This window comes from Ambystoma mexicanum, chromosome 9 (assembly GCF_040938575.1).
Source record: "Ambystoma mexicanum isolate Mex_15411 chromosome 9, UKY_AmexF1_1, whole genome shotgun sequence".
In the NCBI taxonomy this organism is placed as follows: Eukaryota; Metazoa; Chordata; class Amphibia; order Caudata; family Ambystomatidae; genus Ambystoma; species Ambystoma mexicanum.
The window spans coordinates 382,343,102-382,631,459 of record NC_090931.1 but is presented as its reverse complement, the minus strand read 5'-3'; the positions used below and the strand labels follow the sequence as shown (position 1 = coordinate 382,631,459).

Genomic DNA, 288,358 nt, shown 5'->3' with positions numbered 1-288,358 from the left:
TATATCTTCCCCGTTCTTTCCTCTCCTTAGAGGTACTCGAAAGGGCTGCCCTCTCCCACATATCCTATACATTTTCTCTTTGGAACCACTATTAGAATTAATTAGATCCAATAAAAACATTCCTGTTATTTCAGGAGGAGCATCTCATAATAAAATTGCCACGTACGCAGACGATATTCTGATTCTTATCAAGAATCCCAAACTGCACCTTGCTAACTTACTTAACATATTACATCTATTTGGCCCAGTATCAGCATATATACTTAATAAAGATAAATCCGAAATCATGCCTCTGAACTCCGATTGTCTCAAAGAAGATATTGACTCCTTTGGTTTGAAATGGTGTAGTTCCTCTATTAAATATCTATTTATACGGTTTGCACCTACAATTCATGATGCCATGAAACTTAATACTCAATCTTTACTAGACAAACTTAAAGATCTTCCCTCTAGATGTTCCCCCATTTACCTTTCATGATGGGGGCGGCTTGATACAATTAAAATTATGCTTTTGCCACTTGTCTCATATTATCTACAACTCCTTGCGATCCCTATACCTTCTTCCTTTTTTAAATCTATCTACTCTATCCTGCTTAACTTCCTTCGGGGTTCTGGGAATAGTAAACGAATTGCTGTAGCCAAATTGAAGGAACCTATGATAAAGGTGGGGTTATATTTCCCAATTTTAAATGATATCACTCTGCCTTTCTTCTCAAACAATCTCGATGCTTGTTCGCGGGTTCTGCAGTAACAGACACTCCCACATGGTGTACATTAGAGAAATGTCTGGTTCATCCCCATCCCCTTGAAACCGCTGATCTCATCTACATATTTAATAATTCTTCCTCGAATATCTCTGATCCCGTTAAAGCCTCTGTCTCTGCCCTACAAGCCTTTCCCTTTCCACACACAAAAACCCCCAAAAAATTCCACTCTCTTTTACTATGGCACAACAAGAAAATTGTGATTAATAATAGAGCCTTGGGTCGGAAATCCTGGTTGAATAAGGGCATTAGATTTATACAACAAATCATAAGTGGCCCCTCTATTCTCTCCTTTCAGCAATTTAGACACCTATTCCCTATTCCCAATACCGATTTAAATTTTTATAATAAACTAGTTAATTTATGTTTGGATGCACTTTATAATTTTTCAAATAATATTCTCATTCCTGATGCCTCCAGACTACTACAGCTAGTCATGCTTCCTGATGTCAAAGCTTCCAAATTCTACAGTATCCTTGCCTCATCCTTCAAGGTATGTTCTGTGAGATTAAAATGGGAAAATGACTTCGGTCACACTTTTGATGACCACACATGGTCTCACCGTTTTTCTAAAACTAAAAACATATCTGTGTCAGCTAATATTACTCAACATTTCTTCTTCGATATACACAGAGTGTTCATTACACCGGTAAAATTGTCAAAATCTAAGTTAAACAACAGTGATAAATGTTGGTCATGTGGCTTAGCTCCAGCCTCATATGAACATATGTTTTTTAACTGCTCCTTCACTTCAGGTTCTGGCAAGATGTATGGAAATACCTCAAACTTATTTTTTTTTGTGGATGTCCCATTATCTTTTCTAAATATTGTGCTGGGCAGCCTTGCAATTGCTACCAAATTGCCACATGAAGCTGACAAACTTTATGATCTACTCATCATTATTGCATTAAGAGCTATAACTGCCAATTGGAAAGACTTTCACTCCCTATATGTTAGGGGTTGGTGCAACAACATCTGTCACATACAAAGAATGGAATTATGTATGGCAAACAATTCAAACTCTATTCCTAACTATAACACTAAATGGGCCTTTTTCATTCGCTATTTAGATTGCTTTAATGTGACTACACATGGAATGTGAACCCCCTCTTGATGGTAAATTCTTCTACGTTCTATGCTTTACCTTTTTATAAGTCATGACTGATATCACAAAGGTCTAGTTCATGTAACTTTAAATGCCATAGCCTCTTCATTTATATGCCTATGCCTCCCTCCTCTTCCTTCTGTATCGGGTTTGTTCTTGTTAGTCTCTCTGTATGTCTTTCCCCATTTTCCTATCAGTTTTACAGTACCCTTAGTTGCTATTATCACAACAATTTTCATTACTTATTTCTTTTGTAAACTAAATTGCTTATTGTTCATATTTAACATGTTATAAACAGTTTCAGGAGCTTCATTAAGCTCCCTCATTTGTGTCTTTTTTTCTGTTAATTAACGGATTACTGCATTGTATTGATCAATACATTACGTTATTAAAACCTCAATAAAAACGTATTCAAATTAAAAAAAAGATGAATGGGTAGAACAGGAGAATGAAACGTTGCAATCTAGAATGATGCAGGAGGTTACATCTGTAAATATAGACATGTGGCATTATAATGGCCAGTTACATCAGGCCCTGACATACTTTTATATGACACAAACCACCAGAGATGAGCAAACTAAAATGGCTCAGCTCACAGCATATATGTGCTTGCATATGATGATCATGGAAGAAAGATACCAGGTTAGTGTAGCCTCTGCGCAGAACCAATCTGAGCTTTTGGATCAAGCACAGAGAGAGTTGAAGCAAGTAGAAAGTGCAACAGAGTAAAAATTCTGAGTTACAATTGGAAACAATTATTCAGCAGCTAAAAGAGGAGTTTGTGACACAGCAGCAAGCAAATTTAGAGCACGAAGCTCAATTTTCTGCACTGAGACAGGAGCATTAAGAAGGTGTGGAAAATCTGAGAGAGAGTCAATAGAAATTAAGTGAGCAAGTGGTGCACAATAGAGTCTGCTTAGAGGACATTTGTGCATTTCAAATACAGATTAAGAAATTGAATGATGAGAACAGCCGGTTTATCATAAGGAGGTCAATTCGCAGGTGGAATTCGATCAGGAGCACAAGAATCTGAATGCTCTGAAACGACAGAGGCAACACCTTAGCGGGGAAAATAGCAAATTGTGTCAGGAGAAAAGTGCCCTGTGTCAGGAAGTGTGCCAGTTAAGGAAGGACATGGAGAAAAGCAAGATATATTCTCAGGAACTGACAGACATGTGGATAGAAAATGAAAAATTCATGGGACATGTGAGGCAAGCGGAATTTGACCTAGAGCAGGCAACACAGGCCAGAAATTCACAAAGTGAGGAGATTAGTCTCCTGCAAAAGATGAGGTCTGAGTATGCCCATATAATACAAGCCTCACAGAAGGAAAATGAGTCCCTTTGTGAGGAGAACAAGGAACTCACTGACCAAGTAGTGGCACAAACAAAGTAATAGAAGCTACTCAAGCCCAGGTAGCAGAGCTCAAAACTCAGGCCTCTATATATCACCAAGAGATAGGGGCTGAGAAAGACAAATCTGAGAGACTGGAGAAGGATATGGCTAGATATGAACAGGCTTTGAGGCACCCGAACGGTTAGAGTATGGAAAGGCACCTCTCTGATCGCAGTGTGATGACCTCCTTACCAGGGACCTCAAGCCAACTCACCACATTATATGCGCAGGCTGCTGCAAACTTCATGCCTACCAGTGTACAAGAACAGGGAAACATGAGGCAGCTGAACTCACTCAGGCCTAGTATAACTGAGCCGGAAGGCCAGTCCCTATCAGATATTGAGGATATTCATCTTTATCCAGATTTATAAAATCCCAAGCAGATACCTCTGACCAGGAGGGCTCATATGATGAGAAGATCAGGGAGTTAGACTAGCAGAAACATAAGTTACAAAGGGACCACCTGGTCTGCTTTGCAGACAGAGAGGAACCAGAGTCCAGGCCTCAAAGGTTTTGAAAACATTCACACATGGAGGGAGGTGGGGGGAATTCTCCACCATACCCGGAAGAAGGGAGGAGGAAGATAAGTACTCCCCTATGCGAAAAAGAGAGCCCAAGGGAAGTGACACAGAGGGTCCACGGTACCACACGGTAGAAGAGACCAGACCCCATCCGTCTGGGAGGGATTCCCAGTCTCATGGAGGCAGGGAGCGCCTAGAGGACAGGGTGTGGACCACCAATATTAACAGCTCTGAGTCAGAAGGCGAGTGGACTCAGGTGCAACGGAAAAAGAAGGCTGCCAAACAGAAGAGAGGGCTTGGAAAAGACCCAATTCAGCAAATAAAAGCCATCAGAAGCTTTATGACACCATATCACAAAAATGCCAAATACTCAATATGGGAGCATTTAGAATTGTATGGCCAGATGATGACGTCATTTGGCATCAAAAAGGATAACATGTCCATGGAGTTTCTCAAATGGATAGTCTCCCCAGAATACTCCAGCTTCTTTGCAGGGCTGGAGGATCAAGATCAGCAAAGATGGTCCACCTATAAGGCAGCCATCTTAAAGCATTTCTCTGTGCACAGGAACCCTCTGGAGGCCCGCAAACTGGACTACAACCTGCTTTGTGGAAAAGACCAGGCACCTAGAGAGTTTGTGCAAGAACTGAACCAGGCATTTGCCCAGACCTCTAGAAACGTACGCACAAATAGCTGGGAGTTCATTAATACTTATTTCCATGCACTCTTAAAATACATCATGACCCAACTGTTTAGGGACTTCCATGAGCAAAGGACCCTGGATTGGGTGATAGAACAGGCTACCCAGATTTATGAAGTCCAAAAGGCAGCTGAGAACAAAAACACCCCCTAAATTGCAAACCATCAACCCCACCTACTGCTGCAAAGGTGGCAGAGATGAAAAATACCCCCATTTTGGACTTGGAAATGAGGGGGGCTAAAAATACTCCTCCCTCTAATAAGCAGAATGAGAGGCAGAGGAGACCCTCTGATCCAACACAATTGGTTGGTCCCCAGGCAGGGTATCCAACCGACTCTTCACCTGACCCTGCCACCTATATCAGCCCTAGGTACAAGAGCCAACAGACCCAGCTTGGGGTATGTATGGACTCCCCAGCACAAGGGGGTGGGTCCAATCAGGTAGGTACTGTCCCAGGAAACCTCCCTCCAAACTTCCCTCAAATCTTCCCACAGAACTTCCCTCAGGAGGGAAGAAATATTCCACCCTCCAACTTAAGCTTCTTTCCCAGATAACCTCCAAACCTCAATTTTCAGAACAATCCTCCTCTCTCTCCCTGCTTTCAGGATAATAGATCCCCAAATCAGGGAGGAAGAGGATGGAGGGTTATCAGGGAAACCCTCAATACCCAAGCTACTCTGGGAGAAGGGACAGCTACCCTTCCCGACAGTAGTAAAGGTATGACTCCAGACCCCCAACCAACCAGAGAGGATTCCTCAACTGGAGCGCCAGGTCCAAAGTTTGACACAAGATCTTGGTCACATGTTGAGGGCTCATGTGAGCCCTCAAATGGACATGACTGCCCAGAACCACTCAACACCCGGGTCTGGTGCCCCGGAGCAATGATGGGGAGAAAACCCTGACAACCAAAAGGTTCTAGAGGAGGGGCACCGGGGAGGAAGCGGGATACAAAGCCCTAGAGGAAACTTCCTTTCGCACCGGAGAAAAACCCCTAGAAACATCTGAACCTGAACACAAATCTCCTACCCCAAAAGGCTGGAACCTAGGGAACAAAGGGTAAGTAGGAGAAATCAAGGGCAAAATAAAACCCCATATCGTGGTGGAAGTCCTCGTCATCCCGCATTAAGGGGAAGAATCCCTTGAGGATTCAGGGAAGAAAATCATCACTTTCAGGGATGGGGGGATCTCTTCCAAGGGAAAATGGGTCCCAAAAGACCTTAGCTTAGACTGAGTAAGTATAGAGACTGACCGAGAGCCACCAATTCCTAAACCCCAACAATTTCACCAAGATGATGCTGAAAGCAATGAAGGATTCTCCCCCAAACAGGTTCGAGCAACTGTCTCTAGGAAAAGGGCAACATTTTCTTTACAGATTCCCAGACTCCCACACAGAAAACTGTCCAAGATCACACAGTTTTGAAGTTCAAAATAAAAATAATTAACTGCCAAAATGGCACAAAATGCAAATTTTTTTGTCCCCTTGAAGAGAGGGAAGGAAGATTTTATGACTCCATCAAGGTACAGGGTCAATGTGCATTTTCAGCGCTCGTGGATACTGGATCCCAAGCCACCCTCCTGTCCAAAAGGCCTTTGGCCAAATGAATTCAGAAAGCGGGGGAGAGTCACCAAATTGGAAATTATATTTCTGTCGAAGGGATTGCATATTAGGAGATCAAAATTGAGTGACATAGGGAGAAATATCTGGTGAAAGTCAACACTTCAGAGGGCACACCTTATCTTCTGGGGAATTACCTCCTCTGGAGGTTATCACCCCGGATTAACTGCATGAACAAGGTCCTCTCGACTAACCGGCCGATCAAATTGAAACAAAGTACCAATTACGTGAGCTTAAATGGCACATGCCACATGATTAAACAACGATCTGACCAAATCGAATTTCACTTTAGGAACCATCAAGTCCCAGACATCACTGCCATCTCTGTAGGAGAACAAACTAGTGATGGGAACCCTTCTCCATTTTTGAAAATTAACCTTCCTTCCAGTTTTAAGTAGCTTTCCACACTGGAAGGGAATACTCTGAAATGTTATACCGATCCACAATCTGGAGGAAAAAAAACAAATCCCATGATAAAAGATTATGAAAAACCAGCTCAAAGCTTGACTGACATCCAGAAAAAGAGTGAATAGCTGTTTTCCCCATTCAGATAAATTAGGGGAGAGAGTATGTTCTTGACAGAGTATGCCTGAATAACGGAAGAAGCTTCATCAGCGAAGCATTATTGAAGAAACTCCCAAAAGATCAGACCATCCCCACATTTAAGTAAATTGATAAGTGGGAAATGAGCCTGCAAACTCTAAATTTCAAACATCCACTGCCTAGCAGGTGCATGCTAAAAATGTCCATTGGCGACAAAAGCATAGAACATAATTGGTGGGTTGTGAGAGATGTCCACTCCGCATTTTACTTAGGCTGCGACATTCACAATCGATTCGCAATTAATTTGGACCTTATTAATTACAAAGCCTAGTCCTGACTGGGGGGTATACCCATGTGCTTCAACAACGGTGAAAAGGCATTTTGGTCAGCTCAATTCCTGCCGTATGCAGGTGAAATTCAAATGGGAGAAGAGGTCACCATCCCAGGACAGGTATGACAATTCACAATTCCCCTAAAATTTAAGCGAGGACAGAACCTCAAAAATGAAGACGCTTATATACATTTGAATCATCATCTCCAACAGCAATGTTTGTATTTGCATCCGACACTACTAGTTGATCTAGAACAAGACACCATTTGAATATTGGTGGATAACAGCGGCCCTAGTATTATCACTATGGGCGCAGATACCTTGATTAGAATGGCGGTTGATACCCAACATTATTCTATTGACTTAGGGAATGAGATCATGGGACCAATTCCAAATGACTGTTACAACTGTGACGACAATATCCCTCCGGAAAAGATATTCATCCGGCAAGGGGGGAATTTCTTGGTGTACTCTTCCTGCCCTTATGGTGGGGAAGAGGTAGCCTGTGACATCAGGAAGGATGAGGTGGCATTTCAAGTCAACAGTGACTACCTCCCCTTCTTGAAACCTCATGCCAACGCCATAACAAGAGATCTCTCCACTGAAATGGAGGATACTGCCGGAATTGCAGAACCCGAGGTATTTCCTGGATTTAAGCAGATGGTTGCGGAACAAAGACCGAGGAGCAAAAGCAGAAGCTGAAACAGGAATTTTGGATTTTCAAGAGATCTTTGCTGTAGACTTGTATGACTTTGGGCGCACAGAGATACATTCAACCTCCATACCAACGGACCCTGAGATGGCTCCTGAATTTGTGACACAATACCGGCTGTCTCTCACGTCTATTGAGTCACTCACACAGATTATAAAAAATGTAGAATCATGTGGGATAATTCATCCAGTCCACAGTACCTTTAACAACCCGGTCCTGGGGATACTCAAACCCAATGGCCAATAGAGACTTTGCGCAAACCTTAGGGAGTTAAATAAACGGGTCCACATGTCAAGATGGCCCCTTTCCTACATCGATCAGTGACTGGCCCAGATCCAAGGGTCAGAGGTGTATACCGCCATTGTACCTTTAACAACCCAGTACTGGTGATACTCAAACTTAATGGCCAATGGAGTCTTTGCACAGACCTTAGGGAGTTAAATAAACAGGTCCACATGTCAAGATGGCCCCTTCCCTACATCGATCAGCGACTGGCCCAGATCCAAGGGTCAAAGGTGTATACCGCCATTGACCTGACCAACATATACTGGACAGTACCCGTGAGTAGGGAAGACCAGTACAAGCTTGCCTTTACCTTTGGGGGGCAGCAATACACGTGGACCCAAACCCCCCTCGGATATTTAACATCTTCCTGCATAAGGCCATGCCCGAATTGGGCAAAAGGGGAAACCTAGCCTATGTAGACAATGTTTTAATGAAGAGCTCAACTGTGGAGGAACACATAGCTGAAATACGCTATGTTCTGACCAAGTTACAGAAAGCCAGAGCAAAACTGTCCTATCAGGAGGCACAGTGGTGTGAGACCTGCATGTACTTCTTAGGGCATGAAATCACCCCTGATGGTCTCAGTCCCCAGGAGAAAAAGGTGGAATCCTTATTGAAATTAAAAGACCCCACTACTCTGCGAGAACTACGAAGCCTTCTTGGACTCAGGAATTATAGTAAGAAGTTCATGGAGGACTACGCAGAGGTCACACGACCCCTGGTCCATTTACTAAAGGCCGGGGTGAAGTGGGAGTGGAGTCCAGAGAAGGTTGAGGCAGTAAAACAACTGAAGAGAAGCCTTTCCCAAGCACCTTGTTTGGCTTACCCCATATAAAACAAGGAGTTCTTCTTGGAAACGGGGTTCTCAAATAACAGCAGTATTATAACGAAAGCATGACAAGGTCAACAAAGTAATCTCGTACGCGAGCAAGACTTTGTCCTCTGTGGAGGAAAGATTCAACAATTGTGAAAAGGCACTCCTGGCAACAGTGTGGGCATTGAAGAATTATGGCCCTGTCACGATGCCTGCCCCCAGACATCTGGAACAGATCCATCTATCCAGGGAACAGGCATCCATGAAGACCCAGGAATTCCCAAAACCCCGTCTAGGGGCTATATGTGTTCAGTCCTGGCGCCGTAGGTGCCAGGCTCATATTGCCATCTTTACATTGTGCATTTCCTTTAGGAACTATTTTACTACTTGGGTGTGGTACTGGAAGTCAGGTGGCAGAGTTGATGGCGGTTCATCAAGCCATCCTCACTGCCATGCAACACCAACTCAAAGAACTTGTCATAATCACTGATTCAGATTATGTCAGGTAGGGGTTCCTGGAGCACCTGATTAACTGGAAAAATTGGGACATGCTGTGTGCAAAAAACAAACCGCTCGAGCATGGGAAATTAATCCAAGCCATTGATGACCTGGTCACCTCTAATGAGATGACTATCTACTGGAAAATGATCAAAGGTCACTCCAGAATAACGGGACCAGACAAAATTGGAAATGACTTGGCTGACCAGTTGGCCAAAACCAGAGCCATCCACGAGGATCTCATAGAAACGGAATCCCTTTTTTTAAAAATAGTTATAAACGCACACCGGACAAATTTAATTGTGTCTGGGCGCAGATGTAATCTTTATGCGGCAGCTGGTTCAGATCGAGTTCAAATTCTAAGGTCTAACAAAACAAATAGGTCTTTACCACCTTGCGGAATGCTGCAAGATTCGTAATTCCGCGGATTTCTCTCAGTAATTTGTTCCATGCTCTTGGGCCATAAACTCCAAATCTGCGGTCCCCTTTACTCACACACCTAGTGCGTGGGACCTGAAGCAGATTGTTATCTGCCGAGCGTAGTTGCCGAGTCGGGACATACTTCTGATTTTGTCCGATAGGTATCCTGGGCCAATATAATTTACACATTTGAAAATTAGGCAAAGAATCTTAAAATAAATTCTTTGATTTATAGGTAGCCAATGTAGGGCTCTCCTTAGCTCTGAAATTGGAGCAGATTTTTTAACCCTCTGTACTAGCCTTACTGCTGTATTTTGAGTGACCTGTAGTCTGTGTAACTGATAACTTGGAATGCCTGATAGTAATGCATTTCCATAATCCAATGTAGAAATGACCAGAGTACCAATGACAACTGCTCTTTCCTCTATTGCAATGAAGAATAGCATATGTTTCAGCAGTCAAAGTGAGTGGAAGGCTGCCTGTACCTTTGCGCTAACCTGAGCTCTGCTTCCCATGTTATCTTCCCAAATGCAGCCTAGATTCTTGATTTTCTTAGAGAACTCAAGCTGTGTCCCAAGGAAGCATGGGGGTATAATTGTTCTCTATATAAGCGGTGTTTGGATGCAAATAAGGCCACCTCAGTCTTACTAGCATTGAGCAGTAGCTGATTGGCACACATCCAGGTCTGAATTTCCTGCAGGCATTGTTCCACTTTTACATATGACTCCTTGAGATTCTGTATCCTCATGAATACCTGGGTTTCATCTACATATGAGTGGAAAGGTATGCCATGCTTCCTAAGGATGTCCATGAGTAATTTGACGTATAGATTGAAAAGCAGAGGAGAGAGGGAGGATCCCTACGGGACGCCACAGTTTAGTAGTGCTGAGTCTGATAGGAAATCTCCAAGGCAGACTTTTTGTTCTCTATTAAAGAGAAACTATTCAAACCAACGCAGGGCAATCTCCCCCACCCCGCCTACTTCTCTCAATCGTTTAAGTAAAATCCTGTGGTTTACCTTATCAAATGCTGCGGACAAATCCAGCATGACCAACAAGGACATGTCCCATTGGTCCGCCGTCTCCAATAGATCGTCCCAGACTGTTAACAGTGCTGTCTCCGTCCCCATACCTGGGCGGAAGCCAGATTGCAGGGGGTCCAGCAGATTCTCTTGTTCCACATGTTCTTGTAACTGGATTGTCACAATCGTCTCCAAAATTTTGGCTGGCCATGACAGCCCTGCTACTGGTCTGTAGTTCTGAAAGTTTTTGGGGTCTAAATTATTCTTTTTTAGTAGCGGCGTAACCACAGATTTCTTCAGAATCGTTGGTACCACCCCTGAAGTAAGAGATTTATTAATACATTTAGCAATGAATGGTGTAATATCTGGTGCTATTCGTTTAGCTACTGAGGAAGGGATAACAAAAAGTGCATTGTTAGTTGCCTTGAGTGCACAGAGCAGGGAACAAACCCTTTCCTCTAAAAATTCAGTAAACATGAATGATTTATGGTTCATCTCAGTTGTCACGTCCTGGGTTGGGTTTTCTGAAGAGACTTCCATCATTACTTCTGAGACCATATATGATCCTGATGGTTTAATTTCCACAATATTACCCTGTGTTCATTCTATTTTATTAATGAAGAAATTATTAAAGACGTCCACCTGTACTTGTGAGGATTCTGGTGTCGCTGACGCCCACCCAGGATTGACCAAATGGGAGATTGTAGTATACAATTCCCGTGGCCTATTCATAACTTTATCAATCTTCTCAGTTATGAATTTAGCTTTAGCTTCAAATATCGCTTTCCATATTCCCTTTGTGCACTCTTGACCTGTTCTAAGGAGCTCTGTGTATGGTTTTTCCTCCATTTTTTTTCTAAAGATCTAAGTTGTCCCCTTTTCTTAGCTAGGTCTGGTGAAAACCAGGGGTTAGTGATCTTTTTCATTTCTTTTGTTGAAGAGGGGCCTGTTCATTACATAACTTAGCCATAGTTTCTGTCCCTCTATTGAAGAATTCTTCGCATGGAAGGGCATCTTCGATCTGTGCTAAAGCATGTTTCAGGGTTTCCCCTGAAATTTTCAAAAGATCTTTTGGCTTACGGAAATGACCCATTTGCTTTCCTGTGTGCTCTTCTCGGCTATTTTTAGGCAATTTCAGCTCAAACAGTCTTGCATAGTGGTCTGTCCATGATATAGGAGTTGTCTCACCATAGTGGACTATCTCTCCTCGATATAATAGGACGTCTAAACAATGACATTGAACATGAGAGGGGGTTGCTACTAGGATTTCTAATGCATGGGCTTCCAGAATATCTCTTAATTTTCTCCCATCTGTGGATATCGCATCCTCTGTCCATATATTAAAGTCCCCCAGGCATAACAGTTTGTCATGCTTGCTTCCTATTTTTATTAGGAAAAGTTCCAACATTCTCCAAAAAGGCCCCTGCTGGGCCAGGGGGTCGGTACACAATAAGAATTTTATAGTCTTATTTGGTGTGCATTGAATGCATGCATGCCCTATCTGGGTATCCCTGTTGGGGGAAATCCAGGTCGCTGCTGTCACCAGGTCCCAAACACAAGCCATAATGAACTCTCAACTGCCAAGTGGAGTAAAGAAACCCCAGATGCTGATTTGATTATAGCACAAAAAGGGGACCCGATTATTGGGAAACGTTATCATTGAACACCCTGTGAATTTCCCTCTGACCGAATCCGATTATATCGAGAAAAAGGATCTCTGGGTGTTGATGATGTTTTCCAAAATGTTCCGAATCTGAGACGGTTTGTTGGTACGGGGGTCCATCTCTGAATGTGACCAGTGGGAGGTACCTACCTAATTCCAAAGCCTGATGTTAAGTCACGCCCATGACGCGGCTACTGCCAGTCATAGGGGGTTTCATACAACTTTAGAAATCTTGCGTGAGGTCACATACACATGGGTCAGGACCGCGACCTATACTTGAAGGGGCGTCTTTTGTGTGCTCAGTTTCAGCCAAGTTCCCTCAAACACAGAGCTCCCCTACAGAAAAGGGGAATGACACTGCCTTGGTCGGATTTGCAAGTGGATTTCATTGGGCCGTGATTCGCTCCTCTAGAGGAAACAAGTACACGTTGACCAGGGCATGCTTTTTCACCAAATGGATAGAATGTCTCCCAGCCCCAAATTGCAAGGTATGAACAGCTGCCGCCCTAATGTTCAATCACATCTTCACACGTTTCGGCCTTCCCCAAAGGATTGAGTCGGACCGAGGGAATCATTTTACCAGTGAGGTGATGACAAAGATGTGGGAGATACTCGGGTAAAGAGAAAACTCCACTTTTGCCTACCGGTAGCCTCGAGTGGGGGAGTGGACGGGTACAATAAAACAATGTGGGCATCTTGAAAAAGTTAGTGGTGACAAGTGGTAGTCGGATGTCCCAATTAGGTCCAGAATTGGGACATCCGACTACCGCTTGTCCTGATGGACATCAGGTCTACACCACCTTATGTGACAAAAATGTCACCATTCGAGCTCATGACTGGATAAAAAATGGTGCTACCTCAGCATCTGCTCTACAGAACCTAAGTGCAGACCCTGATCAACGCGAACACGACCCATGAGTACATTGAAAATTTACGAAAACAGCTTCAGTGAGCTTTTGCTTACGTACAGCGAAATTTAGAAAAGTCAGCAGAGGGGATGAAAACCCACTACGACTTAAAGACCACCAAGAAAGAGTACCATCCTTGGGGGTTGGGGGGGCACCATCCCCTGTGCCTTCCCACGAAGACCTTCAAAGATGACTTAGCTGCTCCATATTGCCACGCTTAACTCTTGCTCTGCTGTCAAACACTCGTCTGACGTCTACAACCTCCTTGAACATGTGGACCTAAATGTGCTTGCCATCACAGAGACATGGTTCAAGGACAGCTCCTCCCCAATACAAGCTCCTCTCTGTGCCCAGGCCCAAGGGATCAGGAGGGGGTGTGGCGTTGATCTTCTCAGAATGGATACCTGTGTCCATCATCCCCACTCAGGCCTCCTCCTCATTCGAGTGCCTAGTCTGTAGACTGTCACTCTCTCCTAAATCTTCTCTCCTTATGGCCACCTTCTATTGGCCACAAGGACACTCCACTCTCTTCCTCTCGGAATGTGCCGATCTGGCCTACTCTCTTCTCTCCTCCTCCTCCCAACTCTTCCTGCAGGGTGACCTCAACATTCATCTGGACTCTCCTCAGGACCTTTCTGCGACCTATGCGATTCTCTCTCCCTCGCCATCTTACCCTCGGGCTCCACGCACACAGCGGGCCATACTTTGGATGCTCTCATCTCTTCTGACATCCCTCTCAATACCTCTCTCTCTTGGACGGACCACTCTCTTCACACTTGTCGCTCTCCTCTCGCATCGGCTCACCCGGCGTGACCACTCAGATTCAAAGTCACCATACCCATGAAAAAAGTGACAGTGGCTGCTTTTGCCTCCACCTACGCTCTGCCTCCTACTCCTGTGGTTGACTCCCACTCTGACACAGCCCTCACTAACTTCAATCTCTCTATCTCAGACACCCTTGATACTCTTGCCCCTGTCATGAGGGTTCAACTGAAGCCTTCCAAAAAGTGCAACTCTTCGTATGACTTTGATCTTGCTGCCCTTAAATGCAAGTGTAGGGCAGCTGAGCAGAAATGGAATTTGTTATGTGGACCCTCTGACAAACTGGCCTGCTTCCTCCTTAAAAGGCAATATCGACTTTGCATCCACACCAAGAAAAGTGTCTTTATTCAAGCCAGCATCTCGGCGGCATCAAACAACACGGCCGAAATGTTCAAAGTCTGTAAGGAACTGGCCAATCCTGCAGAAGCCTCCTCTTCTGTCATATCCACACAGGCCCTTTGTTTGGCCCTGGCAGCACACTTCACAGCAAAAACCCAAGTCATCATTTCCTCTCTCACTTCCACACATCATACACCAACAACTCTGGAGCCTCCCTTGGCCCCTCCACCACTTCTCTCTTCTCTCGCTCCCATCACACCAGATCAGGTTGCCAGACAAGTCCAGCCCATGAAGGCCTCATCCAAACAGGTGGACCCCTGCCCCTCCAAAACCATTGAGGACAACATTGATTCTCTTGCTCCAGTCTTAAGCACTCCCTTATGCACCCTCTGCTTAAGAAACCCTCTGCCGACCCCTCCATTCCGGCAAACTAACGCCCTATCTCTATCACCCCTTTCCTAGGCAAGCTCATGGAGAAACTGGCTATCGCTCAGTTCACCCTCCACACTGAATCTGCTGGTTGCCTCCATGACCATCATTCTGGCTTTGGAGCATTCAGAGGTGCAGAACCTGCTCTTCTGTACACCCGTAAAGACCTGCTCTCAAATCTTGACACTAACACTGGCTCTGTCCTCATTCTTCTTGACCTCTCCTCTGCCTTTGACACGGTAAACCACAACATCCTGATTGCACGTCTCTGTGACACCCTTGGAATCACAGGCCAAGCTCTGCATTGGTTAACCTCCTTACTTTCCAACAGCCCATCCCAGGTGGAACTTGGGTCCTTTCTCTCTACTATCACTCTTTCAACCTGTGGCATTCCCCAGGGTTCTAACCTATCCCTCTGGTTCTTCTATGTCTATATGGCTGCCCTGCCAAGTGTGATTGCCACTTTCATCTCTAACTTCCAGTGTTATGCGGAAGACACACAACTCTCCTTCAGGCTACCCCAGCCATCTCCTCTACCTCGCTCATATCTGACTGTCTGTCCGCAAGTCAGTGATGATGTGCTGCAAGCAGCCTCTGCCTCAACGCCAGTAAGACTGAGATCGTTCACATTGGGACTCCTGCACCCACTTTCCCACTTTCTCTCTGGCCGGCCTCCCTTGGCCCGGCGCCCGCACCGACCTGCGAGGCAAAAAACCTTGGTCATCTTCGACTCCACTCTCTCCTTCTCCACTCACATTTCGGACATCTCTAAAAAGTCCAACTACCAGCTGCACCGCCTCAGGGGTACTCTTCCTTTTCTCACCTTCCCCCAGCGGCTCACAGTCTCCAGCCCTGGTTCTCTCAAGGCTGAACTACTGCAACAGCCTCTTTCTCAACATCCCTGCCTCTGCTTTGCGGCCTCTGCAACTCATCCAGAGCAGAGCTGCGAGACTTCTCCTTGGCCTCAAGCCCAGAGACATTATCTCTCCTGTGCTGAAATCCCTCCACTGGCTCCCTGTGGCTGCAGGGATCAAGTTCAAGACTATATGCATTGTCCACAATGCTTTCTGGGGCCTGGGACCTTCCTATCTGCAACAATGCCTACCTAAATACTGTCCTGCCCGAGCCCTACGCTCATCTACCTCCAACATTCTGCGTGTGAGCCAGTTCTCCAAGCAGAGATTTGGAGGGAGATCTTCATCCTCAGCAGGGGCCTCCCTCTGGAATAACCTCCCTGTCACCCTCCGTCTTGAGCCTGATCTCCTTAAGTTCAGGAAACTCCTTAAAACATTCCTCTTCTCCTCCTCCTTCTCTCTCCCTCTACCCTGCTAACCTCTCGCTCCACTCTATCCATCTCTCCCTCCTTTTCCACACAGTTTTGCTGACTGCCCGCCGGGTGTACCACAGAGTATCACAGGTCCCTGGCACCCTCGCCAGTCCTCTTGCACTGCCTCCGGGCCTGCACTAGCCTTATCGCTACTGCACTTGGTCAATGACCCATGAGAGGGACATCTTTCAGCACTTACCCCAGTTTCTGACTAAGTGGGCACACTTGGACCCCCCTTGCACTGGCCCCCTCTCCCCTTCTCCTGCACCGTTTGTGCACTTGCACGATCTCAATGTACCAGGCCTTGAAGATTGTCTATCTATTACCCTGTCTCCACTCCTTGCATGGTGGCACCTCAACGCACTTGGAAAAACTGCAGAATCGTTGTCAGGCCTATATCTATACTGTTAATTGTATTATATGCACATACTCTGCCTGTGCAGACTTGTTTTGTGCCAAAATTCAAGGGCTCTGAATGACTGTTGTTTTTTCCCTTTGCTCCCTCCCTCCTTGAGCGCTTTGAAACACTTGCCTTGTGCTTTGGCGTTTTACAAATAAACATTACCATACGAAGCTTTACCATACCATCATGGCATGCCGACTGCCTGAGCATTCATCATCATTTTAAGAATTCCTGCTTTATCTTGGGTATTTTGATTGCTTGCTTGACTACTATTTAGTTTATTACAATCGATATATGGCAAGATTGCCATAATCTTGCTCAAACATATATTCACATTCGAATAGGCTATGCCAAAGGGAAGCTGCAGCTCTGATTGTCACCGTTTTTAGAAAGTGTGTTTTTGATGGTAGGACTGGGATAGACCTCTGGGAGAAATTAGCAGGGATTCTGAACCCCTACCCCGATGAACGCCTGACAAACGCCTTCCACTGCCCTTGACAGGCAAAAGCGCCACCGAGGCCACCAAGGACAGCGACTGAGCATGTTAGAGTGAGATTTGAGGCATCTCTCAACCTTCCAATAAACATTCTAAAGAAAGTGAAATTGGTGACTGCTGTCATCAAATGTTCAACCAGACCTTTCTCTGAGCCAAAGTTTCTTGCCTCCCATGACCCTCTGCAAGTAGTTTATGGTAATGAGTTGAGTTTCCACACTGCCTCTTTTCATCATCTGCCAACTAGCAGATGATTGTTTTGTTCCACATAAGAGACAGTGAAGAGAGAGAGAGAGAGAGAGAGAGAGAGAGAGAGAGAGAGAGAGAGAGAGAGAGAGAGAGAGAGAGAGAGAGAGAGAGAGATTGACAGTGACAATATAATCGAGTGATATGGTACCTGCTTGCAAATGACCACTGGTACGAGTGCAGGGTTGCATGTTGTTTAGCCCTGGAAGGCCTACTCTCATCTTCTGTCTCCTCTCAAAGATCTCCTACCACCTTACAATACAAAATGCATCTCCCCCAGAGATGCCCACCAGAGGTGAGGCCATTAGCACATCAACGCTATTCAAACCATCATTAATATCTCCTCTTTAGTCCTATCACACTCTCCCACATCAGTGGCTGACCAGTCCCAAAGCCTGTACTCTATCAGATCTTGTGCTCTTCCCTGTAGGTAACATGCTTTCAGGTTTCTCTGCCAAACCCATGGAAGGCAGAGTGGCACACAGGAACCTAATGCCACAGACCTGCCTTCATCAACACCAGGGGTTATGTGTGCCTCTGTTTTTCCACTGTCCCACCAATGTTCTTAAATAGCAACGTGCAGCGAGGAACAGTGGCAAAAGGGTGATTTTCAAGACCACTTACAGAAGGAATAACATCTACCAGTTCAAGGACTTTTAGCCCAAGTTGCACAGTGGTTACAATCAGGGAAGGCCCCACGGAGCACCCGCATACTCAGCGCCCCGATTACATTTGGAACAGCCTTGTTAGCATTCAGTAAGCATAACTCAGTGCTGGCCCCAGGTGTGCCAGCGCCCTGTGTGAGATTTGTTCGTGCTCCCCAACAATCTGGCGGCATTATAGCCAACCCACCACAAATGCAGAAAAGCAGAGGGCTCAGTTCGGTTGATCGACTGATACTTGTTCTTGATAGAGCACAAGTATCACTGGAACAACAGGAAGGAGCCCCCTGCTGTTCTTGTGTGTTTAAGGACCAGCTTAGTGTCATGTAAACTTAAATATGAGTCTGGCCCAGTGCCTATTAAAGAATCACGCTGTGCAGCATGATTCTTTAATAGGCTCTGGGCTGGGCCAGACAGATACTTCAGTTTACAGGACATTGATGACGAGGCAATGTGCCCTAATTTGCTGTGGCAGGCACCCTTGCGTAGCCGCACCCCCTAGGCGCTTCTTGAGCCAGCTGGCATAACTCGCCCTCTTGGAAATAAGCGCCGAGCAATCAAAGCACGAAATATCTGGGCTCCCAACTCCCTTCACGCCCCTTTCTATGTTTATACCCTCCTTTTTCTCCACATCTCTACTTCTATCCCCGCCCCTTCTCTTCACCTTCGTCTCCAGTGCCTTGAGGTGCGAAGAGCTCATTATAAAGTGTTACTTGCACTGCAAGCAAGAGCTTTTGAAAAGGCGCGAGGAAGCACAGATGTCATCGCAGCATAATCTCTGGCGCGTGCACTCTGCATTTCGTCAGTCAGTGCTTATTTGGCGTATCTACAGCCTTGAAATAGGTCGGCTGCACGTCCTGCTCTATTAATACCCACCAGGTGTTTCGATGTCTTGTGTCCCGGGATACTAATCAAAACCAGTAGAAGAAAAGTAAAATGTAAGATTGCCAGATGGTCCTCTTAGCTAACACTACCATTCTTTACTGGGTAAAATGCAGCAAGGCATTCATGTGTGAGCTTGTGTTTATCCTGTATGAAAGTATTTACATACCGGATAAATACAAACACTAAGAGGAATAGTACAGGTGCGCCTCAGTATTCGTTTTTTTGCAATCGCCAAGCACAGCTGAAGTAAGGGGAGCAGATTTTAGAAATAAAAAACCGGAACGGCCACAAACTTATTAGTCGGCCCCGGTCCCCCTTCCCTGCGCCCCCATATCGCCGGCTACCCCCACCCTAGTGATCACACACTAAATCATAATATCCATTTCCAGCACTGCTTTATATAAACTCTGCGGATTTGGCTGTAAATTTATGCATTTGAAAAACAAAGGAGTCCTTGCTTTTATGGGTGACAAAGGCCTTGGATAGACATCTATCACCCACCCAGTCTTGTGGCACACTTAGTTAATGCATCTGGCTGTTACTTCAGGGGGTAGGGGTTTGAGCCCATCGCAGGACAAAGTGTAAAATTACTAAACAGTTAAGAGAGTTCATTTGCTTTATACATAGTATCAGTGGGGGTGGAGTTTGTAGGCAGGGCGGAACGCCGAGGGAGCAGAGTTTGGAGGAGGCAGAGCTGACAATTGGACTTCACTCATAAGAAATGTTCAAAATAATATTTTAAAAATGGTGTAATTTCTTTCATTCTGCTTCTTTCCAAACTGCACACTGTACATCAATTCATCTTTAAATCACTTCCATGACAGTGATACACCCAAAATACTGTTGGTAATGCAGTGCGTTTTAGTACATCAAGGGACCCATAGACACTCTCTACAGTAGAAGGTCTATGATGTGATCCCTCTATCTAACAGAGATAGAGGGATCACATCAGAAAGACAGCGAGAAACTAGGCTCAATATATAGCAAAAATGATGAATGGATGCAATCCAACTGGATGTCACTAAATGACTCAAAAACAGAGCTGATGCTCTTTGGCTCCAGCTGTCAATTGGAAAAATTGGGTGGGGAATATAAAACTTTCCAGATTAAAAAAGCCATCATTACAGTCTCCAGTCAAGTAAAGACGCTGGGTATGATGATGAATTCCTCGGTTAATTCAGAGGCTCAGGCGAATCTCTTACGTAAGAACACTGCCTATTATCTACGATTAATGAGGGCCATCAGACCGTTTTTGAATGACAACAACATGGCTACCATTGCCAGGGCAGTAGTGCTATCCAGGCTGGACTATGGCAATGCCCTATTGATAGGGGGAAGTGCCAAAAATATACATACTTGTCAAGTCATACAAAATGACGCGGTCAGGATTGTAAAACATTTGGCTAGAAGAGACCATGTTAACACAGCGAGAGAATCTCTCCACTGGCTTAGAGTCAAAGACAGGATTGAATTTAAAGCCCTCACCTTGGTACATAAATGCCTTTTTGGCAAAGCGCCCCAATATTTGAAGAAAAAATATTGAATTTTACACACCCAAGAGACATCTTCGCTCAGTTGGTAAGAACCTATTAGTCGAACAGACATACAGGCTCAAATCCGGTATGGGCAGATCGTTCACAGTAAAGGCGGCTCAGATATGGAATGCCCTTCCGATAACTCTGAGAAGCCAAGAAAATCACCTCCAATTTCAAAAACTCCTGAAAGCCCACCTATTTAAATAGTCCTCCGATATCCATCGGAACCAGAGATCTGGATGTCTAAATCACCATGTACTTATTGTGTGTCTCAGCGTCCTGATGCCTGCGGGTTTACGGCGCTATAGAAGCATATATAAATAAATAAATATAAATAAATAAATAAGGCTACCACGGTAGCTCGGCAGGTTGAGAGACCGTTGCTGAGATGTTACATATTCAAAACTGGTTGTTAATCATATGACTTTTTGCAATTCCTTGTATAAAAAAAACAAGTGCTATACAAAGTGTTTGTCCAGGTGATGATTTGGGCCAGACGCTTGCTTATATTCAGCGCGGAGGTGGAGGTATTTCTGCCCCTTTAGTGAAAATCAAAAGTTGGCACCCATGAACCCACAGTTTGATTTCCTGAAAACTGCTGTCAGCACAAAATAAGCATTTATTTGGTATTAACCAGTTTGACAAGCATATAACATCTTTATAAATATAAGCTGTGATAAAACACAAAGGGGCACACAAATTACAGAGTATGTAGAAAGACATTTCAAAGAAAACTAGTGAATGCAAGCAGCATTTTTCAGTTTGGAAATTACTTTTGTTTTTTATGGAAGTATGAAATGCACATTTGGAAAACAATAGTGTGCCCAGCACGCAGAAAGGTTGACTTCAACAGTGATGCCCGCTCCCAGTTATATTCCTGGCTCATTGATTCCTGTGGTGTCCCTTTCAGGCCAGAAGAAAGAATTCAGGCTGACCGTATAGAGACTGCAGACGTGCGAAAGATGGCCGGTGAAAGGGGCACAGAGCAGATCAGATAACAGAGCCCCGCAGCTTTCCTTGGTGAAGCTGGGGTCTTGGCATAGCCTGGTCTGAAGCTGACCGGGTCCCGAGATCCAGCCAGACATCTGATGCCGGATCTCAGACCCAGCAAGAGCTTGCGCATTGCCCAGCGCTGCAGAGTATGCTAAATTGTTGGAGCACAACCTCCCTTTCCCCAAAACAGGGCTGGAGGTTTAACATAGCTTTATAGACCTGCAGCGGGGGCCGTACTGGGCATTATGGGCACTGAAGACCAAGCACGGGTAAGAGCCAGCTGTTAAACATGGTAGTTTGCAGAATCTACTAAATACTATACTGCAGAAGGATGCTGGAGGAGCCGTTGCATTTTCAATCCCAGATTTTCCCCTGCACCCAGTTCCTGAACTGTTATTACTGACCTTGCAATTTGAAGCAAAAATGCTCAAGATGTTGCTGCGAATGCCAAAAACATTGCCCTATGAATATATTATGCTAGAATGTGAAATACTCAGCATAAGAAGTAAAGTGCAGTTATCCTCAGCCATACTCTATGCGAAATTAACAAGACTTGCTAATGATACATTCATGGTGTGAATGATGGAGCAATATGAGGTAATAGACACCAAAACTGACTTCAAAACTATAGATAGATGGAGATTAATCTACCTCAAATTGATAAAAAATGAGAGCCACTGTTGGTTGCTATACTCCATGGCCCAGATAAAATGTAAATTGAAAAAATTGAGCTGGGAAATAGATAGAGAACAAAGATTAGTAAATCTGGCAACCAAATCCAACAGTGGAGTATTTGTAGAATACATTACAGCAAGATTGATTAAACCTAAATACCAGATGTCCTACCCAAATTGCTCTACCATTCGATGGTACTTGCTTTTCAAATTTAATATATGCAATGTTTTAGAAATACTAGGTGCGCGAGTAGGAATCCCTCGTGAAAGCAGATTTTGTCGCCTCTGTGGGATCAAATTTCTGGAATCAGCATATCATATCATAAGAAGGTGCGATAGCCTAGAAACAATACGGAGACAATTTCTGATGAAGTACGATAATTCAATGTATACGTGTGACATGCGCAGCGTGTGGGCAAAGCTAGTAGAAGGTAATGACTTGAATTTAATGTTCTACTTGATGAAATTTTATGTGATGATTTTAGCAATTTTAAAAGATCCGTCGAAAGATATTTTATACTATTAAATGTATGATGATTATGTGATGTGTATTTTAGAAAGAAACATCTAAGTGATGTATATTTTAGAAAGATATATTTATGTGATAAATTGACAAAATATGTAAAACTTAATTGTTATAAACATATAATAAAAAAAAATATTTGAAATAAATACTACTGACCTTGAGTTTCTCTGAGTCCAATGTCTTAAGTTCAAGTTGATAAACTCTGAGCTTTTCCTTCTTTGTGTCTTCTGCATCTTTCTCAGTCTACTTGTGAACCATTCTGCCTCATACGTTTTTAGGGCTAACATCTCAGTTTTAAGCTCAGATTCTACTTGGGATAGTTTCAGCTCCAACCCTAAAACTCTTTTTCTGAGGATCTATTTCTCTCTCTAGGGAGAAAATAGTCTCAGTAGGAAGGGCAGATTCAGGGGTGCGAGGAGGAGAGGGTACCTCTCCTGACTCAGAAAGCATGATTTTCAATTTAGTATTCCTGAGTATTCTTATTATTGAGTTCAGTTCAGCAGGGGTACCTCTAATAGTACAAGGGGATGTTAATCTATTAACATTCCTCTTGTAAAAAGTCCCACTACTAATCATTCTATCCTCCACACACGTACAGATTAGTAGACCAATAGATAAGACAACCCACACAATGTATGTTCAAAGCAGTTTTGCCCAAGGTTTGGCTAACCAAAAGAACAGTTAATGACTATGCAAAGATAATGCTAAAACCCAAAAAACAGCCAGAAACTCTCCCCAAAAAATAAAGGTAAGTTGCTAAACCAAAAAACAACCCACCCTCAGGCAAGTAAAACATATTCTACTGTCAGGGAACCACAGGACAGTGAGGTAAGGTATTCATCACAGACAAGTCACATTTACTTAAGATCACAGTTTTTTGCATTAACAAAGGAAATGCATATGATTTAAAATTGTTGCAACACATTATAACCCACTTAAAGGTAAATATCAGGTTTTTTTTAACCAATTTACATAAGGCAAATGTAAGTACACACACTGCAGGCAAACAACCTACAAACAGGTAAGTGCCACAGGTTTACTGCTAGAATGAACATACACATGGTAAGTAACTTGCTTTTCTTCTGGAAAATAAATGTGCTACATAGGCGAGTTCTTTTAGTACCTATGAGGATTTTACTGAGTCTTCAGTACCATTACTCCCTAATCCCTGACACCCATTGCTGAGCATGAAAATGTTAGGGAGAATTTGACACAGCCCTCTGGTGAGAAATGTGCAGTCATCTAACCCATTGGTGAAACAAGACATCCAACCAAGAGGGAAGCCACATCCCTCTAAAGGTAGTAGCAATGGCAGAGGAAGCAGGCTTAACCTCAGGAGGGAGGAGGGCTGGTGTGCAAGGTTTGTTTGTCCACGCAATTAACTAAAGAAGCCACCCAAAACTATTATACTGAAGCATATACACTTTATTAAAGTCACACCTATAAACTCTATCAGGTTAAAATCATTATTTACACATAGCACATGACAGAGCCAGTTTATGTATGAAAAAACAGCAGTGGTCAACTAAGACCCAACCCCTCACGACTACGAACATTTTCGACTTATTGGTGCTAGGCAATACACATATAGTCATAAGCAATAATCACAATATTTCCAACCCTCTTGCACATAGTAAGTTATACAAATGCACACTATACATTATATTTATGTATATAGGCCTATATGGAGAAAAGCAGAACTTCCGCAACCATACCTAGAGGGCACCAAAGGGCAAGAATATTTTAGACTCACAGTACTAGTAACATGCACTCATTACACTCATCGAAAAGACAGTGATACAATTGTAGCCACAAATGAGACAATGCAGCAATGCATTTCCATAATGAGGTGAGTAATGCAGGACCTTAAAAATGCAGATAAAACAACAGGCTCACCAGACAAAATTCTAGTCTTTGGACCCAAATCTCCAGAGACCTAGACAAAAACGTAGTTGCCAGGCAAGTACCTGCCACAGTCACTTTGGGAGAGCTTCAGGTAAGTGTTCAAAGTTCCATAGGAAAATAACAACAAAGTCCGAATGCAGATGTGCGGCTTTGGTTAAATGCAAGGTAAGTGCCAGTTCTACCCCAGATGTACAGAGATGGCAGCAAACAACCCCAGGGGACACCATAGAAGCATCCTTTAAAGATATCCAAAGTGGAAATTGAGACCCAGCAGCCCTAGGAGGAGATACAGCCCAACAGAATTCAGGCCCAATGCAAACAAACTGGAAAACCTGATTGAAGCACACATGTCGAGTTCTTCGAACACAGACCATGGGCACCCTTTAGGTGGAGTATCAAATATATCCCACAAACCCTAGGCCATGATATAAGTACTCACTGTTGTTGATTCTTAAAAGTCGGTTCCAGAAATGCAAAACAGGCCACTCTTCTTTTACAGGGCAATTTGAGGGATCCAATTACCCAGGGATTGAATCCTGGATCAACAACAACCTTGATGGACGAAAAAAGAAGCGTTCATCTTCCTTTCATTGAGTCTAGCACCAGGGTCTTCCCAGATGCCCCATACACACATAGAGTGGCCTAAGCTAATCCACCAACCACACAAAGATGTTCCAAACAAAGGTTGTGGTGCACAGCCAGTCAGGATGGCTCCAAAATCCCACCAAACACTTTGGTCAGCCCACACAGTTTGTATATTGACCTGCCCAAGGCCAGGGACTGGTCAAACGCACTAAAGAGGGCGTACGGCTAACCTCAACGTGAGCCCATATGTGCACAACAGCCATGTTAGATCTCCCTCATGGTTTTTTCAAAGAAATGAATGCTCAACAAAAGAAATTGCAGCGAGCAGGACTTACAAAATATACATTAGTACCCATTAGTTATCTTAAATCCAGTAAACACATAGAGGACATTGCTGCACTGTCCTCTGTGTGTTTGTGGGATTTTGCTTACACTTTGTATTTCTTGTCCCCACTGTCGGCAACCCGGTGCATGCCGGCAGTGGGGAGCTGAATGCGAGCAAAATCCAGTGAAAACACAGAGGAAAGTGCTCACGTCGGAGAGGATCTCAGTGCTCAGGAGACCCTGAGATCCTCTCTGACGTGAGCACTGTGGGGTTTCATGTCTTATTGCAAGTTTCTTATTTAAACACTTTACAGTTGGTTTAAAAATGGCAGGAAAGGAAAAGAACGGAAGGGAATGCATCGACGGACAAAAATAGAGGTGAGGCGAACCAGACAATTTATGTGTGAAGCCAGCACAACCAGTCCGATTGCTGGACCAAGCGGGCAAGCCTCTGCATGACCCTTCTCAGCTAACAGAGGCAATCATTGAGCCAGTAAGTGTTTGAGCACTACATGACAAGTGTGAAGGGAGACCTTCTGCTCCTCATCAGCTTTTGACATCTGCAGACTATGGCACTGGAGACTGGACAAAGGAACGGACGCCCGGATGAGATTTCACAGCCATCTTTATTACAGGTTCAAAAGACACAATCAGCTTGTGTACATAGGCCTTTTCAAGCTGAGGCAATATTTCATGCAAAATCAGGATACATTTCTAATTGGTTCTCTTAACTAGAATATAAGCCCTCCTTCTCTTTGATTGGTTGGCTTATTTGCCACTCACCAATCCCACATTAGCTCATCTTGGCAAGCATAGGTTGACTGACACATAAACTGATAAGGTCATTCCAGACTTAGCTAAACATAATTACTTATCCTTCAAATCCTGCCAAGAAACAGTTCTTATCTGCTCCTCGAGGTCCTGCCAAATTTACTTGGCAGCTCACACTGTGGGAAACCTCATGAGCTCATCTTATTTGTTGCTAGTTAAGCAGCTGTTCTCTCTAATTGGTAGCCTTCCCATGCCATTATCTGTAAATCATTGTCTACTTTCCCTGCCAAAATGTATTAATATACCTATCCCAGGCATGCTTATCTACAGTGAGCTGCTGACAAAGAATTACTCACCATCAGCATGAGTAAGGGCTTTGCACACCTGGCCCCCAATACACCATTTTGTATTTGGCATCCATCGATGAAAATATATCATTCTGGTCAGCCTAGATGTTCGGCTACCAAACGGTAAACCAATTTACTTTTGAGCATACCTCATTTTCTATCCAATTTTCAGATTACATTTTTACATATTCATGATATGTGAGTAATACTGGAGACACCCTTTACTTCATGAGTCATTCTGACACCAAAAATATATGTCACCCAATATGCACTCTTTATCTTTGAAAAGCACTATAATTCAGATTTTTGCAATACTGGGACCACTGACCAGCCCACCATGCCATCCGTACCCAGCTTGGGGGTGTAGTGAGGGGGTCTAGCACCGCATCTACACAAGCATCACAATATTGGCGATTTTGTATTGTAAGACATTGATACATATTAAAACTGATTTAAATAGGATGAGCAACAGCTCTAGCTACATTAAAAAAACAATTAAATGAAATGCAGAAAGGGTAAAAATAATTACTGCTGTCGAAAGTATTGCACATTTACCTATTTTAAAATAGATTATACTCACATGATTAAATGTATCATTTTATTTGGAAGATACCAAGGTATCTTTCCCATTCAAAGATGGCCACTAGTTTCAGCTTCTTTCCAGAGAACTTCCTTAGAGACAGTTATCCAAGATGGCTGCCTCCATGGAATATCTCAAAGAGCATAAAGAGTTATGAAATGGACAGGAAGGGGTGGGATTAGCCATAGGGATCAGCATGGCTAAGAGCAGGGAATGGGAGGGATTCAATAACGTAACAACTGTGTAGCCTTCCTCAAACGTCATCTCCATTGGAAAAGCATTACATGCTCTCATTCAAAGCCCATATTTGAAGCTCTTATGTTAAGTTCTTATTTTGAGGGCAATAGATTTGGCTTAAAGGTAGCGCTTTCAGCGCCACCTATTAGCTCAAACTAAAAAAAAGGATTCAGCAACAACCTGTGTTAGTCCAGTGGGCTCTGTGGCGGGCCCCGAAGCTGCATAAACAAAAACAGAATCCTAAACTAAGGTGACTGTTCAGGCCTTCATTGAATGTAGCACCCACATCTCTGGGATTCTGCTCAGACAGTCTTTTTCTGTGCCGGAACACACTGCTCAGGTGCATTGCATCTCTCCATATGCTGCCAGTTTCAAAGGCCCTTTGTCCTCAGTTTCCTGTGAGTAGTTCCTTTGCCATTCAGTCTGTCCCTCCTTGCTCCCAGTGTCTTTGTGTGTTTCTGGACCAGACTGTAATCCAGTTTTTGGTTCACAGCCCTTTTCGTTACCTGTCCTTGTGAAATGCTTTCCTTGGTTAACTAGCTGTGGCTGCGGCTGTCTCTTTGCACCAAAAACACAGGACTTCCAGGCCTTGACTTGCCTGCTCAGGGTTCTTTTTTCCCGTAACTGGGATTTCTCCCTCTGCCATGGTCATCTTATCTGGGGTCCAGTGTAGTTCAATCTTTTTATTATTCTTTCGAACTCATGTGACTTCATGAACAAATACACCCTACCTCTTCCCCTTGAGGAAGACCACACAGAGACAGGAAAGGGCAGTGCTAAAAGAAAGCCAAGTAACAGATCTTGATATCAAATTCAAAACTAGGCAGAATATCACTCTTAATTGGGTACAAACCGAGTCAAGGTGGGATAGATGCTCCTCCCATGTTCCACTGTAAATCACTGTGTCATCGACATATGCCCCCTCCATAAGGGTAACAGAGGGCTAACATTTGATCCATTAGATGATGAACGTTTGCAGGTGCTCCATGAAGCCCAAATGGTTGTACGGTTGAGAAAGCTGTTTTGAGCTTGATTTCTTCATCTAGGGGGACCTGCCAGTACCCCTTAGCGAGATCAAGAGTGGAGATGAATCTAGCTGACCCCAGCCGGTCTACTAACTCGTCAATCCACGGCATCGGATATGCATCAAACCAGGAGATCCCACTAACCCAACAGAGGTCAATGTAAATTCTCTAGGACTAATCAGGTTTCAGAACCAGGACAACTGGGGAGGACCATTCACTGTGAGACTGTTCTATAGCACCCAGCTCTAGCATCTTTTCCAGTTCTTCCCGAACTATCTTTTTCCTGGCTTTGGGTAGTCTATATGGTTTAAGGAGGATTGTCCTTCATGGTGGGGTGTGTATATGATGGACAACCCCTTGTACCCAGCCAGGCTTGGATGAGAACACATTATCAAATCCCAAGCAGAACTGATTATGTTATTTCTTAAAAAGTTATTAAACCTTAACCTTGAGTCCTTATTGCTAGCTAAATGTCCCTATCCAGAAGACAAAGTATCCCTTCTGATGTACTCTCGCTAGTCAGATGGTGGTGTATCGACTAGCTGGTGAAGAAGGGAAAAAGGGGGAGAATGAATGATGCTCTCCCTAGCCTGGCTCACTGCTTACCTATGCTAAAAGGCTGCACACTGGGGTCAGTCAACCGTAGAATTTAATGGTATTGCTGGCCTTTCGTGTGCTTTATCATAAAATACGATGGAACAACAACCGTCTCATGGAACTATTCCACAGAAATCGTTAAAACCTCTATGTGTCCTAAATGCCAGATTTCTCCAAGGTCATTGTGTATCTGGTAGGTTGGAATGGCAGCTTAATCCAACCAGTGTCGATCGGTTTCAGCGGGATTCACTATTAACCGCTTTCTTCAGGACCTATTGTAATATCACAATTGGACATTTATCCCATTGTAAAAAACAGTCCATTTAGTAGCTGTCTTCTAATTGCTTTAGCTGGTGCAGGCATCCTCAACAAAATCGGGACATTTTCTTTTTGTGTCCTGTTGCCTGCAAGGCAAAATCCTCATCCCGCTGCTCTCTGCTGCAACCCTCACGCCACAATACTAGCAGATAAGGGGGAGGTGAGAGGACGCCTCCCCTCACTCAGGCACATTAGAAGGGAGTTGGGGTGTGGGCTCCCTCCCTGCTTGACAAGACCTAATCCCACAATTGCTTCATGGACAAAATCCCCTATTATTCCACATTAAAAGAAAGAATGATCAGTCTAATTGATATCGACAGTAAAATGTGTGTCATGTTTGAATAACAGAATTAAAAAACTAAATTAACGAACAAGCAATCTTGAGCTTTTCACAGGCGATCAGATTTTCCTGCTCATGCACTTGATTAGTAAGTATGCCTTTGCAAAGAATATGCCTCTATATTTACTTCTCGTCAGCCTTTGATCTCGTGGTGAGAGAAAGGCTTTGGACCAAAATCGGCAAAAATTGATATAGATAGGAGTCTTCTCAATATCATCATGGTACAATACTCCAAGACTACTGTCCAGGTTTGCTTTGGCCATAATGGACAATTAACAAAGAAGGTGCTGACAGCTAGAGGGGCGAAAGAAGGTTGTTAATTGGCATTAGTTCTTTTTTAATCCTATGTTAATTACATGGTGAAGGAAGGCAAGGATGCATCTCAAGATGTTCTATTCATTGCTGGTAAATCAGTCCTTACGCGTTTGTACGAGGATGGCTTTGTCCTATTGGCTCGAACATCAAATGTCTGCAGAGCCCAATAAAAAGCAGTAGCAGAATACTACAATACAAACCAATTTGTTTTGAACAAGGCCAAATCATGGTCTTTAACAGACATTATAGCAAGAAGCTCAATCTAAGCATCACACTTGAGGGGAAATATATCGAGCAAGTAGACTCCTTTGTATATCTAGGGGTTTCCTTATCATCAAACTTATCATGGAAACCCCACAATGATTGTGCTTTGAAGAAAAGTGGATGTAGCAGCAAGAGCCATCATAAAGCTTGCGCGGCAGCATAATGGCAAGCCATCATAAAGCTTGCGAGGCAGCATAATGGCAAGCCATCATAAAGCTTGCGAGGCAGCATAATGGCAAACCATCATAAAGCTTGCGAGGCAGCATAATGGCAAGCCATCATAAAGCTTGCGAGGCAGCATAATGGCAAACCATCATAAAGCTTGCGAGGCAGCATAATGGCAATTTCAGTTGCGAAGTAGAAACGGATTTTGGGCAAAATTTAGCAGTTTGGTAACCTATGGAGCTGAGATGTGGAGGATGGACATACAAACTGCCAGAGTTGGAATCAGCTAAAGAAAGTGCTGGCAACATCTCCTTCACCTCCCACAAGGGTTCCAGAATGCCACCTTGCAACCTGATGTGGGCTCTGCCGCCTAGCAGATGAGAGTGATGAACTGTCCAGCCATACATTCAGCTAAAAGAGTAACAACAATAAATAGTACTCTGGTGGATATGGCCTGGCAGGAGCATTTCTCGCAGTCATTCCTCTCATCATATAGGAAACAGCTAACAGAGTGCATGGTGAGTGTATTGGAACCTAACCACTGTATTATGGACTAGTACTGATCCTTACTAGCCAAACTCAAGTTTAAACAGCATGAGCTGTCTAAACTGGGATACGAGGAGGGATGGCCCGTCTAGCCCATCTAGGGCGGGCTGATGTCTAAGAGGCCAGTTCTATGCAGCAACCATACCTGAAGGATTGGTCTAATCCCCAGCAGCAGCGGCTCTGCAGGGGCCAGAGTAATCTGCCACTAGCAAGCACTTAGAAAAGATGGCACTGTGTGATGTCCTCAGTTTGTAAAGTATGCCAAGCAGAGGATGAGACTCTATGGTCTGTTCGTATCATCCTCATAGTTTGGAGGGAAGCCCCAATGGACAATTTGAATGCAGTAATGTTGTATCTCCACAGGGATTTTGATCAGAACATCACTAAGGTGTCCACTTCTTTAATTCTCTGCGACTGGAGAATCAGAGAAAAACGTGAAGTTGTCTGTAAAAACGTGGGCTTCTCCTGGTCGGTCAGTCTATCTTGAGGGACTGCAAGGCGAGATCTAGGCCCTCGTTACCTCGCCCCTGGATTATGCCATGCACAGCGCGTTGTGGTTATTCGTTTGTCTGTGTAATATTTTGAAATAGTGACTTTTATGTTGGCTTTTATTGTTTATATTTTTTGCAGATATCGTCGGGAGGCACAACGACCAGGGCAACAAAGAGCTCCTAAAACTTCAATCTGCTTGCTTTGAAATGTAAATAACATGTTTCCCAATGTGTACACTGTTGTAAACATGTAAATAAACTTGCAGCCTTTTAATTCTCCACGAAAAAACCCGGTGACCTCGGATATTTATGTCCAGAGTGTAGTTTGTCTAAATCTGGTTGTAACAGCACTGGAGAGGCAGGGTGCTAAGGTTATAACGTCTTGCATTTCATAAGACGCCTGGAATCAGCGCTGAAGCCTCTCAGAGAAGCGGAGGAACAGGCGCTGTGCCTGATGCTGGCGGAGAGCCAGTGCTCAGCCAGTGCTTTGAGGAGGACACACCTAGGTGTCCTTAGGAATTTGACACCACTTTAGTATCCAGGAAAGATTACGGTGCCTCACCAATTTAGGCAATGCATATTGTGGCTTTGTTTCTCACGGCTTTTATTTGCTCACAGCCTATATTTGCTTACGCGTAAGCAGCACACTCTGGGCTCGCTTTGATCACCGCCTGTCTCTTCTCAGTCCTTACCCGCTCTTTTACTGCGCATGAGAAGTGACCTCCTGTTACACTGCAGAGAATGCTGGATCAAAGTAACTGTTACTCCTTGTTGATACCAATACCCATAAAAGGATGCTGGCTTCAGCCTTCTATCACTGCCATATGATGTGAGTACATGCCCTCCCATGCCGATTTGAGTAATGATAATGATGTGTTATTTATATAGCACATATTTACATACAATATCACCCAACCAAAATTGGTACTCGTTTATCGACCTCGGAAGGATGAAAGGCTGAGTTGGTTTTGTCAGGATTCGAACCTGCGACCTGCAGATCAGGATCAGATCGCAAAAGCGAGCACTCAACCCGCTGAGCTATCTTACCGGCACCTGGTGTTTAGTGGCAGTACCCTTCAAGCACATCAGTGCCTGCCAATAGAAGCGAACATTTGATGGCAATGCCTTCTGTGTGATGTGAGTGCTTATTATTTTATAACAAAAGCGTGTATATAATGTGTGTATCTGCCATCACATGTGTTTGCCTTTGACTGGACTAGCCGGTACATGATGTGAGTACAAGGGCATTTGATGGCAAAATTCTAAACGACAGTTTCCAAATAATTGCAAAATGATGAGCAATAGTTTAAAACGTATATTCAACATCACTCAAGTTCTCCTGTTAATCATTAATGTAAGATGATATTGTACAGTTAGCCTGCGCGTCTTCCACGCACTCTAATGTCTAATGTATTTATTTATAAAGCGCTGAAAAGGCTCGAAGTCATAAGGGCGCTGGACCTTCCGTGGTTCCATAAGTTTAGATCCGGCTGTTTCTGCTCTCGCGTTTATTCAGGATATGCTAAAATACTCCCTTTTCCGATTCCAAGAAAGAAATGACGCAACGTGCCTGGTGGTCGTGTCGTTTAGCCGCACCGTAGCCTGGGCTTCCAGTTCCTGTTGTGTTATGTTGGGTCTCGTTTCTTGCAGTTGATGACAATAAGAAAGGCGATCCTTGAGGCAAATACCTGGTATTTTAGGCCAGTAGCTTCCGTCTGATGTGAGCATCTGGTATTTTATAGTAAATTCTGAAAAAGGATAACGTTTATTTTGATGACAATAATTTGCATACTATTTGAAGGGAGAACCATACAATTGATGGCAATACCCAGCACGTGTTAATGGTGCCTGGAATGTGACAGCACTATCTTTGGGTGAAACCTTTCTTTCTTGTTGACAGACAGCATGATAGCACCGTGAACATTAGCATAACAGGTTAGAATGTTGCCCCCAACTACAGAGGCAGCCTCAGCAGGGCACATCTTCTCCACCTCAGCACTCACTGAGGTTCACTCAATGCTGTGGTAGAAACGAGCAACACTCACTCCCCCAGGGCCTGGAAGCGGCAGGCTGCACTGCTATGAAGGTCTCGTCACAATCAAGACCCGGGTTAGGTCTTCATATGACATGATAGGTTATTTAACGCGCTTCATACCCAGAGGTTTTTAAGCGCGGACCCAGGGATCGTACCTGTGTTGCCCCTGAGCTATCCTCCCGAGACATGGCCAGTCTTTCACCCGAGGGGGGTACTGATTCGCCCATTTCTTAAGGATACACCTGTTTGCAACCATATGGCCCATGTTCAGAAAGGTTCTTTTGTGCTCCTCGGGGACGGTATTCCGGACTCCAAACAGACAGCACATGGCGATACATCTTGCTGGCAACCCGTTATCCGAGCCGTTATCGAATCGGCCTGGTTCCAGAACTGGGAAAGGCCAGGACATTTACATAACATGTGCATATAGTCTGCATTATCATTATGGCATCCTGGACAGCTACCACCCTTGTCTGGGTACATTTTCTGCAGCCATTTGGGGGTATAATGTTTAAAGCTGGCATTGAATGAGACTGAGTTCGTAAGCGCACACCTCTTGCCCAACAGCTCATCGGGTATCTTAAGGCTATCGTCGCCCATTGTTCTCCAACTCCCACCTTCGCCACAGGTGTCTTCTCAATAATCATTTTATATAATAAAGCATGTAATTTATGACAACCTTATTTCATGTGGGTGTTTGCCAGGGCTCAGCTCTGCACTAATTTTTGAGCCCCAGAACTTACTTTCCCAGGCTCAGTTTAATGATGTGCTGTTTTCACAACTTTATTACTTTAACTGCCAATCAGTAGTAGTCACAAAACAAGCAACAACACATTGTCCTGGTCACATGTCTCAGCATCCTGAGTTGGCTCATTGTAACTCATGAACATGATGGTCCGCACTGGAGCCGCAGTGCTAGTTATTAATGTTCATGAGTACCAATCAGGTGGAAAGTGACAATGCCATGCACTCATGCTGGCCAGGCCAGCGCACTGCTCCACTCAGGCTGCATAACATTGATGCAGCTCCACTACTGTAATGGCCAGCAGCAATGCCACAGCAGGGTGGGTTGACAACAGAAAAGCCAGCAGTACCACCTTTATGGCAATACCAAGGAAAAGGCCATTGCCAAGGAGAAGGGCTTGTCCTGAGTGCAAACCTACACAAGAAGTTCTTGCTGCAGTGTTTGACAGAAGAGTTAATTTGAAGGTGTGGCTGAAGGAACGCATGTTTGCTGTTTTCTGTGGCCAAACAGTCAACAAGTTACTTTTGCCATCTAAAGAATCATTGTAATTGTAATCGTAATTTATATAGCGCCCTTTCCCCATTTGTATGGTCTCCAATGCGCTTTGGGGTTGGAACGCCCTTGGGACCAAAGTCCATGTCTGGGGCATTCAAAGAGTTAACTTTAAGATGCGTGTGTGCATTCTTCCAGGATAGGACTTAGGAGGGCTGGCTGGGCCCCAGTAAGCAGACCCAAGTTCAGGCACGTGGGAGGGTGCAGTAGGTGGATTAGGATAGAGTGCTAGTGCAGGAGATTCGATGCGTGCCCAGCTAAACATTTCTTCCCCCGTAATGGCAGAGGTGTTGAGGTACGTCATGGGTTTCATTGTAGCCGGCTATGTAAGCTCCTAGACCAGATTTGCATAGCCGTAGCGGCATTCTGGAGTGCATGGATGGGGAGCTGTGTCTGCGGCACATGTCCAAAGACGTGGTGCGAGTTATACATACCTTAGTCTCAGACGGATTTTCAGTTGGTGTCGTTTTCTTAGGTGTCTCAAGATGATAGATTGGTTGTTTGAGTGCATCTTTTGGTGGGGTTAGCACACTACCTTTGTGGAGCACCTGGCTGGTGCCCTTCCTTGAGTGCAATAGGAAATGCATTAAATTTAAATAGATCTTGCCACCCATGGCTGAGGCTAATAGTGTTGTTCCTGTCCCTGATGGAAATAGCGGTATAAGTACTTCTTAGTGTGCCTCTGTTCCTACCCCCAGCTACCCCCAGTTACCCCAGACTATTAGAGTGTGTTCCGTGCCCAATAGCCCCAGTTGAACTGGCGCATTTCCTTACTACCCCCAGTGCGACATATGGGTTGAGCATTCTGTTTATTTGGGTAAGCCCTTTGATAATTTGGTAGGAACCTCCAGCTGAGAGCGTGAATCATAGCTGTTTCCTGTTCAAATTGTCCTGCTATTGTTGTTGTCTCTGGTGGTCCATCTGAACAAGCATTCTGTCCCTGCATATATAAGTTGACACATCCAAGGTGCATCAAATTTACCGGTGTTGTTTAGTGACCAGATTGCAGCAGTTATAGATTTAGTGGTCCAGGCAGGGGCGGGGGCGAGCTCGGAGGGACAGGGTGAAGTATGATCATCTGCAGAGGGTTCAGGGAGGGTAGAGAGGGAATGAGAGCACAAATATCTCACAGTGCCAAGATAAAGGCAGTTTGCGTAATCTAGGCGAGAAAGGATGAAGGTGAGGATGGCAGGGATTCGGTGAGGTAGGGGAAGATATGCCTGATGATGTGGAAGAATCAGGTTCTGGAAACAGAGTTGATGTGTTGGGAGATGGATAGATCCATGTTCAGCATGCATCTGAAGATTTTCACCGAAGTAGAGGTTGCCGGAAGGGGGCCTAGAGAGTGAGGCCAGGGGATAGGTTGGGGAAGGAGTGCCGTTTTCCTGCAGACTAGAATTTCTGATTCCCAGGGGTTCAGGATGAGGTTGTTGGTCATCATCCGGTGATCAATATCCGCAAGGCATGATGATAAATCGGGACAGATGGAGCCTGGTGATTTGGGGATTTTAAGGGTGATCTGGGTATCGTCTGCGTAGTTGTAGCAAGTGAGATTGTGCGAGCGGATGAGTGCAGGAAGTGGGTTCAGATAGATATTGAAGAGGAGGGCAGATAGGGATGCTCCCTTTGGGACCCCTTTCGGCACTGGGCGGGATGCAGAGGTGAAAGGGTGGAGGAGCATGATATGCGAGCGATTAGAGATGGAGGAGGAGATCCAAGTGAGGTCAGTGTCTGATTCCTAAAGAGCGTGGCCTGTCTAGGAGAATGGTGTGGTCAATAGTACCAAAGGCAGCAGAGACGTCAAGGAGAATGAGTACAACGCATCGTTCTGCGTCCGCTGTTCTTTTTAGATGGTCCCAAATGGACACCAGGGAAGACTGTTCCTCTGAGGGGTCTGAAGCCAGATCGGGCAGGGTCAAGGAGGTTGTTGGCTTCAGTGAAGTGACCAAGTCGCTTGTATGCTGTGCGGTCCATGAATCTGGCCATGAAGTGAGTGTTGCACATTTTGCCTGTAGTTCTGGGGAAGGAGTGTGTAGAGTGTAGCTCTTTTGAGGAGGGGTGTAGGAGGTTTTTAAGGCTTCCGGAAAGATTTCTGATGTGAGGGATTGGTTTAGGATTGAGCGTGCAATACTACCTGCATGCATTGAGGTTAGGATGTTTTTGAGGAGGGTGGGCGGACAAGGGTCCTCAAGTGATCCTGATGGGCGGCTTTCTGCTAGGAGCGAGAGGAACTCTTGGTGTGAGATCAAGGAGAAAGAGGCAAAGGTTTTCATCGGGTGGGACTTGGGACAGGGGATGGGAGGTGGGAGGGCGCCGGGAGGGGGCATTGTTTGTATTTTAGAGATGATGGCAGAGTGCCTGTCAAAAGCGATGTTATGGGATTCCAAGATGGCTGCCGGCACTGAGTAGACGTGCCGACGGCGCTCCCCGGGCCCGTTCGTTGTAAAGGTGCCCACCACCCCATTAACGGATCCGTCATAATCATCTGGCGGTCCCCCGCGGGTTTCACGGAGGAAGGCGAGCGCTGGGGTCGGCGAGGAGTGGAGGAGCCACTGAGGAAAGAGTCGGGCGCCCGCTCGCGGTTGGCGTGTGGCACGAAGAGAGGAGCGTGCCCTGAAAGAAGCGAAGCAGTCCGTCGCCCCGGCGGGAACCACTGAAGGTTTGCCTGGTCGGGAAGCGCTTTGCAGAGAATAGGCTGGGGATGAGCACTGCCCGCATGGCGTTGTGAGGGACACGCCGGCGGACGCGGTGTCGAGGGTGGCCCCTCCCGCTGGCAGACCCCTGTGCGGCCGGGAGGCCTGGAGAGCCGGCACCCCATTTGAAGGGACCAGGCGGTCTGCGGTGGCGGCCCTGAAAAAGCGGGACCTCGTGGTGTGTCCGTCGGGTAGTGTTCTATGGCTGAAATCAGGGCCACGAGAAGAAGGCTGGCGGCCTAGAGTTGGCAGCCTGGGGGCAGCAGGAGAGAAGAGTCGGCCACTGCGGGAGCCTCCCGTTCTTCGCGCTGCGACCTGCGGCACGGCCAACGGCAGGACCACAGGTACACGGACACAGAGACATTGGGGGCGGGGCGCCCCTGAAAACCGAGAGGTGCAGTCAGACATTGTCTCCGCTCCACGCTGTTGAGGAGCTCGGGAGCTGCACCCCACCCCCGCCCCAGCGGAGTGGAGGGTGTCCTGGATCATGCGGTGTACCCGAGGGGCAGGAAATCTTCTGGAGGGATCACGCCCGGGGAGGATTGCGCGGCGGGTCGGTCCCGCACCGGGGGTGTCCATAGTGGTACCTCGAGCAGCAACAATTACGACGAAAGTACCGTCCGTGTTACGGACGGTGCCGGGCAATACCTTCATACTGAGAAGCTCGAGAGGAGGTGGGCGGGATTTCACCTCGGGACTCCCGTGAAGTTCGCCTAGGAAGCAGAAGACAGACCCTGTCGCCCAGAAAGAACTATTTAAGGCCATGTCTTACCTGAAACCCCGGACCCAGAAGAAGTTCAGCTAGGCGCAGTTAGCCCGGGGCTGGCCCAGTAGGAGAGAGGCGAACAGCATGGCTACTAAAACCAAGGGTAGAGGGGGGAAACTCCCTCAACCTCCTGGAGACAATCCAGGTACCCTCCATGCAATGTGGCCAGCGCAGAACCTGAAAGAAGGGCCTGAGGCTTCCAGGGGTAAGCCAGGAGAAGATCCCGCACAAGGCGGAGCAGAGGAATTGGCAAATATGCCCAGACAGGAATTTATAGGAGAGCTGCACGCTTTGCAAGCAAATCTGGCAAAGACTTTTCAAGAACAATTTCAGTTGATGCGCTCGGACCTGAACGAAGATATAGGGGAGCTGAAACAAGAGATGCGACAACTTGGGGAGAGGACCGACATCCTGGAGAAAGGCCTCCAAGAAGTGGATAAAAACAACTCAGCTAATAGTGAATCTATAGAGAGGCTGGACATAGCCACTTGAAATCTCGAAATCCAGGTGGAAGACTTGGAAAACAGGTCCCGTAGGTTTAATATAAGGGTAAAAATGCTGCCAGAATCCGTGCCAGATAAGAATTTGAAGGCGGTACTCCAGGGCATTTTTGCGGACATCTTGGAAGAGGGCAGTCCTGAGGTGGTGGAGTTAGATCGAGTACACAGAACCGGGCGATTGACCAAAGGCCAGACAGCGAGGCCGAGAGACGTTTTGGCTGCATTCACTAGATATGCCCAGAAGGAAGCGGTACTCAGAGCAGGAAGACTACGGGAACCTATCATGTTTGAGGGCCAGCAGATCGCTCTGTTTCAAGACTTGGCGAGCAGTTAACCTCTGAAGAGGAGGCAAATGGGCCCAGTGTTAAAGGCCCTTAATGAGCGAGCGATGCGATATAAATGGACCTCCCCGTTTGGTTTGATCTTTGAATGGGAGGGGTCCCAGGGGCAAATCACCTCACTTCAGGAAGGGGCTGATCTTCTTTGCATAGACCTAGGGGAAACCTCCTTGGGTGCAGGTTGAAGGGGCTCAAGTAGCCTACCTAGATCAAGGCCCTGGGAGTGGACAACGGTTCGAGAGAAAAGAAGAAGGGGACCCAGAGGAGGTGACCAGCGGAGTGATGGAAAACCCAGTGAAGCAAGAAGTGACACTTTGGCACAGCCTTGACCCGGCATGGTGCAGATAGGGGTGGTGGGCCTCTAAAAGGTGCATAGAAGCTTAGGGGTCGCAGGTGGCGCAGCCATGTTGGAAACGGAACGGGTGTCGATGCCCGACCTTGGTGTGATGAGTGGGCGGGAAGGTGTTAGCCTTCAGGGGGGGAGGAGGGTGAGAGAGGAGGGGGAAAGGGGGGAACAAGAGGGGGGCGGCGACGAGCAGATGGTGGGAGAGTTGGTGGGAGAGGCACTTCCACATAGCGGTGACTATTTTCTGATGGGTATCTCCTCAAGTGGCTAATGTATAATCTAAGGGGGTTGAACACCCCTCTTAAAAGGAAAAAGCTTGAGCATTTTATGCAGAAAGAGAGGCCAGATATTATGGGGCTTCAGGAAACACACTTGCTGCATAAAGACCAGGGCAGATTGAAATTGCGCGGTTTTGACCAGATCTTACATGCCTCAGGTCATTGTAAAGCAAGGGGGGTCGCCCTGGCTATTAGGAACACGGTAGATTTCAGACCCTGTGAAGTGATTAGGGATAAGGAAGGGAGGTATATTGTGGCCAGGGGGAAGTACCAAGGGGCCCCATATACAATAGCTGTAGTGTATGCTCCTAACACCGGCCAGGAGCTATTTCTGCAAAGGGTTCTGAAAGTGTTAGAAGAGCGCTCCTGGGGTCAGATTGTTCTTCTTGGGGACCTTAATATAGCATGGGACATAGAGAGGGACAGAGCTGGAGGGAGAGGGGGAGCTGTAATGTCCGCAGAGCTGAAGGAAACAATTGGTAGGTTGGGGTTACGTGATGTTTGGAGGGTACTAAAGGGGGACGAGGAGGGACACACTTTTTTGTCAGGAGTCCATGGATCACAATCCAGAATTGATTATATATGGGTCTCGGTAGGTCTGGTGGGTGGCATTCGGGAAGTATATACAGGACCGATAGGGATAGCGGACCACAAAATAGTCTCCCTGGTGATGGATATGGGTCAGAGGAGGAAGGGAGTTTGGGGTTGGAAATTCCCAGGGGCCATTCTGAGGGACCCGGTAATTAGGGGGGACATGGAAGAGAAGATCAAGCTCTTTTCCGATACCAGTAAGAAGGAAGACATTGGGGAGGGTACAAGTTGGGATGCATTCAAGGCCGCCCTTAGGGGGGAACTAACAGCAGTGTCGGCCCACCGAGTGAAACAATTGCAAGCGCTGGAATACCAATTAGAAGCAGAGGTGGAGGCGGCTAGACAGGCTGCGGGTAACACCCCTTACCGGAGAGCAATGCGGTAATATAGGAAAGCGGTGGGGCAGCTGGAACTTTTGCGTACCAAAAGGGCAGAGGAGCCTTATTATCTGTGCGGCAACAATATTATGCAAAGGCTAATAAAGCTGACGCTCTCTTGGCACGCTTATTAAGAGGTAAAAGGGCGAGAAACACAATAACAGCATTGAAGTTAGGCACAGGGGAACGGGTCACAAAGCAAGAGGAGGTACAGGAGGCCCTGGCGGAGTATTACGATTCCCTCTATGCCTCCCAACATCCTCGAAGCGACATGCAGGAGGATTTCCTGCAAAAAGTACGGCCGGGGGAAATCAGCAAGGGGACGAGTGAAACCTTGAACCGTGAAATCTCGGAGGAGGAGGTGCGTGGGGTGATAAGGGCTCTACCAACATGCAAGGCACCTGACCCGGACGGCTATACTGCTGCCTTTTATAAGTTGTTCATCTCGCAGTTGGCCCCGCATTTAACTTCATTATTTAATTCATTTCGTCACTCAGGTAGAATTGTGCCTTCCATGGAAGAGGCTAAGGTTACCCTCATCCTTAAACCCAATACAAATCCAGAAGAGAGAGCTTCTTAGCGCCCTATAGCTTTAATATTGACGTTAAGATTTATACTAAGATCCTGGCGAACAGGCTTGATTCCATCCTCCTGCAATTGATACACCCCGGTCAGGCCGGGTTCATTAGGGGTAGACAGACCGCTGACAATATTAGACGAGTGGCCCATATAATTGAAAGAGTGCAGAAAACGAACACTCCCGCGGTCCTAGTGGCGCTAGACGCGGAAAAGGCTTTCGACCGCGTGGAGTGGTCTTTCCTGTTCCGTGTAATGGAAAAGATGGGTCTTGGGGGGGGAATTTATGTCTATGGTAAGGGCCAATTATCAGGTGCCCTCTATTAGAGTGATGGTGAACGGGGTTGCCTCCAGAAGGATACTCCTGCCCGCTTTTCCCAATACTCTATGCGATCTATTTAGAACCGCTATTACAGGATTTCAGGGAGGCTATGGAGATTCAGGGCATTCCCTTCGGCAGAGAGCAACATAAGGTAGCAGCCTTTGCTGATGATATGCTGTTCATGCTCACGGCACCATGGGAATCATTGCAGGCTAGTGTGACCCTCCTGGAAACTTTTGGGGAAGCATCAGGGCTAAAAATCAATGCCAACAAGTCAGAGGTTCTGAACTTAACACTTGGAGCGGCGGAAAGGGATAGTCTGAAGTCGAGCACTCGCTTTCTCTGGAGCTCGGGAGGGATCCGTTACCTGGGGGTGAGGATTACGGCAACTCTGGTAGGATGGTATGCAGCAAATTTCCCCCCACTTCTTAAGGCAGGCAAAAAGGACTTCCAAAGATGGAGAGATCTAAGGGTGTCATGGGTGGGGCGGATAGCGCAGTTAAAATGGTTACACTCCCATGGCTATTGTATTTATTCCAAGCGGTCCCGCAGCCGGTCCCGGCGAGCTTCTTCAAGGGGCTGGGAATGCTGACCAAGGGATTTATCTGGGAAGGGAAAAGACCCAGGGTGGGAGCTAGACTTCTGATGGCATCGAAGGGCGAGGGAGGTCTTGCAATGCCAAATTTTCGGCAGTATTACGAAGCAACACAACTCCACATTATCAGGTAATGGCTGAAGGGAGAGGAAGGAACACGAGACAAGCTATGGGTGCGGATGGACAGGGCGTTGGCGCACCGAGACTTAGCAGAAGTGTTGTGGCTCCCGAAACCGCATAGACCTCGACATCTTTATGAGAGTTCCATTACCAAACTTATGGCTGACATTTGGGACAAGTTGGCGGGCCCCAAGGGGATCACCACATTCCTGTCCCCCTTCACCCTCATCTTCAGCAATAGGGACTTTTCTCCAGGTCTGGAGAGAGGTGCTTTCACGAAGTGGCGAGAGGGAGGTTGTAGGAAACTGTGCAATATGTTTTGTGGGGGGGAATTGTTATCGTTTAACGATTGTAAGAGGTACTTTGCAATACAGGAGGGGGAGAGGCTGATGTACGCGCAGATACGTCATTGGGTACTACACCCAGGGGTTAAAATGGCAGCCACAAGGGAGCCAACCCCTTTTGAAAAAATCCTACTCACTAATGACTGAGCAAAGGGCCTCATTTCTAACATCTATAAGATTCTGGACATCGCAAAGGCAGGGGTTCAATGGGCTTATATTCGGGAATGGGAACGGGTCCTAGGGCGTAAGATTAGCAGGATGGATTGGGAGAGGTTGTGGAGGAGAATTCCTAAATTAGTCAAGGCGTCCCACTTACAGGAGGCATGGTATAAGATACTATTTGGGTGGCACTATACTCCTGTCCGGCTTCATAGGATTTACCCATCAGTGTCGGGGAAATGTTGGAGGCGTTGTGAAATGGCGGGCTCTGTGGAGCATATTAGGTGGAAATGCCAAAAAATTGAACCGTTTTGGGGAGAAATACGGAAGGCACATGAACAAGCCTTCGGCCTGGGAGATGAAAGGACTCCAGCACAAATCCTCTTAGGCATTCGGGATGGCCCGGGGGCAGGGGAACCTAGAGGAAGGGAGAAAGCTAAGGCGATAATGACTCTTGCGGCTATGCTGTTAATAGCCCAGAGATGGAAGGGGCCTGAGGTCCCTATGGGTCAAGACTGGCTCCGGAAGATGTGGGAAATTGTGGCTTTGGAATGGGCGATTTACGCCATGGACGATAAAGTACAGCGCTTCGCTGGGGGGAATTATTGAACGTTCTCAAAGATGACTTTAGGGTGATGTGGTGCCCGCAGCGTTTGAGATTGTTGGACTTGCAGTGATTCTGGAGTGTCAGCCCGTGAGGAGGACGGCTAAAAGGTTTAAGCTCGTTGCCGAAGGGGAGTGGGGTGGTGGAAGTAGGAGAGGTGGAGGGAATCTTCTGTTTGTTATCTTGTAAAATTCAATAAAAAGAGTTTTTAAAAAAACGATGTTATGAAAACCTTCTGATTTGTAAGATGTTAACCGTGATAATGTATTTAAAGAAGCATTTAATCATGTTTCTCATTTCAAGACATAACTAGCATGTGATAGTTTTGCTGATTTTTATTTGTAAATCGCATATCTGCCATAGTCAGTGTATCAACTGTGTGTCGGTGTGACTTGCAGCTTTAACCTCAAATATGATGATACTGAGGGGGGCAGCTGTGGGCGGTGGCAGAGCAGGCTGCCCCAATCTCTCACAGGCATGCAAGGAAATATTTGGGACCTGGCACTTAGTCTTTTGCAAATTAAGCAGTGCGTATGAGTTAGCTATATAAGCCTATAACCTGCATTCCGGGGGCTCCAGTGGATAGACCCACTTCTTTGATACCGCCACACTCAACCTGTAAAACTTAAATACCTCTGCTGATATGCCCTTATTCCCCTCCCTCCAGGATCTAAGCATCAGAAATTGTCCTACAGGGAACAAATCTCCCAGGGACCCGTACCCCAGTATTTGCCAATGCCTGCTAAGACCCCTATCGCAGGTGGGGCGGAGTTCAGGGAATTTCCATACCAGGAGCCATTTGTAGTACGGGTTTAGTGTCCCTGTTCTCATAAGTACAGCCCGCCATGCTGCTTTTGTAGTCTGAACTAGGTTAAATGGACAGTCATCTTTTTAGGTGGAGTTCAGCAGCAGAGTTCTCAAGTCTGACCACTCGGCTGCCAATCACTCTAGTTTCAGATGTGGTGGCACCCTTTCATTCCCGTACCAGTATGATGCAAATTACACCTGGGCTGCCAGTCAATATACCTCAAAATGCAGATTCCTAAAGCCCCCCCTCTGTTATAAGGTGGGGTCATGCTTTCCTATTTCTTTTGAACTGCTCTCGCATGCCATGGAAATTGAGACATGGCTGAGTGCAGATCAGTGAAAAAACTCTTTCCCAGCCATATCGGTACATTCACGAATAAATAGAGAAGCCTAGGCAGTAGAAGTGTTTTAATCAGGGCTAGCCTGCGACAGAAAGTGGAAGGGTACGCCATTTTTTAAGCTTTGCAAGCACGTCATTCTTATGCTCCCGGTAGTTAGTGGCAAATAAAGAGGCCTCCCCTTTGACACCATCACTCCAAAGTATTTAATACCATCTGGTGCCCACTTCAATGTAAATGCTCCCAGATGTCTCACGGTTTTGTCGGTCAGCATAAAAATCGTGATGTCATCCATTATGGGATCTAGATTCATAGACAGGTCTCTGACATAAAGCATAACATCATCCGCATAGAGCAATATGATCTCCGGTGAACCTATTATGCGGATACCCCTCCTGCTGTGCCGATCCCTAACAACGTCTGTCATGGGTTCAATTGCCAGCGCGCGTAAATAGTAGAGGCGACTGGGGACAACCCTGCCGCTTACCTCTGCTTAATTTAAATGCCTCTGATAGCAATCCATGAACATGCACCTTGGCGTCGGATGTGTATACAGTAGCATTATACACTTGATCATATACTCTCCCAAGCCACACTTACACAGGACCACAAACCAGTACTCTTACGACACTGTGTCAAAGGCATTTTGCACATCAAGTGCTACCACCACAGCCAAGGTCTCTGGGGAGATTTGCGTCATTATGTTAAAGAGGCATCGGATATTTAGGGGGGTAGACCTACCCTGGACAAACCCAGCCAGATCTTGATGGATCAGGTGTGGCATCAAGGGTAGGAAGTGATTTGCTATCACTTTTACATAGAGCTTGGTATCCATATTCATTAATGATAGCGGCCGGTAGGATACGCATTCCTCGCTTGACTTCCCTGGTTAAAGGGACACCATTATTACGGCCTCCCGGATCATCTCTGGAAGTTGCCCCGTTTCCGTGGCCTCCTCCCATACCTTTATCAAATAAGGGGCAAGAATTGCCCATATTGCTTGTAAAATGTGTCCGTCAGTTCGTCCGGGCACGGAGCTTTATTACGGGGTGGGGGGGGGGAATCTTGAATGACACTCATTAGCGCCTCAACAGTAAATGGGCCACTGATCTGCATCCTAGCATCTGTAGACAATCTAGATAATGGTATCTTGTCTAATAAGGCATAAATGTTTGCCTCGCCGTTGAGTGTATCAGCCCGATAGCGGGCAGCATAGAACGTCTGGAATACTGAGAGAATATCATGGTCTGCATATTGCAACAGCTGGGCGTTTAGTATGGAAGTTACCTGTGCTGGCCCTCTCCACACCCGTAATACGTGTGACAGCTGCCTGCCCGGGAGGTCCCCCTCCCCATACCTCCTAGCCATAGCAGGCCTTGCAAAGGACTTTGTTTATCAGACAGCATGCTCCCTAAAGTGTTCCAGACCCTCTTGAATTTCAGCCAGCAGTGCCCGGTCTGCTGTTGCAGCATACCTGTTTTCAAGGTCTCTTAGTCTGTGCTCAGCGTTTCCCAGGTCCCTTCTTATTGTTATTAACACCCCAAACTCCTTGGACATGGCAATCTCCCTTATGTACTCCTTAAAGGCTTGCCATAGGGTCCCGGTTGAGACCTCCCCCATATCATTAAACACAAAAAGGTTCTGAAAATCATCCTCAATATCTGTTCTACATACCAAATCTTGTAGCTCCTCAGACTTAAACTCCCAAGACACGCGGTCACTAGTTTTAATCCCCCACTCAACCTGGAGTGTTATAGGTCAGTGGACAAGTATGAACGTGGAAGCATATATCCCGAATCACTAACCCTACCCATGAGGCTCTGTGATATCAAAAACAGGTCAATTCTGGAGGACATATCATGCACAGAGGAGAGATATGAATACTCCTTAACATTAGGGTGTAATGCCCTCCACGCATCCTATAGGTCTAGACTGGTAGCATGGGAAAGGATGTTGCGCTCCACCTTGGAAGGGGACCTGGTGCAGTGCCCGTTGTATCCAACTGTTGGTCCAAGATGGCTTTCGTGTCTACCCTCATATAATCGGTGTTAATGGATGTGCCGCCAGAATGTGCGCAATAGTGTTATAAAAGCTTGGATCATCTAAATTAGAGCCGTATGAATTCACTAGAAGCACCTACAGGTTTGCCAGCCGACCATGCACTATTACATATCTGCCTTCTATGTCTAGGTGTAAACTCGGGAGGATAGCTCAGGGGCAACGTGCTCGCCTTGGGGCAACGTGCTCGCCTTGGAAGCAAGATGACACGGAGCACCACAGGTTCGATCCCCGGGTCCGCGCTTAGAAACCTCTGGGTTTTATGCGTGTTATAAGTAACCTATAATTTCATATCATATAAGGAAATAGTACAAACTTACCCATCTTATGAATCAAGATGAGAAGCCCTCTGGACTGGTAGAATAGGAGGTGTAAAACCTATTTGGCTGCCATGATTTGGCAAGCCCAGTGTTAGTTCCCTCCAGGGCGTCTGTCTCCCGCAGGAGAAGAATGTTAATCCTGTGCCTCCTAAGGCAGAAGCTATATTACTAGCTTTGGAATAGTTCCCCAGTCCACAGACATTCAACTCATTATGCTGACTGTCATTTAATGAGGCCCAAGTTCAAATACATGTGTGGGGTTGTGTATCGTCTGCAGCAGCCATATCAGTGTGACTACATGCCAATTCTGCACGTCTGGAAACATATTTGATAACTTCCCTGCAGTACTGATAGCCTCCATCTCTCCCTCATCCCCCTAGCAAACAGGGTGATGTATACCCATACCCAGCCCATCAACCAAGCCCCACAACCTAACCCCAAAAGCAACTTTACATAAGGGGGGAATCGGTACTTTCTCAGTCGCACACCTCCGTTGCCAACACATCCAACATCTGCAAGGATAAAAAAAAAGTGTTATCAATATCACACCTGTCCTGTAAAGTGTCCCAGTGCACCAATGAAGCTAGATACAACAAAAGAGTACAGTAAACAAATACACCCCATTATTTTACCCATATTTGTTTACAGTAGCCATAGGTGGCAGTTCCCCATGCAGTACGCACCCCGACTCCTTGGGCCTCATTACGATTTTGGCGGTAGCCATGCCGCTGTTGTCGGCATGGCTGCTGCCAAGATCAGGTTCGGGTCCAGGTTTCCAGAATGGGGAATTACCGGGCCATTCCGAGTTCGGAGGGCCCGGTAATTCCTCCCTCCAGGAACCCGGGCTCGGACCTTCCCCATTCCCATTTCAGCCCGTATAGGGCTGAATGGGAATGGGTGAGGTAGCAAACAACGGGCCGATTACGAGCGGCCCGTTGTTTGCTCCCTCTTGACCAGGCGTTACTTACCGGGTCCCACGAGGGGAGATTGTAATGAGGCAGAACGGGTTTAACGGGTCCGCCTCCTTTAGCGGGTCCCATTAACCCGTTCCGCCTCACTTGTAATGAGTTCAGGGAACAGAATCGCTGAGGACAAGGGGCCAGCTCTGAGAAGAGGAAATTAGCTCCAATAAAGGCCACGGCTTCCTCTGGCAGTGTAAGAAAGTGGGCTCTGCCTGCCTGCTGGATTCGTAGCCAACCTGGGAACAACATTGCATATTTAACCCCTATTTCCCTCAGCAATATTTTGGTGCCCAGGAAGGATTTCCGCTCAAGCTGGATGGCGGTGGAAAAAAGTAGATATGAATATTCACTGACTGAACTCACAGTGGCCCCTTCTCTTTTGCCAATCTGAATATGGTATCCCGGTCTCTAATTCAGTAAGCCTGCAATGATTGGCCTGCGGGGAGCCCCAGGTTGTGGCCTAGTTGTTGGCAATCAGTGTGTTTGCTACTTCGCTTCACCACAAAGGTATCCGAGAATACTGGACTGCCTAACAAGTCCTTGAGAAGGGTTTCCACCGCCACTTCCATGGGGCCACAACCAAACTGCTCCGGCAGTCCTACTATGCAAATGTATTGCGCCTGGACCTAGATTCTAGGTCATCACAATTTAATAGAGCCCGCTTCAAGTCTTTGGACATTCCAGGGACTTGCGCCTTGAGCACCTGGTGAACGTCCTCAGCCATGCCTAAGTGTGTTTCCGCCTCTGCCACTCTAGTGCATGCACGTTCCATTTTGGCGTTCAGGGTTGTAATGTTGGTGGTTATCCTGTCCAGTTTTTCATTGACCAAGGTGAAGCCTTGTTGCATGCTTTCCAAAATCCTTTGGAGGTCAGGCAGGTTCTGCTCACTGAGTCTGGTCCCTGCATCTAGGACCGGGACTGACTCCAGCCAGTGAGTGTGTCCATATTGCTTTGATTTTTAAACCACTGCCTGCCTTAGTCATGGTGGCGGGGCCCTGCGCAGTCGTTTCCCACCGGCTAAGTCGAGATGTGCCGTACCACTTCTCCCCAGTGTTCCTCGCTGCCCAAGTAGCAAGGAGGATAATGAAGTAAAGCCTCTACTCCAGGGGTCTAACTCTAGTGGACATGTCGCAGGTAATTGAGCACCAACAGTGGACAGAACTGTGCCCGCAGTGGAGTAGCAGCTAGAGCGGCCCAGAAGGTACAGCAGGCACCCAAGCATCCCCGCTCCACTTGGTCTCCTCTCCCCCCGCCAGCGACCCCAAGCCACTCCTCACCTCTCTCAGGATCCCCACCACGGGGGATACCCCAGGTCGTCGCACCCAGCCAGCACCCGGTATCTCCAGTCCCGGCCAGGGCCTCCTAGCACACTTGATGAGGCGTTCTTCTTACAGACAGGAGTCCAGCCAGTGGTCACAACTCACCACCTCGAGTGTATGCCTCAATGCCCTGCATGCTCTTCCCTTTGAGTCAGCCAGCACCCAGCCCCTTCCACACCGCAGGGTGCACAGTGCGTCTCTACCAACACAAGTGAGCCCGGCGCATCCTCATAGACCGCTCGACCGGCCGACAACCGCTGGGACACCCACCAGTGCTATCGTCTCTCCATGCTATTCCCCACTCGACGGACAAAGCCTCTGATGCAGCAGGCCACCGGTGGTACAAACGGCACACAGATTTCCCCAGTCGCCAACCTCCTCAACTTGAGCCTTCTAAATGCGACGCCGGGCGCAGCCCCAGGATTGCGCAGCCTGCAGATTTCACCACCTGCAGCACAGCACGGGCCCACAAACTCACACCTTAGTTGCTCGGGTGCCACCTCCCGTGGATCCTGCCTTCCGTTCTGAAGACGAGCAGGTAACATTGGGGCAGCAAATGTGTTGTCAGATGGCGGGCACGGAGGACTGCCAGCTTCTGACCATCTTGCTGGACGCTCTGCAGTGCCCCCATGTCATGGCACTATCTGACGCCTAATGTGAGCATCTGCCATTTGCTGTGAGATATGACATGATGTGACAGGGCATTTTGCGGTAATACTTGGCAAATAATGTATGACCTGACATCTAGTGGCCATCACAGGATTGTGATGTGAGTACCTTCTCTTTGATGGACTTCCCTGCTATGCCATGCATGTATGTCGAATTCCATAATAATACTTAGCATAACGTTGATACTTAGACATTTGAGGGGAATACCTTCCATTTGATATAAGTGTATGGTGTACAAAGTATGGCCAGAGCACTTGAGCACTATGGAGCTCATTTTGGCCTATGTGTAATGTGAGCAGTATTTGTAAATGCCCCGCCAAAGGCTTATAAGCATTCTGTTTACGTCACAGCCCATTTTCGAGTGCTTGTATGGCGGAAAGGAACTTAAGTTTCCACTGCTCCCTTCCTCCCCACCATACAAATACTCCAGCATTTCCGCTGGCATGGATTTTCCTGCCAGCGCAAATGCTGGGGATTCATATGGAGTACGCCGGCTTTTGCACCAGCAAAAAGCAGGTGGTCTGCACAGGAATTCATTGAAAACGCTGCCTGCCATGCATGCGTGGCCGGCAGCGTTTATTTAATTTGTACGGCAGAGTACAACAGGGCAGCGTGCAAGTGGTCAAGCCGCCTTTTGACATTCCCCGTTTGCGCTCTGCCGTGCAAATGAGGAGTATTTGGTGGCAGAGACCTGTCTACGCTGAAGTCTAACCGTAATGGTCCCCGCCGTCAACTAACAGGGAACACGAAAATGAGCCCTATGTGACAACACTTGCCAATACGGAAGACAGGTCACAATAGAAAACCCAAAACTTAGGATGGACAGCTCATAAATGGTAAACAAAGAGGGACGTTATACTAAAAGTATTGAAAATACTGGTTGACAAGCATTCTCCTATTTCCCGTTGGGTCAATCAAGTTACATCATTTGTGTCTAATTAGTGAAATCCAACCTAATTTCAGCCTGATGCAATGTTCTCCTTTGTCAGGTCGTTTTTGAAGACCAGACTTATCATGAGGCAGTGTTACTTAGAGGCTCTCTCTAGGGTAAGGGTAGATGACCCCCTTCCACAAGAATGCTACTGATGCAGTATCCACAAGCCATACTAATCAGAGGACTCACACATGGTTAATCTGTATGATTGCACAGCCATTCAGCAAAATACAAGCACACACATATAATATTGTAGGTGCAATAAATGATGCTTCTTTGTGTCAGTCCACCTTTTATTTCTACATTGGATGGTTGTGATCCTCACTACCTTTCCTGAAATATCTTTACAGGGGTTTTGAAGAAAGATATGTGTCTGGTCATCAGATAAAGGGGAGGTCCATCTGCTGTAGGCTACTGATCTGTGAGACATGATTTGAGGAATGTGTTTGCAGTACCCTTCAGCATGGTTTAATCCTGCCAGGAATCAGTTATGGTCTTCCTGCAGATCACTGAGTTCACAGGTCGTGAGACTCTCTAGAAGTACTGCAGGTGTTAACTTTTCTGTATGAGCCCAGATATCAACAGGAAGACACAGCCCACATGTGTTAGTAGCATTCCACAAAAGCTGGCACTCACCTCGCAACATCATCATCTGTATCTTATCAGCCTGCCATGATTCCAGCGAAAGACTTTACCTGCCCTCCCATGCTTCATCTCTGTGTCCTGTCCCTGTTGCTGTTTTTCACCAATTAGATCTCATTGCATGATAATTCCTGTCAGACTTCTCCAGTGTTTCTTTGACCAGTTACTTGCCAGACTATCCATGTTTGGTGAGTCTGGGGGTCTGCAAGAGACCTAGGCATTCTAGGGAAACCCAGGTACTGATTGTTCATTAGCACCCGGCACGGGGAGGCAGCCACTCAGGAGGCAAGGAACGCAGGCTGAATCTCCTGAGGTAAGCCTGCATTCCAAGCAGCCTGATGACTGCTTCCCCGACTGCCATTTTGCCATTTCCCCCTCACCGTCCCTTTTATTTTTTTCTCCCACCCTGCTCACTTACCTGATGGCGGTGGCGGGCATCTGCTGCTGCTTCTGCTCCAGATTCATTGTGGCCGCCATGGAAATAGAGCAGGGGCTCTTTATGGAGCACCGCCTTCTAGATCCATGGTGGCCATCTTACTGAAGTATTTTCATTCAATGAACAGGACGCTGCAATGCGTTCAGCGCCCAAGTTACCGGAATGGCAAACCCGGGTGATAATAGCGTTAAGGCTCTGTCTGGCAGGCTGGATCGGGTCTTATCGGTCTGGGGCCCGAGTTAAAAGGCCCGAGCAAAACGTTCTCGCTTCACTTGGGTCTTTAACTCAGGTCCCAGGACAATAACAGCTGATCTGGCACACCAGATCAGGTCTTAACACTTAATTATCTCTCCTCAGCTCCACTGGAGTTCCATGCACTGAGTAGCTGATGTCCCAGCCCTTCTTACCTTTATGCCTCAAGCTTGATGGAAGACACTCAATCCTGTCCTGTCTGGCCCAGACGGTATTTCTTTTTTTTTTTTCATAACAACATTTTATTGATCTTGCAGGATAAGATGTTACATGCAACAATGCAATATATTACATTTTAAACATTTAAATAGTGTCTTTGTAGCCCAATGTGTGTTGGAGGATGGCGGAAATGGTGGGCAGATTCTGGGTGTGGTGCTTGAGTGGAAGAGTTCTGGGCGCTTGTTCTCTCTGTTCCGGTATGTTCGGTGGGTGGTCGGGAGTTAGTAGAGAGGGCTGCACTGGAGCCATCTAGTAAGTGGAGGTCTCCTGGTGAGGGTTGGGTATTTGGCCGCGTAGTCCAAGAATGGGTCCCATATATTCAGGGTTCTGTATAGGGAGTCCGAGCGGATTGCCGAGATTTTTTCTGCTACTGCCATCTCCCAGCATTTGGCCCACCATAGGGCGATCGATGGGCCCTTTTTGTCCTTCCATAATCGAGCCATGGCTATCTTTGCGGCTAATAATAGGTGGTTACATAGTCGGGAGATGTGACCTGAGATTGGGAATGCTCCATCGCCGGATTCGCCCAGGAGGACAATTCCTGGGTCCCAAGGGATAGAGAGGCCGGAGATTTCCTTGATATGTTTCAGGACTTCCTTCCAGTATGTTTCTGCCCTTGGGCAGCTCCAGACTAGGTGATATAGAGATCCGGGGGATTGACATCCTCGCCAGCATGTGGCTGGAAAGTCCGGGTTGGCTTTGTGGATTTGGGTGGGGGTGATGTAATATCTGTAGCACAGCTTATAGCCTCCTTCCTTGTTCGTGACGCATTGTGAGCTTTTATGCAGTCTGGACCAGATTTGCCCCCAGCTCTCTGCAGTTATTTCCCGACCAATATCTTTTTCCCATTCCGTCATATATTTTTCTTTCTTTGCTGGGTCCGATCTTTCCAGGAGCCGGTATATGGTGGATATTTTCCCTTTGTTGGTCGGGGATGTTAATGTGAGCTCCAGGGCTGTTGCTTCTCTCGAGCATTTGTCCCAGGTTCTTCTGTGCGAGATCCAGTGTCTAATTTGTGAGTATCGGAATCTTTCCCGTTCCCCCACTCCAAATTTTGATTTGCATCTCTCGAAGGTGATGGGTCGGCCTTCTTCGATAAAATCGCTAGTTTTTGCGAGGCCCCCTACTATCCAGGCGTGAAAATCTCGGGGTGGGTTTCCGGGAGTAAACTCCGGATTGTTCCAGATGGGTGTCATGGGTCCTAGAGGGCTGCGATGTCCCCATTTCCGAGCTGCGGATTTCCAGCATTGAGAAGTGTTGGTCGTGGCCGATAGTGGCCCGGAGTTGGTTTGGGATTTTAGTATTGGTAGGTGTGGGAGATCGCGTAGGGGGACCGGGCACCAGGACTCCTCAATTTGTCGCCATAGCGGGGGGTCTGATTCCTGCACCCAAGCAAATGCATGTGATAGTTGAGCTGCTAGCGAGTATCTGGCTAGGTCCGGGACACCCAATCCTCCCAGCGGTTTGCTTTTTGTCATGATTCGTTTATTGATCCTGGGCCTCTTCCCTCCCCAGACAAATTCCATAAGTTTCTTCTGTAGTGTACATATGGCTGGGGGTGGGATTTGTATTGGCAGGGCTGTGCACTGGTATATCCATCTGGGGATTAGGTTCATTTTTACAGCTGAAATTCGTCCGAACCATGAGATTTCTTGTTGTTTCCATCTTTTGAGATCACTTTGCAGGGTACTGAGTAATTGTGGGATGTTCTTCGAGTATAGTCGTTTTGGATTTACGGTGATCTGGACTCCGAGGTATCCTATGGCGTCTCTGGCCCAGGGAATTGGCGAGAGCGGTGCGAGGGCTGCCTCGTCCAGGGGAGTTAAATTAACGGGTAGTGCTGAAGATTTGGTTAAGTTGACTTTAAATCCTGACATGGTGCCAAACTCCTCTATCTCTTTCCATAGTGTCCCCAGGGAGGCCGCCGGGTCTGTGATAGTTAACAGCACGTCGTCGGCGTAGAGTGCGATTTTATACTCGTGGTTGCCCGCGTGGAATCCTTTTATGATTTCATTTCGTCTGATTCTAGTGGCAAAGGGCTCCATGGATAGAGCAAAGATCATGGGCGAGAGCGGGCAGCCTTGTCTGGTGCCTCTTGTGATGCGGATATGTTCGGACCTAGTGCCATTAACACGAAGTTGTGTGGTGGGAATTTGGTAATTAGCCATGACCCACGCTGTGAAGTTGGGGCCGAAGCCGTAGCATTGGAGGACCTCGTGGATGTATCCCCAGTCCACACGATCGAAGGCTTTGTGCGCATCTAATGAGATTACCGCCATTTTTGTTTTGGATTTGTGAGCGCCTTCAATTAGGTTTAGTACTCGCCGTATGTTGTCGTGTGTCCCTCTGCCAGGGATAAATCCAGTTTGGTCCCGGTCGATTAGGCTTGGAAGAGTTGGGCCTAGTCTTCTGGCTAGTACCTTGGCAAAGATCTTCCCGTCATTGTTTAGGAGTGAGATGGGCCGGTAGGAATCTGGGAGTTCGGGGTCTTTTCCGGGTTTATGTAGCAGGATTGTAATTGATTCGGCCATGGATTTAGTGACGGTTTTCGTGGATAGGAAGGAGTTAAATAATGCGGACAATTGTGGGGCCAGAACTCTGGCGAATTTTTTATAGAAGGCAGCGGTTAGCCCATCTGGGCCTGGGGCAGAGGGTTTGAGAGCTTTGATGGCTTCAATAATTTCTTCTACGTCAATGGGAGCCTCCAAGTGTTCCAGATGTGTGGGGTTGCGGGGCGGAAGCGCGCTCAGGTATTCTGGTAGCTCCTTTAGTGTTAGTGGGTCACTGGCCATTATAGACGTATGGTATCTCAGGAGTTCGTTCATTATCTCCGTTTGGGAGAGGAGCAGATTTCCGTTTTCTCCTCGCATTTTTAGTATGTTGTTTCGGTTGCGGAGTGCCCAGACGGTATTTCTGACACACATTCTTATCTCCTGGGGTAGAGTTTGGAAGATGAGAGTGACGGTGCCGGCTCATATCAGTCGTCGTACGATATTGGAAAGTAAAAGTCTAACAATTCCATGCAATTGAATCCAAGGTGCTGTGCAAGCTCTGAATCCACAATTTATGTTCCATAACTTACACTGCCTAGTTGTCTGTTGATTTAGTGGGAAAATATAAAGAGATCTGCATATAAAAAGAGACAGCATGTATTTTGTATGGAAACACATGCACATTATATATACCACTCCCAAGCTAATTGGAACCTACAATCGAGTTGTTGTTTTTCAACCAACTTTGATTAATAATATTATCACATTAAATAAAAAAGGCCTCAGTGGTGGACTTTGTTAGAATCTATAGGGGTTCTGGCAATGATGATCTTTGCAATGTACCAATTATACAAAGATAACTTTATTGTGGTCGTTGGGGCCTGGCTGGCGAGTGTGCCCCCCGCCCCAGTTTCCAATCCAAAAAGGGTTCAGACAGGGGTGTTTTATGGCACCTCTTTTATTCTCTTAATTTATTAACGGCATCGCAGTTGGGATAAATAGCTTGGAAGCTGATGCGCTGCTATTGGGTGGTAAAATGAGGGGCTTACTTCTTTATGCTGACGATACCGTTTTGATTTCTAAGACTCCTTCAGGTCTACAAAAACAACAGACTTCTTTTCCAAATAGTTGCCGGTTTAAAGATCTAAAAAAATAATATTATGGAATCTAAATCAGTGATTTTTACCCCAAAGAAGTATTGTAATTATAAATCCTATTCCTTTTATTTAGGTAATCTTAAATTGGAACATGTAGATGAGTATGTTTACCTTGGGTTATTGATTCGAAAAAACTGCAGTTGGGGTGGCAAGGTAGAGAAAAGTTTGAATACTTTGGCTAAGCGGGTATGGCAGTGATTCGTTTGAATAATCAATATGGGGGGCGGGGGGCAGTACTTCTGCCATGGACATTTACAGAATGCAGACTGTGCCTGATGCAGTGTTTGCAACTGAATTGTGGGGGGATTCAGACACGCGTAGTTTGGTGTTGAGGTAAACAAGCTATTTAAGTGTCTCCTTAACCTTCTTAATAGCGCTCCTAATTTGCCAAATCGGAGTTGGGTTGATACCGGTTGGAGTACTTGATACAATTGCGTCCATTATTTTACAGGTTTAGAATATAGCATACGAGCGAACTTGCATTTTTTTCAGGAGGGAATGAGTGATCAATTATGCCAGAAAGATATATTATGTCTCCAATGGATTAAATTCATTAATAATATGGCCTCTTTGATGAACCTTCCATTCCAGTGGACTGATCCTCTCTGGATGGGTCGATGTAAGGGAGGCAGTAAGCTTTGTACGCAGTCACAGGGAAAAAAAAGGTTGTGTCTGAGTTTTTAGAGTTTAAAAGTGTTTTCTTGATAGAACTGTATTTGGATATCTCATGTAAAACGACAGAGAAGACCTTTATGATTAAATTGAGATTAGGAATTCTCCTGGTTCATTATTTTACTGCCGATGGAATAAGGATTGTGCAGATAAGTGTACATTCGGTCATACCATGGTGGGGGATGCTAGACATATTATTTGTTTTGGTCCTTTATTAATTTTTTAAGGCGATGTATTTTAAACACGTTGTTTAACCAATGACAAACGAGATGTGTTGATGAGGCCTATAGAATATTGAAAACAACTAGGGACAGAGACTGTGCATCCGGATTAATTAAGTATTTAGGCTCAGCTTGGGCACTGCAAGCAAATGTATTTTATCCCTCTGTACAATTTATTGTGTTTTTACATTATGTATTGTATGTGCTTTACTTTGTTTTATTCCTGAAATTATTGTGGCTTTCGCCAAAATAAAATGTTCTATATATATATTACATTTAAAGAATGGGTAATTGCTATGAAAAGGGATCTTCAGAATTAACATGGTCAGAAACGTGTTGATGCAAAATCCCATCAAGGGGAATAAACTGATGGAACTCCTCCCAGGACTGCCAGCAAATACAACTAACAGGGCAAGAATTGAGTGACTTTTGGGGGCACTGATTTTCCTAGCATAATGGATTTAAAAAAAGAGAATATTAAGATTATATAACACTATAAATAATGTTGATAAAACCCTCAACAGGTTCTCCAGTTTAGGGCATTCTTGCTCAATCGGCCAGCAGTGGCTATAATGGAAGCAGCAGTGGGATTAAACCCATGAGAACATGGTGAAAAAAGGCGCAATGGGCAACAACATAATCCCAAATGGGTCAATTCCTTCTAGTTGTTCTCTACTGAGATTAGGGAGAGAGGAGGAAAACGAGGAAACCCCAACTAAAATGTGTCTTCCTGGTATGTTTTAAATAGGATACACACAGATTGGTTTACACGAGTGGACATTGATACCAGGACACCAACAGAAAATACCTACTATTCGTGAAGCCAATAAACACACAAACATACTCAGAGAATGTATTTATTAATACAACTAACAATGTAAAAAATGAAACTGTAAATTTCAGGATGTAACACTAGGTTTTGCACACTATCAACCCAGAATTCCTTGCATAAACATGAATAGCGCAGACATGGTAGCAGAGCCCATGCTGGGAATAACATTTCCTAGGAAGTGGCACACTCTATTTGGGGAAATAGGAGAGTACCCTTCTTCACCGTACACTGATTCAGAAGCAGAGAAAGACCTCTGCGACATTAGAACATGATAAAGTATTAAAATCAGCTAATAAACTACTCTGCATTGTGTTTATTTGTGCGTGTCTAAAATTTGTTGATTGTACTTCGTTTTATTATTGTGCTCCTAAATTGCTGGGAATTTCTTCGTATTGTGTAACTTTATTCTTTCTAAATCACAAAGAACATTCTTTCATAATAGATAATTATGTGATCAGAATACAAATCTGTTCTCTTTACTAATATGTCTTATTTGTTCAAGACTCGTCTTTTTAATGCAATTAAATATTATGTTTAACTCTCTGGCAACGCATTCAAAGGCCTTTGCTCATGCTCTCGATGAGGGTCTTCCCTTTGATCTAAAGGTCTGGAATTAGGAATCCAACTAATCCCACAAAATGGGGTGCATCATACAGGATTAAACTAGAAATCAGACTCAGTTGTCCATCGCCTACAGAGTGAGTGTAAAGGCTCTCGGTGCAGTTGAGATTAAGAGAACCGCTGCTCACCAGATTGTAAAATAATCAGGACAGTCCTCACCACAGGATTGGAGGGCAAAATATCTTTCAAGCAACATCACTGGCTGGTGAAAGTCTCTCTCTTCAATAAGATTCAGTGTAGAATCTCAGGACAATGTTTCTTCAATGAGTACAAATGAGTTCAGGATCTCTGGATGCAGATCGTTCAATCAAAGATAATTGAGAGTAGTACATTAGGGTAAGATAGCTCCAGATTACATGATTGCACGATCTCTTTGTGACAGTCTCTTCAAGAAATAGGCTTGATCTGAGGCAGACGGTCTTGCTTAAGAATACGCTCATGCATAAGAATATGACTGAGTGCTGGATCTTGGAATATGGGTCTCTACTTGCATTAGAATTGAGTGTCCGGTCTCAACATCAAGTCTGTCCATTATAAGGACAGACTGAAGGATATCAGAATGAAGCTCTCTCCATGTATGCTAATGACAGCATTGTTGCTCATCAGAAGTAGTGTGCCGACTGACACGTGTGTATGATCCCAGAGAGTGAGCTTTGTTTGTTTGTCAGAAAACACGATCAACATCTTTGCAGCATTTCTCCAAACACCATCGGCTCCTACAGGGTGGTGTCCTCATCTTCTGTGGATGAAAAGACAAGTTACTGGAGGAAAACAATTGGAGGGACTAGATATGTGCCATAGAAAGGGGAGAGAAGGCAGGTATGAGAGGGGTGTATGACCTATTTGCAGGAAGCCAACAAATGAATTGACTCTTTACGCTTAACGTCTTAAGATGCTGAGGACGAGTCTGCTCGTCCTGTTTGCATAGACATGCATGGTTGGAACAGGTCTTCTTCTTACCTTATTAGGGGGACACATTTTATCTCCCTCAGAGAGATGAACAACTTCTGAGCCTGTCCTGTGATATGCAGACTGCAAACACTGTACCAACTTAACTATCTTAGACGTGGGACAGAAGGTGGATGCGGGCGAGGGCAGGCAGCAGGTGCAGGCGAAGGCAGGCAGAAGTAGGGCACAATACATCTAAGTATTTGTGGGAGTGAAGGTAGGTTGAGTGGGAGTGAGGGCGCATGTGAGCTAGAGAGAAGACAATTGTGAGAGGAAGTGAATTCAAGTGTGAGTGGGACAGAAGAAAGCTAGCAGTACTAAGGAAAAAAGACAGGTGTGAGAGGAAAGACAGACGCACGAAGAGGGGGTGGGAATGGAAATCGCTATTAGTGAGAGAGAAGCCATCTAGGTGTAGGCTGATACCCAGGTGTGAGCGAAGGCAGGACTCACGTTTTACCGAAGACACATTTCAATAGAACAGAAGGCACCGAAACAAGGGTGTGAATGAAGCTGTCTAAATCTGAGCACACCAGAGTGAGTTGGAGTGAAAGCAAGGTATCAGTGGGACAGAAGATGATTAAAGGAGATTCAAAACAGGCCTGAGTGGGACAGAAAGTACCCAAGTGTGAGGAAAGTCATGTCTGACTGATAAAAGGACCCCAAAAGTAAAGATTAGTATGATGGGGAGAGAATACAAGTGTGGCTGGAACCAAAGACAACCGAGAGTGAGTGCCGACAGGTATGAGTAGAAACAAGTACATCTAAATGTCAGTGTAGACCAGTCTGAGTGTGGCATAAGATGCCTAAATGTGAGAAAATGAAGGTGTGTCTGGGACAAAAAGCAGGTGTGAGTGAAGACCACTGTATATGGGACAGAAGACAACTGGGTGTAAGCAAGAGTGTGAGTGGGACATAAAACACCTATGTGTGCATGGAAACGCGTGTGAGTGTAGCCAGGTTTGATTCAGAAAAGAATTGTCTAAATGTAAGTAAAGGCAGGCATGAGTGAACTACATGCAATGTGATAGAAGACACTTTAAAATAACAAGTAAGTAAGCCTTGAAACAGGTGTGGTTAAGGCAGGAGATATTAAGTTTTTTACAAGTATGAGCAGTAAACAAGATGGCTAAGTGTGATTGACATCAGGTGTGAGTGGGTTAGAAAGAAGATACATCCGAGTGGATGGGGCCTAACTGCGTTCATAAAAGCAGGTGTGTGTGTGTGAGAGAGAGAGAGAGAGAGAGAGAGAGAGAGAGAGAGAGAGAGAGAGAGAAGGGAAGTGTAAATGTGAATTCAATTGTGAGTGAATGCAACCAAAGACATCTAAGTGTGATGAAATCGGGTGAGAATGAGGGAAGGTACATGAGTGTGACTGAAGTCAGGTGAGTGTAGAGAGGTGGAGTGTGCAACGCCCCCCACGCCCTCTTCTGACCTGACAGATATGAACGGTGCATATCGCTGCTGGCGTCTACACCCTCCCCTACCACTATCCAGCCAAGGTGGCAGACGCCACTCACTGAAGCAGCACTACAGACCATAACTGGATGTCATCACCGAAGCAATGAAACTTCCAGCTCATTGAGACAAAAGATACAATACAGTATGAAGTCGAAAACTAGAATGTCCTTTCTCACAGCCAGGGGAGTCAGAGAGTGGTAAGCTTATTGGAACAGGTGGCACCCTGGGGTCCTTCTCACCACTCCCTATTGTGCTCATGTGCTAGTAACCTTCCAGGGCATCATGGCTGAGAAAGCCTGCACTGGCCAATCCCTGCCCACCGTTAACACTCACTCACACTTTGTTGCAACAGCCACTCACAACACATTAGCATGACATAATTTCACTTGCAACATTTTGTAAGTGGTCCCAGGGAGAGCTACCCGGTATGGCCGGACCAATTAGATCATCCATCTCATATAGAATACATATCTGTCCATGCTATTCACCAAATCCCATTTCATCTGAGGTTTTGCAAATGTATCTTTTATTTGTGACATCACACTCACATAAAACCTGTGGCAAAGCCTGTAACCAGTCGAGAGCATTGGAAATCCAAGGAATGTGCAGGTGAATCCCTGTTTTCTGAGATCTCATTAATAAAGCAGTGGTTTTGTCACATTTCTGGACTTCTCTGTTTCTTGAGTGAGGGGATTTCCCCTGAACCAGACCTCTTGCTTTTATGATGGGGACTTTCCTAAGCCCCTCCCCCACCACATGAGCATTAGATATAACACGATCTTTGAGTGGTACAGCATGCATCTAAATATGTGAAAATCTCTGTGAATAGGAAAGTAGAAAGATTAAAGGTAAATGGGAGTATAGATAAAGGCAGATATCAATAGGTCTGAAGATACCTAAAGTGAGTGAGGCAGTTCATAACTAAGTCTGAACAAAGGCATGCGTGCCTGGGATAGAATGTGAATTGTGTCAGCTATGAATATGGTAAAAGAAACATGAGTGTAATTGTGAATGAAGATATTTGAGAGTGGGACATAAGGAAGGTCTGAGTGGGGTATGTGGGGCAGAATACTAACTGTATAGGGTATTTGCTGCCACAGTGAAGAAGTGTGCATGGAATTCAATATACACTCAACAAAATATCTGGTACTAGCTTTATGACGCTCAGGAGCAGGAAAGCATCAGTACACCTTGAAAGGATTCAAGCATCTGGCCTGCAGACTCTTACAGTAGACCACTGAGCTCCTGCACAGGCTCTCTTACTTTGAGTGGGACAAGATGCACCTAAGTATGATCTGGAGCCTAGCTTTGGGTGGACATCATTAGAGTCACCTTAAACTACCTCCTTACCTGCGTAAGTGGGCAGAGCCTACAATGATCCTTTATGGGAATTCAGGATGAACATACTAGCCCTTAGGGCTTAACCGGCTCCACATACCCGGCTCTTCACCACTGCTTCTCCAGGCAGACAGGTCCAGGGCGGGAATCTGGTTGCATCTCACAAAATCTCGTGGGTAGGTGTTTGCCATCAAGACGTTCCTCGGCACCTCTGTGATGCCTGTGTTATCACAGATAACTCGGGCCAGCGTTACCCTCTCCAGAGCTCGTTTCTGGGCGCTGCTGAACACACCACGATTCTCATAATAAAACCTAAAAAGGATGGTTGGAAACAAGCAGAGATTGTTAAAGTCGGCTTACCCATCAACTCAGTCATATTCAGAAAGGGTTTGCTCCACTAATGTCTTCTTGCTAGAACCATCCATTAAGACATTCCTTCCACTCTATGGGGGTTGATTCAATGCTTAGCCTGTAGATCTCTCTCCGCGGCAGGGGCCTCCCTCTGGAACAGCCTTCCTGCCTCCCTGAAACTTGAGGAGAACCATCTCCGGTTCCGGAAGCACCTCAAAACCTTCCTCTTTGCCTCTGCTTTCTCTCTCCCTCTCCCCTGCTGAACAGCTAATTTTCTTCACTGAAACTGCACTGATTCTGCAACTGGACCACTCTTAACGGCCTCGGTCCTGGGCCCAGCCACTCTCCACTTGCACTGATGCCCTGGAACCCCTCTGCACTGCGGGACTGTCTCTGTATCCCTACAGCCCCCCCCCCCTTTTCCAGCACTTGTTCTGCACTTACCTTGCACTTGCCACCAGCTGGCCCTATTTATTTATTACTTTACGCCACTTACCTTGTACTGCACTTTTCCCCCTCCCCCACCCCTGCACTTGCGCGATCTGAATGACACCTGGCCTAGTAGGATCGTTGTCTGTCTCCCCTTGTTTCCTCCCCTCCCTGCCTCGTCGCGCCTTGAAACACCTGTGTATAGGCGCGTTACAAATGCCATATCATATCATATCATATCATACTTTGCCAGCATATTCATGATGATAACCAACCCTTCCAAACCAAAGGCACGGGGTCAATCCATATTCCACAGGAAGCTAAACAACAAATTATGGGGTGGATTTATAAGGTGCAATGGGTCATCACATTCATTCAATTATTCATTTTCATTCATTCATAATGTAATCGTTCTCCACTACTAACCTAAATCTATTGATGATCCCTATTCAATATACAGTGATAAGTGGCTGATCTTTTCCTAACTGGGGCAGAAGAACATCAAAACACATCCCTCAATCAGTTAAGTCAGAATGAATTCACTCAAGGTTTAGAAAACTATTGAATTCATCCCTTTTTCCAGTTCGACTTCCTGTGTTCTTCTCTGTTGTCTAGAGTCTGCAGGAAATTATTATTATTAAAAACACTATCACCTCATTACCAGGTCAGCAGTAATTTCATGGTAATTCTGCGGAACCATTGCCAAACTGGCTTATCGTTAATGTCACTTGGCCCTGAGAATTTAGCACAAGATTACGTGTGGTAATAACGATAAATGAATCCCCATTTTTTCATGCCTATATAACTCCATGAGGAATTTGATGGATTTACCGCAAGCAGTCATTCTATTTCAGTAACTCTGCTGATTTCTGGCCTGACAGTGGAGGATTTTTACACCAGCATACATCTGGAGGTAAAGCCTTCATTTAAAGGTCAAAACTCGGATTGCAGTGGTGTGGTAAAAGTGGTGGTAACAGAATTACGGCCACTTTCTCACTGTGCCACCAAACGCTTAATTTGGACCTTTCTTCTCTCTTGGATCCCAGAATATGTCAGCCTCTGCCAACAGAAATAAATCAGTGCTGGCCTCTCCAACAGGCTTACAGTTAATCTTTTTCCCAAGCAGCACAGCCTAGATGTGTGCTTGTCCAAACAAGACAGGCCTGCGAAGAACTTCTCCATTGGATGGAAGCAAGAGGCAGGTATTTTGTAACTGATTAAAGTCCATGCAGGATTCTCAAAGCAGACACAGATCTCGCCACACCTCTTAATAGGCATGGGGCTGCAGGGGACCCTCTTTATAGATACAAAGCTAAGTGGTGTCTGCCAGCTAGCCCTGGAAAGGATTGGTGTCTGGTGTGAAGAACTCAACTGACTGGCACGGGCTTGAGATGGCCTCTCCCAACAAGCACTGTGCAGACAAAGGAAATCTCATAGGACTGAGACATCTGTTATGGGAAACTGAGGCTTAAAGAGGACCTTAAAGTTACATTACTATTGGCACTCAGCTAACTTCTATTGGATTCACCTGACAGACGTAGCACCTATGCGCTGTCCTCTGCCCACTCCCCAATCCAAACAGACAGTGCCCTAAGGAGGAGCTTCCTGGTAAGCACATGCCTTTGGGGGACTCTTCCAACAAATAAAAGCCTAAGGAGGCCTCCCCATACAAAGACAGAAAATGACCACACATATCTAATGAGGTCTCTCCAAACAGACACAGAACTGGATCTTTTTCTACATACAAAAAAGCTCAAGGCTCCACCCACAGGTCAATGACGATGCCCCATATACATAGTGCAGCTCCTGCACAGACCCAGAGACTTCTCTCCACAAACCCAGGGAACTCCCCCACATACGCATGTGCCTCTCCGACATAGGCCCCTGTCCCTCGCCTCCACAAAGCCAACATCTCTCCAGAAACCCTGGTTTCGCTCTCCAGAGACCATAGCTCCTCTCTTCTTGACAAAGGGGGTCATTACGAGTATGGCAGTAGGGGGTTAACGGCACCGGTAAGGATTCCGGTGCCGTTAACCCCCTACTGCCGCATTCCGAGGTCCCTTAGCGCGTCCCAATAGGGCCGGCTGGTTTTACTAGTTTTACCCGTTAAGGGACCAGGGAGCTAATAACGGGCCAGCAATTTGCGGGCCCGTTATTAGCTCCTTCCCCATTCCCATTGAGCCCTATGGGGGGCTCGAATGGGAATGGGGAATGGTTTTCGAAATGGGGATTTACCGGGTCCGCAAGGGTCAGAATGTCCCGGTAAGTCCCCATTCCGACACCACGGACCCGGACACGGGTTTGGAGGCAGCCATGGTGCAACTAGCACCATGGCTGCCTCCAAACCCGTAATGACCCCCAAATACTGTATGTGAGGTTTCTGCATGTTGAAGAAGGCAGCCCCAAAGAGACTCCTTGTAAATCCATACAAAATAACATAACAAATGTGTCTGCTCACCTGTCACCATCCCTCGCCACTCGGAACTGGTTGCCAATGATGCAGGCCAGCAGAGCACCAAGTTTCCCACCAGGCAATAAAGGTTCAGAAATTCCTCCAAGCCAGATGTCGATATTTGATGGAGTCCCATAAAGTTCTATTAATTTCCTGGCCAAGTCACCATTGTTGAGGGTGGTTCTGAGTTCAGCCAGATTACGCACCTGCGGGAGGCCACAGAACCTTCTCCAGTCATTGTATGCTGATCATGGGAGGGAGATTGTGCGACAGAGGGAGACAAAGAGAGAGAAAGCGAAAAAGAGAGAGATAATGAAGCATGGCTAACAATCCTATTTTCAGAGTTATATTTACAACCAAAGAAGAGTGAAACTGTGAAATGGGGTCATGGCAGTGAAGAGGAGGTTGACACAGCTAGCATTTAACTTTCAAAACCAATGGTGATGGTCAATTTGTGATAAAGTGTCTGTCGTGCTTGAACATCAACTGCAATGTGTGGGTTTGCCTTGTTTTGGAGGGTCAAATCTGACCAATAGTTTTCATGAGAGTGAAGCAAACCTCAGAACCTTCCAGTAGGAGCTCAGTGAGAGAGCTGAGCGCTTTCACTGAGTGCGAAACCTGAAGTGGGACGAGAGGGGACAGCAGAGGAACCCTGCTCAGGTTTGTGGAAGTAGTTTGGGGTGGAAGTGAGTACTCCCCAGGAGTAAAACTCTTCTAAGCTACTGTTGGTGTCAGCATTTCTGAAGCCCTCTGTATCTGAATTCACGGACATCTGTGCATAGTATTTCTAAAGCTCTCCACATCTGAAGTGCTTGCCTCCTGCTGGCCCTGTTTCCATAGATCTCCATGTGAGTATCTTTAGACAGTTCACCCTGATCAGAATATAGCATGTGCTAATGTCCTTTGAGTATTGTGCATACAGCTTTATTGAAAGCTCATCTGCCTCTTTCTGGCCAATTGCTATTCAAGCAAAGGGAGTTGCACTGATACAACACTGCTGTTTCTAAGAAGTCAGTGCTGTGCTTGGTCTCTTCTTTTAAGTACCATAGTTGGGGTGTTTCCTTGCTTTAAAACATTTTTTAAGAGCTTATCTACCCAGTGGGGTAAGCGTAACCCCCTGAAGGGGGAAGAAATATAAGACAGAAAATAAAATGGAAGTGTCCATCTGCGCCTGAGCTGCTCGGGGGTCCCTTTAAACAAAAGACAAAAAACACTGGGTACGGCACGAGCTGAGCACTTTTTTGACAGTAGAAGTTTTGCCCCGACCCTCACAACAGAGGGTGGAGCCGGTGCTCCACTAGGCGTCACAAGAAGACAAATAAAGAAAATCATCACCTGGTTGATCGTGCCGCATCTTGCTTCACCACCCGGCCTGGAACCTCTGTTATGCGGTGCCCCATTCCCAAGGTGGAGGGGGGAGAACCGTGCCTCCCTCACCATTGCAGCCCCACCATTGATTGGGGCTCTCCATGGGGATGGGAAGCGCCCAACATCATCGCTGCCTCCCGGGCTGTCCCTAGCATACACTGGGCTCCCGGGAGAGCAAGGGGAGCACCGTGTGAACATTTCTGGGCCTGCCTCTTAACACGGTCGGCCGCAAAGACCCCTCCGGGCTGCTCCTGCTGGCAGATGTGGCCTGCGTTGAGAGAGTGACTGATGGCCCCCCACTGCTGCAATCAACGCTGGGCTGCCCTGGCATGTGCTGCACGGCTAGTCCTTCATAGAGGGACCCCCCAATGCTGCTTCTGCTATCATGCCAGTCTGTGGCTGGCATATGCAGCCCGACTTTGAAGGAACTGTGGGGTCCACACACATTACCACTGCCCTGCTCACCACCCAAGAACCCAGAGCATCAGAACAACAAGTTTTTAGGGACTCAAATTTCTATTCAAAGAACTCTTTATATTTTATAGTACTCTTTTTAAATTTCAAATGGCTTTTTTGAGTTTACTGCAGTTGCTTGTGGATAGATACAGTGCCTCATTACACGGTAGGCGGTAAGGGTTTACCGGTACCAGTATTTTATCAGTACCGGTAAACCCTTACCGCCTAACTACGAGGTCCCTTTGCGGGTTGGAGAATTTAACGCCTGCTTTTTGCAGGCTTTAAAAACCAACCCGCAAAGGGACCAGGGAGCTAATTACGGTACCGCAATTTGCGGTGCCGTAATTAGCACCTTCCCCATTCCCATTATGCCCTATTGGGCAAAAATGGGAATGGGGAAGGGCAATGGCGGAAGGGGGAATTATCGCCCCACCAACCTTGGAATAGGGCGGTAATTCCCCTTTCCATCAAGGCTGTGCCGGTATTTTGTGTAACGAGGCCCACAGTGTTAGTACTGTATAATGGTGTCTATTGTGATTCTCTCTTTTTGTAGAAAACTAAAAAACTGCTAGTGTACTGAGGCAAGATATCAATAGTTAAATCAACCACTAAACAAACCAGTACACCAACATTACTGGGTCTGCCTTTCCTTGTGTGTAGTTTATAGTTATCATAACCTTGTTTTTCTTACCAGGGTATTTACGGCGCCATTAACCCCTTAACGGCTGATTACGAGGTCCATTTGCGGGTTGGAGATTTTAACGCCTGCTTTTTGCAGGCGTTAAAAACCAACCCGCAAAGGGACCTTGGTGCTAAGTACGGTGCCGCAATTTGCGGCACCGTACTTAGCGCCTTCCCCATTCCCATTGAGCCCTATAGGGCAAAAATGGGAATGGGGAAGGGCCATGGCGGCATGGGGAATTACCGCCCCGCCAACCTCGGAATGGGGCGGTAATTCCCCATTCCGCCGTGGCAGAGTCGGTAAGTTACCGGCATGGACCATGGTGCAATTAGCCATTGAGCCCTATAAGGCAAAAATGGGAATGGGGAAGGGCCATGGCGACATGGGGAATTACCGCCCCGCCAACCTCGGAATGGGGCGGTAATTCCCCATTCCGCCATGGCGGAGTCGGTAAATTACCGGCATGGACCATGGTGCAATTAGCACCATGGTCCAACGCCAGGGTCGTAATGAGGGCCATTGCCTTTCTGATCACGTCTGTTTTCCACAGAGTCGCACCCAGGGTGATCCAGAGCTCAGGTAAGCAGGGATTGCAAGAGACGGGTAAGTGGTTGTTTAAGTATTTAGAAGTATGAAAAACTGTATTACTGTGCCCGCCTACAACTGTCTCGTGTCAAGTGTGCTTTAGGTCAATTCCCCCACTACATAAAGTTTAGTCCACTATTCTCATTCAAGTGTAACTAACTATTATGCCTCCTGTTGGTTTTTGTTATGACCTTGGTGGTACCACAGGATTACTGTGAAATGATCAAAAATCAAATACCTACTGCAAAATGACCGAAATATTTGTGGTCAAATTCTGTTTTTAATATTACGGGGTTTGTCCCCCTATACCACTGCCCACTTCCCCATACCATAACCTATACGCTTACCCCACCCCCATATATTGTTTACCGAAAATGTACAAAAATCCCTAACAAATTCGGCCCCAAAGATTCAGTCATTTTTCAACATGTATTTTTGAATTTGGTCATTTCTGCAGATACTGCGGTGCACAACCAGCACCTTTCAGTATTGATGATGCAGGTATAGACGATTTAGTTGGTAGCTAGGGGAGAATTCCAAGGAAAGAACATCTGTCTTTGCCTTTGTGGGGTAGCCATGCAAGCAGGTCAACATCTCGTTTTCCTGCACAGCAAAGAGGTCTGAACAGCGAAGATTGTCAGGATGAAATGGAGCCAATCTAATCTAATTTCCTCCCCTGCCAGGAAGATCACCCCTTCTCTGTCAAAGGCGAATGAAATCAAGCATCTATTGCTACTATCAACCTTATTACATTGCTTCTTGTAACGTCCGATTTCTTTTGTCATGGGAAAGGAGCCGTGTCTCCTTTCCATAGTTATGTTCTGTGGGTTGCAACCCACGTAGTTGACGGGGGTGGGGTTTCCGTTCTGGTGCCAGTTTGCGCGTAATTGAGTAAAGAGTTGAAGCAGATACTTTTGTCCCTGCGTAGTATTTTGTCATTGAGGTATCAATATCTCTTTCATGTGCTTGTATGAATACAACACTTCTTTCATAGGTTTGTAGAGAAGATTGTTAGGAAATAGGAGAAAGGTTGACATGAGATATGAAACATTTCAACTGTATTGAAATCACTTTTGTGTTAGGCTTCTATGTGGTTTGATGTCAATTTTAACTGTAATGAAACATTTTTAGCTAATTTCCTTGTTTTCCACTCAATAAAGTGCCATTTTATTGTTTTCTTATGTTTTTTATGTTTGTATGGTTGGTGCCTCCTGTAAACAAACGCTCAATAAAACGGACCTTGACTTAACTGTGCTAGTCAATATACTCTGACAAGATGGAAATCATGATGTCTTATGCTGAAACCACATGACACACAACAATCTCATGGATTGCTTTGGTGGGCACATGTGCGAAAGAAACAAAGTGGTCAAGACCATAAGGATTTAGATGGACAGCAGATTAAACCTGGAACCACAAATCAGCGTTGTGGTCAAGTAATGCTTTTTCCATCTATTGTCTTTCAGGCAGATAATACCCTTCCTCAGATTCCCAGACATGATCCTTGCAGTGATTTTAATGTTCTATCCAGCACAAATATCTTGGAACTATGGGCCTCCTTTTGAGGACATTACACCCAATCCAGATTACAGCTGCAGGACTGCTACTGAGACTTGTCAGGGGAGACCACATCATGCCGACACTTAAAATGCTTCATTGACTGCTGGTCAAAATAATATTGGAGTTCAAAGCACTCTGTATCACAAACCACACCCTTCCGTCCATGAAGCTGAATTAATCCTGGGAAAGATCTTGCCACATGACCCAAGGAGGACTTTTTGATCCAACAACAACGTATGACTAACAGAATTTCAGAAAGTGGCACGGGGCTCAGCTATTTGCAACATCACAGCCAGACACTGGAGCTCAGTTCCCAGGGGAACTCGCACAGTCCAGCATCACCTCACATTCTGGCAAACACTCAAGACCTGGCTGATTAATAAACCATAACCAACTCAAGGGAAGGACTCTGAACCAAATGGAACCAGCAAACAATCAGACATGGGTTACCACCAACAGCTTGTAACTCCAGGATTGCTGAAAGCACAAACTTGGGGCAGATAAACCACGAGAACATGGAAAGAATGACCTCAGATTCAAATATTATGCCCCTTGGCTCTGCAGCCTGAGCCCCACAAGCAGCTTAGCAACAGTCAGCCAATCAAAGACCAATCACTTGACCACAAACACTGCACTCTGTTTTTCCCCAGCGCAACTGCAGTACATTAAGGGGGCATCCATGAAGGAAGCACTTTCACACAAACATCAGCCACAGGCCAACACTGTGTTGCTGATTACAAAGGGAATGTCTTTTTGAGACCCATTGCAGTAGGTAGGCTCAGGAGGTACCCAGTGTATATGGATCAGGCAACCCAAAGTGTCTCCAAGACCATCTCATGGTAGTAGAGCCCAGGATGCTTCACTGCTCCATTTATCCTAGGTGCCCACTGCGACCGAGATCCTAGATTCACAGGCATTCTCTAGGATTTCTCACACTGTTAGTTGTCTACTGCAACTCTTCTCCTGGATGACCCATCGTCACCAGTTTGGGTTTATCCACCTGGGGCTATTTAAACCGGCTGGAATACCCGGAGGGGACCTCAGTTCTCTATTATATTGCTCCACTGTTCATTCACTCTGCTGTGACTTGATACCACTGTTGCCTGCCCAACATATCTTCCCCGTTTTGTGCCTCACTCATGATGGTCCTACTGATATCTACTCCTGACTGTATGCCACCCTTATCTTGACCCACTTTGACCTCCCCGCTTCTGGCTATCTCCCTCCATCATGACTTATTACACTCCATTTTCTGCTCCTGGATGTTTATCCCCTCTTTCACAATGGTTATTTAAAGCCAGGTACTGCATGTTATTGGCTGCCAGTAGTATCTGCAAACTTAAGGGTGCTTCAGGACTCCACTCAGTGGGCCGGCCTGATGTGCATGTTGCAAAGAGGTGAAAATGGCACAGAAAAGATATTCTCATTTAAGGTGATTTATTGGCTTTGTCAGGGTGGGGAACAATTTTTCTGAGGTTTTTAAATAGTCCCCCAAAACTATGACATAATATATACAAGGTTCTTATCCCCTTCCTGGGTTAGCATCCAGAGCATTTCTATAACTGGATTTTGCCGTTAGTTGGGTGCTCTACTATTTTAGTGTCTGACATGTCCTTAGTCAAGGCCTCAGTTTTTCCTTTTTCCTTGTCTTCGGGCAGAGCTTGGGCATTTCCTTCCCTTGCCTTTTCCATGGCCAGAGATTTTCACTTTTCTTTCTGTACTTTTTTTCTGTGCCTTTTCTCTCCCCACTTTCTCTCTGACCAGAACCTCTACTTTTTTGCCTTCTGCTCTCTCTTTGGCATGGGGCTTGGCCTTACTTCTCTGGGCATAAGGTTTTCCGCTCAACTTCTTCTCCTCTTGAGATAAACTACCCCATTAAATATTCTGGGATCTGACATTAAATGAGGCTTGGACTTAAAAGATTTTGCCTGATTGGCAGGAAAGGTCTGGTGCTCTGTAGGAACATGCTCTGTAGTAGAGATTATTTATTTATTCAGGTTTTATAAGATGCCAACTGCGAACATAGTTGCTTCGTCGCACCTCCAAAACAACATATGAACTTTCATAATCATTGGAAACATATGAATTCTCATTGGAATTATTTGAATCCGTTACATGACAAGAAGAGCAAACATGGCAAATTTAAATACAATCTGGAAGGAACAAGGGAAAAACAGAGCAAAACAAACACAAGAGTTAAGTGTAATGCTTTTTAGTTCTGAGTTTTGGATATAAACCTTTAAATAGGTCAGCCACCATTATGTATTTCGTGCCTGTTTAGTGCCTTGAATGATGCTGTTGCCTTACTTCTCCCCTTGTGGCTGCAGGACTTCACCTCCAAGGATTCTGCTCTGTCTGTCTAATGTACTCAGCAAGTTAATTGGTCCGCTACAATGGCATTGCGTGGGGCTGAGAGTTTAGAAAACCTTTTGTCATGTATTTTCTTTTGTTTGAAATGAGTTTCCCTTTTTTCATCTCTCGCTTTAGTGTGGGGAATAAATGGAGGCCTCTCTACATGTCTGATTGTTGCAAAGGGGAGAGTTGCGCTTCGTTCTGAGTTTGAAATTGGATAGATGTGTGGGTCTCCTATACGTGTCCTCTTCATGGTGGAAAGGACCTTCTGAGGGCTGATTAGGGATTCCCCCTAGTCTTCCTGCCCTTGGACCTGTAATGGAGTTGCCTGGATCTGCAGGTCCTTATTTGTTTGGTCTTTGAAATGGTCATGAAACCTGTCCTTGGGATAAGAAAATCTACAACCGTCCATGTTATGTTATATTATTTAATATTTTGATAGCGCCTTACATTTGTGTTCACGCATGTTGTACGAGTTGGGCTTCCAGGTAACAGTATGCCACAAACAAACACCCAAGACCCATGATGAAGCCAACTCAAGGGGCCCCAGTTATACCTCACGGGCATGCAATTGCACTGCAGACCATCACCGTGAGAGGCTTAGTCTGTTGAGACTGGGTGTAGGTTCTTATAATGAAGTTGGTAGGACCAGAGAGTCTGCAGCTGGGGCCATGAACTCTGTGACTTTGAATAATCAATGACATCGCAAACACTCTGTGGGGGTAAAACTGTCTGACGATTCTGGGTTTGATTTAAAGTTTGCACAAATAACCCAAACCCCTATTTCCAGGTCATTGGAATCAATGCGAGTGATGTTGTGGAATATAGCAGGCATTCAGAAGTACATGGAGGACCCAGAGTGGCTGGATCTGGTATAATCCTATGACTTTATAGTCCTGCAAGAGACATGGTCAGTGGTGACCAACGATATACAGGGCTTTGTAACATTCAATGTACCGGCTTTAAAGGGTAAACAAGGGTGCACAAGTGCTGGGTGTAATCTGTGGGTTAACATTAAAATATTTTCAGCAAAATGTATGTCTCCTATTGTACATGGTGATTACATGGAAATCCAAATGCGTTGTCTTGATGGGTCTAACTTGTTCATTAATGTGGAAATCGCCATGACGCTACCCCAAGCAACCCTGAGCTGTCACTCTTGGAAGAAAGAGTGACTGACTGGAGGGAAGGTCACGCTGGCTCGATAAAAAATATTATTTGTGGTGATCGGAATCTCCAATTCGAGCCCCTTGACATTATGGTTGGGATCATGTATGAGAAGGATGCGAGATGGGGGGTGGGGTATTTGGTGGTGGAACATTCAAAATGACTTAACAGACCTGCCGAGGAAGTAGCAAGATTGTTCCTGCAGCTGGGTCGCAGGGCATGTAATGGCAGAGTCCCAAGTGACTGCCTGGCAAGTATAATCTATGGTATGTTACCCAAGTGTAGTTTAATTGATTACATCCTGGTGAATGTGGAGTCCTGGGGTCACCTGCAAGATTTCTGTGTGCTAAAGAGTAAAGAGGCCAGAAAGTGACCACAATCCCATTGTAGTCTCTGTACTAGGGTCACTGTTTGGTGCAAGGAGGGAGGCACATGGGCGGAAAAAGATACTTACTGATCCTAAGGGAAGTACCAAGTGTCCCGTCAAGTGGCAACTACTAGACCAAGAAACTAAATTACCAGGTATATACGCAAGTATTCTGCCTCTCCTTGAGGTTTTTTGTAGCAGTGAGGCTAACAATGACGCCAAACTCCTCCAAGTGCACAAAGGAATCATGAGTGCCGTAGGGAGAAGTATGAGTCGACCATGGTCCCATATTCCTAGAAGGGCAGTTCCTACCACCCTATGGTATGACGGTGAGTGCCGGGCTGCTAAAAGGGCGTTGATCGAGCAGGTCAATGGTTGGGGGGAGCCGGGCACATTAGCCCTGATCGCTGCAAGGGCACTGTGCCACAACCTTCTCAAGGTCAAGAAGGCGGCATACTCGGATCAACTCTGGGATAACCTTCTGTGGGTCACCAATTCTGGCAACTCTAGATGTTTTTGGCACCTCCTAGAAGCAGGGAAGAGCAGCGGCCAGAATCAAGCAATGGAAGGCATTCAAGAGGCAGCCTTGTTCAAGCACTTTCGCAGCCTCTAAAAGGCAGCAAACCAGACCTCCCACCTAGATCATGGTGCTGCCTCTGGAGGGTCCGGGAAGGGGGACACTGCCCCCCTCGTGCTGACCACACACAATATCGAGGCTGCCCTATTATCACAGAAATGGGGGAAAGCACCAGGCCCAGATAGGGTCCCGGCAGAGTGGTACAGGCAGGAGAGGGCCATATGGATCCCATATTTGCACAAGTTCTACAATGTCTTACTGGCAGCCACCAAGGTCCCTTACTCCTCGTGGACTCAAGCAATCTTGGTCCCCATCTTTAATTAAGTGGATGGGGGATGTCCAGCTAACTACAGACCCATCTCCCTCCTGGATGCAGGGGGCAAAGTGTTTGCCAAGCCAGTCCTTGGGCACTTAATGGTACAAAGCGCTGAGGTGGGGGCTTTGCATCATCTGCAGGCCGGCTTCCAGCGCGGTATCCGCACGGTGGACCAAGTACTGAGGCTCCTGTTGATCTTGGACAAGTATGTGGCACTAAAATCAATGAACATATATTCAGCTTTGTAGACTTGGAGACTGCTTTTGACAGTGTACCCGGAGCGGTTTATAGTGACATTTTCGAAAGTCACCTTTTCGAAATGCCATTTTGTCGACACAAAATAGCTGGAAAAAAAAGAATTTCCAATGTTTTTTGTTTTCTTTTTAGTGGGGGTGTCCCCCCATCCCTGGGGAGGTCCCCCCATCCCACCGTTTTTTTTATTGACACTTTTTTTTACTAACGAAACAAAAATAAAACAAAATAAAAAATAATCAATTCAGATTTTTTTTGCCATTTTTGTTTTGACAAAATGCAATTTCGAGAATGTTTTTGAGAATTTAACTGGATACCACCAGAGCAAAGTTGAGGAATGTGCTGATTAACAAGGGTATCCCAATTAGTATTTTAATAGGCAAACAGTCATTTTATAGCAATAATGGGGCAACAATTAGGTACTCATGAGACAGTAAAACATCCGCAATAATCAACATTGAGGAGGGTGTTAGACAGTCTTGTGCTCTTGCACCCATCCTGTTTTGTCTGTTTATCAATGGGGTTAATTACATCCTGGTGGGCGAGCAGACCCATGCCTCATCCCTTGCATGTGAGCCAATACCCATCCTCCTATTGGCAGACATCGCAGTTCTCCTCTCACGGACTCCCAGGGGTCTTCAAAGACAACTGATAACCTTCTAAAGTTTTTATGAGGAAATTGGGCTTGCAATAACCATGCAGAAAACACAGTCAATGGTATTCAGCAAAAAAAGTGCCAGGAAAATCCCTGGGTTCAAAGTCTGTCTGAGTGGTGGCACTATCGAGCAGGTAATGAGCTACGACAACCTAGTGGTCTGAGTGACGGCCAACTGTGACTGGAATAACCAGGTAAAACGGGCAGACCTAAAATTTACTGTGTGGTGGGGCTGTACTCAGAGTTACACAGCCAGGTACAGCAGGCGGAGTTGACATTTTTTAAGTCCATATTAGGGCAGCCGGTCAATGCGCCTAACATCCCCGTTTTGTGGGAACTGGGCCTACAGGGAATTGCTTTTGTCTTTAGAACAATGCCAGTATTCCTATGGGCCAGAGCATGATCAAATGGTAATTTGGATCAATATAGAAGGGCCATTAGGGATGTTTTGACTCACCTGGCAGGGAGTGATTTACCCTGTGCTCGAACATAAGAAAGGAGCTGATTGCTATGGGGATGGAAGGATACTGGCTGGACCCTGAATCTATCCCAGGAAATTACAAAGTGTTATTCAAAAAGGTTAATGCAGCTAGATGGGAGAGAGAGCCCACAGCAAAGCTGATATGCTCAGCTAGTTTGGCCCCCTATCTATCTAGAAAAATTGCCCAGGCTTCGAAAGTAATCTGGATAGCATGCAGGGGAAGTTAATGAAAGCCCTATATATGAAATTGTGTATTGGTATATTACCCTTGGCTTTTCTAAAGCACACCTGGAACCCAACTAATCCAGCAATGTGTCCCTCTTGTCATAATGTAGAAGAGAGCACTGTGCACTTTATCCTGTTCTGCCCAGCCTATTTACATTTTAAATTGTTTTAATTTAGCGACTTGGTTTATTGCAAACCTTTCACTCTATTTGATAACTTTCACATCTTTACAGGTTTTCAGTATAACATCGTTAAAATATTTGTAAAGTGGATATTTCAATCCATAATTGTAATACTCACATTAAGAGATAAACCATCAGGTGGCAGCATATCCCGGTAATTATTTCTTATATGGGACAGAGCCATACAGTCAATCAGAAGATGGCGTGAAGTTTCTTCATGGGTGGAGTCGTCACAAAATCAGAAAAACCTTGAGAGACCGCTCAATTGTTTCTGATGCGCTAAAACCTCCCTGGTGGGTGGAAGGTATAGCCTCAGTTGCAAAAAGAGATCACTACATGTTGGGCATGGAAATATCTTTAAGTATGTTGGAAGTTGGTTCAAGGCTCAGCTAAGCAATTAATTGATAGATTATATTTTGCTTTAGTCTCCTGTGTTTCAATCAAATCATTCCATTGGATTTGTTTCTTAATCAGAATAGGATTGGATTTCAAGATTTCTAATGAGCATCCAAGAGCTTCCAACCATTCCATACATTTAGACTTCCAACCGTTAAGTACCTTGTTTTGACAGTTAATCAGGATTGATCTCAAAATATCCACTGGTGGAACATCATCTTCTACAAGAGTTTTACAATAGAGATCTATCGATTTCCACTGGACCATCAAATGCACTGACTGAGTGACTAGTTTGTATCTTATTCGAGGTACCGGAAAGGATTGTGGCAGTGAAAGGACTTTCCTTCAAAATAGACCTTCTAGGAGATCCCAAATCAGCCATGTTAAATGAAACGCTGCTTCTGCTCCAAATGTTAATATCGGTACAACATTCTGCCGATAGAAAGCAAGAACTAGGAGCATAGAGAACTTCCTGTATTTCCTATGAAGGACCAGGGCTTGTCGGGCCAAAGTCCGGACATTTGATCTTAAAGTAGCCTCCCACTCATGTTCATTAATGCAGAATGCATCCAGACTTCTAGGTACTTTATAGTGTGGACTAGCTTGATTCGATTCAGAAACAAGGAAAACGTACCTTTGGTTGGCCCATGTTGATTGCAAAACAACATGATTTGGGTCTTCATGGTATTCATAGTTAGACCATTTTCCTGAATGTAGGCAACCAGGGCATTTAGTCTTCTTTGCAGGCCCATCAGCGTTTTGTCTAACAGCACCAGGTCGTCTGTGTAGACCATCCATGGAACCGGAGCCCCATTCAAAATCGGAGGATGAGCTCCCACTTCTTTTTGGGAGGCAGACAGGTCTGTTATGTACAAATGAAACTAAAATGGTGCCAAAGGGGAGCCCTGTTTCATCCCATTCCATGTTTCAATTTTCTTTGAGATGGTGCCAATGTCCGAAAGCCTCACCTGGACCGAAGTGTTCGAATATAGGGCCCATATTGCAGCTACTAAATCTGGCGGACAGTACCACGTCAATAGTTTATGCCATAGTTTTTCATGGTCTATGCTGTCAAACACCTGTTTAAGGTCAATAAACAAAGCATATATTTTTGTTTTTGATCCAAGCGCTTTGAGCTTTATTAGATAAGCAACATGAGATTGACATTGGTTCCTAATCCTTTGACAAACCCAGTCTGTCGGGGATCTCTCCTGTTGTTCTGTTTCGACCAACTGGTTAAGCGTCGAAGAAGGATGGAGGCAAAGAGTTTTCCCAACAGGTTCAATGATGCAAGTGGGCAATAGCTTGCCAGGATCGCCCTATCCCCCTGCTTGAATACTGGGATTAAAACAGGATTGGTTTCCATTATCACTGCAAACAGTGAGCTACAGAAATCGGCCCAAGCATCTCGATTCTATTTTAATATACTGTGAGTTAATCCATCTGGGCCAGGAGCTCGTGAGGTATTCAGTTGTTTAATTAAGCTCAAGATTTTGTCTCTGTGCCACTCAATTTGCCAGTTCCTTCATTTATGATCATCTGGCCGCTCCACCCAAGTGGTTCTCTTTACATAAAGAGATGGAAAATGAGCAACCCATGCTGGTTCCGGGACTGCAGAAGTTAGCAGTGTAGATTGTTTATATTGTTTATATTGACCATTCAATAAAGACCCTATTTCTCGTGTATTTTGTTTGGCCAATATTTTAAGCATGGTCTCCGCATTCCATTGGATACGTTGCGCTTTGGACATGCGCAGCCAGTTTTCATACTTTTGCTTTCTTTTTCAAATTAACATAATACGTTCATTTTCTTAGAGCAGCTTAATAGGTTTTTCTCTTCTCCACCAGCTTGATATTATAGGCGTGATCGAGTTGGATGCAAGTTTTGGTTCTTTTGAGTCAGTAGCTCTGTACGGTAGCAACACCCAGTCATAGTCCAATCTCTCAGCACCAACATTGGAGCTATTTAGATGGTTTGCCGTCATCACCGAAACATCTGACGGGTGTATTTGCACCCTGTTTTTCTCATTTAAAAGGTTTAAAGTCGGGAGTTTATTCAGAGTAAGACCCTCTTGCTTACCTTTCCAGGTCAAGGCCAGCAAACGGTGATCACTCTTTAGTGTGAGAATAACCTTCAAGGTATCCAACTCTTGAAGCATTACCAATGAAGTGAAGATGTAATCCAAATAGGCTAGCGAGTTCCCTTTATGCCAGGTGGGAGTAGGCAGTATGTTCTCAGAAAGTTGGCCATTGATGAGAAAAATAGACCTTGCTTTCAACTCTTTCATCCAAAGTTGAGCTTTCTTGGGGAGCATTTGGGTAGGAATCAAAACCCCAGTGCTCTTAAAGAGATGAATATTGAAATCCCCAAAAGGATTAAAATCCAAATTCTTATGTCGGAACTGTAGATCATCTATTGCCGAAAGTAAAGTTTCAATAAAAAATGTGTGATTGATACTGGCTGGATTCCAATATAAATTGCAAATGATCATGATCTGGGTAAACGGATTGAGGTTCAAAACTTCCTGCACTACAAAGTTATGTGCAGACTTCACTAAAATCAACAAGACTCAAGATTGTCGACCAGTTTTACCCAAAAGAGCAGGATTGAAGTATGATACACATCCATTGCATAATGGCTGCTTCCGCATCCAAGTTTCGTGGAAGCAAAAGATGTCATAGATTTGTAATCACGTTTCCTTCTTCAGACAAGTGAGCGAACCCTCATGTATTCCATGAACAAAGCTTCAACGGCGAGGACTCCAACGTTCCTGATTGCTAGTCGACCTGTGAAGATGGTGATATTAGACTGGCTTGCTTATTGGTAACCCTCAAGCCTGCAATGGGCAGAAGTCCCTCTTGCTTCTTGACGTTTCTGCATGTATTAAGGTCAGCTGTATCAAAATTTCCAGACAAATGGTAGAATGCTTTCTCTTTCACCGTACCACCTTTTGACATCCTTTCCATAGGTTTGACGATTCATTCAGGAGACGGGGGCACAGCCCCTTTTGCCACGAGGTTTCACTGATATTTACAAATGACAGCTTCGGATTCTCCGAGGTCAATACTCTAGAAAGTTCAAACCACAGTGGAAGAAAGGCAGCACTTTGCTCCAAAATGGCATATTTGGCCCATGTAGAAAATAAATGTAGGATCACCCAATCTGTTCTTTCTTCTTCTGCAAATCGTACAATTTTAATGTCCTTTGAATCAATCGGCCTCATTATGACTCTGGCGGTAGCCGTGCTTTCTGGTAAATACCAGCACGGCTGGTGCAGGAGTCATTTATTTTCTGTCACACAGCAATGGGGACTTACTGGGGCATGGGGCATGGCAGTCCCGGTAACTCCTCATTGCCGGAATATATTACTCCCTATTCCCATTTGAGTCCCTTTGGACTCAATGTTAATGGGGAGGACGGATGCACCGGCAGCATTCATGAATGGTGCCGGTGCATCCGTTGAGGTCTGCGAGCAGGTGTCGTTCCGCCCACCATGTCAGACCTGGGGGGCTGAAAAGCACCCCCTCGCAGAACTCGTAGTTTGTCGGTCCAGAAATCACAGTAATGGTAAGCTTACCAGTACCGCTGTTTCTGGACTGGAAAACTTGTAATGACCCCAATGTGTTTCAATTTCAGAATAAAATGGAGACGTTTTAGCATGTTGGCGTGATTCAAGATCAGACCATCCGCTGATCTTAAAATGAGTTTGATGACAACCATGAACAGAGGTGGAGTTTGCCTCGGTCGATCAAAGTTAGGTTGGTTTCTTTCAACTTTATTCTCCTTTTGGTTTCTCCAGCCCCTGTTCTTGGTTTTTTAATAGATAGGAGGCGTTTTTGGTCCAAAGTTATAAACAAAACTCCTCGGGAGGCCACTAGTAGGTCACAAGTAAGTGTGATATGTGAGGGAGCAGCATTCCCTATTGCCATAACTGAAACATGGCTCCACCCTGCAGCAGGCCCTTCCCTAGCCCTCGCCTTGCCGGATGGCTACGCAATTATCAGAAAGGACCGAATTAATACAAAGGGAGGAGGTATTTCCTTCATTTTCAAATCCAATCTTAATATTAGAGAAATTGCCACTACTCCATTCACTTCAGGAGAACTCCTGTCCCTAAAAATCACTATCACGGCCACGGTCTCTCTAAATATGTACCTTATCTATGGGCCACCAGGTCCTATCACCTCGTTCGACGAGGACATTGCCACCCTACTAACCTCGGACACCAAACCCACCTCCAAAATTATCATCTTTGGAGACTTCAATTTAGGCCTTTATGACAGCTCTGACACCCAAGCCTCTACATTATCCAATACTATTGAAACACAAGGCTTCACCTTAAGATCCGCTGGCCCTACCCATGCCAAAGGACGCACGCTCGATTGGATCGGCGACCACAATTGCTCCACACACATTTCGAACAATGACTCTTGCCCGTGGTCAGACCACAACGTGTTACCATTTACCATAATACTAACACTCTTACCAGTTCTCAGACACCTATGGCACCCGCTAACCAAGCAAGCACGCAATATGCGTAACATTACACCTGACAATAATATCCCTCTGATCTCGAAGCTCACGTCACATGTGGAAAACTCAGCTGACCCTGCCTCGCTGGTCTCCACCTATAATTTAGTAATGGAATCAGCTCTTGATTTGGTGGCCCCTATGGTTAACTGCAAAGCACACCTCAACCAGTGGTTCACCCCAGAGCTTAAAGAATTACGTGGTGAAAAAAGAAACGCAGGAAACAACTGGAGGAAAAACCCTTCAAGTATCAACAAACAACAATTTACCACCCTACGCTCCAATTATCGAAAAGCCACCCATCAAGCCAAAAGCAATGCATACAACCTACGTATTGAAAATGCCAACTCAGTCCTAAGAGAAGTAGAAGCCCCCTCTAAGATGCCCGACTTATGCATCAAAGACCAAGCCTGGTGTGGAAACTTTCAAAAAGCCCTATGGATAAAATCACGACACTCCAGACCAAAATTAACAATAAAAAGTTGAAACTCAATACATCCCAGCAGCATAACAACAAACTTAATCTTCTTAAACCATTCCCTAAGTTCGAATTCTCCACCGTCACGGTAAAGGAGACTATTAAAATCATAAAAGGCCTCAAACCTTCACAATGCCATGGAGACATCTGCCCTGCAACTTTAATCAAAGACTACGCAGACAATCTGGCACACTTCATCACCTCGCTCATAAACAATTCATTCACCTCCAACAAAGTACCAGACAATATCAAGGAAGCCTGGGTACTGCCTCTATTGAAAAAACCAACCCTAGTCCTGAATATACCAACCAATTACCGCCCTATCACCACAGTACCATTCCTGTCAAAAATTCTCAATGGGGCAGTTTATGTCCAAATCCAAAAATACTTAAAAAACACATCATCTGCTGGGCCTCCTCCAATCAGGCTTCCGACTAGGCCATGGCACGGAAACAGCCCTAGTAGACCTCAACGTGCAAATGGACCAGATCAGAAATAGAGGCAATCTAGCAATCCTCCTTCTATTGGACCTTTCAGCTGCATTTGATCTTGTAAATCATAACATCTTATGCCCTCACCTATCCATTGATGCCAACTTCTCTAATAATGCCACAGCATGGATTAAATCATTCTTGTCAAACCGTACGATGAGAGTCTTCTCAGCAGCTAGCCCGACTCCAGTCACCTGCGGAGTGCCCCAGGGATCATGTGAATCCCCTACCATGTACAACGCGTTCACTAAACCTCTCTTTGATAAACTGGATAACTTGGGTGTCACTTACACAAACTACGCTGACGACCCCCAAATACTAATTCATATCACAGGGGACTACAACACCGACCTGAATGCCCTTAATGCAATCTATCACACAATCCAAGCTTGGATGGCTCAGAACGAGTTATGCCTTAATGACGACAAGACTGAGATTTTGATCATGGGCAGCCAAGCCAAACTCAAAAACCTCTCCACACTATACCAATCTTTCAATATAGACGGAAATCTTATCAAAACTTCCAAAGGCGTCAAGACCTTAGGAGTCTACCTTGACTCATCACTCACCCTCTCTCATCGGCATCCGCCTACACAGCCAAACTTATCACAGCCTGCAGACCCTACCTTACCGAAGAAAACCGCATTACCCTTGCAAGAGCATTAATCCTCTCTAGGATTGACTACTGCAATACCATCTTATCAGGTTCTTCAATCAAAAACATTAAAAAGCTTCAAATTGTACATAATAATGCCATAAGAGCTGCCCTGAACAGACTTGCACTGGCTGCCAGTGAGGGACCATATTAAATTCAAAGTCCTCACGCTTACACATAAATGCTTATCGAACACTGCTCCTTGCTACCTCTCCTCCTGCCTTATACAAAAAAAAAAAAAAACAGTCGGCTAGACCTATCCGTTCGGCATATCTTGGACATCTGACTAAGTCTAGATACCAAAGACAGCAGGTGGCTCCAGCTTCCCTGTTATGGCAGTTAACTACTGCAATGCCTTGCCGGTGACCATAAGGATGGATCCTGCCTTACTCTCATTACGCAAAAAATAAAAAATATGGCTCTTTACACAAGACACTAAGTTACCTCCCCTCACCTGTAAGCAACCTAACTGATTGCATAATGTGTAACTTACCTTGCAAGTATAAATCACCTGTGACCGACATAACCAGCAACCAAGTTTAAGTATGCATCATTGGCTACCTCACATCCTATATCTAAAATTGTAAGTTTGTACTGCTCACAACCTATATATCCAGCAACTAAGTGTACAAGTATGTATTGCTTTGCCGGATTTGCATTATCTACTACCTAATTCTTAAGACAGTACAGCATCTATCTGTGTAAGCATGCACTAACTGTGATCTGCATAATTTGTAACCAAATGCTTAATTTTCCTGTGACCAACATCTTAAGCCTCACCAACATGTAACCATATTCTTAAGTTTGCTGAATCTGTAACCATATTCGTAATTTATGCGCCCAGATGCCTGAGGGTTGGGTGTGCAATACAAATGTAATAATAAATAAATCAGATATGTCTACAAACAATATTTCTGGGTTGGGGATAGATGGAGTTTCTTCTTCAAGTTCTTCCTCTGACAAGTAAACATATACATTCATTAGGATATTCCTTTGTGCCAATTCCTCGTCAGCTAACTTATTTCCCTCCCTATTGTCCTTCCCAGGTTGTATTATGGGTTTCTCCTCTTTCTTATTCGTCACCACCATCTTTGAAGGTGCCAATAGTTTTGCCAGAGGCAGGGGTGTTGCTAGGTTTGGAAAAGATCAGGGGCTAAGCTAATGTCAGGACTGGTGGGACTCAGGGCTAGCTAGCATTTTGGATTATAGCACCTGAGCATCTATCCGGGGCTGCAACCAAAAGACCTGGGGCTATAGCCCCCTCAGCCCCTCCTAGCAATGCCTCTGGCCGGAGGCACACTTAGGTTTCTTAAAAAGGCTCTCAACCCATTTGATATAGGTTTAGGACCTCTCATTGATTTTTCATTTTCTTTAAGATTGTTTCAACTACAGATGTAGTAATTGGTAGTTTTTCAAAAATTGAGAAGACTTGTTTCCTAAGGACATCTACCTCAGAAACCACTGAATGAGTCGTATGAGTAGAGATCCTCATTACAAGCTGCTGTTGCAGTTCCCAATGGTACTCCACTATTTGCGATTTGACACAGGCCGGTTTGAAGAACCTCCACAACTACTCCAGGTTCTCTTGGCTTGTACGATGCATCAGGGGCATAGCCATTCACGGATCGACCTGCAGGCAAACTTAGGTGCAGTATTACGTCTCCCAACTTATATAGAGTCAAAGGAGATTGGTTGACTCGTTCCTGGCTTGTCTTGTTAGGATTCGCAGTAGAGGAGACTGTGTCAGAGGTTTGTGTATTTAGAAGTCGAGTGATGGACTCCCTCGGGTAAGAATCTAAGCGATGCGGCGGCCTTCTAAAATACCTTGTCAAAGCTCTTAATGGACGGTATAGAGATTGTTTCCTTCACTTTAGATTTGATCTGTACCCCACCAAACAACTATTAACTATCTATGGGAAAGCCGCCGTAAAGGGATGCAGACACAACGGAAACCCTTAAGCAATGTGTCATTGCTTTGTCAAGGACTGACGGATGTTAGAACCAAACATTTGATACACATTTTGGAGGATTATGTATCATTGCATGTGAGGGAGACTTGGTCCTTGTTGCTGAGAGGGGAGAACTTATCTGCAACTATTTCCCTCCTGCATTTTTTGAAGAAAGCCTTTGAGTTGGACTTGACGTTTTTGTGAATCATTAATTTGTGGACCAAGAGATGAACGGAATGTATGGTTTTATGCTTTGATTAAGGTTTGTTTTAAACCATAAATCATAATTTAAAAAAAAGAAGAAAACTTAGAAATTGAGCATTATTTCCAACTATAGCCTTATTTGAGGGAGCATCTGCTTTTGGACACAGCGCCTATCAAGCCGTATCATGTTTATCATGTCAAGAATTGAGGATATCATTGCTGTTTTATCCGTCTGCTCACCCCAAGCCAGATCAAACAGCTGGGCTGCATCTGTATCAAGACGAGATTGTGTTTTGGTAGTAAATGACTCTCAACTTTAAATTTTCACAAATGTTCAGTACATTAGAAGAACTTGTGGAGCTCGTTCTCTGGAAAGGAGGCAGATCCGTGGGGATTATACCCTAAAAAATGCCTCCGTATCCTGAGGTCATAGATAATCAACCTCTGCCTATGGGCGGCCTGGTAGTTTATTTTCCCAGGCATTTTCAAATCCTGTTTCTGCAGGCTGTTTTTTCTCGAGGCTACAAATTTCACATTTGACTTGAGGGTACTCGGTAAAGAAGGCATGGAAATTAAATGACGTTTTTTCTGAATCCTGATTTGTGTAGGGGTTCCAAAAACATAATTTATGTTTTGTTGACTACTGATTAGTGATTCTATTTCCACGATATTGAGAGATATTCTCACCGCCCACGCTGAAGGGTGCTTTTTGGGGATCCTAGAGACTGCCGACGGAGAACCCTCAGGCTGGTCTCCTTTGTCAGCGGGGAGGGCCAACCGCAGTAGGTATAGAATTCACTGTCAATGGTAACCTTGAGTTTGTTAAGTGATTGCTTGGGCACCCCATTGCCACTCGTGCTTCTCTTTCTCCCTCTGCCTCCAGGCCCTTAACGGCATCACATACCACTGACACCAGTGCAGCCGCTAGGAGAGCACCTTGCACCATCAAAGTGCCTGAGAGAGGTAAAACTGTAGTTGATGCTGATGGACTTGTGGGTTCAGTCCCCCACTTAACAAGCATTCGGGGGGAGAGGTAGGTTATCCAAAAGGTCTTTGTTATGAGGCTGCACAATGTCTAAAATCTTTGCTTCTTGTGGAAAATTAAGAGTCACTGGTTACAGGTAGTTTGCAGTCAAGAGTATGTGCATTTTCATTAGTTTCCATCCCCAAATCCAAAGCGCTATCGATGACAGATGGAAATCTCACAAGCACGCTCACCTCAATCTGAGTAGTAGGTATCCATTCTGCCTCTTTTTCAAAATCCAACGGCTCCAAGGGATCAGTCTGCGACTCAGTATCCCTCTTGATCAAAGAGCCACAAGGGGCCGTTGCACACATTCTAAGTTGATTACACGTTCGCAGGCCGGGGCCAGCCATCCACCCCATGCTCTCCTCGCTCCTCTGAGTTTACTCCAGATAACTCCTTCGCCAACTCTCGCACTGGCACTTCGCACCTGCAAAGGATTTTGGAACAGGAGGAGGAGGAGGCAGGTTAAAGGGACAGCGTTCCCCATTCAGCAAATACCACAGGAGCAGGAATAGCTTGTCTCGTCAGTACCGCCAGGTAACTCCTTAGCCCACTCTTGCACCGGTGCTTCGCGATCGGCAAGGATTTTGTAACAGGAGGGGGAGGAGGCTGGTTAAAGGGACAGCGTTCCCCATTCAGAAAACACCACAGGAGCAGGAATAGCTTGTCTCACCAGTACCACCAGGTAACTCCTTCGCCAAACTCTTGCACCGGCGCATCGTACCCGGTAATGATTTTGTAACAGGAGGGGGAGGAGGCAGGTTAAAGGGACAGTGTTCCCTATTCAGCAAATACCACAGGAGCAGGAATAGCTTGTCTCGTCAGTACTGCCAGGTAACTCCTTCACCCACTCTTGCGCCGGTGCTTCGCGATCGGCAAGGATTTTGTAACAGGAGGGGGAGGAGGCAGGTTAAAGGGACATAGTTCCCAATTCAGCAAACACCACAGGAGCAGGAATAGCTTGTCTCGCCAGTACCGCCAGGTAACTCCTTCGCCAACTCTCACGCCGGTGCGTTGCACCCAGCAAGGATTTTGTAACAAGACGGGGAGGAGTTCCCAATTCAGCAAACACCACAGGAGCAGGAATAGCTTGTCTCACCAGTACTGCCAGGTAACTCCTTCAACAACTCTCGTGCCGGCGCTTCGCGCCCAGTAAGGGTTTTGTAACAGGAGGGGGAGGAGGCAGGTTAAAGGGACAGCGTTGGCAATTCAGCAAACACCACAGGAGCAGGAATAGCTTGCCTCGCCAGTACCACCAGGTAACTGCTTCGCTAACTCTCGCCCAGCCCATGCCAACATCAGGAGAAACAGGTTGTCACCATTTTTTAAGCAATTGCACGTGAGAACGGTTAAAATGGCATTGTGTCTTTGTATAGTGGGAGAAAGTGAAATAGCATTTTATTGTATTGGGACCTTTTTGTTGCGGGCTTGGAAAAAGAGATCTGCTTTTTAGCTTCACCAGCAAGAGTTCCATTGGTGCAGGACCCCTAACAGGGCCTTTCTATATTTATATTTATATATTAAGGTCTCTACATTTTAAATGGAATTTTACCCGCTGGGTATGAACAAACTTGACCTCTGTTGTGCTGATGATATTGTGTTTCTATGTGGCTTTTATGATCCACCAGGGTCGAAATAAAGGAATTGATTGATAGCGCCTTATGCCATTGTTATGTCCTCAAAGCATTGTGGGGTGGATGGCCCTTGGCCAGACTGTAGTCTGAGCAAACATGAAAATAGAAGAACATTCCATTGCATGCAAATAGTAATGAGAATTTAGGTGGCTGTTCAGTTACTAGCTGACATGAATATTTTAACAACATTATACTAGTCATGCAATGCAGTGTGTTCAGGCGTGGAGAGGACTGCCAAGTCTATGTGACAGCTGGACTGATTTTTTTGTGGGACTTAGTTGTATTCTATGGTCGTAGTGCTAAAAGGGGAATAGGCTATTATAAAATAGTCTATCAACCCCAAGGGCAACCGACTACAGATGAGGGCTCTGCTATACTTTGGATGCAGAACACATGCACACTAAATAACATGCAGTCACATGGAAATGACACGCACAATAGTCATATATGTCTAAGATACAATCAACACATGTTCAGTTGTCTATAACTTCCACGTTAATGTAGTAGAAAGGTATTATATTGGCTATATAGGGTTGCACTGTTGAAACAATCAACCTTTAGTGGTAGCAGTAATACATAGCCACCAATAGAGGGAGAATATAGGCTAGGCTACCGATGCAAGCTGAGTTAATTAGACTCTGACAAAGGTGGAGGTGGATGAGGGACAGATAGTGTAGGTATACCTGACTACAGATCAAAGATATATGACTAATAGGCATGATTTACTTGAGCCAGTTAAGAGAAGATGATTGTGGGACAGGGGTCTCAGTCAGTCTTTAATATCACTTAAATCCCATTTTTTGGGCAGTTTTGTCAAGCAGGACCACCCATATTTCTGTGCATGAATACCACATTGGCGTTACAGAGTCATTATAGCATGGAGGGAATACAACCACAGAAGCACATTTGTATGTGTTCCCCTCCGCACATTGTACGGCCAAGTAAAATGAACCCTGTTCTCTGCTCTGAGTTGGTTGCCAATATTAATATTGCAATTAGATGTGTAAAATGCAAGTAGTATGTTTTCAGAGCTCATGCAAACATGCAAAGCTTGCGCAATCAGCTTAAAGATGGCTCAGGATGGAAGGCCAACAAAAGGCACACGGGGGCAAGTGGCCTCTGCAGTCCCCATCACAGTACCAAGGTATAGTTGTAAAACCAGACAGTCAATGCTTGGCATATAAACTGCAATGAAAATGTTTGATAAAGACAGAAAATAGCATGAGATCAAGCTGGGCCTTCACATAATGAGGAGCAACAAAAACTAAGATTTTTGAAAGGAAGGGGGTTATAGCTTTAACATAAACATGCATGCATTCACAGACACACCTAAATCTACATAACTCCAAACCTCACACCTGCACTCTGGCTGGACTCTGTTGAAAAAGTATTGTTTAACCCACATGAGGGAGATGCAAAGCACGCACTCAATGCCACAATACTACGCCTGACGACACTTGCCGCTGCCTATACTATCCACCTCATATCTGATCTCAGTGCGAACTAGAGTCAGCAACAAGCTCATAGGGCTGTTTCAGAGCATGATTCTATCTCTACCTCACACCTGCCAGTCATCACCCTCCATCCAAACACCAGCCCACTGTCTGTCGGATACCAATGCCACGAAAGCGGCTGCACTTTCGACAAGGATACAGCTCTGCAAAGTCATACCAAAGACAGCTGTGTACTATACAAAACACTGTTGAAATTGACATTGATTTGATCATATCAGTGGTAAAACAAGGGTCACAGTATGTTGTTTGCTATTGTACACTCTCCACATAGATGATTACCCGGAGTTCTAACTGGCATACAGTTACAGGGCAGGGTAGCTCAGGGGCAATGCGCTCACTTTGGAAGCAAGACAAAGCGGAGCAACACAGGTTTGATCCCCGGGTCCGAGTTTAGAAACCTCTGGGTATTAGGCGCGTTATAAGTAACTAATTACAATTACAGATTGAGTATCCGTGCAAAGGGTTTCTCCTGCCAGAGGAAGATGGCTTGGTTCAGAGGAGTAGTAGTTCAGGCACCTAGGGATGGTGCTTGAACATTCAGGCTCAGCCTGAGAGTAGCCAACACGTCATCCTCCAGATGGTTTGGCCTTTAACTCCGAGCAGCCCTGGCCAGCAAAGCCACTGTTGAGGGATCGTAGGTGTTGCAGGTCATAACATCTGGAGGGTGACAGGTTGGCTACCACTGAGTGGATCAGTCAGGGCTCCTAGGAGATCTGAGCCCCAGTGCACACATCTGCAAACAGGATGAGACACGTAATTGAGATGAGGGGATCCTAGGTGCAGATGAGATGGTCTGTTTTTTTGCCCAATTACACAAGACCCAGAAACACAAACACAGAGCATGGGGCCCTGTAAAGCGTTAGAAAGTACATATAAACACCTCCATGATTTGAATTGTATAATGTTATAAACGTAGTAAATGACAGCACAAAGAGTGCACTTTCAGAGAGTGAGTGGCATGAAAGAACTGTACAGCTGTATTGAGATTAGGAGAGAGTCGGAAGGAGGAAAAGGAGAGAATTTTACGGGCAATGAAGCAATATATCCAGTAAGCCAGGCAGAATAGTTGTGTTTAGGATACATATGAAGAGGAAGACACGAGCGTGTTTCTGCTTGTAAATGTGTGCACAGAGTAGTATAGAGGATTCAGACTTAGGGCCTCATTACGACCCAGGCGGTAAGGGGTTTACGGCAGCGTAAACAGCGCCGACCCTTACCGCCTGAGTACGAGGTCCCTTAGCGCCATGGCGGATTTAACACCTGCTTTTAGCAGGTGTTAAAATCCATGGCGCTAAGGGACCATGGAGTTAATTACGCCACCGTAATTTACGGTGGCGTAATTAACGCCTTCCCCACTCCCATTATGCCCTATGGGGCAAAAATGGGAATGGGGAAGGGTAAATGGGGATTGGGGATTTACCGCCCCGCCAAGGTCGGAATGGGGCGGTAAGTCCGCCAACCACCATGGCGTAAACATAGTTTACGCCATGGTGGTAAAGTCACAGCCCAGGCGGTAACTTACCGCCTGGGTCGTAATGAGGCCCTTAGACTTCAAAATGAGGGCGGCTAAGGGAATCTTAAGGGCCGAAGAGTTCTTGACACTTGGGATATCTCAAGGTGGTCCTGGATGCAAGGGATGCAGAGGGGTCTGAAATGGATGAGACAGGGGCCTGAGAAAATGTTTCTGAGCTGGGGTGGCCTAGTCAAGTGTCTTCGCGTTGAAAAGCGGTCTGGCCACTCGATTTTGGATATTTTGTAGGTGCATGATGAGTGCTTTAGGAACAGCAGTGTCCACGGTTTTAACATAATTCAGTTTGAAGAGGATTATGGGCAAAATTGGACTGTGGCCTAAAAGTGTCTCTGAAACCAATGAATAATTGTCCCATAGTCGCTAATGTCAATTCATTCCTTTTGTAGCAGAATGTTTGATAGTTGAATGTTTTTTAAATTGTGCATTTTATAGATTATTTGTATAGTTACACTGGTCTAAACTACCAATCACACAGTGTAGTATCATCAGACCTGTCTATTTTGGCCCTTACATTGGCCCACTTTGACCAACATAAAAGGGCCAGACAAGCATGTTGGACCTGCACTTTGGATATTGACCTGTTAGCCTATAGACCAGTCCAAACTGATGATAGTCCAAATAAAGGAAGGTGAATGAAAGTCATGATGTTAGAGATTAGATTCAAGTGCTATTTAGAGGTCTTTATGACTTGGATCAGTTGGCCATTAAATATTATAGCTAGGGTATGGAAGGAGGTTTAAGGAGCAAACGAAATTTTTAAATAGGAATTCCTACTTTGAGCTCTTGGTTGCCACAACATTTTTTTCAAAACATATTCTACAGTGAGGTGTATTGTTTTACTGTCCATTAAATGCGTATAGATGTACATCAAGTGTCAATTGAGTCAGTATAATCAATTATATTTAAAAACATTTAAAAAGTGGCTACATTTGTTTGGAATTATTTGAAATGTAAATGATTTTGGAAGGGGATTATTTAAATAAGTAAAAAATGACAAGACAAATAAATCAAAATACTAATTCTTTCGCCCCTAGTTTGCGCTTGTTCACCTTCTGTGGTCTGAGACCCTCCCACGCCCCCTCTCTGGGTTTCTTCTTGAGAAACCATATGTATTTTTCTCACTCCAGTTCTTTACTCTGTGTGCAGTGTCACTAGGACCACCCATCAGTGGTTAACGCTTCCATCATGACCCTTATAAGAGGTTCCCAAGTTGGCAGAGGCTTCTCCCTAGATACGCTGGATAGGCTTGTCCCTGCTGTGTTGCAGTGAATGAAGCACTGTACCACATAGAAAGAGGAACAAACAAAAAAGTGTGGTAGAAGCGTAGATATTTGAGCAAAGTGCCATAGCAGGAATGAATGCAGCATGGTAAAATAGCACATGGTAGCGTGAAGTGTAACCTAGTGGAAAGAGAGACACTATAGAAATAAGAGAGAGAGTGAAGAACGGGCCCTGTTCAGACCCCATAGGACCTCCAGTGTGAGAACCATCTTGGAGCCAGAGGATTGATTACATATAATTCAACAAATTGGTCTGGGTTCCTGCAATTGGGAAGGCTGAAGGTTTATGGTTGAAAGGTTTTGAAATAATCCTAACCATTGGCATTGCTCTGGGCAATCCTCCAGACCATAGTTTTTCAGCCTGCAATACAAAAGGAGAAAAAAACATATGAAAATCAGACTTTCCACTCCTTAGGAGGCAGTACATCCTGAACTGCTAGGCCACATCCCTTCTGCTCAAGCCCACAATCAACCAAAAAAACAGTCATGTTTCAGCCTCATTGGGAATTAATAGTGAGTTGTAGCTTGGGTTTCTCAGCACATCAGGCTTGATACCCACATCCGGGCATACCCATCACACTCTTGGTGACATTTTCAAAAGGGAAGGTTGATGGCTCGAAGGTTTTTAATTAAATTTCTGCCTTTGCTCGCGGGCACACACCGGACCATCATTTTTCAGCCTGCCATCCCGTTACAGAACAGGCAAGGCCATATGAAAATCGGGCTTGTCCCACCCCAAAGGGGGTGGTCCAGCCCTGACTGCTAGGTAACATTTGAGGGTCTCTTGCCAGAGTTCTAAGGGTAACGTAGTCTTCGTACATACTGAATGAGAGGATGGTATCAGATAAAAGGGATATGGCAGGTCAGAAAACAATCCAACCAAAACTCTTCAGATACGTACATATTAAGGTGATAGGCTGGCAAACATTGCAGGCATTGAGGGTGACTGATGGAAAATACTCCAATACACATTCAAAATGATGAGCAACAGCCAGTAGACACTTTGAGGACTTATAGGCTGGCAACATGTAGAGCTTCCCTGGAGTATAAAGGAGAAGCAGTCTTGGTTGCACTGATGATGTTAGGATCGTTCTCGTAGTTCCGTCTCACCTCCAGCTAAGGCAGCCCCTACTCCTCGTTCAGCGGGATGAATAACAATGCCAGGTCCAGTCCGGCACGTACCCATGCCCAATGGTGTTCTGGGGGGCACTGCCTCTGCATCTACCAAGGCCCTTTGACCAGCGTCAGGCATCCGCACCTCACTTGGGGACTCTGATACATGGTGCAATGGCACATGGGCTGCACACACCAGCAGCGCATCCTGAGCATGTGTGGGACACGAACCTTTGTGAGTTGCGGGTCACCAGCACGCGGCACGCTATGACTTCCGGACGCTGCTAAATACAGATGGCTCCTGTTCACTCGGAGAGCATCCTTGCAACACTTCCGATCTGGCTGGTGCTGGAGTGCTGGAGTCTCCTGCAAGCATTCCCCATGAGCTCCCTCCATATCTCATTCCTTTATGTGCCTCCCCTCTGGAGCATCTGAGGATGGGGCATGGTCCACGCTTCACTTGGTGCTCCATTGTCCGGATCTATAAGCCTTTGACCTGGAACTGTTGGATAAAAGTCTGATGAATGGATAAAGGCCTCCCTCTGTGGGAAATCACATCTATGTGTCCCATACCTAAATGCTATTATGTCCTTTGCTGCATTAGAAAGCGGACTGTCCACACCTACTTTGACCGTGACACGTGGATCATCATTTGTTCATATGTCCACAAACATTCCAATCACTCATAACTCTTCTGTCGTTACCTCATGATGATAAAAGTGCTTTTCACAATATTATTGATTAATCTAGTGCGTGCTTTTGCTTGATTCCCATACATTTTAGTCAATATTCTAAAAATGACCTAGATATTCTAGTTCATTAAATGGGCCTCAATCTCGTTTCTAACAAACTTTCTGTGACAGTCCTTAATGTCAGTAAAACCAACAGAGGATTACACTTACTGATATTGTATTAATATTATCATTCCTTCCCAGTGCTCTCTAGTGTTCTGAGCTTCGATTCTCTTGTTCTTTTTGTAACTAACATTCAAACATGCTTACACATCTAACATGGGGTAGTTTGCCACAGTGCTCTTCATCTGTAAATGTTACCAAAATAATGAATGTATGCACGGCAGACAAATAAGTATTGCACAGAATAAAAGAAAGAAGTTCAAAAAGAATAGCTGTATCATGCTTATTATATAAATAAATTCACAACATCCAGCGACTTCAACTTCCATTTCACACGGGGATTACATTGGTAGCCCAAAGTGGAGACCCACTGTGCAACTTAAAAGCAAGATTTATTTGGGGCAAACGTGTTGGGAAGGAGACAGAGCATTCCCAACCCCCTAGGCGATACCGAATAAGACACAAACGTTAGAAAACACATTTGGGGAGTAGGGGGGAGGAGGGTGCACACAAAGGGGGGAGAACGATCGTTGAAAAAAGCAACAGGGGGATTGCAAGATGGCTGCCGGAGAGTGAGATCGCACTCACACAAGCTCTTGGCTAGGCCTTCGAAAGGAGTACAATGTAAGCCAAGGACAACAGTGCAACAGGGATATGTAATTCGCATCTCGTGTATGATTAAGACTGGCGACAACACAGCTGACGGCGAGCAAACAGGAAAAGCATATTTTGTCTCGTCAGCGGGTGGAGATCCCTCATTTGGGAGAGCCGTATTGGGACGCTGTAAGAGGAAGGTGGGGCCTGTCAGAGGAGAAGCCGTGAAGATCAGCTCACTGAGAAGAGCCAAGCCGAAGGTCCCAAAACAGAAGAAGAGGTGCTCCGGTGGAACAGAGGCGTTGAAAAGGCCTCTACCCTTGCGGTGGGTGAGGAGTGATAAGGAGAGGAGGAGCCCCGACTACAGTAAGAGGCCTTGCAGTGGAAGAAGTACATCAGCGAGGAAGAGTACTGTATACTGGGTATACACGCGGTGCAGTGCGATACAGCTGGCATGCAGCCGGAAGGCTGCGGGGAGACGAGAAGCCTAAAGGGAGAGGTACGCTTCCCCCAACAGTAAGTGTGCATCGCGGCCCGCAATAGAAGCAGAGTGCATTATAACCTTGGAAAAGCAGGCGGGACCGGCAAGCGGCCTCCTATACAGAGCGGCCCGGCAAGCGAGGAAGGATCTAATTACATTTACAGTGGCCAATTTTCATTAAGGGCGACCAACAGGGGAAACTGGTGGAAAGAAAGTGGGTATGTAAAGACTAGAGATATGGTGTGGGAGGGGGAAATAGATTCATTCAAGGAGTGTAAATCACATGTAGGAGTGGCGGAGGGAGACAGATTTGAATATATACAGCTGAGACATTGGTTACGACAGAAGGAGATCCACCAAGCAGCATTAAGGCCGCTGACAAAATTTGAGACATATGTTACCTCTCACACGGGTGACTAACATTTAGTGGCAGACATATGTATGATACTGCAAGAATGGCTAGACCAAAAGATTTGGCCGCACCAAATAGCTTGGGAAGGGTCGCTGGGAGAAAAGGTCCCGTTTGGGCATTGGGAAGACTTGTGGAGGAATATCTCGAAACTGACCAGGACCCTACATCTACGATAGGTCTGGTATAAAATGATGCTTCAGTGGCACTACACCCCTAGTAAATTACACCGAATGTATGGCTCAGCTTCCTCAGCGTGATGGAGGGGGTGCAAGGGTATAGGGGATTGGAGACATATTTGGTGGGGGTGTCCCAAGATTAAAGGGTTTTGGAAGAAGTCATGGGATTCCTGCAGAAAATAGTACTGGAGATCCTGCCTCTCTCTGTTACAGAGAGTCTATGGGGACTAGTAGAACCAGAGCGACCTATAATCGCAAAGCCACAGAAAAGAGCTTTGGTAACCTTACTAATAGCTGCCTGGATGGTAATCGCAAAAGACTGGAAACAAAAAAGGCCACCTACGGTGGTGAGCTGGCTCCGTACACTCTGGGACATAGTAGCAATTGAGTGGATTACTTATAAGATCCAAAGGGACGCAGAGAGATTCTGAGAGGAATGGAGAGAAATTACCATTTTCTTGAAAAGTGACTTTGTACAAGAATGGTGCCCACAAAATGTACAGGTATTGGATATTCAGTGACTGGTGTGGCACCTGATGAGCCCCATTGATAACAATAAACTCTATGCTCCCAAAATTGTACAGCTCGGTTATGCGGTCCCCTAGGAGAGGGTGAGGGGTGGAGAGGTGGAGTGGGTGGAGGGGTATTAAAAATGTTTTGATAAATGGCAATAAAGAACATTTTTAAAAAAGGCAAACAGGGGAGTTGGAGGATGACCCAGGTCTTGCGCCCCCTCAATGATATTGTACAGCAAGAATTTCCTGTGGTTCCCAACCCTGCCACAATCTTATGTATAATCCCCAAGGAGGCGACACACTTTACGATGGTCGACCTGAAAAACACATTTTTCTCCATACCATTAGACCCATACTCCCAGTACCTCACCGCCTTCACACATAGGGAATGAGATTCAAATACAGAAGGCTGCCCCAGGGGTACTGTGAGAGCCCCAGTATCTTAAAAGAATATTACAAGAATGACTTATGCAACATCGAAGGGCCTAGTACGATCATCCAGTACGTTGAAGATTTGCTAGTGTGCAGCGACTGTGAGCAACAATTCAGGCAGGACTCCCTCACACGCTTACATCTCCTGGCATGCAAGGGATACAAGGTTGACAGAGCAAAATTGCACTACTGCCTCCAAGAGGTCTTATACTTTGGGCAGTTCATGTCCACAAATGGTAAAAGAATAATACCAGACAGAGCAGCATCTGTGCACGCCACCCCACTACCCACGACAGGAAGGAGATGCAACAAATTCCCAGGGTTGTGCAACTACTGCAGGGCATGGATACTTGATTATGCAGCATACACAAGGCCACTCTTACAGGTCCTCAAGGAGGCACAAAAGACTGACAATAAGGTGGTGTGGACTGAAGAGATGGTAGAGGGATTTAATGATCTCAAGGAAGTAATATCGACCACCCCAGTGTTAGCAACACCAGATTACACACAAGAATTTTACCTAGTCTCCCACTCCAATGGCCAGCTCATGACGGCAGTACTGACCCAAAAGAGTACATGGGCCACAAGCCAATGGCCTATTATAGTGGCATATTAGACTCAGTGATGCAGGGCCAGTTTGCATACAAACAGGGTCTTGCTGCAGCATTTGCCATATAGAAGAGTTCTACAATTGTGATGGGCTGTTCAGTCACCCTCTATGTGGAACATGCTGTCTTTGCAATTCTAGAAAGATTCAAGTCCACTTTAACCACCCAAAGAGCATCAGCATATCAGATCATTCTCTCCAGCCCAAATATTCACATTGTGCATTGTAAAACAGTGAACCCAGCAACCTTCAATACAGAAGCATTCACTGATGATGACATAGCACGACATGACTGTGTGACGTATGAGGGGGAGGAGGATGACATCCCCAAGGCAAAGGACAGGCCACTTGAAGGGGGGGAGGTCCTCTTCATTGACGGTTCAGTGACAATTTACCAGGGCACAGGTCTCAGACACACTGAGGTGCCGGCAGCATGTCTAGTGGATGGTGAATATGAAACATTGATTTAAAAAAAGCTACCAATGCATTACTCTGCCCAGGCAGCGTAACTCATTGCACTAATTGAAGCACTACAAGCATCACAGGGGTGCCACGTGACCATTTACTCGGACTCAGCATACGTCACTACCACTGTGCAGGCCAGTCTGTTGTGTTGGAAGAGGAGAGGCTTTAGGTGGGCAAATGGGTCCCTGGCACTGCACGCTGCCCTTTTAGACAAACTGATCTTCGCACTATCCCAACCTTCTGTAGTGGTCGTTGTCAAATGGGCTGCCCACACTAATAACACTGATGAAGTGTCCCTCAGAAATGCCACCGCAGACACAGTGGCCCAATTTACGGCATACCTTCCAGTTCCCAATGTAACTGAATATGTCACCTGCCACTGATCAGCCCCTCGAAAGCTACAATGCCCTGCCTATCACACAAATAATCAAAGTACAGAGAAGTGCCCCAGACGAGAAAAAACAATTGTGGGCAAAAAGAGGTTGCACACAATCCCCTACAGATCTACTATGGAGGCAGGAATGCACAGGAAAAATAGTAATGCCACACAGCCTGCTCCTAACCGCATTTTATCAGCCCCACCACCCCTCTCACAGCTCCAAGTACCACAATGCTGCTGAGATACAGGAGGATTGGTTTGTTACAAATCTCCAGGAGCACCTAACAAACATGGTCATCAGATGTGCCCCGTGTCAAAGCTTCAGCACAGGCATGACATTAAGAACATTGAGAGGCATCCACCCCGCCCCATTGGCTTGTTCCGCGAGTTGCATATAGACTGTGTCGACATGGGGGAGAGGTGCAGCAGGTCCAGATATTTGATCGTTGATGTCTGCCCCTTCTCACGTTGAGTGGAGGCAGGTCCTTGTGCACAGTCAGTTAGCTCCTTACCCGGTCTCCCAAGGCCTGCATTCTGGGGCTTCTGTTTGATAGCAAAGTGAAATTCAGCACGCCATCTCCTCCACTGCTATGGATGCTAGGACCAAACTCATGTACAACCATAAAACCTGTCCATGTCACCTGCCGATGCACTCATAGCCATCTTGGTCCTCAGAAGGCTGGATTACAGCTCCAGCCTCCAAACAGAACTCTCCATCTACTCGTTTGTTCCTCTACAAGGTATTGATCTTCAACGCTCATATTCTCTACCACCTCCCACGACCTTCACCCCCCTCCGAGCACTGCTTTTATGCAGGTTGGCTCTCCATACAAAATCAGTCCGTTTTCAAATTCTTTCCTCTTCTCTTTATAGCCATCCATAGGCCCTCTCCAGCCTGGCTGAACCTATATCCCGGTATTGGCCCTATTGCTCTGTGTTTCCAAGCTCTTCTGAACCTTACATCTCCAATCACCCTGTGTTGCCTCCCATTTTTGTTTGTTCATCCTCCTGTTTCGCAATCACTGGAAGTTACTAACCCCAAAATCTACAGACAAGTCAACAGTCATTGGCTTCAAGATCGTCCTTAAGCACCACCTTCGGTCACAGGAGGAAGCCGCAGGGTCTTACGGTACTATCATCCCACCAATGCCATCACCATGGGGTGCATATCTGTTAATAACTGTAAATCAGGGATCTGCAACCTTTGGCTCTCCAGAAGTTTGGGACTACAACTCCCATCAGCCCCAGCCAGCATATTCAATGATGATGAATAATGGGAGATGTAATCCAAAACCTCTGGAGAGCCAAAGGTAGCAGACCCTGCTGTGTATATTGTAAAATACTAAAGATGTATCTAATGTCTGTCTTGTGCTGTCTGTCTTGTGCTGTTTCCATTTACACTTTCCAGCTTCTTCCCCCACCACCGTCCTGTTTAATGTATCAACTGTTTGATCACAACTTTGTAAAAAAAACAAAAAACAGAAATGGTCCTTCTTTGGCCATCAATTGTACGCTGCTTCCGAACCAACCACTTTTCTTTCTCGATAAATGCATAAATACAAATATAAATCAAATACCTTTCAAAGAAAGTCTTGACTTTCAGCTGAATATGCATACGCTTCATGTGTAAATGGGTAGCCTGACCTGAGAGGCCATGCATCTCTTCTAGTTCCTTTCCTGGGAGCTGAGGTTCAGTCTATCCTCAGGTTCCCTACCAGGATGCCATGTTCTCATTTCCGTAGTTTCTTATTCAGACGCCAAGCTCTCTCACCCGCTCCTTGCTTACATGGACATTGGAAACTCTGCTCTCGGATTTCTGATTTCTTAGCTAAGAGACTATATTACCACCCACAGTTCTTTACCTGAGACTCTGTATTTGTCTTTGTATTGGATCCTTACCTGGTACGCCATGTTCCCGGCCCCGTTGCATGTTGAGGGCCGGTAGGTCAAGCCCAACCCTCTTGAAGAGTTTGAAAAGTCTCTCCCGCAGCTCGTCCACCACCATCTGGTTCTGTCTGTTCAGCTTTGCACGATTTGCCATGAGGCCGCGGAGAAGAGGGTCAATGCCTCCTGCAAAACACATCATCAATAGAATTGTTATCGGTGTACACTAAGCAAGAATGCACAAAGTCACCAATGCAGCACCAAACACAAACACACACACACACGGGTCATGTAAGGCAATGGCCAGACTATGTGGTTTTAGAGATCAGCCTTACAACTCGCCTCTCAGAGTGATGCAAAAAATGGTAAGAGTGTCAAAAAGTTTCAAATTAATTGCACAGTGTCGTGATTGGTTGAGAACATAGGCGGTACGACAGAGACTTTTGTGACACCATTCTTAATCTTTAGGTCCATTCCCTGTACAATGCCGTTCACTCCAATCAATCACTCTTAATAAAGTTGACCAATCACTCTTAATAACATCAATGTCTTTGTCAGTTTCAGAATATGTATTAACATCAAAGGAAAGCAAACAAAAGCAAAATAAATACAGAATAGGGTATTAATTGAGTATTAAATAACACCACACAAATAGATGCACAACAACAGAATTCCCTGAATGGCCTAAATGGCCTTATACGATTGCTACACTTCTTCCTACCTCTTTATCCACAGAGCTTTGCCATGTTCATTGGAGTCCCCAATATTGCGTTTACCCCGGGACAAAATCATTGCTTGCCTTGAGAAAGCATGCCTTATATCGCAAAACACGTATCTTTCCTCAACATCTTGTATGAGCCATTTATAAATGTGCAGTGCACTCTTCGCCTTGGTCCTACTACACATGACACAAAACTGTGTATCAAATATTGTATGCTTCCACTGTTGCGACCCTGATGTCTAGGAGTATTGTCTACAAAAAGGGTGCTCCTGACTTCAAACAAGCATTAGCAAAGCTAACAGTTTTGGCTTTTGTATATGTATTAGGCATTTGCCAGCCACTGCCATTCGATGCTCAGGTACTCACACCATTTTCTTACCTGCTACCATCAATGGCCAGTTAATACCACTACGGCAGTGCTTGGCAAATGCCTTTCCCATGCCTCCAAAAAAAGCCCAAACTTTTGGCATTGCCAATGCTTGTTTCCCTTGCATTCTCATAATGCTTTGAAATGGCCTGAAGGCAGTTCTAAGTACTGTACAAGAACCATGCACACAGAGCCATGTATTTATCACGGAAAAAGCCAAATTACAGGAACCAGAATGCAAATAAAAGTTGCTGAGACACATCTCAGAGCTTCCTGATATGGATTCACTTAATAAGTGTATACGTCTGATAGTGGACGTCATTTACAAGAGCTGTTTCCCATCTCTGCATTTAAAACAAGGATTTGATGACCAGGAGCTAAAAGCATCTCCTTGATATCAGACATCACCCAGTAAGCATCTTGCACGTAAGAAACTGCTCTCCTGAACATCCGTGAAGACTTGCTCTCCAAACTTGATTCCAACACCCCTGTGTCCTCATCTTACTTGATCTCTCTTCTGCCTTTGACACGGTCAACCATGCCATCCTGCTCAACCGTCTCCTTGATAACCTGGGTACCACCAGTCAGGCCCTGTCGTGGCTGACTTCTTTCCTCTCTGACCGACCCTCCCAGGTCCAACTTCGTTCCTTCCTCTCCTCTATCTCTATCTCTACCCGTGGTGTCCCCCAGGGGTCAACCTCTCTCCCTGGCTGTTCAACCAATACCTGGCACTTCTGGCCCACCTCATTGCTGCTCTCTGCCCAAACTTCCAGTGCTATGCGGACGATACTCAGCTCATTTTCAGGCTACCTTCAGCCACCTCTTCTCCTTCTCTCATCTCTGACTGTCTGTCTGCTACCCAGGAGTGGTGTAACACCAAAGACTGAGATTCTCCTCATTGGTACTCCCGCTCCCTCCTTTCCTGTCAATCTCTGGCCGGCCTCTCTTGGCCCTCTTCCTGCTCCCACCTGCAAGGCTAAAAACCTTGTGGTCATCTTCAACTCCACTCTCTCCTTCTCTCCTCACATCTCTGACGTCTCTAAGAAGTCACACTACCAGCTGCACCTCCTCAGAGGTATTCTTCCTTTCCTCTCCTTCCCCCAGAAGCTCACTGTCTCCAGAGCTCTGGTTCTCTCTAGGCTTGACTATTGCAACAGCCTCTTTCTAAATGTGCCTGCATCTACAATCCGCCCTCTGCAACTCATCCAGAACAGGACTGCAAGACTTGTCCTTGGCCTCAAGCCCAGGGATGGTATCTCTAGAAGACTGAAATCTCTGCACAGGCCCCCAGTGGCTGCAAGGATTAAGTTCAAAACCCTCTGCATTGTCCACAAGTTCTTCTGGGGCCGGGTGCCTCAATACCTTCAACTCTCTCTCTTCCTAAATATCTTCCTTCTCAAGGTCTTCGCTCATCCGCCTCCAACCCTCTCATGGTCAGTCGCTTCTCCAAGCAATGAATTGCTGGTAGATCTATTTCTTCGGCTGGGGCCTCCATCTGGAACAGCCTCCCTGAAACTTGAGGAGAGCCATCTCTAGATAAGATTTGAAAGTGGGAGTATTTTACTCCCTATTTTTTAAAGTTGAGAGTAAAATGATTTTAAGGGAGTAAAAATGTACATCGAGTTCCCAAAGGGAGTATTTTACTAGCAAGTAAAAATATGTTTTAGCTAGACAACAGTAATGTTTTTGTAAGAATTATTTCTTTGCACTCAGTTGTCCATACACATTAAAAGATGCAATGTACTAAATAAACATTTTTATTCAAGTACATTCTACGAGTGCTTGGGCATTTGTTGTTTTCCCATGTGACCTATGAGGCTTGTACCTATCTGGAACTTTGTGTATTAAAAGATAGCTTCTTCCTATCAGGCAGTTATAATAGTAGTTTCGTTCTGTGATAGTATGTATTCTACTGGTCCAAAATGATCCATGGAGCTGTGTGGGTGAAAGCAGGGGCACAAGGTTGTACGTTTCTGTTTCATTTTTTTTTAGGGAGTATTATCTTATTTTTAGGGGGTAAAAGTGGCCAATACACCCTTTATCTGTAGGGGTGGGGAGGACCCTAGCCTAACAGCCGAACCCAAAAGGAGATTTCACCCCCTTCAAAGGCACTGGAAGCTCAACAGGGAACATGGTCCCCCTGGAAAGCACACAGACACTCAAACACACCATTATGCTAACTCTTTCCATTTGCACCAAGAAACAATAGAATGCAGCTAACTCCAGCGCCGCAAGAATGCAGATATCTAAGTCGATTGGCCTTGCTGCACACATTCTACTGATCTCACACAACCACTGCACTACACCTAGCACTAATATGCAGCTACACACCACTTATTCCACACAACATGCACACATACCGAGTGCACCCAAGCACAATTTACTACATTACACTCTCCACTGACCTGGACTGCGGTCCCAGAGGGTGTTCAACCCATTGCGCTATCCAAATGCCCCATAACATAACATCCCCCGCCTACCAATATCAAGACACTCCACCGCCATTAGGGCAGGAGACCATTCATGTCCAATCTCAATTTCTATCCATGCAACATCCGAGATCCACAGGGAATTTTAAAGAAAGGTTTAGTAAATGGCTTATCTGCTCTTTTTACAGAGCGCCACATAAACCCACCAACACAAGAAGCTTTTAGGGTTACCCCATTTTGACCAACTGAGGTATGGGAAATAAAAACATCAAACAAACGACTTTAGGGTTAGAGTAAACTTAGTCACAATTAAGCATGACTTTTGAAACTAATATTCGATGCTGTGGTGTAGTGTATGGATGCAGGTAGAAGTATAGGGAGACAAAGTTATATAGCAGATACTAGAGATGTGTGGTGAGATCACTCTCAGTAAAAGATTAGGAGGAACCAAGATGGGTAAAAAAACCAGTAACAAATTTTAATAATCAACAGTTCGTTAAGATTAAAAATCAATTAAATAAATCGGTCAGCATTACAAACATTGTCAAATCCCATATAAAGGGTAGCAATAGGGAATACGTAACAGGCTCTGGGGGCCAGTTGAAGGTAATATTAAAGCAACAGTACGACCACTACGGGTACTTTTCAAAATGGCATAGTACCCATCCAGTATGGATGCCCCTGCACATGGACCTCTGTTTGCTGTGTGAATATTTTATTTTGAACTTAGGTTAAGACATTTTTGGGTTGGTGGCATTGGCTCGTTAGAAAGGAAGGCTTCCTTTTCCTCTTACAGATAGCACTGACTGACCCCTTACTGGTATACTTAAGCATCGATCTATGACAATTGGCCAAAGGTCACTTTTGCCCGCACCACCCCTGAACCTCATCTTGCGCTGGGCGCATCCCGTATACTCTGCTCATTGGACATTCTACCCTACCAACACCGGCAACCATCTGTTGTGTGGGGTACACCCCTGTAGCCCCTCATCTCTCGCTAGTCCCCGCTCCTTCCCCACCTGCCTGTTCTCCTGCAGTCAGCAATAGGAAAACCTCCCTCCACTCCGTCCCACTCCTTACTGGCTGTTCTGGCTTCCTTCCTCCTGCCTCTCCGCCATGTATGCGCGAAAGTCTCATGTGGCAGTTTGCTGATGGGCCATGGTACACAGCAGCCTGTCGGGAAAATGCCTAGAGCGAAAGTGGGCAGTCCCGCTACACATTAATGGTAATGTGTTTGTTTTAAGATTGCTAATTGTACCAAATGGATGCAGTGCATTGTTTCTGTTATTTGAGTGAAAGCGAACATTTACTACTCATTGCTGCATTTGGTCTGGACAAAATATGTGTATTTGTTATGTTATGTTAAAGGTTCTTATACCGCGCACTTTTGCCACCTGTGTGGTTTCTTGGCGCTCTGGCGAATCTGTAAAGCAAGGGGAAGGGGGAATTCCGTAGGATTGAGCAGGAGAAAGAGCAAGAGAGCTGTGATGTGCTGTTGGCAGCTTCAGTTCAGTTGACACCATTGGCTGAGCGTTGGAGTTGGTAACTGCCATGTGCTGTTGGGAGAGTCTATATGTGGTTTGTTTTGTTGTTCTTTCATTCCTATTCAATGAGAAACAAGGCATGCGATGTATGGTTTTACTAGATAGAACACTTGAGCAGCAATAACCTCACAGTGAAAGGGTGATCCCATTTGAGAAGTTAAAAGTTCTGCTTAAAAGACTAAGTCATATAACCTCGAAGAAGGGTGAAAATGGAGCAAACCAACGTTTCTCTTTTTATTTCTCTTGTCCTAAGGAAAGGAGCAAACCATTTTCGCTGCTCTAGCCTAGTTTAAAAAATGATTTTTGCATCAGGCGAAAAGTGAACTAAGGGATAATGGGGATTTGTTTGCTGCCTGTTCCACTCGAAAAGGAGCAAACTGATTTTGCCTCTAAAGAATCTTCCACTTTGGAAAATGGGGCAACATGTATTTGCTCTGTTATTTATTATGGAAATAGCAAAAGAAGTGCAACATGAACACTGGGCTAGGTGTTTCGAGGGGTGTATCTCAGGGTTGAGTAGATGGGGCTTTTTGAAGAGGAGGGTTTTGATTTATTGTTTAAATTGCATGAGTGTTGTACAAAGTACCCAGCCTGAGTAAAGGGTGTGGTGGTCAAGGATGAACAAGTGAGAAGCCAGTTTGAGAGGAGCATAAAGGTGGACATAGACCGGGCACAAAACAAGCAAATTAGAAATCTGTGACTTTTATCGGGGGGACACTGAGTGGGGCCACGGATTAAAACAAAAGGAGTACACCACGTGCACAGATAAGGGTAAGTGGATGCTCTTTGCCCAAGTTTGAATGCTTTGAATCATGCCCAGGGTGCCTGCAGTCACCATTATTGTTCACATTAGTTATAGAACCTATAATTACACAAATAAGGACGAATAATTAAGGGATTCAGTCAGAGGGACAGAATACAAGCGTGCCCTGTTCGCAAACTATTTACTTCTGTATATAACCGACCCGGATAATTCAATTTCCTGCCCTTCTCACTGAGCTAGTATGGACCGCTCTTGGGTTAAAAAATTCATGTCTCAAAATCAGTCCAGATGCCTTTAATCCCCCAGGAGGAAATTATGAAGCAGACAATAGAAGCAATCTCTTTTAGTAAAATGGGATAAATTAAAATATTTAGGGCTGTAGTTGAAGGTAGACTTATTGAAGTTATTTGTAGAAAACAACTTGCCCTCATGGATTCAAATGAAAGCAGATAATTTTATGGGACCCAGGTGGATGAGGAAGCGGACTATAAAAATGAATGTTCTCCCAAGGTTATTCTTTCCATGCTGCACAACAGCAATGCCGAAGGTTTACCTAGGGAAATCCTGATAGGCCCCTGGAGATTTCTATAGGTGGTCTGGGGGGAATTAAGGCTAAGTTTTCCTTTAATTACATCCCCTTTAACTCAATGGGTAAGGTCTGCCAGATGTAGACTGATACTATAGCCCACATCTGGTGGATGACAACCAACTACCTCATCCTCAATCCTGGGAAAACAGAAATCCTATTCTGTGGAAAAACAGTGCTCCTTCCCGAACCTATTCCCTGGCCTCAATCCCTACCCCCCGCCGTCTCCCGACAAGCCCCACTTCAGTGAAAAACCTTGGGTGTACACTGGACACAGATTTATCCCTCTCATATCCAGAACCTGCTTCTTCCATCTATGCATCATCAGGCATATCTTCCCTTACCTCACCTATCCTCACCGTTTCTCTACCATTATCTTGATCATCCTCTCCTGCCTATACTGTGCAAACTGCCTTTACCTATGCACACCAACGATTCAGGTCAGGAAACTGCAAAGAATCTAAAATGCTGCGGCCTGCCTGCTCATTAGGCACCCTCCCAAAGAACACAACAGCCCTACACTAAGAATCCTCCATTGGCTCCCTATTGGTCGACGCACTACCTGGAAAGCCATGTGCATCACTCACTGTGATATCCATAACACTGGCACAGAATTAATCCAAGACAAAATCACTCACTACCACCCCTCAAGGACACTCATATCTGGCACAGCATCTCTCCTAGTTGTCCCACACTATAACTCCATCAGACTGGGCGGATCCTCCTTCTCTGTACAAGCGGCGATCATCTGGAACTCTCTGCCCTGCATATCCACAGCATTGACAATCGCTTTTCATTCAGAAAGGCCCTCAAAACCTATCTCTTCCCCCCTCCTCTTGAAACCCTCTCACAATTTATAGTGTCGATACACACACAGAAACACTAGCCCAAACCCAACAACACACCTATCCAACCAAACCTCCACAGATGCCGGCAGCATTTGCAGGAGCACACTGTGACAAATATCACCCCCGCCGCCTCCCACTGACAGACAATAATTCATCGCTTGACCGTGCTTGTGGGCCCCTCTCCCACTGCTTAGATGTTCAATCTAGGGAGTCGACAACTAGCGAGACCAGCCAATCGCGGTGTACCTGGAAAAACAGCATTGAAGATTAACTCCATCCGAGTTTAAGGTATGTATACCTTGCACCACGTCTCTGGACAGAGGCTGCAGACACGGCCATCCATCAATGCACTCTAGACTGCAGCTATGGCTATGCAATTCCAGTCTAGCAGCTCGCATAGCCGTCCACACTGAAGCCCTTGACATACCTCAACACCTCTGCCATTGGTATACAGCGACAACCTACGAAAATGTTAGGTCTAGCTGGGCACACATCAAATCTCTGGCACTAGGACTCTATCCTAAACTACCAACAGCACCCGCCTGCATGCCTGACCTCCAGGCTGTTTACTAGAGCTTAGCCAGCCCACCTAAGTCCTAACCTGGCAATGCACACACGCATCTTTAAATTAACTCTTAGAATCACCCACACATGGACTACAGTCACTGAGGGTGTTCCAATCACAAAGCACGTTGAGGCCATACAAATGACAAACACAATACAATATTGAAGAGGAATATTTGCCTGTCTCTTTAAAATGAGCTCAAAACATGAGTGATTCATTTAAAACTGAACCACCCCTCTACAGCAAACATTCATGTTGCTACCTACAGCAAGAGTGGAATCTGCATATCTCACAAACCATTTTTTCAATGCTGGTTAGTGTTTACAAGCCCTGAAAGCAGAATACTGAGGCCACCAGGGAATAGGGTTCGGCTGGTCCAATACACAAGGGTCATGCTGTATACACTACTTTGCACCTGCACACAATTATGGACAAGCAATCACACAGCAAGAGAACTTTGGTGCACTAATTCACATAAATAGTGGGGCAATGCTTCGTGTAGGCTTCAGCAGCATATAATCGCTGCAGCGGCCCGCTGCCAACATTCATGAACTGGGTCCCAAGATGTTGTCCAGCCTTAATCAAGGCTTTGTTTGCATCCTTGCACTGTGAGAGGCTGCGGCAAAAGATTGTCAGGAAACCTGTGAACCATGGTTGATTAACCAATCCCGTTCCCAGGCTTGAAAACAGAAACATCTGATTTCAGTTAAGCTAGTGCAGTCCTGGAGGTGGAGCCAGCCTATTTAAACTGCAGACATGCTGATAGAAGAGTGGGTGTTTGGAGGTGAAAGTGGAGCTTTAGACGAGTTGCAGGTGAGAACAGAAGGACAAGGGATGAGTCTGAGGTTGTCTGCCTCTTGGTGGCCACTCTGGGGGTTCGTCTACCACTATTTAACCCACGGGCTGCTTTGCCCGGCCTAACAAGCATGAGCACATAGGCCCCATGGCTCAGGCAAAGGATCTCCGTGTAGTCGAGGATGATAAGCAATAAGCAAAAGACCTGCATCATGAGCATGTTCAGCCAAGAAAGAAGGGTGGCGACACTCAATCATGAGGATTTATCCCATTAAGGAATCGCTCCATTGAGAATTACGAAACCCAGGGACTGTTGTTTGATCCCAGAGGTGTAGATATCCTGTTGTTATATTTTATTTAGTGAGAAGTGCCCACAAATCCAGAGAAGGGATCCACCTGCTGAGGGTTAGGAAACGTTGATACCTATTACTTATTCTTAAGGAGTAGACAGCCTGATTCTTGGTTCCAGAATGGTAGGACAAGCAAGGCCGAACCTCTGAATCTCCTTGTTAGTATATTGGGGAGAGACCTAGAAGTCTTTGAAGTGACAGGTGTTTTTTTGTTTGTTTTGGGCCAACATTGTACTCTTTTCAAATGTCCACCGGGTGTTGATTTCACTCAGATTTGTGACAGAGTGGGGCAAGGTTCAGAGAAAAAAACCTTATTCTCATAATGGAAGCAGCAAAAATGGTATTACCCAAATTGACCTTTTACAATTGACCTTTTGGCCTAATTGACCTAATTATAGTGATCCTAATTGACCTTCTGCACAATTGACCTTTATATTATTTTAGTTATTTTATATATGTATTGGGTTGGTTTTGCATTATAAATAATATGCAGGGATTGGGTGGGGGTTGCAGGTTTTTTTTGGATTGGTTGGGGTTTGCGGGGGGGTTTCCCCTGAATATATGTCCTAATTGACCTTTTAAATTAGGTCAATTCTCCCGAGGTCAATTCTCCCGAGGTCAATTGTGAAAAGGTCAATTAGTATACATCCCAAAGATCCTATAATATGGCTCCCATGTGATGTGACACAATTGAGCAAGGTCATATGGGAGCCCAAAGGAGAAAGCAACATTCAGTCCTGATGGTCAAGAAACCAAACGGTTTAAGATGACTGCTACTTCGATTATTATTTAATACATAAGCAGCAAGTTTTACATACACATTTATAGAAACAAAGGATGCTCAACAGAAAACATTAACACAAAACATGGCATGGTACATAAGTAACATGACCCAAATATACATTTTGGGTTTCTATTTCCGGCAATTACAACCTCTGAGTTCCCCACTAGGGGTGAGGAATCAGAGTATTGAGGATGTAATTGGGGTACAGATTTGACAAGTGTGTAAAGAGAGTACAATGGTGAAGTGTTTACAACACAAGTGATATGGGTCAACACAACTGTGTTTCGGCCTCGGACCTATCTTTGAGTAGCTGTTGATGGGAAGGCCTTCGTCAGGACGGAAAACGTAGTGAACGTGGAGGATCCTATGTTATCTGTCAAAATGAATAGACAGAGAAGGTAATCAGGATTATGTGAGGGATGGGCTCTGTTAAATGATTTTGAAGCAACAAATGCATGATTGGACAGTCTCACAGGAGGTGATCAAGAGATAGCAGATCTTACCGTAAACTAAAGCCCAGTGTCAGAACTACTGGTGGTTTCCATCTTCTGCGAGGAAACGGGGACATGTTCCATCTCAAACATGACGGGTCTGTGGATAATGACCATGTGTTACACAGAGAATCACAAATGTTAGGCAGTAGAGATGCGGAATGCATGTGCTGGGAAAGAAGAGAGTGCTTACCAGCCAGCCTGCATTCTGAAAATGCCCAGAAAAATTAAATAGTCCAGAGTAATCTAGCCATGGAAGGGAATTTCACCAGGGCGCAGGTTAGTAAATCAGAGCTGCGAAAAAAGGAGGGTGAAACAGGTATCAATCGACTGTGCACCATCCAACATGGTTTAAAAAGAGTGCACAGGCGGTTGGCGGGCTGGTCAATGCCTGTAGACTCTTAATTAGCTGTCTGAATGCAGCAGTTGTTTAAAAAGAAGGAAGACATTTCTTATGGTGTGCCCCCGCCACCAGATGTGCGAGCGACACTATATCAACGTGTATACACCGTGGTGTTCTGATACATGCTTACGTGCTTATGCCTAGTGCTGTAAATGTGAAAGCATGAGGGGGGAGATCATACCGTAATAGAGGCTGGCCCGATATAGTCGCTACCGTAACATCTATCTGGGATGCTACTAGAAGGCTAACCTAGCGTGACAACCTGATCACGAGGAGCAGGCATATCAAAATTACCTGGTGAGATCAATAAACTCAGCAGAGATCAGCCCTTTGGGGACTCGAAGCGTATGCAGTCCTCCGTGTAGCCGGCGTGTGGTTGCCATGGGAACAGGTTGTATATATGGCGGTGGCCATTTTGTTTTGCCTATGTGGCAGGCAATGCAATTACCATGCATGTCATTTGTCAGAAAAAGTATTCCTGGGTACTATAAAGCCTCTAGGCGAAAATGTGGCTTGCAAAGGTAGTGTCCTAAAATGCAGTAGAGGAAAAAACGGATGTAACAATGGTTGTCATGGCAACCAGACACAACCAACCATTGCGCTTAAGTAATGTTATACTGCGCTCATGGTAATAATCAAACAATATGGGTTACTGAAAGATGAGGGAAAACAACTAGCGTTACATGTGGGTTACATAAAAAAATAGCCGGAAAAACAGTTGTGGGAATGGTTGTCATGGCAACCAGACGCAACCAATCGTCATGGTTGGAAAATGTTCTGCTATGTTCTTACAACATTTATTTCCTCTACTGCATTTAATGACACTACCTTGGCAAGCCACATTTTTGCCTGGAGGCTTTCTAGTACCCAGGAAAACGTTGCATGCAATGACAAATTACATGCATGGTAATTGCATTGCCTGCCACGTAGGCAAAACAAAATGGCCACCGCCATATATACAACCTGTTCCCATGGCAACCACAGGCTGCCGGATACATGGAGGACTGCAGATGCTTGAAGTCCCTGAAAGGCTGATCTCTGCTGCGTTTAGTGATCGCACCAGGTAATTTTGATATGCCTGCTCCGCGTGATCAGGTTGTCACGCTAGGTTAGCCTTCTGTTAGCATCCCAGATAGATGTTACGGTAGCGACTATATCGGCCCAGCCTCTATTATGGTATGATCGGCCCCCGCATGCTTTCACATTTACAGCGCTAGGCGTAAGCATGTACCAGAACACCACGGTGTATACACGTTGATATAGTGTCGCTCACACATCTGGGGCGGGGGCACACCATATGAAATATCTTCTTTCTTTTTAAACAACTGCTGCATTCAGACAACTAATTAAGAGTCTACAGGCATTGACCAACCTGCCAACCACCTGTGCACTCTTTTTAAAACATATTGGACGGTGAACAGTCGATTGATACCTGTTTCACCCTCCTTTTTTCGCAGCTCTGATTTACTAACCTGCGCCCTGTTGAAATTCCCTCCCACGGCTAGATTACTCCGGACTATTTCATTTTTCCAGGCATTTTCAGAATGCAGGCTGGCTGGTAAGCACTCTCTTCTTTCCCAGCACATGCATTCTGCATCACTAATGCCTAACATTTGTGATTCTCTGCGTAACACGTGGTCATTATCCACAGACACGTCATGATTGAGATGGAACATGTCCCCGTTTCCTCGCTGAAGACGAGAACCACCAGTAATTCTGACACTGGGCTTTAGATTACGGTAAAATCCACAATCTCTTAGTCACCTCCTGTGAGACTGTCCAATCATGCATTTGTTGCTTCAAAATCATTTAAACAGAGCCCATCACCCACATAATCCTGATTACCTTCTCTGTCTATTCATTTTGACAGATAACATTTGATCCTACACGTTCACTACGTTTTCCGTCCTGATGAAGGCCGTCCCAACAACAGCTACTCAAAGATAGCTCTGAGGCCAAAACACAGTTGTGTTGACCCATATCGCTTGTGTTGTAAACACTTCAGCACTGTACTCTCTTTGCACACTTGTCAAATCTGTACCCCAATTACATCCTCAATATTCTGATTCTTCACCCCTAGTAGGGAACTCAGAGGTTGTAATTGCCAGAAATTGAAACCCAAAATGTATATTTGGGCCATGTTATTTATGTACCATGCCATGTTTTGTGTTCATGTTTTCTGTTGAGCATCCTTTGTTTCTATAAATGTATATGTAACACTTGCTGCTTATGTAATCGAAGTAGCCGTCATCTTAGACCGTTTGGTTTCTTGACCATCAGGACTGAATGTTCCTTTCTCCTTTGGGCTCCCATATGACCTTACTCAATTGTGTCTGATAAACATTTCCTACCTGGGTAGAGTAAGGCATTAACCTGGTGCCATTTTATTAAATATTCCCATGGGATGTGTACAGGTTTCACTCTTTGACTCTTTCCCCACCACTGGCTTCAGAAAATCTATGTTTGGCCGGGGATCTATAGCTGCAACACACATGTGAAGTGAACCTCCAGGACACCAGTCCTCTGCCTATTAAAAGCTGCAACACACATGTGAAGTGAACCTCCAGGATACCAGTCCTCTGCCTACTAGAAGCTACAACACACATGTGAAGTGAACCTCCAGGATACCAGTCCTCTGCCTACCAGAAGGATTCTGTATATTTTCAGAGAAATTAATTGGCCACAACCCACCTTCTTTCCTGCAATGTTCACGGCACAGTTACATGAATGAAGATGAAATAATCTCTTTACCTTCCTGTACCACTCTCCAGCTGTTGAAGAAAGTCATGTGGAGGGGAACCTGCGATGGCGCCCCCGTCAATGGGCGATACCCATCCCCCAAGCGGTAGATAGTGGGCTGGATTGAGGTATGAGCAAAGCGGTAGGCGAGGCTGAAAACGTTGGCCACTCGTGGATCCACTGATTCGTTGTATCCTCGGTACCGGGGAATAATCCTAGCAAGCGCCTGAGGGCCAAGCAGAAGTGGCATGTAATCTTTGTAGGTGATTTTCTGTAAGAAAACAGAGATAAGTGAGTAATTTTGCATTCAAACGGCTGCTGAGACGAAAAGGCAGCCTTGAGCTGCATCAAGCTAAGCAAGAGCTGAGACGGAGTAGAGTTGATAGTGTATTGTCCAGGAAGAAGATTCTTGAAAGATTAGATAGGCTTATGTACAGATACAGAAACATGCTGTGTTACTAAGGTGCCAAGGTAATTTGGAATGCCCGGATTAGTTACCTGTAATCTTCATTTATTTTGTATTTATTTATTTATTGCATTTGTTACACGCCCAAACCCAGGGGTATCATGGTGTTGGTTGCTTGGGACATCACTTGTTACATACTTAGGATACTAGTTACATGCATATGATCCGTTACATCAACTTAAGAGCATTGACAGAATTAAAGAGGGTAATCTGGCTTTGAAGAAAGCTGCTCTGTGAGGCGACACCTTACAATCCCAATTTGAGACAATAGAGAAGCTGATATCAATACATTTGCATCTGTCAGTAAATGGGTGTCACAGGTTTCTGGATTCAGACGGTGGTAAAACCTAACCGTCACCACATATAATGTAGAAGAAGGAAGAAATCCAGTACTCAGCGCCACCAATTTGAACGGCATTTAATTGTGTTGTATTGTCACACATTAAATGTTGAGATAAAGCCCGTTAGTGATAACATGTTTCGGCTCCCTCAGAGCCTTTCTCAAATCTGGGCTAATAAAGCACCAAACATAATAAACAATACAACATATCAGAGATTATGTTACAAAAACATTGATTGGATTAACAAAGAAAATGCAAATATCAAAAACAAACGTTGTGTAATGGTTGGTATTAACAGATAAAAAGCAAAATAATAAATAGACAGAGAGGCAGGGGTTGGTGATGGGGTGGATGCAAAGATATAGAGACAAAATGTTTTCCAAGATATATTCATCGTTAATACATTGTGTCAATAAACAAACAAACAGAAACAAACCACCATACAATATGAGGAAAATGCAAAAAAAAAAAGAGAGAAAGGAGAAAAGAAGGAAAAAATGAGAGAGAAATTTTTAGTAATTATTGTGTTGGTCCAATTTGCATAAGTACAACCAAAATGTCCAATTACCAGGTCCAGTGAAAGTGCCATAGTTGCGCTTACCCAAATTTCGATTAGCCGATCCAAAAGACAAAATGTCAGTACACCTGTAACGGGGTCAAATCCCCAGAACTAAATCTGCAAATAGGTAAACTCAAATTCAGGTATCGCCATAGTAATAGAAAGTGCCCATAAGTTTGAAAAACACGTTGAATCCGTTATCTTTAGATATGTATACATAATGTTCAGATTAGACAGACTGAGTCTCTGTTATATCTCAAAGTTTGCTTCAAGTGTATGCACACTGTAATAGCAATCTATCCGAGAAACGCGTGTTGTACTTTCCGTGTGTGAATATATAGTTAGCTAAGCAATACGTGAAACCACGATCCTTTTACCAGATTATAAAAATAACGCAACATAAATAAATGCCATCAATCCTTAGCGTATCAAATAATTACCGAAGAACCGATGCACAACTGCAAAAAGCTTACCTTAACAACAAGCAAAGAAAATCACACGCGTTGGCAAGGGAATACGAACTGTTCCATGCACGCCATTTTAAGAAAGAACGCTAAGGCGCTGTCCATGGCAACGTGTCCCGCGTTGCTACGGGATACTAGATGACGTCAGACATGCGAATGCGTCCGCCGTAAAAAGATGTCCTCTATAGTCGGAGTGTCGGATGCCATTTTGAAAGTTAAAGCCCAAATGCAAAACCATAGCAACGCGTCTAGAGTTGTCATGGAAAAGAGCGTGTCAGTGAACGTACAAATACGTCCGCCGTGTAGGAGTTTATCACAGCGGAGCAAAGAAACTGCCATGAGTACAAGTATTCCAAGTAAAATCAAGACTGAATTATCCTTGGTGTATAGTAAATTAGTATTGTATGTGTGCTCGTTCGTGTTTGTTTAGTACAGTTGGAAACTGAACTGTCAACAGGTGTCTGGAAGTGGTATGCGTAATCGCTAACCAAGTGTGCCAAAAAATATCAATATTCACAGAAACGTTCAAAGTGGAGCCACCACACTGAGTTAACTTGAATCTGGAGATGGCGGCTACCATAAATGGGATCAATATGAGCGCACGAAGATGGGAGTAAAATCTATGTCTATTTAGGAGAATAATCATGATTGTGTTTTGTATTAAACTCAAATTTACAGAGTGGTTCGAGCGGAAAAAAATCGAGCTTAGCAAGTGACATCATTCAAATATGCCAACATGTTGACAGAACAGGCATAATGATTGGATGTGAACATACAAATATGTGTTGAGATATGATGACAAGTGTCGAAATACTGACCAAAAAAGAAGCTTCAGAAAAAAGTGGAAATTACTCTCTGAAATAGATTGGGTCCTAATAAGGATTGAAATACAGACAGAACATGGGGCAACAATTAACCAATGTTACAAAAAAGAAATCATTTCATTATCGCTGTTAAGGCCTGTGATAGTCGTGTTAAAGAAGCATATCATTCTGGCCTCAGCTCTTCTCTTGGTGCACGGTTTGCCAGTGTACCGCTAGTGGTAAGGATGGGTCCTGACTTCCAATTTTTGACAAATGTTCACGTATTCGGATTCTTAAGGGTCTCTTAGTGCTGCCAATGTTTTTTGTTGCAGACACATATGATCCAGTACATAACAAATTGAGTTTTACAATTAATGGTCTGTTTAATGGTCCATTGTTTCCCATTGGTATCTTGAAATTCCGTTGTGGGGGCATGAGCATATTTACATTGGGGACATATACCGCGGAAAATTGGAAGTCAGGACCCATCCTTACCACTAGCGGTACACTGGCAAACCGTGCACCAATTACACAACAAATCAGATATCCGTTTCATTGGATTGCAGCAGGTTTTTGTGAATAAAAGGGGTGGGGATAGGTTGAAAACTTTGAGAAGAGCTGAGACCAGAATGATATGCTTCTTTAACACGACTATCACAGGCCTTAACAGCGATAATGAAATGATTTATTTTTTGTAACATTGGTTAATTGTTGCCCCATGTTCTGTCTGTGTTTCAATCCTTATTAGGACCCAATCTATTTCAGAGAGTAATTTCCACTTTTTCCTGAAGCTTCTTTTTTGGTTAGTATTTCGACACTTGTCATCATATCTCAACACATATTTGTATGTTCACATCCAATCATTATGCCTGTTCTGTCAACATGTTGGCATATTTGAATGATGTCACTCGCTAAGCTCTATTTTTTTCCGCTCGAACCACTCTGTAAATTTGAGTTTAATACAAAACACAATCATGATTATTTTCCTAAATAGACATAGATTTTACTCCCATCTTCGTGCGCTCATATTGATCCCATTTATGGTAGCCGCCATCTCCAGATTCAAGTTAACTCAGTGTGGCGGCTCCACTTTGAACGTTTCTTTGAATATTGATATTTTTGGCACACTTGGTTAGCGATTACGCATACCACTTCCAGACACCTGTTGACAGTTCAGTTTCCAACTGTACTAAACAAACACGAACGAGCACACATACGATACTAATTTACTATACACCAAGCATAATTCAGTCTTGATTTTACTTGGAATACTTGTACTCAGGGCAGTTTCTTTGCTCCACTGTGATAAACTCCTACACACGGACGTATTTGTACGTTTACTGACACGCTCGTTTCCATCACAACTCTAGACGCGTTGCCATGGTTTTGCATTGGGGCTTTACCTTTCAAAATGGCATCCGACACTCCGACTATAGAGGACATCTTTTTATGGCGGACGCATTTGCACGTCTGACGTCACCTAGTATCCCGTAGCAACGCGGGACACGTTGCCATGGACAGCGCCTTAGTGTTCTTTCTTAAAATGGCGTGCATGGAACAGTTCGTGTTCCCTTGCCAACGTGTGTGATTTTCTTTGCTTGTTGCTAAGGTAAGCTTTTTGCAGTCGTGCATCGGTTCTTCGGTAATTATTTGATACGCTAAGGATTGATGGCATTTATTTTTGTTGCGTTATTTCTTTAATCTGGTAAAAGGATCGTGGTTTCACGCATTGCTTAGCTAACTATATATTCACACACGGAAAATACAAGACGCGTTTCTCGGATAGATTGCTATTACAGTGTGCATACACTTGAAGTGAACTTTGAGATATAACAGAGACTCAGTCTGTCCAATCTGAACATTATGTATACATATCTAAAGATAACGGATTCAACGTGTTTTTCAAACTTATGGGCGCTTTCTATTACTATGGCGATACCTGAATTTGATTTTATCCATTTGCAGATTTAGTTCTGGGGATTTGACCCCTTTACAGGTATACTGACATTTTGTCTTTTGGATCGGCTAATCGAAATCTGGGTAAGCACAACTATGGCACTTTCACTGGACCTGGTAATTGGACATTTTGGTTGTACTTATGCAAATTAGACCAACACAATAATTACTAAAAATTTCTCTCTCATTTTTTCCTTCTTTTCTCCTTTCTCTCTTTTTTTTTTGCATTTTCCTCATATTGTATGGCGGTTTGTTTCTGTTTGTTTGTTTATTGACACAATGTATTAACGATGAATATATCTTGGAAAACATTTTGTCTCTATATCTTTGCATCCACCCCATCACCAACCCCTGCCTCTCTGTCTATTTATTATTTTGCTTTTTATCTGTTAATACCAACCATTACACAACGTTTGTTTTTGATATTTGCATTTTCTTTGTTAATCCAATCAATGTTTTTGTAACATAATCTCTGATATTGTTTATTATGTTTGGTGCTTTATTAGCCCAGATTTGAGAAAGGCTCTGAGGGAGCCGAAACATGTTATCACTAATGGGCTTTATCTCAACATTTAATGTGTGACAATACAACACAATTAAATGCCGTTCAAATTGGTGGCGCTGAGTACTGGATTTCTTCCTTCTTCTACATTGACAGAATTAGTTAAGGCTTTAGTCGAATTTGTCAAAGAGCCAGGTTTTGATCATTGATTTGAAACGCTGGTGTCATTTCACCAAATGATGCGCTTCCTTGTCACTGTCCTTAGTCATGGCAAAGCCAATAGGTCTGACTCGTGTATTAATAGGTGAGTGCGTGAATATGGTTGGATAGATGTAAGAGTCAGTGAAAATAATTAGAGAGGTGCTTGATGGGTGAATGACTGTATTGGTGGATGAATGAGCAGGTGCATGTGTTTTTCCGGCAGATGGATCAATGAGTGGTTGAATGTGGGTGTACGGATGAGCGACTGATGATGGCTGGATGGATGAATAGGCTGGGAGGATAGCTCAGGGGCAACATATTTGTCTTGGAACCAAGACAACGCATAGAAACACAGGTTCAAATGCAGGTCACGTGCTTAGAAACTGGTCTCTGGTATTAACCGTGTTATAAAAGAGGGCCTGAATATAGTTGGATGGCGAGTGTATGTATCTGTAAGAGTGGATGGGTGAGTGAATGAGCAAATATGGGTGATAATATAACTGTATAGGATGATAGGTAGGTAGGATAAGCAGTGGGTTAAAGGCTTGTTGCTGTGATCTGTGTTTGATCCACAGGTCACAGGTTCAAATCCCAGCAAGGTCACTCATCCTTACGTGGTTCAACCAATAATTACCAATTTCGACTGGGTAATTAATAATGTATGTATATATGTGCTATGCAAAGCGCTATATACAAATTAAACATTATTATGTGTGGCGGGGTGAGGATGTAGATATGGGTGCATGGGGTGATTTTGGCAGAAAACGTCTTTGCAAAAATAAAATGCCATTTTACTTTCCATGCTCAGCATGTGCCTTTTTTATGCTTTTCTTTGTCTATCCTAAGCATTTATTCAGCCTAATGCATGCCGATGGAGAGCTGGATCCCGGCTCCCTTTCTGACTCACAAGGTTGCAATGTTCCAAATCTGGAAGGATGAGTAAATGTATTCCACAGAGCTTTCTTTCAAGGTGGTTGGAGTAAGAGCAAGAACGCTGCTTTCGCTCCGCTTGATAGAGAATGGTGCAGCACTGCACTACTTCTTTTCCATGTAAAGCCAGTTCGAAGGCACATAGCATGAGACAACTGCAGAGAAACAGGCTATACTGTGGATGCCCCCTACCTCTGCACGTCTGGTCTGGCCAGGCGTTCAGAGTGGGACACGCTGCAGAACTCGTAATGTGGTGGCCCGGTATGAACGGTGCCGGTCTCTTACTGGCACCGTTCATACCGTGGCCGCCACAGTTGTAATGAGGCCCATAGATTGAAAATATAAAACCAGCACTGGACTAGCGCCTCCCAAACGGAATAGATAATATTGCCATGTAAGGGTCGGTTTTCCCGAATTTTGATGACAGGGACAGCAAGGGCTGTAAACAAGCTATAGAAGTGGAGTATGTTTAATTCAATGCAATGTCTTTTCCAGCTCTTCTGTAGTATTAAGCAGGAGGGGCAAGGCTTTTGCTGAAACTGAACAAAGATAACTCATACATGTCAACCCTACCTATTCCAGTCACTAGATGTTAGTCGAGGCCTGGTTTTAGCTTTGCATTCTGGGACTTGCTGTCCTGAAATGCCCCATTATAGAGCCAGGACTACAGGTCCCAGAGTACAATGTTAAAACCAAGTTGGATTTGCGCTCCCCTAATAGAATGGATAATGTAGGCACGTATGATAACTGTTGAAGTAAGCAATGGCCTGCACTGAGTCACATATGCACAAGCAGCAGCAGAGCACTTGAAATCAAACCATGGAAAACACCTGTCAGACAAGAATCCAGTAGTTAGCATCTAACATTTGTATGAATGAGTCTGTGGAGGTCTCAAGTTTCTCATTGTCGTTCGTGAGAAAGCCATCAGTCCTGTTTTTTTCCTCTTGAATTCGGGCACTTGTAGTTTTAACTTCCCCATTTTAAATTTAGGAAAGCTACAAATCCAGAATTCCAAGAAAAAATAGGACTGGGTGGCCTTCCCATGCATGGCAAGGCTTATTTTGCACAACCTCACAATGAGTATGTTTTTTTTTTCTTTTAGTGAGATTTATTTTGCATGATTTTATAGTAAGTAAATTTATTTTGCATAATCTCACAGTATGTTTATTTTGCGTGATTTTATAGTGAGTACGTTTATTTTGCATAATCTCACAGTATGTTTATTTTGCATGATTTTATAGTGAGTAAACTGATTTTGCATAATCTCACAGTATGTTTATTTTGCTTGATTTTATAGTGAGTAAACTGATTTTGCATAATCTCACAGTATGTTTATTTTGCTTGATTTTAGAGAGTAAGCTTATTTTTCATACTCTCACAGTATCTTTATTTTGCATGATTTTATAGTGAGTAAGCCTATTTTGCATGCTCTCACAGTGTCTTTATTTTGCATGATTTTATAGTGAGTGAGCTTATTTTGCATAATCTCACAGTATCTTTATTTTGCATGATTTTAGAGAGAGTAAGCTTATTTTGCATACTCTCACAGTATCTTTAATTTGCATGATCTTATAGTGAGTATATTTATTTTGCATAATCTCACAGTATCTTTATTTTGCATGATTTTAGAGTGAGTAAGCTTATTTTGCACACTCTCACAGTATGTTTATTTTGCATAATCTTATAGTGAGTGATCTTATTTTGCATAATCTCACAGTATCTTTATTTTGCATGATCACATACTGAGGTTCATTTAGCATTTTCCTAAAGCGAGTAGGCTTAATTTGCATGATCTCACAGTGCTATGTTGATTTTGCTTAATTTTATAGTGAGTAAGCGTGTTTTTCATGACCTCAAAGTGAGTACCTATATTTTGCGTGATCTCATTTTGAGTAGATGGATTTGGCAAGATCCACAATCATGTATTTACTGTTTGCCTTCTAAAACCAACGGAACTTCACAGAATAAATGCATCTTGGTGCAATTACCTGAAGCATGCCACCTACAACTTTTCGGGCCTCCTGATAGAGGGTTTCGCCGGTCCACCGAGGGTTTAACTGTCTCAGCTGCCTCGCCACCCGGTTGTGTTCCCGCACAAAAAGTGTATGGAAGGCGGTGAGACCTGGCTGTTCACTCACCCTCGGGTCTCCTTGAAATAGAGAAAAGATTGTCATTACAAAAGGTACAGGATCGCCAATGTATTTGCAATGACATGTCCTCCCGTTCACGGAAAAGCAATCCTTTTACCTCTACGGTCACATGGTATCCATAATAGCGCAGGTCAGCTGACTTTACTTCTAGGGCGCAAATCACAGGGATGACGATTCTCTCACCCCAGGAATTTATTGGGATTAGAGTTTTCATAGAGAGGTATAGACTCATTTAACTACGGGATTGTAGGATTCAGGACATTTGTTGAGAAATTACAGGGCTGCACGTGTCTGCCCACAAGGATAGCCACAATACAACTTCACAACAAGGCACAGAACGCCCCACTACACGCATCAAAACATACCACCCTTTAAGAATAGTAAAATCCTCTTCTGCTAAAAATCAAAACTGGCACCCACTTCTTTTAGATAAAAAGAGGGTCAACCCTCTATCAGTGCAGGAGGCGCCGTCCTGTGGGCTGGGGCACTCCTTTCCATCCCATTTAGAGCAAGAAGAGGGGAAAAAACGAACAACACGCCTATTTAAATTAGCGTTTCCTTCCGAATGACCCACCGCCAAGACTGTCACCTCATGCTTGGAGTGCGCTTTCACAGGATGGATCAGTTACTGAACTTTGGCTTCTCCTGCCCTCTGTCCTCTTTTGCCCTGCTGTTCTATTGCTCCACCTCAATGCTCTTATCTGCTCCTGCTGCCCCTGCTAGCACTGTGGCTCAAGCGTTCACAACCCTCTTCCTAGGTTGCGTTTACACACTGATCTGAATAGACCAAGCCTTCCACTTGCCACCACTTGGCTGCCCTTCTTATTTAATGTATGTATTGTTTTTTATTTATTTCACTGATATCCTATGTACTGCACTGCCCCCTCCCCTTTCCCCTTCCATTTTTCCCTTTCCCCCATCCTCCCTTGCACTTGCGCGATCTCAATGACACCTGGCATAGTAAGATCGTTGTCTCTGTCTTCCCTCTGCTCCCACTCCCTTGCCTTGTCACGCCTTGAAACACTTGTGTATAGGCACGTTATAAATGCCATATCATACCATATCATCCCAATTACCGACTTACTAGGTGCCTTCCTGATAGCTCCCTTTCACTCTCTACCTCTTGGGTAGCCACAAAGTTGTTCTGCTTTCCAGATGCCAGTGTATAAATGAACTAGGAAATAATAAACAACTCAGGTACTTCCTCTCACTTAACTTCAAGATGGCCGTCTTTATGTGTAATGTTTTATCTGCCTCTATGATTGTACCTGTTCGTTTAATACCCTATAAGGACCACAAGGAACATGCAGCCATTTCATAATTCTGCTGCACGTCTCCTATCAGGATTGGAAAGGCATGATCGTATCAGGCCATCTGCAGTCCTTGCAATGGCTCCCAATCACCAAAGACAGGAGCAGAAAATCCACTGCACAACCCATAAGCCACCCCTGGGCAGCACACGACAAACCATTGTAACAACCGGACACCACGTCAGTCAACAAAAGGCTCTTCCGGTGCCAATCACTTTTCGTGTGAATATTCAAAACTTTTTGTACCTTTAAGAAACCATCTGTGCCCAGAGAGGCGAACATGGTAGAATGGCCTCTTTCAGACCTACATAGTATTCCATCATTATTAGAGGTTTCTGTTAGCACCAGCTGATGTGAGCTAATTTGGTTACACTAATCTTTGATAAAGCCTATGATAAATAAATAAATAAATAAATAAATAAATAAATAAATACATAAATAAATAAAGCCTTATTGATCCTCTCAAATCCTGGCTTTTTTAAACTATTTCTGAAACTGCCATCAGAGGTGGATTTCCACTCTACAGAAATCAGTAAATACTTGAATACACTAAAGGGATAGAGATGAATGATTCCAATCTCACCCTACAAGGTACCCATTCGGAAGAGATCTCCGATTGGCTTGGTTAATTATTAAATGTTCAATCCAACACAGTGGTGGCCAGAGCCCTTGGTGTAAACAGATGCCCATTGGCAAGAAAGCTTGCATTGGTCTTGGTGGTGTGCCTCAGGGAAATTTAGGGGTGCTTGCACTATTGATGCCCATCAAGGACTTGAAAAAAGAGATGCATAGAGCTTCGGTTTCCATAAAATGGTAATCCTCTACTTTGCACCCCTTTCAAAAGCACTACACAAACATTATCATAAACCTAAGGGTACATTTTCGAGTTTTCGAAAAATAATAAATTAAGTGCACTGTTTATGAAGTGTGACTCACCGCCCAGGAAGCAAGGTATTCCAGAAGATCTGTTGGTGAGGGTGCAAAAGTCCACCTCCATGGTATCGAAGGGCAGATATTCTCGTCCGTTATCAGTAAATCGTTGGTTCACGGCCATCAAGCCCAACTGGTTTGTAAGGTTCCTGAGCTTGTTCGCCAGAGGCATGTCACTACCATACACCTGGCTGGCGTCGATGAATGACGTCAAAATATTGATCTGCTCACGGACAGTCGATCCCTCAACACATGCCGGTGCAGAGCGGAACATAGGAATACAGTCACTTCTGTTCGTAAACCTAGGATCATTGGGTGGAATCTGCAAAATCAAACACCCAGAAATGTGTCTTAGGATAAATAATTATTATTGTGTCAAATTTGAGGTGGGCACTTATTACAATATGACATACATGCATTAAGATGACATTACGGGGCACATGCACAAAGTGAAAAAGGAGTTATGGGGCAAACGGACAAGAATATTGGGATCTAGGTTTTGGAGTGTCAGTAGTTGCGTGTTTCAAGGTGGATCCCTCCTGGCTCATTTGATGAGTTTTCGGAGTTAGAGAAAGGTTGTGCTTCTATTCAGCACGCCAACAGATCCATGCCTTTAGCTTCGATCTTCTGACCGCCTAGATCTTACAGACAGGAAATGATCTCCTGCCACCAAGACTCCTTTCACACCGAGGGACTCACGCAGCACCTCGCCCTGCGGTACCCATTCTACCAGGTCGCTCCTCAGTGATTACCCAGCGTCCCTCAGCTAGCGGGCAACCATCCTTTTACCATGAGCACTGCTACTATCAGCTCATACACCTAAAAACCTCTGAACGCAAGGGAGACCTGCTTTTCCTGGCCCCAGAAGAAGGCTGCCACCCTTTTACTGCCGAAACGTCCCACGTCATCGTGTCTTGAACCTACATCATAGAGACCAATGACCTACATCATCCTTACCACCTTCAGTGTTGACGTCGCCTCTTAGCAGACCCTATTTTTAGGTTTCTTGAAGTAAAACATTGCATTGTACGAAGTACTGGTTGTAAAAGTGTTGATAAATATGAAGTAATATTTTGTAACACAACACACAGGCAACACAACAAAGTAACAATATAGTATTATGGAGACAACACACTATACTTATTTTATGAATGTGTTCTTTTTTGAAATGTTGGCAGAGTGCCTATAAAAAGTCACTTTAGATTTCTGTACGACTTTAAGTATAACAGGCAGCATTTTGTGGCTTTTGTGTTAAACATTTGTGTCCTTGCTTTACAAAACTCAGCAAGCAGGTGACGATGTTTACTGCTTATTGTCTATATGTAAGTCTTTCAGCTAGCAAAATTGAATTATCCATGCTGAAATATGTGACCTAAATAAATAAAGGTCTTAATAACTGGTTTTCCAGTTCTTCCAGAATTTGGATTTGTAAGTTTCCCTCCTATGATGCATACTTATGAAGATGTATCTTACTTAATATGGAGATGTGTTATATTTGTTTCTACAGCAAACCATTGTAGTTTAAATGTTTGAGGTCAGGACCACCCCCCTGTACTAAAAGTGCTTCTATTCAGGAGCTACAGAAAGTGGAGGTGGAGATTCCAGGTAGAGGCAGAGTGGAGTTGCATGTTAAAGACAGAGACCTGGAAGCTCAATCGTCACGTTAAGGAGGAAGGGGTATATGATGGGGATGGTTCCATTGTAGTTTTACTGAAGAAGGAGGTGTTGCGGTATCTGTTTGGGAAAGTAGAAGTATCTTTCCTCTCAGGGTTGTACTGATAAGGTATTGACGGTATGGCCCTGGATGGTACATGGATGAATGTTAGCCGGTATCATTATAATTGTTTTTTTATAAGATGAGTAATACTTAGAGGTTTCTAAGCGCGGACCCGGGATTCGTACCTGTGTTGCTCTGCGCTGTCTTGCTTCCAAGACGAGCATGTTGCCACTCAGCAATATTACCCGTGCTGAGGTAGATATATGTTAGACTGGTGGTTCAATTAGTGCGTTACTGGATTATGTAATTTTGAAGTATCTATAAAAGAAAGTGATGGTAGCGGTATCTAAGAAGTATATCATATTTTAAGATGGTTGGATTGGTGGATCACTGGAGGTGGAGAGCAAGCTTTAGCTTTTTGAGGGATGTGGGGCAAGAGTTCTTGATAATGTTGTGTAGCCGAGATATTGAAAGTGAGATTCTTCGAGTTCCTTGGATTTGTTTTTTGTAGGTAGTGTTAAGTGGCTGTTCTTTAATGGGTTGCTTGGTGTGGCCATGTAGATGTACCTGTTTGGGAAAGTGTGACTAGATATAGGTCCTATTGTAGAAAACGATAGTGTTGGTGATTCTTTGAATGGCTTACTGGGGGGTAGCCTCAATTCATGGGAAAGCGGGAATAGACATCATCTGAAAGACTTACGACTAGAGTATTAAAGGAGGAGGCGCAGCTACTCCATGGATGCCTTACCGAAGATGGAGACAGGGAAATAGGTCCAAGGATGGATTATTGGAAGGGAGGCCTTGTTGCTCTCAGTTTAAATGCATAATTGAACATTGAAGTCTGAGGGTTGATACTTTGCAGGTTGAGGTTGTCAGTTGCAGTGGATGAGCTTTTTGTCATAGAAGTAAGGTGTTGGTTACAACAAGTGATAAATCTGCACAATCCTTTGATGGAACTGCACAGATAAGGTGCTTGCGGTCTCAGTACAGTCATAGAGGAGAGGACGGGTTATTGATGGCAAAGATATAAATATTGCAAGAAGCCTTCGCAAGATAAAGGCATATGGACTGTACTTAGGGGAAAGCCCTCACTAAGCACTGGCGGGTTCAAATTAATTTCTAAACAAGTGTTTTATAGCACTGATTAGAAACTGAAATGCTACTCCCTGCATTGATGTAAAACACCCACCAGTAGAGAGCCCAATGCTATTGCACTCCTGGTTCTCCCCTCCTCCTTGCCCTTTTAATTAGTGTTAATTGGAAGCAAAATGCTTTTTCCGTATAGTGAAGTACAAGTTACCAATAAATACATGTTTATTAATTACTATTAGAGAACAAGGTTTTGCACATGACTTCTAGAGTCCTGCAGACTCACTCCCTTTGATGCCTTATTAAAAACCGTGATCGTTCTCTCTGTTTAATCATTTGTAAGTTTTCACTTGTATTTTAAAGTGTGAACAATCTCTGTTGCACCTAAAGCTTTATGTGGCCAAAATGGCTGCACAACTTTTAAGTTCGGGTGGGCTGCTCATTTCTCCAACTGTCAAGAGTAGTGAACGAGACTTCCGGCTCTCATCAAATTCAGTGTTGATGGTGGAGCGTGTGCAGGATAAAAGAATGCCACAGTTGTCCCCCTACTCGCTTCTGTTTCAGCTGGAGCAGGGTGGCAGCCAGGCAGTGCCTGACTCTGAAATGGCAGCCGGGTGAAGATTCTGAGTCCTGCCGTGGACATGGGAGAGGTGCCCAGTGGGCTGACCTGCCGGCGCTGATCATGACCCCCTGTAGACTTCCAGAAGCTGGTGAGGACTGACCCACAGAGGCGAATCAGGAGTCAGGCTCCCAGGGACGAACCCAGTTAACTTGCCTATACAGCACTGGTGGGCTCTGAAGGGGATTACCCCACTGGCGGGGTCTACTGTAGCTATAAAATACCTAGGAATCCAGATGAAAGCTAAGCCAACAGATCTTTTAAAGAAAAACATTCCTCTTACTATTATTAAAGGCAGAGATGATTTATGGGCCGGGAAATTCCTGGCAATCTCTTGATTGGGCAGGCAGACCTTGGTCCTGATGAAAAATGTACCTAGGCCGCTATATATCTTTCAGAATGTGGTAGTATATATTTCAGAGAGGGTGTTCAGATCCCGCCAGAGGGATGCAAGGCTGCCTATTTGGCAAGACGTTAAACCTAGGGTCTGCTAGAAGATTCTTTTCCTCCCAGGTAGACAGGATGGGTTGGCGTGTCGAGACCTACTGAAACATTATCCGGCAACCCAACTTTGCATCTTGGGTGAATGAGTCCATCCTAGATCTTCGATGGCATGGAGGGAAATAGGAAAAAGGGCTAGAATGAGAGGCCTCTTGCAGTGTACGAACTCCCATCAACAGCAACCTCCGTGCGAGTAAGGGACAGCGCTAACTTGACATACTTTCCTGGTCAAATTGTGTCAATTCAAAGTAATACCCCATTCACGGAAGCTTAAATGGGGAGCAACTTCGATAAATGGTTGGCGGGGGATGCAAATTTGTAGGTCAGATGTTTTCGGATGAGGTCATAAAATCTTTTCAAGAATGCGAGGAATCTTTTTATGTGAGTCAACAGCAGCGATTTAGGTAACTGCAACCAATTGAGGCATTGGCTTCAGGATAAGGAGCACAAATTAGGGCAGGCCGCCGTGCCATGGAATTTGAAAAACTGATTTCTTCTGCTACGTCAATGAAGGGTTTAATTTCTAAGATTAATGGGCAGGGATAGACATCAGGAGAGACCATCTCAAGGAAGGGCTTTGAGCGCTAAGGACTGATCTTACAACAAAGGAGTGGGGGCAGGTATAGACACGGCATACAGGTCCTCCTCCTGCAGTCAACATAGAGAAACGCTATATGAAATGGTGTGTAATGGTTCAGAACCCCATAAATACCTGAACCTTTCACTGATGGGGAAACTGGGCTTTGCTGGAGGGGATGCGGTGGTGCTGGATCCTTTTTGTATATCTGGTGGTCATATCCTAAATTAGCTCAATAATGGGACAGCATTGGTGGTGAGATCACATGGTTGAGGCTTTCTATGAATCCTGATGTTGGTTTACTGGGAAAACCAGTGGGGAAAATGAATACATTGAAAGTAGGTCTAACAATCTCATAACTATGCCGCCCCTAGTGGCCACGTTAGAGATTGCAAACAAATAGAGATCTCAGGGAAGCCAGGATATTCTGTGCTGGTATAACAACATTTGGGAGATCTTGAATTTAAAATGATCGTATTCTATTAGAGATGAGAGGAATCGATACCTCTCTGTATAAAGCCCTTTTTAAGAGCATGTCAACACCCACAATAGGGATTATATATCCCCAGCAAGACCGAGAGCCGTAGGACTCCTTAATATATAACAAGATGTGAGTGACCTCTATGGTCCAGCAGAGGAGTGGGACCTTGTGAAGCAGTGGCCCTGAGGAGAAAACCTCAAATAATTCTCACCTAGAGTGTAATTCACAATCCATGCTTAAATTAAATTGTTGCATTTGGATATCCTTTCAGTCGCTGGGAAGGGAGGGCTGGGAATGAATTGGGATAAGCAGAGAGCTGTTGAGAATTATCACTTGGCTGATGTTTTGCAAATTCTAGGCTTTGCTGCTTGCTTTAATGTTTGAATTTTTTAAAGGTGGATTATTTCTACAGTTCATTTAAAAGACAAATAAAATGATTATACAAAGAAGAAACGCAAACAATGTATTAAACGTTAGAACATCATAAAATCACCCAAAAGGCAAGATATCTAAATATGAGTTTAAAGGCAGAGTTTTGAAGTTTTGTCTGAGAAACCTCCCAATTGGGGACAGCAGGGAGGGTGGGGGCGCCAGATACCAGGGGCTGCTCAGGAGATAGCTTGAAAGAGCAGATGTTTTGGGGCAACTGGGTTTGAACAAGCAAAGTGTCTGTGTCCTTGAAACCCTGCACTGTTTGGGGAGTGCTAGCTTTTCTGATGATAGGGTATTTGAAGGCGAACAGATGAAAGATACTATTTAGTCCAGTGATAAGTATGATAACACCATGGTGGTGTTTGGTAAGGTATCCGGTAGACACATGGAACCGATTCATAGAAAGGATCAAGTACAGTTTAATAGAGCAATGGCTTGATAGCTCCTTGAGTCCATTCCCAACAGACAGAGTGGTTTTCAATGTACATAAATATATGTGCAGTGTCAGCTGCTGGCAGGACTTGTTCTGTCATGTGAGAAATATTAGTCTGCATAATACCTTCAAGGGGAAGCATGGCTCTTGTTTAACACAGGTATGGTCACAGTCCAAGCCTTCAGCAAAGGAGGTTCTTGCAGGGGTCTCTGGAGAAAGATCCAGGTCGTGGTCAGTCCATTGGCCAAACTGCATGAAGGCAAGTGACCGCTCATTGTCCAGTGTGATTTGTTCATTTGGGAAGCGAACAATCTGGTTTGATGCAGCTCGGGCCTAAAACACAGCACAAAAACCGGTTAGAGTGCTCTTCATTTAGCTATGACAGTAGCTGTGAGAGGCCCATGGTCACCCTTACTGGGAAGGCGACCCCCACTCCTTCTCCTCTCGAAGCACACCATCCACTCCTCCTCCTCAAAACCACTCTCTCCTCTGAAATTGAGCCCACATCCAACTTTTCTATAAGCAAGATAATTCCCTTATTGTCTCAGACTAAGGCTGCTGTCTCCTCCTCTTAAAGTGAGACCATCCTATTCCCTCAAAATATGGCCACCCACTTCTGTCAAAGTGTTTACACACCCTCCTAACTGAAAGTCAGATCATTCCAATTTCTTAAAGTGAGATTAGACATTTCTAGTCTGGGAGTGAGACTTTCCCTCTCCTCCAAAATGACGACATCCCTTCTTTCCTAGAATTTACAGCACCAGCTTCTCGACTGAAACAAAGAAAACATTGGTTTGTCTCATAGTGAGACCGCTCTCTCCACATCAGAAGATGCGTCCTCTCCTTCTCCGCTGGAAGTGGCACTCCCACTCTTGCCAAGAAGTGAGATCAGCCCACTGTTTCAAAGATACACCCACCCAATCTTCAGAACCCTCTAGCCTTTATAAGTGAGACCAACTGCATTGACTCTGGAAGTGAAACTTGTCCCTCCTCTCATAGAGGGACCACATGCTTCCTCTCTGGATATGAGAGCACTCCCTCATATCAAAGTGAGACCACACCCTCATTCTCTGTAAGTGGGACTATCTCCTATTCTAAAAGAGAGATCATGCACTCCTCTGTATGTGAGACCACTCCCAACTCTCAGGGAAAATGACTTGATCTCTACTATCAATCTTCCTTTTCCTGCCCTATCCAACTTCTAACAGTGCAACCCTCCTTTCCATTTGCATCAGCGCCTACCCCACTTCACACTCCCTTCCTTACCAGAGGCAGTGGGAATCCGTTGTATCTCCTTCTCTCGTCCCATCCTCTGGGAAGACCATTTCCGTCTTCATACTGCGCCGGAAGCCAACGAGCGAACCCTCTGTTGGACGCGCCAAGATTGGAATTCCTCCTGTACCAGCGGAAGAAAAAGCCATCAACTTCAAGTCACTTAAACTCCACACAAGGAATATCGAAAGACGACAGAGATTGCATGATACTGAAGAGAGGGTCCCTGGAATGCCCCTCTTGATCCCCATAAACATGACTGCCCGAAGAGCCAGAAATGCAAGATGCCAGCCACCGTTTGGCCAGCCCGCAGGAGGGCCAGTGACATCCACATATGCGAACAGATATTCTCTCAGACAACCATTCAAACCTTATCCAGCTGACATCTTCCTGGCTACAGGTGCCTCCTTGATCATGGATGGAGGTGCCTCACTGGACCTGATCGACTAATGACAAATATCTAACTGTGTTGACGTCATTAGAGACACCACGACATAGTAACATTAGCCATGAAGCACACTCGCATCCATGCACGAAGTTACACGAACAAACGTGCACACACGAAGAACATGCTAACACAGTTCTGTAGAAAGAGGACAGCTACATATACATACTGTCGAAAGCCTTTATTATTTTCTATCATTAGCCAAACGCAGAAACGCAAGAAAACAAGAGATACAAAGCCAGCTTGCAGACGTTTATTGCAACTAACCATATGGAACTACAGGATCATATAACGAACCTGGAAGGACCAAGTATCATTAACCTATAAGGAACCTAATACAATAAAGACATATAGAAATCATAGCATAACCATAATAGAATTACACAAAGCCACAGTCCTCACGACGAGAAATTAAGGAAAGCAGAATTAGGCTGCACGAAGCACCAGACCAGGCTTGCAGCCAAGGTCAGAGACGAGCAGAACATTCCGAAGCTCCAGAGACCGGGAGCCATCTGCAAAATATCAGAATAAATCCTCGCTAATTGCAGACTAGAAAGCTACATTTTGCCGTCTTCCCCCACGTGGTGCAGCCGAGCCGAACAATGGCCATTCACCCGCAGTGCGAAGAGGAGCAGTTCCCAGTAAGCAGACACAATCTGATACATGTGTTGTTTTACAATGTTGCAACCGTACAGGCACTCTCTAAGGCAGAAGTGGTTATACTGATGGCAACAAAGGGAACACATAGGGGCTCATTACGAGATGGGCAGTAGCCATGGTGCTATTAGCACCATGGCTGCCTCCCATACCGTGTCCGAGTCCAGTCTTGTTCAATGGGGACTTACCGGTGCAGTCGACCCTGGCGGGACTGGTAAGTCCCCATTGAACAAACCATTCACTATTCCCATTTGAGCCCCCAGAGGGCTCAATGGGGAGGGCGCTAATAACGGGCTCGCGAATGGCAAGCCCGTTATTAGCGCCCTGATCCCTTAGCGGGACCTGTAAGGGACGTGTGGTCAGACCGCACATTCCTTACGTTTCCCTCCAAGGGACCTCGGAATCGGGCGGTAAGGGATTACCGGCACCAGTCTCCTTACCGGTGCCCGATATCCCTTACCGCCCGACTCCTAATGACCCCCATAGTCTTTCACATCACCTTGAGAAGGTGCATGAAGCGCTGAGAACAGAGCTGGGTGCCAGGCCTGGGGAAATCAGCTCCAGCCAATCAGGGGTCACAAATCCAGGGGTGAATGGCAAAGGGCAAGGGCCAATGGTAATCCTGCGACCCTGCAACAATGTATAGATAGTTTCTGGGGAAGGCTCAGGCAAACCCACCTGACATGTGAGGGCCAGTTAGATAATCTCTATATGTGCTGTCTATAGGTAATACCACCATAGCCACCCAATCAGGTGGGCTCTTAGGTTTTTTGGGGAAGAGCCTTGATTTGTGATGTCAGACCTCAATAAAAGCCCTGACACCGGCTCAGGAGCTGTGATTGCTGGGAGATTTCTGCATTTCCTGTATGATCCCTGTCTGTTATGGAAAATAAAGGGCAGTTCTAACTTGCCCTTGGCCGATTCCTCTGTCTGTATACCAGGGGTGGGGAGTGTTTCAATGTGCCCTGGGTGCTCTGAACGCTGAATGCGTAGCATGAACCCTGGTCCTCTCTGGTCTACCTAGCCAACAATACTAAGGCCACTGGGACCTTACAAGCGATTTGAAGAAATCTGTGGAATTAAAAGCAGGTATTTTAGCTTGAAAGGCCATAGCTCTGAAATTAATGAGGTGAGAAATAAAATATGTCAGGCACAGCACAAGAAAAATGGCACAATTTGCCAAACTGAAGGCTCTGCTGCTAAAACCTCAAGGAAGGTGGTCACCCTACACTGGCTTTATGTGAAACTGTAGGATGTGGCAAAGTGAATCCAGTCCAGATAGACACATGTGAGTTCCATTTGTTGTCTGGGACTGAGCAGTTTTTCTTGACTGTTGTCTTTCTAGGGTTAGCGTTGTATTTACTTATCCTGAGACGATTCAGTCCACCCGGTTACATAAAGTCTCAGTTAAGGTTTACTCTACGTAACCGCGCTTTGTTTCTCAAAATGCAAGAGCTCGAAAGCTTTCAAAATTCCTCTAAGTATTCATTTTCATATTAATGGAATTCACAAAAAAAGAGAACGTGTGGCCTTTAACCAGGTGACATCACTAAAAGTGACACCACAAAAATGAGTAGAAATGCTGGAAAGAACTATAACATTTATGCAAAAATATGAAAAATAACAAAACACTACATACAATATAGCTATAATTATCTGAAACAATTTCCTTCTCGACATCATCGTGATGGTTTTCTTCGCCTACGCCTAAATGCATACAAATCAAAACAAATGCTGTTCATGAGACACATGGATGACACAAAGGACGATGTCTGTAGATTCTGTTCAGCGAACACAGAATCCTTAAAACATTTATTAATAGAATGTCCAGCACTCAATGACTTGAGATCCCTACATCTGAGTAAATTTGCACCTAAAACTGAGAACATGGATGATCTGTGGATCCGCATTTTGAGTGGGAGCTCGGTGCATCTAATTTGCTCAGTAGTAAACTTTTTAGATAGATGAATTGATGTGAGAATAGTTGAGCGAATAATTGAAGATATGTTACTGATGCATTGTAATAAAAGTTTGTAATTAACTATATGTTACAATAAAAAAATGTAAACAAAATATAACTATGTATGGGACATACTTCCTACAAAATTGATAATCACATATATGACAAATATCTTCCTTTTGAAATAGCAAGAATCACCCATCAATAGGTTTAGACTATGCAATAATGAGCAAGACATACATCCTATTGTGCCCACACAATAATGAGCATTGTTGGTGCAGACAGCAATAAGAACTTGTGCCGCCAGAATATATCTTGAACAGCCCCGGACTGTAATGAAAAGTAGACAATACAGCATTCATGGTTGCATGCAATAATGATCAGTATTGATCACAAACAAGAAACAATACTAGACCAGGACACAGTAATATCAATGACCCCAGACAGTAAAAAAGCCCTGATCATAGAATATTGCATTTCTGGCCACAGACACTATGTACATCATTGGTCCCAAATCCTGCAGTAGTTAGCATTAAAGTCCCACCTAATAATGAGCTGATATTACAAGAGGTGGTGGGACAACACTGCTAGTAACAGCCCGCCACCCAATTAAGGCACCTATGGAATCCATCTACTTTTAGCATGTGATAAATGTAAGCAGATTCCATAGGAATCCATTTATTTTACACCTGCGTGAAAATCTCATGAAGACATAATAGGAATTATACTTTGAAGACAGAGGAGAAAGCACAGTGGAAAAGTTAATTTCACTTAGTGCCCCTTCTCCGCCTTCGAAGGAATTGAAAATAGGTCAGAGCGGTAGTTAAAAGTGTACACACATTACGCCCTGATTTTATGCCTTGATTTACTGCTCTGCCCATATAAAATGATCCCCAATGTATCCATATGAAAAATCATTAAAATACCCTTATCTGTTATAACTACCTGCACTCCTCCGATGGTCCAATATTAATTGCAATGACTCCATCTAAAAACATAATAGCTCATTTCTAATCCAAACTATTGAATGATCTGTTCTTTCTTTGTCTTCGAATCATCCTCAACTTGATTACTGACTAACTCTGCATATCATATTTGTAATCACCTGCATGATGTTATCAGATCCCCACCGATACCTCCTCACCACCTCCTACGACCCTTTTCCCTCCACCACCACTACCTCCCCTACATTTTACTACATGTAATTCTGCCTTTCATGTTTCTTAATAGCAAATCCAACAAATAAATCACGTAAAACGTAATTTCTAATTTGTTGAATTGTTTTTGTCAGTATCATGCAAGGTGTCACATCGGCACTGGTACCTCCTTTCCTTCGAAGTTGAGAAGTTGAGAAGATGAAGACGCTAGTCTGCCTTTGTGAGGGTTCCTGAAGACAATGTGATGCAGGAAACAGTTCCATGTCTTAAAATCGCGGCAAAAATGGCTGTGAATACAAAATATCGCCGCAAAAATGCTGTGGTTTTGCCGCCCCAATCATGTAAAGGATGCAGGGGACACCCCTCAACCCCTGGACCCTTATACCATTCAAGGGGAGCAGGGGACACCCCTGCAACACCCGCTCCCCTTTTATGGTATAATGGGGTACACCTTTACCGGGTCAAACCACAGCATTTTTGCTGCAATTTTTTTTGCCTGCAACATTTTTGCGTTGATTTTATTACCTGATACTGCGGGAAACCAATTAAACTCTACACTTGAATACAGGGGAGCGCTGAACCGACTCCCCACGCCACGGGACAGTCTTCCCTGATATCGTGGCATAAGGACAGTGGAAGGCACTGGTAGGGAAGGCCATACGATATCGTCCAAAGATGCCTGCTTGTGTTGAGGAATGAACAGTGGTTATCTGGAATCAACCGGTGTACAGACTAGATGCCACAGGATGGGCCACTGGAGGCCACAGGAAGTCCAAGGACCGATGCTGGTCAAGACACCTAAGGTATGGTGGAGAGGAATAGGGCCCATAGGATCCAGCCTATAAGCTAGAGCAACAGAGCACAATGCAAGAAGAAGCCAAGGAAAATTCAAGAAGGAAGGGAAAGGATGCAGAAGGATGGAGGGAAAACCCCAAAGGAACTGGGAACAAGATACAGGCAAAACAGAAGCGAGGACATAGACATGTGAAATCCACGTTGAGATGTGCAGAGTGCCATCTCAACGCTGTTTTATAAACAGCAGTAATGAAAGCTAGGCCACAAGGACGCCAGGCAAGGTTGTCCAGGCAACCTGAACACTCCGATGGATCACGCATGTGCGAAGAGCCGAACATGGCCTCCCGCGTATTTGCAGATCACCAACAATGGCGGCTCCCACGGCACTCAGCGTTCGAAGACTCTGGGAAGGAAACTGACTCCAATGCGGGCAGAGCCACCAAGAAGGCCTCTGGTCCCACAAACCATAATGCCAGGTAAGTGGAGTGACAGTCAGCTGTGAGCTTGTTGATGTACTTTAAAGCTGTGGTATTGGCAGATTGCTGCGCAGCCTAATTGGGCGCACAAGAATTCGTCGTCGATTTTTTGTTGAATTTTGCCACATGTATATTTGGGGGGATGAGTTCAGGGAAATTATTGTCAGGTGGTTACCGGGTGGGGATCTCCCCCAACATGTACGTGCAGCAAAATCAACCTGTCAAAAAAATTAATTCTGTCGACCAGATAGATTCGATACAATCAACGTAAACGAAAGCCACATGTGTGCACTTATATTGCTTTTCTATGGTACAATGGAAGTGCTGCCTACTTTGAAGGAAATGTTTCGTATGCTTTGGTTTTGGGGGCTTTTTGTTTTACTTTGGCATGTCTTGCTTTGTTTTCTCCGTAGAGATCGAGGAGCCAGAAGCAGACTACACTTCACAGTTGCACATCAACAATGTGGTGGATATTTTTGGTACTTAAATAGTATTCAGCACCTAAATGACTACAAACCCCCAAACTCATAATCTGCTTGCTTGGCGTTTCAAGTCAATAGCCTTCAACTCTCCGTGGGATGAATCCATGTAGGTATTAGCCAGGGAATGCTGCTAATCAATATTGGGGTCTGTAGTAGGTAATCCGATGTCCATGGCAACACTGATGAGTGGAACGCCCCTTCTACGTGAAACGAAGCGATAATGAGGGTGTTGTTACCTGTTGTTGCATTCTCCAGTAATGGTCCTATATCGGCTGTTTCCACAAACTTTGGGCAGCGACTGATAGGCACAACCGGTGAACTTGGAGATCGTATGCAGCTGTTCGGCAGTAAGTAGGTCTGGAGGAGGAACCAAAAAACACACATGTTACAATGGCAATAATACTACTAACACCTCTTTTACTGATCCCCCTTTGTACTTAGCAGAACCTGTCCCATCTCTTTACCAATTTCTATTTTTGATACACCCACCTGATTGCATCTCTCTTCTATATTTTCAAAGCAATCCCTTTTATTGAACCTTCCCATTTTGCGTATGAGGTAAGTCATTTTAGTGAAGATGCTAGATGGCCGCCGTCTGGATACTCAAAATAGTCTCTTGTATATTTTATACTGGAATGTCTCTTTCTGTGAATAATGAACAGTGCTGCAGTTCTTTGTTTATTTTGTCTGCATGACTAGCGAATGATATGTACATTCAAAAATGGCAAGAGCTGAGCACTGGTTATGCTTCAGTTGTACTAAAAGTTATCTTACTGAGTCTGTTGGACAGGGTTTATAGTAATTTTTTCGAATGCCATATTTTCGAAATGCCATTTTGTCGGCACAAATTTGCTGAAATTCTTTTTTTGAATATTTTCTTGTTTTGGTTTTTCTTTTAAATGGGGGGTTCCCCCCAAACTCCTGTTTCTTTTTTTTAACACTTTTTAACACTTTTGTTTACTTACAAAACAAACAAAAATCATAAAATAAAAAATAATGCATTCGAAGAAAAAAAAAAATTGGCAAAATGTTTTCGACAAAATGGTGTTTCGAAAATAAGTTTTCTAAAATATGACCAGATACCGTTGCACAGTCTCCTACTGGTGCTACTAAATAGTTGGTTACGCCTTTAAAATATGGGCTCCCACATGCTTGTTTAATTTGCAAAACCTGGGGTTTCACTCTAAGTATCCCAAGGTAATACAGACGTTGGCCCTTCGCTCATTCTGCTTCAGGGATTCTCAGCTTCACCTCACTGAGCAGGCCCAACAAGGCCAAAACATGTGTCTGGGATTGCTGATGGTACTCTTGTTTAGAGGAGAACTGCCTAGCATTTCCTTGCTGGACAGCCCAAGTGGGGGGGACCTGACTGATATGCAAATTGCTATTTCTCCTCCATGAAAAGGTGCAGTGAGCTAAAAGGTGGCAGACTCTCCTGAGTGGAAGAAATTCCATAGAACAGGATATTTGGCCCGTGTTCGTTCTCAGTAGAGGGGATCTCACACACTTGTTTAGCCTTTAAAATATGACTTCCACTTCTGGAGTCCTAGGAGTATTCTTAAACATACTGATGGTACATTTAGTTTCCCTGGACATCTCCCAAAATCCCTCACTCTGCTTCCAAATTGGGGCTTTTAGAGATTGAATTGCTACGCTGTCTTCCTTTTACTTCTCAGACTTGAAAACAGACACCAAGAGAATTCTACCCCTCTGCGTTACCTAACGATTGACTTCAATTTTTTTGTCATGGATGTCGTTTACTAGGAATATGTTATGCATCGAAGTATTTTTACTCTCAAAAACATGGACTGGCTTTCATATGTTTTGGCTTCAAATGGAGTTAACTGAGGTTTCCTTTTTTTGTTTTTCTGCACTCGTCTTGTGTATTTGGTCTCCAGCGGTAATCCCTGTGGTATTCCCACAGGTTGAAATGCAGCCTATGCATGTAAATCACTGCAAGCCTCTTGGGAAGTGGATGGTGAAAGTGGACTAGTAAATCTAGGACTGCACAAATGCAGAGAACAGTTTTGTGAAATACTGAGGGATGTATGCACAGGACCTCTTAGTATCATGAGAGTAAAGTAGTTTGGAGTATTCAGAAGCTCATGAGATAGGCCAACTATATAGTACCTCCAAAAGTACCATGGAATTGGGTGTGGGGGGCATTCTTCAGCTCAGAAACTGTGGATCTTTTTTCCACGGATTCAGTAGATGTGTTTGGGAGCGGATAGGAGCCATTAAGTGGGGGGCAGGAGTTGAATATAAACAGAGAGCCAGAAGCATCAAAAACATGGGGTCATCACAATGTCCCTGTGGCAAACCTTTAAAAAAGAGCACGGGTCACGAGTTTTCTCCTGTGAAAGACCACCCAGGAAAGGCGGCTTGAACAACAAAGGCTTCCTTGTCTGAGATGGAACATTGGACTCGGCCGGATTGTCCGGTAAGAGCAGTGCCAGAGATGGTGAAAAAAGGTAAGACAAGCATTGGCAAAGCAATAGTTTGGGCGTTTGTAGCGGTTAATTGCATGGTATATTTGGCATGGGGGAGGGAGGACGAATGGCATGGGGGACGGAAGGAGGAATGGCAGAACAGGAAGGAAGTCATTACAGCATGGGCGAATGAAGGGTAACACTGAGGGTGGGGAAACACTGTGGGGGAGGAATTAGGTACAAATGGCAGTACCAGGTGAAACAAATAGCAATACAGCCAGGCCAGCAATAGTACACGGGAGCATTGTACAACATTTGGAGGAAGGAATGACGGTGCAAAGGGCAGAAGGAATGACAGCACAATTAGCGCATCACAATTATGGCAGTAATTCCACGGAAAATGAATTACCGTTACTGCCACTTGGTCAGGCGGAATTTCCACCTGATTACAAGTGATGGTAGCAGTGTAAATCCCCATTTATTTTGGGTCCATTGGACACAATGGGGCATTTCTTGCAGAATTACCGTGGCAGAATTACCACTGCAGTAATTCCACCAATTCTGCTGTTTTTTTGGCGTTGAGGGGGAAGATTTACCTCCAGGGTTTTACTAGAGGTAAAAACTCCACTCAACGCCAAAACTCATAATTTGGCATAATGGTAACATTTACCTCCAATTTTACCACTTACTGCCATACTTATAGTGAGTCCCAATGGGAGGAAGGGATGTCAATACGAGGAAATGAAAATCTTAATTGTGTCAACACTCATCATCGCAGTGTGATTTATAAGTGAACTGGACCACACTGGGTCCTGAGATTGCAGTGTGTGGGTTTGGTGCTGCAGGTGGTGGAAGCACGTCACTGTTCCTGCCGGGACACATCACTACAGATGAGGCCGGTGAAATGATAACTCTGTGTTCAGATTTGGGCGGCTGGGGGGCTTTTGAATGACATTACCAAACCATAAAAGAACTGTATTGGTTGAAATAAAAAGTAATTCAATATTGCAAAGAGAAAATGTTACCAGTTTCCTAGAAATCCGTGACTGCTGCTTGAGCTTAAAGAGAAGAGCCAAATAAGAAAGAGTGACAGGCAGAAAAGGCGACCCACCAGGTCGATTTTTGAGAAAAACAAAGCTCTATCATTTGGTGTGTCTGGGATTGAGGAACACCTTTGGCACAAGTTGTTGAACTTTAATGAAGAAAGGCAGTTCTGTTTCAGTATCTAAGTGGGTTAATTAATTTCTAGATGGCTGAAAGAATCTTGCTAAGAATTACAGCATAGCACACTCAGCCTTCCACCCTCAAATTGGTAGAAATAATGCTTGGTGACATTATTGCTTATTAACATGCTACTATGGGAATAGGCATAAAATAAAGGTTCAATGCAAATGGGTCATGCTCCTCAGAGATTACCTGGAAAAATACAGTGAGGGAGTCAGAAAATTCTTCAATACTCATGGCAGAAGAGCAATTGCCCCAGCAACACATGTTTACAAGAAGCAGGCAGTTATGTCAGCTGCCTGTGGTGCTGAAATATGGGGTTATGTAAAGGTTCCTGAATTAGATAAAGTTGAAAACAAGTTCCTGAAAAAAACTCACTATGTCCAACCAGGAGACCCCAAATGCCACCCTGCACATGGACATTGACCTGTGTCCGGTTAATGTGGAACTCCAAATGAAACCATCGTTGCACTGGTTCCAGACTATGGTCCATGCCATCCCTGTCCCATCTGGCAAATCAGGATGGAGGCAGGAGACTAATGTAGGCCGGACATGTGTGGAGCTCTCTGTTGGACCTTAATGAAAAAGAGCTATAGCTAAATCCAACCCGGATTGATAAAGCTGAATTTCGCAGGGTGAGGAAAGAAATAAGAGCGCAGAGTAGAAGGACTATGATAGCGAACTGCCGGCAACTGCAATGGGGACCTGCCTATCTAACCCAGAAGGACTTTGGGTACGAAACATATCTAGACTTCTTGCAACCGCCATGTGCACATGCTCTGTATCTTGATTTTCGCTTGGGCATTTTGAGAGTGGCGTCCTTCACAAAATCCTGGAAGAGGGACGGAAAGGGCATGACTCCATAATGTGCTTCTGCCATAGACACTGTATGTCACGTTCTATTCTTTTGTGAGAAATACAAGGCATTGCGGTCTTTGTATCTGAAGCAAGTTCTGGGAACGGCAGGAATAATGACTGCGTCTGATGCAATTTCTTGTTTCGCTAATTCACAAGATGCGATGGTTGTTGGTAGTGTTGCAAAATGTATTCATCGGGCCTGAATGGCGAGCCAAAATCTCTAGTGGGAACTATGTAAGCTCAGGGGGACTACATGTGTAATTATTTCCTCATGGTGTAAATGGTTACTTTAAGTGAAAAGGCTTATGACAAATTGCCATGCAGGCATGCAAGTTACTCTCTCCCTGTATCAAGACAGTGTTAAGCAGGATTGCAAGTTATTCTCTCCCTGTACCATTGTCATGTAGTTCTTTCAGTTTGTATGAAAAAATATTTGTAATTGTTCTTAATGTTTCTTATCTACACGCTGTACGTATTCATGATCCTTATACGTATGTGTTTCTTTATGGCTTTGAGCCGAATAAAGATTAAATCATCATCATAACCAACTGTTTGCTAGATCTGATCTTCACTCCTGGACACTCTGCGGGTGTATTTGTGTTTTTGTGATTGGCAAGCCAGAAAAACGTTTCCCCAGAGATATTAGGTCAGCTTGGGAGTCAATCATTCGGATCCCAGCAAGAACGACAGATCACTTTGGTAACGGAAACACTCTGTGGTAGAAACGTCGTGAAGCGCACATTTGTCTAGGAGAGCAGGCCTTCGAGTAAAAAACTTCTGCATAGTTGAGGAGCAGGATTCAATGCGATATTTCTGCATTTTGAGGGCCGCCTACCAAAACGCCGATTTTTTTTCGGCTCATTAACGCTCTCGACCTTCCCGGCAACCATGCCCCTGACCCCAGGACTGCCCACGCCCCCACCCCTGCCCACCCCAGCGGGTTGAATTAGAAGGTGGGGGGTTTCAACGGGCGAAACACCCTTCCTCAGCCGCTGCATCCCTCCCCACCAAAGCATTTCCCCTCATTCCACTACCACATAAAACACACATACACAAACACGCAGTGACATTTACCCCACTCCCCATTACAAACATTCCAATTGCCCCATCACACAGACATACTGACACACACACAAACAAAAACCCACACACACAACCACTCACCTGGAGCTCCCGCGACTGCTATTCCTGGCTCCAAACGTGCCTGTCAGCCCCTGCACGCACTTATACGTGGGAGGAGGCGTGACAGTTTGATTTAGAAAGGCCGCTCCGGGCGGTCTTTGTAAATCATATTTTTTTTTTATTTCGGCTTTTGTAAATCGATGTTTTCACTGCGTACGGAGGAGCAGACCACACACAATAAGCCATTGTTCCGTGTAAGATTAGGGGTGACCTGAATGCATTCAGTAACCGCCCACCCCCCCCCCTAACACAGGCAAACCAATTTGCACAAACACAAATCTCATACTTAAGCCTAAAAACGCACACACTTTTTGAAAATTTTCCTTAGGATGATGGCCGCCCGCCACTCTTCCCTTTCGTCAGGATGCCTCGAGCCCTTCTTGTCACACTTAAATAACTGGTCATTAGACAAAGCATCTGGGGGTCTTTGGTGGGCCGGATGTTTCCAGTTCATTTGTGTATCTGTATCTGTTCTTTTTAATTTCCTCAGCCAGCCATTGCTTAGAGCAAGCCTTGGATTCGTGATTTGGGTCCTGGGTCGACGTTCCATTAGGTACCGGGTGGGGAAGTATGTTGCCAATGTCTCTGCCCCTCTTCCGTGCAGCCTCCCTCTCCACCATACTTTGACATGCCCATCATGAGTGCTGGCAGATTATCAGCCTCCTGGCATCTGAGATCCAAGCAACTTAACAGGTACATTATTCGCTGGTGGACATCAGAGAGAAATGCGTAAAGTGAACAGAGTGTCCATACACAAACCAAAACTGTTGGCTTTGTAAATGTTTGTGTATAGGCCTACTTCAGTGCAAGGAATAGATGCAAATCATATGGCTGGAGTAACACTTTGTTAAAACATTTGTATTACACCATCAGCATCCATAGCTTCAATGAAGCCATTAACTCTCAGCAGACTAATTAGAAATAACACTGGAAGCCCAAAGTCTGATGCTACTGCTTGATAGATCTAGCTCAAAGAGATGACACGACAATGTGTTTTGGGTGGGGAGAGGCAAGTAGTGGGTGGGAATGGCATTAGACAGTCAACAGGTTGATAATTAACCAAAAACACCTATAATATGTGTATACCTTCTCGCATCATCTTCACTCCTAGCTGCCCCCCAATATATTTTGGGTTGTACTTGACACAGAATCAAAACTAAAATACAGATAATAAATATACGCCAGTGTGGATTAAAAACCACATTGGTTTTCTTAGTTGTACTGTCTCTGGCCTCTGCCTTAACAGAAGTCCCACAAAAATGTTATTACTGGTTCATGGCCGCTACTGTGAGAGCAGTGCACTTCCAGCAAGCAGGAGGAGCAGGCAGGACTGGCAAGGGCAGGGGCATCCGACGAGCTGGATGAACCGGGTGGGGATGACCACGCGCAGCAGGAATGGAGCAGAGAAATGGCCGCTGCACCATGAAAGGAATACCCATGAAATACAATTGCGCACTTAATGCCCCCGGTCCCTATGGAATTGCCACTGCTGGGAATATTGTCAAATTCACATCTCTGTGCTTCAGCATGCCTACTCTCAGCCTCCATTTCGGGCGTTATTTAGAGAGATTATGTTCTCAGCTCTGAAAGACTAAAGTTTATTGTTCCTTTGGCTTCACTCTGAAGTCCTCACATGAAAGTAGGCACTAATTGTGCTTGCCACTAGTGGGCTGTAGTTTTCACCTCTGTGTCCAGTGTCCAGGAATGTACTTACAATATAAGGGAGAGTTCTTAATCCTAGTAAGCGATTAAGATCTAAAGCACATGGAAAGTTCCCCTACTAGGAATCCAATTCACATTGTACTAATTTCTAGTCCTTCAAAAGCAACACTACATTTGTAAATAGAAAAGTACATTTCATTTTTTTCAAACAAATTCTTAACAATTCATTTTTAACAAAGGTCTGGGAGCCCCTCTACCGAGAACGAACATGGCTAAATACCCTGTTCTCTGGGTAGGTTCCCACTCAGGAGGCCGAAACACACGTCTGAGGTTGTGTATGGTACTCAGAGGAGAATTGCCTAGCATTTCCATGCTGGACTGCCCTTGTGGGTGGGACCAGAATGATATGCAAATGGCTATTTCTCCTTTGGTAAGGGTGCAGTGAGCTACAATGTGGCTGTAGACCCTCCTGAGTGACCCTCCTGAGTGGGAGAAATTCCATAGAACAGGGTATTTGACCCATGTTCGTTCCCAGTAGAGGGCCCCCATACCCTGGCTTGATTTGTAAAACGTGGGGCTTCGCTCTAAGTAACCCAGAGTAATCCAGACATGGACCCCTGGCTCACTGCACCTTAGAGAGGCTCAACTTCACCCAACTGAGGAGGAAGTCTGAAGCACATTTCTGGGATTGCTAATGGTACTCTTGTTCAGAGGAGAATTGGCTAATATTTCGGTGTTGAACTGCCCTTGTGGGTGGGACCAGACGGATTTGCAAATGGATATTTCTCTTCTCTTAACGGTGCAGTGAGCTAAAACGTGCTTGAAGACCCTCCTGAGAGGGAGACATTTGATAGAACAGGGAATTTGACCCATGTTTGTTCTCAGTAGAGCAGCTTCCATGCCCCTGTTTAAACCATTTTCTATACATAAATCAACCTCAATGTATCATTTAATTTTGTGAAAATGTTAATATCACAATAGTATAAAACAACCCCTAATAATGACACTGAAGGAGATGTATAGGTGTGTGTTACGGAGGAGGTTGCAAGAGGTGTTGAAGTAGAGAGAACAATCAGAGAGGGGGATGAAGGAAAATATTAGGTTGAAGGGGGAGAGGAGCAGACACACCAGAAGACTGAGGGTGTCAGTGGAGATGGGGTGGAGGGACAAGCAAGTGAGTGAAACACTGAAAATGTGGAAGTGAGCCAGAAACAAGCGGGGAGAGCAGAAGGTGCAGGACATGTCCCCCTTAGGCACAAGATCATTGTGACTCATCACAGAGATAGACAAGCATGTCAGCCAGGACCTTGAAGGCACCCTGCCGGAATCTGTAGAAAGCTCAGGTGGCCACCCTCTTGATGCAATCACATGGGCTTATCCAGCTGGACCACAGCCCTCATTTCCACCGTTGTTCAGGTCTAACATGCAAGGGCACATGTGACCCCAACCCCCAGGCAGTGGCATTCCCAGTAGTAGAGGATGAGAAGCAAATTATCTGAATCCAAAGAACAAAGGGCCAAGAAAGAAATGTGGGGACACTTACACCCCAAGATTGTGGGTGTCCGAGAAGTGACTATGTATCCCGGTAAAGGGTGCCCACATAGAGAATTACAAAACTCACAGACTTGCTATTTGAAGCCAAGAACAAGCCATTCTGTTGTTGTATTATATTTTCCTTAGTTACCCCACTGTTGTAATGAGTCTTACTAATTCTGTATTTTTTAAAACCTGAACTTCTGTGCCTATCTCATTTTGGTGTCCCTTGCATTTGTGACAAACTGCTGTCCCTGCTTTCTTTCTCTCACCAGATTTCAGTGTTGAATGCCTATCTGTCATCATGTCTGGGCTATTGCAATAACTCGATCTGATCCTTCTGAGCTATATACAAAGGGTACAGAATCTCGCAGCTAGATTCATTATGGAAACACGCCATGGTGTGAAATGTCACCAGGGCTTCATCAGCTTCATTGCTTGGTCCTGAAGGTACGACATGCACAAAAACGCAGATACCTCAGTCATCGGCGTAGGGGAGCAAGGGGACGCATTCTCCATAGTCAATGCCCCATCACCCCCACCCTATTGGAATGACAGACAAGGAGCCACAATTGGGAACCCATGCACAAGTTTATGCGACATGTCCACACCACGTCGACTATATGTAAAACGATATGCACTCAGACAGCCATTCAGAAGATACCCTCATGTTGAAACAGTGGATAGGGTGAGCAACCTATCAAGAAGGATGTCCCTTGTCGAGTTGTCGGAAAGCAGCCATGAATAAATTGGTGCATGACATGGATGTACGTTAAATAAAGTCTTATAACAACAAAAGAATGTCTGAAAGAAGATATATGAACTTATCTTGAAACTATATGAAAATACTTAAGAATGATGATGTAATTGGAATACTAAGAGAAACATGTACTCCATGATGCAGTATTTACGAGTACAAAGGAGAATGAAATGTTCACTGGTAAATAATTGTAAATACACTGAAACAAAAGGTAGAAAGAATACATAGAAGCTTGCTTATGAGAGGTATATATATTCAACCTTTAGGGCTACCATCTGAACAAGATGGATGACGACTCATGTCAATCAACCCAGCTACCTCAAAAATACAAGCACAGAGTTTTAATATGGAAAGACGATGAAGAAGCTTTTCTCCTTGCAGAATAGGGGAGTACATTGGCTTCAAATTAAGGATGCTATTTCGAGAGATGAAGGAAAAGCACAAAGGGAGTCTACGAGCAGACCATGCGCAAAGACGTATTTTCCAAAGGTTAGAAGGAATAAGAACATTTACTGATGCCAAATATTGGACAATTACAAAGGCATAAAGTCAATATGGGATAGGGTGAGCAAGTCTCTAAAGGCCAAGAAGAGAACTGCACCCAGCAATAATTGAATCAAATAATGTTAAAAGCACCGTTGATATGGCTAAATTTGCGGTCTTGTAATACGTGATGAAGAGCTCTCAGGCATGGGCTATTCATTAGGCCTGTAGCTAGGATAGCAGTGTACCTACACTGCCTCGAATGTCCCAAAACAGTGCAGACTGGCAAGGTCAGCCGTAAAACAGAAGACAATGGCATGAGGCCTACTGAAAGAGGCTGCCCTAATTGGGAAACAAAGGGAAAGCTGACGTATCTCCAACCACCCGCATTTCGTTTCTATGTACGTGGTGCTAGCAAGCCGAATATCCAAGGTTGGATTTGGGTTTCTAACCAATTAGAATAGCCAGCCAAGCACTTTTACATACAATGTTGCAAAGTATTAGTCCGTTGCTACATTTTCTGCTATGACGAGTACCCCAAAAAATGTGATTAGAAGTAGCTCACGGTGTACCACCAATGAGGGACTAACACACACATTTTCTATAAGTGGACAGGATCCCATAATCCAATCCCACCCCTCGATAGGTATTTGAAGTTTGCCACATAGGATGACGTCAAAGATTACGCATCTAGTATTATATAAGCTAAAAATAAATGATAGGACAGTATGATCCTGCATGAGTCAATTGATGAATGTTCATTCGCCGCTTGCTTTACTTCTTGAGATTAAAGCAGTAATTGACCATCTCCTTTGAGCCTGTCTGGTTATTGGGTCCAAAGTACTTTATTGGTCATTCCATCTAGCGCAACAAATGATTCAAGGTGCTAGAGCACATAGGTTTAAGCATTAAGTTCCTTCCCACCCTGTTCGGTTTGCAACTCCCTACCTTCTTCGTCAGACACTTTTTTTCTCTTCAAATGGGGAGGCTGCTCTTTCTCAGACAAAGTTGTATCCCTTTAGGATGCACTTCCATTGCACTTCAGAAAACGACACAACATGGGCCTCATTTCAAGTCTGGCGGTAGCCGTGCCTGTTTTACAGGCACGGCTACCGCCAAACTCGGTACCGGCAACGCCACCCGCGATTGGGCAATAACCGGCCCATTACGAGTTGAATGGGCCGGTAATTGCCCATTCGCGGGTGGCGGTATTGCCGGGCTCCCGATCCCCATTCTGTCCCATAGGGCAGAATGGGGGTGGGGAGCATGGTTGCACCAGCACCGTTGATAACGGTGATGGTGCAATCACGAGTCCTGCTCGCGGGTGCCGCACAGCCCGCCAGGTTACACCTGGCGGGCTGTCAGGCACCCACGACCAGAACTCTTAATTCAGCAGTACGGTCTGAACGGTGCCCGGCATCGTTCATACCGTTACCACCAACATTATAATGAGGCCCAATTTGTTGCAATTTCCAGAACATTTAAGAAACTCACTTATGTACTGAATATTAGACCACAATTGTTTTCTTCAATAAAAGTTTAAAGGTTTCTAAACAACAAAGAAAAACAGGAAGCTGTCAATTTAACAAATCACAAGAACATGATACTCAGCTCAGGGTCTATATGACCATCTCCTAATGTTGATACAACTATTCCCACAGCGGAGCAAGTAACAGTTAAACCAATCACCGATACCCAAACAAAGTAGCGCAGTCGGGTGAGACAAGACACATAAGGAAGAGAGAGAAAAGAGAGAAGGAGAAAGCCCTTTTCATATTACCTCCACCTGCTGCTATCAAAAGCATATTACAGCACCACAATGCTCCTGCCTGTGGTGGGGATCTGTGCTTTAGAAAAAATATAAAATGCACAGATTGGTGGACTTTGCTTTGTACGTTCCGAACCTGATTGCAAGACCATGAGCCTCACCTACTGGCAGTACGCCACCCTGCCAGCTTAACCTTTGGTTATCCAGTAGTGTTGGGAAGACAGGACTTATGCTGTTCTGGGAATATTCTGCATATTTGGTTCCTTCCCAAACTCCATTCCTGTCCTGCACTTAAATCCTTGTATTAAAAAGTGACAACATGATGATCACTGAATGTGTGCAAAAGAGACATAAATGCAATTGCTGGTGGGATGGCCATTTGCACAGAAAGGTGCAGAGTTGATGCACTTCCAACCTGTAGCAGGTAGGGAGTACTGTTCAAATTAATTATTGTACTCTCTGTACTTTCGTTTTTTCTACACACACGTGAACGGAGAATAGCACAGGGGCAACGTGCGGGTCTTGGAAGCAAGATCACGCAGAGCAACAGAGGCTCGAATCCTGGATCCATGCTTCGAAACCGAACTCAGGTATGATTTTGTGTTATTAAAACCCAATTAAATAAATAAATACTACTAGACTGAATGGTATGTTTCTATGCAAAGAAATATGTTGTCCAATGTACATTATACCTTAAGAAACTTCTGTTATAGCTGGTCTTTTTTGCTCAGTTGAATATGTGTGAGTGAGAAGGTTTTGGTACATTTACTGTAGTAATCTTTTCTGTAGGATTTGTGCAATTACGTTTTCTGTTGTTGCACAAAGTTACAGTCATGGGCGTTCGTATAACACACTACTAGAGACACCTTATACCATTTGTAGGTTGGATAACGATCACTGGGTTTTGTTGCACAAGGATTCACGTGTGTGCAATTGAGTTGTTTACATCGGATGTTGCCTTTTGGGTTTAGCAAAGGTGGAGAGTGCATTGCTCACAGTGAAGCGAGGGTCTCTGAAATGGCATTTGTGACCCCTATACGCATGCCAACCCGAAGACTGAGAAATGAGAGATGCCAGTCACTGTTTGGCCAGCCCCCAGGAGGGCTAATACATCCAACATATGTGAGCAGATATTCTCTTAGACAACCATTCAAACCCTATCCAGCTGATGTCTTCACAGACACAGGTGCCTCAACACTGGACCTGGTTGACTAACGATAAATATCCAGCGGTGCTGACGTCATTAGAGACACCACGACATGGTACCATTAGCCACAAAGCAAACTCGCATCCCTGCACAAAGTTACAAAGACACACGTGCACACTTGAAGAACATGCATACATAGTTCTGTAGATAGAGGACAGATACATGCACACACTCTTTTCTTTTCATTAGCCAAATGCAAAAATGCAGAAGCACATGAGAGCAAGAGTCACCCAAAACAAGCTTACAGCCGCCTATTGCAACTAACCATATGGAACTTCAAGGACATATAAGGAACCTGGAAGAACCGAATACCACTAACCTCAAGAGAAAGCAATACAATATACAAGTGTTATGTTGGGAGCATTATAGGAAGATTGAAGTTGCGTATGCTCCAGCATATCCGGGCCATTAAACATGTTGATCCAACGTACCCTATCGCCATGCATTTCAAACAAATGCATGATGGGAAATTAGATGGCGTTACATTTTTTGGAATACACACAATAGCCAAACACCCAAGGGGTGGTAACAGAGAATTGGCACTTAGACAATTGGAAACTAAATGCATCCTGGACCTAGAAACTAAAAAACCAAGAGGTCACAATTTAGATGAAGAACTGTAGACCTTTCTGGGCATCTAGCATCGATGGATAAGATCATTGTTATTATTATTATTTTTGTAATGTAGACGTTCTTTAATTCTAGGAGATGCATGTTTATCTTTATGCTTGGCATTCCTCATTCACATCTTGGTTACATCTAGGAAACATTGTTTATAGCATTGTCTAGTGAAATTTCTCACATATGAAGTTTCCACCCTGTACTGTATGAGATCACTGTCATGTCATTTCATTTTACTGATGTAGTAGCGTCTTTCTCCACCATTTCTTTTCTCCTTTTCTCTTTTACAGATCTAGTCTCTATTTGCCTTTTGGTTGCACAGGTTTCTTAAGGTCTGTTGGTTTGTCTGTTCTTGTATTTTATATGCACAGGGGACACCCTGTGGTCCACTTTTCAGGTTGTTTTAATTGTATTGATACTCCTGCAGTACCCCTGACATATTTTTGGATATTATTTGGGATAGCTTTTTAGAATTAGAACTTTTTTCTCTCTGATTTTTTTTTTTGTAATTCTGTTCCACTAGGAGTGTTTATAGGTTAAGCATATTGGGATATTTATAACAGTCTCTTTCTCTTTTATAATTACTCCATTGGACTCATAAACATTGGCAGGCTTCTTATATGAATTACACACCAACACTATGCCACAGTATGGAATACGTTACCACCTGCTATTTTCTTCAGGACCTTGCACTCAGCACTTTATTGTAAGGATGAAAGATGTGTGTGAGATTTCAGTAGATTAGAGGTTTTATTGTAACACCATATTACCTGATATCTTATTCTTAACAGTATCGTTGCCTGTGTTTGCATCAAATGAATATAGTTTATTACTATTTGGTTGATTTGAACAAGTCGAAATGTTTACCATTGAAGTTTACAGGCAATAAGCACTTTATCTATTAGGAAACAATGCAATGGTAATAATATATGCCAGTCAGATGCTGCTTTGCATATTTGCACAAGTCAATTTGTTTACAGTGAAGTTATTCACCGGCACTATGCACTTTATTCACCGATGCAATTTTAGGTCTGTGTACCTTTTCACACAAAGGAGGCCAGCAACTTTACTATGTGTACATGAACAAAGGCCATGTTTGTGTGAAGTAATTGTGCTGGAAGCATTAGCGGGCAGTACTGGGCAGCGTTACATCTGCACATATATTTTTAAACACATTGTGTTATATTATAGTGTTGGTGTTGAGATACATGTTCAATTATGCCATAAATAGACTGTTAATGCATGTTGAATATAAAGCGGTAATTCACCTTGGGAAATTTTTGCATTAAGTACATTTTTCCATGTGAAGAAATTATTCGATTTTCCCATACTCTCTGTGGAAATGCGAACTGTTATAAATGCGATGTAATGTGATTTGTACATTTTAACAGACTTCACTAACTATGTATGTTATTGCACATGTAAAGATGTCTGCCTTTCTGTATCTAAAAAGCACCTAGCTTTAGACGGAGACACTCTATCTGGAGTACATATCATAGAGACTGCTGAGCTACTAATAGTCACCTTTATTATGTTTACACTCCTAACGCGATCAAGCGGAGTGAGTACCGCGAAACACGTAGTTTCTTTTTCTTTTTCCTTGTTATGCTGACTAACCAAAAATAAAGGGATTTGTTAGTCTGGACCTGCCTCAGTGTTCCTGGCTCTTTGTAGAAAGTCATTTGTGCATTTTCTGCTGTTTTTGGGAGTGCATCGCGTTCCTTTTCCCTGTTTCCATCCCGAATCAGGCTTCTTTCCATTCAATATATACATATATATACACATATAGACATAGAGAAACCATAGAACAACTGTAGTGAAAGTTGCCAAAGCCACAGGCCTCAGGACAGGGAATGAAGACATGTAGACTCTGCAGCACGAAGCGAAGGGCCATTGCTCACAGCCAAGGACAAAGGCGGGTGGAACATTCCTGACTCCAGGGGCAAGGAGCCACCTGCAAAGTAGCAGAATAAATCCTCACTAATAGCAGACCGAAAGCTCAGTTTTGCGGTCTTCACCCACATGATGCGGCAGAACCATTTACCTGTGGTGGGAAGAGAAGCTGTTCCCAGCGAAGCAGACAAGAACTCATGCATGTGTTGCCCAACAGACATTGTAATTCGCAGGCACTCACTCAGGCTAATTAGATATACCAGTGGCAACAATTGGGACACACAGTCTTTCTCATCACCTTGAGAAGGTACAGAGCGTGCTGAGAACAGAACTAGGTCCCAGGCCTGAGGAAACCCGCTCCAGCCAAACAGGGAGCACAAATCCTAGGGTGAAGGTTAAGGGGCAAGGGCCAATGGCCAATGGCAGTCCTGCAACCTTGCAACAATGTAATAGATAGTTTTGCGTGAAGTCTCAGGAGATACCACCTGATATGGAAGTACCAGTTAGCTAACACATATAGGTGCCTTTAATAGGGACTACCACCCCAGCCACCTAATAGAATGGGCTCTTAGATTTTTGGGGAGAGGTCAACAGCTATGACACTATCTGATAACAAAAGCCCATGACATGGGCCACGGAGCTGTGATTGCTGGAAATTTCATTTTCTTGTATGATCCCTGTCATGGAACATAAAGGACAGTTCTAACTTGCCCTTGGCTGAGTCCTCCGTCATTACCAGGGGAGGGTTTGTTGGGCCTGGGCACGCTGCTGAACGGTGACTGTGTAGTACAAACCTCGGTCCTCTGGTGTACCATTTACAAATTGGTAGCAGAAGACGGTTCGCTACGTTCGTTCGGGAAAGAAGCTGCCTTTCCCATCGTGACACATGGAGGACTGTGAGGTGCCCCCCACGGAGCACGACAGACACACTGAGGTGAAACCCGTGCAGAGGCTGTCAGGTGCCGCCTTGGAGAAAATCCTGCCCGCGGTCCATGAGAAGCCCAGCAGATCAGAAGGGCGGAGTGACAGCTTTGGGGAGAGCCGGTGGCCGAGCAGCATCAGTGGATAATGGAGTCTAAGTATTGACTCAGCCACAGCAGTGGAGGGGGCGGGGGTGAAAAGATGGTGGGTCTAGGGTGGTGATGAGTATTGTTAAGAATTCTAGAAATATTGTTGAGTGTTGTGAAAGTATAATTGAGAAAGGAGCGGAGGTAGATGTCATTTGTTCATGTTTAGGGAACATTTGACCTTGAAGTAAAAGGTTCAGGCGGTTAGCCTAGACTATTGACTTAAGGGTATGGATGGCAGTAGTTATGTAAACTGTGGACTACCTGTGGATTGGGTGTTTTAGCTTGGGTCATGGATAATGGTATCCTAATGTATAGGGCTTAGCAACTGAAGCAAGCTTGAATTGTGGAAGGTGTTCTTCTGATTAAGTCTTGCAGAGGCATTTTATCTACAAGGCGTCGCTGTAGGTGCAGATTGAGCAAGTGAAATATTGGTATCCCATGTTAGGAGGCAGGACGAGAGTCGTGGGTATTTGTTGTTCGTAATGTTGTTCGTATTTGTGAAAATAGCAGTGTAACTGGGAAATGGTATTGTGAGTAAAGTGAGTGGTCTGTTTCCTTTACTCATGCATTCTAGAGGTGACGTCCCCAGTGAGGTTTTTGTGTAGAACTTAAAGAGCACGAGGAGGTGCGCCAGAGTTGTGGTGTTCTGAGGCAGTGCGCGGAAGGCGCATGCATGAGAACAGTGGGTGTGATCGAAGAGAACGCAGGTTGTAAGGAGGAGGTGCACGGAGCACTCTCAAGGTATTGAGAGCCGGAGAGGCTTGCCAATGTATGACTAGCATTGTCAATTGAAAGTTTGAAGAAAAGTGTATTTATTAAGTGACTGAGGAAGTGTTGAAAGCCTTGACATGGGGTCAAGTAAGTATCAACAATAATGTATTGTGGAAGTAACGTGTGGGACACACCCCTCCAGCATATGTACTGGTCCCTTCCGCGGTATAAGGACAACATTTGTAAATATAGCACAGAATGGACAGAGCACAGAAGGTAAACTGCCTAAGCCATGGCCAAAGGGTGGAAGCTTCTGCAAATATTTGCAGCAACCATTACATACACACATACAAGAGGCTTATAAGGGGAAAAAGTTGAGCAACCGTATGACAATGTTCGAGCTCTGGAAAATGTTCCAGGGTGACAGAGTGGATGTGGCGCGGCATCAATGGATGCTGAGCCAACAGGAGACCCAGGGTGAAAAGCTCTCAGCCCCCGCTTCCCCTCCTCTTCCTGAGCATGAGAATGGTGGGGTAGCAGCAGGGGTGCAGGGGGTATACCCAATATGCGAATTGAGAGCAGCGGTGGGGTACACAAATGCAATATTCGCACCTCCAGCATACAGCAAGGAGAGAAAGGGCATAAATGGATTGGACAAGCAGGAGGGGGAACAACATACACCGAAGGTGGAAAAGAGGGATGCAGCGATACCCAGATAAGGGTAAAGGACAGTGACCCAGGAGCATAGGGAAGAAGGAAGGGGCTGGAGAATATAGTATCGAACAAATGGTTTGGAGGACAAATATTACTGAAACTAGACGGGAAGACAGCATGAGAACCAGGAGGGGCGAATAAGGAAGTAACAACTGGTAAGGAGACTAATGAGGCATAAGAATGGGCAGAAAAAATGGAAGAAGTGGAGAGACAAGAACAACAGAACAGGGATGAAAGCAAACGGCAGAAGAGTTTATTGATCAAAATTTTGTTTTTGATGCATACGCATCTTTACAAAATTATAGCATTGTTCATAAAAGTTACATCCAATAAACATCTTTACATTTTTGTGATATTTAGTTCATTCAGTTCATTCCCAAAATTACATAAACAACAATATCATAATTTTTTATCAATTTACAGAATTAAAACGGCAGAAGAACTCGAGCGAGAGCAGCGAGAGATGAGGAGAAAGCGAAAGCTCAAGGAGATAGCGGGAAAAGGGAAGACAAAGAAAGGGAAAGGCAAGTACAGATAAAAAAGGAGAAGAGAAAATTAGAAATAGAGAAGCTCGTAAGAGAACGACGGCACAAGGAGGAGGAAGAACACGCATTGAGAGAAGTAAGGATTTAGTTGGGTTTAGCACGTTTTCAGGATAACATGGGGAGGGAAGAGCAAGTAGATAGAGATCAAAACAAGAGGTGTGACAGGGCAGACACGCTGCTGAACAAAAGCAATACTGGCTCCTCCGTGAAGGGGGGACTGCGGAGTCATGATTAGCATGGAGGAGGGGCAGCGGGGAGGCACCGTGTTGAGAAGGCTAAGCTTCCAAGACGATATTGTCAGTGACGGCAGAGATGCTGAGTCAGACAATGATTGCATAGGAACTGAGGACGAAGGGCTAGGACGGCATGCCCGATGAACATTAGGGAAGAGCACGGACTGAGATGCGATAGGGGGATTAGGATAGGATGGGAGTGCATTACGGGGTGACACAGATGAGAGGGTACATCGTTCTAGGTCCATATCTCGCAGCATTGACAGCGCTACCCTGTATACACAGAGAGACTAAGAGACCTTCCAGCATGCAGGAGGGGAGAATCGGTGAGGGCATTCACTGCCACCAAAGACACTAGAGGGGGAGGACAAACCGCATCACAGACACATTACACACCACTACCCGTGGCAGGAGGTTTCATGGGGCGGGGTGATGAGCAGTATGGTTTCTGAGGTAGAGGGCGGCCAACTAGGGAACGTGGGTATGGACCTCAAATGCAACAAAGCCAAGAGGGTTTTTTGGCAGGGTATCGCGGATATGGCAACCAGTACAACAAGGCCCAGAAGGGTTCTCTGTGGGGTACCCGAGGCAGATGAGAGAACAAACCCAGGGCTGAGTGTGGTAGGGCATATCTCTAGAGTGGGCATATCTCTAGAGTGTGCAGGAGCATAGGAGGGATGCAGCAAAATGGGGCAATGCAATAAACCAACATATAGGGGGCAACAAACTGAGTACTATGCCCAGGACCAGACGCAACGACAAGTACAAACACTGAATGCATACTCGCAGACACACCAGCCCGTGGCACAGACACCACAAATGCACAGCTGTATTCGCAGACACCCCAGATAACACAAGCACAAAATAACATGCAACCACCACGCAGAGCACCACAAAACAACAGGACACTAGCACGCACAGATTCCATGGGAATGACTCCCATTCAGAAACTTGGCAGGACTACTGTGGTGGGGGCAACCCATTTGCAAGGAACGGAATGTCATTATACCTTCAATAGGACAGCCCACAGACAGACCTGATGTGTTCCATTCTATCGATTACACCTAGCCCTGAGGAGGAACCACGCATAGGGGTGAAGATAGGTGACAAAACGTTCTCCTTTCTTGTAGTCACAGGGTAACTAGATCCTGCATCCAGAACAGGAGGTACAGAATGTCAGGCAACGCCATAAATTCTCGGGGATTTTCTGGGGTGACAGAATTGGTTCTTCCTATTACAGACGATCTTACACGATCTAACATTTTCTATAGGGGAGAATGACATAGCTCTACCCTTACTGTATTCCCAACAGACAGATCTAAATATAATGGGAAGGGACATCATGAGCAAGCTCAACATGGTCATCTCATTCACTGACAAAGGGATAGTGTGTTCCACACCTGGGATTCACCTTCTAAACGTGGGGGAAATAATTAAAGATTATTGTGGGCACACAGAGAGATGCCTGCAGATGAAAAGCTGTTCCAGTATGGAGCTGAAGTAATAATAGCATGGCTGTCCGGAATACAGGGAAAACTGTGGCACCTTCCGAACAAGTACATGTTCAGGCCAGAGCTACCGCCAGGCAAAAAAGAGGGGACAGTAATACCACTGGAATTAGAGGCAGTAATAGTGGGAGACAACAGAATAACAGTACATGGGACTAATGACACCGGACGAGCATGGAGGTCAGTGATCGCGGTGGCAGAAGGTTATAAGCTAACTTTTGTGACAGACGAAAAACTGTTCAAAGACAATTGCTCAGATCACGAGGTAGTGTTTGACATTAGCATTACATTCTGGGTGAAGGTACACTACAGGGAGGTATCACAGAGGATGGCTATGATGCTGTAAGCACCACCGACATTTTCGAGGAAGACTTGGGAAAGCTCCCCAGTGTCTTATGGATCATGAGTCCCTATGACACAGGGCTTCTGAAAGGGATAGGAACCGTAAAGATAAAACTGAAGCCAGGAGCAATTTTACCAAGCGCTAGGCAATATCCCCTGTCGATGAAGGCAGACAATGGTATTTATGAGACAATGGCAGCACTAGTGAAGCAAGCCATCTTAATACCATCAGAATCACAGTGCAACATGGCAATGTACCCTATGAAAAAGGCGACGGGGGGGTCATGGCATTGTATACAGGACTTACACCGTCTGAACCATATTGTCGAAGCAGAATTTCCTTTAGTTCCGAACCCAGCGACAATTCTGTGCAGCATTCCTACGGAAGCTACCCACTTCACGGTTATAGATTTGAAGAATGCCTTCTTCTCTATACCACACTACACCCTGACTCTCGAGACTTAACTTCATTCCTATATAGGAATAAGAAGTGGAAACACAATAGATTTCCTCAAGGGTACTGCAAATCACATTCAATATTCAACAGGGTCCTTCAAATGGATTTAGCAAATGTACAGTTAAACATTGTTATGCAGTACGTAGATGACATATTGATTTGCAGCAAGACAGAAAAGCAGTATAGGGATGACTCGGTGATCATTTTGACTGCACTGGCAGAGAAGGGATACAAGGTAGACACGGGCAAGTTACAATATTGCAAGAAGGAATTATTGTACATTGGGCAGCTGATATCACAAGATGGGCAAAGGGTGATGCCAGAAAGAGCGGATGCGATACACAAGACTCCAAAGTCCACAACAATAAGACAAATGCAGCATGTTTTAGGACTCTGTAGTTACTGCAGAGTGGGGGTATTTCACTACAGCACTTACACTAGGCCCTTGGTAAGTGCACTGAAAGAAGCACAGAGAGGGGAGGGCATCTTACAGTGGACAGTGGAAATGACCAAAGCATTTGAGGAGATGAAGATAGCAACATGCGCAGCTGCCGTGTTAGGGATCCCAGACTATCAAGACGAATTTGTCTTGTTCTCACACTCCAACGGAGTAGTGATGACTGCAGTACTGACACAAAAGACAAGCGTGGGGCACAAACCATTGGCATACTACAGCAGGAAGCTAGACCCAGTGGGGAGAGGACACTCCGTTTGCGAACAGGCACTAGCTGCTGCCACATTCGCAGTGGACAAGTCAGCGAGTATTACCATGGGATGCAGCACCACTGTTTTTGTGGAGCATGCTCTCTTCGCAATACTGAAACAGCCCAAGAGTATGCTGACAACACAAAGAGCTTTGGGGTATGAGGTGTTACTGTCAAACCCAGCCCTCAAGATAGTGAGATGCCGACTTGTCAAATCGGCACCGTTCGCCACCGAACCCATAGAGAATGACGACTATGTACATGACTGCACCGCCAACATGGAAAACCATAACGATATCCCAAAAGTACAGGATAACGCGAGGGGGTTGTACTTTATATTGATGGGTTGTCAACAATTGACCAGACGACCGGGGAAAGACATACTGGGACAGAGGTTGTGAGGTTAAAAGTAGACGGGACGAGCGAGGAAGTAGAGAGCGCATGTTTACTGTCACATTTTTCCAGGCAGGCTGCAGAGCCAGTAGCTTTAATATTGGCACTGGAACATAGCATAAAAAAGGAAGTGACAGTGGGCCTCATTATGAGTGTGCAGGCCCGGAAACAACGGTGCGGGTAAGCCTACCGGCACCGTTGTTTCCGGACCGGCACACTACGACTCTGCGGGTGGGTGCCGACCCACTCGCCAGGGTCAGACCAGGCGGGCAGAATGGCACCCGCCCGCAGGGGAATTACAAAATTACCACCGCCTGTCTTTCCGGCCGCCGGACTCGGAATGGCCCGGTGGCACCAGGAAGTCAGGCATTGGTAATTCATTACAGGTTTTACCAGCACGGTTACCAACAGACCCGTAATGAGGCCCAGTGTATTCAGAGTCAGCCTACGTGACATCCACAGTGCATTTTGGGCTGTCACGTTGGTTGAGGAGGGACTTCAGGCGTGCTGATGGGTCACCAGTGCAGCATGCACTCCTATTGGGCAGACTGATAGAGGCACTCCAATTCCCACTTCAAAGTGCCAGGCCCACACGAGAGGGGAGGATCCCATCTCCAGGGGCAACAAGGCAGCGGATGTCATGAACCGTCGCCTGCGTCCATTCTGGACTTCGTGGTCCCTGACCCATAGAGGACTGGATGCAGTAATCCTCCCAACACGGCCGCCTGATATGGAACGTAGCCTGCCAGTCTTTGCGCTACACGCTTTGCACAATACTAAACAGACACGCCCCCGCGGCGCTCCCCGTCTCAACGCTACCACTCGGTGTAGTTGGACATGTGTTGCCAGAGTTCGCTCAGGGCTTTTTCCTCACTCCTGTTTTCCAGTTCCTTGAATCCCCCTCCTTCCTTCCTTCCCTCTAACTTACCTCTGAACTTCCTGGATTTTCACCCGCGCTCGAGTCACGGCGTTCCGTGCCTCCAAGCCCGACACTATTCCCTCCTAGTTCTGTCCTGGACTTCTGAACGTATCCTGGAATTGAAACATCTTTCTCACGCTGGAATCCGAAGACCAGCATACAGGCTTATAAAAATCCCAGACCGTGAGAAAGAAGTCACCAAAGAAGGTCACAAGCAAACAAGAAAAACAGGTGAGAAGGGGAGAGACTTGTGACAGATTGAGACGCCTAAAGAACCATACAGATACAGAGATGGAAGCTGCGGTCCAAGATCTCATGCGAGGCATGCAGGAACTCACCACAGAAGTTCAAATCTTAAGGCAGACAATGCTGCTTTAAAGCAGCTAGTCCTGTCTCGTGATTCTGCTACTAAGGAAAGTGTCTTGTTGGGTGGAGTAGTGGACACATATGATGGTTCTCCAAAGACCCTTCGTGCCTTCCTTGATTCATGTTTGGTACATTTCACCTTCAAGCCCTACTACTTTTCCACTCCTAGAGCAAAAGCGGGGTTTATGATATCACACCTCACTGGTAACGCCTTGACCTGTGCAACCCCCCTAGTCAATTCGGGCAACGCCCTCCTGGATGATTACAATGGGTTTGTGGAAGCCCTAAAAGCCATGTTTGATCGCCCTGAACAGGTTTACAGCGCTCAAGAACGTCTACTTGATTTTCGACAAGGATCCCAGGAGATGCTTACATATGTTACTTGTTTCAAACAACTTATGAAGGAAGCTGATTGGTCCCAAGAGGCCAGCTTCACCCTCTTTTGAAGAGGCCTGAATGAAGAAATAAAGGACGAGTTAGCCAGGTTAGCGCGCCCAAATTCCTTCCAGGCCCTTTTGGACCTTTTCCTGCAAATTGACTTTCGAATCCAGGAAAGAAGGGCGGAGAAAAAGAAGTCTAAATCTTCATTCCAAAAAACTGCCATAGACCATCCTTCCAGTCCAGAGCCGGCAGTCTCTCCGACCTCGGATCCAGAACCCATGCAACTGGGGGCCTTCCGTGGACCCATTACCCCACAAGAAAGGATGCGTCGTATTCACACTGGTCTCTGCATGTATTGTGCCTCCGATAAACATCTTGTGAGAGAGTGCCCTATCGCTCCCCCACGGTGTTAGGGAAACTCCAGCTCCCGATCCTAGATGGGGCACAGTTTTGGGAGAGTGGTGTCTGCTCCACATCAATTCCTTCCTTGAACTCTACTGGACAAAACAACCTTGTGGTTCTACAGGCATTCCTATCGCCTTCCAAGAGAGAATCCTACCCCATCATGGCATTAGTGGATTGTGGAGCCATGGGCGTATTCATAGATCATGAGTGGGTCACTACTCATCACATTCCATACGAAACACGAGAGACTATGCATTCTGTTGAAGCTATCGATGGAAGACCCCTTTCTTCAGGACCCATAACCCTTCAAACCAAGGAGCTTCTTCTTTCCATTAACCACCACCAAGAGAGGATTACATTTGATATTATAAGATCTGCCCACTATCCTATGGTTCTAGGCATGCCCTGGTTACAGAAGCACAACCCCTACATTAATTGGACAGCAGGCTCTTTGTTTCTTGGTTCGGAACATTGCATGTCCCACTGTTTGTCCCTAAACACCTTCCAAAGCCCCCTGATGACTTCCAAGAAACTCAGCAAGCACCAATCACCATCTCTAACGTCATCCAGATTCCCAGGGCCTACCATGCTTACACAGATGTGTTCTCCACAGCCATTGTTCAAGCCTTACCACCCCCACAGACCTGAGGATTGTGCCATCGATACTGAACCAGTTATTCCTTTTGGAAGAATATTTATTTTGTCAGAACCTGAAAAAAGGGCCCTCTGGGAATACCTGGATACCAATTTGGAAAATGGAACTATTCGCCCGTCCAAATCCCGGCGGGAACTTCTCTGTTTTTTGTTCCCAAGAAGGATTCCAAGGAGCTTAGGCCATGCCTGGATTACCGCGGCCTTAACCAATGCACTCTCAAGGATCGTTATCCATTGCCTCTGATCTCGGACATCCTGGAAGCGGTCAGAGGTGCAGTCATCTTCACAAAATTAGATCTCCGGGGCGCCTACCATCTTATTCGTATAAAGGAGGGTGACGAATGGAAGACAGCCTTTAGAACACCCTGTGGCCATTTTGAATACCTGGTTATGCCCTTTGGACTTGCTAATGCCCCAGCAGTCTTCCAGCATTTTATGGATAGGGTATTTTCTGACATGCTGTTCCTCTTCATCATTGTATATCTAGACGACATACTAATCTACTCCAAGGACCATACAACACATGAAAAGCACGGAAGGGTAGTCTTACAACGTCTACGTGAACACAAACTCCTGGCCAAATCCCAGAAGTGCCTTTTCCATGTATCTACTGTTCACTACCTCAGATTCGTTCTTAGCCAAAAGGGGATTGGAATGGACTCTTCGAAGGTTGATTCCATTCTTTCTTGGCCTGTTTCCACTACTGTAAAGCAAATTCAATCCTTCCTGGGGCTTGCTAACTTCTACAGAAAATTCATTCCAACTTTTTCTGAGATCATGCATCCTATAGTTACATTACTAAAGAAAGACACTCCTTTTCATTGGACCTCAGCCCAAGATTTGCCGTTTCAACGGTTGAAGTTGGAGTTCACACAAGCTCCCATCCTTGCTCAACCCGACACTGACTGACCCTTCATTGTTGAAACTGATGCCTCCAATTACGCCATTGGGGCAGTCCTGAAGCAGGAACTTGCTGACAAGTTAGAACACCCCATCGCCTATCTTTCCAGCACCTTGACTCCCAGTGAAACTCATTACTCCGTCCTGGAGAAGGAATTGTTAGCCATCCGTCAGGCCTTCACTGATTGGTGACATCTCCTTCTAGGAGCCAAACATCCAGTACAAGTCCGCACGGACCATCGGAACCTTCACGTCCTACAATCCCTAGAATGCAGAAACAGTTGTCAAGCCAGTTGGGCTTTCTTTTTTGCCCAATGTCAATTTCAAATCCACCATTTCCCTGGAACACATAACATTATAGCCGATGCCTTGTCCATACGTCCTGATTATGAAACCCTTGAAGACCGGACCTTTCCTAAGATGTTTCCCAACACTATATTTGTTGCTCAAGCAATTACTCTCCTGGAGGATATCCGAATCCAAACTCAGTCCTCAGGAGTTTAGGAGAAACAACCGATGGAAACTCAAAACAAAAGACGGATATCTATTCAAGGATAATCGATTGGTTATCCCCACTCCTGGATTGAGACAAAAGATCAGAAGCTTATGCCATGATACCTTCCATTCAGGACACCGTGGCATCACCAACACCCTCCATCTAATACAAAGACAGTTTTGGTGGCCAAGGATGAAGGACAATATCAAGATCCACGTCCAGACTTGTGCAGTCTGTAACCAGAACAAACACGACAATAAAAGACCAACAGGTCTCCTGCTCCAACCGGCAATACCAACAAGACCCTGGGAAAGGATCGCCATGGATTTCATCATGGAACTACCATCTTCCAGAGGCTATACAACCATATTGGTTACCATAGATCTGTTCACACATATGGCTCATTTTACGCCTTTAAACAAGCTACCATCCTCATCTGAACTTGCTGGAACTTTCCTAGAACACATATTCCGGCTTCATGGACTACCTTCCAAGATAATTTCTGACCGAGGACCCCAGTACATATCCCAGTTCTGGAAACAGTTATGTCGTATACTGGGAATCCAACATGGTTCGTCTTCGGGTTATCACCCACAGACCAATGGAGTTACTGTACGAGTAAACCAAACCCTGGAGCAATATCTTAGTTGCTTCGCCACCAAGGTCCAGGTTGATTGGTCACTCCTAATACCTGTGGCCGAGTTCGCATACAACAATTTGGATCATTCAGCTATCAAGACTAGTCTTTTCTTCTGTAGTGAAGGATTTCATCCTTCAGTACTGCCGTCCATTCTTCCTCACCCTACCCAGTTCCCGCAGTTGATTCCTGGATTGAGACATTAATCAATGTGCACAAGGAAGCTAAAGAACACCTAGAAAAGGCCTGAAGAGACGTTAAACATTATGCCGACTCCAAAAGAAGACCAGGACCTTCCTATTCAATAGGCAATAAGGTCTGGTTTTCCTCAAAACTCCTACCACGTCACCTACGGCCAAATAAATTGGCTCCCAGGTTTTACGGACCTTTTTCTATAAAAAAAATCATCAATCCAGTGAGCTTTTGACTCCATCTACCAGAATCATGGAAGAGGATCCATCCAGTCTTCCACACTTCTCTGTTGAAACCAAATGTTCAGCCCTCTCAAACTACTCCAAGATCTACCCCAGTGATTGTCAATGACCAACTCGAATACGAGGTCTCCAGAATTTGTGACTCTAGGTACTGACGTGGTCAACTACAATATTTAGTCGAATGGAAAGGGTATCCTCCTAGTGAAAGCACCTGGGAACCCATATCAAACATGAATGCCCCCAGGCTGATTCAAAGATACCATCTTATCCATCCAGGCAAACCCGGAGGAGCTGAGCTTCAGAGGAGACATACTGTCATGAACCGTCACCTGTGTCCATTCTGGACTTCGTGGTCCCTGACCCATAGAGGACTGAATGCAGTAATCCTCAACATGGCCGCCTTATACGGAACGCAGCCTGCCAGTCTTTGCGCTCCACGCTTTGCACACTACTAAACAGACACACCCCCGCGGCGCTCCGCCTCAGAATGCTACTGCTCGCTGTAGTTGGACATGTGTTGCCAGAGTTTGCTTGGGGCTTTTTCCTCACTCCTGTTTTCCAGAATCCGAAGACCAGCACACGGGCTTATATAAATCCCAGACCGTGCGAAAGAAGTCACCAAAGAAGGTCACAAGCAAACAAGAAAAACAGGTGAGATGGGGAGAGACTTGTGACAGCGGATGCAGAAGCAAAACATGGCACTTATTTTGGGGACATTTTAGAGATTGATGCTTTGTCCCCAGCACGTAACTATGTACAAACAATGATATTAAAAGAAGGATATAACACTGGATGGAATTGTGTGGAGCTGCACCCGGGGAAGAAAAGGAATTGTGGCTTAGGAGGGGATGTACAGTATCTCCAACAGACACCTTACAGCAGCAAAACAACAAAGGAAAAGTGGTAATACCATTCTCATTATTAAACACTGCACTGACACAGTTACACCATCCTACCCATATGGGGAAGGATGGGCTTGCTGCTCATATTGGAGAAGACTAGTTCTGTCCTAATTTGGCAGAACATGTGGCAGAATTCATGACTAATTGCCTTGTGTGTAAACAATTTACAACACATCATACACTAAGGAGAGCGAGAGGAGCCATACCTCTCCCAATGGGTCCATTACAACACCTTCATGTCGACTATGTGGACATGCTCCAAGTATGCCAGGGCTACCGCTACATGATAGTGGTTGTGTGCCCATTTTCCAAATGGATCAAAGCTGGTCCCTGTTCTCATCCTGATGCCATTAAAGCTGCAAAATTCCTGGTTCGTGAAATTTTCCCACAATGGGGTGTGTGTGAGGTCCTGCCGTCTGACAATGGTCCTCACTTCGCCAATGGGATGTTTCATCACATCAAGTCCTTGTTGGGAATACAAAATTTATTTTCTTGTGCCTATCACCTGGAAGCAAATGGGGTGTGTGAAAAATAATTGGCTGCATTGACTACCTTAAGCATTATTTGCATTGCGCAAATAACCAGGGTCCGACCGCCATTTAAGCCCACATGAGGTGGTGACAGGACGTTGCATGAGACCTCACCTGGCTCCTCCCAATAGGCCACTGTTAGATGCAGAAAAAATGTCTGATCTATTGGGGCAGGAAATGTACGAATACACTGCTTCCTTGATGGCTAGTGCCTTTTCGATTTCTCACCAACTGCAGGGACCACGTGAGAGGCCTGAAGCAAATGAAGTAAACAACTACCCAGAAACAAGCAAAGAACGTCTGAAACCTACACAACTTTATCCCGGGGCCAGGGGCTTTTAAGAGGCTTTACATGCCGGTGGTGCAAGCCCCTGTTTACAGGAGCATACACAGTGGAGCAGTTCACAGATCGGGCAGTGAAATTGCGAGATAGGAAGGCATGGAACTACCTTGGAGAAGTCAAGTTCTGTCAAGCGGCAGCCTCTTCTATCACCAACAATCAAAGGGCCAACGATCCACAAACGGAAGAACAAAACGAACACCTGGGAACATCTCAGCCTAGCAGAGGCCAACCTATGATTACTCGCTCCAGAGCAAGAGAGATAGGGAAAGGACTTCCTACACATCCAGAATGAGGGCACACTGTCTGTTTATTATTTTGTCTTTCCGCACACGGAAAGCATTCATTGTGAAAGTTGCGACTTTTATTATTACAGTGTCCGATGCTTCCCCATGAGCCACATTCCGCGACCTTCGAAGGCCACTTTGTCCAATACGTTAGGAGATCCAACAGCACTAGAAGACGCCATTCTAGTGTATTTTCCTGTGTTTCCCTTGCCTATTCGTCCCCAAACTTACTCACAATTGAATAGAGGAAACCCTTCTTTGCTTTCAGTACTCCATGATCCTCGAATACGCACAGTTTGGGAACAATTGTTTTCCTTGCAATGACCCAACATCAAGTATACAGGGATTCAGTTGATAGAATACTAATCCATTAATGTATTTCTGGCGCTTTGCAGGTGGTAAAACACATTTTTAAAGCTGCACAAGATTCTGAAGAGGAGTAAGTGATGGGGTCCATTATTAAACACTGGCTAATTGCATCTTGTGTCTTCTTTACATTTGCTATTTTTATCTTGTTTTTTGGTGAATGTCCTTGGTTATAAAGAATAAAGCTGTAACCGCTACTAACACAACCCCAACATCGGCAGGAGGGACTACCATGCCAGGTGGAGAGGCAGGCACTGCTGGATCAGTAAGGAGAGGTAGAAACAGTGCTGATGTAGATATGAGAGGAGTTGATATTTATCTAACTGAAACTGCTCGAGTATCCAATAACGTGGTACAAGCACATGACTAAAGTAGGCAAACAAACCATGGGGGAGAGCTGCTATGTCTGCTCTCTTATCCCCTATGTGATGGGTGCCTCCAGAACATTTGTGGCAATGGAAATACCAGCAGCAAGAGCACAATCTCTTATGTACCTGTTCATGTGTACAACCCGAGGAAGATTCCAAGGGAGAATGGCAACAGTAAAATGGATGTCAAAGACAACATTCCCATATGAAGATAGCTACATCAAGACGCTTAATATGATGGACAATTATTGGAAGAAAGACCAGGCTATTCAATATATAACTGACGGCCCACAAAAAGGAGAGACAAAAACAATAACACTGAAGGAATTACCATGTCCGAAGAGGGGACCCAAGGAAGTAGGAGTAGAACCAGGATGCTGGGAACGGCCACAGATGCTTGTGTATGGCCAAGTGTACACAGCTGAAGGATGGAAAGAAGGTGTAGTAGGGAGCAAAGCACACACGCTCCTGACAGTTCCAGTAAACACAGTGCAGGTGAAGGATGGCAAATGCCTAAAGGAATGGGGCGCAAGTGCAAAATTACTGACCTGGGTGGAGAATGAAGCTGAACCAATGCCCATAATACCACTGAAGAAAGCAGCATTATGCTTCCAGAATGATGGAGCAGTAAAGGTTGGAGAAAACAAAGACTGCACTTCCAGGCATGAAGGTTGGGATGGCAGTGTTGATGGATCATTATTGGGTGTGGAGATCTAAGGCATATGAAAAGCTGCCACCCAACTGGGGAGGGGTGTGCTCACTAGTGCACATCAACACGCCAGCAGTAGTGGTTCCACAAAAAGACACAAAAACAGAAGACTTCCCTAAAATGGATGATGCCAGAAGAAAGAAGAGGTCAGTAGAATTGAGTAGGGTAAAGACGCAGAACACTCATTGTCAGCATCGGAAGCTTCCCTGGACAACATACCACCCATGCGCCTATTGTTCAGTAGGACAGAAATGTCCTTTGCGTTGGTAGTTCCGGCTGTACAGGCATACACAAACACAAAATGGCTCCATATTACGAGGTGGAAGCTGATGCAGACAAAAAACTCAACTGTCATCGGCTTCAACACTATAAAAGGAGAGCTCTGAGCAGTAAGGTTGATGGCCCTCTAGAACAGATATATTCTAGACCTGCTCACAGTAATGGAAGGAGGAGCAGTTTGCGCCAAAATCGCGTCTTCTTGCTGCACATTCGTGCCAGCAAATTAAAAAGCAAATGGAACACTAACTGAAGCAGTTACCAGATTATCGAAAATGCATGCCAAAATGGAGGAAGAAGCAAAAGGCACAGAAAAAGACCAAAGTTGGCTATCATATATATTCTCATGGATACCTACATGGATGGAGGATGGGCTGAAAGTATAACAGCATTAATACTAGTGCTAGTGACAATGGGCCTCATTACGACCCAGGTGGAGGACCATGGTGCTATTAGCACCATGGTAATTGCCAGTGTCCGACATGGCGGAATGGGGAATTACCACCCCATTCCGAGGTTGGTGGGGCGGTAATTCCCCATGCCGCCATGGCCCTTCCCCATTCCCATTTTTGCCCAATAGGGCTCAATGGGAATGGAGAAGCGCTAATAATGGTACCGCAAATTGCAGTACCGTTATTAGCACCAAAGTCCCTTTCCGGGTCCCTACTTTAACGGTTGGAAAAACCAGCCGTTAAGGTCGTGTCCCGCAAAGGGACCTCGTAATTAGGCGCTAAGTGTTTAACGGCGCCGCAGCCTTTTACGGCGCCGTTAAACACTTAGCGCCTGGGTCGTAATGAGGCCCACTGTGTGTGATAAGGATTTGAATTGCACAATGCAAGAAGACAACACAGAAAACAGTAGAGATGAAAATATTAGTAAACAATAATGCTGAGGAGGACAAGGACAAGATAGTAAAAGCTCTAAATACGATGAGGGCGCAGATAGAGCAGTGTCCACTGTTCCTGACTGAAATGATAATATTCAACGATCCCAAAGACTACAAAAAATATTGGGCTAAATGGTGTGGTCCAACCCACAAGGAGAGTGCTGTTACGTGACGTGGAGTTTCGATGACCATGCAAATTACTATGGACATATTGGAGAAGTAACAAAGATATGGCTCCCAAGAGCTATGGTGAATAGATTTAGAGATGTGGTTGACAGGTCGACCAGAGGGGGGGCTGAAGAGAGGGTCCCTGAAATGGCCGTTGTGACCCCCTATATGCATGACAGCCCAAAGACTCAGAAACGAGAGATATTAGTCACTGTTTGGCCAGCCCCCAGGAGGGCCAGTAAATCCTACAAATGTGAGCAGATATTCTCTTACACAACCATTCAAACCCTACCCAGCTGACGTCTTTGCAGACACAGGTGCCTCAACACTGGACCAGGTTAACTAACGATAAATATCCAGCTGTGCTGATGTCATTACAGACACCACAACATAGTAACGTTAGCCAAAAAGCCAACTCGCATCCCTGCACAAGGTTACACAGACACACACGTGCACACACGAAGAACATGCATACACAGTTCTAAAGATTGAGGACAGATACATGCACATACTGTCAAAAGTCTTTCTTATTTTCTTTTCATTAGTCAAATGCAGAAACGCAAGAGAGCAACAGTCACACAAAACAAGCTTGCAGCCACTTATTGCAACTAACTCTATGGAAATTCAGGGACATATCAGGAACATGGAAGAGCTGAATACTACTAACCTCAAGAGAAAGCAATACAAGTATATATATATATATATATATATATATATATATATATATATATATATATATATATACATAGAGAAACCATAGAACAACTGTGGTGAAAGTGCACAAAGCCAACGTAGACATGCAGACTTTGCAGCACAAAGTGAAGGGCCAGTGCTCACAGCCAAGGACAAATTCGGGTGGAACATTCCTGACTCCAGGGGCAAGGAGCTACCTGCAAAATAGCAGAATAAATCCTCACTAATTGCAGACCAAAAGCTCAGTTTTGCAGTCCTCACCCACGTGATGCGGCCGAGACAAACAATAGTCATTTACCCATGGTGGGAAGAGAAGCTGTTCCCAGCGAAGCAGACAAGAACTGATACATGTGTTGTCCAACAGACATTGCAATTCACAGGCACTCTCTCAGGCTAGTTGGATATACCAGTGCAACAATTGGGACACACAGTCTTTCTCATCACCTTGAAAAGGTACACAGAGTGCTGAGAACAGAGGGAGGTCTCAGGCCTGAGGTGACCCGCTCCAGCCAATCAGGGAGCACAAATTCTAGAGTGGAGAGTAAGGGGCAAGGGGCATGGTCGTCTTGCAACCTTGCAACAATGTAATAGATCGTTTTTGGGGATGTCTCAGGCCAGACCACCTGACATGAAAGGACCAGTTAGCTAGCACATAGGTGCCTTCTATAGGCACTAGCACCCCAGTCACCCAATAGCATAGGCTGTTAGGTTTTGGGGGAGAGGCCAACGGCTATGATGCTATCTGGTAACAAAAGCCCATGACAAGGGCCAAGGAACTGTGATTGCTTGAGAATTCTGTTTTCCTGTATGATCCCTGTCTGTTATGGAAAATAAAGGGCAGTTCTAACTTGCCCTTGGCTGAGTCTTCCGCCATTAGCAGGGTCGAACTCTGCTGAACGGTGACTGTGTAGCATGACCCTCGGTCCTCTGGTATACCAGTTACAACAGCCTCTTGTGCGGCATTGACATTGACTTTTGGTTTACACAGAGGTGCAGGTGAGCACGATTAAAAACCCAATATTTCAAAAACGCTGTGAGTGCCGGCCCAAGTATTTGGGTGGACATGATGACCAAGATGTGTGGGGAGGCCTAATGTGCATATTTGTGACATCAGTCACGTCACAGAAATGACATTGTAGAAATCGTCTTGATTATTCGAGGGGGTCATGCGAAGTTGCAATTAAAGGAGCTGCCAGAACTAATCCAAGAGACAATCTTTGTTGTGGCCAGTAAATGAATGGTCACTGCTATTGCATATGTGGCAATGTCATGAGAGCGGCTTTTTTGGAGTAGAGCACAGTGTGAGCAGAGTCCATTTTATGGGGGGGTCATTATGAGTTGACCGGTAAGGGATACCAGGCACCGGTAAGGAGGCCGGTGCCGGTAATCCCTTACCGCCCAATTCTAAGGTCGCTTAGCGGGAACCGCAAAGGACGTGTGGTCTGACCACACGTCCTTTACGGGTCCCGCTAAGGGACCAGGTCGCTAATAACGGGCCTGCTATTCGCGGGCCCGTTATTAGCGCCTTCCCCATTCCCATTGAGCCCTATGGGTGTTCAAATGGGAATGGGGAATGGTTGGTTGAATGGGGATTTACCGGGTCTGCACAGGTCAGAATGTCCCGGTAAGTCCCCATTCAACCAGACCGGTGCCGGACCAGGTATTGGAAGCATCCATGGCGCAAATAGCCCCATGGCTACCTCGAATCTCGGAATGAGGGCCATGGACTTCTAAGTCTGGCAGATAGGTCTATTGAGGTAAAACGATTTGCCCTGAATCACACACTTTGGCTAAGAGGTGAAGCTGAGTTTTGAGACCAGTCTGCAGTGGGACTGACACTGACGCTTGCACATATATCTTCCTAGCTGTAGTAGGCAGACATTTTGTTTGTGACTGCTCTTTTTGCAACTTTGGCTTGAAAACAACATCTGACTGTGGAATGCAATGCAAAACAATGTGACTGTGTTTTGCTAACTGAAGTAAAGTGTTGCTTTTGGAGAAGTGGCATTGTTGTTTTATTTTTATGGTGTATATGCTTGGCCATGTGGCCCAAACTAGCATTATGCTTTAGGTTCAGAAGTTACAAATGAGGATCATTTTTCCTGTCAAAAGAAATTAATCTCCAAGGTGAGCAACATACCTGTGTCTCCTGTTGTGACCACAGGTTCCAAGGACATCAGGGTAGGGATTGGGCCTGGGGCATCCAGGGCAAAGTGCCTCTACTCTAGGATTACCTTCTAGGGCAGTCGGAATAGAGCCTTGATACTGGGAGGCCTTGAGGCAGGGAGAGTAACTAATGTGCATGTCTTCAAATATTAACAAAATCAGCACAGAGCCAAGACCAAAGAAGCACCCTCTCCAGTTGCAAGGACAGCAACGGCCTCTCTTCCCACCTCCTTGGCAAATCATCACGGCTCATTTGTACTCTGCGCCTTTCCCCTCCACACCCACACGTTTGCTTTTAAGAAGACTCTGTTTTATAAAGATAACTTAAAAAGTGCATATCATAATAGAGTACTTGAACGCGATATGCTAATCCGTACAGAAATATGTTTAGCTAAAAGAGTACCATTTAGGTGTTATTTTCCCTCATCTTCAATGGAAGACTACACATACCAGAATGCACCTTAGCGAAAGGTTAAACAATTTCCCTGTGGGTTTTGTAAAGGCACTTTCAAGGCTTAAAGACTGACAATAAAAAGATAATGTGTGAAAAGGTTATGTGGCTGTTTTTCGTTGTGTGACCAAAGCATGCCTCGTATATATTTTAAGAGAAATGTGATAGACATTCTACCCAAAAAAGAATGAACCCTCTTTTGGTTAGCCAAACGTGCAGCATGCAAGCGACTCCTGATTGCAAAATGCCTTTTGCGTGTCTACATGTTGCATTGTAGTTCAGGGTGGGGATTGTGTGATTTGCGTTTCATGCATTTGATGATGAGGTTTTCTAATGCACTAGAGCCTTGTTGTGTTCGCTTTTGTGTGCTGATGTTGTGGTGTTTTGCCTTCCCTTAGTGATTCACTTTGAGGCTATGAGGCTTGTGGGTGTGCGGATCTGACTGGAAGCTAGATGTTGTTACGGGCTTCATGCTTTGCGTTCCCTGGTATCTTTGTTGTGTGTGAGTTGCTTTCTTAGGGTTTTTATCTAGGGGCGGGCGAGCCTTACCAGGTCATTTTGAATTGGTGGAACCCCTATGGAGAGGACTCCTTTCAAGATTCAAACTGAGCCATAACATTCTTCACCTCGGATTCACATCAATTCACATCAATGTGTGCGATAGGACCCGTGCATCTGAATTAGATTGCATTTATTTGAATTTGATTAAAGACCTCATATCAGAATGCATTACAAAATACATTAAATATACCAACATAACGCCGTAAATCAAAAGAAAGTAATTGATAATAGAAAAGGGTTACCAACATTTAGATCAAGAACCAGGAAACAGCTACTGTTATTCCTTCAAGCAGCACAAATCGGGATTTGAATCCTTCCGATCATCGTGGGTTCCTTTTCCCGAATGGTTCAAATCCTTCGAGGGCGATTTGTACCCGAATCCTTAGGCTGGCTCCAATCAGATTAAAGACAATCCACCCCCCCCTTTGCCCCGCCCCACCTGCCCCAATGTATTCCCTTTCCTTTTTATTGCAGGTGCGAAGATGTGGTATGTCCTATTTGTTTCCGTCCATTGAAATAAAGGTGTGTTATGTCCTATCTCTTCTGACTGTGAGGGGAGATGTGGTATTCCCTGTGTCTTCTGACTGTGAGGGGAAGGTGTGTTATGTCCTGTCTCTTCTGACTGTGAGGGTAAGATGTGTTATGTCATGTTTTGATGTGTTATGTCATGTTTCTTCTGACTGTGAGGGGAAGATGTGTTATGTCATGTTTCTTCTGACTGTGAGGGGAAGATGTGATATATGTCCTGTTTCTTCTGACTGTAAGGGGAAGATATGTCCTGTTTCTTCTGACTGTGAGGGGGAGATGTGTCCTGTCTCTTCTGACTGTGAGGGGAAGATGTGTTATGTCCTGTTTCTTCTGACTGTGAGAGGAAGATATGTCCTGTTTCTTCTGACTGTGAGGGGAGATGTGGTATTCCCTGTGTCTTCTGACTGTGAGGGGAAGGTGTGTTATGTCCTGTCTCTTCTGACTGTGAGGAGAATATGTGTTATGTCATGTTTCTTCTGACTGTGAGGGGAAGATGTGTTATGTCCTGTTTCTTCTGACTGTAAGGGGAAGATATGTCCTGCTTCTTCTGTCTGTGAGGGGAAGATGTGTCCTGTCTCTTCTGACTGTGAGGGGAAGATGTGTTATGTCCTGTTTCTTCTGACTGTGAGGGGAAGATATGTCCTGTTTCTTCTGACTGCGAGGGGCATATGTGTTATGTCCTGGTGATGTGTTATGCCCTGTGTCTTCTGACTATGAAGGGGAGATGTGTTATGCCCTGTGTCTTCTGACTGTGAGGGGAAGATGGGTTATGTTCTGTTTCTTCTGACTGTGAGGCGAAGATGTTGTATGTCCTTTTTCTTCATACTGTGAGGCGATGTGCTATATCCTGTTTCTTCTGACTATGAGGGGAAGATGTGTTATGTCCTGTTTCTTCTGACTGTGAGGGGAAGATGTCTTGTGTCCTGTTGATGTTTTATGTCCTGTTTCTTCTGACTGTGAGGGGAAGATGTGTTATGTCCTGTTTCTTCTGACGGTGAGGGGGAGATGTGTTATGTCCTGTCCTCTTATGTGGTTTTAAGGGGGTAGATGTATGCCCTGCCTTCTTCTGTACTTTTAAAACTGAAGATTGTTTATGGCCTGTTGCTTTCTTTGCTTGTGAGAGGGGAGATATGTAGTGCCCTGGTTTTTTTCTTCATTTGTAAGAGGAAAGACGTGTTATGTCTGTAAGGTTAATATCATGACTAGACGTTAAAACCATTCCATGTGGTTCCTAATTGAAGCAATCATCCTCGTACTCTCCAGTTTCTTAGGCATATTGGCCAGAACATGGGCTGATTTTTCTCCAGCTTGCTCCCATATTAGTTGCTTAATGAAGTATATCCCTGAGAAGCTTAGGAATCATGACCCCCTGAGGTGACAATAAAGGTAAAACCCAGAAAAGGAAACTAGGGGGGAGACAAAGATCACGACTGCCACAGGTGATGCAGTCAGATGAATTTCATAGGTAGGAAGTATGACGCACTTAGATGGATTTCAGGAGTTGGAATTGTGATGCACTTGGATGGATTAAACCAAATCAAAAGGAGGACTATTTTAAGGGTAATGTAACTGTGTATTGCCCAATTTCGTTTTCACACAATAATAACACAGTCCTATCGATTGTAAAGAGTTTGTCAAAGAAAAGCCAATATGCCTAATTGCGCTTTCCGAATAGTCTCTTAGTGCACTGATGTTGTGCTAAAAGACACATGCTCCACCACTTAGGGCTTGGCATGTGTTGGCTGCCCCCCAAATGAAGATAAACATTAATTTTATTGGGTTTTCTCTGGGTAGGCAGGTGCAAAGATGAGTAAGTTAAAATTGTGAAGAAATTTCTTCAGCAAGGGTTTCTCTTGAGGTAGGACACCTCAGATTGAGAGGGGGTCCCTGGATGCTTTTAACAGGGTAGCCTCAAATTGAACGAACAAGGACTGTGCGGTACGTATTCAGCACTAGGTTAGAGTCGTTCTCTTAGCCGACCGGTTTCTGTGGTGCAAATAAGTGGGCCACATTCATCAGGGCTTATGCAGGACATCTGCGTGTGTGCCTGCTGTGAGTCTCATAAAGCAGCACTGTCTGCATATCTTAACGTCCTCTCCCTGTAGGGATGACAGGAGGGGAGGGGAAAAGAGAGAGGGAGAGCAGCGGTAAATATCACATGCTGTCAATTCGAACTTATTAGAAGACATTGCACTGGTGTTTCAGGAGGGGGAAAAAAAGGGCTTACCCGCTCCGTGTGATCTGGTGGCTTAATCAAGAACGGTGAGACGGCCCGATACCTGGGGGCCAAAGGACAATAATTATTGTCTTTTTTTGATGTCTAAGTACATCGGATCGGAAAAGAGTCAGTACAAAAAGTTACTTATTCTTCTAACCAAATTGAGTAGATCTCCTGTCTATCGCGGCACGCACTCGGCGTTGTCGCTACACATTTAGCAAACATATATTTAATTAACATACTTCAGGACATCCTGGGTGCCCACGAAGGCGTGGCAGCAGTGGGAGAGGGCCATTAGTGGGCCACAGGGGGCTTACCTCTAAGCAGAGTTCAGTCCGTTTCACAGGCCGCGCGCAAGAGTGTGGCCAGTCGCTAGGTTCTGCCCCCACAGTGTGTTCAATCTGTGTTCTTTTTCTCTGTATGAATGTACCAGAGCGTCACGTAGATTCTTCCTTCTCTTGAATGCAAACCTCGGGATTTCGATATTATACTGGCCCACATTCAAAATAGGCCATAGTTTCACGAACTCCTTTTTGATTTTATTGGGGACTTGTTTTCATTCAAAACACTTGATGCTAAGTTCTTGGGGACCCGCGGTCCGCGGTGCCTGACCTGGCAATGGCCGCAGCCTTCAACTGTGGACGACCATCCCAGAGTCAGGCACGCGCGATCATGTGACCGCGCGCCATTCCTTGGTAACATAAACAGTGCAGTCACACGGCCCGCGAAGACCCAACCCTCTCGCGCGCGGCCTGTGAAACGGACTGAACTCTGCTTAGAGGTAAGCCCCCTGTGGCCCACTAATGGCCCTCTCCCACTGCTGCCACGCCTTCGTGGGCACCCAGGATGTCCTGAAGTATGTTAATTAAATATATGTTTGCTAAATGTGTAGCGACAACGCCGAGTGCGTGCCGCGATAGACAGGAGATCTATTCAATTTGGTTAGAAGAATAAGTAACTTTTTGTACTGACTCTTTTCCGATCCGATGTACTTAGACATCAAAAAAAGACAATAATTATTGTCCTTTGGCCCCCAGGTATCGGGCCGTCTCACCGTTCTTGATTAAGCCACCAGATCACACGGAGCGGGTAAGCCCTTTTTTTCCCCCTCCTGAAACACCAGTGCAATGTCTTCTAATAAGTTCGAATTGACAGCATGTGATATTTACCGCTGCTCTCCCTCTCTCTTTTCCCCTCCCCTCCTGTCATCCCTACAGGGAGAGGACGTTAAGATATGCAGACAGTGCTGCTTTATGAGACTCACAGCAGGCACACACGCAGATGTCCTGCATAAGCCCTGATGAATGTGGCCCACTTATTTGCACCACAGAAACCGGTCGGCTAAGAGAACGACTCTAACCTAGTGCTGAATACGTACCGCACAGTCCTTGTTCGTTCAATTTGAGGCTACCCTGTTAAAAGCATCCAGGGACCCCCTCTCAATCTGAGGTGTCCTACCTCAAGAGAGACCCTTGCTGAAGAAATTTCTTCACAATTTTAACTTACTCATCTTTGCACCTGCCTACCCAGAGAAAACCCAATAAAATTAATGTTTATCTTCATTTGGGGGGCAGCCAACACATGCCAAGCCCTAAGTGGTGGAGCACTTGGATGGATGTCATGGTTAATGAATAAGAGGCACTTGGGTAATTTTCAGAGGTAGTAAATGTGATGCACTTAGACGGGGTGGGGGTGCGACACACTCGAATGGATTCCTGGGATAGGAGGTGTCATGCACTTGGAAGGATTTCTGGGGTGGGAGATGTGATGCACTTGAATTTTCAGGGGGGAGGTGTGACGCACTGGCATTGATTTTTGGGATGGGGGAGTGGTGCACTGGGGTCGATTTCCAGGAGGTGTGGGGGGTGGCACACTTGGATGGATTCATAGAGTGGGAGATGTGGTGCACTTGGGTAGATTTCTGGGGTGGGAGATGTGGAGCACTTGGATGGATTTCCAGGACTTTGAACAACAATCCATACTAACAAACCCACTCCTCTGCATACACCTCTTAAACTCTGGACTTAACTCAACCAGACCTCTACAGCACCGCAGTCCGCACAGTCTTCAAAGCACCACAACAAAACAAACCACACATAATCTCGCACAACAGCACATGGTGGCCAACTTTCGAAATTCACATTTAGGCTCCGTGAACAGTGTTTCCGAACTGAAGCTGCCAACAACACATCACAGCTCTCTTGCTCTTTTCCCACTCAACCCTACTAACCATCCACCCTTCCTCCTTGCATTACAGATCTGCATGCGAGCCTGGAGACCACACAAGTGGCATTGTTGTGCAGTAAAAAAACGTTTACATTAACATTAACATATGAGTGTGTATGGTGTACTGGGAATAGTATGTATAATCTCTCATATCAGAATGCAACTCCCTTCACAAATCTACCAAACCCAATGTATCTCGGAGGGTAAGTATGTAAGTCTGAGCTACCTCTCTCACCTCCCTCATTAGGCGCTGATCTGTCCAACTTCTCTCCCCATACATCATTGAAGTCAATGTTAAGCAATCAGAATTTCTTACCAGACATTCAGGACATATATACTTCCTAAGAGAAAAGGAGTGGTTTTTAATGTAACCTCAGTCAGAACATAGTGTCCCCATGAACGCTGCACCACTGTTCCCACCGAATATCTCAATTTCTTCTGGTCTTTTAGGCACAGTACCTTTAGGGAGCAGCCCTTGTGAAACGTCCACAGGGTTCTCCTTCTCTGCTCCCTTTTAAATGTCGGTTATGTGGACACTGCTCCTCCTTGAGTAGTTCTCAAATAAATTAAAACTAAATGAGCCCTTCCCTTGGAGACCCTGCTCTCGTGTTCTGTGATGCATGTAGTGTCGCCACCCACAGAAGATTGGATCTAGGATGTTGTCATTGCTTGTTTCATATTTAATGCACTTGATCGCCTCATAAATATCTGACACAAAGGAACAAGGTTTGTCCTATCTGTCCTGCAGCCCAGATTCTCTCCCTTTACTCCTTTTGGGTATTTGGGAAGTTCGCTGTTTGCTCTGAAATTAAGACATGAGGAAAGTCTCATCAGTGTTTAGTTGTAGTGTTCAGTGTGGGGCCAAGAGCTTTGGCAGGAGCTCAGCATTTATGCTGACATCTTCAGTGCCGACAGTTCAGGACTCCCCTCTTTCTTTGGTTGTAAGAGGGAAGGTTCTATGTCCTTTACTGAATGTTTTTTTATGATGGGTAGAGTATGAAATGCAAATCCTGTGGTAAGTTAGACAAAATGAGCCTGGGGTGAAGGATACACCTTGTGAGTGGCTGAGCATTTTATACTTACCTTTTTAGTTTTGGCTACTAGGTGGCACTGAAAGCCCTTCCTATAAAGCCGAAACTATTGTCATTAAAATAAGAGCTTTAACATAAGAGCTTGAAATAGGGGCTTTGGATGCAGGTTTGTAATGCTTTTCAATGCAGGTTGACATATGAGGATGGATATTATGTACTTTGTGTCCCACCCTTTAAATGCCCATCACCAAGTGAAATCTATAGGGAGTTCCTACCATTCACACCCATCTCCTCCCACAACACACCTCTTTTTGCACTCTTTGGCAGATTTTCTACTATGTGGTGAATTTGTCAGCCATTCTTCCGTCCAAAATGGCGGCTGCAATGTTTTGTTGTTATTAACAAGTTATTTAACTTGATTGATGCTTTAAAATATATTTACTGCAGCTTTCAAGTTATGTTACACATCGTACTGTATTTTTTATTTAAAATAAACAAGGGACTGTACTATTATGTTTTGGTTTAAAATTGTTCTGAAGATGCCCATTTACTGATTTGTGGGGGTTGCTCTACTGCTTTCATATGTAAGCAGCAGCTATATGACGGTCCAGTTTGTTAGTGATGTCACTATTATGTGATTGGCTTTCAAGTATGTACCTTTTTCCCACAAGGCAGCCATTTTCTTTCACCAAATCCGAACAGGGCTCTAGGGCTGTAGTGAGTAAGTGAACCCGATCTTTGATGTAAGTGGAATCCTTTTCAAACTAATTCATAGCCAGCAGCAGCCGGCTCTGAGTTTGCTTTGCTAACGTTAGTAAAATGACTTCACAGCCAGCATGGCATCGTGTTTCTCGATGCTGCCGCCAGCTCTGAGTTTGCTTTGCTAACGTTAGTAAAACTAATTCATAGAAGTGATGAAGCGGAAATCTCCTAGCTCCAAATGCTGCACCTCTCCCTATAAAAATGTGAAACAAAAAAACTAAGATTTCAAAGAAAAGACACCCAATACCATCACTCCCAAACACATATATTTACAATTGCGTTGGAAGTAACACAGTTGCTTATTGCTTTACTTTCCTTCTTTAAGCTGAAGTCTATAGGCAACATAACTTTCAACTGTTTACATTGTTTCGGGTAAACTTGGGGTCCCCTCCCCATGTACAAAGTGTCGTTTTATTTAGCCTGTCTGCCAAAGAACCATGGCTCATAAGATGCATTGACATCAGTGTGTTAGTTGACAATTCACCCTTTCATGTGCTCTTATAAATAGTCCCTATAACAACTGTGGCCTATTAAACTATTAATGAGAGCTCACACAACAGAATTACTTCACTGTGTTCCGAACATTAGCAGCTAACAGCAATGAGACACAGTGAGGGAAACTGATTTGCCCAGGATCGCACAATTTGGTCACATAGTGAACCGGGATTTGAGCCCAGGTTTCCTGCTTCACCAGTTTTTCCCTCTCAGTCTGGAAAGCTTTCTGCAGAGTCACCATTCATGAGCTGAACGAAAAGCCTGTTCACCAAAGCAGGCTAAGAAAACACCAAGCGATGTGCTAATTCATCCTGACAAAATATAACACATCTTAGTTGGCACATGAGGTCATATACACATGTGCCATTTTCACATCATTTGCACTGGGGCATAATCATAAGACAGATACATATTGATCAACATAGGGCCAAATCCTAATGCAAATACATATTGATCAGCAGATCTTTCATCACTGGACCCATGCGTTTTTGCCCTGTGGCAAAACCTGTGCAGAACAGCGCGGCATTGGCACAAGGTTTCTGTGATTTGAGCTCTGATAGGCAAAAGATGCATGCTTTCCTCTACAAGTATCAACGAGCACAACCCAGGATGCATTTCAACATCAGGCAATTTACCACATTAAGCATGTGTGTTGGTGCCCATGGTTGGCAAAGGAAAGGTAGGGGCACCTGTGTAAATACCTACTTAAGAAGTTGACCCTCTTGATGAAATATCCTTTACTTGCACATCCAAATAGGTAATAAATGAATACAATGGTTAGACAATGAGCCTGCTCGTGCAAAGAGTCTCTCAGGTTATATGGCGATGATTTCAAAGGCCAGTGTACAGCTGTAATCCCTTGTAAGGATGCCCAGGTGATTTGAAGATACAGAATTGGGAAAGGCACAGCAGGAGAGCCCAGCATGGGAGTCCATTAGCTTCTGAAAAACAATCAATGTCACCACATGCACAGGTAGACTGCCTGGGATTACCATCCACGGCGTGGCTACATCGCCACCCGTATCATCGTTCTGGCCAAGTTCCTGCTTCATGTGTCCCAGACATGTGTTATAGACCCTCATGCAGTCAGATGGAGCAGAAGCAGAGGAGTCCATTGAAGCACTGCATTGACTGCCATGCCTGGTGCTCCCATCGGCAGCCGTTCTGTGAGTCTCTATCAAATGAACAAAGGGAGTCCTGACCACCCCGCTTGCCATCATAGGTATACGGTTCATCCAGAGCCTTTCAAGCTGAATCTTGGAAGAGCAGATATGCTTGTGAGGCAAGTACAACAGTCAAGCACCGGCAGAGAGCAGACCATCAAGCTCTGCAGGACAAAGGTCAAGTCTAGTTGTCTCTGCTTCCATTTTTCCCTGATCACATAACTCATGACCCTCTTTACTTTTAATGAAAGGGTGTCTTCAGTTGTTAAGACTTTGAGCCACAATGCTATGGGATTGCATGAGCGTCTGTAAAGAAATGTGCGTGTGTGCATGCTTGTAAGATGGTGTGTGTTAAAAGGTCATTTGCTTTTGTGGTAGGAAATATCCCGGAGGCAGAATGAGTGACAGTATTGAAAACGACAGCAGTTTCTGCAGAGTGCTGTACATAGATACCTTAACTCCCCCAAACCCATCCCAAGCCAATAAATCATTGGCAATGCCAACAATTTGGACTTTAGAGTAGGTATGGGCACTGCCGTAGTGATACTAAATGCCCATCAATGGTAGCAGCTGAAAAATCGTGCAAGTGCCTGGGCATATAATAACAGTGCCTGGCGACAGAAAGAGTAACCTCCGCCGAATCAACCATAAAGGAGACGTCGAGAGATATAACGGAGCTGAAAGCTAAGGTGCTGGACTTAGAACGGAAGGTGCTCACACTCGAGGCCAGGGCTGAGGAGGCCGAGGGCCGAGCCAGACGCGCCAACATCAGAATACTGGGGGTACCGGAGGGAAGTGAGGGCCCGAACCCGACGGCCTATATAGAATCCCTGATACAACAGGAGGTGGGCGCTGGAAAGCTGACGCAAGGATTTTTGATTGAAAGGGCGCACAGATCACTACAGAAGAGACCCCCGCCGGGCTCACACCCTCGCCCTATAATTGCTAAAGTTCTCAACTTCCAGGATAGAGAGATCATCCTCCGGCAATCCAGAGAGGAGGGCCCCATTGAATGCGGGAGCTCGAAGATCACGATCTACCCCGATTACACCCCGAAAGTCCAACAGGAGAGGAACTCATTTGTGCCGATTAAAGCCCGACTCAGGCAACTGAACCTGAAGTACATGTTGCTATACCCCTCCAGACTGAAAGTGATCCACAAGGGCAGGGCGATCTTCTTTGAATCCCCGGCAGCCGCAAACATGTGGCTAGAAGACAACAATCTAGCTGCAGATAAAGACCCTCAAGCCACTGAAAATTGAAGAACCCCCCGCGCCTGAGACATCGAAGATGCCGTGAATCATAAACCCAACTCGGACGTAAGGCAAATGACCTAAGAGAAGGTAAAATCACCCAACAGTTAGCAATGATGATGCGGCCCTCGCTCGGCCCACACCAGGCACAAGGCCCCACCCCCCACGAACAGTACAGGACAGGCCAGTTGCCTGACCGACCTCCCTCGTGCCCGACACCCGGATGGGTCCTGACGGTACGAGAGCGCCTGAGCACCAGCAAGACCTTGTCGTTGCTGGGCGCACCAGTTACAGTTTTGTTAAATGTTTTTGTTCACACCACAGTCCTCAGAATATCAGCGGAGCGGAAACATGGGACCGGAGGCCCTTGGGGGCGGCGGAAGAGAAAACACCAGAACCCAGAGGGAAAGCCGCACCACCTGGAGACAGGGGCGACAGGGAAGATGAAACCAAGACACAAGCCCAATGGCACTCCAACTTAAGGTGATGACGTGGAATGTGAGGGGCATGGGCACGTACCTGAGAAGGAACCGGATCCACTCCTACCTGCGTAGGAAAAAGGTGTCAATAGCGATGCTTCAGGAAACCCACCTCACGGAAGAAACCACGGCCAAATTATCCGATAGATGGGGAGGTATAGGGAAAGGAGCGCCATACTCCAAATTCGCCAGAGGAGTGTTTACGTGGGTGAGCCCGACTGTGCCCTTCCACCTACTGGGCTATGAAGCCGATAAAGAGGACAGATACCTAATATTATGGGGTACCATTGAATCCACGCCAATCTGCCTGGTGAACTCATACTTTCCGCAACACGGAATACCCTCACACCTCGCAACGCTCAGTGCCAAAATGATTCCTCGGAGAGAGAGTGCTTTCATATGGGGTGGCGACTTCAACTCCATCAGGAACGGTGCTGTGGACAGATCAGACCCCCCCGTCTCTCAAATAGCCCTGCATCCAACGCGCTAAACACTGCAATAGAACAGTTCGACCTGGTGGACATCTGGAGGGAACAACACCGCACCGAGAGGTGCTACTCCTATTATTCTGCCCCGCACAAGGTCCACACAAGAATAGACTATCTGTTCATAGATCGTGAGCTGGCTCAACAAGTGGACGACACACTCTACCTAGGCAGAACCATATCCGATCACTCACCGCTGATCATGCAATGGGCCCCTAGAGGACCCATACCGCCTATCCCGCTATGGAGAATGCCACCCGCAGCACTCACAGACCGCGCATTTAGGGAGGAACTTGGCACCAAACTTGAGGAATACCTAGACATTAACACAGGCTCAGTGTCAAGCTGGAGCACACTATGGGAGGCCATGAAGGTTGTAACAAGGGGTGAAGTTATATCAGGTGTCGGTGGTATCCGTAAGCACCTGAGACTGGAACTGGAGGAACTGGAGAACAAGATCACCCACCTGCAATCCGAAATCAGTATCATGCCGGACGCCGAAATAGAACTGAAGGGCACCCGGGAGGAGTGACTTTTGGCCTGGAACAGACTGTCCAAATTTGACTACACGACCTACATAGCCAGAGCTCACAAAGAAGCGGATAAGCCTGGTAGAATGTTGGCCTGGCTATGTAAGCGCGAGTTCCCAAGACACCTCCCAACTGAAATAACCGATGAAAGGGGGATAACTCACCGGACGCAGCGAGACATTAACTCAGCTTTTGCGGCCTTCTACTCCAGATTGTACGCCCACATCACCAAAATACCAGTGGACGACATAAAGGCCACACTGGCCGAGATTGAGCTCCCTAGACTGACGGAGGCCCAAAGAGAGTTACTGGACGCGGAAATCACTACAGAGGATGTGACGGATGTGATTAAATCGCTGACCACCTGCAAAACCCCCGGGAGCGATGGGCTCCCGCCTGAATTTTACAAAGCATACGAAGCGACCCTTGCTCCGACACTCCACAAGGTGTATATGGAGGCATACGAAAACGAAAACTTACCCAACTCCATGAAAGAGACAATTATCATCCCTATACTCAAACCCAACAAACCCGCCAACAACTGTGAATCATGCCGCCCAATTGCCATGCTAAACTATGACTGCAAGATCCTGACCACAATCCTGGCTAAGAGGCTGGCGAGGGTGATTGGAACCCTGATTCATGAGGACCAGAACGGTTTTGTGCCAGGACGCAACACCACCGCGAACCTGAGGAGGCTCCAACACATCATGGCAGAGACCTATGATCGGGACGAGGACCTAGCAGTACTCTCCTTGGATGCCATAAAAGCCTTCGATTCCATCTACTGGGAGTGGCTGATCGAAGTGCTAAAAGAATTCGGCTTTGGCGAGAGCTTTGTAAAGTGGGTCGAGGTATTGTATAACACACCGACAGCGAGAGTGAAGACTGGTAAGACGTTGTCCGAAGCCTGGCCGATACAGCGGGGCACGCGGCAAGGATGCCCGCTATCCCCAATGTTATACATACTGGGCCTGGAGCCAGCGGCTGCCTATTTCAGGACACAACACTTCGACGCGGGCATTGGACTGGGCAGTGATCACGCCATAATATCCATGTATGCGGACAACGTCCTCCTGTACCTGAATAACCCCCAGCTCAATGCACAAGTCGCGTTGGACATCCTCGACAACTATGCCCGATACTCTGGAATAACATTTAGCAAACTAAAGTCGTGTGCGTTCCCACTGGCCAGACTCAGGGGTCTGGATAAGCCCGACCTCCCAGATGTCGGGATACAATGGCAACAAAGCAGTTTAAATACCTGGGCATCGAGGTGTGTCATACCCCAGCGCTCACGCACGAACACAACACGGAAAAAGCAGTAAGAGCCCTCCGCAAATCTATGAACTTCTGGTCGAAGTTACCATTGGCAGTAATGGGTAGAGCGGCAATAGTCAAGATGATAGTTCTCCCCCGTTTCTTATACCACTTCACGAATGTATGCTTCTACATCAGACCTCCCTTCTTCAAAAAACTAGACTCTCTAATCAAGGACTTCATATGGGGGTCGTCCAGACACAAGATCTCCCTGCCCACACTCACGCTCCCCTACAAAGAAGGTGGGATACAACTACCCGATCTGCAAAGGTACTACCTAGCCGCGCAGCTCAGCCACACAACGAAATGGCTCTCTGACGACCTGTCCGCAGAAGTAGGGCTCCTGCGACATCCGACTCCCAAGCTGTTCCCTAAAGAAATGCTTTGGAACCTGACGAAACAAACTTCTGGAGTCCCCATGATTGTTACCCTGGGCAGGCAGGTATGGGCCAGAATTGGCTTCCTTCGACAACTGAAACACCCTTACAATGCCAATACTCCCATCCTGGCGGATGTGTGCAAAACTCAGGCAGACTTAGCGACAGCTAGGAAATGGGAGAGAGCCGGAATCTATACATGGGGAGATCTGTTTGAAGACGGCACGTTCAGAGAACTCGAATCGCTACAAGCCAATGAAGGCATCCCGAACACCCAGTTCCTGTGGTACCACCGCCTCAAGCGGACAGCAAAGGCACAGTGGCCTGTTTGGCCAGAAGAACCCCCACCGGACCCCCTCCTCCAGGAGATGTACGACTTAGCAGACGGTTGGAAACCGGTCTCCCGCTTGTACACCAAACTAAATGACAGACCCAACCCGAAAAGCGTGTCCCTGAGACAAAAATGGGAATCCGAATTAGGGACCACGCTAACTGACAGTGAATGGGAGCGAATACTACTATACCCCAAAGAGGTGTTGAGGAACATTAGATTTAAACAAGTTCAATTGAACGTGCTATACAGGACATACATGACCCCACTAAGAGTTGCTACCTTCAACAAACATGCACCGCCGAACTGCCCCTGGTGCGGAAATGACAAAGCGGACATGATCCATATGTTTTGGACCTGCACCAAAACAGCGAATTTCTGGTCCATGGTGGAACGTACCTGCACTGAAGCGGGACTCACGAGATATGAGTGGAACCCAAAGGAATGCCTACTGGGAGCCCATCCCAGACTTAGCAAATAAAAACACCTGGTCAAACTAATGGACCTAGCCTGCATCCTTGCAAAAAGGTCCATAGCAATGGCATGGAAATCCCCAAGGGGCCCATGGCACGGACGTTGGCTTAAGGACCTGGAAAAGTGGACGGAGGCAGAGACCAGGGCCTGGCAGGATGGAATCCGCTCAAACGATGATGACTCCAACGACACCCTAGACTCATGGAAGGCCCTGGTGCGCGACATCCAATTTGCCTCCGACCACAAACCCCCCTGAGCTTTCACCCCTAGTAGAGACCTGCTTGTGACCTACCCCCAAGAATGGTCAACCTGATAACCAAGCCCCCGTGACCTTGGGTGTGCCGCACACCAGCCCCTCTCCCCCGCCACAATTACGAACAATATATTGAACTACGAAGACTGTGGTAGTTAATTAGTTAATTTGACTTAGTTTGTTTGTTGTGTTACCGTTTGATGGTTGCGTTGTATTTATATAAATGCCAATAAAATACTTTAAAAAAAAAATAACAGTGCGTGGCAAATGCTTAATACATACACACAAGCCAAAACTGCTGGCTTTACCAATGCTTGTTTATCTATGCTGCAACTAAAAATGCAACCTTCTTTTCAACTCCTGACTCCCCAAGTGGTTCCCGGAGAGAAGCGCCATTTTATATTCCAAACAGTGAGCAATCTTATACCCAGGATGCTGACCAGTCCCTTACCGGTGATATTGAAGGGCCTCTCGTAGGAGTGCTTCACCTTCTCCTTCAACACTTGGAAGGTGGTCTCCATATAATCCGCTGCCCGGATGGCAGTCCTGCTGCCTGCCACGGGCTGCTTGAAGAAAGCCATGACGTCTGCTGGCGAGAGCATTTCCTGGTTTAGTTTATTCTTTAAGCTAAAAAGAATACAAACAATGTTCATTTAGGATTCATCAACTTGCATTTGTTTTAACAGGTTAGTAAATGCTATACATGGGTAATTGAAAGTGTGCCCTGCCACCCTTATTCTCAGAGATGGCTTAAATGCTGCAGGGCTATGGATAGCCCTTGTACCCCAGTGGCATGACTGATGCGTCAGCTATTGTATCCTGACATCATCATTGGGCTGCCCAGATCAGTATATTTGTTTCAGTGATACAAACATTTGTTTGTGTTAAATAATTTTGTTAAGCATTAGTAACATATAATGACAATATAAAACATCAGCAGTTAATAACACTATAAAGGTAACAATATAATATAATGAAGGAGCTATTAAAGAAATGAGCAATATAGTTCATTTAGGATCAAAACAGTGTATCAGGGTTGAAAAAGTAATACAAATATGTGAGGTATTTAAATATTAATTAAGAGGAGAATCCGAACTCTTAAACCATTTTACATGTAGACTAATTAATGACATGTCAAAAAAGGTATGTTATACAGAAATAGAGAAAACATGAATTAACAGGACATGACACATAAGGACGGGGGACACAATGACAAATTAAACTAGTATATCACACAGATTCTGGTGAAGAGGCAGCTAAATAAATAATAAAAGTGTTAAATTTTTTATAATATTTTTTAACATCACTCAAGGAGTTTGTGCAACCTTTTCCAATCCTATGTACATAACAGACATAGTTCCATCAAGCAGAATATAATAACTCTTCCAGACATGTCAAGGTTGGGCATATAAAGTGGAAGCCATTATTGATTGAACAGTTTAGATTGTCATGAATCACAGAGTGTGCCCCTTTTGGGCTTCTTGGTCCCTGTCACAGCGGGCTTACACTCATTAATACTCCCAACATGGCCGCCCAGTGTACTCCCTTCTCGCTCCATGCGCTGGACGTAGCCTTTTCTACTAATAGACCAGGCATTCCGCGGCTCCGCGCGTCTCAATGCTATTGCGAAGTAGCGACCAGACGTGTGCTCCGTAGCTCGCGTTCTTCTCCTTTTTCTAATCCCGCTGTTCCCTTCCTAGTCCTCCCCCTTCTACTTACCTCCTGGATTCCTGGCTAGCGTGCTTCCACTGCCTCCTAGATTCCTGGATTCGGCGTCCCGGAAACTGAACGCATTCTGGATTTGGAAGAGAATCGGGCAGCCTTCTTCAAGACCCGGTCCATCCGCAAGAAGGCATCGACCAAGGACACCAGTAAAGAATGGACTCAGGAGAGAAGGGGGGAAGTCCATGACAGTTTGAGACGCCACCCGACCGAACTTGATATTGATATGGAGGCTGCCGTGCAGGACCTGATGCGTAGTATGCAGGAATGATCAACTGAGGTACAGAAGTTTAAGGCGGAGAACACCGCTCTCAAACAGTTGGTCCTATCCCGGGATTCTTCTACAAAAGAAAGTGTCTTACTGGGCGGCATCGTGGACAAATACGACGGCTCAGCAAAGACCCTTCGTGCATTCCTGGATTCGTGCTTGGTCCACTTTACCTTCAATCCCTATTACTTTTCGACCCCCAGGGCCAAGGTGGGTTTTATAATCTCTCACCTTTCCGGGAATGCCTTAACTTGGGCTACTCCCCTCGTTAACTCTAGTGATACCCTCTTGGACGACTATGATGAGTTTATACAGGCCCTTAAAAACATGTTTGACCGCCCTGAGCAGGTTTACAGTGCCCAGGAACGCCTGTTAGACTTTCAGCAAGGTTCCCAGGATATGCTCACGTATGTGACCCGATTTAAACAGTTGGCTAAGGAAGCTGACTGGTCCGCTGAGGCGAGCTTTCCCCTGTTCAGGAGAGGATTGAACGAAGAGATTAAGGATGAGCTGGCCAGAGTGGCACGACCAAGTTCGTTCCAGGCACTAATGTATCTTGCCATGCAAATTGACTTCCGTTTCCAGGAAAGGAAGACAGAAAAGAAAAAAAACAGGGGAATTTCTCCAAAGGCATCATTTGAGAGTACCGTCAGAACGGACACCAACCCAAGCCCAGTCACGGAACCAGAGCCCATGCAGATTGGGGCCTTTCGTGGACCCATATCCTCACGAGAGAGAATGAGAAGAATTCGTACAGGCTTGTGCATGTATTGTGCCTCGGATAAACATTTGGTTAGGGAATGCCCTCTAGCACCTCCTCAGCGTTCGGGAAACGCCAGCTCCCGATCCTAGATGGAGCAGAGCTTCGGGAGAGAGATGTTTGCTCCACATCAATTCCATCCTTGAACTCTCCTGGACAAAACAATCTGGTGATATTACAGGCCTTTCTATCACCCTCCAAGAATAAGACCTATTCCATTTTGGCCCTGGTAGACTGCGGAGCTATGGGGATATTCATCTATCAAGAATGGGTTACTTACCGGGGGCGTGGCTAACCGCGGGATGGAGTAGACGTGCATCTGCTCGGCTCCCGCGGCCGCACTAACATCCTGATATAAAAAAGCCTGTTTTCAGGGGTAATAAGAGCTGGAAATACTCCGATACGATAGCGAACACCCTTGGGCATTCCTGGAGCGAAGATCGAAGAGAACCGCGGTCGGATTCCCCAGAGACGACCGTGTGAAGTTCTCTAGCGACAGCAGCCGGCCCGCTTTCAAAATGGCCGCGGGCACACGCAGCTGAACCTCCTGTGCACACCCAGCGAGGCCGCGCTGAGACGGTGGCCGAACCGCAACGGACTGATCGATCACAGCGGGAGAAAGGTGCGGACCCGGGGAGGCCCCGACCGGAGACACGCTCCCTGCAGGACAGCACAGACAAGAAGGTAGCGGGGGAGCCTGCCAAAGAGTGGACCCTAAGCCTCCTGCACCGGCTCCCGCCCCATCGGGGGACTGGCCGGAGCACAATCACTGGCCGGGAAGTCAAGAAGGCCTGCAGGGGGAGAGCAGACCGGTGAGCCCTGCCCTCCGAGCGGGGCGGCCCTGTGAGGCGACCCCAGTATCATACGCGTGGACCCGTGGGCTGGTGTGAGAGTGAAGAGCACGCCTTGCCCCGGGAGGCACGCTACTTCCGTCGTCCCTGGAGGGTGGACATATCCCCGGAGCACAGCAGCTACGAAGGGTGCGATCTGCCGTCAAGGTAAAAGAGACAAGGGGCACACCTGGCAGCATGGTGCTCAGGCGAGGCCGACCACATCGGCCCACATAGCGTACACGGTGGACCGGGTGCTATGGGGAAGGACAGGCCGTGGAAGCTTCATGCCCAAAGCAAAATGGATCAATACACCATTCCTCCTCCCCAACCCACTGAACTCTCAGTCGACATGGAGACGGACCAAGGAATATCGCTCAAAGACATCATGGCCGCCATTACCGACTCCCGCATGTCCATGGAGCAGAAAATGGACGGAATTAGCATGGATGTCTCCCTCCTCAGGCACGACCTCCAAAAACTAACGGCACGCACCGGGGAAGCCGAGCCGCGCATTTCTAATACGGAGGACAGAATGAACACCGTGCGACAACAACTCCATAACACAATGTCCAAACTGAAGGTGCTGGAAGACAGAATTGAAGAAGTAGAGGGCAGGTCCAGGCGCAATAATGTACGCATCCTGGGCATACCCGAAAAGGCAGAGGGCCCCTGCATGGAACTCTTTCTAGAACAATGGCTCTCTGACCTATACGAGCCCGATGCCTTTTCCAAGTTCTTTTCCATAGAAAGGGCACATAGGGTGCCCACAGGCAGGCCACCGCCTGGAGCCCCTCCAAGAACTGTGATAGCACAATTCTTAAATTACAGAGACCGCAACGCCCTGCTGCAACACGCGCACCCCAAAGGAGGGGTCACGTTCAATGGCTCCAAAATCGCCTTTTTTCCGGATTACACGAGGGAAGTGCAAAGGGCAAGGCAATCCTTTGACACCCTGAAACGACAGCTACACACGATGGGCGTGAAATACGGCCTGCTCTTCCCTGCACAACTCAAGATTTACCATAAAGGCACAACAGTCCATTTTAGTGGCCCTAAGGAGGCATGGCGCTGGGCCGAGCAAAACATAGAAGGAGACTGGTCCGCCCCCGCGAAAATAGGGGTAGAAACGGAAGACCTCTGCCAGACCAGCGGCGAGCACCCCGCCGTCCACCACCGCAGGACCCACCGGAAGACCTAGGGGGGTGATAACCCCCTCAACAATCCTGTGTCCATACGGAGATACGCAAGCCAGACCATAGATCTTCTCACAGTACACGCACACACACAATGATAGGCAGCACACATCCACCTGTAGCGGCCGCGGTACGCACTAGGCACTACGATAGGAAAAGAGCCCCCCCCTGAGAGCGCAACAAATCCCAGGTGTAGTTTACGCGTGGATTGCCCTTGGGGATGGCCCCCTTTAGAGGAGTACTACCTCCCCCCCCCGGGCTCTCCCTAGAGGGGGACCACTTTTGTTTGATATTAGGTTCGGTGCATGTTAGGTGTCCAGTTGACACCACAGAGTTTTTGTTTGGGCGACCGCTGCTTCTAGTTGGGAGGAGTATGGGGTGGGGGGTTTTGGGTTTGTTAAGCACAGCTACATCAGGGACCTATCAAGCTAATGGAGGAACATGGCCAGGAAGGTCGCCAGCACACCACTGGCATGTTTCCAACAGGTGCATAACGCTGCCGGTGACAAGCAAGGCAGCCACCGACACACACTCACATGGCAGAGTATCGTAATAAGGTCGACACTCTCAGAACACTGAGGCTCATGTCCTGAAACGTCAATGGCCTAGGCAATGCAATTAAGCGCCGCTTGGTGCGTCAATTTTTGAACAGACGGGGTGCTGACATAGTGTTCCTGTCCGAGACACATCTTGCAGGCACAGAATGCACCCTATTTAAGCGTACAAATTATAAGCTGATATTTCACTCAGGCTTTACGATGGGCTCGAGAGGCGTTATGATCTTGATACACAAAAACCTGCCCCTCCACCTCTACACAGTGACCCATGATACAGGAGGCAGATACATATATGTGACGGGCGATCTATGGGGGCAGTCCATTGCACTGATAGCCATCTATGCACCATCGACCCTTCTAGAATCACTGCTCACTGACATTACCCCGTTAATTGCTAATGACACCTCTAACTGCTTGATACTTGGCGGTGACTTCAATGAAGTCATGAATGCCACCCTGGATAGATCCCATATACGGTATAGAAACACCAAAGTCCCCACTAGGCTTGCTACGTTCGCCAACGCACTCGGCCTGTGCGATGTGTGGAGGGAACTGCACCCAGATGCTAAAGCGTACTCTTTCCACTCAGGGGCCCATGCCTCGCTCTCTAGACTGGACTATTTCTTCACTCCCGCAACTGACCTACACAGGGCACAGGTAATAAACATACTACCTAGAGGCATCTCTGATCACTCTCCGCTAGAAATGCTACTTATAACGTCCCGGAGGGTCCCACCGCCATGTTGGCGCCTGAACAGTTACTATCTGGGGGACCCAGAGCTGATAGATAAACTACAGGAGACCACCACCTCATACTTTGAGTTAAACACACAGACCGCAACGAACCCTGAAATGCTATGGGAAGCCTATAAAACAGTGCTGAGGGGCGAACTAATATCCTGGACGGTGGCCAAAAAGAGGCTGCACATGAGTAAGATCCTTGAAGCAGAGCTCCAAGTCAAACAGGCAGAGGAGAGGCACGTAGATGAAAATACGCCGGCCTCTAACCGGATGTTGCTACTTGCACAAAAAGACTGCAAAGCATAGCGATGGACAATGCGCGCCAAGCGCACACTGCAATGAGAGCAAGGGTCTACGAAACCGGTGACAAGGCGGGTAAGATGCTGGCATGGCTGGAAAGGAAGGAGCAGGGACGTAGCCATGTCCGGAAACTTGAAGCGGATCGTCCGAACGCAAGGGTGACGGATCAGGAAATAGCCCAGGCCTTTGCGGAATACTACGCAGAGCTATACAGTGAATCCACAACCCTGATGGACGCCACGATTATGGATCGAATTGAAACCCCAACCCTGAATGAGGCGCAAAGGCAACGACTGGAGCGGGAGATCATGGAGGATGAGATCCTAGCCGCCATTTCTGGGCTCCAGACCGGTAAGACTCCTGGTCCAAACGGCTTCCCGGAAGAGCTATGGCGAAGGGTGGGCACTAACGTGATAGCCCCCCAGCTGCTGCAAATGTACCTCCATGCTCGTGAGAAGGGCATACTCCCCCCAGATCTCCGAGAAGCAACAATCGTAGTGCTCCCTAAGCTGGACAAGCCCCCAGACAGATGTAGCTCGTACAGGCCCATCTCACTCATCAACTCTGAAACTAAAATACTGGCGAAGCTTTTAGCGGACCGTTTACAAGAGGTAATTTCCTCCCTGATCCACCCGGACCAGTGCGGTTTCATGCCACAGAGATCAACTCGCATGAACCTCTGCAGACTATTCGCGGCTTTGGAAAGAGACGGCAGCACACAGGGACCACTGGCCCTGTTGGCAATTGACTTTGAAAAAGCCTTCGATTCGGTGAGATGGGAGGCTGTCTGGCCCATCATGCGCCGCATGGGCTTTGGAGAGAACTTCATGAGTTGGGTGAAGCTACTAAACGAATCCCCGGTTGCCAGGACCAGGGTCAACGGTTGGCGATTAGAACTCTTCGGTCTGAGAAGGGGTACAAGGCAGGGCTGCCCACTATCCGCCATGATCTTTGCTATTGCGATCGAACCCCTGGCGATCCTGTTACGAAACGACCCAACATGGGAGGGTTTCCGATGGTCCGATACCTGGGAAGACAGAATATCCCTTTACGCAGATGGCCTACTCATCTACCTGAAGGACCCAAGTACCTCCTGCCCCAGAGTCGTGCAGCTGCTCGGCCAATATGAGGCATTCTGTGGACTGCGCGTGAACTGGTCCAAGTCCATCCTTTTTCCTATAGGGAACACTCCATCGTCGTGTCTGGCGACCGGCCCCTACCAAATCGAGAAGGAACGATTCAAATACCTGGGGATACACATTACAATGCACCTTACTGAATATACTGCCCTGAACCTGTCCCCCTTGATGGCAAAATTTGCAGACGACACTCGCCACTGGATCTCCTTGCCGCTGACACTGATGGGTAGGGCAGCATTTTTTAAAATGATCGCCCTCCCGAAATTTCTATACATCCTGCAAAATGCGCCATTACATATTGACCACCGGGAATTCCACAAAATCGAATGCACCCTCCAAAAACTGCTCTGGAAAGGTGGCCACCCGAGAATTGCTCTTGCGACCCTTCAGAGGTCTGTTTGGGAGGGGAGGATCGGGCTGCCCAGGATGCAATCATACTACTGGGCCAGTCAAATGGAGGTAATAAATGACATGCTTCACGGTGACAGGAGTCTCCCGCATATCAGGGGCTACCATTACAACACTACAATCAAGCCAATAGAGCTCCTCTACAGAGACTTGGACCGCCCTTCGAAATCTGACATGGCATCCCACGTAACGAGAATTTGGAAGGAAGCGCTTCGATTCTTGGGCTGGGGCGGGAAAACAACACTGGCCCAGCCATTGTGGAACAATTGCAACCTCCCCGAAGTACGGAAACTGCCGAAATGGCCCGAATGGACCCAGCGTGGAATCTCCACTGTTGGAGATGTGGTACAGGAAGACAACCTGGCAACATTTGAAATGATGCAAGAAAGGTTCTCCCTGCCGGACATGGAAAGGTTCCACCACATGCAGCTAAATCATGCCTGGACAGCCCACCGACGGACCATACAAGATCTGCCCGAAAGCTCCCCGCTTGAACGAAACATAGTTCTGGATCGGGTGGAGCGGAAGGTCACCTCCACCATGTACACTGTAATAACCTCCTTTGCAACATCAGAGCTATCCGACCTGAAAACAAAATGGGAACGAGATGTGGGGCCCCTCCTTCCGGAAGACTGGACGGAGGCCCTGATGTACCCGCGTGAAACCACCATCTCTTCGAGACTCCGACTCGTCCAGCTGAAGATCCTGCACCGCACCTACTACCTGAGAGTAGCACTCTTCCGATGGGGCAGGGCCGTGGACACAAAGTGCCTCCGCTGCAAGCGAGAGGAAGGTACCTTTTTTCATATTCTGTGGGAGTGTAGCAGTATTCAGTTGCTCTGGCAGAAATGCTGCGTTAAACTGTCTAACGTTCTGGGAAAGACGATACAGAGGTGCCCGAAACAATTGCTTCTGGGGGTCTCCGGGGAAACTGACTTATCTCGATATGAGAAACTGCTGTGGTCAACCGCGCACGCAGTCCTTAGGCGGAACATTGCACAACTGTGGGGTTCGGAGCGCACACCCAGTTATGACCAGTGGGTCACGGACATGGACATATGTGCGGTAATGGAGCACCGGGTGTACAAAGCAAGAGGGTGCCCCCATAAAGCAGGGAAAATTTGGAGAAGATGGGAGGAGGACAGCTGAAGGCCGAGGCCGACCCTGCATCCACTGTGACTGTGTGAGACCCATTGAAAGGGAAATACTAACTCTGTTAAGACCGCCCTGTGCCATGAAATCATCCTATGTAAAAATTGATGGTCTGTTGGACCAAGGTCCCTGAAGCTGAGTTTGTAACGGTTAATGCTGTTTCTTTTGATTACATTGCTCTCTCCCCCCCACCCCCCTGCCTTGACATCTCCCCCTCCCCCTTCTCTCTCCCCCCTTCCCCCCGGTTCCTCCCCCCCTTCGCCCTCCCTCCCCTCCTATGCCCCCTCCCTGAAATGTTGAGAGATGTTTGTAATGATGTTTAACCTTGAAAATCAATAAAATCTTTGATCAAAAAAAAAGAATGGGTTACTAAACATCGAATTCCGTACTAGCCACGAAGCACCATGCAACCTGTGGAAGCTATTGACGGAAGACCCCTCGCATCAGGGCCCATAAGCCTGCAGATCAAAGAGATCCAGCTTTCAATAAATCACCATCAGGAGCTGATTAGGTTTGACATCATTAAGTCAGCTCATTACCCCATGGTTTTGGATATGCCTTGGCTACAGAAACACAATCCATATATCAACTGGACAGCGGGTTCTCTATTCCTAGGCTCAGAGTTTTGGATGTCCCACTGCCTATCCCTGGAACCTCCGTTAACAAACCCAAAGGAACCAACAAGGGAACAACAGACATCACTCATGGTGTCTAATGTCATACACGTTCCTGAGGCCTATCAAGGATATGCTGATGTGTTTTCAACTGCCATAGTCCAGGCCTTACCCCCACACAGACCTGAAGACTGCGCAATAGATACAGAACCCTCCGCAGTGATTCCCTTCGCAGGATGTTCATCCTTTCTGAACCTGAGAAAAAGGCCCTAAGAGAATACCTCGATACCAACCTTGAAAGTGGCACCATAAGACCTTCAAAATCTCCTGCTGGTGCTTCCCTATTCTTTGTTCCCAAGAAGGATACCAAGGACCTCAGACCCTGCCTCGATTATCGCGGCCTAAATCAATGCACCCTCAAGAACCGGTACCCGTTACCCTTGATTTCGGACATCCTGGAAGCCGTGGGCCCATAAGCCTGCAGATCAAAGAGATCCAGCTTTCAATAAATCACCATCAGGAGCTGATTAGGTTTGACATCATTAAGTCAGCTCATTACCCCCTGGTTTTGGATATGCCTTGGCTACAGAAACACAATCCATATATCAACTGGACAGCGGGTTCTCTATTCCTAGGCTCAGAGTTTTGGATGTCCCACTGCCTATCCCTGGAACCTCCGTTAACAAACCCAAAGGAACCAACAAGGGAACAACAGACATCACTCATGGTGTCTAATGTCATACACTTTCCTGAGGCCTATCAAGGATATGCTGATGTGTTTTCAACTGCCATAGTCCAGGCCTTACCCCCACACAGACCTGAAGACTGCGCAATAGATACAGAACCCTCCGCAGTGATTCCCTTCGGCAGGATGTTCATCCTTTCTGAACATGAGAAAAAGGCCCTAAGAGAATACCTGGATACCAACCTTGAAAGTGGCACCATAAGACCTTCAAAATCTCCTGCTGGTGCTTCCCTATTCTTTGTTCCCAAGAAGGATACCAAGGACCTCAGACCCTGCCTCGATTATCGCGGCCTAAATCAATGCACCCTCAAGAACCGGTACCCGTTACCCTTGATTTCGGACATCCTGGAAGCCGTGAGAGGCGTGGTAATATTCACCAAGTTGGATCTCAGGGGCGCCTATCATTTGATTCGTGTCCGGGAAGGGGACGAATGGAAAACCGCCTTCAGAACACCCTTTGGCCATTATGAATATCTAGTCATGCCCTTTGGACTAGCTAATGCCCCGGCAATTTTCCAACGCTTTATGGACAGGGTGTTTTCTGACATGTTGTTTCTCTTCGTCATTGTATATCTGGATGACATATTGATCTTCTCCAAGGACCCTATACAACATGAAGAGCACGTGAAGGCAGTCTTGCAGAGACTTAGAGAACACAAACTCCTAGCCAAACCCAAAAAATGTTTGTTCCATGTAACCTCCGTTCATTACCTAGGATTTATCCTTAGCCCAGAAGGAATCAGTATGGATTCTTCAAAGGTAAAGGCCATACTGACCTGGCCTGCTCCTGCTTCCGTGAAACAAGTTCAATCATTCCTGGGCCTTGCCAATTTCTACCGCAAGTTCATATCTAACTTCTCCGAGATAATACAACCGATTGTTGCTCTCCTGAAGAAAGACACTCCCTTCCTCTGGTCTACACCACAATAAACGGCGTTCCAGCGTCTGAAGACAGAGTTTACACAAGATCCTATCTTGGCCCAACCCAATACTATTCGACCCTTCCTAGTAGAAACAGACGCCTCTAATTACACCATAGGTGCGTTCCTGAAGCAAGAATTAGGAGATAAACTGGAACACCCAATTGCTTATCTTTCGCACATCTTTGCTGAAACCCTACTATCCATCCTCCCGGAAACCCTGCAAACCTCCTCCTATACTGGTCAACAACCAATTGGAATATGAGGTGTCCCGGATTTGTGATTCCAGGTATAGAAGGGGCCAGCTTCAATATCTGGTTGAATGGAAAGGATATCCCCCTAGTGAAAGAACCTGGGAGCCTATGTCAAACATCAAGGCCCCTCGACTGCTCAGAAGATTTCATCTCATTCACCCGGGCAAACCTGGAGGGAAAGGTCTTCAGAGGAGGTATGTTGTCATGAATCACAGAGTGCACCCCTTTTGGGCTTCTTGGTCCCTGTCACAGCGGGCTTACACTCATTAATACTCCCAACATGTCCGTCCACCGTACTCCCTTCTCTCTCCATGCGCTGGACGTAGCCTTTTCTACTAATAGACCATGCCTTCCGCGGCTCTGCACGTCTCAATGCTATTGCGAAGTAGCGACCAGACATGATGTGCTCCGTAGCTTGCTGTTCTTCTCCTTTTTCTAATCCCGCTATCCCTTCCTAGTCCTCCCCCTTCTACTTACCTCATGGATTCCTGGCTAGCGTGCTTCCACTGCATTCTGGATTCGGCGTCCCGGAAACTGAATGCATTCTGGATACGGAAGAGAATCGGGCAGCCTTCTTCAAGACCCGGTCCATCCTCAAGAAGGCATCGACCAAGGACACCAGTAAAGAACGGACTCAGGTGAGAAGGGGGGAACTCCTTGACATAGATGAGGAAATTACCACAATGTTATAACATTCATAAAATCCAATGATAAGGTTATCTAGATAAAGATGAGTGGTCAAATGAAATATTTATTGTCATTTCAGCCGAATTTTTTCCCAAAATGCAAGTACAAATTTACATTGAAAAATACAATGCTTAAAGTCGGCGTTGGGATCTTTGAAGGACCAACAAATAAGGGGCAAATCTCATAATATGTTTTGGGATAAAATATGCTCTGTTCAATAAAAAGAAAAGGCTGCATAAGATTGGCGGATATAGAAACTTCGAAAATGTATTATCGAAGCTCCTCCCAAGTTACATAGGAGTAATTGAAGGCAAGATCTTGCTCCCAACCATTAGTATTAGGGAATTCCATTGGAGATAGACTAATATTGGGTATAAAGATTGTATATGTTTCAACAGCTTTAGTTGACTTCTTGACTAGAAAATGCTTTACTTTCTTAGAAGAAGTTATTTGTGAAAGTTTAGGCAATGATAGACATAATGTTAGCAATCTCTTTATACATATCATAATCAGAATTGTTGAATTTAAACATATACGCTAATATATGAAAGGGTATTAAGGAATTGATATAAACCAAATGGTGAATGCATGAAATCCCTTTCTTATACCATCTGTAAGTCAGCCTAGTACTCACTTTCATTGGCAAATCTCTATTCAACCGTAAATCAATGTCATCGTGATCCAACAGTTCAGGAGCAGAGCTAATTAGATCTTTCCATGCAATTTTAAGAAAGCGATCGGTAGGGAATAGTTTGGAGCAAGGCCAAGAAGACATGCGTAGGAAGTCCAGAATCTAATAAAGGGCAATAAGATCGAGTTCTCCTTTCCTCCAGGTGGGAGAGGAATCTGCTAAATCTTTAGAATGTAAACGAATAGTTAATTGCTGCAGCAACACATTTTGACCAGATAATGATAAAGACTCGGATCTACAGACACAAGTTCCTTGTATGTCTAATCGAATCACCTGCCTTCTGCTTGGTACTTACCTCTGGCGTGTAGTTTTGTAAGCTGTGTCCACCAGGTGTTTGGCTTCTTCGGCACATCTGAGAACAAATGAAGTATCCAGTTCTTCCACTCCATCTGCACAGGGAAAATTCAGATAAAAGCAGCAGAGAGAGGGCATTAACAGAAGGATCTTGTAATCACACACTAGTCCCTGATGCTTCCAATCCATCTATAGAGGGAAACCAGATCAAAGCAGCAGAGAGAAGGCAATAACAGAAAGATGCTGCAATCGCACACCAGTCTCTAATGCTTCCAATCCATCTATACAGGGAAACCCAATAAAAGCAGCAGCGAGAGGGTATTAACAGAACGATCTTGCAATCACACAATAGTCCCCAATGCTTCCAATCCATCTATAGAGGGAAACCAGATAAAAGCAGCAGAGAGAGGGCAGTAACAGAAAGGTGCTGCAATCGCACACTATTCTCTAATGCTTCCAATCCATCTATAGAGGGAAACCAGATAAAAGCAGCAGAGAGAGGGCAGTAACAGAAAGGGGCTGCAATCGCACACTAGTCTCTAATGCTTCCAATCCATCTATAGAGGGAAACCAGATAAAAGCAGCAGAGAGAGGGCATTAACAGAAAGATGCTACAATCGCACACTAGTCCATGATGCTTCCAGTCCATCTATAGAGGGAAATCAGATAACAACATCACATAGCAAGTGCTTCCAATCCATCTATATAGGGAATTCAGATAAAAGCAGCAGAGAGAGGGCATTAACAGAACGATCTTGCAATCACACACTAGTCCCCAATGCTTCCAATCCATCTATAGAGGGAAACCAGATAAAAGCAGCAGAGAGAGGGCAGTAACAGAAAGGTGCTGCAATCGCACACTAGTCCCTGATGCTTCCAATCCATCTATTGAGGGAATTTAGATACAAGCAGCAGATAGAGGGCAATAACAGAAAGGTGCTGCAATCACATCTAAATTCAGCTTACTATTATAACTTACAGCCCTGCTACCCTTGGGTTAGGTGCGCACTACAAATAATAAATACAAATACTGGGAAAGCAAAAGCAGCAACACAACAATAAAAGAATCAACGAAAGAAAGACTGCAACTGTGGCAGAAACCAACAAGGAAGAAGGACATAAGGGAAAAAAAGAAAGAAAGAAAGAAAGAAAGAAAGAAAGAAAGAAAGAAAGAAAGAAAGAAAGAAAGAAAGAAAGAAAGAAAGAAAGAAAGAGAAATAAAATAAGCAATTCAAATTTAAAATATAGCCTTTGGGCAATATAACAGAATGCAACACACAGGGATAACAATGAAGGAAATATTTGATGACAGCAAGGTTGAAATACAAGAAAATATATGAACCAGAGGAAAAACCATGTACAACAATAATATGTGAAGATGAAAAATTCCAGAAACGAAGATGAAATCAAGAGACGAGATAGTGTAATGTCTGGAGAACGAGGGATGAAATAAAACATTAGGTAGGCGAGGCTTGAGAAAAATGTTTTTAAAGGCAAATGGAGAGGAGGGGGAAATCAAAAGAAAGAGGGTGGTAAGTAAAGTAGTGAAGAATGAAACGTAGAGAAATGGAACGCATGTAAAAATGGAGAAAACAAAGAATCAACGAAAGAGGGATTGCTATTATCTATTGACCTTGGGAGTAAAAAGGGCTGAGCAGAGCAGGCCCGTTCAGGTGCTGGATTGCCTAATGTCAGAGGCAAGTGATTCATCTGTGAGCGTCGATCCGGACCAGGTGCGTCTGGTCAGACCAGACGTCACGGACAAGCTGCACCTGGGCGAGCTAGATGGGCGTTACCAGACTCAATGAGTCTATTCGGAGCACATGGACCCGAGAAGACACATTAGGGGGGTACGCCGGGCTATGTACAGGCAGGAGGGCACCCCGGGAATTGCTAATAACAGCCCCTTACTGTCCCTGCCACCCATTCATATGCTCTTGATGTTGGAATGATCGGTCACCTAATCTTGCAGACACACATGCTAGATATATCACATGTATTAAGCACTGTTAGTTACAAGCAAGATTTTCGTTTCACCCAAGAAAATACATGGCAACATTAAAAAAAACACCATATGCAGTCCAAACGTTTCTAATATTACACCATGTGATGAATACCTGAACCAGAAAAACAAAACTTAAAATATACATTCAAAAACCAGAAAACAAGGGTTACCACGACAGATTATTTAGGCAGTGGTCTGTGGTAAGTTTACATGGTGTGGTTTTAGATAGGCTTGTGATACAGATTATGTGTTTTTTAATGTTAACATATATTCGAATGTGTCAAAAACATCTCGTTTGCAACTAACTTTGTTCTATACATGTGATATATGTATTCATTAAATTGAAAGATTAGGTGTCTGATCATTAGAAGATCAAGTCTATATGAATGTTTTGTAGAGATATTAAGGGTTTGTTTGTTTGTATGTTCAAACTAAGATGAAAATGCTCAGGCTAAGGTGGATGGTATTTGCTAGACTAGATGAAGCTGCTCCGACTAGATAGGCCTGGTCAGACACTGGATGAGCCTTCTTATACTAGGTGTCTGCTCCGAATACATGGGCCTGCTAAGACACTAGATGAGCCTTAAACTGGGTGCTGGCTCAGAATAGATGGGTCTGGTCAGACACTAGATGGGCTGTCTTATACTAGGTGTCTGCTCCGATTAGATGGGCTTGGTCAGACACTAGATGAGCCTTCTTATAGTGCCATCTCAGATAAGATGTGCCGGGTCAGAAACTCAATGTGCCTTCTTAAAATAGGTGTCTGATCCAACTGTATGGGCCTAGACAAACTCTAAATGAGCCATCACATACTAGGTGCCTGCTGAGACTAGATGGGCCTGGTCAGACACTAGACGAGCTGTTCTATTCTAGTTGTCTGCTCAGACTAGAAGGGCCTGGTCAGACACTAGATGAACCGTTTTATACTAGGTGTCTGCTCTGACTAGGTGGGCCTGGTCATACACTAGATAAGCCTTCTCACACTTGATGCTGGCTCAGAATAGATGGGCCTAGTCAGCCACTTAATGAGCCTTTGTATACTAGGTGTATGTTCGGACTAGATAGGCCTAGTCAGACACAAAATGAGCCTTTGTCTACTACATGCTGACTCAAAATAGATGGGCCTGTCAGACATTAGATGAGCCTTTTTATACCAGGTGTATGATCCAACCATTTGGGTCTAGTCAGATTCTAGATGAGTCGTCATATATTATCTGTCTGCTGAGACTAGATGGGCCTGGTGAGACACTAGATGAGCTGTTTTATACTAGGTGTCTGCTCAGCCTAAATGGGCCTGGTCAGACACTAGATGAGCCTACACAGAACAGATAGGCCTTTATGCTCTCCATTGACATTTTCAGACTACAAAATCCACATCTAGTTATAAAGGGGAACATCTGTAAAAACAACAAGAAGGTGCACTGGGAGGCTCCAAGTTTCAGGACTAAAGCATAATATCACTAGCCCGTCAATCCATATGTGACACATTATGTGGCCATTTAAAAGGTTTGTATTCTGGGCAAGTCTGCAACCATTGGATTTTTGCTATACCATCTATATCCAGCCTGTAAATGACATAAACATGCACCATATCAGAGAAAGTATCACAGCTGGTAAATGCCATCCAAAATAGCTTGGAATAGGCGCGGGCAACTTCTGATAGGTGGTTTATTCTCATGAGAAGAGTGTAGCTGAGTCCATACATTAGCAAGACCTCCATTGCCAGTGAAGTCACCTGCCCGAAGGCATAGTGTGGTTCATCAGTGATGCAAAACACTGAGGTTTTATAGTACTTCAAAGAAGGAACGTGGGGTCCCTTGACCCCAAAGAAAGCTTTTCCAAGGTTCCACTGAACCCCAATAGTGTGAAGGCACAAACAAAGGAAACAGGAGGTCATGAAGGCGAACAAGGGCGGCAAAAGAAGGCCTTACCATAGAAGGATGGAGCTGCAGTGTGGAGCCAACCTAGTGTCACCAGGAACCCAAAGATGGCTGCCACGGGTCCCATCGCTGAAAAACAAACATGGGCAGAGTTATAGACGGCATGTGCAGCAGTCCCCACATCAACACACTCAGGCTCGATGTTTACCCCAAGGGCGGGCACAGGATATAGTGCTTGCATCAGGGGAGCAACAAAACCTATTTTTGGGGGGGGGGTTTAGAGGGGGCTAACCCTTCAAATGTTGGGAGAGGTGCTAACTTTAAAGACCGTGGGGGAGGGGCAAACTTACTTGTGTGGGTCATCTAATTTCTTTACACATTCTAATGAGACTATTCTAGTGCAGCTTCAATGGTAGAAGCAGTTAACTCTCTCCTTGAAGTCTGAAAGCACCCACTTAAGTACTGCTGTCATAATGAGCCGTCTCCTGTCCCCTCTCTATCCTTCCAATCACTCCCCTGGCATGCAAGTACTAAACCCACATCCAGATTTCAAAGGCCTAAAAAGGTTATGCATATGAATTCAAGTGGTAACAGGGTCGGACTGGGACAAGAAATAGGCCCGGTCATACAAAAAAAAGTGGCCCACCCCTCACCTCACGATTAACCTCTGATGACATCACCAGAGGCGATGTCATTTAACCCCACCCCAAAGTGACATCCCAGTGACATCCCAGGGAGCGATGAAACACAACCTTTCACCCCTGAACAAAACATGAAGTGGCATAAAATAGCATTGCGCTTAAGTACACTAAATTACTGTGAATCCAAGCAGACGTCCAAGGCCAAATGATAATATGTTATTGTATGGCACTTATGATTAAGCTATTTTTTTTAGAACAAATATGCATACAATATCACCCAACCTGTGTTGGTACTCATTTATCGACCTAAGAAGGGCTTTTTGAAGAAAAAAGAAATTAGGAAAAAAACAATAATAAATTCTATTTTTTTTTCTCCCAACCGGCCCAAGGATGGCCAGAAACCGGCCCCAACTCTCCAGGGATGATTTTGGCCCGGCCACGGGCCGAAAGGCTGAGGTGCCAATCCGACCCTGGGTAACAATGAAATGCTTAACGTTAGTAAGTGCAGGGCCTTCGTTAACAGGGAAGTCCTGGCTCTGTTTAACATTTGTGACCTGCTCTGTCTGACCAAGGCTCTATAGATCGGCCAGGTCAAGTCAAAAGAGCCCAAAATGTGTGTGTGCGGGGGGGGGAGGTGGGCCTAGAGGGGTGTTACCTTCTCTGATACTGCACTTTCTTTTCGTTTATTTGAGGTACATCTGATGCAAAGGGACTGACCTACAGACTTGGCTAAGAGACTGGCATGCCAAGCGATGTCACAGAGCCCAGCTGAGCTGTGGAATACTGTGATGCCTAACACTGCCGGCATGAAGAGCCCCTCCTGAGAAGTACACAGCAATGAAGCTGCTGGCTCAAATCCCAAGGCTGCCAGAGGCTACCTCGCAGACAACAGCCTGCGCTTGCAAAATGGACTTTCTTCCTCCTGTTCTCCGAAATTGACATGTTTGTTATCATGCGTACATTATACAGGCTGGTTTATGGGTGAGGAAATATTTAGCTACTCCATTGTACATAAGGATGAGCCGGGCCTGGGAGGGGCAGAGAAGAATGCAGCCTGCTTATGCACTGATGTGTGTTTGCATTACAGCCCATTTCTCTCTACTTCTGGTCTCCTGAGTATTATTTGTGTGCAAGTGCCGAGTGTCTGCTGTGGTGTGTGGGAGCTGGATGAGCACTGGTATTGTGGGGAGCGGGACGAGCCTGTAACAGGGGGCGCAGGGGGCTGAAGCTCGGTCAGCTCTATGGTGTTGCGCCACTGGCTTGCATGGATGTTATGCCACCGTAAACACAATTCCTAGTCACTGAGCAAGAGCGGGATAGAAAAACAGGAGAGAGGGAAGGAGGGAGCTGGAGAGGGGATGCGTTATACGGCTTGATTCTATAGCACCATTGAGCTGAATGGGCTTCACCCCCAACTCCCCCACCCTCTCCCAATCCCCTGAAATGTTGGGCTATGTGTACTTGACCTGGCTGACCTACAGAGCTGTGGCTGGACAGAACAGGACAGCCTGCGCTTCGCTGTTAACAAAGGACCAGCAATTACTGATGTAAACCATTTACTTTTTATTTTCGGGTGCTCATTTTAATCTAACGTCATGACAATTCTGTGTAGTTTGTGTAATTGTGTAAGGTGTAAAAGTTAAAAAAATAAGCTTGTCACTGTTAGCACCTCCATTCGTATGCATATAGTTTCAGACAATTGATATCCTGATGTGGGTTTAGTAGTTGCATGCCAGGGGAGTGATTAGAAGGTTATGGGGGGCAGGAGACAGCTTATTCTCACAGCAGTCCTTATGGAGAGAGTTAACCGCTTGTACCATTGAATGTGCACTAAAATTGTCTCATTGGAATGCGAAAAGAAATTAGATGCCAGCACAAGTAAATTTGCCCCTCCTCCGCTGTCTCTGAAGTTAGTGCCTCCCCCACCATTTGATGGGTTAGGGAAGATGATGCCATCAACCCCCCCCCCCCATCTGCAGTTTGTAAGGTTACACAATCCCATGAGAGAGCAGGGCTGCTTTTCGGGATGTCACAATTGTGACATCGAGGGCCAATAGCCAGGCAGTTGCAAGTAACTGCTGGGTGCGCGCGGTGCTATTAACCGCAGGCACTATACGGAAACATGGCAGCTCCCCAGGGCGCCACTGGCAGGCTGCAGTGTCCTGAATGTCACGTGAGAAGCATTACAACTAGGTTCCTAGAAATACCTGAAGCCACAATGAGATATTCTGCTAATGGACCGCCCTGACCACTGTTCTGCTTTATTACTCTTGACCTGCTGGTTTTTTTTCGTTTGATTATTTTAATTTTATGTTGTGTGTGATTTGTAAGGCGCACACCTGCAGGGCAGGGCTGCTTCGTGGCGCCAGAAGAAAGGGAGCAAGAAATGGAGAAACCAGACAGGAGGGATAGGAGAGGATCTGGGGCAAGAGCAGAAGGGGCAGTAACTGCCACGGTTCACTTTCAGATCCTGGTGCAGTAAAGACAAATCCCAGGTTAAAACGTGCACGCGCCGCAAAGAAACAGTTTAGGGTCATGTAAACCAGACACGTGCACGTTATTTGTGGGGAGGGCAAATGTTATTGTCTCCCTAAACGATTGCCTCCCTTTATGGACTGCAACTCTGCTCGCTGGCTAAATTGCGGTGCGGTTACGACGCTGATATCTCTCCCTGCTCCCTGACATGGCGGCAGCACGGCAACAATCTATCTGTGTGGCAGAGCACCCGGGCGGCTAGAAACGAAGTATCGCCCTGGAACGCTTTGAACTCCCGCCGGGAGAGCTGTCACTCTTAGTCAGTGTAAGGAACCGGCCGCGAGGGTTGTTTACACGAGGTTCATTTCCGTGTTCCAAGGCTGAGGCAGAGTCAGTTCGTTGCTGCCTATAACTGACACCTGTCCATCATTCCCCCCTAGCTGAGGATGCGAGAAGAGCGAGCGTGATCCCTGGACAGGCCAGTACACCAACACCACACACAAGACTTCCTGCCTGGCTTGTGTGCAAACCTCATGGTCCCCGTGTGAAGACAGATGTGGTTTACCAAAGATGTTGTATTTCTAAACGACTGCCATGTCATACTTTCTTGTGCAGCACAGGAATTGCCTTTCACTTCACAAATCATCCAGTAAAAGGAAGATGAGTTCCACACACAAAGGATAAGAATGGGCATGTGTCTATCTCTAGTCCCGAAGCAAAGGATAAGAATGTTAGTGCCTGCTTCCATCGTGCATGTCCGTTGTCATACCCCCTCAAAGAGATGTTGCTAGGGTGTGCGCATAAGCGTGGAAATGTGCTGTTAAGATGAGCAACGTCTCAATATTATTTCAATCAGGTGGGTTCTTATTCAGGTTCGGTGGCTGCATCCATGCAGAAGACGCTGCACCTGCAGGCGGGGGATGGGAGGAGGTGGGGGGGGTTGGCTCGGACTGGCCTATAGGACAATGCCAGACCCAAAAACGCAACATGCTGGTGTGGGCCAGTTTTTGTTGGTCAAAGTGGGCCAGTTTGATGAGTTACTTCACTATATCATATCATGTGGCTAGTCGTTTTGACCATTATTGCTGAATAAATAATTTCCAATCATTTGATCAGATTCTGTGGTGAGCTTGTCCTAGAATCTGTACGCCCCTATAAAGCCATTAGAGCTTCGGGACTAGAGATAGACACATGCCCCAATGAGCTCTGGGACATATGCATGTTAGGGCATCATGAGGGATGTATACTTGTCTCACCAAACTATGGAACGCATTCTATGGGATTATTTGTGATTTGGAGGCTTGAATCTGCTGCTCAGTGTTCCTTTTTGATGGCAGTATTGACAACATGGAAGCATGAATTCGATTTTAAGTGTTCTATTGATGTAAAATGTTACATATATTTCGACAAGTTGATTTTTAGATGTGATTTTTTTGTTTTTGCTATGAGATGTATGTATGTTTTAGATATGTGAAATTATATATTTATTGTGATGAGATGTATGTATTAAAATTTATTAATGTAACTGTATAATATTAACACAAAAATATGAAAAAATTAAAAATTAAAATTTTATCAGAAACCTCCCCTTTGGGTACTACTCAAACAGTCTGTCACAAAAGGAATGAATTGCTAGTTTCAACTGTGGCCCACTTTTTCAGTGATGCCCAAGACAATGTTATGCCCCAGTCTGACTCCGCCAGGAGGCCCACCCCTACATAATGACTCAAAGCAGGTTGAGTGCGCCAGCGCCAGGGCTGGGAGGCACCACTGGGTCATCTCATATTCTGGTCCTCATGGGTGGCAGGCCCTGTGGCACTTAACATTCACTAAAGCATCCGTGGAGGTGGGCACTGCCCACTGTCAGTTGTGCCGGCATGCCACAGCACCATGACCATTTATCACGGTCAGCAATGGCCTGGTTTTGTATAAAACCTAACTAAAACAATAAATAAAAGGACTCAAGCTATAAGTTGAAGTGGGCACTGGGTATTAAAGTAAAAACACTTGGAAAAGTTAAAAGATGCCTGCTTGGCCAAGGAGGCATATCTGGAAAGGCTAAGTGTCAATTTGAGCCAATTGCAGCGCTGAAGAAATTGCAATGCCTTAGAAGTCGTGTCCGATTGTAGCAAATGTATAAATCCTAGAACTAAAAAAGTGTTGTATTCACTATGCAAACATACACTTTGAAGTGCTAGCTGAAGCATGAATCTGAGAGTGTGAATTGGAGACTTATTGAAAGTGCAAAATGCGTGTGCAGCAGGAAGCTAGAACCGGAAAGCAGTGCCGATCACAGTAAAAGGGGTATTAGGCAAGAGAGCAATCTGTGCTACTGAAGCATTACAGGCATTGCAAGTGTACATGGCGGCAGCATAAGGACATTGAATATGTGCTTGGTGGAGCATTGAGGGTCATTACAAGGTGTTTTGCTAGTACAATACACATGATAGGAAATTGCATGCGTTGCAACACTATACAACTCTTAATTCAACACACTCTTCTTTGAGGGGCCCCGTTCCTAACCAGTTCACATAAAATGAAGCTGTTTCTGCTGTGAACCTACATATTTCAACTTTTGCACCTTGATCTGCTCAGACTAGCTGCCCAGATACAAGTACAGCGCCACGACCAGAGCCCATTTCTGGCACTCTCAAATAACACCTAAAATTATGCACATACGACCTACTACCCTCTCGGGCCCTTCAAACAACACACCTGGCCTCCAACTTACACCTCTCCAGCTAGACCCACAATGAATGCTATCCACAAAGGAGTTCCAAACTCCTTCATCCATTGCAGTGGGAGCAAGCAGCCCCTCTCTTAACAGGTATAACGCTCTACCAGAGAGCGCAGAAACCTTGCACACCCTTTCAACGGATCTGCAGGTCATTGTGCCCACATTGAGGTTGTCATTTCACCCACCACCCCCAACGTTTTCGGGAAACTGACTCCTCTTGACACCAATGTCAGTCATAGCATTACTCATCTTGAATGTTATGATGAGCCGAGTTCTGATGCTAGTAGGACTGTCAATGGAAGCTCTGTACATCAGCCTCAAGAAGTGGAGGCGCGAATAAAAGTTCTATATTAAACAGTTTGCGGAATGACCTCTACTCTTCTTCCACTCTCAGAGATGCGGGAAGCCTGATGCAGAGCATCGGTTATTGGACAGGGAAGGGCAAGGGCCTGCCCCCATGGCACAGATGTGCAAACATGGTTGTTTGGAGCTTTCTGATCTTAAGACCCTCCTTTGTCGGTGCTTGTGGAGGCCATTTTACAGAAGGGTAGAACCTTGACCCAAAAGTTTTGATGTGAAAAAACAGGTTCTCACACATCATCCTAGTACCCGCCAGCCAACCAGTTGTAAAACGCTGTGATGATCTACGCCAGAAATGCTATACAACACCTACTAAATATATAAAGTACACAGGGTCGGATTGGCCTCTCGGCCTTTCGGCCCGTGGCCGGCGGAAATCGTCCCTGGGGAGGGGGGGGGGGGCCGGTTTCTGGCCATGCCTGGGCCGGTTTGGAAGAAAAAATAATTAAAAAAAAAAAATGTCTAATATTTTTTTTTCCAAAAAGCCTTTCATCCTTCTTAGGTTGATAAATGAGTACCAACACAAGTTGGATGATATTGTATGCATATGTGTTCTATAAGAAAGAGCTTAAGCGTAAATTCTATACAATAATATATTATTTGGCCTTGGACGTCTGCTTGAATTCACAGTAATTTAATGTACTTAGGCGCAATGCTATTTGATGCCACTTCCTATTTTGTCCAGGGGTGAAAGGTCGTGTTTCATCGCTTCCCGGGATGTCACTTTGGGGTGGGGTCAAATGACATCACTTCCGGTGATCTCATAAGAGGTCAAAGGGCGTTAGGCGAGGGGTGGGCCACTTTTTTGAGGCGAGGGGTGGGCCACTTTTTTTTGGGTGACCACGCCTATTTCTTCTCCCAGTCCGACCGTGAAAGTACACAATGTTCGTAGAACCCAGGCAAAAACTGTGGTGACTGTGACACTGAGCATGCTATCGCAGAGTGATCTAACATCTGCTCCTTCGTAGCACAGGAAGGGTTAAGAGTCCTTATCTTCTATGCCCTTGATTAGACACAGCAGTTTTAATGGGATCTTAACCGCGGCACCCCCACCAGGCATTGCAAAGACAGTGTATGACCACCCAGATGCTATACCCCTACTGTGCCCCCTGCCACAAGTTATACACACAGGGTATGTCCTTATATCTGCTGTCTTCTCTATCAGACCCTGCACAGGCAACGTATGACCTCCTACCCACTGTTCCCCCCACCAGGCACTATGCAGACATTGTATGATCCCTCACCTACTGTGCCACCTTCCAGGCATTGCAAAGGCAGTGTATGATCCCCACCTGTGCCTGTCATATTCTACACAGGCAGAGTCTGTCTTTTATCAAACGCTACTCATCAACTAGTGAGCTTCCTGCCAGGCATTGCATAGGAAGAGTGTCCTCCCACCTCCTGTACCCCCACCAGGCATTGCATAGACAGTGTATGATATTCCATCTCCTGTACCCCCACCAGGCATTGCATAGACAGTGTATGATATCCCATCTCCTCTACCCCCACCAGGCATTGCATAGACAGTGTATGATATCCCATCTCCTGTACCCCACCAGGCATTGCATAGACAGTGTATGATATCCCATCTCCTGTACCCCCACCAGGCATTGCATAGACAGTGTATGATATCCCACCTCCTGTACCCCCACCAGGCATTGCATAGACAGTTTATAATATCCCATCTCCTGTACCCCCACCAGGCATTGCATAGACAGTGTATGATCAGCCCCTTCTGTACCTCCACTTGGCTTTGCACAGGAGGCGTATGATCTCCCACCTGCTGTGCCCTTTGTGAAACTCTGCACATCACCTGCTCTGCCTCTGGCCAGACATTGCATAGACAGTGTGTGAACTCCCACTGCCTGCACCCCCATCAGGCATTGCATAGAAAGTGGGTGAACTCCCACTGCCTGCACCCCCATCAGGCGTTGCAATGACAGTGGGTGAACTCCCACTGCCTGCACCCCCACCAGGCGTTGCATAGACAGTGGGTGAACTCCCACTGCCTGCACCCCCACCAGGCATTGCATAGACAGTGTGTGAACTCCCACTGCCTGCACCCCCACCAGGCATTGCATAGACAGTGGGTGAACTCAGTGTGTGAACTCCCACTGCCTGCACCCCCATCAGGCATTGCATAGAAAGTGGGTGAACTCCCACTGCCTGCACCCCCATCAGGCGTTGCATAGACAGTGGGTGAACTCCCACTGCCTGCACCCCCACCAGGCGTTGCATAGACAGTGGGTGAACTCCCACTGCCTGCACCCCCACCAGGCATTGCATAGACAGTGTGTGAACTCCCACTGCCTGCACCCCCACCAGGCATTGCATAGACAGTGGGTGAACTCCCACTGCCTGTACCCCCACCAGGCATTGGGTAGACAGTGTGTGATCTTCCACCTGCTATACCCCCTCCCCCATTGTGCCCTCTATCAGACACTATATAGACAAGATATGATCCCTCACCTGCTGTGCCCTTTATGAAACACTGAACATCACCCACTGTGCCCCCCACCAGGCATTGCATAGACAGAATATAATCTGCCCCTTCTGTACCCCCACCAGACTGCACAGATCGCGCATGAGCTCCCATCTCCTGTACCCCCACCAGGCATTTCATAGACTGTGTATGATACCCACCGCCTGTACCCCGACCAGACATTTCATAGACAGCGCATGATCTCCCACTGCCTGTACCCCAACCAGACATTGCATAGACAGCGCATGATCTCCCACTGCCAGTAACCCGACCAGACATTGCAAGACAGCGCCTGATCTCCCACTGCCTGTAGCCCCACCAGACATTGCATAGACAGCGCATGATCTCCCACTGCCTGTACCCCGACCAGACATTGCATAGACAGCGCATGATCTACCCCTGGCTGTACCCCGACCAGACATTGCATAGACAGAGCATGATCTCCCACTGCCTGTAACCCCACCAGACATTGCATAGACAGTGCATGATCTCCCACTGCCTGTACCCCAACCAGACATTGCATAGACAGCGCATGATCTCCCACTGCCTGTAACCCCACCAGACATTGCATAGACAGCGCATGATCACCCACTGCCTGTACCCCGACCAGACATTGCCTAGACAGCGCATGATCTCCCATCTCTTGTACCCCCATCAGGCATGGGATGGACTGTGAGTGTCCCCCCACCCCCTGCTACTTTCCCCTACTGTACCCTCTATCAGACACTATGCAGACAGGGTATACCTCTCACCAACATAAGACTCATAGAGGGTATATCTATCACTAGCGGTGTCCTCAACCAGACACCGTACAGTCTCTTACCTACCTCAGCCAGGCAGTGTGCAGATGGCACAGGTCTCACCCGCTGCGTAGTGCCTCGGACACTGTGCAGGCTCTTACCTACCTCAGCCAGGCAGTGTGCAGATGGCACACGTCTCAGCTGTTGAGAAATGCCTCAGACACCGTACAGGCTCTTACCTACCTCAGCCAGGCAGTGTGCAGATGGCATACGTCTCACCTGCTGAGTAGTGCCTCAGACACCGTACAGGCTCTTGCCTACCTACCTCAGCCAGGCAGTGTGCAGGTGGCACACGTCTCACCTGCTGAGTAGTGCCTCAGACACCGTACAGGCTCTTACCTACCTCAGCCAGGCAGTGTGCAGATGGCACACGTCTCACCTGCTGAGTAGTGCCTCAGACACCGTACAGTCTCTTACCTACCTCAGCCAGGCAGTGTGCAGATGGCATACGTCTCAGCTGCTGAGTAGTGTCTCTGACACCGTACAGTCTCTTACCTACCTCAGCCAGGCAGTGTGCAGATGGCAATCTCTCACCTGCTGAGTAGTGCCTCAGACACTGTACAGGCAGGGCCTTCCCACTTACCCGCTGTGCTCTAAGAGAGGAAGGGGAAGCCAAGAGCTGCAATGCCTCACCTGTTGTGGTCTGGGCTGACGCTGTGCAGGGTCCGTCATGTTCTAAATATTTATAGACCCAGGAACCCGAGGGAGCGGCCCCATCAAAGACAGTCCCGCCTCTTTCACCTGCATCCAGGGGTCTTGCAAAAGGAAACGACTTCTCTAAACAGCCTTCGACCTCAAACCCACAATTACACACACCCCACAGAAGCTGCTCCCAAGCACGGCCGCGCGCCCACTCACGCGGCCTCACGCACACCCTGCATTCTGATAGTTGAGCTTTGTGAGCGACGGCGCGAGCAGACCTGCACAGAGCTCTCGAGTGTGGCCAGTCCATGCGCGAGGAAGACATCGAGCCCTTCTTTTTTCCTTAGAATTCTACATTTAAACGGAGATAATACAAAACTGCAATTCCGAGAACTCCATGGGGCAAAAACAGAACTGTTGACGTTCTCACGTGTAGGCGGCATGGGGAAACAGGAGAGCCTTGCTTGCCCACTCGTGCTTTAAGTGATACAACGATGCTTTATTACAAGGCAAGCGCATCGAAGGATATATTCATCCTGAACCTTTGTCCCATTCACTATAAATTGGTTTAAAAAACCAGTAAGAACATCACCTTTCTCTCCTAAAAAGCCTAAATCCCCCTTTGCAACCTCCAGGCCTCCGTGCCAGGTCACGAAGCTAACTTTGATGAAACGGCTGCTGGACACGGATGAGTGGCTAAGCGGTGTCTACTCGGTCCTCACAGAACAGGAAATGGGCCGGAACAAGACGGAGCGGCGCTCTGACAAAAAAACATCTTGTCGGAGGCCACTCGCTCCCCAGACCCAGGGGGTCGGTAGTAAATGACCACCTCAGATCTTGGGTCTCAACTCAAAGCATTGAAGTTGACTGCATACACCCACTTGTCAACCAGCTTCAGAATTGGTACTGAGTACAGAAACCGCCAAAGCCTCACATACAGTGCTGCCTGCACCTGCCCAAACTGATATATGTCCTGTAATGTACAGACATCTCTTTATTAGGGTGAATATTGTGACCAATCGAAACAAACGAATCCATTATTCGCTTAAAAGGGGTTCTTACTGACCCACTATGATAAGACATGTTTAACATTTAAAATTGTGGATGTTATGATATTCCCATAATGCTCTTTGCTTTTATGCAAATCGTCAGGATTGGGTTCCATGAAGAGATGCTGTGTTACAACCTGGGGGTGTGGGGGGCGAGCTATACTCTTAAGAAGGGGTGCATTTGATAACAGTAGCAACGCAATCTCCAGATATGGAAAGTGGGCACCACTATTGTACAAACACTTGTATGGCCCATAGGAACACTCATTATGTTATGAGACCAATGGGAGGGAGACGTTGGAGTCAGGACTGTGAAGAGAAAGAGAGGGACTATGCATAAGGTAGATTGCAGAACAATAGCCCGACAGGTTCCCTTCCTCCCACTGGTTCCCTTCCTCCTCGCCGTTCGCACATATGAAGTATACCATAGTGTTAACTGCAATCGATCTGCTCACGTAAGTGGAAAGGCCCGAATCTGTGGCAGCACCCAGGAAATCATTATTGAAGCAGAACAGAGAGGAGTCTATAGCAGTCACCATCAGCTTAGCCTGGCAGGTGTAGTCAATATTTGCGCATGAATGGGGCAAAGTGGCCAATGTTATGTTATGTTATGTTATTTTGCATTTATATAGCGCCTTATATACCATTGGTATGGTCTGAAGGCGCTGGTAGGTTGAGCGTAGAGAGCGAGTGAACGTGAAGAGCGGATGAGCATGGAGAGATTTCTATTTATTTTTATTTATTATTTATCTGCTCTCCCCTGCTCTGCGCTTTCCACTCTCCACCTTCCATGCACTTTTTTCCTTTCCTATTCCCATGCACTTGCGCGTTCCCAATGTCACTGGGCCTAGTAAGATCGTTGTTGTGTTGTGTTCTCCCTTGTTCCCCTCCCTTGCCTAGTCAAGCGCTGAAACACTTGTGTACGAGCACAATACAAATACAATATCATATCATATATCATATCATAACCATAGGACGGCTGATGGCTAACCTTTTAAGGAGTATTTAATGGTGTCATCAGTAGAGGCCGCTGGAACCTACAGGGTTCTGAAATCGTGTTTCGCTGCACATTCGACACACAGAGAAAAGCGAGCTGGACCAACATTAAAACCCTGCTGAAGGGACTGGGCAATGGCAGGAGGCCCACAACCCAGGGGCAGAACGTTATTACAGCTATGCAGAGCTGAAAGCACTGCCAGTGCTGCGCATTGGCACATAAGGTTTATGTACACCTGGACACCTGAACTGTTAGGGAGTGTGCAACAGAGAGACCCTGTCACAGTAACCCTTGCTTTTGAATAACCAGGCCACCCAACCCCATCTGTTGGATGGCATCAAGGAGCCAGTAGGAGCTGGGTCAATGGGTCTGGGAAGAAGAAGTGAGTAGGTCGAGGCCAGCTGGAAGATTAGAGGTAACCAAGACCTCCTGGTCCACAATGGTGCAATAAAGATGAACCTGGAGTGGTCGTACTTGGTCAAGAGAGGACTTTGGGGATCAGGGGAATAAGAAGGAAGTCACAGAGAAGGCCCCTGACCACAAGATTGAGAGCATCACTTCCCAAAGACCTCCCATCCAAAATCCTTGAGCAGAAGCAAGGAGGCATGGCATTGGTTGTAGATGCAAAGAGGTCAGGTGTTGGCCACCAAAACCAATCCGTGATCAACTCAAAGGTTTGCTGGAGAGATGGTCAGGTCTCTGGAAGAGGGGGATACCCTTCAGAGCAAGAATGTTGTTGAGCCCCTGATGTGAGAGGCCTTCTGGATATGAAGACAGTGTTCTGCCAAGGCCAACATGAAGAAAGTTATCCTTGCGGCAGAAGCGAACCCATTCCCCTCTGGCGGTTAACAAATGTCACAGCTCGAGTGTTGTTTTATTTGAATCTGAACTTTTCTGCCCCTGGCTTGGGCGGGAACTACTACATGTCCCTCATGATTGATTTAAATTCCTACCATTCAGAAAACATGAGAGACTCCTGGGAGGACCATAGACCCTGGTTAGTCATGTTCCCAGAAAATACCACACAGCCCCTGACTCTTGCATGGGTGGTGATTAACACTGGCCTGGGAGAATGAGGTGTCCCCATTCAGGAGATTCTCTGGCTAGAGCCCCGCTGGGATTTTATTGGAACCCAGAGCTTGAAGTTCCCTGATGAAGGAGTCCAGTGCAGAGGAAGGTGAACTAGAAGGGGGTAGAGCTGAAGAGATGCCCATGGGGCTATACGAACTGGCCCTGAAGCTTCAACCACCTCCATACTGTCAGTGTCTTGTTGTTAGTCAGACACCCATGAGCTGTTAAGCAGTTGCCTTTCCTGGAAACACCCTTTTCATCACTTTGCTGGGAGGGTCTACAATCAGGAGATCTTCCAGTTAGTGATAGATGATCACCCCCCCCCCTTTTGGTGCAACCTCTCCACCAGGAGTTCCAGAATCTTAATGAAAGTACTGGGAACTGATCATAATCCAAAGGTGAATCTCAAAAATTGGCAGTGACATAGCCAGATTGTTAAATGGAGATTAGGTGTTGCTGATCTCTAGGAACAAGAGCCTATCTCCAGTGGAAAACAGAGGAATAATCTGCTTCAAAGTAACCATCTTGAAGGTTGTCCTTTGATTTGTTCAAATCAGAAATGGCAGAGGGAGAAAGAAACGAAAGTCATTTAAACGAAAATTAGGTTTTTTTTTCTCCTGTAGACATTTCTGGTAACCCGCACCCTCCCACCCCCTTACTTACCTTTTGATGGTACACGTCGCTGTGTGCTGCAGACTCCTCCATTCCTCTGCAATGCCGGTTCCCTTCACTGACGTGCATTTATTTATTTATATTATTGTTAGCTTCTTAGGCGCTTATACAATAATGAAATTCTGTTTCAAAGCTCCCAACGGGCAGGGGGGGAGCAGGAGGGGGATATACATTAAAAAACAGTAAAAACACAATATATAAGAGCATTGGGGAAAAGAAAAACAGGACAAACCTACTATGCCTTATGTGTATTCAGAACGTGCAAGTGCAGCAAGGAAGAAGGCAGGGGTCAGTGCTCTGGAGTCATAGCTCATGAGTGAGCCACAGATGAAGTGCTAGGAATGTTGAGTGCTACACAGCCAGGTGCCGCGAGGGGTGTAAGTGCGTGCCACCAGGGCAGAGGGTGTAAGTGCAAGTGCAGCTGGACAGGAGCTGGGTGGATTGGGTGCAGGAGGCCTGAGCCCAAGGACGCATAAGGACTCAGGACACCAATCGCAGCCACACTGGGATTAGCAGGGGAGAGAAGAAGGGAAGGGGGAGGTAAAGAGGAGTGTCTTAAGGAGCTTCCTGAATTTAAGAAGATCCTGCTCCAGGCGCAGGGGGAAGGGTAGGCTGTTCCATACAAGGGAGCCAGCTGAGGAAAGCAAACAACCACCTGCCCTCTGTTTATCAAAATCTTTACACACAGAGAGTTAAAGCCAGAACGGCGTAGTGGTCTAGAGGGGGGAGTATTTAGTAAGGTAAAGTTGAAGATAGTGTGGTCCCCGGGCCCAGACAGCATTGTGGATGATGCAGAGGGATTTGAATTTAATCTGTGCAGCAACCGGGAGCCAGTGAAGACTTTTTAGTGCACTAGAGATGTGGTCCCTGAATTTAAGGCCAGGGATAAGTCTTGCTGCCCTATTGTGGATTAGCTGGAGGGGCCGCAGAGTGGAAGATCGTAGATTGAGGAGGAAGCTATTGCAGCCTAGAGAGAACCAGAGCTTGGGTCACATTGAGCCCTGGGGGAAAGTGAGAACAGGGAGAATTCCTTTGACATGGAGGAGCTGAAAGTGGGACTTCTTGGCAATGTCCTGAGTGTGAAGGAGGAAGGAGAGAGAGGAGTTCAAGATGACTCCAAGGTTTCTGGCTTCAGAAGAGGGTGCAAGGAGAAAGCCCAAAGACGAAGGCGAGGAAGGCTACAGTGAAGGGAAGAAGGAGGGAGCAGGTGTCCCATTGGGCAGGATCTCAGTTTTACAGGCGTTGAGGCCAAGATCATTGGCAGTGCACCAGGACTGGATGGCAGATAGGCAGTCAGGGATGATGGTGGGTGAAAGAGAGTCGGAAGGGAGTTTGAAAAAAGAGCTGTGTGTCATCTGCGTAACACTGAAAGTTTGAAGAGAAGGAGGAGATGAGGCATGCAAGCAGAGCTAGGTAAATGTTAAAGAGCCAGGGGGAGAGGATAGAACCCTGGGGGACGCCACAGGTGGAGAGGGAAGTAGGAGAGGAGAAAGTGGTAAGGATGACTTGGGAAGAGCAGTCAGTAAGGAAAGATGTCAACCAGTCCAGTACCGGATCTGAGATACCAAGGGTATTGTCGAGCTTTTGCATGAGGATGGAATGGATGACTGTGTAAAAGGCAGAGAAGAGATTGAGAAGGCTAAGGATAGCTGGGGAGTTGGAATCCAAAGATGCAAGCAGTTCTTCACAGGTGTTCTGAAGAGCAGTTTCTGTGCTTCTGGATCCTCGGAATCCAGATTGATGGTCGTGGAGACCTCCAACAAGTTCAGTGTGTGAGTTGAGTTGGGGCAAAATCAACTTCTCCAGCAGTTACCACAGGAAGAGGGTGTTACGCTCACCTGGTATCCACGGGGGCGCCACAGAATACTGGAGGGAGGTCTAAGCGCTATCCCGAACCCCTCTCTGCTTGTTTATGTGCCAGATGTTGGGTAGCGCCTATAACAGGAGAATGGAGGGTTAAGATACTGGTTCTGTGATGGGGGGACTCCCACCTCCCTCTGGTCCAAATCCCCTCCCTTGGGGTTATTGCTCACCTTAGGTTTTTGTGCATTGAACTCTCCGTCCTGCGTCTCTGTGCAGGGGTGCGTGGTTGGTGCGGGCGTTCCGTGGACCTAGTTGCTTCACTGGTCAGTGTGCCCTTATGTCAGGTCCAGACTGGCTGTGACTCCGACTCTGCTTGCTGTCTTCTAGGTGAGTTATAATGTCTTTTCCTTCTTTATTCTGTCTCTTTCTTTCCCTCCATTCTCTCTGTCCTCTCGGCGTCTTGCTCCACTACGCTGTCCCCTAACAATGTCTCTTTTTGTTTTCACAGGGATAGTGGCAATCTCAGAGTTGCCGCGCTGATGGCGAAGATCACAGTGAGTTATTGATGTGCGGAGCACTGCGCTGTTTATTGGTGTTAATTGCTAACCTGTGTTCTCTTCTTTGCAGAGGTGTTGCTAGGTCTGTAAAAGATCCGGGACATGCTAATTTCGAGACTGTCGGGACTCGGGGCTAGCTAGCCTTTTGGCTGTAGCCCCTAAGATTCTATCTGGGGCTACAACCAAAATACCAGGGGCTATAGCCCTCTTAGCCCCCCCCAGCAACGCCTCTGCTTCTTTGTACAGGTTGCGGTGATGTTTCCGAGTGATGAGCGATCGAAGCGCCGCTTGCCCAGGTAATTGCTTTGTCAATGCTGATCTTGTTCCTTCTCCCTTGCAGGTTGTGGTGCAACCCAGAGATCGGCGAGGTAAGAGAAGCGCAGGGGGCTGCCAGGACTCGCTGCTTGCCCAGGTAACAATTATTATTAATGGTGCCCTTGTTTCTTTACCTTTGCAGGTTGCGGCGAACTCCGGAGATGGGCGAGGTGAGCGAAGCGCAGGATGGGTTCAAGGCCGGTTACTTCACAGGTAAGTGTTCTTGCTCGCTAATGCTGTTCTTGTTCTTCCAGGTTATTAATGGAATCCGGATCTAGGGCTTCAGGATCGGGCCACCGGAGAAGCAGATAAGCAGGAGCTTGACACGGTAAGCGTTACGCTGCAGGAGTGCAGAATAACGCAAAACGTGTTCTGCTGTTTGGGTGTAGTTTAAATAGCCTAGGTAAAGTAGTTCCAGGCCAAGTAGTTCCAGGCCCAGCCACACCCAAAACACTAGACCGCATGGCTTGGTTCTAAAGAACTGAGTTGTGTAATAGGCCTCCATGTTGGATTAAGGTCCAAAAATGGTATTGCTTTATTTCTGATAATGAGACTGGCGCCAAAGGCGCCAGGACTGACTCCATGTATGTTTCTGATGGAGTTTTAAGGCCCTTGGGGCAGGTGTGAAGGGCTTTAGCCCCACTGCTGCCAGGGGGCTGTTATACCTGAGGGGGTAGGGGGCATGGATCGTGACATAGGGTGATGGAAATAGGGTGGTAGTTTGGAAGGGCAGGTAGGATCTGATTAAGGTTTTTTTAGGAGTGGATGCACAAGGAAGTGCTTAAGGGAGATGGGGAAATATCCCATGACGAATGAGTGATTGCAGAAATCAGCGAGAGCAGGAGCAAGAGAGCCAATGTTATCCCTGATGGTCCTGGATGATTGGGAGAAACCTGCTTAGAAGAGGTCATCATGAAGCAGACAACTCTGGTAACTTCTTCAGGTGTGACAGGGGTGAAGGAGGAGAAGGAGGACAGAAAAACCTGTGCCTGAATGTGGGCTCTTTTCTTGGCACGGATGGAGTGTCTGTATTGCCTTTGGATCAGGGGGCTGTCCAGTTTGTCAGAGGATGAGTCTTAGGTTTGCCACTTCCATTCTGCTGCCCTGCACTTACGTTTCAGGGGCACAAGTTCGGTGTTGTACCAGGTGTTATGCTTAGAGGCAGGTTTCAGGCGGATACTCATGACTGGGGCAAGAATGTCAAGAGTATTGGTGATGGAAAGGTGGAGGTTGCTGAGGGCAGAGTCAGAGGTACAGCAAGAGGTGTGGGGTAGAGGGCGGATAAAGGTGGATGCAAAGGCAGCCACAGACACTCGATTCATACGGCAGATGTTAGCGAATGAGGTTGGTGGGTCTTTCAGGTCGGGCTGTCAGGGGGCCAAGAGGACTCAAGTGGGAGGAGAGGAGAGAATGGTCAGACCAAGAGAGAGGGGTGACTAGTGGGGGGGAGAGAGAGAGGGCAGAGTGTATGAGGGCATCCAGAGTGTTTCCAGCTGAGTGGGTTGGCCCAGAGAGGAGAATGGAGAGGGAAAGTGAGGTTCCGAGGTCAGTGGAGAGCATGGATGCAGAGCCTGGGGAGTCCAATTGGATGTTGAAGTCAGCCAGTAGGAGGAGGTTGGATGTGGATGAAAGTAAGAAGAGCAGATGTAAGCCCATTCAGAGAGGAACAGGGTGGTGGCACCTCAAGGTGGTAAATGGTGGCAATGGTCAGGGTGGAGATGGGAGAGATAACCAACTTGCAAACCAGGCTTTCACAAAAAGAGTAGAGCTGGGTAGGTAGGATGGAAGATGACCCCACTCAGGGAAGATTAAGGCAACCCCCATGCCAGTGCAGTGAGGTTAAAGGCTGGAGATGATCTTGAAGCCATCAGGCAGGAGGGAGTCAAAAGCAGTGACTGAGCTGGCATTGAACCATGTCTCGGTAAGAGCGACAACCTCAAGGTCAATGTCTTCAAGAAGACACAGATGTCAGAGTGTTTGTTAACTGAGCGGCCATTAAGAGTTGCTAGGTGGAGGAGGTCTGTGCCTTTGTTTATTTATTTATTTATTTTATTACATTTGTTATACGCCCAGACCCGGGGGTATCACGGCGTAGTTACAGACAATGGGATAATGCAATCTTAGAATGAGCATAGAGGTGTACAGGTATAACAATCAAAAATATACAATAGTAGGAATCAACAATATACACTAATATACAAAGTGGTCAGGTGAAATAATTGATTGGAGGGGGTTAGTGCACTGGTTCAGTTAGAACTTGTTGAAGAGCCAAGTCTTCAGAAGGCTTTTGAATTTGGGGAATGAGGTTTCATTCATAATGTAGGTAGGTAGCGCATTCCAATATCTGGGGGCCAGTATTTTGAAGCTGCTGCCCCCTGCTTTCTCTCTTTTGTATCTGGGGGTTTCAAGGGATGCGTTTTTGTTGGACCTGAGGAGTCTGGTCTGGGGCTTCAACATGACTGTGTTGTTGAGGTATTTGGGCGCTTTGTTAGCCCTGCATTTGTGGGTGATGCTCAGGGTTTTAAATTGTATTCTGGCTTGTATGGGGAGCCAGTGGTGGTCTCTTCTGGTATTGGATATATGTTCAGATTTTTTGATGCCTAAAGCTGCTCTGAGGGCTTTGTTTTGCATGAGTTGAAGTTTAGCTTTGTTGGCTTTGGAGGTGCCAAGGAATAGGATATTACAATAGTCTAGCTTAGACAGTATGAGTGCTCTGGCTAGAGTAACACAGTTGCTGGTAGAGAGGAATTTACGGCTGAGGGAGATGAGTTTAGAGGTGTAGGAAGTGGATGAGGCTAATGTGTTTACTTGTTTAGACATGGATAGTGTGGCATCTAAGTACACGCCGAGGGTCTTGACTTGTTTAAGAACAGGGATAATGGTTCCATCGATGGTGAATGATTTAAAGGCGGGCTCAAGGGTGTTGATTTTGCTGGAGGAGCCTAGTATGAGGAGCTCGGTTTTGTCGTCGTTGAGACAGAGGCTGTTGTTAGCCATCCAGTTTTGGATGAGTGAGTAGATTTGGTTAACCAGGAGGGAGTCTTGTTCATGGTTGCCTGAGAGAGGAATGAGGATTTGGGTGTCATCGGCGAAATTAGTATAGATGACACCCAGGGTATCCAAGGCTGCAAATAATAGCTTGGTGTATGCATTGTACAAAGTGGGGGATAGGCAGGAGCCTTGCGGCACACCTGCAGGGACAGACACTGGGTCTGCTGATTCTTTGCCGATGGATACTCTGGAGGTCCTGTCAGCCAAGAAGGATTTGATCCAGTTGGTAGCGTTCTGAGCTAGGTTGAAGTTGTTTGCTAGAGTGTTACAGAGTTTGTCGTGGTCAACCAGATCGAAGGCCGCTGAGAGGTCCAAGAGCATCAGAAGTCAGAGTTTACCTGCTTCTCTGGTGGCATCCATTTGGATCTTCAGATCAAGGAGGGCTGTCTCTGTGCTATGGTTGGGGCGGAAACCTGACTGGCGATCTCCTAGTAGGTGATGTTGTTCCAAGTGGTTCTGAATTTGGCAGTAGGCTATTTTGTCGATTATTTTTAGGAGAAATGGGACCGTTGTGATGGGTCGGTAGTTAGTGAACCTTTGAAGGTTTTCTGAAGTGGTGTCCATGGGTGTGGTACATCAGTCAGAGGAGGGGGGAGGGAATAGAAGTTGGAGATGCAGGAGAAGCAAGGAAGTTAATGAGAGATGGCAGGATCCGATCAAAGAGGAGGAGATTGGGTTGTGGACCCTGAACCAGGATAGTACCAGTGTGATAGACATTAACGAAGCAGCGAGAGGATGAGAAGGCGGCCAAGAGGACTTCCCACATGGTGCCACTGTTAATGAAAGAGCATGTGGAGGGAGAGAGAGTAGAGATGAGATGGAGGCCCATAGATCTGGAGAGGGGAAAGAGAAGAGGACATCAGTGAAAGCCTCTCTAGAGGAAGCGCTGACATAGGTGTCTGCAATTGGAAGTTCAGGTTTTTCACTCAAGATGTCTTTTTTGTACTTTTTTCTACATTACTTTGTGAAAGAGGGGGGATAGGTGATAGTGTAGCAGTTGGAGACTATAGGAGAAATGGAGAGAGCCATAGGCCGTCAGAGGTTTGGACCGGAAAGGGAGAGGAGTGGCTGCACAATACAGTTCTAGCTGAACTCACCAGGAGGTCTAGTAGGAGATGTCGAAACGGGGGCAAAGCACAGAGAGATGCAGGAGGTTCACAGATTGAATGCAAACACACATTAATTCGATTTGAAAATATGGAGGCACAACACAGTGAAATGCAGGAGGTTCACAGATGAAATTAAACACACCTAATCTGATTTTAAAAAGGAAGCACAGCTGGAATATTGCACACAACTAATCTGATTTTAAAATAGGGAGGCACAAAACAGTGAAATGCAGGAGGTTCATAGATGAAATTAAACATACCTAAATACGATTTTAAATTATGGAGGCACAACACTGTGAAATGTAGGAGGTTCACAGATGTTATACAAACACACCTAAATCCGATTTTTAAAATGGAGGCACAACACAGTGAAATGCAGAAGGTTCACAGATGTAATACAAACACACCTAATCCGACGTATGTAGTAGTCATAAGTGCACTGATGAAAGATGAGAGTTGATTGTTTAGGTCACAGGGGACTCCCCCGCAACCCTGATGCAATTATTGTGAACAAGGGTGCAGGGACACCCCTGCAACCCCCACTCTCCTTGTTCACTATAATCGAACCAAATGGGATATTTATTCGAAATTTTCAGCTGTTCGTAATTTTCCTTCAGCCGAAATTCTAATAAAAATCCCATTTGTTTTGGTTTTTCTGTCATTTCTACGGCTTCCATTCAAGACATATTTTTTGGTGCCTTTTAAAGGGAGATTTGGGTTCCAGAAAGATAGTGGAGTAAGACCCCTTCCTTCTGTGGTCTTCCTGACTGAAGAGTTAGCTTTCTCCCGTAGTTGTTTCAAAATCTCCTACCACATGATCCCCAAGCCAAGGAGTGCTCCTTTTCCCAGAGTCGAGGCGAAGAGAGGTGGATTTGATGACGTGACTCCCTTTTCTAAAGTTTGGGACCCAGATTTCTGATATGGAGTGGGACTAAGGGAGACATATTTTAACCATCTGCCTCCCACCAGACCTGGATACAAGGATCCAGCCTCAGGATCAAGTCGTCTTGTGTGGAGGAGCCATCCTGATCTTCTGAGGTGAGGCCCTTGGATTACCCCTGAAGGGGTATGATCTGGTGAAGCCTGACACATCTGTCTTGCTTATGCTGGGTTTTGAGTTTCGTTTCCTTTAGAGGGTACCTGGATGTTTCACATCCTTGTGTTCCTGGCAGACTTTCTCTTCAAGCTGCTCAACCAAGAGTTAAGCCCCCCGGAATATGGAAAGGCAGGTGGTGGAAGTCATTGACACTTAACAGTGAGCCATGACAGGAGAGAGTCTATCCCTAGGGATGATGGCATATTCAGCTCCTCACTCTGCTTTCCCTAAAGCTTTCCCATGCACCTAGGAATAGTGATTCTTTCAGGATCCTTCCACTCCTTCCAAATCTTGTAACAGAGGAATGAGCAGTAAACCCGTCTTTTGAATTGTCAGAAGGTGGGCTTGGTACTGGGATTTGTCAGGTCTTTACTGGTGTACTTCATGTGGTGGACCACATGGTGAAGGACCTGGCCCACAGCATTGTGGTCCATTTATGTTCCCTGAGGTTCATCCTTCGAGTCAAAATCTTAGAAAGAAAGGGAGGTTGAGGATGAAGATGCCATGGAGGAAGAAGACAAAGAGGGGGAAGAGGGGGGGGGGGCACATGGTTCAGTGTCCCCTCATTTTGATCTAGTCTATGGCTTTCCTTTCCTTGATGAGGTGCTTCATTTTTTGAGAGGTACTTGCCCTAAGTTCTTTCCCAGCCCTTCTGTGAAGGGCAGACATGAAGGAATCTGACTAAAGGAAGACATGTTTACTTTTTTCAGCATGCTTTGCTATAGCAACCTGTTCTTGTCAGCTAGTAGCAAATGTATCCCCTATAACAACAACTGGGTTGTGATGTCTGCCTCTTTTATGTGTATCTTTTGCTTACTGGCTCCTACGCTGGCAGTGCTGCCTCCCAGTGTTACCCATGCATCTGCGCTCTCTTCTAAATTTATCTCACCACCCCATCACTGCTGAAATCGCACAGAGCATGAACATATCATGGCTAATCAGAAAGTGACTGCTGTTCAGGATTGCAGTCTGCAGCCTCATTTACCCTTGGACTGCGGCGCACTGCCGGCGAATATCCTGGCTCACTCTGGGAGCACTGCGAGTTACTAAAGGCCTGAGGTGAGGGGGACATCGGCAGTCCGACCCGCTGTGTGACAATTGGAGCCCGCAGGTTCCTGCTGCCTCCCCAAAGTGGGCAAAGTGGTTCAGGCTGTCCAGGAACGTTGTGTGGGGTGCCGGCATCTATGCTCGTGTATAGGGCGGCTCAGTCGCTGGGGCTGCTGTGTTCCCGCTCTCCCTCCTTAGATCCTGAATCAGGGTTGCGGCGTGCAACGGCCCCCAACCCGTGGTGCGGGAGGCCGGCATCTGTGCCTGTGTTTTGGGCCGTGGGCCACCATTGGTTCTGTGTGCCCGCTCCTCCTCCTTGTATCATAAAGTGGGGTCATGGTGCCCAACAGCCCTTGACCCACAAGCATGGCGAATCCAGGCCACGGTTGCGGTGAAGTGTGGGGAGGAGCAGCGCCACCCATACTGCAGCCCACGGGGAAAGACATCCCTTGCCCCTCGCTGGGCAGACACCACGGGTCAATTCATCTGTGACACTGCTGACTGGGGGAAGTAGGGCTTGCTGTGAACTGCCCCCTGCCTCTTACAGCATATTTCTGGTGCCCGAGGATTCTAAAGCACATGGACGTTTAGCTGGGACTGACACAGTTACCAATACTGCGGGTGTAGGTGAAACATCCCCCTGTTGTAGGAGTAGCTTGTGAAGGCACAGTGAGGTAGTCATACTAGGCACCATATAGACATGTGTAGAGCAATCATCAGCCCAGCACTAGGTCTACATTGGTAACAGAGGCTGCTTCCTGTGTCTCCTTCTTCAGTGTAAGTCATGACCAGAGACACTGGGGAGGAAAGAAATCCGGCGCCATGGACAGGTTTGCGAAATCCACACCCCGTAGGGACGAGGATGCAGCATCCCATGGGGCAACCCCTTTGGAGCACATCATGAATAATCTGTCTACTGAGTTGCAGCAGATGCTTGAGACCATGACCAAAGGGTTTGCAGTAGGGAATGAGAAACTTGACGGCATAACAATGAACGTCACAACCATTAGGTTGCAGCTTGCTATGGAGGTGTTGCGAATTAGTGAGGCGGAGGAGCGCATAGGTGCGATGGAGGACACAGTGCATGAAATACAAATGACCGTGAACGCTGTCACGAAAGATAAGCGCTATGTCAAAGCTAAGTGTGATGGCTCAGAATCCTGCTCCCGGAGGAACAATGTATGTATTGTGGGGGTCCCGGAGGAGGCTCTCACTGGAAATATGAAGCAAGCGGTTGAGCGGCTACTCAAGGAACTACTGGATGAACCTCAGCTGTCACTGTTCTTTGCAGCAGAGGACCCTGACCCAAAAAACAAAACCAGGGAACTTCTCAAGACCCATCATCGCCAAGATACTGAGCTATCGTGATAGGGACCAACTGCTGAAACTTGCAAGAGACAAAAAAGAACTCTGGCTGGAGTCCCAGGTGATCCAGATTTTCCCTGATTTCTCTTTGGTGGTCCAACAAGAGCACCGCTGATTTCTTGGGGTCAAAATCTTGCTGTGAGTGTACAGCATTCAGTATGCAATGCATTATCCGGTCAGACTACATTTTCAGTTCCAAGGCAAGTTGTACTTTTTTTACAGTCCCAGAGGAATCAGTCAAGGCTAAAATCCTGATTGAAAGGACGCACTGACGAACTCTCACATGACTCATTGGTAGCTTGCGAACAATGACCCCCAAGGACGGGGAGACTCTGATGTAGTCCGATGGATCCATGGAAAATTGTCTTGTCATTAAGATCAATGTGTTCCATGCATGCAGTTAGTAACACATAGCAAAGTGCCTGGAGCAGCGACAGTACACCCCTGTTTCGTATGCACCCTTGGTATTGTACTTGGGTATCGACCCAGATGCTGGGGTTGAATGGTTGTGGGCTGTGGGCGGGAGGGCATGCTGTTACACTGCAAGTTGTGGGCGGGCAGTGGGGGAGGTGGGAGTGAGGTAGGTTGGGAATCAGGGAGTTTTATTTGAAAATGTTTGGTGTGAAACGTGATGTGCAAGGCTCAGAATGCAATGCATTGCCCACTACGGTGCACGTCTTAGAGCTGCTACATTTCTGCAAATTAAATTTCAGTGTGGAGGATGGCTGGACTGACCCAGATTAAGTTAATGAGCTGGCATGTTCGGGGGCTTCTCAACTGTGTCAAGTCCCGGAAAATCTTTGCTCAGGCCAGTTGATTGGGCGCTAATATAATTTTCTTGCTGGAGACTCATATCGTGGAGTCGGTGGCCTAACGGTTTGCCCAATCTTGGGGAGGTCAGCGCTACTTTACATCATATTCCACCAGGGCGCGGGGGTGCTGATATTGATTCATAAATCACTGCCTTTCTCTTGTAAGGAACCCATAGTGGATGAGAATGGGATATATATGCTAATACTTGGGATGTTATGTAGGGGAGAGGTTGTTGTATTGAATTGCTACAGCATCAATTTAGATGACCCCGGCTTTTATGAGACATTGATTGATCTTTTGGGGAGGTCACCTGGAGCTACACTTTTGTGGAGGAGGACTTTAATATGATCATGGATAGGGTTTTAGATAGGTCGACCACTGGTCCCCGGGAGTTGTCAAGGGCGGTGCACATGATTAGATCTGGAGTTAGAGACTTATGCATGACTGATGTGTAGCAGGACTAAGTGCGAGTATTATTACGCTGTTCATAACATGCAATCTCATATAGATCTGTGTTTCCTGTCAGACTCTCTGTTAACAGATGTAGTAGAATGCACTGTGCTCCCTAGTACCCTCTCGGATCATGCCACTTTACCGTTGGTTATAAACTGGTCGGTGGAGGGTCGCCTTAGACCCCCATGTCATTTGAAACCTGAGGCACTGCGTAATCCAGCGTTTCTGGATGGCTTGAGGGATAACATAGATGTATTTTTTCACAGAGCACTGGGTCTGTCTCTTCAGTGGCTGTGCTATAGCAGGCGTTTAAAGTGGACGTGCGGGGCATAGCAACGTTATCCAAGTACGGGGTGATGAAGGAGATTAGACGAGACATGGCCATGGTTGAGGCATGATTGAAAGAGCTCCAACGTGCTCTCTGAGATTAAAAGGGAGCTACACTCCTTTCAGGATCTCGCTAGAGGGAGGTCAGATTCTTCAATAGACCCATGATGGCACACCAATATGGGGAGGGGGAGCAGCCTGGATGTTTCCTAGCTATACTGATACTTAGAGAGGTGGGCAGAGGCCTGATCACATACATTGATGGTACGTCCAGAGTACGTGTAACTTCGGAAAGGGGTATAAATAAGGAGTTTTGCTCTTTTTACGAGCAACTCTATTGTACAAAGGGTGATGTGACAGACACCAAAATTAGGAGATACCTTGACACTATCCCCACCTCACTACTATCAATGGAGACATCAGGAACTCTCGAGGCTCCCTTGTCTAAAGAGGAACTCAAGAGGGCAATTAAGGAGCTCCCGTCTGGCAAGGCACCTGGCCCGGACGGGTTAGGGGCTGAATTTTATAAAGAGTTTAGCGACATTCTAGTGCCGTATCTGCTAAGGGTTTGGCAGGTTTGGGAGGAGACACTTAGTTGCGGGGTACTACCCGAGGCAGTGTGTGAAGCTGTGATCATGGTGATGTTGAAACTGGGCAAGGATGCAGGTGCATCGTACCGTCCTCTGTCACTGATAAATATTGGTGGCAAGATATTTGCCAAAGTCATAGCGAACCGACTGCAGCCATTGATGCAATACCTCATCCACAATGATCAATCAGGGTTTATATCCGGTAGAGCAACAGCATTGAATCTTCGTCGATTTTATCACGTTTTGGCAACGGACTCACCCACGGTCGCCATGTTCTTAGATATCCATAAGGCCTTTGACACAGTGTACTGGCCTTTCTTATTTTCAATGTTAGAAAATATTGGCTTTGGTCCAGACCTTGTGCATGGGTGCGGTTGTTGTATACAGACCCAATAGCGAGGATAAATATGAATGGGATGCTATGTGTGGCCATTTCACTGAGGGGCGGCACCCTTCAGGGATGTCCTCTGTCCCCCCTTTTGTTCACGCTCATGATCGAGCCACTAGCTGACTTAATTTGTCTGTGTCACTCTCGGAGATTAGGAGATACTTTGACACTATCCCCACCTCACTACGATCAATGGAGACATCAAGAACTCTTGAGGCTCCCTTGTCTAAAGAGGAACTCAAGAGGGCAATTAAGGATCTCCCGTCTGGCAAGGCACCTGGCCCAATGGGTTAGGGGCTGAATTTTATAAAGAGTTTAGTGACATTTTAGTGCCGTATCTGCTACAGGTTTAGTAGGTTTGGGAGGAGACACTTAGTTGCGGGGTACTACCCGAGGCAGTGTGTGAAGCTGTGATCATGGTGATGTTGAAACTGGGAAAGGATGCGGGTGAATCGTACCGTCCTCTGTCAATGATAAATATTGGTGCCAAGATATTTGCCAAAGCCATAGCGAACCGACTGCAGCCATTGATGCCATACCTCATCCACAATGATCAATCAGGGTTTATATCCGGTAGAGCAACGACATTGAATCTTCGTCGATTTTATCATGTTTTGGCAACGGTCTCACCCACGGTCGCCATATTCTTAGATATGCAGAAGGCATTTGACACAGTGTACTGGCCTTTCTTATTTTCAATGTTAGAAAATATTGGCTTTGGTCCAGACCTTGTGCCATGGGTGCAGTTGTTGTACACAGACCCAATAGCGAGGATAAATATGAATGGGATGCTACGTGTGGCCATTTCACTGAGGTGCGGCACCTGTCAGGGATGTCCTCTGTCCCCCCTTTTGTTCATGCTCATGATCGAGCCACTAGCTGACTTAATTCGTCTGCGTCACTCTCGGAGTGGACTGAGGCTGTGCGGTCCTCCGACAGTTATATCATTATATGCAGATGATATTCTGTTGTATGTCGGAGACCCAGATAGTTCTGTTGAGGAGGTCCTCCAGTCAGTGGAGGATTTCAGTAGATATTCAGGACTACACCTCAATAGGAAAAAATCAGAGGTGTTCCCAACGACAGATGTCACACAGAGATATTTGGGCTGTCACGGGCTACAGGTGATACAAGACTCTTTCCGGTACATAGGAGCCATTGTCCACAGGTCTGCAAAAGAAACTATAGCACTAACCTACACTACCTACATGAAGCAACTAGGGCCCAAGATGAAGCGCTCGTAGAAGTTCCCATTGTCCTTTAAGGGGCACCTATCCATAGTGAAAATGTTGGTTCTCCCAAAATTGCTATACCTCTTTAGCAATATCCCGGTGGGGATGGGTGGGGCATTCTTCAGGGAGCTGCAGTCGCTTTGATCGTCCTTTGTGTGGGGCAGTAGAGGGCATGCACTGACTAGGCCCTTGTAAGAGGGAGGCCCTAGAGCCCCCCATTTCGAGCTTTATTATTTGGCTGCACAGGGATTGTATGCCTCCAACTGGGAAGACTTGCCTGTCCCCCCCCCTCCGCACGTAGAGCTGGAACACAATGCAGTGGGTGCATTGGCACTCCGCACATTGATGAACAACACTAAATATAGTAGCGTGGACCCATGAACCCGCTGGTGGCTGTGCAACAGGCGTGGGGTAGGTTGCAGCAACAGGGGGTTCCTCTCTGGGGGCATGCCGGTCTGACTCCGACAATGGATCGCTCTATTTCAGGGAGTTGGGGTGCAGTCTGTGTCAACACATTGGGGTGCATGTATGCGCAGGCTCGGTTTCTAGAATGGGGGGACTTCAAGAACCAGTGTATGGAGTCGTTAGTCCAGAAATTTAACTACTGCCAATGAGAACAACATTTAGGATGCAGTGGCACGAATATCCTAGTGAACCTGAAATTAGTCCTGGAGAATCATATATACAGGAACCAACAGTGGGCGGCTGCACAAAAAGGGTATGAGGTACTCTACAGTCGATTGTTATGCGCAGTGGAGCGTAGGGGTCCTGATCTGCTTGGAAAGTGGGAGCGAGATTTGCAAACCATGTTTACAGACAATCAATGGGCTGCGTTGTGCAGGCTAATAAAGAAAGTCTCCTTTAAGTGCAAGTTTCGATTGATCCACTTTATAATACTTAACAGTCTACACTACACACCAGCCAGACTCCATCTATTTGGAAACACTGCACGGGCAGGTGTCCGAGGTGTACTAGCGATGAGGCAGGGCTGTTGCACATGTTCTATGCATGCCCGCAGTTGCAATCTTTCTGGGGAGGGGTGTGTGATACCTTCAAAGCCGTGTCTTGGTCTTCAGGGTTGTACCGTCAAGGGTTATACTGTTGGGCATCTCTGAGCCGGTGGCTGAAGAGAAACGCAGGTTTTTGAATCTGGGACTCCTTTTAGCCAGGAGACGGATTTTGATAGGCTGGAAACAACAAGCTGCCCCTGCAGTAAAGAACTGTTTGAGTGGTCTAACATGGATGAACGACATAGAGGAATTATATGGGACGTTAGTACATGTTAAAAGCAGACATAAGGATATTTGGTCGGACTTTCGCCACTATCTTGGAGTGAACGAAGGGACTGGGACTGTGTCATCTCCAGAAGCTGCTGTCACCCTCACCTAGTACAAGTACCTGCATGATATGTGTTATGTTATCAATGTTACAAGAATCACTGTATAAGCAAATGTCTATGCGTTTTCACCAAGCGAATTAAAATAAAGTTAAAAAAGAAAAGTTATACTTAGCAGGGGTCTCTGCCCCTCTGCTTCACTGGAACCCAAGCCAAGCAGGATTCCCAGGAGCTGTGTCACATCTTGTAACAAATGACACAGCAAGTATATTCAAGTGTTCCTTATATTTAAGGTGTCAGGATACTTTGGGTTTGTTACAATGTCCCTTAACACTTCACTAGCACAATGTAGGTTCTACTTTCCTTGGCAAGTCCCCAGCGGACCTTTAACTTGCTTCACTTCCTCCTTCTCATCACGGCTTCTGTCTCCTAGACACAGGTCTCTACCCTGTCATGCTCTGCTGCCACAGGGGCACTCCCTCGTTTTTTATGTTCTGGGCCTCTGTCCTTTCTTTCTCTTGTCAGGTCTCTGCCCTTTCCTGCTCTACCTCCAACTTGATCAATGCCTTTGTCTTCACTTTCTCGTTTTCTTGCTCGGCCCTACCATTGGTCAGAGCCTTCATCTTTACTTCTGTCTTTCCCTCGTCAAAGGCCTCCACCTTTTCTACCTCTGCCTTTTTCTTTACTAGGTCTGTGGCCAGGTCTCTAATCACCTGCCTTTTGGTCTCCACTTCAATCTCCTTTCTTTTCTGTATTTCTGGTGTACAGATTTCTGGTCTCAAGGTTTTGCAACCAGTCTCTCCTATCCGGGTATTACTCTAGACCTCTCTTCTCTAGGAGGTAACATTCACCACTCCATTCCAGGTATTACAATCTGCCCAGCAATCCTCCCCTCCCCTCTTGATCTTGCAATCTGTTCTTCCACTCCAGATTTTACAGCCTCTCCTCTCTGGGTCTTACCATCAACCTGTCCTTTCCAGGTCCTACTGTCTGCCATGAGTCTTTCACTTCTCTCTGGGGTTTGAAATCTGCATTTCCACTAAAGGTCTTACAATCAGCCTAGCAATCTCCTTCGTCCTCGTTAACACTACAACACGCCTCCACTGTATTACATAACTCCCTTCCATTCTTGTCATGGAAGCTGGCCCTTATATAGTGCTTGAAATGTTTAGCTTCCCACTGATTTGCCTGGGGGGAAGGGGGCACACACCTTCTTCCAGGCCTAGGAAACCTCACTGGTCCTCCATTTGGTCTGTCCCCCACCCCACCGGGTCCATAATTCCACTTCCTTGATCCAGTCTGGGTTTTTTTTTTCTGTTCAAGAGGGAAATTATTATGGGAGTTCTATTTTGTTCTGGTTTGTTTTTCAAAAAGAGATTGATCTATGGCCGGGGATATGTTTTCACTGTACACAGCTTGTGCTGTCAACCAGGGGATGCCATACCCAGTTTGATGTTACGAAGTGCATATGGTGACTTGGCCCAGCTGTTAATCGAGGAAAGTGTAAAAATGAGCCTAGCAAGCTTCCCACAAGAATAATGTCTGGAAAAACTCCAAAACCACAGGGTTGTGGGTAGGTCCAACCCCCCTTTTACCCTCAAGAGGAAGGGCGGAACAGGAACAACCTTCAATTAAAACATTATTTTGAGAGAATCCTTTGGGAGAATATCTGGGGGGAAGGCAAACTGCCTTCATATGTATGGACTGGGACAAGGAAGAGAGGACATGAGGGTAATGCTCCATAAAACCTGTACTTTTAAGAGGCCAAACATCCACCATTGCTGGTCATCCATCTGTTATGTCTAGGTCTAATTTTCACAATGAAATCTTAGCCTCATGTTTTGTAGAAATCCGGGTTTAGCTCCAGGACCTGGACCATTCCCAAACTTTAAGTTTCAACACATATACTGGGAACTCACAATTGCTTTCACTCACCCACTGATGCTTCTCCTCAAGAAGCCGCTTTGGCTGTTTAGGTGAATCTAGATCGGACCCCCTCCACCTCCGACACACACACACTTGAGAGCCAGACCGGCCGGCTCTGAGGACAAGCATAGGGGTTATATCCATATTGGAGGCTGAGCTAGACAACATTCCACAACTGGAACCGCAAATGACACAAGGCCAAATGCAGACATTCTGATGTCACTAACATCCGAGAAGGAAAGCCTAAATGGCAGGAATATCAGAGGCACAGCATACGCACAACTTTTTTCATGAGCAGGAGCTTTTCAAGATTTTTCATCAGATGTTTTCGGTTACTCTCACCAACCCAGCCAGCACAGTCAATGGTGAGGGATCATGGGACCTGCAGTCCAAAACAACTGAATAGTCACAGGTGGTAGACCCCTACCTTATTGCCTTCTAGTGGAAAAACCTGTGTACACGGGCTAATGTGCAAAAAGGAAGACATTTACAGAATGTAAATATATATAACATGGTGCATTTTAACGTAATTTATGTTAATATAAATAAATGTGTAAAGGATCTTGCTCCATTTGCGTGGAGTAGTAGTAACCTCAAACAAAATCTCAAAGAATCCATTGATAGTTAAACATAGTACATGCGGCCAATTGTTGTATCTGCTCCTCATTTTCTTGGATTCCACTTATGGGTTTGGGACTCAAATATATAATCTTGAGTGATGTCAGAGTAATACAATTCACGTGCAGCATGATTCAAAGGAGACATGAGATCATAAAAGAAAGTAATAGAAGTTAAATAAAGTTTAAAACGTACATAAAAATATTGGTGATATAATAATACATACCAAGAAATATTACAATGAATAATTACATAATACATAAGTACTTTGAAAAAAAAAAGTAATTTATTTTGTTAGAGAAATAGTGCTTAATCAAATGAATTTCTGTTTATATCTTTTTTTTAAATGTATATATTTCCTTAGTGTATGCAACTTGAAGTATGCTGTTAAAGTGGTATCCCTGTCTTGGGCCTTTTCTGCAGCTAATCGTATATTATCATTGTTGAAATACACATTTTGTTCGCCTGGAAGTTGAACTTGAAGTCTTATTGTTGCATGCGTAAGGCAACTGCTCCTAGTGGTGATAACAGGCAAAGCGGGCAGTCTCTACTGTGCAACTTGAAGTGTTATTGTTGTATGAGTAAGGCAACAGCTCCCTCTAGTGGTGGTAACAAGTAAAGCGGGTGCAGGACAGCGTCAGACAAATGTACATCTGGCCTTGGATTTATCGGCAACAAGACCAGGAGCTTAAAAACTGTGTAGAGGAGATACAACAGATTTAGAAAGAAACAGCAAGAGACAGCAGTAGGAGCCAAACTGCACTCAAATGAGGGGCACCTGGATGACTGGATTCAATGTCGTGTGACTGGCAAGAGTGTTCTGTTCGTCCTCAATTTATTATCAACCTTAGTACTATCCTCGCAGGGATGCAGTTCATTGCTGTCTAATTATGAGCTGCAGGTCACTGTGAGGGGTATTTTCCGATTTTATGGTGTTTCCTAGGTTATTTTACCCACCCTGCATTTCTTTACTTACAGTTTCTGCCATCCTCGTTTTGGAGGGAGGTTGCTGGACAGAGTGGCTGGGCAAGGTACTAGTTATAAAAAAGACTCTCCTGTCTCCTCCAAAGACTACTATACATGTTCCGAGATTTACCCATTTGAATACAAGTTGTAATCATCAAGTATCTCTCACAAAGAAACCATTACGAATATCCAAACTTCATCCCCTGAACCTGATGCCTTGTTAAACATACAGCATGGGCCTGTTGATAATACTAATGATATCCCATGCTTCTTTTTTGTCATTACACTGAAGAGCAAGTTCGTAAGCTCATTAAAGATTTAAAATCCACCTCCTGCCCTGCGGATGGTTGTCCTACTGATGTTTTTAACAAATCCCTCAAACTTCTGGTACCTTGGATGACGAAACTCATCAATCTTTCATTTGATGCGGGAGCAGTTCCAGCCTCCCTTAAAATAGCTTGGATTACACCCCTGCTTAAAAAATCAAGATCCCTCTGTGAGTGACGATTACAGGCCCATTACTTATTTTCCATTTATCCTACAAATCTTGGATAAATTGGCCTATCTTCAGTTTCGAAAACATATTGAAGAAGATAAGATCTTAGGCCTGTGACAATCTGGCTACAGAGCACAGCATGGGACTAAAACCACCATGCTGGACCTTAAGTCTACTCTGGCCGGCATGGCGGACAGTGGTCATCATGCCCTGCAGATGCTTCTGGACCTCTCCGCGGCCTTAGTGGACCATCTCTACTAATGACTAGACTTGGGGAGGTCACCCACTGTTCTGCTCAGGCATCCAGTTTGATATCATCCTTTCTGGGACCCTGGACTGTATTTGCTGGGGATGATCACTCTGTACCTGTCATTCAAACATGCTGTGTCCCTCGGGGCTCTTGTTTGTGCCCAATTTTGTTCAACATCTATATCAGGCCTTTGCTTGACCTGTTAGACGCCCTTGGTGTCCGGTACACAAATTACGCCGATGGCACTCAGGTTGTTCTTGAGCTCAGTGGCCATTATGAGCAGTACCTTTGTGCTATAAATAACATCTACAATGCCATCCAGGCATGAATGGCATGTAATTCCTTAGCACTCAATTGTAAGAAAACCGAACTCCTGATTGTTGCTTCTAAAGCACACTTGAGCAAATTGGCGCCTGAGTATTCTAACTTTCGGATTGCACGCAATAGTATTGGTGTCTTAAAGAAAGTCAAGACATTGGGGGTAGTTCTTGACAAGGAACTATGCATGAGGCCACATGTCTCTTATATTCGTTCCACATGTGATCTCATCACCAAACGTATAAACTACATTCGTCCTTTTCTTACTGCTGAGAACAGTCCTTGCTTACCACTACTCTCGTCAATTCAAGACTTGATTATTGTAACAGCCTGTTGGCGGGTACCACAGCTCTCAACATTCGGGCCCTGCATGTGACCCAGAATAATGCGTCCGAGCAACCCTAGAACCCTATCGGTGTGCACATGTTTCTGTAGCCAGGAGAGCATTGCACTGGCTTCCGATCAAACAAAGGATTACACACAAGATCTTGACCCTGGCTTTCAAGTGCCATTCCAAAACCTGCCCGGTTTATCTCCTGGATCGTGTTAAGCCAAATCTCAATACAAGGAACCTTCGTTCCTCTATGGGGCCTACTTTTATTCAGCCTAGATTCAAACTGGCCCGCTTTGGAGGAGTTTTGATGTTCAGGCACCCCTATTGTGGAATCCTCTTCATGCTCCCATACGTCAAGCTGTTAATCTGCTCACTTTCAAGAAGGCAATTAAAGCCCATCCCTTTAATCTCGACCGGGACTAAGTTAGTAGTCTCCATCTGTTGCCTGCTCTAATGTTGAACCCTGTTTTCTCTTCACTTCTACTGTGAGGCCTACGGGCGTATGACGCTCTATAAAAATTAAAATAAATAAATAAATAATCTCCCAGGTAAGATCTTTTCTTTAATCTAGGGCCTACGGACGTGTGACGCTCTATAAAAATTAAAATAAATAAATAAATAATCTCTGAGGTAAGATCTTTTCTTTAATTTAGGGCAAGAGACAACACAGGCTCCCTCCTGGGGTTCTTCTTCATCCTTCTTTGTTGGGTAGACAGGGAGTCTCATGTCTTAAACGGTAATTGTTTGCTGCCCAAATATAGTGAATCCTTGAATGGATGGTAGACTCTGAGGTCAAGGGATGGAGGTATAAAGAGCAGCGTGCCAGTTCATTCCCTCTGGCCATATCTCCCTTTTCTGTCTGGCAGGCCAGTGCAGCAGGCAGAGCTCTCCCTTCCACCACATCATGTGCTCAATATTGCTGGGATAGGGGCCTAAAAGGGGAGAGGGATGACAGAGGGCTGGGCCCTCTTTCAATGGTGCTGTGTGACCCAGACCTTGCTGCTGGGATGTCCAAGAAAGCCTGGTTAGCATAGGAATAGCAAGGGCCGATAAGCCTGCACAGCTATTTCTAGATGGGAGCCTGTTATCCTTTATGGAATGAAAAGCAAACTTTCAGATGAAGGGCGGAGTGTCTTAGGTGCACGTAATTGCATAATAGGATTACGCATAAGGAGACCAAGAACAATGGTATCAGAACCCCGAAATTTCTGGAGATATTGGTAGCAAAGAGCATTTAAAACTAGAACATTTCAATACTCTACAAATTACTAGGTATTTCACTTCTGGGTAATCCCCTGGCTTTCGAAACTGAAAAGGAGCGGGACCTGCGGCTCTCAATTTCTGGAGAAACGTGGTCCAACATATGGGAAAGAGCACATTAAGCAGCTAGATGCACCACAAATTAACGAATGCATTTAGGAACGTTGCTTCAGATGGGACTTGTCCCAAAAAACGTCACAACGAATCCCCGACCTCTCTCCCAATTGCTGGAGGAATTCTGGGGAGATAAGGGACACTGGTCCAACGTGGTGGAAATGCTTGATAGCTCAGACCTTCTGGAAAGAAATTCTGCCTCATATTAAGGAGATTGTGGGTGTTTAAACACAAATGGATCCACAGGTGATAATATTAGGTGATAAAGAAGAGAGAAAGAGATATCCTATGTCGGGGACCCCGGCCATGTTGATCGCTCCCTTGCTAAACACCACCCATTTAACACTTGCACAATCTTCGAGGATCCCAGGCTGTCTGATGGTGGCATGTTGGCGGGTTAAGGTGTGGGACATTAATCGAAGGCAAGGGCCTCGTTCCTGGTTAATAATAGGCTCTCCACCATCCTTAAAATCTGGTCCCTCATAATTTATTGTTTGAAGGATACTGAACAATTATTTCACAGACCGCAACTGCTTCAACATTTCTCAAGGTCCTAAAACGTTTACATATGTGGCTTTGAATTGCCCCTCTTAGAATCCATGGGAATGCTCCACTTGGATGTGGTGGTCAAAAATGCTCAATTTAATGGTGGATGGCAAATCAAGATTCTGGCTTCGACTGCACTGTAAAAAGACTATCTTCCATGGTTTCTTTTCTGTTGATTTTACATTTTGGATATGAAAGTTACTGTAGGTCATAAATCAATATTCAAATAAACCTTTAAAAAAATGTCACTCTGACAGTACTGGAATCTTTAACAATAGACACCTAACATTTTAAGATTTGCCCAGGAGAGAAGCTTTGTGTGTTAATAAAAATCTGTTTTGACCTGGAAATTATAGAGCGCTATATATATATATAATTAAATATAACTATATATATAATGCATTAAAATATAATATAAGACAAAAGCTGAGACCTGAGTTCCTATTCAGTGCAAAAGTATGGCTGTAAAACATCCAGATATCCATAAATTTAAATGAATATCGAAGTGTGTTGATTCATATACTACACACAGCCAATAAGAGCTTTTGTCTTATGTTATATTTTAATGCATTAGTCACTTTGTTCGATATGGTGACTTTTCACCAATCGTGATATTGTTTTAATTTGTCATTGAGAATCAGACTGTCTATACCACAGATGCTCGCCCCGTGTAGTGAACACCATTGTTGTTTTTATATGGCCATACACTGGTATTGCCATGTTGCATTTATAGTGTGCATATATAGGGGGCCTTCACTTGAAGGCTTATTTTACTATACGGAAGCGGGTATTGTGGTTTCAGGGCAGTAGCAGCACACATTCGTTTTAGGGCATTTTATGCCACTAGCGGGAAGAGAGCAGCACCGTGAAGACATTTTTTCTATCACGGTGCAGCATTAAATTAAATAGGCGCACTAGCGCTTTTACTTGTGGTCACTTCTTTTAACATTGTAAAGCAAGTGAAGGTGAAGGGCTGTTATGGCTTATCGTCAGCTGGCATACACCCAGTATAGTAATGGGGAATTAGGCAACTCACAAATGTGGGCAACTATGTATTTACACACTGAACAATGGCGGATTTGTTGCAATCAGAACCATAGAGTTCTAAACAATTAACTGTTAAGGTTTTTTTTCATGTTATGTAACTGTCAACTTTTTTTACGTTATGTAAGCTGCACAGCTGTGCAGACCCAATCACCTTCAGTGCAAGGGTATAAAAACACAAGGAAACAAACGTTTGGAATCATACTAGCCTGAGGAAGCTAGCGAGTCGAGCGGAACGTGTGGCGTTTTCCACCCGCTGTGGGTGAGTGCTGCATGACACCTGGTCTGCTTAGGTATTGTTATGTATGCTTTTTATACTATGTTCACTCTTTTTGGATAAATAAAATGAAACTTTGAACACAATTTGAAGTCTTGTGTGCTTGGGCATTTTTTGGTAGGTGTTTGTGGGAGAGCTTTCTCCTCCCCAGCACCTTTACCCTTCTGTTTAACATATGTTGAGTGTAGCCTGCTCTAGCCCGGTAGCACCAGCTCAGTAATGAGGCAGAGCGCAATTTGTTGGCTAATCATCTGCTTTACTAACTTTCTATAAATTGCAGCTGCCTCCCGTGACATAGTATTATGTTCTACATTTTAACATTTTTTGTTTCAATTATGATCACGGTTGAGCGCCCCTTATGTCATTAAAAGAGTAAGTTTATTACAAACAAACTTTTTGACATTTAAGAGGGGGAGACTACCTGAGATAGCCACCACTGAAATTGTGGGTTGAGCTGTGATAAGACATACACATTTCTTTAGTAGTATTTGTCTTACTTCTCAGGGTATCATTGTGTTCTGAGTGAATCCATTCAGCATACAGCTGGGGCAGCAAACAGCCTTTTGCTGCCTCAGACATGGCAGACCAGGTGGAAGCAAAACGAATGGCAGCGGCACTGATTCTCTTTGACCAAGACAAAGCGGCTACTGACCTTACTGGTGATAGTAGCCTACCCGCAAGCCTTACAGTGCAGCAAAAACTTGATAAGTTGAAGAGAGTTAAGAAAAAGGAGATTTCCAAGTGGTGGGAAGCCATGACCCTACAAATGTACTTGGAAGCACAACGCATTCCAAGGGGACTAAGAATACTAACAATACCCATATTTGAAGATATGGAGCCCCAGCTCATAGAAGAGTGGACTACACACACAAATACCTGTTCATCTCGAATGATGGAGAGCCTTATCAAATATGCCAAATTGGATAGGCTCAAATTGATCAAGGAGATAGAAAACATGGAAGAAACCTTATTCTCCTCAGAAGATGGGGATGAGTGTAAGAAACGGATGATAAGAGTTGAAGAGAACCTTGAGAGATTTGAAGGAGAATTACGGCTGAGGAAACAGCTAAAATTCAAAACAGACAGGTTGGACTATGAGCAGGGAAGAATATACACCTTTGCGAGAAGGTTTGATGGCCCTATCAAAGCAAGATTGGAGCAAAAAATTCCCAACATACCACAAACTGAAATGCAAGCGGAAGATCCGAGTAGTTCTGAAGTGGAGCTATCAGACACTGAAGGAGCATATTAAAAAAAATTGAATTTTTTAGACAAGTTCAAACTACTCCACATGGACAGCAGAATAGACAAAAGAGGACGGGGCCAACAAGCCAGTCGAGGAAGAGGACGAAGAGGAAGAGCAGGAAAAGTACAACCAGGCGAGGTAGTCGTGCCAAATGGGGACGATCAAACTGGAAGGGCAACAAGATCTGGGACCAAACCACGGGGGAGACCAAGGGGCAAGAAAATGAACAGTTGAAAATTTATAACATTTCAACAAGGACCCTTACTCAAATTGAAGAGTCAGTCCTGCTACTAGGTCTGTCATACAGCCCCACCCACGCTTATGACTATACATCTGCCAGGATAGATCTTTTCAAATTTAAACGCAAACTGAAATTGACCAAATTTTATGCCACACAAGTTGGGGATACCAGACATAAAAAGGATCAAGATAAAGAAACTGCATCAATTTTGTCAGAGAGAGATTTGGGTACCCTGCTATGTTTAGATGAACTACAAGGGAATACTGATATATGCACTGGATATACAGATACTGTAGACAATGATACATTGGCCGAACAGTTTGGAATCAACGCTAATGTGAGCTGTTTCGGCAACTTTAGACCCAAATCGGTCTTTTGTCCGAACATTGAATGTAGTCCAATTGATATCTTTGAAAAACTGGTAATTAAGGATTTGAAAGAATTGTCAACCCTCAATTCTGATGCTATGAAATTTAAGAATCTGAAAACATCACAAGTCAGCGCCTTGGAAACACTGCGTAAGGACCATAATATTGTTATTCGACCATCGGATAAAGGGGGTAGCATAGTTATCATGGACAGTATCAACTATAACAAGGAAGCCATCAGACAACTGAGCAATACATCATGCTATGAAAAAGTTGACAGATCTATCCTTAATACCACTAATCAGGAATTCCACACTCTGTTACATATTTGGAAAGAGCAGGATTTAATAAATGAGGATGAGTATTTCTATTTGAAGAACGTCCATCCCACTACTCCTCTCATTTATTTTAATCCCAAAATTCACAAGAGTCTTATAGATCCCCCTGGACGTCCTATTGTATCCTCGATAGGCAGCCTTTTGGAGAACACCTCGAGATTTTTAGACCATGTTCTCCAACCTTTTGTATTGAGTTTGAACTCATATATTCGAGACACTTCTGACTTGCTAACAAAACTTAATGATGTTAATTGGGAATCTAATTTTCTTTTGGTTTCCCTAGATGTAGTCTCTCTTTACACTTCGATACATCATCAGTATGGGTTAAATGCATGTAAGCACTTTTTAGCGAGTAGATCTGTGAGCTATCGCCAACACAATCTCATGCTATTAGACATGTTGAGATTCTGCTTGGAACACAATTACTTCCTGTATGATAATGCTATCTATAGACAAATACAAGGCACGGCCATGGGGTCATGCATGGCACCAACCTATGCAAATCTGTATATGGGATGGTGGGAAACGACAGTGGCATGGAGTGAGGAGATGAAAGAATTCACCAAACACATAGTGATGTGGTATTGTTTCATTGATGATTTGTTTCTAATATGGGACGGTACTGAAAATGAATTAGAAAAATACATCTCTATTTTGAATTGCAACCCATATAATCGGGAATTGACTAGTACTGTCAGCAGAAAAGAATTGGTCTTCTTAGATGTGTTGTTTAAAATAGAAGAAAACATGATAAAATCTACACTCTATAGAAAGGAAACTAGTTCCAACTCTACCCTCCATGCCAACAGTCATCATCCCACATCACTCAAAAAATCCATACCATATGGAGAATTCTTGAGAGCCAAACGTGTCTGTAGTCAGGAGAAAGATTTCCAGGAAGAAGCCAAAAATATCGGCAGAAGGTTCGTAAGCAGAGGATACTCTAAAAATACAGTGACAGAATGCTTTGAAAAAGCAGACAAACTTTCTAGAAGTATTCTGTTCAAACCCAAAATTAAACCTAAAGATGAGAAAATCAGGTTCATAACAGGCTTCAACCAACAAGCCCAACAAATAAGAGTCATAATGCAAAAACATTGGAACATTCTGACCACCGATAGAGATCTGTGTAGAGTATTAGAGATAAGACCGAGTGTTACTTTCCGCAGAGCCCCCACACTAAAAAACATCTTGGCGCCAAGTATGGTAGTGACTAAGAATGAATCGTCAAGTTGGCTCTTAGGAGAGAACAAAATGGGTTTCAGAAAATGTTGTAAATGTAAAATGTGTAATTTTGTATCTAAGAGACCATTTATTGGTGTTGATGGCAAACAATGGAAACACAAACATAGAATAACATGTCAAACGAAGTTCGTTGTGTATGCCATTACCTGTAGTTGTGGCCTGAATTATATAGGATCCACAATAGGCCCGCTCAAACTGCGCATCTTGCAACATTATAGGGCTATAAAAAATGGAGATCAAACCTATCCACTGGCAACACATTTTGCTGAACAACACAGCAATAATGTAAAAGAAATGAGTTTCCAGGGACTAGCCCATATACCACAACATAAAAGACTTGGCAATAGAGAACTCAAGTTACGTCAACTAGAAGCCAAGCTCATATGCAAATATGATACTCTGAAACCCAATGGTCTAAATATAGACTCAGAGATGTATGTGTTCCTATATGAATGAGGAATTAAACATTGATATCCAGGTGCTAATCTATATTAACCAACACACCTCGATATGTCCATTCATTCTGCATATATGATTATCACAAGTTTACAAACTATTGTCTATAGTTATGATACCGATCTAGGTAGACCCTCCCTCTTATTGGATGTGTGTAGTATATGAATCAACACACTTCGATATTCATTTAAATTTATGGATATCTGGATGTTTTACAGCCATACTTTTGCACTGAATAGGAACTCAGGTCTCAGCTTTTGTCTTATATTATATTTTAATGCATTAGTCACTTTGTTCGATATGGTGACTTTTCACCAATCGTGATATTGTTTTAATTTGTCATTGAGAATCAGACTGTCTATACCACAGATGCTCGCCCCGTGTAGTGAACACCATTGTTGTTTTTATATGGCCATACACTGGTATTGCCATGTTGCATTTATAGTGTGCATATATAGGGGGCCTTCACTTGAAGGCTTATTTTACTATACGGAAGCGGGCATTGTGGTTTCAGGGCAGTAGCAGCACATATTCATTTTAGGGCATTTTATGCCACTAGCGGGAAGAGAGCAGCACCGTGAAGACATTTTTTCTATCACAGTGCAGCATTAAATTAAATAGGCGCACTAGCGCTTTTACTTGTGGTCACTTCTTTTAACATTGTAAAGCAAGTGAAGGTGAAGGGCTGTTATGGCTTATCGTCAGCTGGCATACACCCAGTATAGTAATGGGGAATTAGGCAACTCACAAATGTGGGCAACTATGTATTTACACACTGAACAATGGCGGATTTGTTGCAATCAGAACCATAGAGTTCTAAACAATTAACTGTTAAGGTTTTTTTTTTTCATGTTATGTAACTGTCAACTTTTTTTACGTTATGTAAGCTGCACAGCTGTGCAGACCCAATCACCTTCAGTGCAAGGGTATAAAAACACAAGGAAACAAACGTTTGGAATAATACTAGCCTGAGGAAGCTCGCGAGTCGAGCAGAACGCGTGACGTTTTCCACCCGCTGTGGGTGAGTGCTGCATGACACCTGGTCTGCTTAGGTATTGTTATGTATGCTTTTTATACTATGTTCACTCTTTTTGGATAAATAAAATGAAACTTTGAACACAATTTGAAGTCTTGTGTGCTGGGCAATTTTTGGTAGGTGTTTGTGGGAGAGCTTTCTCCTCCCCAGCACCTTTACCCTTCTGTTTAACATATATTGAGTGTAGCCTGCTCTAGCCCGGTAGCACCAGCTCAGTAATGAGGCAGAGCGCAATTTGTTGGCTAATCATCTGCTTTACTAAATATATGGGCCAAACTCAGCCTTTCATCCTTCCGAGGTCGATAAATGAGCACCACACACCGTGGGTAATAATAAGCAGCGTTCATATACCTGAGGGTTCGTAGCGCTATATAAATGCCAAATATATATATATATATATATATATATATATATATATATATATATATATATATATATATATATGTATATATATCATGATTTGGTGTCTGCAGTTGTAACAGCATTGAAGCGGGTAGGCTTTTGTGCAAGTGCAAGTCATTGTGGAAGGATGTGTGGGTGAAGGGGCCCCACGAATGCCAACCACACTGTTACACATCCAGCCTCCAGCACGGAAGAGGTTACAAGAACAGACAGTTAAAGTTGCACCTCCTTCAGTTGAACTGACTTTTTTGCATAAGGACATATGTGTAAGAAGCTACACTTGGCGAAGGTCTGTTCCTCTCACTGAGGAAGAGATTACGCAAGTCCCCACGAAAATCCAATCAAAATGCTGGTTGCCACCAGCATCCCCGTTTGGCAGATATGTTCCCATTTCCTGTACAATGTCCTCTAATTGTAATCATGGTCTCAAACTGTCCCACAAAACGCCCATTTGTACCCAACTTGATTCTCATAACACTGATAATTCTAATTTAGCAGGAATACCGAAATACGTATACACATGAGGGCCAATCTTTCCCTGTTATTTGCTGAAGTTCATGGTCAAGTTGTGCGAATTTTATGACAGTACCTTGCGGTGGTCCAGCAGTGTACGTTTGGGGTGGTATTTCTCCTGTTGATGGATTTGAAGATTCTCAATGTTTTCTAATAAGTCATTGACCTTTTTTATTTTCACTGGTCAACAGATTCATTGCCATAACATCTACTTTCCGAGAAATGTAGACTCTAATACACTGGCATATCCTTGGTGAAGGGTAGGGCAGCTGCTGCAGTGAATTCAAGAAAAGAAGCATTTAACTACTCTCATCACCTAGACTTCAACTTCAGCCTGAATATTATTAGAGTGGCAAGGAAGGTAAGCCTTGTGTAACGATGTGATCGTATTCATCTCACTCTCTTGCCATTCTCTGCTATTAAGCTTTTCTTAAGATCTGAGAAACAAAATCATTTTGTATCTTGTACTTTTGACTCTCACAAATAGGCTGCCAACCAATTCATAAGCTTTCATCCTGTTATGCCCCGTCTCCTCCAGACTTACCTTATGCACAATGCGGGGGGGCCTGTCCTTACCTCACCACAAACTACTACCAAAGCTGCTTTTCCTCCGCCACCTCAAAAGTTCGCCTCATAGAAGATCATATCCCATCTAGACCCTGCTGGGTCATATTGCTGAGTCATGTTGCCAGGTCTATGTGCGTAAGGAAGGAGGAGACTTGGGCCTTGCGTGCCACCTTCTTTGCAATGTGAGGATGTACTCAGTATGAGAAAGAATTGTGACAATCATATTAAATACGCCTTGGTGTACCTTGCATAATAACCATACAAGGTTCTAGTTAAAATAACGAAAAAAATCTTCAGGCTCAAAACACTGAATTTTAAAAATTCGAAACAATCTTTTTTTTTGTGCATTCTTTTAGTGTAGGGGGTACTCCACCGCCACCTCCCACAGCCCCCCAACAACCCGCACCTTTAAATATACCGTTACCCCACCCTCATCCCGATCTATTTGTTTAAAATAAAGTGCAAAAACCACACATTAATTTGATGTTTGAAATTCTGTGTCTTTGGCCTCAGGATTTTCGTATTCGTTTTTTGATGGGATTACCGCCATACAGTACGGTTTAATCCACATGAGCAGCCACCGTACACCACGTGCAGCTCACATGCCCCAATCACGCGCTCGTTAAGTAGGTAATCTTTGAGCACGTTGTGAACCACAGATGTGCCATTTTCTCTGGAAGTCGGCTGTTACATATTTGCCTAACAGTATTTTCACTCTCCTCCTATGAAGAAGCTCACTTTTTAAATAAGTTTGTAAATGTTTCCTTTTCATAAAACAACCTATTATTACCCAGTAAGCCACAGGAATGGACACATTTCCTCTTCTCCCAACAACCCGTGTTTATGTGCATTCTATGATCACGCTAGCAGATCCACGGCGGGAGCAGTATTTATTTTATTTTACCATTTGTAAAGCGCACTACAGCCCACAGGCAACGAGGCGCTATAAGGACATTTTAAGAAGGCTTGCTTGAGGGTTACAGTAGGCAGCCCCAAACAGTATAATTAAATACATTTGCATGGTTACAGAGGATACAACATAGGACGTTACAGTTGGTTACTAATAATCTAGTCTAGGTAACAGGAGGCAAACACAGATATTCTCCTATACAAGGTGATACAGAAGAAGTGCAAAACCTAGAATGACAGGGTCTTAAATGAAGAGGTTGTTTTTTAAGGCGTTGCGGAAGGCCGTGTGTGAGTCCATTGATCTGATCTGAGCGGGGAGGTTGTTCCATAAGGTTGTCGCCATAGTAGGGAAGCTGGGCGCTCCTGCGCGCACTCTGCGTGTGTGTGGGACAGTGATGCGGTTGGCATAGGCTGCCCTCGAAGGTCTGGCGACTGTCTGGTTATCCTTTGAGTCAGATAGGGAGGGGCTTGGTCGTGAAGACACTTATGTGTAAGGGCCATGGTTTTGAAAACCACCCTTTCCTTGATGGGAAGCCAGTGTACCTGCCTTCTGATCCCTGAGATGTGGTCCTTGCGAGAGGTGCCTGTAGCAGCTCTTAAGGCATTATTTTGGGCAATCTGGAGTTTGGCAAGGTGTTTTTGAGAGGTTCCAATGAACAGAGCATTGCAATAGTCCAATCTGGAGCCGATGATGGCCCTGGCAATTGAGATGCAATTTTGGCGTGAAAGGAAGGGCCTGATGGCATTGATGAGTTTGGAGTGATATGCTGCGGATGAGGCGATGGCATTTACCTGTCTGTCCATAGTGAGGCTGGGCTCTAGATACACACCCAGTGTTTTGATAGTTTGAGAGACTTTGATGGGAATATTGTCTACGGTGAAGGATTGGTATTTGGAATCCAGTTTGCCCAGAGTGGATGGGGAGCCGACAAGCAGAAGTTCCGTCTTATCACTGTCTAGACAAAGCCAATTCTCAGCCATCCAAGATTGGATGGTGGCGTATATACTGTTGAGTGTGTCCAGGTCCTGGGTGTATTCACCTGATAGGGGGATGAGAACCTGAGTATCATCTGCATAGTTTGTATAAGAGATGCCCGGGGAGTCAAGAATCCTGAAGAGAGGTCTTGCGAAGAGATTGTAAAGTGTGGGGGCTATGCAGGAGCCCTGTGGGACTCCGCATTTGATGGTGCTGGGTGTTGCGTTGCCGGAGTCAGAGAAGACCTTCATTGCCCTCTCCTGAAGGAATGAGGAGATCCAGTCACACGCCTTGGTTGAGAAGTGGGCTGAGGTCGTGAGATGGTGGCATAACGTTTTGTGCTCGACCAGGTCGAAGGCCGCAGAGAGGTCCAGAAGCAGGAGGAGAGCTGGTTTGCCTGCGTCTCTTAGGTCATCTATTTGATTTTTTAGGTCAAGAAGTGCCGTCTCGGTACCGTGTCGGGAGCGGAAGCCAGACTGGCGAAGCCCAAGGAGGTGGTTGTCTTCAATACATCTTTGAACCTGCAGGTAGGCTGCTTTGTCCAGAATCTTTAGCAGAAAGGGGACGGTTGTGATGGGACGGTAGTTCCCTGGGATAGAAGGGTCGAGAGATGGTTTTTTCAGGAGAGGTTTGACCCAGGCTTCTTTTAGGGAAGTTGGTACATGCAAAGATGCGAAGATTGAAATGATGAGTTGATGAAGGCTGTAATAATGGGAGTCAGGGCAGGGGTTCAGTCTCTGATAATGTGGGAAGGGCATGTATCTCCCTTGCAATTGGAAGGCTTAATGGATTTCATGAGGGCAATGACCTCAGATTCAGTCATGTTCGAGAATTCAAATGTCGGTATTTGACTGGGATCGTTAGGCGGTTGGGCTGGGGGAGCCGTTGTGCGGTCAAGGAGGTGCTTTTTGGTGGGATAGAATTTTAGAGTGTAGGGTATCTAGTTTGTGTAGCATGGCTGCTTGAATTTGGTTGCACCAGGTCTCATCCTGGGTAATGGTGGAGGGTGGAGTGGACGGTGTCTCAAGTTCCCTGAAAATGGCGAAGATTTCCTTAGTATCAGAGTTCGCATTGCTGATCCTGGTGTTGTAGGAGTCTGCCTTAGCTTGTGTGATGGCTATTTTGTAATCTTTGGATATAGATTTGAAAGCAGTTTTGTTGGAATCGGAAGGGTGCTTTTTCCATATGTCCAGAAGTTCCCTCTTCTTAGCGCGGAGATCAGCAAGTTCTTGTGAGAACCATGCGTTGGAGTGGTTAGTTTTTTTGTGAGGGGTGCGATGGCATCTACCACTGTGGTTATAGTTTGGCTAAATGTGTTGGCTAGGATGGTGGGATCTTTGGGAAAAGGGGGTAGAAGTGCTGGGGTGAGCAGATGCGGGAGGAGTGAGTCCTTCGTACGTTTTTTAGAGCTCCTTGAGAGCCCTGCAGGAAGAAGGATGGAGGGTCTTGCGGGTCCTGGTGAGGTGTCGATGTGAAAGTTGATACAGAAATGGTCAGACCAGGGGATGGGAGATACGGCGTGGCAGAGAATGGGGCAGTTATGTTGTGTCACCCAGTCTAGGGTGCGTCCTTTGGTGTGTGTAGGCTTGGTGATAGCTTGGTCAAAACCTAAATTGATTAACGCCTTTTGTAGGGATTGGGCGTTGAGGTCCTTGGTGTCGTTGAGCCCTAGGTTCATGTCACCCAACAGGATTACTTTTTGAGGTTTTTTCAGGTTGTCAGAGAACGAGTGGATGAGGGCTTCCTGGAAGTCGTTTGAGGGTCCAGGGGGACGGTACACTAGGTGGAATGCAATGGTAGTATTGTGTTAGATTTTGAGTTTGATATGTAGGTAGTCTGCGTTGAGGCCTATTTCTGCCTACGTTCTTCTAATGTCAAGAGAGTCTTTGGCTATGATGGCTACGCCACCGCCCCTCTGTCCTGTTCTATCCTGTCTGTATATGGTGTAACTGTCAGAGATGGCCAGTGAGAGGGCAGGTGCAGAGGTGTCTTGAAGCCAAGTCTTGCAAATAAAAAGCATGTCAAGCTTGTCCCTGGTGATACATCGAGTGTGTGTGCAGGGAAGGAGCGCGCATTGACAAAGGCGCTGCATCGTCAGCAGCATCAACATTAGGCAATGCAGTTGGGGCAACAGGGGCAGCAGAGCCCAGCATCAGGTCAGCAGTATCAACATTAGGCGGTGCAGTAGGGGCAACAGGGGCAGCAGGGCCCAGCATCAGGTCAGCAGTATCAACATTAGGCGGTGCAGTAAGGGCAACAGGGGCAGCAGGGCCCAGCATCAGGTCAGCAGTATCAACATTAGGCAGTGCAGTAGGGGCAACAGGGGCAGCAGGGCACAGCATCAGGTCAGCAGTATCAACATTAGGCAGTGCAGTAGGGGAAACAGGGGGAGCAGGGCCCAGCATCAGGTCTACAGCATCAACATTAGGCAGTGCAGTAGGGGCAACAAGGGCAGCAGGGCCCAGCATCAGGTCAGCAGTATCAACATTAGGCAGTGCAGTTGGGGCAGCACGGGCAGCAGGGCCCATCATAGTCTGAGGGCCAGTAATGGGGGGCCTGTGTGTTTGAGTACATTTGCTTGAAAGGACAGTGGAGTGTGACTGCATGCTGGAGATATGAGCCAGCGCGAGTAGATTGAAGCTGTGCCAGTGCACAGATCTTGTACCAATAAGCGCATTCCGTCTTGCGAGGCTTGGCGGGTAGTAATGGGAGGAGTGAAAAATATGCATATTGCTACGGTAGCCGAGCAGAGCATTACGACGGATTATACAGTGGGTACATCCATAGGGTAGAAAGCACGTATGAGAGGCATTGGGTGCCTTACCTTCCGCTTTGTAGTGGTTTCCGGCGACCGGCAGCCACGAGCAGCGGAGAACTGCAGAGAGGGAGAAAGGCCTTTTCCAACGGCCTTCTCCTTGCGGCTTCACCTGCCGGTCTCCTCTTCCTCCATTTATGCCAGAAGGGGGGGAGCTGACAGGATGCAGCGGCCAAGGGCGGCAATCCGAGGTCGCTGAGGATTTCGCGGGCAGCTTCCCGCTCTCCATGTTGTTGTGGCGGGTTGCCATGGTTGCAGCAGGCCGTGATGTGGGTTGGGCGGGCGGCGGGTTTCTGGGGGGTGCTTCTTTCCTCCGGGTGGCGCATGTAGGTGCAGGATACACGGTCCCTCGCAGCGGAGCTGCAGAGAGGGAGAAAGGCCTTTTCCAACGGCCTTCTCCTTGCGGCTGTGCCTGCCGGTATCTCCTCCTCCTCCATTTATGCCAGGAGGAGAGGAGCTGGCAGGATGCAGGGGCCAATGGCGGCAATCCGAGTTCGCCGAGGATTTCGCGGCAGCTTCCCGCTCTCCATGTTGTTGTGGCGGGTTGCCATGGTTGCAACAGGCCGTGATGTGGATTGGGCAGGCGGCAGGTTTCTGGGGGGGTGCTTCTTTCCTCTGGGTGGCGCATGTAGGTGCAGGATACACGGTCCCTCGCAGCGGAGCTGCAGAGATGGAGAAAGGCCTTTTCCAATGGCCTTCTCCTTGCGGCTTCGCCTGCCGGTCTCCACCTCCTCCATTTATGCCAGGAGGGGAGGAGCTGGCAGGATGCAGGGGCCAATGGCGGCAATCCGAGGTCGCCGAGGATTTCGCGGGCAGCTTCCCGCTCTCCATGTTGTTGTGGCGGGTTGCCATGGTTGCAACAGGCCATGATGTGGATTGGGCGGGCGGCGGGTTTCTGGGGGGTTTTTCTTTCCTCCGGGTGGCGCATGTAGGTGCAGGGTACACGGTCCCTCGCAGCAGAGCTGCAGAGAGGGAGAAAGGCCTTTTCCAACGGCCTTCTCCTTGCGGCTTCACCTGCCGGTCTCTTCCTCCTCCATTTATGCCAGGAGGGGAGGAGCTGGCAGGATGCAGGGGCCAATGGCGGCAATCCGATGTCGCCGAGGATTTCGCGGGCAGCTTCCCGCTTTCCATGTTGTTGTGGCAGGTTGCCATGGTTGCAACAAGCCGTGATGTGGATTGGGCGGGCGGCGGGTTTCTGGGGGGTGCTTCTTTCCTCCGGGTGGCGCATGTAGGTGCAGGATACACGGTCCCTCGCAGCGGAGCTGCAGAGAGGGAGAAAGGCCTTTTCCATAGGCCTTCTCCTTGCGGCTTCGCCTGCCGGTCTCCTCCTCCTCCATTTATGCCAGCAGGGGAGGAGCTGGCAGGATGCAGGGGCCAATGGCGTCAATCCGAGGTCGCAGAGGATTTCATGGGCAGCTTCCCGCTCTCCATGTTGTTGTGGCTGGTTGTCATGGTTGCAACAGGCCGTGATGTGGATTGGGCGGGCGGCGGGTTTCTGGGGGGTGCTTCTTTCTTCCGGGTGGCACATGTAGGTGCAGGATACACGGTCCCTCACAGCAGAGCTGCAGAGAGGGAGAAAGGCCTTTTCCAATGGCCTTCTCCTAGTATGTTGGGGAGCAGAGGTGTTGCTAAAGGGGGTTAGAGGGCTATAGCCCCTTGTCATTTGGTTGTGCCCCCGGATGGAAGCTCAGTGGCTACAACCAAAAGGCTATCTAACCCCGGGTCCCGACGGGTCCGGACATTAGCGTAGCTCCAGATTTGTTCAAGACCTAGAAACGCCCCTTTTGGGGAGGGAGTGGACAATGTTAGGTAAGTGTGGAGGAAAAGAGGAGAGATGGGAAGGAAAGAGTGGAACTGAGAGAGAGAGAGAGAGAGAGAGAGAGAGGAAAATCACAGCAAGGGGGGATAGTTCAGGTGGCTCATTGTCACCTACTAATTGCAGTTCTTGCATTTAGAGTTTGTAAATATTTTAATAACAGTAGGCGTTTGGGAGATATTTAAATATATATATATATATATTACAGTTGAGATGAAGCCTAAGATCCATTGGTTAGTGCATATTCCACTGCTAAAATAACAACTTTTGACTGGTTTGCCGTATCTGTACTACATTTTCCAAAGATGGCCTGTGCCACGCAAGTGTGGAAGGTTTACGGTTTAAAAAGTACAAAGCATTGAATAAGGGGGATGTTTTTCACCCTTTGCATTGGTTTTCCCTCAGCCAAAAATGTGCATTCATTGACGCAGGCGCAGAGCAAAAACGGCTGGAGTGATGTTCAACAAATTCACAAGTTGGGCACAAGATGGTTCAGGTGGACCTTATTTTATTTTGGTGTAAATTTGGGTAGTAGTTTATTTTTAAAGTTGGCAGAGAACATGGTGGCCTGGCACAAAAATCTTTGAAATTAATGTCTGCCATGGTGCATTGCAACATGTGAGGCTTTTCAGAAATGAAAAGACACTGGGCCTCATTACGAGTTTGGCGGCAGCCATGGAGCTATAAGCTCCATGGCTGCCGCCAAACCGGGCTCCTTTACCGGGTTCCCAGAATGGGGAATTACCTGGCCATTCCAAGTACGGAGGGCCCGGTAATTCCTCCCTCTGGGAACCCGGGCCCGGACCTACCCCATTCCCATCTGAGCCCCCATGGGCTCAATGGGAGAGGGAGCTAAGAACGGGCCGATTACGACCGGCCCGTTGTTAGCTCCCTCTTCCCCTCGCGGGACCCGGTAACGACGCCTGGTTTTTCCAGCCGTCCTTACCAGGCCCCGCGAGGGGACCTCGTAATTAGCGCCTCCATTAGCGGGGCCCGTTATCCCGTACAGCGAAAGTTATAATGAGGCCCACCATATTTATTTGGGCCGATGTGAGGTGTTCTCGCGAGAATTCCTGCAAGAACAGAAAAAGAAGGGGGGAAGGAAGATTTAGCCTTCAATGTGGATATCAGGACGGTGAAAAGGGACTAATTGATGACATTTAGAGTTTGCAGAGGCTATGGAAGACTATTTTGGACTGATCGTTTTTGACTCTGCTAGAACAATAAAGTCCTAGCAGTCATTATGTGGGAAACAGAAACATTCCCACAGGAATTTGAAATATGTCCCGAGAAACTACGCCATTAAAATGACATAAGTAGGGGAATGGGGGTCATTTGACGTCACAATGGATGTGTGAAGGCAGAAAAAGAGATAATTGCACAAAGTTTAAAGGTAGGCTAAGCAGAGCGTTTGGGATTCTCGCGGGAACCTTAAACCACAATTAAATCCTCGCAAGATCTGCTTGCAAATAAATCCTCTGAGTACGTTTCATGAGAACAAGAAAAAAAGTAATTAGGCCACACTCGCTTACTACAATTGTTGCAAACTAAACACTGGGCCTTATTACACGGACGGCGGTAACCATGGCGCTATTAGCGCCATGGTTCCCGCCGGTATTTTACAGATTCCGCCTTGGTGAATGGGGGAATTACCGCCCCATTCCAAGGTTGGCGGGGTGGTAATTCCCCATTCACCAAGTCCCTTCCCCATTCCCATTTGAGCGCCCATAGGGCTCAATGGGAATGGGGAAGGAGCAAATAACGGCAGTGGTCGAAGTGAGCGGGAGCGGTCGGAAGCGGTGCTCCTCTACTTTTTTAAATTACCTTTTACAACTCCTATACTTTTATTTTAAAAAGAAACCGTTCCGGAACAGTTTCGTTTTAAAATAAAGGTGTAGGAAGTAGTTGAAACTTACACTTTCAGTGCAATGCACTGAACGTTCCCTTAAACAGCAGGCTCAAGTGTTTGGGGGAGTGTATTGTGTGTGAGAGGGGATGTGGTGATGGGGTTTGTGGGGAGCGGGGGCATGCCAGAAGGGAACGTAGCTCCACTAATTCTTTTCGTACACTTCGACCACTGAATAACGGTACCGCTATTAGCGGTACCGTTATTTGCCCTGAAGTCCCTCAGCGGGTCCCTTCCTTAACGTGTTGTCTGGCCACACGTTAAGGACGGGACCCGCATGGGACCTCGTAGTATGGCGCTAAGGGATTACCGGCACCGGTGCCCTTACCGGTGCCGGTAATTCCTTAGTGCCATCCGTGTAATGAGGCCCACTGTCTTTTACCCTAATTGGAGTAACATGACCAGTGGGTGTGGCCAAAGGCCATATACATACCTTTGCTGGTCTTTAGTACTCATGACCCAATGCTCCAACTAAGACACTGTCAGACTACAATGCACTGATGATGTCTAATAAGGGTAAAACCGGTATGCCGTTGTCTGTAACCTTGAAAACTCTATGCCTTTGGTAAATAGGACTGCATTGTAAGTCAAAGACAATTTTATGGAGCTAAGGGCTCGCATTTGGGCAAATGTTCATACCCACAATGCTTTGATCATATGACGCGTAAGCAGAGATGAACTTCCAGTGATGGTTACTGCGTGGCGCTGTGGCATGTGTTACTAAATTCAAAGGCTTATTCTACTTTTGCATTTCAAGTGGACATTTTTTCCCCCCCAAGTCTTTGTAAACCCACCATAACTGCTGGTATTTGCTACACATGCCACAATGCTTCAACCACAGGCTTTCACACTATAATGCACGGATGATTCCTAAATGGGATCCCTAATTGGTATGCAGGTGCCAGCAGTCTTGTGAACTGTGTCCTGGATTGAAGAAACTATATATAAAATAGCACTGCCCTGTCAGACAAAGACAAACATTTGTTTGGAGCTAAAGGCTGGTGCTTGGGCTGATTTGCATCTCATGTGTCTCTGAACTGGAGATCAACTTAAGTGATGGCTCCTGCTGGGTGATGCTGTGGCACCTTCAGCCTGGCTCAAATAGTGTATTCTACTTTCACATTTCAACTTTTTAAACCCACTATAACTTTGTTGGTGTTTGGTACACATGTCCCAATGCTCCAGCCATAAGACTGTCAGATTCTACTGCACTGATAATCTACATTGAATAAAAGCCCAGATGTATGTTTGTCCAATGGAGTCATGCGAAATAGAGACTGCCCGCCTTGTCTGTTTTCAGTGCCAGAGGGAGCTGTTGCACTTTTATTTCTAATTTAACCAAATAAATGACTGAAATGTAGCCAAAAACAATGATGGCCCGTGTGCACGGGCTTCTTCACTAGTCCCTAATAAGGGTGAAACCCAATGCAGTTGTCTGAAGCCTTGAGAACTGTCTGTCTTGGGTTAAAGACACTTTTAATGAAATAACACTGATCTATAAGACAGAGACGACTCTAAAAGCTTGTATTTGGTCTAATTTTCGAATCCGCAAGGCTTTGCTCAAGTGGCTCTGAATTGGTGGCGCACTTCCAGTGATGCTTGGTGCTCTACTGTGTGCGATTTGCCTCAAATTGCTTATTCGAAACATATATGCCTATGTGTGCGGGAGACTGGAGCAATATCTCATGGTTGCCCTGAGAATTAGAATTAAGACACATATTATTGCACAATGATATTTAGTTCGGCGACCCCCCTCATTGTATGACAAGGTGCATTTTATTGGGCTTTGATGAACTATAGTGTGCAACTCCTATTGCAATGATAAAATGTCTTCCCTGAAAACATCCAGGCATCTGTTTCAATTGTGAAACAATCAAGATGCCCATCTCCTCTTAGCCTATAATAGTACCAGGATTTTGTTAAATTCGCTGGACAAGATCATTGCAATCCAGGATAATATGTTGTCTAGTTATGTAGACATTGGTGCAATGTCCCTGACACCCGAATTAGCTTAGCAGAATTGTAACCCAGTCACCCTGCCAGAGGCGCCTAAACTAAGGAGATCCATGAAACCTGCTTTCTATTTAGAAGGTGCTTGTCATAGGGAAAGTAAATGTTTTTTGTCAATCTCTCTCCTTTGGATAGTGCTATTTAACTACTCTATGTCCAAGGTGTGCTTTTTTATTCCTCGAAGACTGGGCAAATTACCAGCAAAGATGTGTTTAATCAAGAATGCTTGACTGGTAGGCATAATTATATGCAGTACCCTTTGGGAACACCACACACAATTAAGACTACAAGTGACAGTACAAATTCACCTTTGGTACAAGCCTGTACTACACAGTAAAGTGGTAGTGATGGCTGAGCAGCAAGACTTAGCTCAAGAGTAAGTGAGCAGAGTCAAATAGTTACACAAAGGAAAGCAATTACTATGATTCAAGCAAACACTGACTACCCTCTTCACATAAGGCCAGACACATCAGCACGAATACTTTTCATGTATACTGTATTATGTGACCAAAAGCAATATCTGTAATAACAGTATGATTTCCTGTATCATTCATAATGTGTCAACGATCGCTACCATGCCTGTACCATGTAACTAAGTTATTGCAAGTAACAGCGCCTCAATGCCCCTGGGCTGCTTGCGCGCTATATAAATGTAAATAAATAAATAAATAAATAAATAAATAAATAGATAAATAGATAAATAAATAAATGGGAATGGGGAAGGTGCTAATTAGCACCCTGGTCCCTTTGCAGGTTGGTTTTTACCGCCTGCTAAAAAGCAGGCGTTAAAGTACCAACCCAGAAAGGCACCTCGTAATCAGGCGGTAAGGGTTAACGGTCACCGGTACCATTACTGATGACCGTTAACCCTTACCGCCTTCCGTGTAATGAGGCCCAGTGTCTTCTTCCAGATCTGATTCTTCAGAAACTGGCTGGCTCAACCATACAAGGTTGCACCTCACACTCTGCCTCAGCAGGTGGAGGAGTCACAGGTGTGACTTTGGACAATCTTGGGTATGTCCTTGTTGGTAGCACAGGGGTGCTGTCTGACTTTTTCATGGAGGTCTTGGGCTTCTCCTTTGCCTCATTCTTCTTAGAAATAGCAGTGAGCAACTCCTGTGGAGTGGGAGTGATAGTTTCCTCTGGAGAGCCTCTCAAGGTTCTTTTCCTTGCAGACCTAGTGAGATCCTGTCTCCTTTTGCTGGGGGCCTGGGGGTGCTTGACACAACTCCAAGAGTTTTAAGGTCATTACCCAACAGGACTTTCCCAGGTACTTCACTCTGCACACTAACAGGTATTTTGACAGTCATATAATTACACTGGATGAGAGCTGGTAACTGGGGAAGCATTTGCACAGGGCCTCCAGCTAACTTGGTAAGCTGTTTGGGTGCCTTAGCAACATCCTCCACCTTGAAAAATGATTCATCTGCCACAGTTCTGCTGGCTCCAGTGTCTCTGATGGCAGGGGTCTCCTGTTCATTCACAAGAACACTATCTTTGTAATACTCTTTAGTATTATCTGGGATGGAATTATAGACATCTAAATTCTGTTGTTCTCACAAGCCCAGGCACACTAAAGAAACACTAGCTGAGACTCCCATGGGATCATCAGCTAATAGGTGAAAGTTTCCACTGGCCATAGGTACGTCTTCCTCTGGGGAGAAGGCTAAGGATACACGGTGTGGACCCCTGAAGGTTTACCCTTGCATCTGGGATCCCCTTCACATGGTCAGTTAACCCACAAACATAACATTTCCCAAATGTCTTGATGAATGGTGGTTTGCTCTGACATCCACCTGGTTTCGGTCCAGATGGTGCACTAGCCTGATTTGGTTTCCCTTGTGGTTTACCCTTATGTTGCTGTTTGTGGCCCTCTTTTGGATTGGCGGTATTAGAATTCTCTTTGTTATCTTTCTTTGGCTGTTTTCCCTCATCCTTTTTCTGAGTAGCCCCAGAATCTTTATGAGTGGCCCTGTTGGCAACCCACAAGTCAGCAGCCTTAGCTAGTTTATTTGGATTTATCTCCTTAGAATCAGCCAAGTGCTGTCTGAGCTCAGGAGAGCAGACATCAAAAATAGACTCCAACATAACAAGATTTCTCATCCCTTCATAAGTGTTCACTCTGTAACCCTTAATCCAACCATCTAAGTTTTTCAAACATTCTCATACCCAGGTAACCCAAGGGGTGCCATCATGCTTTTTGAGGGTCCTAAACCTCTTAAGGTACTGGGAAGGGGTCTTCCCAAATCTAGCAATTAAAGCTAGCTTCACACACTCATAATCCATCCTATCCACCTCCCCCAACTCCATTACAACATCAGGTGCAACAGGGGGTAGCCTAGAGAAGAGCCAGGGAAGCAAGTCATTCCCTGTGAGAGCTTGAATCCCATGGTTATATTCAAACATTGCCAACCAATCCAAAATGTCAAGCTTAACCTCATACACACCCACAATTTCTTTAGGCATACGGGGTTCTTAGGACTGGAAGACCTAGAAGACTCTGGGAGAGAAGCATTGTCAAGAGATAATATTTTCATTTCTAGTACATGATTCAACTCCATTTCTCTGAGCTTAAGTTCTTGGTGCTTTTGTTCAGTTTGAGCATTTGACCGTTTGAATTCCAGTTCAAGCCTCATTTTCTCTAGAGCAATGAATTCAGGACTTTGTTCAGTTTGAGCATTTAACCGTTTGAATTCCAGTTCAAGCCTCATTTTCTCTAGAGCAATGAATTCAGGACTGAGTGAAGGACATGTGGGGGGTCCCAGTGGACAAGGGTTGAGGCTGCTGAGCAGGCAAGGGGGCAGAGAGACCTACAGTAGGAGACACATCTGCCTCTTCCAACTCATCCTTAACAGACATATTATCATCCTCAATACTTTCCACATTTGCTAGAGAGTCCGGTATTTCAGACCCACTCCCCGACTTTGGGTCTTTACCAACTTTTCAATCAATTCAGTCTTTTTGCCATTGGCAGAGAGTTTCCTTTCTCTACATAGATTTCTTAGTTCTTAGATACTCTGCAGTGTAACTCAGGAGGGTCTCCTAACTGTGGCTTTACATATCAGACATGATTAATATTGCTTTTTAGTGATGATAGCCTTGTGGGTAGTTGATCCAAGGTAATAGCAGCACTCTAAGTATACTTTGATCCTCACCCCTGTACACCAGTGTTAGGCAGAATTATATGCAGTACCCTTTGGGAACACCACCAAAATAATATTGTCAACATTATGACAAATGCTAATGTATATACTGATTTAACCATTACTCTGCTTAATACTCGATCATTAACCAAACACTGCACAGATCTGCATGATTACATTCAAGAGTATCAGCCATACATTATGTGCCTTACGGAGACATGGCTTACAGATGCTCATGGACCAACTATAGAACTGGTAACCCCTCCTGGTTACGTATTCTTAGGGAAGCATAGAGAGAATAATATTGTGGGCAGAGTAGCCATAATATGTAAAAAGCAGTTGGGGTTTTATGAGGTCAAAATAGAGTGCACTGGATGTGATATCATCCATGTGAAACTGACCACAAACCCTAACTATAGCTTAAATTTGGTCTTACTTTATCGTCCGCCAGGAGAAGTATGTGAATTCAATGATGATTTAGTTAAGTTGATAGCACCCATGCTGACCAAAAATTCAGGGTTGGTAATATTGGGTGACTTCAATTTATGGAAAAACGACAAAGCAGATAAGAAAGCACTCCTCCTGGAAAAAATGATGAGCTCTCATCGTATTACCTATCACAATACCGAACCAACGCATAATAAGGGACATATCCTTGATTGGGTTGGAGGGGGAAATGTCCAATTTGGGCCTATCTCTACCCTTCCATGTATTTGGTCGGATCATTGCTTCTTGACATGTCGCCTTGGATTACCGATTAAATCCATAAGAGTGCATGCTAAAGCACATAAGGTCAAGTCACGGAATTTTAAGAACATCACGTCTGATATTTTAACATCCAGTATGGAATTACTGTTAAGTAAAACAGACAATTTGGATGATCTCGAGCGACTTATAAAAGTTTATAACAATGTCATGTTATAAATGTTGGATAAACATGCACCTATGAAAGATACAACAGTTAAAGATCTGCCCAATCGCCATAAGTGGTTTTCACCCGATGTAGCTAAACTCAAAATCATTAAGAGGCAAGCCGAACACACCTGGCAAAAAAACAAAACAAATGATAATTTATTGGCTTGGAAACACATTGAAAAGCGCTATAGAGTGATGACTACAGAGGCTAAGAAATCCTTCTATGACGCTCAAATAAACCAAGCCGGAGATAAAACAAAGGAACTCGTTCTCCTTTTCAGGCTATGGGAAAAACCTAATGTCTGTAATCCCTTGATCAAACCTACTATAGACGACTGTAGTAGAGTTCAGAAGGCTTTCGCAGACAAATTATCAATGGCACAAAATAAAATTGAACAGAAAATACTCACTTCCCCTTTGCCCAATCCTCTGCCAATACCTAAAATACCTAACACAGGTAACCCTATTAGTACTTCAGGTCATTTTAACTTCGTAGAACCAAACTTAGCAGAAAGATTGACGCTATTGAAAGATATGCATCCCACAAATTGCCCAGGGGAAATCTTTCCCTCAAAATACATATTGGAACACCAAGAGCTGTTTGCTTCTTTTCTTTGTCGGTTTATAAAGTCTTCCTTTCACACAGGTTCCATTCCTCATTCCATTAAGAATATGGCGGTTACCCCCCTGATAAAAAAGCCAGGCCTGGATCCATTAGATGCAGCCAACCTAAGACCGATCACAAATAGACTATTCTTCCTTAAACTGTTGATAAGGCAGCGACTACGCAGCTACAATCCCATGTACTTAACTCTGGTTTATTACATGTGAAGCAATCAGGGTTTTGAAGCTTTCATGGAACGGAGACCGCTCTATAGGATCTCCAAACATATATGTTGGATAAACTGGAACATAGCAAGTCGGGGTTGCTGATGTTATTAGATCTTTCGGCAGCCTTCGCCTTGCTGGACCATAAAATCTTGCTCAACAGAATGGCTTCGGTGGGTGGACTTTCTAAAAATGCTATTTCTTGGCTTAGATCTTTTTTGGAGGATCGCCAGTCTCGTGTCCATTGGGGTGACTGCGCTTCTGAGCGACAGATTATCACATGTGGAGTCCCCCAGGGGGCATGTCTCTCCCCCCTGTTGTTCAATATTTACATTCTTCCGTTATGTATTGAGTTGGAATCCCTTGGGATCTTCTTCTGTAATTATGCAGATGACTTCCAACTAGCACTGAATATAACCGGGAACTATGAGGCTGATCAACAAACGGTAGCCGAAGCATATGACATCATAAAACAATGGATGTCAACTAATTGGCTCTGTTTGAATGCTGCTAAAACTGAGCTGATGCTTTTCGGCTCTCAGCATGCCAAATCCAAACTTAGCCAAGACTATAACTGATTCATGATAGAAGGTGCCAAAATTAAAACCGTGAAGAAAGTTAAGACCCCAGGTACTTATATGGAGCAGAGTCTTGATCGTGAGGTACATGTTACAGCCATCTCTACCAATGCCAACTACCATCTAAAGGTACTTAGACAAGTAGCACCTTTGATATCGGTAGAAAATCGCATAAAACTCCTAAGAGCAATAATATTGCCTCGCGTGGATTATTACAATGCATTGTTGGGGGGAGCTAACAAGGCTGACATTCAACAGCTACAGAAGGTACAAAATGCAGCTGTCAGAATCATCTTCCAGATGAAAAGCTCAGAACCCACCAGTGCGGCTAGAAGAAAACTTCATTGGCTTCCAGTGGCATCCCGGATCCAATTCAAAATACTTACTATGTGCCACAAGTGTATTTTTGGAAACGCTCCTGCATATTTAAAGGAGAAGATCAACGCTTATCAACCAACAAGAAGCTTACGCTCTTCGGCTGGATCTTCGTTGATCTTACCCCGAATAAAAAGATCTCGTGTCTAGGACGAGCCTTTGGTGTCCGAGGCGCGCAAGCCTGGAATTCTCTACCGACACAGATGCGCAAGATTGAGAATCATCTTGTTTTTCGTAAACAGTTGAAGACAATCCTGTTTAAATAGAATAACTTTAGCTCTGCCTTCTGCTACTTCTATCCCTCGGCGCCTGGATGCCTGCGGGCTTTGGCGCCTTATAAGTGTAATTAACATAACATAACACACAATTAAGACTACAAGTGACAGTACAAATTCACCTTTGGTACAAGCCTGTACTACACAGTAAAGTGGTAGCTATGGCTGTGCAGCCAGACTTATCTCAAGAGTAAGTGAGCAGTATCAAATAGTTACACAAAGGACAGCAATTACTATGATTCAACCAGACACTAACTCAAGGTTTTGAAGTAAAAGAATGTACATTTATTTACTCTTTAGTTATATAACATTTCACTATCATAAAGCAGTTTAAAAATCACAGACTTAATACACCACACCACTCCCAATAAGTTACAGACAAGTTAAGCTCACAAAATGAAGTGGGAGCAAAATGGCACTCCAGAAATTCAAAAGGGAGGGAAAGACAAAGTTAATAGAAATTGAACCACATCAACAGGTAAGTACTCAGGGCAATTGAGCTAGAGGAACTACAGTGATAGAATCAGGGAGAAAAGGCTTAAGGCCAAAGTCACTAGGTCAAAAGTCTTTTGCTCAAGATTACACGGTTCTGGGTAGTTCGCAGTAAAGTTTGTGCCACGGATTCCGGACGAGGATGGTTGGCAGAAAAGTTAGTTCAAAGAGAAGAGAAGGACAAGCCTAGGATTGGAGAAAGAGTTCAAACACTTTCACCGTGGTTGAACGAAACGAGCAACCGGATTTGCACAGTACCTTAAAACGGAGAGGAAGCTGTAGCTGAGGCGGATGTTCCTAGTGGTTCCAGCAGGCTCACGGTTCCTGAAGCGACTGTCAGGCTGACACGAAGTAGGAAGACTGGAGGGTCCTGCACCACCCAGGGAAGAAACCAGCAGCAGAGCAAAGCCACGAATAAAAGGTGTGCTCCTTAAAACCCAAGCAGGGTCCAACCTTCCTGGCTATCCGGCCCACTGTAGCTCTGTACAGCGAATTCGAACCGAGGAGGGGTCCTGGCTTGCAGTTTGGGCAAACTGGTTGATCTCACCAGCTCAAGGGACAAAGATTCCTCGAGGATCTTCTCTGTTGTTGGATTTCGAGGATTCGGACCTGCAGCAGGGCTTCACCGGGCGGTTCAGTCGTGGTAGGGGTCCTCTTCCATCAGCTCCTCGTCGGTTCTTTCGTTCCAGTGGCGACTCTGCCTTTCCAGTCCCAGAAACTTGCTTTTTATGCAGTTTTCCCCCATTCACACAGCTTGGCTATCAATCACACAGCAGGGTGGCTGTCCTGGCAAGGACAGTCACACAGCCAATCAAACAGGAGTGCAACAAGGGTTACCAGGGGAACCCATGGCAGGGGTCCTAGGAGCCCTCCCTCACATCCTGCCTACCCAGACTTTCAGGCGCCTTAAGGAGGGCTTCTGAGCAGAAGCCTGCGAAAGACAGCGAACAAAGGGACCAAACCTGGTTTGGCATGCAGAGTAAAATACGAGAAAGACTTTAACAAGAAATGGTGAATAAACCCAGCCAAGGCCGAAATAAAATATATTTGGTCAAGCGGGTTTATATTCGAGGCTACTAAAATAGCCTAAAACAATACCATGGTTATTTAAGGTAACCGCAGTAGAGAAAATAGGGTAGTTACCACTGCCACCAGCCAAGTCTTGATGAAAAGGGAGCGAAACAGTGCTCCAAGAAAAACAGATAAAAAGGGATAAGAATTAACCCTTTCCAATATTCCATGTAAGATGGGTTGTACTGCGTCTGTGATTTAAAGAGACTACATAAAGTTAATGGCAACTTTACATGTTTGTGGGAGACAATAGTCAGTCGCAGAAAAATGGAGTCAGTGGGAATTCTAAAAGACAACCCTGTGTCACTGCACTGAAGGTGTTGTGTAACACACATAACAATGATGCTCATGGAGTAGGTGAGACTCCAGAGCCCAAGATCACACAAATGATAAAAACACACACAGCAAAACACATGTGAGAGTGGGAAAAGGCTCACACTCTTACCAGGTGAAAAAACATAAACCCTAGAAATCCAGCAAAGCTGCTGAGGGACTCATTAGGTAAGGGAAATTAGCCATTTGTGAGAATTCTCCCTAACATTGACTAACTTTCATCCCATGACTACACTACCTTTCATGGAGCCATTACTGGAAAGGGTGCTCTTAGTTAAAATGCAACCCCTTTGTGAGGAGTATCATTTCATGGTCCCTTGTCAATCTAGCTTCCAACTTGGTTGTATTACTGAGCCAACCTGCAGGTCATGGTTGGCTTTGATCGCATGCTTGATGACTGAAGTACCTATCTGTTAATGCTGCTGAATCATTTGTGGCCTTTGAAACGATTGACCATTGGGCTCTCCTCAATATCATTTGTCATGGGCAGCGGATGAGGATATGGTTCTAGACTGGGTTTGCTCCATTCTGCCTATTTGTTCCCAATTGTTCAAGTTTGGGTGTGTCAGTCAAACTTTCTTCCAGTGCTCTTTGTGGTGCTCCATAATTTGACCCTATTGACGTGTTACTGAATGTATACATGGAACTGATGGGAGATTTGGTTAGCAACATGGAATTCCCCAAGCACCGTTGCACCCCGTTCTACCCAGTCATCCGGGATTGATAGCCATCTTTGCAGACATTTGTGTCTGAGTGATCCAGGAGTGAATGGCATCCCATTTTCAACCTGAACATCTAAACCTTTGGGTATGTATTCTTTCCTAGTAAGTTTACTACTCTCTCCCAAGGGCTCATTCCTCTTTTGTTTTCATCATTCCTCCCCCTTTATTTGCTTCCCTCATATTACCTTTCAGCTCAAATAGGCTGATTATCATCCTTTCATCCTTTCCCAATAAAATACATAACACCTTTTATTTCTTTCGCTGATTTTCCACCCCTAGTTCATGCTTTGGATATTTATTGAATCGACACAGGATACACTATTCTTGTTGAACTTCCTCAGGCACCCCCCCTCGCACTGTCCTCCTTCGCTCTCACCCCTCCCCACCCCCCCCCCCCCACATAAGGGCTATCCTCCATTCTGCCACCAGGCTGCTCTTTTACATCAGGAAATATGACAGAATGACCCAGTTGTCAAGCAACTGTGCTGATTACCAATTGAGGCAGGATTCCAGTTCAACATGGCTTGCCTTCCATATATGGCAATCAAACATGTGGTTCCCTGGAGAACATAGGACTTCATAGAGCTGTGAGATTTTACGTCTTGGGATTCTCAGATTCGCTATTCAGTTTCAAAGAAATCTTCTGGTGCAGCAGTTGCTCGTTGGAATGTACTGCATGTTACTCTTTGTCTGTGCAAAGATTTGGTGGAATTCTATACATTCAGAAAAAACATGGTACGGTCTAAATCAATTTATGGACTTACTATGGTCTCACTGCTATGTGTCTTCTTAATTTTATTTCCTCTGCTCGTAGAATGTATACATTGGCTGAAGCATATATATCATATTTATTTTTTTTATTTACATTTTTTACATTTATAAAGCGCCTAAACTCTGAGGCATCATGGTGCTGTTGCAAACCAGTTACATGGTACATAATCTTAACGGGCGGATAGAAGTCCTGCCCTATACATACAAAGAACAATGCGGTGCAAGATATTATGGAAAAGGATAAAAGTTTGCAAAGTGTTCAGGGAGCAGACCTAGGCAACTAGCCAGGTTTTCAAGGCCTTCCGGAAGGGCCAGTAAGAGTCTTCGGCTCTTATGGCAGGGGGGGTGGGGAGGGCATTCCAATGGTTCGCTGCTACCGTAGGGAAACTGATCCCCCCTTCTTTAGCACTTTTCAGTTTTGGAAGGGTCAGCCAATGAGAGTGGTAGGACCTTACTGGTCTGTTTGACTTCGATCTTTCAATTTTCTGTGAAAGTTATTGCAGGGCGGATTTTGCTTAGACATCTGTGTGTGATTGATAAAGTTTTAAAGGTAATCTTTTCCCGAATAGGGACCCAGTGGGCCTTTCTTCTTGTTTTCCTTGCAGATGTGTTTTCATTATGTCTTATGAGTTTTTATATTATACATATATTATTGAACAGGATTCTAATGCACTGTAACAAAGAGGTCAACCTTTATTAAAAAAAAGGAAATGTGTAAAATAAAATAGTAGGCAACAAGAGTTTAAGCTTCTGGGTGCTTCCTTCCATGAGACCATTACATACAGAAGAATCATTTTCCAGCCTTCCCTGGTAGCTGGCTGGAGAATTTACTGGGATAAATAATGCCACCTGCTGGACAGGAAACAATGCTTTCTCCAACATAATAGGCCTCATTACATGGATGGCGGTGGACCAAGGTGCTATTAGCACCTTGGTCCATGCCGGTAAAATACCGGCACCGGCTTGGTGGAAAGGGGAATTACCGCCCTATTCCAAGGTAGGTGGGGCGGTAATTCCCCCTTCCCCCATTGCCCTTCCCCATTCCCATTTTTGCCCCATAGGGCATAATGGGAATGGGGAAGGTGCTAATTACGGCACCGCAAAAATTAGGCCTTTAATTCCCCAACCCGCAAAGGGACCTCGTAGTAAAGCGGTAAGGGTTTACCGGTACCGGTGAAATACCGGTACCGGTAAACCCTTACCGCCATCCGTGTAATGAGGCCCATTATTTCTTAAACTCAAACAAGCACAATAGCTTATTACATAGCTCTTAAGAGATGGGTTTATTACGAAGCAAAACAAGTACTGCATTTAGTGCTTTTGTGAGTATGCTCTGAGCTCAATCACTTGTTTATATCCTCTGTCATAAGGAAGGCGATTTAATGTTCTAGTTTTAGAAGAAGACTTGTGTCAGCGCCCATCCATCGCACATCCTTATTGTTTAAGAAGTCAAAGCCCATGGGTGAACCACTTATCAGAAACCACCTTGTGAGAATCATGCTTCTTTTTTCAAACGTTTGTTGAGATTTTTAGAATCTAGCAAGAAGAAAGTAAAGACATCAATTAGAAATGAATATTAAGAGCACAGCAGTGAATGTTGAAAATGGTTCAGGGGCAATTAATTAAATGCTGAGTTCTATGAAATTCTTTGCAATAGGAAGAGCATACTCATCCTTAGCAGTTAAGGGGAGTCATGATAGCTAAATCACACTCACATAGAATAATAGGGGGGTATGGAGATAGTACACAGCTGAAGACTAGGGTGATCTCTTCCTGGCGTGCAGTGAGGCAGATTCTGTAAATTTTCATAACTGTTTTAATGTCCCCTAAGAAAGTACCACTCAACCTCCTAGGCTCAGACATCTTCAGGCCAAAGTCCCTTCATGAGGACAGCAATACAGACATGGGAGGGCATCAAACACATTACAAGGAAAGGAACTGTCCAGGGGGGGGGTCTTCTCCTGTACTCCATAAACATGCTAGTCAAGAATGCTTCAGTCTACTGTGGCCACCAGCCTTAAGGTATCATTGATAGAGAGTGCCTTGGTAAAACTGGAAAAGAAATTGGCAAGGGCGGAACGACCAGGGCAGAACTCAGAGGTCTGCGGATGTCCACTTCAAAATTTCAACAGTGCATGGCACACCTCATTGTGGATGGACATCTGCGGATTGAGTGTCTGTGAAAGAGACCTTGGGAATCCAAAATGAGGAAACTATGTTTTCTTCATGAGATGGGCAATAGTGATCCCTAATGCTTTTTAGAGGAGTTCACCTAAAAAAGACGTTTGCTTGGACCAGCCCGTGGTACTTTGGATGATAGAACATTATTCAGATTCTCATGGAAGAGCGCAGGAACTGTTGGAGAAATGAGAGAAAGGGAGGCACTGAGATCTGAGCCAGGGCTTGCTGTCCGGAAAATGGACCTCATCCCAGTCATGATGGAACTAATGAAAACGCGGCTACCACCATAGTCTTCTATTAAGAAAGCCTAGGGGCCCTCCACAATGGGAAAAACTATGAGGGTAATTCATAGAAATTCGCACAAAAGTGGCGCACGCGGCTGGTGCACAGTGCCCCCGTGCGATACACTGTGTCAGCCGCGTGCGAAAAAATCCTTTGCATCGCACAGCGTATTCATGGATTTTAGCCTCCGAAACCAGCCGTGGCGCAGAGTAGCGCAGCGACCCTGCAGCACCGCCAGTTACACCCCTAAGAACGCCCTCGCGCAAGGAAAAGCCTTCAAAATTCCCAAATCATCGCAAAGGGCTGCGCTAACCCTGGACCAGTTCACAGGGCTGCCAAACAGCAAATGCCAAGCGGGGAACGTGTATTTCAGTGGTTCGCGGGAAGTATCACACGCGATTGTCCTTGGTACGTGTACATCAGGGGTGCGTGGGAAGTAACACACGCGATTCCATCAGGGCACGTGTATTCCAGGGGTGCGCGAGAAGTATCACACGCAAAAGCAGCAGGGTACGTGTATTTCAGGGGTGCGCAGGAAGCATCACATGCGATTCCATCAGGGTACGTGTATTCCAGGGGTGCGAGGGACGTATCACACGCAAAAGCAGCAGGGTACGTGTATTACAGGGGTGCGCAGGAAGTATCACACGCGATTCCATCGGGGTACGTGTATTCCAGGGGGGCGCGGGGAGCACCACACGTGAATTGCACGTGTGGGTCCTCCCAGGTGTACCCTCTACACCCTCCACTGCCCCTGCAGGTGGCCCACACCACAGGGGCCTACCCTGCACATGTCCCGCAGGCAGCTCATCCATGATGCCCATGCCTCCCAGCCAACCCACATGTCACCTTGCACTACTGCCCACCAACGCATGTCCCCCTGCACCCCCAGCCCCCAGGGGCACCCTCCACCAGGCCCCCACTCATGTCCAACTCATGTCTCCCAGCACCCCCACCCCCCAGCAGTGCAGGACACCCTCCACCAGGCCCCCACTCATGTCGCCCAGCCCCCCCACCCGCCAGCATCCAGGGGCACCCTCCACCAGGCCCCCACTCATGTCCCCCTGCACCCCCACCCCCAGCAGTGCAGGGCACCCTCCACCAGGTCCCCACACATGTCCCCCTGGACTCCCACCCCCCAGCATCCAGGGGCACCCTCCACCAGGCCCTCACTCATGTCCCCCTGCACCCCCACCCCCCAGCAGTGCAGGGCACCCTCCACCAGGCCCCCACTCATGTCTCCCACCACCCCCAACCCCCAGCAGTGCAGGGGCAGCCTCCACCAGGCCCCCACTCATGTCTCCCACCACCCCCAACAGGACTCTCCCAGGTACTCCACTCTGCACACTAACAGGTATTTTGACAGTCATATAATTACACTGGATGAGAGCTGGTAACTGGGGAAGCATTTGCACAGGGCCTCCAGCTAACTTGGTAAGCCGTTTGGGTGCCTTAGCAACATCCTCCACCTTGAAAAATGATTCATCTGCCACAGTTCTGCTGGCTCCAGTGTCTCTGATGGCAGGGGTCTCCTGTTCATTCACAAGAACACTATCTGTGTAATACTCTTTAGTATTATCTGGGATGGAATTATAGACATCTAAATTCTGTTGTTCTCACAAGCCCAGGCACACTAAAGAAACACTAGCTGAGACTCCCATGGGATCATCAGCTAACAGGTGAAAGTTTCCACTGGCCATAGGTACGTCTTCCTCTGGGGAGAAGGCTAAGGAGACAGTGTGGACCCCTGAAGGTTTACCCTTGCATCTGGGATACCCTTCACATGGTCAGTTGACCCACAAACATAACATTTCCCAAATGTCTTGATGAATGGGGTTTGCTCTGATATCCACCTGGTTTTGGTCCAGGTGGTGCACTAGCCTGATTTGGTTTCCCTTGTGGTTTACCCTTATGTTGCTGTTTGTGGCCCTCTTTTGGATTGGAGGTATTAGAATTCTCTTTGTTATCTTTCTTTGGCTGTTTTCCCTCATCCTTTTTCTGAGTAGCCCCAGAATCCTTGTGAGTGGCCCTGTTGGCAACCCACAAGTCAGCAGCCTTAGCTAGTTTCTTTGGATTTATCTCCTTAGAATCAGCCAAGTGCTGTCTGAGCTCAGGAGAGCAGACATCAAAAATAGACTCCAACATAACAAGATTTCTCATTCCTTCATAAGTGTTCACTCTGTAACCCTTAATCCAACCATCTAAGTTTTTCAAACATTCTCATACCCAGGTAACCCAAGGGGTGCCATCATGCTTTTTGAGGGTCCTAAACCTCTTAAGGTACTGGGAAGGGGTCTTCCCAAATCTAGCAATTAAAGCTAGCTTCACACACTCATAATCCATCCTATCCACCTCCCCCAACTCCATTACAACATCAGATGCAACAGGGGGTAGCCTAGAGAAGAGCCAGGGAACCAAGTCATTCCCTGTGAGAGCTTGAATCCCATGGTTATATTCAAACATTGCCAACCAATCCAAAATGTCAAGCTTAACCTCATACACACCCACAATTTCTTTAGGCATACGGGGTTCTTAGGACTGGAAGACCTAGAAGACTCTGGGAGAGAAGCATTGTCAAGAGATAATATTTTCATTTCTAGTACATGATTCAACTCCATTTCTCTGAGCTTAAGTTCTTGGTGCTTTTGTTCAGTTTGAGCGTTTAACCGTTTGAATTCCAGTTCAAGCCTCATTTTCTCTAGAGCAATGAATTCAGGACTTTGTTCAGTTTGAGCATTTAACCGTTTGAATTCCAGTTCAAGCCTCATTTTCTCTAGAGCAATGAATTCAGGACTGAGTGAAGGACCTGTGGGGGTCCCAGTGGACAAGGGTTGAGGCTGCTGAGCAGGCAAGGGGGCAGAGAGACCTACAGTAGGAGACAAATCTGCCTCTTCCGACTCATCCTTAACAGACATATTATCATCCTCAATACTTTCCACATTTGCTAGAGAGTCAGGTATTTCAGACACACTCCCCAGACTTTGGGTCTTTAACAACTTTTCAATCAATTCAGTCTTTTTGCCATTGGCAGAGAGTTTCCTTTCTCTACATAGATTTCTTAGTTCTTAGATAATCTGCAATGTAACTCAGGAGGGTCTCCTGACTGTGGCTTTACATATCAGACATGATTAATATTGCTTTTTAGTGATGTTAGCCTTGTGGGTAGTTGATCCAAGGTAATAGCAGCACTCTAAGTATACTTTGATCCTCACCCCTGTACACCAGTGTTAGGCAGAATTATATGCAGTACCCTTTGGGAACACCACCAAAATAATATTGTCAACATTATGAGAAATGCTAATGTATATACTGATTTAACCATTACTCTGCTTAATACTCGATCATTAACCAAACACTGCTCAGATCTGCATGATTACATTCAAGAGTATCAGCCATACATTATGTGCCTTACGGAGACATGGCTTACAGAAGCTCATGGACCAACTATAGAACAGGTAACCCCTCCTGGTTACGTGTTCTTAGGGAAGCATAGAGAGAATAATATTGTGGGCAGAGTAGCCATAATATGTAAAAAGCAGTTGGGGTTTTATGAGGTCAAAATAGAGTGCACTGGATGTGATATCATCCATGTGAAACTGACCACAAACCCTAATTATAGCTTAAATTTGGTCTTCCTTTATCGTCCGCCAGGAGAAGTATGTGAATTCAATGATGATTTAGTTAAGTTGATAGCACACATGCTGACCACAAATTCAGGGTTGGTAATATTGGGTGACTTCAATTTATGGAAAAACGATAAAGCAGATAAGAAAACACTCCTCCTGGAAAAAATGATGAGCTCTCATCATATTACCTATCACAATACCGAGCCAACGCATAATAAGGGACATATCCTTGATTGGGTTGGAGGGGGAAATGTCCAATTTGGGCCTATCTCTACCCTTCCATGTATTTGGTTGGATCATTGCTTCTCGACATGTCGCCTTGGATTACCGATTAAATCCATAAGAGTGCATGCTAAAGCACATAAGGTCAAGTCACGGAATTTTAAGAACATCACGTCTGATATTTTAACATCCAGTATGGAATTACTGTTAAGTAAAACAGACAATTTGGATGATCTCGAGCGACTTATAAAAGTTTATAACGATGTCATGTTATAAATGTTGGATAAACATGCACCTATGAAAGATACAACAGTTAAAGATCTGCCCAATCGCCATAAGTGGTTTTCACCCGATGTAGCTGAACTTAAAATCACTAAGAGGCAAGCCGAACACACCTGGCAAAAAAACAAAACAAATGATAATTTATTGGCTTGGAAACACATTGAAAAGCGCTATAGAGTGATGACTACAGAGGCTAGGAAATCCTTCTATGACGCTCAAATAAACCAAGCCGGAGATAACACAAAGGAACTCTTTCGCCTTTTCAGGCTATGGGAAAAACCTAATGTCTGTAATCCCTTGATCAAACCTACTATAGACGACTGTAGTAGAGATCAGAAGGCTTTCGCAGACAAATTATCAATGGCACAAAATAAAATTGAACAGAAAATACTCACTTGCCCTTTGCCCAATCCTCTGCCAATACCTAAAATACCTAACACAGGTAACCCTATTAGTACTTCAGGTCATTTTAACTTCGTAGAACCAAACTTAGCAGAAAAATTGAAGCTATTGAAAGATATGCATCCCACAAATTTCCCAGGGGAAATCTTTTCCTCAAAATACATATTGGAGCACCAAGAGCTGTTTGCTTCTTTTCTTTGTCGGTTTATAAAGTCTTCCTTTCGCACAGGTTCCATTCCTCATTCCATTAAGAATGTGGCGGTTACCCCCCCTGATAAAAAAGCCAGGCCTGGATCCATTAGATGCAGCCGACCTAAGACCGATCACAAATACACTATTATTCCTTAAACTTGTTGATAAGGCAGCAACTACGCAGCTACAATCACATGTACTTAACTCCAGGGGCGTTGCTAGGGGGGGGGGCTAAGGGGGCTATAGCCCCTGATCTTTTGGTTGTAGCCCCGGATAGAATCTCAGGAGCTACAGCCAAAAGACTAGCTAGCCCCCAGTCCCAACAGTTCTGACATCAGCTTAGCCCTGGGTCTTTTCCAGACCTAGCAACTCCCCTGCTTAACTCTGGTTTATTACATGTGAAGCAATCAGGGTTTCGAAGCTTTCATGGAACAGAGACCGCTCTATTGGATCTCCAAACATATATGTTGGGGAAACTGGAACATAGCAAGTCAGGGTTGCTGATGTTATTAGATCTTTCGGCAGCCTTCAACTTGCTGGACCATAAAATCTTGCTCAACAGAATGGCTTCGGTGGGTGGACTTTCTAAAAATGCTATTTCTTGGCTTAGATCTTTTTTGGAGGATCGCCAGTCTCGTGTCCATTGGGGTGACTGCGCTTCTGAGCGACAGATTATCACATGTGGAGTCCCCTAGGGGGCATGTCTCTCCCCCATGTTGTTCAATATTTACATTCTTCCGTTATGTATTGAGTTGGAATCCCTTGGATCTTCTTCTGTAATTATGCAGATGACTTCCAACTAGCACTGAATATAACCGGGAACTATGAGGCTGATCAACAAACGGTAGCCGAAGCATATGACATCATAAAACAATGGATGTCAACTAATTGGCTCTGTTTGAATGCTGCTAAAATTGAGCTGATGCTTTTCGGCTCCCAGCATGCCCAATCCAAACTTAGCCAAGACTATAACTGGTTCATGATAGAAGGTGCCAAAATTAAAACCGTGAAGAAAGTTAAGACCCTAGGTACTTATATGGAGGAGAGTCTTGATCGTGAGGTACATGTTACAGCCATCTCTACCAATGCCAACTACCATCTAAAGGTACTTAGACAAGTAGCCCCTTTGATATCGGTAGAAAATCGCATAAAACTCGTAAGTGCAATAATATTGCCTCGCGTGGATTATTGCAATGCACTGTTGGGGGGAGCTAACAAGGCTGACATCCAACAGCTACAGAAGGTACAAAATGCAGCTGTCAGAATCATCTTCCAGATGAAAAGCTCAGAACCCACCAGTGCGGCTAGAAGAAGACTTCATTGGCTTCCAGTGGCATCCCGGATCCAATTCAAAATACTTACTATGTACCACAAGTGTATTTTTGGAAACGCTCCTGCATATTTGAAGGAGAAGATCAACGCTTATCAACCAACAAGAAGCTTACGCTCTTCGGCTGGATCTTTGTTGATCTTACCCCGAATAAAAAGATCTTCTGTCTAGGACGAGCCTTTGGTGTCCGAGGCGCGCAAGCCTGGAATTCTCTACCGACACAGATGTGCAAGATTGAGAATCATCTTGTTTTTCGTAAACAGTTGAAGACAATCCTGTTTAAATAGAATAACTTTAGCTCTGCCTTCTGCTACTTCTATCCCTCGGTGCCTGGATGCCTGTGGGCTTTGGCGCCTTATAAGTGTAATTAACATAACATAACACACAATTAAGACTACAAGTGACAGTACAAATTCACCTTTGGTACAAGCCTGTACTACACAGTAAAATGGTAGCTATGGCTGAGCAGCCAGACTTATCTCAAGAGTAAGTGAGCAGTATCAAATAGTTACACAAAGGACAGCAATTACTATGATTCAACCAGACACTAACTCAAGGTTTTGAAGTAAAAGAATATACATTTATTTACTCTTTAGTTATATAACATTTCACTATCATAAAGCAGTTTAAAAATCACAGACTTAATACACCACACCACTCCCAATAAGTTCCAGACAAGTTAAGCTCACAAAATGAAGTGGGAGCAAAATGGCACTCCAGAAATTCAAAAGGGAGGGAAAGACAAAGTTAATAGAAATTGAACCACATCAACAGGTAAGTACTCATGGCAATTGAGCTAGAGGAACTACAGTGATAGAATCAGGGAGAAAAGGCTTAAGGCTAAAGTCACTAGGTCAAAAGTCTTTTGCTCAAGATTACACGGTTCTGGGTAGTTCGCAGTAAAGTTTGTGCCACGGATTCCGGACGAGGTTGGTTGGCAGAAAAGTTAGTTCAAAGAGAAGAGAAGGACAAGCCTAGGATTGGAGAAAGAGTTCAAACACTTTCACCGTGGTTGAACGAAACGAGCAACCGGATTTGCACAGTACCTTAAAACGGAGAGGAAGCTTTAGCTGAGGCGGATGTTCCTGGTGGTTCCAGCAGGCTCACGGTTCCTGAAGCGACTGTCAGGCTGACACGAAGTAGGAAGACTGGAGGGTCCTGCACCACCCAGGGAAGAAACCAGCAGCAGAGCAAAGCCACGAATAAAAGGTGTGCTCCTTAAAACCCAAGCAGGGTCCAACCTTCCTGGCTATCCGGCCCACTGTAGCTCTGTACAGCGAATTCGAACCGAGGAGGGGTCCTGGCTTGCAGTTTGGGCAAACTGGTTGATCTCACCAGCTCAAGGGACGAAGATTCCTCGAGGATCTTCTCTGTTGTTGGAGTTCGAGGATTCAGACCTGCAGCAGGGCTACACCGAGCGGTTCAGTCGGGGTAGGGTTCCTCTTCCATCAGCTCCTCGTCAGTTCTTTCGTTCCAGTGGCGACTCTGCCTTTCCAGTCCCAGAAACATGCTTTTTATGCAGTTTTCCCCCATTCACACAGCTTGGCTGTCAATCACACAGCAGGGTGGCTGTCCTGGCAAGGACAGTCACACAGCCAATCAAACAGGAGTGCAACGTGGGTTACCAAGGGAACCCATGGCAGGGGTCCTAGGACCCCTCCCTCACATCCTGCCTACCCAGACTTTCAGGCGCCTTAAGGAGGGCTTCTGAGCAGAAGCCTGCGAAAGACAGTGAACAAAGGGACCAAACCTGGTTTGGCGTGCAGAGTAAAATACGAGAAAGACTTTAACAAGAAATGGTGAATAAACCCAGCCAGAGCCGAAATAAAATATATTTGGTCAAGCGGGTTTATATTCGAGGCTACTAAAATAGCCTAAAACAATACCATGGTTATTTAAGGTAACCGCAGTAGAGAAAATAGGGTAGTTACCACTGCCACCAGCCAAGTCTTGATGAAAAGGGAGCGAAACAGTGCTCCAAGAAAAACAGACAAAAAGGGATAAGAATTAACCCTTTCCAATATTCCATGTAAGATGGGATGTACTGCGTCTGTGATTTAAAGAGACTACATAAAGTTAATGGCAACTTTACATGTTTGTGGGAGACAATAGTCAGTCGCAGAAAAATTGAGTCAGTGGGAATTCTAAAAGACAACCCTGTGTCACTGCACTGAAGGTGTTGTGTAACCCACATAAAAATGATGCTCATGGAGTAGGTGAGACTCAGAGCCCAAGATCACACAAATGATAAAAACACACACAGCAAAACACATGTGAGAGTGGGAAAAGGCTCACACTCTTACCAGGTGAAAAAACATAAACCCTAGAAATCCAGCAAAGCTGCTGAGGGACTCATTAGATAAGGGAAATTAGCCATTTGTGAGAATTCTCCCTAACATTGACTATTTTTCATCCGATGACTACACTACCTTTCATGGACCCATTACTGGAAAGGGTGCTCTTAGTTAAAATGCAACCCCTTTGTGAGGGGTATCATTTCATGGTCCCTTGTCAATCTAGCTTCCAACTTGGTTGTATTACTGAGCCAACCTGCAGGTCATGGTTGGCTTTGATCGCATGCTTGATGACTGAAGTACCTGTCTGTTAATGCTGCTGAATCATTTGTGGCCTTTGAAACGATTGACCATTGGGCTCTCCTCAATATCATTTGTCATGGGCAGCGGATGGGGATATGGTTCTAGACTGGGTTTGCTCCATTCTGCCTATTTGTTCCCAATTGTTCAAGTTTGGGTATGTCAGTCAAACTTTCTTCCAGTGCTCTTTGTGGTGCTCCATAGTTTGACCCTATTGACGTGTTACTGAATGTATACATGGAACTGATGGGAGATTTGGTTAGCAACATGGAATTCCCCAAGCACCGTTGCACCCCATTCTACCCAGTCATCCGGAATTGATAGCCATCTTTGCAGACATTTGTGTCTGAGTAATCCAGGAGTGAATGGCATCCCATTTTCAACCTGAACATCTAAACCTTTGGGTATGTATTCTTTCCTAGTAAGTTTACTACTCTCTCCCAAGGGATCATTCCTCTTTTGTTTTCACCATTAAATGTTTGGGTTTTCATCAGATCCTCCCCCTTTATTTGCTTCCCTCATATTACCTTTCAGCTCAAATAGGCTGATTATCATCCTTTCATCCTTTCCCAATAAAATACATAACACCTTTTATTTCTGTCGCTGATTTTCCACCCCTAGTTCATGCTTTGGATATGTATTGAATCGACACAGGATACACTATTCTTGTTGAACTTCCTCAGGCACCCCCCCTCGCACTGTCCTCCTTCGCTCTCACCCCTCCCCACGCCCCCCCCCCCACATAAGGGCTATCCTCCATTCTGCCACCAGGCTGCTCTTTTACATCAGGAAATATGACAGAATGACCCAGTTGTCAAGCAACTTTGCTGATTACCAATTGAGGCAGGATTCCAGTTCAACATGGCTTGCCTTCCATATATGGCAATCAAACATGTGGTTCCCTGGAGAACATAGGACTTCATAGAGCTGTGAGATTTTACGTCTTGGGATTCTCAGATTCGCTATTCAGTTTCAAAGAAATCTTCTGGTGCAGCAGTTGCTCGTTGGAATGTGCTGCATGTTACTCTTTGTCTGTGCAAAGATTTGGTGGAATTCTATACATTCAGAAAAAACATGGTACGGTCTAAATCAATTTATGGACTTACTATGGTCTCACTGCTATATGTCTTCTTAATTTTATTTCCTCTGCTCGTAGATGTATACATTGGCTGAAGCATGTATATCATATTTATTTTTTTTATTTACATTTTTTACATTTATAAAGCGCCTAAACTCTGAGGCATCATGGTGCTGTTGCAAACCAGTTACATGGTTCATAATCTTAACGGGCGGATAGAAGTCCTGCCATATACATACAAAGAACAATGCGGTGCAAGATATTATGGAAAAGGATACAAGTTTGCAAAGTGTTCAGGGAGCAGACCTAGGCAACTAGCCAGGTTTTCAAGGCCTTCCGGAAGGGCCAGTAAGAGTCTTCGGCTCTTATGGCAGGGGGGGTGGGGAGGGCATTTCAATGGTTCGCTGCTACCGTAGGGAAACTGATCATCCCTTCTTTAGCACTTTTCACTTTTGGAAGGGCCAGCCAATGAGAGTGGTAGGACCTTACTGGTCTGTTTGACTTCGATCTTTCAATTTTCTGTGAAAGTTATTGCAGGGCGGTGTTGCTTAGACATCTGTGTGTGATTGATAAAGTTTTAAAGGTAATCTTTTCCCGAATAGGGACCCAGTGGGCCTTTCTTCTTCTTTTCCTTGCAGATGTGTTTTCATTATGTCTTATGAGTTTTTATATTGTACATATTTTATTGTAAAGCATTCTAATGCACTGTAACAAAGAGGTCAACCTTTATTAAAAAAAAAAAAAGGAAATATGTAAAATAAAATAGTAGGCAACAAGAGTTTAAGCTTCTGGGTGCTTCCTTCCATGACACCATTACATACAGAAGAATCATTTTCCAGCCTTCCCTGGTAGCTGGCTGGAGAATTTACTGGGATAAATAATGCCACCTGCTGGACAGGAAACAATGCTTTCTCCAACATAATGGGCCTCATTACATGGATGGCGGTGGACCAAGGTGCTATTAGCACCTTGGTCCATGCCGGTAAAATACTGGCACCGGCTTGGTGGAAAGGGGAAATACCGCCCTATTCCAAGGTAGGTGGGGTGGTAATTCCCCCTTCCCCCATTGCCCTTCCCCATTCCCATTTTTGCCCCATAGGGCATAATGGGAATGGGGAAGGTGCTAATTACGGCACCGCAAATTGCGGTGCCGTAATTAGCTCCCTGGTCCCTTTGCGGGTTGGTTTTTAACGCCTGCAAAAATTAGGCCTTAAATTCCCCAACCCGCAAAGGGACCTCGTAGTAAAGCGGTAAGGGTTTACCGGTACCGGTAAAATACCGGTACCGGTAAACCCTTACCGCCTTCCGTGTAATGAGGCCCATTATTTCTTAAACTCAAACAAGCACAATAGCTTATTACATAGCTCTTAAGAGATGGGTTTATTATGAAGCAAAACAAGTACTGCATTTAGTGCTTTTGTGAGTATGCTCTGAGCTCAATGACTTGTTTATATCCTCTGTCATAAGGAAGGCGATTTAATGTTCCAGTTTTAGAAGAAGACTTGTGTCAGCGCCCATCCATCGCACATCCTTATTGTTTAAGAAGTCAAAGCCCATGGGTGAACCACTTATCAGAAACCACCTTGTGAGAATCATGCTTCTTTTTTCAAACGTTTGTTGAGATTTTTAGAATCTAGCAAGAAGAAAGTAAAGACATCAATTAGAAATGAATATTAAGAGCACAGCAGTAAATGTTGAAAATGGTTCAGGGGCAATTAACTTAAATGCTGAGTTCTATGAAATTCTTTGCAATAGGAAGAGCATACTCATCCTTAGCAGTTAAGGGGAGTCATGATAGCTAAATCACACTCACATAGAATATCAGGGGGGTATGGAGATAGTACACAGCTGAAGCCTAGGGTGATCTCTTCCTGGCGTGCAGTGATGCAGATTCTGTAATTTTTCATAACTGTTTTAATGTCCCCTAAGAAAGTACCACTCAACCTCCTAGGCTCAGACATCTTCAAGCCAAAGTCTCTTCATAAGGACAGCAATACAGACATGGTAGGGCATCAAAAACATTACAAGGAAAGGAACTCTCCAGGGGGAGGTCTCATCCTGTACTCCATAAACATGCTAGTCAAGAAAGCTTCAGTCTACTGTGGCCACCAGCCTTAAGGTATCATTGATAGAGAGTGCCTTGGTAAAACTGGAAAAGAAATTGGCAAGGGCGGAACGACCAGGGCAGAAATCAGAGGTCTGCGGATGTCCACTTCAAAATTTCAACAGTGCATGACACACCTCATTGTGGATGGAGATCTGCGGATTGAGTGTCTGTGAAAGAGACCTTGGGAATCCAAAATGAGGAAACTACGTTTTCTTCATGAGATGGGCAATGGTGATCCCTAATGCTTTTTACAGGAGTTCACCTAAAAAGACGTTAGCTGGGACCAGCCCGTGGTACTTTGGATGATAGAACATTATTCAGATTCTCATGGAAGAGCGCAGGAACTGTTGGAGAAATGAGAGAAAGGGGGGCACTGAGATCTGAGCCAGGGCTTGCTGTCCGGAAAATGGACCTCATCCCAGTCATGATGGAACTAATGAAAACGCGGCTACCACCATAGTCTTCTATTAAGAAAGCCTAGGGGCCCTGCACAATGGGAAAAACTATGAGGGTAATTCATAGAAATTCGCACAAAAGTGGCGCACGCGGCTGGTGCACAGTGCCCCCGTGCGATACACTGCACCAGCCGCATGCGAAAAAATCCTTTTCATCGCACAGCGTATTCATGGATTTTAGCCTCCGAAACCAGCCGTCGACCCTGCAGCAGCGCCAGTTACACCCCCAAGAACGCCCTTGCGCAAGGAAAAGCCTTCAAAATTCCCAAATCATCGCAAAGGGCTGCGCTAACCCTGGACCAGTTCACAGGGCTGTCAAACAGCAAACGCCAAGCGGGGAACGTGTATTTCAGTGGTTCGCGGGAAGTTTCACACGCGATTATCCTGGGTACGTGTACATCAGGGGTGCGTGGGAAGTAACACACGCGATTCCATCGGGGCACGTGTATTCCAGGGGTGCGCGGGAAGTATCACATGCAAAAACAGCAGGGTACGTGCATTTCAGGGGTGCGCGGGAAGTATCACACGTGATTCCATCAGGGTACGTGTATTCCAGGGGTGCTCGAGAAGTATCACACGCAAAAGCAGCAGGGTACGTGTATTTCAGGGGTGCGCAGGAAGTATCACACGCGATTCCATCAGGGTACGTGTATTCCAGGGGTGCGTGGGAAGTATCACACGCAAAAGCAGCAGGGTACGTGTATTACAGGGGTGCGCAGGAAGTATCACACGCGATTCCATAAGGGTACGTGTATTCCAGGGGGGCGCGGGGAGCACCACACGTGAATTGCACGTGTGGGTCCTCCCAGGTGTACCCTCTACACCCTCCACGGCCCCTGCAGGCGGCCCACACCACATGGGCCTACCCTGCACATGTCCCACAGGCAGTCCATCCATGATGCCCATGCCTCCCAGCCAACCCACATGTCACCTTGCTCTACTGCCCACCAACGCATGTCCCCCTGCACCCCCAGCCCCCAGGGGCACCCTCCACCAGGCCCCCACTCATGTCCAACTCATGTCTCCCAGCACCCCCACCCCCCAGCAGTGCAGGACACCCTCCACCAGGCCCCCACTCATGTCTCCCAGCGCCCCCACCCCCCAGCATCCAGGGGCACCCTCTACCAGGCCCCCACTCATGTCCCCCTGCACCCCCACACCCCAGCAGTGCATGGCACCCTCCACCAGGCCCCCACTCATGTCTCCCATCACCCCCACCCCCCAGCAGTGCAGGGCACCCTCCACCAGGCCCCCACACATGTCCCCCTCGACCCCCACCCCCCAGCATCCAGGGGCACCCTCCACCAGGCCCCCACTCATGTCCCCCTGCACCCCCACCCCCAAGCAGTGCAGGGCACCCTCCACCAGGCCCCCACTCATGTCTCCCACCACCCCCCAGCAGTGCAGGGGCAGCCTCCACCAGGCCCCCACTCATGTCTCCCAGCACCCCCACCCCCCAGCATCCAGCGGCACCCTCCACCAGGCCCCCACTCATGTCTCCCAGCACCCCCACCCCCACCCCCCAGCATCCAGGGGCACCCTCCACCAGGCACCCACTCATGTCTCCCATCACCCCCACCCCACAGCAGTGCAGGGGCAGCCTCCACCAGGCCCCCACTCATGTCTCCCACCACCCCCACCCCCCAGCAGTGCAGGGTCAGCCTCCACCAGGCCCCCACTCATGTCTCCCACCACCCCCACCCCCAGCACTGTGGGGCAACCTCCACCAGGCCCCCACTCATGTCTCCCAGCACCTCCACCCCCCAGCATCCAGGGGCACCCTCCACCAGGCCCCCACTCATGTCTCCCAGCACCCCCACCCCCCAGCATCCAGGGGCACCCTCCACCAGGCCCCCACTCATGTCTGCCATCACCCCCACCCCCCAGCAGTACAGGGCACCCTCCACCAGGACCCCACACATGTCCCCCTGGACCCCCACCCCCCAGCATCCAGGGGCACCCTCCACCAGGCCCCCACTCATGTCCCCCTGGACCCCCACCCCCCAGCAGTGCAGGGCACCCACCACCAGGCCCCCACCCATGTCCCCCTGCACCCCCCAGCAGTGCAGGGCACCCACCACCAGGCCCCCACTCATGTCTCCCACCACCCCACCCCCCAGCAGTGCAGGGGCAGCCTCCATCAGGCCCCCACTCATGTCTCCCACCACCCCACCCCCCAGCACTGTGGGGCAACCTCCACCAGGCCCCCACTCATGTCTCCCAGCACCCCCACCCCCAGCAGTGCAGGGCACCCTCCACCAGGCCCCCACTCATGTCCAACTCATGTCTCCCATCACCCCCACCCCCCAGCATCTAGGGGCACCCTCCACCAGGCCCCCACTCATGTCCCCCTGCACCCCCACCCCCCAGCAGTGCAGGGCACCCTCCACCAGGCCCCCACACATGTCTCCCAGCACCCCCACCCCCCAGCAGTGCAGGGCACCCTCCACCAGGCCCCCACTCATGTCCAACTCATGTGTCCCATCACCCCCACCCACCAGCATCCAGGGGCACCCTCCACCAGGCCCCCACTCATGTCTCCCATCACACCCACCCCCCAGCAGTGCAGGGCACCCTCCGCCAGGCCCCCACACATGCTCCCCTGCGCCCCCACCCCCCAGCATCCAGGGGCACCCTCCACCAGGCCCCCACTCATGTCCCCCTGCACCCCCAACCCCCAGCAGTGCAGGGCACCCTCCACCAGGCCCCCACTCATGTCTCCCACCACCCCCACCCCCCAGCAGTGCAGGGGCAGCCTCCACCAGGCCCCCACTCATGTCTCCCACCACCCCCACCCCCCAGCACTGTAGGGGAACCTCCACCAGGCCCCCACTCATGTCTCCCAGCACCCCCAACCCCCAGCATCCAGGGGCACCCTCCACCAGGCCCCCACTCATGTCTCCCAGCACCCCCACCCCCCAGCATCCAGGGGCACCCTCCACCAGGCCCCCACTCATGTCTCCCAGCACCCCCACCCCCCAGCAGTGCAGGGGCACCCTCCACCAGGCCCCCACTCATGTCTCCCAGCACCCCCACCCCCCAGCATCCAGGGGCACCCTCCACCAGGCCCCCACTCATGTCTCCCACCACCCCCACCCCCCAGCAGTGCAGAGGCACCCTCCACCAGGCCCCCACTCATGTCTCCCATCACCCCCACCCCCCAGCAGTGCAGGGCACCCTCCACCAGGCCCCCACACATGTCTCCCAGCATCCCCACCCCCCAGCAGTGCAGGGCACCCTCCACCAGGCCCCCACTCATATCCAACTCATGTGTCCCATCACCCCAACCCCCAGCATCTAGGGGCACCCTCCACCAGGCCCCCACTCATGTCTCCCATCACCCCCACCCCCCAGCAGTGCAGGGCACCCTCCACCAGGCCCCCACTCATGTCTCCCACCACCCCCACCCCCCAGCAGTGCAGGGGCAGCCTCCACCAGGCCCCCACTCATGTCTCTCACCACCCCAACCCCCCAGCAGTGCAGGGGCACCCTCCACCAGGCCCCCACTCATGTCTCCCAGCACCTCCACCCCCCAGCATCCAGGGGCACCCTCCACCAGGCCCCCACTCATGTCCCCCAGCCAACATGTCATCACAATCTTGATACCTGGCCCTTATGGTCAGCCTCCAAATGCCAAACACCCACCCGAGTATTGCATCCACCCACTTAGAAATGGCAATAACATGATAGAACCCCAATTGCAAGTTTGGAAATGAACACATGTCCCTCACATACACCCAATGGGTGTCAGTGAATGTCAAAACCCATATCATGATATGCATGAAACCAATGAGATGATACTACACATTGAAGTTTGAAGAAAAAATATGTATTAAAAGCAACATAAATTGAATCAAAAATAAACAAACAATAATGGAAATTTTAAAAAAATAAACCAGCATGTCCGTGAAATAATGCAAAACCACAAATCATAATCCAAAGGAAAGGTGTCCAAAGTCACAGTCCACAAAAGTAAATCCAATGGAAAATTAAAATCGAAAACCATTGCTCCATGGGTAAATCATAAAAAAAAATGAAAATCCGAAAGTCAACTATATTCAGATAAACAATCCAGGGTCCATGATCCCAACAGAAGAAATGAAACCTATCTAATAACCCTACCTAAAAAAAAGAAACTATATACAAAAATGTGGCCCATTGTCCAAAAGGTCCAAAAAAAATGCAAGACCAAAGGAAACCCAACACTAACTACAGAACTATTTACAAGAGCAGCGGGCTAGTCCGACGGCTCACTTCGGGATGTTCCGGGCCAGGGCATCATCGAACTCCTGCTCAATGTCCCGAAGGCGGTCCTCCTCCATGGCCCCGAGAGTCCGCAGGGCCGTCGATATGTTCACCCCCAACTCCCTGCGGATTGCCTCGAGGCACTCGGCCCGCCTCAGGGCCCTTCGCATGGAGTTCTCCGCCCTGACCATCGTGAGCCGTGCCTCTTCCGCCTGCTGCCGCTCCGCATCTATGGCGTGGCCCAACCGCTGCCACACGGAAGACACTTCCCGTCCTGGGTCCTCCTGCCCTCCGGCCAATGCCTGCCCCTCCGATGTCGAAGGCCCCGAGCCATCATGGCTCCCACCACGTTGCTGCTGCTGCTGTGCCTCTGCCCGTGCACTGCCTACTGCTGCCTGCACATCCTCCGCTGGCTGGGGTGCAGTCGTTGATGTGGCCACCCCTGCTGGACTTCCGACTCCCGACTGTGGCAGGGATGCCTCCTCCACCAGCCTGGCCGCACCGTCAGAGGCAGCTCCACAGGGCACCCAGGTGACTAATGGGTGGGAAAATGGCACGGAGGACAACTGGCGCATAGGGGGTTCAGTTGAGGAGGGGCTCTGAGCAAGCCCCATCAAACGGAGGAATCCGGCCTGGGTGACCTGTCCCAGTAGGCCGACGCGGTCAACGAGCCATTCGAGATGACGTGCAGTCTCCTCATGAAAAGACTGCAGGTCACCTCGCATGGCCCGTTGACGCAACGCCACACCAGTCAGGACAGGCTCAACCCGGACCCGGATAGCCACGTCCACAGGCAGAGGAAGGCCAGTTGTCGTAAGCTCATCCCTTACCTGAAAACAGGTCTGGACGTAGGCATCCCTGCTGGTGCAAGATGATGCAGTGACAGGATCAGGGACAAGATTGTACACAGGCACCTCCGCGGCGACCTGTGCTGCCTCCTGTCCCTGGTCCTGTA

At 45.8% G+C, this 288,358-nt stretch overlaps 1 protein-coding gene across 1 annotated transcript; it reads right to left on the bottom strand.

The window, feature by feature from the left end:
- Positions 1–57,719: 57,719 nt before the first annotated feature.
- On the bottom strand, positions 57,720–214,650 carry LOC138488096 (myeloperoxidase-like). The gene is made up of 14 exons (XM_069614852.1): positions 214,632–214,650; positions 204,555–204,632; positions 200,620–200,713; positions 187,792–187,967; positions 137,460–137,580; positions 131,246–131,375; positions 130,106–130,312; positions 124,137–124,452; positions 121,729–121,889; positions 113,531–113,789; positions 100,149–100,319; positions 65,314–65,551; positions 62,176–62,387; positions 57,720–59,070 (listed from the first exon to the last, which is right to left on the bottom strand). The coding sequence occupies exons 2-14, from the start codon at positions 204,628–204,630 to the stop codon at positions 59,048–59,050; spliced, it is 2,184 nt and encodes a 727-aa protein (XP_069470953.1). The 5' UTR covers positions 204,631–204,632; positions 214,632–214,650; the 3' UTR covers positions 57,720–59,047.
- Between the last annotated feature and the right edge of the window lie 73,708 nt (positions 214,651–288,358).

What these genes read in the sequence shown, in the direction of transcription:
- LOC138488096 (XM_069614852.1), bottom strand. Translation starts at nt 204,630, where the DNA reads ATGGGACCCGTGGCAGCCATCTTTGGGTTCCTGGTGACACTAGGTTGG. An exon ending in ACGGATTCCCACTGCCTCTG is followed by an intron (nt 130,313 to 131,245) that starts GTAAGGAAGGGA and finishes GCTGTGTTTTAG; the next exon opens with GCCCGAGCTGCATCAAACCA. An exon ending in AGCCATGCTTCCCCTTGAAG is followed by an intron (nt 124,453 to 130,105) that starts GTATTATGCAGA and finishes TTGATTTTGCAG; the next exon opens with ATTCCACCCAATGATCCTAG.